This window comes from Mobula hypostoma, chromosome 12, assembly GCF_963921235.1.
Source record: "Mobula hypostoma chromosome 12, sMobHyp1.1, whole genome shotgun sequence".
Lineage (NCBI taxonomy): Eukaryota > Metazoa > Chordata > Chondrichthyes > Myliobatiformes > Myliobatidae > Mobula > Mobula hypostoma.
The window spans coordinates 9250176-9477084 of NC_086108.1; the positions used below are offsets into that span (position 1 = coordinate 9250176).

General features: G+C 45.1%; 4 protein-coding genes across 8 annotated transcripts; 2 read left to right on the top strand and 2 right to left on the bottom strand.

Moving 5' to 3' along the window:
* Nucleotides 1-854: 854 nt before the first annotated feature.
* On the top strand, nt 855-154906 carry LOC134355111 (zinc finger protein 541-like). Its single transcript, XM_063064858.1, has 17 exons — nt 855-886; nt 10767-11179; nt 35661-35785; nt 46713-46840; nt 55034-56909; nt 61943-62007; nt 64966-65152; nt 68092-68286; nt 74142-74475; nt 93492-93555; nt 98421-98563; nt 103841-103944; nt 117020-117095; nt 121365-121453; nt 136624-136782; nt 137921-138087; nt 152824-154906. The coding sequence occupies exons 2-17, from the start codon at nt 10873-10875 to the stop codon at nt 153020-153022; spliced, it is 4218 nt and encodes a 1405-aa protein (XP_062920928.1). The 5' UTR covers nt 855-886; nt 10767-10872; the 3' UTR covers nt 153023-154906.
* Nucleotides 154907-156278: 1372 nt separating this feature from the next.
* On the bottom strand, nt 156279-163383 carry LOC134355112 (enhancer of rudimentary homolog). The gene is made up of 4 exons (XM_063064859.1): nt 163213-163383; nt 162085-162172; nt 159877-159997; nt 156279-157012 (listed from the first exon to the last, which is right to left on the bottom strand). Exons 1-4 carry the CDS (start codon nt 163366-163368, stop codon nt 156910-156912), a joined length of 468 nt encoding a protein of 155 aa, XP_062920929.1. The 5' UTR covers nt 163369-163383; the 3' UTR covers nt 156279-156909.
* An 11932-nt stretch (nt 163384-175315) lies between these two features.
* si:dkeyp-117b8.4 (E3 SUMO-protein ligase ZBED1) lies at nt 175316-187514 on the bottom strand. 4 transcript variants are annotated; one of them, XM_063063611.1, is made up of 4 exons: nt 187405-187514; nt 184766-185058; nt 180146-180281; nt 175316-177757 (listed from the first exon to the last, which is right to left on the bottom strand). In XM_063063611.1, exons 2-4 carry the CDS (start codon nt 185024-185026, stop codon nt 175866-175868), a joined length of 2289 nt encoding a protein of 762 aa, XP_062919681.1. In that variant the 5' UTR covers nt 185027-185058; nt 187405-187514; the 3' UTR covers nt 175316-175865. The 4 variants fall into 4 exon arrangements, with proteins under 4 accessions (XP_062919681.1, XP_062919682.1, XP_062919683.1 ...); XM_063063612.1 differs by having other exon boundaries at nt 187409-187462; XM_063063613.1 differs by lacking the exon at nt 184766-185058 and having other exon boundaries at nt 187405-187506.
* Nucleotides 187515-187551: 37 nt separating this feature from the next.
* On the top strand, nt 187552-205749 carry mrps12 (mitochondrial ribosomal protein S12). 2 transcript variants are annotated; one of them, XM_063063615.1, is made up of 3 exons: nt 187552-187685; nt 191310-191397; nt 205087-205749. In XM_063063615.1, the coding sequence occupies exons 2-3, from the start codon at nt 191349-191351 to the stop codon at nt 205521-205523; spliced, it is 486 nt and encodes a 161-aa protein (XP_062919685.1). In that variant the 5' UTR covers nt 187552-187685; nt 191310-191348; the 3' UTR covers nt 205524-205749. The 2 variants fall into 2 exon arrangements, with proteins under 2 accessions (XP_062919685.1, XP_062919686.1); XM_063063616.1 differs by lacking the exon at nt 187552-187685 and adding an exon at nt 187823-187913.
* The last annotated feature ends 21160 nt before the right edge of the window (nt 205750-226909 follow it).

A 226909-nucleotide genomic window follows, 5' to 3' on the forward strand; every position in this document is an offset into this window, starting at 1 on the left:
TCCAGTTGAGTCCAGACATACAAAAAAAACACAAACAGCAACAATAAAAGAGCAAAAACACAGAAGATAAGTCAAAAGACATATTTCAATACAGTTCAGCTCGATGTTCATTATCTCCAGGAAAATCGCCCAAAAGTAGGAACAAAAAAGAACAATCTGAACTGGAAGGAGAACCTAGACCACATCATAAACCTGAATTACACCCGAACTCTACAATCCTTATCGATTACACCTTGTGTTTTGCATTTTTCTGTTTAATACCACTAATAAACTTGCAAATCAGGTAACACTTGAATAGATAAATGTGCAGAATGGTCTATAGGTCGCATCCAATGCTGTTTTGTCACCTCCAACCAAATAATATGGCGGCGCTGCATCGCGCATATGCTTTATCATCCCCAGCCGGGGTGCGAACTACCATCCAATCAGCTCCGGCCACCGTAACACGTGGTACGCATCTTGATCACGTGCTCAACATGGCCGCGCGGTCCATCGGCCCCCGCGCCACGTGGTGAAAGCGCGGGTTCGGCCGCAGCCCCTGTGTCACGTGGGCGCGAGTTCTAGGGTCGGTCCATCCGCGAAAGCGGAGGGGATGACAATAATTTATTTCTCCCTCATGACCTGAATGCTCACTCCAGAAACTCTGGCAAGCAGTCAGTTGACGCTAATATAGTAACTATTCTCATTGGAGACTAAAACGGGAGGTTTTAGGTACTCTGTGCGGGTAGTAGTTGTGAAGGAGTCACAGGAGCACCCCTCCCCGCTGCGGGCAGATAGCTGGGCCCGGCCCGGCGCGCGGGGCTCGCCGGGATATTTTTGAATGAGCGCCGCCAATTCCATCGGCCGCGACGCCACCGGAGCCGGTCGTCGCCGCCAACCGACCCAGGTGGGGTGTGGGAAGGCTACACCGGGGCGGCGAGCGAGGCTCAGGGCTTGCGGGGAGGGGGTGGTGGATGGAGAAAGGCGGAGGTAGTGAGCGGGGATGTCGACCGCAGCGTCGAAGGGAACAGGCCTCAGGCTTCGGGCGCAGGTGGGTGGTATTTGGCGGGAGGGCGACCTCTGGGGTTGGGCGACAGCGGTTGATGTCCGGAGCCCTGACCACAGGCTGGAGGTGAGGACGCGGGACCCCGATTACCCGGGAGGGTGGTGATCACGGGCAGGGGCAGGCGTAGGGTAGGGTCGAGGGCTTTGATTTCTTGATTAGAGGATTTGAGGTTTCCTGGGGAGGACCTGCAGTTAATCTCCCCTCCCTCACTAGTTTTCACCTCCCAGCCCTGCCTCCCTCCCACCACCAAGGCCGAGGGCAGCGGGGAGGGGTGGGACGCCTCCTCTCTCAGGGTTTCCCTCCAAACCACACAGCACCCCTACCAGGACTGGGTCTCTGTCCTGGTATTTAAGGTCAAGTCAAGTTAGGTTTGTTGGAATTTAACTATATACATGTATACCGTTAAAGGATGCAACGTTTCTCCGGAACAGTAGTACATATAACATCCATATAACACACAATAACTTAGGAAGGTTAAATAAACAGATTAATGTGCATAATTATTGTAGGATACAGTAAAAATTATCTAGTGCCACTTCAAACTAGATGCAGGGAGTTCAGAAGCCTAATGGCCTGAGGGAAGAAACTGTTTCCCACCCTGACCATTCGTGTTTTATGGATTGGAGTCTCTTGCCTGATGGTAGAAGGCCAAAGAGGATGCTGGATGGCTGGGTGGGATCCTTTATAATGTTAAGGATCCTGTGTACGCAGCGCTCCTGATTACGGCTCCTGGTACCACAGCTGTTCAATAAAAGCTGCCCAACCAAAGGACAAGTCAGGAAATAAGAAAACTTGCCCTTTACTTCGCCTTTACACTTCCCCCCTCTAACCTTATAATCCTGTCTTCTAGTGTTTGACATTTCTACCCTGAGGAAAAATTAAGATTGTCTACCTTATCTATGCCTCTCACGGTTAACCTCATTTCCTTCTTCGAATGACCATCCCCTCTTTTTGAAACACCTCGTTATTGAACCCCACACCTTAGCTAGGATGAACACCAGATTTTCCCAAGTTTATCATTTTTATCAAATGCTGGCCTTGGCATGGAGGTATTTTGCACCTTGACCTCAGAGGAATGGGGTTTCATTTAGCTGTATACATGTGTATGGTTGAATGACAATAAACTTGAACTGGAAAGTTGATACATCTTTAATGAACTGGGAAGTTTTAGACTGAAATTAACAGAAACTTATTAAATGAGGGATACAAGCTAAGTTTATATTTAATTTCTTTTGTAATATTTGGTAATTATTCACATGCAGAACTCAGTTAAGTGTCAACCATGTGTAGGATCATAAAGTGACATATTTTACCAATCCTGAATTTCAAGTGTTAGGTCCTAGAATAACATGAGGACATCTTGTTCATTGTTATTCCCGATATTTTAATAGAAAATGCTCACACTATCCAGGAGCGTGCTCTCATTGAGCCACGCCTCCCAGCAATCCATCGATTTAACCCTAGCCTAATCACTTACAATGACTAATCAGTCTATCAACCGATATGTCTTTGGACTGTGGGAGGAAACCAGAGCACCCGGAGGAAACTCACACAGTCACAGGGAGAACATACAACCTTCTTACAGGCAGTAATGGGAAGTGAATCTGGGTCGCCTGTGCTGTTGTGCTAACCACTTGGCTACCTTACCACCCCCTCTTAACAGTTTTTATGCCATGGACCCATTTGGCAGTCTGGTGAAGCTTGTGATTTAGATATAGAAACTAAGCTATGTAGGATTTCAAAAGAAACCAATTATATTGAAATGCAGTTTTCAAAATATAAAATAAACTAGTACTTTGAACTTTGAATCTTAGTAATATCATCATCATCAGGTGCCATGCCCAGTTTGAGCTTTGACTGCCATGGCCCACACACTCCTGTTTCGGGTCAAGTGGATCAATTCATTGGTATTCATTATCAGTTCTCTGGCTGCTGTCTCCATCATCATTGTTTTCCACTTGCTTTCTTCCCTTCAGTCTTTCCCATAATTACCGTGCATTCTAACTCCTCTTTCCTAATCACATGTCCAATGAAGTTACGTTGCCTTTTCATGATCTCATACATTATTTCTCTTTTTGTGTTTGCTCTGTTCATGACACCCTCGTTAGATATTCGTTTTGTCCATGATATTCTTTGCATCCTCCTCAAAAACCACATCTCTGCTGCTACAATTCATTTCTTCATGTTATTAGATATTGTCCAATATTCTGAGCTATATAACATTTCAGTACTGTGAGGCAGGTTGTCATGCCTAGTTTAGTATTGGACAGTATACTCTTCATTCTCGTAAAGGTGTCTTTTGCCATCCCTATTCTTCTTTTGATGTCCAAGTCGCACCTGCCATCTGATGTCACCCAGCTTCCTAAGTAGCAAAAGTTCTTTACTTGTTTTATGTCTTCCCCATTTATTCTCAGCCTGCAGTTAGGATTCTCCTTCTTTTTGGATGTCACCATACATTCTGTCTTTTTGCACTTTCTTCAACAATTATATCAATTAAGTTTTGTAGGTCTTCCTCCGTACTTGCAATTAACACAGTGTTGTCTGCATATCTGAAATTATTGATGTTTTCATCGCCAACTTTGATTCCCAAGATGTCTGTTATTTTTTGTAATATTGTTTCACTGTACACATTAAATAAATCAGGGGAGAAAACACACCCTTGTCTAACGCCTCTCTTGATTTTCGTAAACTGACTCACTTCTCCATCTATTCTTACAGTGGCAGTTTGTTCCCAGTACAGATTTCTGGTTAGGCGGATGTCTTTCGAATCTAGATCTAGAGTTTTCTGTAATACTTCAAATAACTTATTGTGCTTCACTTTATCAAATGCTTTTGTGTAGTCGATAAAACAAACAAATCTTTTTGCACTTGAATAGCTCGTTCTGATAGTATCCTTAACATCAATATTGCATTTCTTGTACCTTTATCTTTCACAGAATCACATTGTCCTTTGCCTATTTCAGCTTGTATCTTACTTTTAGCTCTTGTCATTAAAATTCTTAAAGTATTATGGTCCTATGTAATTCACATTCTATTGCTCCAATATCATCTCTTCTGGTATTATTCCAGTCTCATAAATGTCATTGATTAAATCAGTTAGTTTTTCAATTCCATAATCTTCAAGGGCGATAATTTGTTCTATTACAAATTTATCAGGACCTGCTGCCTTTCCTTTCTTCATCTTATTTATTGCATTACAAACTTCAGATTTTAAAATACTTGGACCGTCAATGTTTTTCTTAATTTCTGGTTTTTTGCCTTGATCGTCTTCAAACGATTCCTGAATATACTCAGTCCATCTGTTCATAATCTCATTTTTTTTCATGATAATGGTACTATCCTTTGCTTGCAAACATCACCTGAAGAACAGGAGCTTTTTACCAGTGATATTCTTGATATGTTGGTATAACCTTTTTGGATCAGTAATAGGGATTCTTTCTATTTGCTCACATTTCTGGTTTAATCATTCTTCTTTGGCTTTTTGACATAAGCTTTTAACTTTTTAATCTAAGGACTTGTATTCTATTGGATTTGCTTTCTTCCGTCTCCTTTTTTCCATTGGATTTTTGATTTCCTCTGTCATCCATTTATTCTTTGTGCTTTTTTCTTTTTTTAGGAATCACTGACTTTGTTGATTCTACCAAGGCATCGTTTAGAGAGTTAAATTTCATTTCTACGTGATTGCTATCATCTTCAATAGATTCTATTTCTAGACTTTGAAATCTATTCCTTACTTCAATTGTAAATTTTTGTCTTAAGTTTTCTTCTTTAATTAATTGCAAGTAGTCAAGGGATTGTTCAGGTATTTTCTACTTTAGTTTTTTAAGTTTTACTTTTACATGACATATATGTGCTTCTTTATTAATGCAACAAATAACTACTGTAATTTTGAAGTAATGGTGCGTGTGCTTTAAATGGTATTTTGAAATATTTGTAACAGCTGTAATGTGATATGAAAATATCTGTGATTTCTATTGGTGACAAAGTCACAGGGTCTGCTAATCCTACTGTGGTTGTTGCCTACATCATCATTGAAGGAGCTAAATTTCCGTTAGAAGTTAGTTAAAATAAAGATGTAATTTTTACCATCCTAGTTCATGGATCCCCTGGAATCTATCCACGGACCCCCAGTTAAGAACCCCTGATTTAAAATATATATAACTGCATGTAACATATGCCTCTTTCCTCACAATAGATCTCCCACCATTCAGCAACAAAATGAGGCAATCACGGACCAGCAATAATAATCCCTATTGTTTTCTCAGCTTGCTACAAAATACCATGGAAGTGAGCCCTGCGATTAAATGCACACCAGTAGTACCAATTTCTTGTTAAATTATCAGTTAGAGAAATATACAGCCACCTCAGTTATGGCACAATTATAGCCTCTTACATGAAAAGGGATAGCAGAGGAACAAACCCTTCAATTGACCGTGTCTGCATCAACCATGATGTTAATCCAATTAAACCCATCTGCTAACCAAGGGTTCCCAACTCGGGGTCCATGGACCCCTTGCTTAATGGTATTGGTCCAAGGTATAGAACAGGTTGGGAAACCCTGATCTATCACCTTCTATTCCCTGCCTGTCCATGTGTGTGTCTAAGTGCATCTTTAAATACATTGAACACAGTAAAAGTTAAACCTTATCCTACTACCCATTATACCGCTAGAGTTTAGGGCAGCAATGAAGGTCGTCCATCTCTGGCGGTGTTCAGAGTTTCCTTCATTGTGTAAGTAGCTTCCTCTTGGTTTTCACTACTGTCAGTCATGCATGTCTTGCATGGAGACTCAGGAATACCGTCGCGGTAGAAGGATTCTTCATTGCAGTTTCTGTAACAATTTTATTTTACCAGCCAGGGTTGATAGCTCCGAGCTGAACACCCAAACCTGGAGGGCCGGTGGACCACTCTTGGTCTGGCCTCTGTCCTTTCACCTGTTTGGCTTGGGTGACCCTACCAAGAGTCAAAGCATAAAGCCCCGACTCCAGTCAACACAGCCCTCCTGGTCATTGAGGCATGCAAACCTCAAAGCCACAACAGAGGAAAAGTTAAATGTATCGTTGTAATTTAGTGAGGCATTGTTTAGATTGGGCTCCCAAATTTTTTATCCCATGGACCAATACTGTTAAGCAAGGGGTCCGTGGACCCCCAGGTTGGGAACCCCTGGTTTAGATTGAAGCTGGCGGGGTTGCACATGGAGATACTTAAGGTGAAATGGTATAAAAATGTAGGTCTTGGTAATCTGAAATTAAGACAAGAAACACTGTGAAAGTCAGCCAGCATCTGTGGAAAAGGAAGCAATTAAGGTTAAGGAATATCTGTGGTAGGGTGGAGCTTAGGAGAAACAGAGTGACACCCTATGATGATGATGATGATGATGATGATGGTTGGGAGGAGGTGGTGAAGGTTTGTTAATGCTGCTCTGGAGGAGATTTAAATGGGGGGAGATGGATGAGGACGGAAGGAAAAGAGTTTAAAGAAAGACAATTTTCAACCTGCTGAGATACAGACACAGCAGTTGCTGGAAATCTACACTAATAGAGAATTCTGGTCATGCCATGCAGGCATCAACAGTTGAACTAGAACTAGCCCGTTGTGGTATTGATTACATTTTTTAAAGTTGTTGCTGAGGACCATAACATGCCTAGCTGGAACTCGAGACACTTGGGTTTTGTCCATGCTGGAGTGAGGTGTCCTGGGGCATCCCCAGTATCTAGTTCCAGTCACCTGGGGAATGCAGGTGTCCTGTTCCAGTCATCCAGCATACACCTGGGGAATGCAGGTGTCCTGGTCCAGTCATCCAGCATACACCTGGGGAATGCAGGTGTCCTGTTCCAGTCATCCAGCATACACCTGGGGAATGCAGGTGTCCTGGTCCAGTCATCCAGCATACACCTGGGGAATGCAGGTGTCCTGTTCCAGTCATCCAGCATACACCTGGGGAATGCAGGTGTCCTGGTCCAGTCATCCAGCAGACACCTGGGGAATGCAGGTGTCCTGTTCCAGTCATCCAGCATACACCTGGGGAATGCAGGTGTCCTGTTCCAGTCATCCAGCATACACCTGGGGAATGCAGGTGTCCTGGTCCAGTCATCCAGCAGACAGCTGGGGAATGCAGGTGTCCTGTTCCAGTCATCCAGCATACACTTGGGGAATGCAGGTGTCCTGGTCCAGTCATCCAGCAGACACCTGGGGAATGCAGGTGTCCTGGTCCAGTCATCCAGCATACACCTGTGGAATGCAGGTACCTCATTCCAATCATACATTTGTGTCTGTGTGTAGTCAGTGGGTAATCCATTCCAGCAAGGAAATTGTAGCTGGATTTGTGTCAACACTTGGGAAACCTGACCATTAGTGTCACATACCTCAGTGGCTAACCAGATTCTGGTGGTGGTGGAGCTCAGATTTTTGCTGGACTTTGAGGACGTATTGACACTTCAGTAGATTACTTACCTATAGCTAATAGGAAGTGGCTATGACTCTGGACTATTGAAAATACACTATTTGCATTCCTATCACTGCCACTCCAGTATGGCTGTTAACAGTCTTAAGCCAGGCTGGACTGTGTTAGACTGGCCATCCAGTGCTGCTTGACATACCCTTCAAGGCTGTCCGTGGGTGAGCACTGAGAAGAAGCAATGGCACAAACAATGGCAGGCAAGAAGGGAATCCATATAACAGAGTAGTCTACAACTGTAATTGTGGCCTTGATTAAATTTTTGGCATGTTGATATTTCCTGGTTTTGTTTTATACATTTTGGTGGTCACTAATTGAGGGATGGTTCTCTTGACTCTAAAGACTCCATTCCCAACTCTGCTCCACTCTGAACTCGTTTTTCTACCTGTTCTTCTATTATTGAAACTCAGTGTGTCCTGGACCCATTATATAACTGTAATTGCAAAGAAAGCACAATGGCACCTCTGCTTTCCTAGGAGTCTGTGGAGATATAGCATGACATCAAAAACCTTGGCAAACTTCTATCTATGTATAGTGGAAGGTTTATTGACTGGCTGTGTTACGGCCTGGTATGGGAGCAGCAATGCCCCTGAGCAGAAAATCCTTCGAAAGGTAGTAGATTCATCCCAGTGCATCATGGGTAAATCTCCCCCAACCATTGAGCACATCTACATGAAACGCTGTTGCAGGAAAGCAGCATCCATCATCAAAGATCCCCACCACCCAGGCCATGCTCTCTTCTTGCTGCTGCCATCAGGCAGAAGGTACAAGAGCCTCAGGACTCACACCACCAGGTTCAAGAACAGTTACTACCTCTCAACCATCAGGGAACAAAAGAGGATAGCTACACTCTTCTATTGAGATGTTCCCACAATAATTATCTCACTTTAAAGACACTATCTTGTTAACTCATGCTCTTGTAGTTTATTGCTGTTTGTTTATAGTTACATTTCAACAGTATGTTGTCTTCTATGCTTTTGATCCTGTTTACAGTTACTATTATAGATTTGCTGAGTATGCCTGCAGGAAAAAGAATCTCAGGGTTGTATGTGATGACATGTATGTACTCTGACAATAAATTTTATTTTGAACTCTGAAATCTCAGTGTCTGGCCACCTCTTCAATCCCCGTCTTCACCCTCCTTCACACACCAATCTTGAAATGTGGTCATTTCTATGGTGTACTCAAGGTGTTGGGTAAATAGAGCACTTTTCCCATGGCATTCTCAATCAGCTGTTAGTTTTTTTCAGTCTGAAGTTCATCCCTGTCAGTGTCTGACTTCTGACCAGCATTTTACAAGGGCAGATATAATACTAGGAACTCATCATGTGGGTAACTGTGAATTTGAGCATTTTGTTTTAAACAATCTGCAAGTCTACAAATGTAATTAGTGGAATTCTGCAGGGATCTGTGCTGGGACCTCTGCTGTTTGTGATGACCTGGATGAAAACGTAGATGGGTGGGTTGGTAAGTTTGTGGATGATACCAAGATTGGTGGAGTTCTGGATTGTGTAGAAGGCTGGCAAAGAATACAGTGCGATATAGATCAGTTGCAGATAGGGCAAGAGAAATGGCAGTTGGAATTTAACTCAGATAAATGTGAGGTGTTGCACCTCGGCAGGGAAAATGCAAGGAAAAGTACACTGTTGAGGGCAAGACACTTAACAGTGTTGCTGAGCAGAGAGATCTTGGGGTCCAAGTTCATAGCTCCTTGAAAGTGGCTACAAAGATTGATGGAGTGGTTAAGAAGGCTTATGGAATACTTGCTTTTATTAGTCGAGGCATTGAGTTCAAAAGTCAAGAGGTTATGTTACAACGTTGTAAAACTGATTAGGACACAACTGAAGTTTTGCATACAGTTCTGGTCACCCCACTACAGGAAGGATGTCGAGGCTTTGGAGAGGATGCAGAAGAGGTTCACCGGGATGCCTGATTTAGGGGGCATGTGTCCTCATGAGAGGCTGGATAAACTTGGGTTGTTTTCTCTGGAGCGGTGGAGGCTGACGGGAGATCTGATAGAGGTGTATAAGTTTATGAGAGACACAGATAGAATAGACAGGGATTATCTGCTTCCCAGGGTTGAATTATCTAACACCAGAGGGCATGCTTTGAAGGTGTGAGACAGTAGGTTCAAAGTGGATGTGAGGGGTAAGTTTTTTACTCAGAGAGTGGTGGATGTCTGGAATGTGCTGCCTGGTCTGGAGGTAGAGGCAAATACATTAGAGGCTTTTAGGACATGTTTGGATAGGCACATAGATGTGAGGAAGATGGAGGGATATTGGTATTGTGTAGGTAGGAGGGATCGTTTTTTGGGAGTTTTCTGATTTACTTTTAGCTGCGTTGGCACAACTTTGGGCTGAAGTTTAAGTACAATGTTTAAATACATTTAATTCCTGAGCTGTACTGCTCTATGTTCTCTGTTCTATAAATGATTAATATTATACTCTACAAATTTATTTGGAAGTGTTGTTTCTGGAGATTTAATTAATCAATGAAGTGTGCAATGAGTGAGACTATTTGGGTGCAATAATTTGAAAGCCAAAGCCAATTTTCTAATTAAGGTGCCAGATAGAATTATAGCTGGTTAATTTTACTAAGTTAGGCAAGACCGTCATCAATAGGATGGCAAAATTATAGCCCTATTCTTCACATGCTCCACAATTTCACCCACCCTCTCAGTAGACACGGGAGATAGTGCAGAAATAAGGCAGATTTCTGCTTTGGGGGAGGCAGGAAGTTGCAGGGCAGGTGTCGGGTGTTATTGAACTCTCAATTAATCCACTATTAAGTATTTTAAAGTGTGCATTTTGGTTTTTTAGCTGGAGAAAAATTTTATTTCAAGGCACAGCATGGACTGGATCCTTCTAGCCCATCGAGCTATGCTGCCCAGCAACCCCCTGGTTTAAGCTGAGCCTCCTCATGGGACAATTTACAATGACCAAGTTAGCCTACCAACCAGTACATCTTTGGATTATGGAAGGAAACTGGGGCACCTAGAGGAAACGCACACATTCCAGAGAGGACGTACAAACTTCTTACAGAGGGCACCAGAATTGAGCTCCTAACTCCGACGCCCCAAGCTGTAATAGCATTATGCTAACTGGAATGTCATCCCTGTAGGGTCTGTGTAAAAAATATTAAGTATCTAATGGAGAATTGTAGTTGAAAATTAGAAATTTATTTGTGTATATAGTACTCTAATTACCTACAAAGTTTCTGGAAATCCAATCTACTGCTAAATTCTCTTGTATTTTAATATTGCAGTGATACTCCAGGAGTAAGGAGGACGCCTTTGATCAGGATCATTCTGTGAAAATTTGTTGCTTGCTGCTCACTTCTACAGAGAGACTTTGGTGCCAAAGCAGGAGCTATGGATTGCTACAGCTTCACTGATGAAAACTCTCTCCAAACCAACATGCACCTGCCCTTGCCATCAGACAGTGAGTTGCCCATTGCAAGTAATATCCAGAGACAAGATTTCATCCCAGAGCCCGATGATATTATTTATGCGGGAATGAGAAATATAGACCTTGATTGTAACCTGGAGGCTGCAGAAATTCCTGGCGATCTGTTTGCTGACAGTTTAGATCTCTCCCTGTATACTGTAGATAAGGGATGTGATTCCCTAAAGATTCCCAGTGACTCCACGGACACAGATTCTCCACCCATGCTGCTAGGTACTTGAATGTGCATACATAGTTTCTCGTTAAGTCCAGCGGTACTATTTAACTATTATGCTTTTGTTCTGGTTCAAAGGGAACTCCCTAGCCAAAATGACTATTGCAAAACTTCATGAAATCGCGTTAAAATTAATGTTAAGAGCGCTCTGGCGATCTGTTTGAACTGTTAGACCCGAGATACAGAAGGAGGGAATCAGGTGTCAAGTTAGGCACTCACTGTCAGGAAAGAGCATTTCTCTAGGCACCATCAGAATGGTTTAGAACTTAAGATACAGGAGCAGAATTAGGCCGATTGGGTCCATTTCATCATGGCTAATCCATTTCTCTCTCAGTTACAATCTTCTGCCTTCTTTCCTGGCAGATCAAGAATCTATCAATCTCTGCCCTAAATATACCCAATGACTTGTCCTCCACAAATTCACCACTTTCTGGCTGAAGAGATTTCTCCTCATTTTTTATGCTATTTTGTCTGTTTTACTCCTAATTTGATTTTACCAAACCAGGCATTTAAATATTGGATTTTATTTAACTTTCAGCAACTTAAATGATTTTCCTCACCTTCTCTTAGATCCGAGATTCCTAGCCTTTTTTTTAATGCCATGGACCCTTACCATTATCCGAAGGATCCGTTGTCCTCGGTTGGGAACCCCTGCCTTAGAGGAAGCATCTTGTTTAGAGAATGTCATCCTTGGTATGGTATATTTTTTAAAGCGTAGACAGGTCACCTCTCCTGTCCAGGAGTTTCCTGCAGGTTTCTTATAATCAGTGTGCTGATGCTGAAACTGTTATACTTACTTATTGCCTGTTATGCTGCTGGCATTTAGGGCAGCAATGAAGGTCCCCCCATCTCTGGTGGTGTTCAGGGCTTCCTTCATTGTGTCAGTAGCTTCCCGTTGGTTTTCACTACTGTCAGTCACACAAGTCCCAAATGGAGACTTGGGAATACTGTCACACTCAGATGTGGAAGGATTCTTCATTGCTGTTTCCATAACGATTTTGTTTGACCAGTCAGGGTTGTTAGCCCTGAGCTGAACCCCTGAACCCGGAGGACCAGTGGACCACTCTTAGTCTGGCCTTGACTCTTAGACCTGTTTGGCATGGGTGACCCTACCAAGAACTAAAATGTAAAGCCCTGACTCCAACCAACATAGTTCTCTGGGTCATTGAGGCATGCAAGCCTCCAAACCCAACAATGAGGTTGTGGTCCATTTGGAGGTATCCTCCCTACCACTTGTATTTTTGTTACACAAACAGACAACAGACATTTTGTGGCAGAATTTGTAGTGCTGCTGCTAAACGGTGTGTGGAATTCTTCTTGCTATCACATGCCCAGCATTTTATAAATACAACTAAAGTACGTGTAGCGAAATTAACGTTCCAGTTAGTGTAACAAAAGTAGGTACATGGCTCCTAAAGTATGCATATGGATAATGATTGAATATGATTTGTTAATGCTTTCACAGAACACACTTTATGCCTTTTCTAGTTCACAAAGTTCATGGCACAAGAGTTAGTTGCTGGTGGGGCTTCACCTATATTGATTTTCTTTATAAATTGCTTGTTGGAAGTTCTTAATACCAGACCTAGGTCTGACTCTGTCCCATCTCATGCTGCTATATCATGGATGTACTGGGTGGCGATCGCTCACTTTTCAGTAGAAGCAAGAGAAGGTATGAAGATCAGAAGAAGTAAGAGTAGAATTAGGCCGTTCAACTCATTGAGCCTACTTCACCATTCCATCATGGCTGATTTATTTTCCTTCTCAATTTTGTCTCCTATCTTCTCCCTGTAACCTTTGACACCCTAGCTAATCAAGAATATATCAACCTCTGCTTTAAATATACCCAACGTCTTGACTCACAGCCATCTTTGACAATGAATTCCACAGATTCACCACTCTCTGGCTAAAGAAATTCCTATGCAACCCTGTTCTAAGTGGATGTCCTTCAATTCTGAGGTTGTGCCCTCTGGTCCTAGACTCTCCTACTATTCTAAACAGTCTCTCCACATCCACTCTTATCATCGACCTTTTAGTACTTGGTAGGTTTAAATGAGATTCCTTCTAATTCTTCTAGACTCCAGTGATTACAGGCCCAAAGCCACAAAGCACTCCATGCGTTAACCCTTTCATTTCCAGGATGATTTTCCTATACTGTTCTACACCCTCTCCAATACCGGTGCATCCTTTCTTAGATAAGGGGCCCAAAATTGCTCACAATACTCCAAATGTGGTCTGCTCAATCTATATACTACTAAAACTCTCATGCTCTGTCTGTCTGTTTGTGACATCCAATTAGCGCAAACGGTGCATTACAGCAGCAATTGTTTTGGCTAAATCCAATTAAAATGCACTAACTTACAGAATGCAGGCAAAGTTCCGGGTTATATATTCATATAAAATTGCTCATTCGCCAAAAATCAACAGGCTGGCCTGCATCCGAGAGCCAATCGGCCATCATGGAAATCGGGACGCCACAGCCCAACGCATGTGCACGGCCAGCCTCAGCAGCTTGGAGGTTTTGGTGTTACTGCTTCCTATCTTCTATCAAGCATTAGGGTAAAAATACATGGATAGCCTAATTATGCCGCGTGGAAAGAGAAGGGGGACATTATGGTCAAGAGATTACACCAGACGTTGTTGGGAAGCGGCAAGGAGAGGGAGAGAACAACAATCAGATGAGGCCAGGGCCACATGACTCCAGGATCAAAGAGTCAGGACAAAAAAGAAGAGAGAAGGCGAGACAGGAGGACAGTGCTGTGCGTCTCCAGAATGACAAAAACAGGCAGAGGAGGAGGAGAGAGAGAGACAGGAGAAAAGGAAAGATCAACTCGAGAATATGCGGCACAGAGTAATTATTGCGAGAGTTGCTGAAGACGACAATGGCTGCTTTCGACGACAATACCTCGACAGAGAAAGAGCAAGGCAAAATGCAGAACTCACATGCTGTCACATTTCTGCTGATGTTGGTTCGATGACCAGAGTATGCCCTCACTGTCGTGCCTTCCTATTCACTGGAGAAACCACACATTTCTGCTGTATGAAGGGAAAGGTCAGGATAGGCAATTTGCAGCCTCTACCTAATGAACTCCTCAATTTGTACAGCAATGATGAACCTATTGCAAACGTGTTCAGGAAGAACATCAGACAATACAATTGCCTCTTCCAAATGACATCCTTTGGTGCCGAAGAAGTCATTCCAACTAGGAATCGATGGAATCCTTCTGTGATTATTCAAGGCCAAATCCATCATTACATTGGACATTTAATTCCAGACCCGACCCAGCAAGCCTGATTCCTTCAAATTTACTTCATGGACTTAATGTTCATTCTGGTCACATATTTGTCTTGCTATGCATCTTTCTTCTTTAATAAGCTGAGTTTTTCTTCTTTAATTTCCAAATCAAAGAGATAGCAATAGCATTCAGGAAAATTTAATGTTCATTCTGGTCACATCAGACTGCACTACCCTTCTCTCAAAGGGTGTCCCAACTGGTCACCCCGTTGTCTAGTGCCTTATAAAGGCTCAGCATTATATTCTTGCTTCTCTATTCTGAACCTCTCAGAATGAATGCTAACATTGCATTTGCCTTCCTTACCACTGACTCAACTTGCAAGTCCCACTGCACCTTCAATTTCTGAATTCAATCCCCATTTAGAAAATTGTCTAGAACTCCATTCCTTCCACCTGCCACTTCTTTGTCCATTCTCCTAATCTGTTCAAGTGCTGAAACTTAACGTTTCAGGAACTGCTTCTTCCCCCTCGCCATCAGATTTCTGAATGGACAATGAACCCACGAACACCACCTCACTATTGTCCCTCCTCTTTTTGTAGTACTTATTTAATTTCTTATTTAGTATATACTTATTGTAATTTATAGTCTTTTCTTATTATGTATAACCCTGCTTTGTTCAAAACTACCTGCCCTCCACCTATCTTTGTACCATCTGCAAACTTGGACACAAAGCCATCAATTCCATCAACCAGATCATTAACATATAACGTGAAAAGAACTGGACCCAACACCGACCCCTGCAGACCACTAGTCGCCGGCAGCCAGCCAAAAATGACTCCCTTTATTCCCATTCTTTGCTTCCTGCCAGTTGGCTAATCTGCTATCCATGCTAGTATCTTTTCTGTAATACCATGGACTTGTTAAGCAGCCTCATGTGCAGCCTACAGATTTCTAAGATAACATTTCCCCTTAAGAAAACCATGCTAACTTTGGTCTATTTAATCATGTGCTTCCAAGTACCCCGAAACCTCATCCTTAATAAAGGACTCTAGCATCTTCCCAACCACTGAAGTCAGGTTAACTGGCCTATGATTTCCTGTCTTTTGCCTCCCTCCCTTTTAAAAGTGGAGCGACTTTTGCAATTTTCCAATCCTCTGGAACCATTCCGGAATTTAGTAGTTCTTCAAAGATCATTATTAATGCCTGCTCAATCTATTCAGCTATCTCCTACACCTGGGATGTAGTCCTTGAGGTCCAGGTGACTTAACTACCTTAAGATCTTTTAGCTTCCCAAGCACCTTCTCTTTAGTAATAGCAATGATACTCACTTCTGCCCTCTGACACTTGACTTTCTGGCATTCTGCTTGTCTTCCACAGTGAAGATTGATGCAAAATACTTATTAAGTTTGTCTGCCATTTCTTCCTCTAAGTTATTTCCCCATTACTGCCTCTCCATTGTCATTTTGTAGGATCTGTCACAGCGACGTTGCTCAATAAAATCACGTAATGGGCAGTCCAGCGTCAATAAGGACGGAAATTTTGGATTTCTCTCCTCCTTCCTCTACCCCCTCCCATCAATACACCAGAGCTGTTGAAGTTGGGCAAAGTTTGAAAAATACATTTTGATGAAAAAAATAATATTTAAGAAGATGGCTCATGTTTCCCTGGCATTGATTGGACTGTGAATGATGCCATCCCAAGCACAGGGTCTATTTGTTTATTTATTGAGATGCAGCACAGAATAGGCCCTTTTGGCCCTTTGAGCCACACCCAGCAATCCCCTGATTTTTTTTAACCCTACCATAATCATGGGACAATTTACAATGACTAATTAACCTATCAAGTGGTATATCTTTGGACTGTGGGAGGAAACTGGAGCACCTGGTCGCAGAAGAATGTACAAACTCCAAACAGGCAGTGGCAGAAATCAAACCCAGGTTGCTGGTACCCTAAATCGTTGTGCTAACCACTGTGTTACCATGCCGCCCCAAATCTGTGACCCCTGGACTAAACTGGCTGATTGGATGCAATCTATAGAACTCTGTCTATTAAACTCAAAAACTAGGAGCAAATCCCACATTAGTTGGCAAAGGGGGTGAACAATCAGGTGCCAGACATGACATTCAATTCCAGCCAATGCAAGAGTTCAGTTGGAATGCGTAATCTTTATTGTGTATCCCCTAATTGATCACAGATGTTGCAGTGTCTGCCAGATTGATCAGCCTGTACCTTGGGACCATACAAGTTCAAGTTTAAGTTTGACTGTCATTCACCCAAACATATGTATACAGCTAAATGAAACAGCATTCCTCCAGGGCTGCTGTATTGATTTGAAATAGTCCGCCGGTGCTGTAGTGGCATCCGCACCGGACTTTGAGGCATGTTGTCCCAGGTTCGAATCTGGACAGCTCCTTACACACTTTCTATCCATGCTGAGTTGAGTGTCAAGTTAGCAACTTGGATTTGCAAAAAAACCGACAGCTAAAGAAACGACAAAGAATACACCACAAGGCACGGAGAGGAGTAACAACATTGATTTGAAAGGGTTATGGGGAGGAGGTAGAGAGATGGCTGCTTCTCCGTTACCAGATGTTTTCCCTTGCCTCATGACAGTCCCCTGCAGTCCAAATGCTCAGACTATTTTTGTCTAATTTTATGATTTTTTTTTGTTTGGGAGTTTTACATGCCTTCTACTTGGCACACTGGAAGTAAGTGAACACCAGTTTCAAATGGTCTAATTTAATATCAGAGAATGCATACTGTATACAACCTGAACTTCGTACTCTTCACAGACATCCACAAAACAAGAAACCCCATAGAATGAATGATGGAAATGTCAGAACCCCATAGCCCCCACTTGTACCAGCTGAAGCACCAACCACCTTCCCAGCCCTCCACCATGCAAGCAATAACAAAAGCTTCCAAAGGGACCTTGATCTAGGGTCCATCAAAAGTTATAGACCGTAACCCATTACTTTGGTGTCTCAGACAGGTTTTCCCTCTCTCTAAAAAGGGAGAGAGAGAGATTGCCCTTGCACCAACGAGGGCAGAGACCTGCAACTCACTGTTCTAATGTTACAGTCTTCTGTGTCACTTCTCCAAGTCTCTGGGACTGACAGGTTCTTACTCTCCATCAAAAGAGAGAGAGAGCAAGGGAACACTCAAGTACAGAGGCCTTCTTCCAACAGCAGCACACACAGCCTGCTCTCTTGATGTTTCAGTGTCGTACAGTTGGTGAAATCAGCAAGGAACCGGGTCATCTATGGGGCCGCTACTCAAAGGTGCATGTCTTCCAGGTCATTCCTGGAGATAGTGAAGCACCAGACTGCACAGCTTGTCCGAAAACCGTAGTTTGGACTGTAGATCATGGACTTGGACAGAATCTCGACCACCTAGAAAAGAAAAGGAAGACTTAAGAAGAATAAGCTGTTTCATGGACAAACTGGAAGAAGTCGCCTGGGTCTACAAAAATTGCTGGCACCATTTTTCGTACCCCCTCCTCCTCCACCTCCATTTCCTAGTACCATTTCTTTGTAAATAATGCACAATGCAGAATTAGTGTGGTACCAAAGTGTGCTGGGGTTTCAGCTTTGGAGGACTATCTGTTCCCATTCTCCAGACTTCAAAAATGATATCATTAGTGAGCACTGGCAGTCTTATTTTCTTTCCTTTTTCTAAGTCCCGCTACTTGCCAATTCCTGGAGCATTGGGCAGAGGAAATAAGATTTACAAGCTGACACATTTATCCTGGTCGGGGTATTCCAACTAGTAACAGATGAGAGCATTTAACACCACTCCTGCTTTTTCTGGGGATTCTGCAGATGCCTACCTGGAAAATGTTCCATGCGAAATGTGGATTAGAGGTTTCAGAGCTTCATATTTTTTCATGGCATTTCAGCCCACAGAGAATCACAAACAGGTTTAATATCATCGGCATATATCATGAAGTTTGTTAGCTTTGTGACAGTGGCACAGTGCAATACATGGTAATAATTTAGAGAAAAGAGCTGAATTATTATGAAAATATATACATAGACACATACACAAACATATATAAAATAGTTAAAATTAAATAAGTAGAGCAAAAACAGAAATAAAGGAGTAGCAGTCATGGGTTCAATGTCCATTCAGAAATTGGATGGCAGAGGAGAAGTAGCTGTTCCTGAATTATTGAGTGTGTGTCTTCAGGCTTCTGTACCTCCTTTCTGATAGTAACAACGATTACAAGGCTGGATAGGGGTCCTTAATGATGGATGTTGCCTTTTTGAGGCACTGCTCCTTGAAGATATCCTGGGTTCTGTCGAGGCTAGTGCCCATGATGGAGCTGACTAAGTCCCCACCCCCCCCCCCCCATACCAGATGGTGATGCACCCAGTTAGAAGGCTGAGAACTAGGGTTGAGGAGGAGATTTGAAAAAGGATCAGCCATAATTAAGTAGTGGAGCAGACTCGATGGGCCAAATGGCCTAATTCTGCTCCTATGTCTTATGGTCTAAGGTCACCTAAAACACTGTACATTGGAAGAAATTTGTTAGTGTTTTAGGTGACATAAGACCATAAGACATAGGAGCAGAATTAGGCCATCTGGCCCATTGAGTCTGCTCCACCATTCAATCATGGCTGATCCCTTTCTTTTAATCTCCTCCTCAACCCCAGTTCCCAACCTTCACCCCATAACCTTTGATGCCATGTCCAATCAAAAGAACCTATCAATCTCTGCTTTAAATACACCCAACAACCTAGCCTCCACAGCTGCGTGTGGCAATAAATTCCACAGATTCACCACCCTTTGGCTAAGGAAGTTTCTCCGCATCTTTGTTTTGAAACGGTGCCCCTCTAAATTGAGGATGTGCCCTCTTGTCTTGGACTCTCCCACCATGGGAAACATCCTTTCCACATCTACTCTGTCTAGGCCTTTCAACATTTGAATGGTTTCAATGAGATCCCCCCTCATCCTTCTGAATTCCAGTGAGTACAGACCCAGAGCCATCAATTGTGCGTGGTATGATAACCCTTTCATTCCTGGAATCATCCTTATGAACCTCCTCTGGACCCTCTCCAATGCCAGCATATCTTTTCTATGATGAGGGGCCCAAAACTGTTCACAATTCTCAAGGTGAAGCCTCATCAGTACCTTATAAAGCCTCAGCATCACATCCTTGCTCCTGTATTCTAGACCTTTTTTGAAATGAATGCGATCGTGAGGCATTTGCCTTCCTCACCAACGACTCAACCTGCAAGTTAACCTTCAGGGTGTTCTGTGCAAGGACTCCCAAGTCGCTCTGCATCTCAGATTCCTGGATTTTTTCCCCATTTAGAAAATAGTCTGCACATTTATTTTTACTACCAAAGTGCATGACTATGCATTTTTCAATATTGTATTTCATTTGCCTCTTTCTTGCCCATTCTCCTAACCTGTCTAAGTCCTTCTGCATCCTACCTGTCTCCTCAACACTATCTGCCCATCCACCAATTTTTTATCATCTGCAAACTTGGCACCAAAGCCATCTATTCCATCATCTAAATCATTCATATACAGCATAAAAAGAAATGGTCCCAACACCGACCCCTGCAGAACACCACTAGTCACTGGCGGCTAACCAAAAAAGGATCCTTTTATTCCCACTCTCTGCCTCCTACCAATTAGCCAATGCTCTAACCATGTTAGTAACTTCCTTAACTTGGCAAGCAGCTTCATTTGTGGTACCTTGTCAAAGATCTTCTGAAAGTCCAAATATACAACATCCACTGCATCCCCTTTATCTAGCCTACTTGTAATCTCCTCAAAGAATTCCAACAGGTTCATCAGGTAGGATTGTCGCTTAAGGAAACCATGCTGACTTTGTCCTATCTTGTCCTACGTCACCAAGTACTCCATCACCTCATCCTTAACAATTGACTCTTAACATCTTCCCAACCACTGAGGTCAGGCTAACTGGTCTATAATTTCCTTTCTGCTGCCTGCCTTCCTCCTTTCTTAAAAAGTGGAGTAACATTTGCAATTTTCCAATCCTCTGGCGCCATGCCAGAGTCCAATGATTTTTCAAAGATCATTTCTTTTTTTTTGTAATTTATTTTTTATTGAAGTTCATCATCAAACAAACATTTCCATAAAATGTATTTCAGATTTTGTACATATATATCATATAATCATATTTGCCACAAATCTCCACATATTTATCTGAGGTATACACCTATAGAAAAGAGGGTAAAGAAAGAACAAGCAAAAGAGAAAAATATGTACAAGTAGGGAGTGATCTTGTTTTTACAACATATTCGTTGATTTGTGAGAATAGAATCAGAGCTATGAGGTGTTAAGTAGTTGAACCATTTTTCCCAGTATGAGTCAAGTTGTTCCAACTTATGATTAACAGATGCTGTTATCTTCTCCATTTTGTAAATGTCCATTGTAATTTCCATTCATGTGTTTAAAGTTGGGCTCTCCTGTGATAACCATTTTCTGGTAAGAGTCTTTTTACCAGCCACCAGCAGTACATTCATTAAATATTTATCTCTTTTCAACCATTCTTGAGGTACATCCCCAAAATATATGGTCTTACTTTCTAAGGGTATTTCACATTTAAAAATGTCTTGTAGGGCATTGTGTATCCCACTCCAATAGTCTTTGATAAAGGGGCAATCCCAGAAAATATGATAATGGTTTGCATTTTGATTTCCACAATTTCTCCAGCAAAAAAGGGAGGTTACTGTCATAATGGGATTTCTGAGAGGGTGTGATAAAATATCTTATCAAGTTTTACCATCCAAACTCCCTCCATTTCTGTGAACTGGTACACTCCATATTATTGTCTATTCTTCCTCAGATGTAATTATCCCTCCTTCCTTCACCCATTTTTTTTTAATGTATGAAGTTGAATGTGTTTTAAGATTTGACAAACCCTTACACATGCTTGAAGTTAATCTACTACTGTTATCTGAATTATATGCTTTTCTAAATAACTCTATCAAACATGTAATTGCCTTGGTTACATTTCTAACCCTCCTATTAACATACTGTCGCATCTGTAGATACCGATAAAAGTCTTGTTTTTCTAATAAGTGTTTCTCTTTAAGCATTTCAAAACTGAACAGTGTTCCTTCTTTCATTATATTGTAAATAGCTGTTATTCCTTTAGCTGTCCAGTCCTTAAGTCTAGCATCCAGTTTATTCGGCGGAAAATCCGAGTCAGATGCACACTATTTAAGAATTGCAATATCTCCCTCTAGTTTATATTCTTTTATAATAGTTTTCCATATTTTAAGAGTCCATTTCACCCATGTATTATCAATAGTATATATGTACCTTTGTAGGTTGTTAATCAGCCAAAATTGCTTGAATGGGGATGGGAAGTATCCCGTCCTCAATGTTTTTCCATTGAGCGTCATATGATGGGTTGCACCAACACATCACGGCTCTCAACTGTGCTGCAAAATAATAATCTCTAAGAGAAGGTAGGCACCGTCCCCCCTTTTCCTTGGCTAATTGCAAAGTTTTGAGACAAACTCTAGGCCTTTTACCTTGCCATATATATCTTGATAACATTTTGTTCCATTCATTGAATTGATTCTGATTAATCTCTATAGGTAGGGTCTGAAAGTGATATAATATTCTGGGCAAGATATTCATTTTAATAGATTCAATCCTTGAACTGAGACTAAAAAAGGGAATTAGGTTCCATTTTGTTATATCTTCCTTAATTTTTTTTATATATAGGCTGATAATTGCATTCTGATAATTTTGACAAATCTTTTGGCATAATGATACCCAAATATTTGAAAGACTTTGCCATGCCCCGAGATATCTGCTTTCAATTTCTCTTGGTGGGCTATGGTTATATGAAAGTAATTGGGTTTTATCTATGTTGATCTTGCTTCCTGATAATTGACCGTATTGTTCAAAGGATTGCATCAATTTAGGTAAAGAGTATGCTGGTTGCCCTAGATAGATAAAAATGTCATCCGCGTAACAGGCCAATTTATGCTCTGTCCCTTTAATAGTAATTCCCGTGATATCTTAATTTTGTCTGATGTATTGAGCTAATGGTTCCAACGGGTCAAAGCTGGAACTTCAGGCTTGTTTTGACTGCACGGATTGGTGTGTCTTTGAGGCTGCAGCTACAGATCTTCATGATCTGTCTGACATCGTGACCTCATACATCAGTTTTTGTGAAGACATGAGCATTCCAACAAAAACCTTCAGCACATTCAACAACAACAAGCCCTGGTTCACATCACAACTCAGGCAGCTTTGTCGGGAGAAGGAGGAGGCGTACAGAAGAGGGGACAGGATTCTGTACAAACGAGCAAGCCCTGGTTCACATCACAACTCAGGCAGCTTTGTCGGGAGGAGGAGGAGGTGTACGGAAGAGGGGATAGGATTCTGTACAAACGAGCCAGGAACACACCGACAAGGGAGATTAAGGCAGTGAAGAAGCGCTACATTGGAAAACTGCAAAACAGGTTTTCAGACAATGACCCAGTGTCAGTGTGGAAGGGGCTCCAAGAGATCACCAACTACAAGAAACCATTCCCCCAGGCTGTGGAGAGCCACCAACTGACTGACGATCTGAACAAGTTTTATTGTAGATTCGACACCTTCATTCCCCCCCCAGCCAAAACACAGACCTACCTGCAACCCCCATCATCCATCACCCCGACATGTCAGTATCCGCTTTCTCACCCCACATTACAAAAACTGCTCCCCCTACCCCCTTCACTTCAACCTTCTTGAATCTGCACTCAGGATCTGTGAGAGGGAGCTGAGTCAGCTGTTCCGGAGGCAGAAGACCAGGAAAGCGCCAGACGGCGTATCGTCCTCCTGCCTGAAGACCTGCGCTGATCAGCTGGCCCCCATCTACACACGGATCTTCAATAGATCACTGGAGCTGTGTGAAGTCCCTCATTGCTTCAAGCGCTCCATTATCATTCCAGTCCCTAAGAAACCCACTATCAAGGGACTAAATGACTACAAGCCTGTTGCCTTGACATCTGTGGTCATGAGGTCCTTTGAGAGACTAGTGTTGGCTCACCTGAAGGACATCACAGGCCCCCTGCTGGACCCCCTGCAGTTTGCTTATCCGGCAAACAGGTCAGTGGATGATGCAGTCAGCATGGGACTGCATTACATACTACAACACCTTGACAACCCAGGAACTTCTGCGAGGGTCCTGTTTGTTAACTTCAGCTCGACGTTCAACACCATTGTCCCAGAAATCCTCCACTTCTAACTCACCCAGCTCACTGTCTCCCTCGCCATCTGTCAGTGGATCACAAGCTCCCTGACTGACAGGGTGCAGCAAGTGAGGCTGGGAAGCATCATTTCTAACACCCAGACAATCAGTACCGGTGCCCCCCAGGGATGTGTGCTCTCCCCACTGTTCTTCTCCCTTTACACTAATGACTGTACCTCACAGGATCCATCTGTTAAACTCCTGAAGTTTGCAGACGACACAACTGTCATTGGCCTTATCCGAGACGGTGGTGAGTCTGCATACAGATGGGTGGTGGAACGGCTGGCCCTCTGGAATGGTCAGAACAATCTGGAGCTAAATACGCTCAAGACTGTGGAGATGACAGTGGACTTCAGGAGGAGCCCCCCAGTACTCCCCCCACTCACTATACTCAACAGTATTGTGTCTGCTGTGGAGACCTTCAGGTTTCTGGGTGTCACAATCTCCCAGGACCTGAAATGGACACGCAGCACGGACACTCTTATCAAAAAGGCTCAGCAGAGGTTGTATTTCCTACGTCAACTCAGGAAGTACAACCTGCCTCAGGAGCTGCTGATTCAATTCTATTCAGGAATAATCCAGTCTGTTCTCTGTTTGTCCATCACTGTCTGGGTTGGATCAGCTACCAAACAAGACAAGAATAGACTCCAAAGAACCGTCAGGGCTGCGGAAAGGATTATTGGTGTGAAACTGCCCTCGATCCAGGACTTGTATGCATCTAGAGTCAGGAAGCGAGCAAGCAGCATCATTGTAGACCCATCGCACCCTGGACATCACCTGTTCCAACTCCTTCCTTCTGGTAGGCGCTTTAGATCACTGTATACCAGGACAAATAGGTACAAGAACAGTTTCTTTCCATATGCCATCAGTTTTACTAACACTTGAACTTTAGTCTATTATAAACCAAGTCCACCTGTACATACACAGGTATACCTCATTGTATATAGTTCACGATTATTTGCACTATTGTTTTGTTTGCTTTTTGATTCTGTACAGCGAGAGCTCAGGGAAACCGGCATCAAATTCCCTGTATGTGTCCACACACTTGGCGATAATAAAGGATTCTGATTCTGATATAATGCGAAGAGTAGCGGTGACCATGCACAACCCTGTCTCGTGCCCCTTTCTAGGGGAAAACTATTTGATAAATATCCATTGATTTTAATCCTAGCAGTAGGGTTGTCATATAGTGCCTGTATAATTTTAATAATTGTGTCATGGAAACTAAATCTATGTAAAACTCTGTAAAAAAAATTCCAATTAACCGAATCAAATGCCTTTTTAGCGTCTATGCTTATCACTATTGCTTCGATTTTTTTTTTGTATATGATCCATAATGTGAAGTGTCCTTCGTATATTGTCTTGTGTTTGGCGTTGTTGTATAAAAACCTGTCTGATCCTTATGTATCAGTATGGGTAGAAACTCTTCTAATCGTTTGGCCATGATGGAGGTAAATAATCTATAATCTACATTAAGAATGGATATTGGTCTAAATGAACCACATTCCATTTTATCCTTGCCTCCTTTCGGTATAGCTGGGATTAACGCTTCCTTCCAGCTGGGTGGTATTTGTGCCTTTTTTAGAGCCCAGTTCAGTGTGGGGTGTAAGGCAGGAATTAACTAATTTTTAAATTCTTTGTACCACTCTGCTGTATACCCATCTGAACCTGGTGACTTGCTTAATTTAAGCCTACTAATTGCAGCTTTTAGTTCAACTTCAGTTATGTCAGCAGTCATTGTTCTATTTTGTTCTTCGCTTAAAGTGGGTAACTCCAGAGAATTCAGGAAAGTGTCAATTTGGGTTACGCTTCCCCTGGAACTTTGGAATATAGAGTTTTGTAAAACACTTCAAAAGCTTCTTGAATTTCACTTAGCTTATTTTTTTTATCATTTTTGTTCTTCGATCCCTAATTCTATGAATTGTATTTTTTGCTATCTTTTTCTTCAGTTTTCACGCCAGTATTTTCATAGACTCAGATCCACTCTCATAATGTCTCTGTTTCAGAAACATTAAATTTTTCCTGATTTCTTGCGTAGCCAAATTATTAATTTCATTCGTAATTTAAAAAATTTCCTCTAATGTATCCTGTGCCAAATTCAATTTGTGTTTTTTTCTAGTTCCTTCAGCCTATTTTGTAATTCCTCTAATGTTTTATTCCTTATTTTTTTCTTATATGAAGATATTGCAATAATTTTCCCTCTTAAGACGGCCTTCGGAGTATCCCATAGAATGGGAAGTGAAACCTCTCCATTATCATTGAATTCTAAGTAAAGACCAATTTCTTTTTTAATTTGTTCCTTAAGGTAGGGATCATTGAGTAGACTTGAATTTAGTTTCCAAATAGTATTCTTTGGTTGTAGGTCAAAATCAACAGATAAATATATAAGTGCGTGGTCACTTACATCTATTGTCCCAATTCCACAGGTGTTTATTTTGTCTTTGACTTTTCCAAATGTTATGAGATAGTCTATTCTTGTATATACAGAAGGGGGGGGGGCAGAATAATGAGTGTAATCCCTTCTGTCGGGGGAAAGATCCCTCCATATATCAATTAAACCAATATCTCAAAAAGTGTGTTAACTCTCTTATGTAAGGATTTTGTTTCATAGGTTTTTCGACTGGAAGAATCTAACTTTGGTTGTAATTGTAAATTTAATTCGGAGGTAATTCGGAGAAGGAAGTCTGAGAATTGGAGCGGGAGTGCGGAGGAAGCCATTTTTGAATTTTTCGGTTCTTTTTCATCGGTGTTCAGAGAGGCAGGACTGCGCAGGCGTGTGACGTCGGGGAGTGAAGCGTGGAAGATTTAAAAGGAGCAGAGTGAAGGCTTAAGGGCTTCGGCTTAACGGGCTTAGGCAGAAATGGGCGAGGCTAAGAGGGTTTGTTATTCATTTTTTGTTGTTATTTGAAGAGAGGGGAAGTATGAGTGTGAGGGCAGTTTGTTGTTCTCGGTGCCGGATGTGGGAGGTCCTGGAGTCTCCAAGCCTCCCGGACGTCCACATCTGCGCCAGGTGTGCCGAGATGCAGCTCCTAAGGGACCGCGTTACGGAACTGGAGCTGCAGCTCGATGACCTTTGTCTGGTCAGGGAGAGTGAGGAGTTGATAGAGAGGAGTTACAGGCAGGTGGTCACACCGGGGCCACTGGAGGCAGACAAGTGGGTCATGGCTAGGAGGGGGAAGAGGAAGAGTTAGGTAACAGAGGGTACCCCAGTGGCTGTGCCCCTTGACAATAGGTACTCCTGTTTGAGTACTGTTGGAGGGAGATAGCTTACCTGGGGGAAGCAACAGTGGCCGTGCCTCCAGCACAGAGTCCGGCCCTGTAGCTCAGGAGGGTAGGGAAAGGAAGAGGAGGGCAGTAGTAATAAGGGACTCGATAGTAAGGGGGTCAGGTAGGTGATTCTGTGGACGCAGTCCAGAGACCTGGATGGTAGTTTGCCTCCCTGGTGCCAGGGTCCGGGATGTTTCTGATCACGTCCAAGATATCCTGAAGTGGGAGGGAGAGGAGCCAGAGGACGTGGTACATATAGGTACTAATGACATAGGTAGGAAAAGGGGAGAGGTCCTGAAAGGAGAATATAGGGAGTTAGGAAGGGAGTTGAGAAAAAGGACGGCAAAGGTAGTAATCTCGGGATTACTGCCTGTGCCACGCGACAGTGAGAGTAGGAATGGAATGAGGTGGAGGATAAATGCATGGCTGAGGGATTGGAGCAGGGGGCAGGGATTCAAGTTTTTGGATCATTGGGACCTCTTTTGGCACAGGTGTGACCTGTACAAAAAGGACAGGTTACACTTGAATCCTAGGGGGACCAATATCCTGGTGGGGAGATTTGCGAGGGCTACTGAGGTGACTTTAAACTAGAATTGTTGGGGGGGGTGGGAGTCAAATTAAAGAGACTAGGAGAGAGGAGGTTAGTTCACAAATAGAGAAAGCTAGTAGACAGTGTGTGAGGGAGTATAGACAGGGGACAGAGATCAGGAGCACTCAGACCAAAGATGTAGGGGACAAGGAAGAAAAAGATAACAAAGTTGTTTGCTCTATTAAGGATAAAAAGAGAGTAAGTGGTGGAGAGTTTCTTAAATGCATCTATTTTAATGCTAGGAGCATTGTAGGAAAGATGGATGAGCTTAGAGCATGGATTGATATCTGGAAATAAGATGTTGTAGCTACTAGTGAAACGTGGTTGCAGGAGGGGTGTGATTGGCAACTAAATAGTCCAGGATTTCGTTGTTTCAGGTGTGATAGAATAGGAGGGGCAAGAGGGGGAGGTGTTTCATTGCTTGTCAGAGAAAATATAACAGCGGTCCTCTGGCACGATAGATTAGTGGACTCCTCCAGGGAGGCTATTTGGGTGGAATTGAGGAATGGGAAAGGTGTAGTAACACTTATGGGGGTGTATTATAGACCACCTAATGGGGACCGAGAACTGGAGGAGCAAATTTGTAAGGAGATAGCAGATATTTGTAGTAAGCACAAGGTTGTGATTGTGGGAGATTTTAATTTTTCACACATAGACTGGAAAGCCCATTCTGTAAAAGGGCTGGATGGTTTGGAATTTGTCAAATGTGTGCAAGATAGTTTTCTGCAGCAATACATAGAGGTACCAACTAGAGAAGGGGCAGTGTTGGATCTCCTGTTAGGGAATGAGATAGGGCAGGTGACGGAGGTATGTGTTGGGGAGCACTTCGGGTCCAGTGATCACAATACCATTAGTTTCAATATAATTATGCAGCATCTCCAAGTTTGCGGATGACATGAAGCTGGGTGGCAGTGTTAGCTGTGAGGAGGATGCTAAGAGGATTCAGGGTGACTTGGATAGGTTGGGTGAGTGGGCAAATTCATGGCAGATGCAATTTAATGTGGATAAATGTGAAGTTATCCACTTTGGTGGCAAAAATAGGAAACCAGATTATTATCTGAATGGTGGCCGATTAGGAAAAGGGGAGGTGCAATGAGACCTGGGTGTCATTATACACCAGTCATTGAAAGTGGGCATGCAGGTACAGCAGGCGGTGAAAAAGGCGAATGGTATGCTGGCATTTATAGCGAGAGGATTCGAGTACAGGAGCAGGGAGGTACTACTGCAGTTGTACAAGGCCTTGGTGAGACCACACCTGGAGTATTGTGTGCTAATCTGAGGAAAGACATCTTTGCCACAGAGGGAGTACAAAGAAGGTTCACCAGATTGATTCCTGGGATGGCAGGACTTTCATATGAAGAAAGACTGGATGAACTGGGCTTGTACTCGTTGGAATTTAGAAGATTGAGGGGGGATCTGATTGAAACGTATAAGATCCTAAAGGGATTGGACAGGCTAGATGCAGGAAGATTGTTCCCGATGTTGGGGAAGTCCAGAACGAGGGGTCACTGTTTGAGGATAGAGGGGAAGCCTTTTAGGACCGAGATTAGGAGAAACTTCTTCACACAGAGAGTGGTGAATCTGTGGAATTCTCTGCCATAGGAAACAGTTGAGGCCAGTTCATTGGCTATATTTAAGAGGGAGTTAGATATGGCCCTTGTGGCTACGGGGGTCAGGGGGTATGGAGGGAAGGCTGGGGCGGGGTTCTGAGTTGGATGATCAGCCATGATCATAATAAATGGCGGTGCAGGCTCGAAGGGCCGAATGGCCTACTCCTGCACCTATTTTCTATGTTTCTATGTTTCTATAATTATGGAGAAGGATAGGACTGGACCCAGGGTTGAGATTTTTGATTGGAGAAAGGCTAACTTTGAGGAGATGCGAAGGGATTTAGAAGGAGTGGAAAGGGACAATTTGTTTTATGGGAAGGTTGTAATAGAGAAATGGAAGTCATTTAAAGGTGAAATTTTGAGGGTACAGAATCTTTATGTTCCTGTTAGTTGAAAGGAAAGGTTAAAAGTTTCAGAGAGCCATGATTTTCAAGGGATATAGGAAACTTGGTTCGGAAAAAGAGAGGGATTTACAATAAATATAGGCAGCTTGGAGTTAATGAGGTGCTGGAGGAATATAAAGAATGTAAAAAGAATCTTAAGAAAGAAATTAGAAAAGCTAAAAGAAGATACGAGGCAGCTTTAGCAAGTAAGGTGAAAATAAATCCAAAGGATTTCTACGGTTATATAAATAGCAAAAGGATAGTGAGGGATAAAATTGGTCCCTTAGAGAATCAGAGTGGACGGCTATGTGCGGAGCCAAAAGAGATGGGGGAGATTTTGAACAATTTCTTTTCTTCGGTATTCACTAAGGAGAAGGATATTGAATTGTGTAAGGTAAAGGAAGGGTAGTTATGGAAAGTATGATGATTAAAGAAGAGGAAGTACTGGCGCTTTTAAGGAATATAAAAGTGGCTAAGTCTCCGGGTCCTGACAGAATATTCCTTTGGACCTTGAAGGAAGTTAGTTTGGAAATAGCAGGGGCTCTGACAGGAATATTTCAAATGTCGTTAGAAACGGGGATGGTGCCGGAGAATTGGCGTATTGCTCATGTGCTTCCATTGTTTAAAAAGGATTCTAAGAGTAAACCTAGCAATTATCGGCCTGTGAGTTTGACGTGAGTGGTGGGTAAAGTATTCTTAGAGATGGTATATATAATTATCTGGATAGACAGGGTCTGATTAGGAATAGTCAACATGGATTTGTGCGTGGAAGGTCATGTTTGACAAATCTTACTGAATTTTTTGATGAGGTTACTAGGAAAGTTGACGAAGGTAAGGCGGTGGATGTTGTCTATATGGACTTCAGTAAGGCCTTTGACAAGGTTCCACTCGGAAGGTTAGTTAGGAAGGTTCAGTTGTTAGGCATTAATATCAAAGTAGTAAAATGGATTGAGCAGTGGCTGGATGGGAGACACCAGAGAGTAGTGGTGGATAACTGTGTGTCAGATTGGAGGAGGGTGTGTAGCGGTGTGTCTCAGGGATCTGTACTGGGTCCAATGTTGTTTGTCATATATATTAATGATCTGGATGATGGGGTGGTAAATTGGATTAGTAAGTATGCAGATTATACTAAGATATGTGGCGTTGTGGATAATGAAGTAGGTTTTCAAAGCTTGCAGAGAGATTTAGGCCAGTTAGAAGAGTGGGCTGAAAGATGGCAGATGGAGTTTAATGCTGAAAAATGTGAGGTGCTACGTTTTGGTAGGACTAATCAAAACAGGACATACATGGTAAATGGTAGGGCATTGAAGAATGCTATAGAACAGAGGGATCTAGGAATAATGGTGCATAGTTCCCTGAAGGTGGAATCTCATGTGGATAGGGTGGTGAAGAAAGCTTTTGGTATGCTGGCCTTTATTAATCAGAGCATTGAGTATAAGAGTTGGGATGTAATGTTGAAATTGTATAAGGCATTGGTAAGGCCAAATTTGGAGTATTGTGTACAGTTCTGGTCACGGAATTATAGGAAAGATGTCAATAAAATTGAGAGAGTACAGAGGAGGTTTACTAAAATGTTGCCTGGGTTTCATCTCCTAAGTTACAGAGAAAGGTTGAACAAGTTAGGTCTTTATTCTTTGGAGCGTAGAAGGTTGATAGGGGACTTGATAGAGGTGTTTAAAATTATGAGGGGGATTAATAGAGTTGACATGGATAGGCTTTTTCCATTGAGAGTGGGGGAGATTCAAACAAGAGGACATGAGTTGAGAGTTAAAGGGCAAAAGTTTAGGGGTAACATGAGGGGGAACTTCTTTACTCAGAGAGTAGTAGCTGTGTGGAACGAGATTCCAGCCGAAGTGGTTGAGGCAGGTTCGATGTTGACATTCAAAGTTAAATTGGATAGCTATATGGACAGGAAGGGAATGAAGGGTTATGGACCGAGTGCAGGTCGGTGGGACTAGGTGAGAGTAAGAGTTCGGTATGGACACGAAGGGCCGAGAAGGCCTGTTTCCGTGCTGTAATTGTTATATGGTTAAGTCTCCCCCACATATCAGGAGACCGTCTGTTTCTGTTACCATAATATTAGTAATTTTCTGAAAGAAACTAATATTACTTCCTGGGTGTGTGTATATATTCAATAGAGTAACTGAATTTCCATCTATATTCCCCCTAACCAGAATATATCTGCCCTCCTTATCTCCCATTTCGAATATTTTTTCAAAATTTAACTTGCTTGAGATAAGAATGGCAACTCCTCTCCTATGTCCTGATTTATATGAGGAGAAAAACAAATTAGTAAAGCCCATTCTCTTTAGTTTTCCATGCTCATTATCACTTAAGTGAATTTCCTGTAAATATACTACATGGGCTTGTTCTTTTTCATTTTGGATAGAATTTTACTGCATTTGATTGGATTTAACAGCCCATTGACATTGAAAGAAATGAATTTTACTTTGTCCTTAGCCACGTGTATTTATCTGTTAATATATCATTGAAATTAGCAGAATAAAACTTAAATCGATCTACTCCCTGAACAAATAAGAACTAAGAAACGCGAATAATAAAAAAAAGGCAACAAAGGTGTGATTTCAAGGCTGAGGTTCAAGGCTTAGATGACCCTTGGTTGAGCTAGAGGAAACATCTAGCCATGGGGGATAGCCCCTCCTCCCTGTGAGTTGGGGGCCCACATTACAGTACCCATAAAAGGAAGTGAACAAGTCTATGTCCATTACACAGAAAAAATTTCCCTGTGTATTCCTCCCATATATATATTCTCATTTAGGTGGGGAAAATAGAGTGAATGAATGAATAAAAAAATTGAGTAATATAAAATCCATATTATAATAAGTATTTCTTGAAATAGGTATAGCACCGTCTATTTTTGCTTCCGTTTATCTTATCAACACTTTTAAAGTTAGCCAAACCTTATGGCTCTTCTGGAGGGGGTGAGGGCTGTCTTCGGAAAACTCACAGTCTCATCCTGATATTCTGTCGCCCTCCTCCCGTCCCCTGCTTTCTCGGCTTTCTTACTATTTCCCAAGCAGATCGGGATAACTGCTCAGCCAGGCTTTCCCTCGGTTTGATCACACTGACGGGCAGCCCTCTGTTCCTCATGTCTGAAGTCGCCTCTTCCACTGTCTGATACAGTTGCATGCCATCTTCATAGAACACGCGCAATTTAGCAGGGTACGGAGTTTGGAATCTAATCTTTCCTTGCTTTAATATTCACTTAACTGCAGAGTATTCTTTACATTTCTGTAGGACCGCCGGGGGGTTAATCTTGATCGAAATATATTAATTTCCCGTCCAAAAACACCCTCTTCTTACCCCAGGCCATTCGTAGAATCTCCGCCTTGGTATTGTATCGAAGGAATCTAATTACTATTGAGCGTGGCTTATCTTCTCTGTCTTCAGTAGGCCTCGGGACGAGCACATGATGTGCCCTCTCAATTTCAAGCTCCGTAGTGGAGGGAATCTCTAGCGCGTCCCACAGCAACTTTCCTACAAACTCCATCATAGACAAACCCTCCGCTCCTTCGGGAACATTGTATATTCTGATATTTTTCCGTTGTGATCATCCCTCCTGGTCAGTCAGTTTATTTTCTTGTTGATTTAATATCTTTATCATATTACTTAGTATCCATTCCACGTTTTGCACGCGATCTTCCACCTTCTCAATTCTAGTCTCTGCCACCACTATTTTTGATTTGACATTGGTGAGCTCTGACTTGAATAATCGAGTTGCTGTTTTATATCTTTTTGGAATCCTTGTATCTCTTCCAGAATTTTTATCATATTTGTGCTTCGCCTGAACAAGGCCCATCGTCAGCCTCGCTAGCGCGTGTTTGGGTAGGAGAGCCGCGCATTGCACCTCTCTCGTCCATAGGCTCCGCAGTGATGCTTTTTTTATCTCCATTCTTTTTCCTCATTCTTGCCCCCCCCTATCAATTCAGATATTTTCGAAAGATCTTATATTTGATGGATTAACGGGGCAATATATGTGTTTTTCCGGAGGAGCAATTGATTTAAGCTGCCATTCTGGACAATGATGTCACCGGAACCGAAAGATCATTTCTAATGCCAGCACAATCTCTAACGCTACCTCTTTCAGAACCCTAGGGTGCAGTTCCTCTGGTCCGGGTGACTTATGTACTTTAGTTCTTTCAGCTTTTTGAGCATCTTCTCTCTTGTAACAGTAACTTCTCTTCCTTCACGCACTACAACATCAGGCATACTGCTGGTGTTTTCCACAGTGAAGACTGACACAGAATACTCATTTAGTTCATCAGCCATCTCCTCGTCCCCCATTATTATTTCTCCTGCCAGATCTTCTCAAACTCCTAATAGAATATAGCTGCTGTTGTGCCTTCTTTGTAACTGCATCAACATGTTGGGTCCAGGATAGATCCTCAGAGATGTTAACACCCAGGAACTTGAAATTGCTTGCTCTTTCCACTTCTGATCCCTCTATGAGTTCTGGTGTGTGTTCCCTTGTCTTACCATTTTTGAAGTCCACAATCAACTCTGGTCATATTGATGCAAACACGAGGAAATCTGAGGATGTTAGAATTTCAAGCAACACACACATCAAAGTTGCTGGTGAACGCAGCAGGCCAGGCAGCATCTCTAGGAAGAGGTACAGTCGACATTTCAGGCCGAGATCCTTCGTCAGGAATAACTGAAAGAAGAGCTGGACTAGCTGTTCTTTCAGTTAGTCCTGATGAAGGGTCTCGGCCCGAAGCATCAACTGTACCTCTTCCTAGAGATGCTGCCTGGCCTGCTGCGTTCACCAGCAACTTTTATGTGTGTTGCTGGTCATACTGATGTTGAGTACAAAATTGCTGCTGTGACACCACTCAATCCCTCTCCTATAATCCCTCTTGTCACCATCTAAGATTCTGCCAACAATGGTTGTATCATCAACAAAGTTATGGATGGCATTTGAATTCTGCCCATCCTCACAATCATGGGTGTAGAGAGAGTAGAGTAGTTGGCCGAATACACATCTCTAAGGTGTGCCAGTGTCGATTGTCAGCGAGGTGGAGATATTATTTCCAATCCGAACAGATTGTGGAAATCCCATTATCCCAGTAAATCTGTTCTCCCCACATTCCCATCAACTCCCCCCCTTCCCCGATTCTATCACTTACCTGCACACTAGGGACAATTGTCAGTGGCCAATTAACCTACTACCCATGGAAGAACCTGGGTTTACAGAGAAAATGTGTGAACTTCATACACTCACCACCAGAGGTCAGTATTGACCCTGGGTCACTGGGGGTGTGAGGCACCAGTTCTACTGGCTGTGTTCATCATGCATTATAGTTGAAGCTTGGACTCCTCAGGCAAGATGAACCTTTCTTGCATACAATAGTGTGCTAAAGTCTTAGTGACGCATATATAGCTAGGGTGCCTGAGACCTTTGCACTGTATTGTATTTGTTAACATGAAGCGGAGAGCAAGTTTGTAAATCTGGTGGGAACTAAGGATGTTGGGAATAGTGAGGGTGGAGTGCCACGGGAGTGGTGGCAGAGAAAGAGTACCAGGGGCAGGGGGTGGCACGGGTGTAGACATACCCAGCCCTCAGACATAAGGCAAGGTCATTTCATTCCAAACAATTGGTTTATTGATCATTACAGAATGTCTCTCTGGTGCTTCCTGCTCCCTCCCCTCTCCCTTCTCCTTTTCCTAACCATGATTCCCCTCTCCCTGTCCCCTTCCCACTCTCAGTCCACAACAGAGATCCATATCAGAATCAGGTTTATCATCACTCACATCCGTCATGAAATTTGTTTTTTATATATATATAGCTAGAATACCAAGACTTTTGCAGAGTACTGTAGCTATATATATATATATAATCTGTATATCTATCTATATATATGCCTAAGACTTGTGCAAAACTGTACTCTTGGTTGCATCTCAGGCTTGGATGTCATCAGACTTTCCATCTGATTAAATAAAGTGACACAGCCTGACAGTGCAAAGTTCAGCCCTGAGATACCATGTCTGATAAAGGACTTTTCGATGCAAGAAATGTATAATGAAACTCAGAGTATTCAGCACCACACAGACTGACTAGTGTGTGCTGGGCTTATACATTTAAAAGCACTTCTCAACTGAAATAAACTGAAAATTTTACAGGTATTTTTTTACCAATATTTCGTAGGTATTAGTCCCCTCCCACAGAAAAGCACTCCTGAGAAAAGTACTGCAAAAAGTGAAAGGAAATGTGGAGGTCTACAGAAAAGAAGGCGTCTGTCCACAAGGCATTCTCCACAGCAAGTGTTCCAGGTTAGCATGTAGGACCGGTTATCCCAGTACATGTGGTTTGAAAACTCAGTACAAATTGGTTTATTATTTGTCACATGTACCTGTAACGCGCTATAAGGTTTCACCGCTAATGTAATGGCCTCTCTGTAATGTTTCGGTCCTAAGGTAATGGTTTCTCTGTAGCAGCAATGTTTGGGTTATGACTAGCAATAATGGGGCTTTGGAATGTGTGCTATCCAATGAGAGGGATGTTGTTCTTTCTTGTGGGTCTGGGAGTAGGGATTTCACGGTCTTTTGTCGGGGAAAGATGAGGAGGGAAGACGTGAATGGAGAGAGTTGGTAGACCGTTGGACGGAATGGGGATCTGAGGGTCAGCTATGCTTGGAGGAGGTTGATGGGAAACAAATGAATGGAACCGTGAGCTCCAATGTTGCGCATTAGACTGTTTCATGAGAATGGGCCCTTTTTTTTGTTTCTTTACTAACCATATAGTCAAATTAAGAATTATAAAACTCAATGTTTAATCGCATATTGTGTACTGTTTTTTATTTCGTGGTACTGATTTGTAATGGGACACATCATGCAGCATCCACCCAAACAAGATTTCTTAAGTTTGTCGGGGCCGGAGGCTATCTTCCCCTAGATTAGGCCGCTAGCCGAACGGAGAGTTACAATTGTGGGGGCTCGTCCGGGATTGATTTCATTGTGTGATTACCCTGAGCGTTGAACTAGTGGGGCAGATATTCGTACTCCGGATGAATTGTTAATTCGCCTTTTAAGTACTGTTAAAGTTGTGATTGCTGGGCGGAAGTTTGATAAAATGGTGGGCACAGCTCTTGTTTTAATGCAGACCAGCACAGACGTAGCAGTAGCTGGGGGCGGAGATTTCAAAGACAGCGTTTTGTTGTTTCTGAGGAGTGAGAGGAAGGAGTGGTCAGATTTGGAATATCTGATTAGTCCACGTCCCCCAGTGAAGAATGAGAATTTTGAGTTAGTATCCGCCCTTACCTCCCTGGCGAATAAATGGAAAAATGCCCAGGTTCAAAGTCCCAGCTATAGTAAGCTCTGCCTACTCTCTGGAGTAATGCCCACCCCTAAAGGGGAAGAGGAGTATGAGGCTTGAGTGGAGCAGACCTCTCAGTCGTCAGATGAGTGGCAGTCCTCTGATGATGTAAAGCGACAGAGATTGGTTGAGAGTTTGAGTGGGCGGGCCGCTGATGTTGTGAGAGCTGTCAGGTTGCGATATCCCGTAGCGACAGCTGTCAATTACATGCAAGCACTGGACAGTGCTTTTGACCCGACAGGAAGCCCAATGGGGCTCATGGTGGGGTTTCAGAACATGCGTCAGGAGAAGGGGGAGAAGCTTTCTGCTTATATTTTTCTGCTGGAGACATAGCTAAGTTGCTTGTGGTGCAGAGGGGTCATTCAGGCAGCTGTTGTGGATCAGTTAAGAATGGACCTGATAGCCAGGGGCACCCAGACCCAAGACCCGATTGCTTGGGGTCTCCGACAGTCTAGTAAGATCTTTTGTTGAGATGGGTATGGGAAGAGAGAATGTATCAGAGGCGCAGGAGGTCCTCAGTAGTGGTCCCCTCGGTGAAGTGACCACAGATAGCCTACCAGTGGAGTGGTAGGCAAGATTGTGGTAGAATTGAGAACGGAGATGTCTCGGCTGTTATCAGCAGGTGTGACCCCCTCATATGATGGAGCTGATGGTGGGGAGCAGATTCCCTAAAGGGACGAACAGCGTGAAGGGCTGCTGGCAGCAGGTGTCACACCAGAAGGAGAGTGAGCCCCCAGGTACCTAAGCAGACAGAAATCTTAGAGGAGACCCAGTGAGGGAACGGCTTGGTGTCTCTGGGGGAACACATTCCCAGCAATATGCCAAGGAACCCCCGAAAGTGAAAGCCCAATTCATGAAGACTTGGTGGGACCATGCTCAGTGTGTCACTATGGATAGAGGGTACTTATGCTAAAGCCATACTCAACACTGGGATGCAGGCTATGTTGTTGTACCATTTATTTTACAACCTGTATCTGAAGCATTTACCATTGACCCCATTCAGGGCACTGGAGATCTAGGGGCTTAGTGTTAGTGATTATCTGTACGACGGTTCTTTGTCAATGAAGTTGGAGTTCTCGGATGCCGATGTGGGAGTGTCTGAGGTCCTTAATACATTAGTTTTGGTTTGTCCGGACCCCACTGAGAAGGGTGGCGTTTCAATTCTGGTGGGGACCAACACCCCTCTTGTGAGGAGGCTCATGGGGACCTGCAAGGAGAAGGCTGGCGAGAGCTTTCTGGGAACATTGTCCGTGCACCTGGTGTTTCTAACTGTTAAGGAAGTGTGTGGCTGCATTGGGCCAGATTCCAAATTTAGACAATGGACTGTGTGGTTCACCCAGTTGAAGCCAATGGTGGCATGGCCCTAGGAAGTTGCAAGAGTGATGGGGATCCCCAAATTTCCTGGAGTGCCTGAGGGTGAGGCCCTCTTAGTGGACACTCTGGAAGACCACGAGGGGAAATTGGGATTTCCTACTGGGGTACTGGTGAGGCTGGAATATCAGAAGCCTCTGTTGTACAGGCGAGCAGGATGACAGTGATTGTCAGGAACACCCCAGAGAGGGAAGTTACCTTCAAGCAGGGGATGCCCCTGGTGCATTTGTTCCCAGTGATGGTAATGTCTACTGTCTCTGTGAGACAAGCTGGGGAGAAAGGGGAAAAGTTGACCGCTGAGTCATTCAACTTTGGGGACTCCCCGGTTCCTGCAGTTTGGAAGAGGCGGTTGATAGAGAAGATGTTGAAGCTGGAAGGTATCTGTTCCACTGACAAGTTTGATGTGGGATCATCACTGAGTCCTGAAGCCCCTGTGCACCTCCAAAGAATGGGAAGGTATGGATGTGTGTGAACTATAGGACTCTGAACAGACGCACTGTCCCTGACCAGTATATGGTCCCGAGGATTGAAGATGCGCTGGCCTGCCTGAGTTGTGCAAGGTGGTTCAGTGTGCTGGACTTGAGGAGTGGATACTACCAGATCCCCATGAGTGAGGCCGACAAAGAGAAGACGGCATTTATATGTCCCCTGGGATTTTTCCAGTTCGAAAGGATGCCCCAGGGTATATCGGGAGCCCCTGCAACCTTCCAGCGGGTCATGGAGGTCATGGAAAAGACGGTGGGGGATATGAACTTGCTTATTGGTGTATCTGGATGACTCATAGTGTTTGGATCTACTTTGGAAGAACATGAAGTGAGGCTTCTGAAGGTGCTGGGCTGCCTGAAAGCTGCAGAGTTAAAACTTCCCCTGGACAAGTGCCAGTTCTGCCAAATGCCTGTTAACAATGTTGGACACATAGTCTAATGGGATGGAGTAGCTACTGATCCAGCTAAGATAGAGGCAGTGACCACTTAGCCAAAACCCCAGACTGTGAGCACTCTGCGCTCGTTCCTCAGGTTCTGTGGTTGCTATTGGAGGTTCGTGAAAGCCTATGCGAAAGTGAGTCACTCGTTGAATCAGCTTCTGTCTGGTTACCCTCCCTTGGGAAAGAAAGGATGGGGGGAGAAAGGACAGGAAGGTGGAGAGTATCTTAGCCTGTTGGAATCCTTTGTACCAGGGTGGGATGCAAAATGTGAGGAGTCCTTTCAGTCGCTGAAGGAGCTGCTAACCCAGGCACAGGTGCTGGCTTTTGCGGATCTCCAATTACAGATGCCAGCCGAGGGGGCTTAGGGGTTGTCTTGTATCAGGATCAGGGCACCAGGTTGAAATCTGTTGCGTCTGTCGCCCTCCGAAAAAACTATCTCACGCACAAGTTAGAATTTCTGGCATTGAAATGGTCGGTGGTGGATAAGCTGAGTGACTACCTCTATGGGGCCAAGTTTGAGGTGAGGACGGACAACGACCCCCTAATTTATATCCTGACCTTGACGAAACTGGATGCCATAGGCCATCAGTCATTGTCTGCCTATGATTTCAGCCTGAAGTACCGGCCGGGAAGCAGGAACACTGATGCTGATGCTTTGTCCCGACGGGCACATGACGACTGGATAGGGACGAGGAGTGGGAGAGCATTCCTGCCCCGTGGGTGAAGGCCACTTGTCAGTTCACCATCACCGTGAAGGCAGAGGAAAAGGAGGGACAGGATCGAGCAGTGGATCAATTGGGAGCTTCTGATGACGCCATTCCCTAAGTTTACTGTAACCTGATTGCTCTGAAGATAAATCAGCTGCTGGAATTGAGTTCTGAAGAAGTGGCAGCTGCTCAGCGAGATGACCCAGGCATTGGTACTGTTTGGTCAGCGGTTGAAAAGGGAGATATGGCTCAGGCAGAGAAGACAAAACATGTGGCGGTGCCTCCATTACTGAGAGAATGGCCTTGGTTGGAGTTGCGGAACCAGATCTTATACCAGGTCACATCACCACGGACCGATCTTGGTGTTGCCGGCTGGTTCTGCCGGAGAAGTATTGGAAGATTGCATTGAAGTCACTTCATGATAACTCTGTACACTTGGGCTCAAAAAGACCTATGGACTGCTCAGAGACTGACTTTACTGGCCTCTAATGAAGTCGGAGGTCGAAGAATACTGCAAGTTGTGCATTCGACGCATACGGTGGAAGATGCTGTTGACAGGGGCAACACCCTTGTCCCACTTGCAGAATGCGGGGCTTCTGGACCTGGTGTGTATGGCTTTCCAGTCAATAGAACCGGATGCCAGCAACATGGCAAATGTCTTAGTCATCATTGACCGCTACACCAGATTCACACAGGCTTTTCCTACCAAGGACCAGAGGGTGTCCACGGTGGCTAAGTGTTATGGGAGAAGTGTTTTGTTTATTATGGCCTTCCCAGCCAGATACATAATGATCAGGAATGGGATTTCGAGAGCAGACTCATCCATGAGTTACTGGGCATGCTTGGAGTCGAGAAGTTGAGGACCACACCCTACCCAGCCCAAGAGGTTTAATCGGACCTTGTTAGACATGCTCGGAACCTTGGAGATCAGCAAGAAGAGCAGGTGGAGTCAACATATTAGACATCTGGTCCACAGTTACAACTGTACCCAAAATGGAGCTACTGGGTACTCGCCATACTATCTGATGTTTGGGTGTGAGGCGTGATTACCCATTGACCTTTGTTTTGGGACTGACGAGGGCGACTTACCACCGAAGACTTATCCGAAGTATGTGTCTGACATGAGGAGAGAGCTAAAGAGGGCTTATGAATTAGCTGGGGTCGCGGCTGCCAAGCAGAATCAAGGAAATAGGAGGTATGATCAAAAGGTGAGGTTCTCCCAACTCCTGTCGGGAGACTGGATCCTCATAAGGACTTTGGGGCTACCTGGGAAACATAAGTTGGCGGCCCACTGAGCAGCTAAACTCTATGTGGTGGAGAGTCAGATGCCAAACCTACCAGTTTTCTGGGTGAAACCAGAGGATGGGAATGGGCCTGTCAAGATTCTCTATTGGAACCACCTGATGCCCCTGGGACATTACCTAGAGCCCTACTAGGAATCTACACCTAGTAAGAGAACTCTGTGGGTATGTGGAGCGACTGCAGGGCCCACAGCCGGAGAGTTTAGGCTGGCCCTCACCCCTGAGAGGGATACTGATTCGAAGGATGAGGGCCTGGATATGTGGTATATGCTGCCTTTTGCTTACTCCCCATTGATTGAGGAAGAGACTTCCAGCCCTTCTTTCGCTGAGTCAGGTGAAGCGTGCGGGGGTGGGGGGCTATCCGTGGACAGCCTGGGTTGCATTGGGACCCTGCAAGGGATGAAGCAGGGCTTGGCCATAGGACAGAGGGATCTGAGTTGCAGGCGGGCACGAGTGATAGGTCGGGGGAGGCCTTGCCAGGTAGACCGGAAGTATCTCCAGTAGTGTTTGAACCTGAAGAGTTAGGTGAGGGGGTACGGAGGTCTCAGAGAATTGGGAGACCACCATCTAGGCTGGCCTACGTAGCACCAGGGGAACAGAGTGTGACCCGTACCATTTTGGGGAGCTATGTCATTGCCTTTTACACCTGAATTGGGCTTTGTGTTTTGCAGGAAGGGTTGGCAAATTATCTCAACATCATGAGGACATGACTAAATTTGGTGGGGGGAGAGGTTTCACTGCTAATGTAATAGCCTCTCTGTAATGTTTCACTGCTAACGTAACGGTTTCTCTGTAGCAGCAATGTTTAGGTTATGACTAAAGATAACGGGCTTTGGAATATTTGCTATCCAATGAGAGAGATGTTGTTCTTTCTTGTGGGTCTGGGAGCAGGGATTTTGCGGTCTTTTGTTGGGGAAAGATGAGAGAAGACGCGAATGGAGAGAGTTGGTAGACCGCTGGACTGGGAGCAAGGGTTTGAGGAGGAGGTCGATGGGGAACAAATGGACGACACTGTGAGCTCCAACGTTGCGCAATAGACTGTTTCATGAGAATGGGCCCTTTTTTTTGTTTCTTTACTAACCATATAGTCAAATTAAGAATTATAAATCTCAATCGTTTAATCGCATATTGTGTGCTGTTTGTTATTTCATAGTACTGATTTGTAACAGGGGATACATCATGCAGCATCCACCCAAACAAGATTTCTTAAGTTTGGCTGGGCTGGAGGCTGTCTTCCCCTAGATTAAGCCGCTAGCCGAACCGAGAATTTCATACGGATTTAAGATGGTGCTAGTTAATCTCAGCGATTTCTGGCTGGTGGCTAATGAAACAATGAAGACAACTACTGTTCATACTTTGCTAATCACTCTTTTTCTGTCAAATGATCATCACAAGCAGTAGTCTGTAACTTCCCTTTAAACTTGGAGGTAATTTGATGTGCGGAACCGAGGCGAGGCAGCAGGCCCATCACCGAGAGTGCAGAAGACCCAAGGTTTGATCAATTTTAGCATGGGATAAGGACCGTACTTTTTCATAATTGCACTTACTAATTGGGCCCAGGACGGGTCCTCTGAAATGATAACACTGAAGAATTTAAAATTGCTGATCCTCTTCACCTCCGATTTCCCCTGATAAGGACTGATCAAATGTTACTGTAAAATTCTATGTCAGGCAGTCTGTAATCCAGAGTATGCTTGACTAGCTGAATTTGTAAGAAAACCAATCAGAAGCTTCTTCTTGTTTTGTAGTTTGACCTTGAGATTTGGTTAGAGATGAGCTTTTTTTGTCACATGTACATTGAAACATGCAATGATCTGCATCGTTGTGTCAAATCAGATCAGTGAGGACTGTACTGGGAGCAGCCAGCAAGTGTCGCCACACTTCTGGCGCTAACATAGAATGGCCACAACTCTCAAACCCTAACCCTTACTAACCTGTATGAAACCGGAGCACCTAAAGGAAACCCATGTGGTCAGGAGAGAGCGTACAGACTCCTTACAGGCTGCAGCAGGAATCGAACCCCAGTTGGTATCAGTGGTTTGTCAGGTAATCACACTGACTCTTACACCACCCTGGCAGCCTACCAGAATGAGAAATCTTCTCAACTTTTAGAATCCAGAGCGACACGATAGACCTTTGTCTTTTCTCTGATAAACTTTCAAAAGTAAATACACTGTATGAGCATGTACTAATTTCTTTGCAGAAAAACTAAAATTAGATACAATTTAGATACATCCCTAACATAATAAATAATCCAGAGAGAGATGAGGATTCAGAATCAATGGCTCAACCTAACATCAGAGAATGTTTTCAATATATAACCTTGTATACAATGTACAGTTCTTACTCTTCATAGAAATCCACGAAACAGAAAATCAACCCAAAGAAAAATGACAGAAAAACATTAGAACCCTAGAACCCTCCCCTCCCCCTCCCATGCACAAGCAGCAGCAAAAGAATCGGCCCTCCCCTTCCCCTGACCCCACCACTTGCTCCAGCAAAAACACTGACAACCTCCCCCCATGCAAGCAATAGCAAAGCCCCCAAAGAGACCATGATCTACAAACCCCATTTCCAGAAAAGTTGGGATATTTTCCAAAATGCAATAAAAACAAAAATCTGTGATATGTTAATTCACGTGAACCTTTATTTAACTGACAAAAGTACAAAGAAAAGATTTTCAATAGTTTTACTGACCAACTTAATTGTATTTTGTAAATATACACAAATTTAGAATTTGATGGCTGCAACACACTCAACAAAAGTTGGGACATAGTTAAAATAGGATTGAAAAGTGCACAGAATATTCGAGTAACACCGGTCTGGAAGACTCCACATTAAGCAGGCTAATTGGTAGCAGGTGAGGTATCATGACTGGGTATAAAAGTAGCGTCCATCAAAGGCTCAGTCTTTGCAAGCAAGGATGGGTCGTGGCTCACCCCTTTGTGCCAAATTTCGTGAGAGAATTGTTAGTCAGTTCAAAAGGAACATTTCTCAACGCAAGATTGCAGAGAATTTAGGTCTTTCAACATCAACATTATATAATATTGTGAAAAGATTCAGAAAATTCAGAGACATCTCAGTGCGTAAAGGGCAAGGTCGGAAACCACTGTTGAATGCGCGTGATCTTCAAGCCCTCAGGCGGCATGGCCTAAGAAACCATCATGCTACTGTGACAATTATAGCCACCTGGGCTCGGGAATACTTTGGAAAACCATTGTCACTCAACACAGTCCATCGCTGCATCCAGAAATGCAACTTGAAACTGTATTACGCAAGGAGGAAGCCATACATCAACTCTATGCAGAAACGCCGGCGAGTTCTCTGGGCCCGAGCTCATCTCAGATGGACCGAAAGACTGTGGAACCGTGTGCTGTGGTCAGATGATTCCACATTTCAGCTAGTTTTCGGAAAAAACGGGTGTCGAGTTCTCCGTGCCAAAGATGAAAACGACCATCCAGATTGTTATCAGTGAAAGATGCAAAAGCCAGCATCTGTGATGGTATGGGGGTGCATCAGTGCCCACGGCATGGGTGAGTTGCATGTATGTGAAGGTACCATTGACTCTGAGGCGTATATTAGGATTTTAGAGAGACATATGTGGCCATCAAGGCGACGTCTCTTCCCGGGACGTCTATGCTTATTTCAGCAGGACAATGCCAGACCACATTCTGCACGGGCTGCAACAGCATGGCTTTGTAGACACAGAGTGCGTGTGCTTGACTGGCCTGCTGCCAGTCCAGATCTACCTTCTATTGAAAATGTATGGCGCATCATGAAGAGGAGAATCAGACAACGGAGACCACGGACTGTTGAGCAGCTGAAGTCTTATATCAAGCAAGAATGAACAAAATTTCCAATTGCAAATCTACTACAATTATTATCCTCAGTTCCAAAACGATTAAAAAGTGTTATTAAAAGGAAAGGTGATGTAACACAATGGTAAACATGCCTCTGTCCCAACTTTTGTTGAGTGTGTTGCAGCCATCAAATTCTAAATTTGTGTATGTTTACAAAATACAATTAAGTTGGTCAGTAATCTTTTCTTTGTACTTTTGTCAGTTAAATAAAGGTTCACGTGAATTAACGTATCACAGATTTGTGTTTTTATTGCATTTTGGAAAATATCCCAACTTTTCTGGAAATGGGGTTTGTAGAATCCATAAAAAACACTCTTCATCCCAACACTTCGACATCTCAGACAGGCTGTCTCACTAGTGAGGGGGAGAGAGTGAGATAACAGTCCTACAACAAATGAGAGCAGAAGACCAGCAGCTCGCTGTTTTTGATGTTACAATCTTTGCGTCGCTTCGCTGAGCCTCCAATAAAACTCACCATCTTCTCTAGCTCCTACCACTTCTAATTTATTCTTACTGATTTACAGTAAATTTGTTGATTAGCAGCAGCAGTTAAATGCAAGACAAAAGCTTGCTGAAAATTATTCAAAAATAAATAAATATTGCCAAATAAAAATTCATAAGTTCATGGACCATTCAGAAACCTGATGGCGGAGGGGCAGAAGCTGTTTCTGAATTACTGATTGTGGGTCTGCAGGCTCCTGTACTATCTCCCTAATGGTTGTCACTAGAAGAAGGCATGTCCTGGATGGAGAGGGTTCTTGGTGATGTATACTGCTGTCTTGAGGCATTGCCTCTTGAAGATCCCCTTGACGGTGAGGGGCTTGCACCCACCATGGAGCTGGCTGAGTCTCTACCCGCCTTTATAATTCAGCATGTACCATGAAAGAAATGTTCTCAGAGTACGGCATCTAGGTGATGCTTCTATTAATCCCTGCTAATAAAGGTGGGTGACGGGGTGGAGATACGTCTCTACCAAAGGAATTGTAAGGCGCTCATCCCTCCGCTTGGGCAAGATGGAGCATCTGCTTAGCCCCCTTCTCCATCCCCCCCCCCACCCCCCGGATCGGGTCACGTGAAGCCATGGGAGCAGGTGTTGGATGGTCGTATGAGCAGCTGGTTCATATCACAAGTCCTGGCTATGTGACCACCAATGCCAGGCAGACAATCTCTGAAGAATATTGACAATGGCTGGGGATCACCCAACTTGTAAAGGCAAACCACTTCTGTAGAAAAATTTGCCAAGAACAATCATGGTCCTGGAGATCATGATCACCCACGTCATACGACACGGTACACGATGATGATGATGACTGATAAAGGACCGTACGGTAGCGTAGTAGTTATCATAATGCTTTGTAGCACCAGCAAATGGAAGTTCTTGACTCAATTCTCGCCGCTGTCTGTAATGACTTTGTATGTCCTCCCCGTGACCGTGTGGGTTTCCTCCCCTAGTCCAAAAAGACATACAGGTTAGTGTCAGTAAGTTATGGGTGTGCTGTGTTGAAGTGGGCAGCGCAGCAATACTTGCAGGGTGCCCTCAGCACATCGAAAATTCATGGCGCAGAATTATGCATTTCACGGTATGTTTTGAAGTACGTGTGACACATAAAGCTAATGTCTTTAATCCCTCGTTAGGAAACAGAAATGTTTGTTTGAATGAAATGTTAAAATTGAAATTTTCAGTTTGAGTAACAACTTATTTTCTCTGCTTTGTTATCAAGGAGTGCAGCCAGTGTGGGAAGTCATTCAGCAGCGCTAGTGCCCTGAGCAAACACTATCTGACGCATAGTCACGAACGCCGGCATATCTGCAGCATCTGCAGTAAAGCCTTTAAGAGACAAGACCATTTGTATGTGAACATTGCTTAATTTAGGAATTCAAGTTAGTTCTAAGCAAAATACACATTCTGTATCTGCACTGAATGACACTAAATACACATTTTCATTCTTCCTGCATCAGCTGAAGTTATCCCTATAGGATGTATTTTAACTTTGATGTTTGAGACATTAGTCATGTTATCCTGTGAGAGAAGCAGTGTTTGCACCAGCACATGCGCGTACACACATGTGCTCATAAACACGCACACTCAGATATGCACACACATACACATAAACATACATGTGCACGCAGACATGCACACACATACACACAAACCCACACGCAAACACTTGCATGTACACACACACTCACACATACACATAAACACATGCACATACATATGCACGCACACAACCACCCATGCACACACACGCACACACAAGCAAAGTTCCAAAAAGATCTAAGATAGCAGGACCTGACAGGTACATGGAAGATAGAAAAATGGAGAGAGATGTGGGAGGGAAGGGTTAGATTGATCTTAGAGTAAGTTATAAGGTCAGCACAGTATTGTGGATCGAAAGACCTGCACTGTGCTAAACTGCTCTATGTTCTATATTTTGTGCATCTTTAGAAGAACGGGAGATGATCTTGTTAAAATGTACAACCTTCCCCTCACAGGGCTCAACAGGAAAGGTGTGGATTTGAACATACATTATAAACAGGAGTAGATCACTTGGTCCCTCAGTCTTATTAAGACCACAAGATATAGGAGCAGAATTAGGCCATTTGGCCCATCGAGTCTGCTCTGTCATACCATCATGGCTGATTTATTATCCCTTTCAACCCTATTTCTCTGCCTTCTCCTCATAACCTTAGACACTCTGATTAATCAAGGACTTATTGACCTCCGCTTTAAATATACCCAATGATTTGGCCTCCACAGCTGTCTGTTGCAATGAATTCCATGGATTCACCATGCTCTGACGAAATAAATTTCTTCTCACCTCTGTTCTAAAGGGGTGTCCTTGTATTTTGAGGCTGTGCCCTCTGGTCTTAGATATTCTCATAATAGAAAACATCTTCTATTTATCCATTCTGTTTAGACCTTTCAACATTCGATAGGTTTCAGTGAGATCTGCCCTCATTCTTCTAAACTGCAGGGAGTAAAGGCCTGGAGCTATCAAACGCAAATCATATGTTAACTCTTTCATTCCTGTAATTATTCTCGTGACCCCCTCTGGACCTTCTCCAATGCCAACACATCTTATTCCACTATTGATTAACATAATGGCTCATATGACTGTAGCCTACGCTCTGCATTAGTTTACCAGTGGTAACCTTTCACTTCTTTCCTTCCAAGAACCCATCTGCCACTGGGGAAGAGTTCCAAAGCCTGGCATTTCCCTTAGAGAAAATCTGAAACTCAGCTCTGTGAAATAGACAACTTGTTAATTTTAAACAATGACACCTTGTTCTGATTCTCTCCTAAGAGGAATCACCAACTTGTTAAGACTACTTAGTATCTGGTAGAGTCGCCCATGCCAAACAGGTCAAAGGATAGAGGGGATATTAAGAGTTGTCCACTGGTTCGGGTGTTCAGCTCAAGGCTAACAACCCTGACTGGTAAAACAAAGCTGTTCCGGAAACAGCAGTGAAGAATCCTTCTACATCTGAGTGTGACGGTATTCCCGAGTCTCCACCCAGGACTTGTATGGCTGACAGTAGTGAAAACCGAGAGGAAGCTACTGACATGATGAAGGAAGCCCTGAACACTGCCAGAGATAGAGGACCTTCATTGTTGCGCTAAACGCCAGTGGTGTAACAGGCACAACAGAGAGAGAGAGTGAGTGACTCCTGTGCTTGGGATCACATTATGAAAATACAGTTAATATATTTTATTTATTTGTGTGTGTGTGTGTGTGTGTAAGCTATTTTATCTATCTATTGTCTTTTTATTATTATTGTGTTTTTTATTTTTTTTGTGCTGCATTGGACTCGGAGTAACAATTCATCCTCCTTTACACTTGTGTACTGGAAATGACACTAAACAATCTTGAACCTGGAAATTTTTATAAAATGCCGAGGGGCACTGCTGAGGTAGATGGTTGCAGTCTTTCTATTCCCAGGTGGGGGAGTCTAAAACTAGGTGAGAGAGATTGAAAGGGGACCTGAGGGATACGCTTTTCATACAGAGGGTAAATGAAATGAGCTGCTAGATGTAGTGGTAGAGGCAGGCACATTTACATTTGAACAGGAGCGTGGATAGGAAAGGTTTAGACAATTGGCTAAATGCAGGCAAAAGGAATTAACAGAGATAGACATCTTGGTCAATATAGATGAGCTGGGCTGAGGGGCCTGTTTCTCAGCAGTATAACTCTGACTCTTGCCACAAATGGGTAATTTACAGTAGCTACCACCATGTCTTTGGGGAGGTACAGATTTAATCTCTTCAATTTTTCCTTTAAAGACAACTTACATATCCAATCTATAAATCTCCTCTGAACTGCCTTCCAAGGTTTAACATCTTTCCTTCGATAGGGAGACTAGTATCCAATCCTTACTTACTGCCCGTTACCCTGCTGGCATTTAGGGCCGCAGTGAAGTCCCTCCATGTCTGTCTGTATAGAAGGATTCTCCATTGCTGTTTCTGTAACAATTTTGGTTTACCAGTCAGGGTTGTTAGCCCTGAGCTGAAGTCCTGAACCTGGAGGACCGTTGGACTACTTTTAGTCTGGCCTCTACCCTTTGAACTGTTTGACATGGTTGACCATACCAAGAGTCAAAGTACAAGGCCCTGACCAGCCAACATTGTTCTCCGGTTCATTGAGGCAAGCCATCAAACTCTACGACAAGGTTGTCCTCTTGGAGGATTATAGACAGTAAGGACTCAGATATGTTCTCACCAATGTCCTATAGAACCAACATATAACCTCATTGCCTTTTATTGACTTTGCCCAGCTTCATACAGCAGTTGGTATTCCTAACTGCTTGCTGTGAATCGTGTATTAGAACAACTAGAACCCTCTGCATCTCAGAAATTTACCACTTCCCCCATTTCGACTGTGTGGTCTATCGTTTCGTCCTCCAAGATGGACATTTTCACACTTAATATTTTACCTTGCTGGAGTATCTTCAACTGTGAATCAGAGTCTCAGAACATTTAGAACATTGAATAGTAATGCAAAGGAACAAGTCCTTTGGCTGTACCAAACTAATTAAATTATTAATGAACTGCCCGACTAAACCAATCCCTTCTGCCTACATAATGTCAGAATCAGGTTTATTATTACCAGCATGTGTTGTGAAATTTGTTAACAACAGCTGCAGTTCAATGCAGAACATTCATATAGAAGAAGAAGGAAAAAAATAATAAGTAAATAAATAAATCAATTACAATATAAGTATATTGAATAGATTAAAAATTTGTACAAAAAACAAATAATATAAAATAGTGAGGTAGTGTTCACGGGTTCAATGTCCATCTAGGAATTGGATTGGATGGCCGAGGGGAAGAAGCTGTTCCTTCAGGCTTCTGTACCTCCTACCTGATGGTAACAGTGAGAAAAGGGCATGGCCTGGGTGCTGGAGGTCCTTAATAATGGACGCTGCCTTTCTGAGACACTGCTCCTTGAAGATGTCCTGGGTACTTTGTAGGCGAGTACCCAAGATGGAGCTGACTGAATTTACAACCCTCTGCAGTTTCTTTTGGTCCCGTTCCCTCCCCCACCCCCATACCAGATAGTGATGCAGCCTGTCAGAATGTTCCCCACGATACATCTATAGAAGTTTTTGAGTGTATTTGTTGACATACCAAATCTCTTCAAACTCCTAATGAAGTATAGTCGCTGCATTGCGCTGTTTGCTTTATAACTACATCAATATGTTGGGACCAGGTTAGGTCCTCAGAGATCTTGAAACTGCTCATTCTCTCCACTTCTGATCCCTCTGTGAAGATTGGTATTTGTTTCTTCGTCTTACTCTTCCTGAAGTCCGCAATCAACTCTTTCGTCTTACTGATGTTGAGTGCAATGTCCCTATCCTTCCATTTCCTACCTATCTGAGAACTGATTGAATACCTGTATCATATATGCCTTCACTACTACCCCAAGCAGTGTATTCTAGACACCCAGAAATCTGTGTTAAAAAAACTTGAACCAATTCCTACCCCCTACTTCCTCTATTCACCACTCTGAGCTTTTACTTCTCACCTGCCTATCACTTCCCCTTGGGTCCCCTCATCCTTCCCTTTCTGCCATGGTCCACTCTCCTCTCCTATCAGATTCCTCCTTCAGCTTTCCCACCTATCACCTTCCAGCTAGCCTCCTTCCCCTCCCCCCCACCGTTTATTCTGGCACTTTTCCCCCTTCCTGAGGAAGGGTCTTGGCCCAGAGCTTTGACTGTTTATTCATTTCCATAGATGCTGCCTGACCTACTGAGTTCCTCCAGCATTTTGTGTGTGTTGCTCTGGATTTCCAGAATCTGCAGACTTTCTCGTGTTCAGCTTTGAATTTACCCCATCTCACTTTAAATGCACACTCTCTGGTATTAGGCATTTCAACTCTGGGAAAAAGATATTGGCTGTCTATCTCTGCCTCTCATAATCTTATAAACCTCTATCAGATGTTCCCCCAGCCTCTGCTGCTCCTAAGGGAAAAAAATCCAAGTTCACACAGCACATGCCCCCTAATCCAGGCAGCATCTTGGTAAGCCTCTTTTGCACCCTCTCCAAAGCCTTGACATCCTTCCTATAATGTGGCAACCAGAACTATATGCAATGCTCCAGACGTAGCCTAACTTGAGTTTCATAAAACTGCAAAGTGACTTCTGGACTCTTGATCTCTTGAACTTAACTCCTGGACTAGGCAAGCATGCCATACACGTCCTTGACCATCCAAGTAACTTGTGTAGCCACTTTCAGGGAGCTGTGAAGTCCACACACAGCTTGTGTTCAGCTACATGAGTTTTGCTTGGTTAAAATTGAATTAACCTGGACATCCTCCATGTGGGTGGCAGGGTGGAGATATATCTCTACCAAAGGAGGTGTAATGCGCTCCTTCCCTTCACTAGCCTTGGGCAAAGCACCCCTTCCCCGATCAGGGTCACATGAAGCCATTGGAGCAGGTGGTGGATGGTCGTATGAGCAGGTGGTGCATATCACAAATCCTAGTTACACGTCCACTGACACCAATGAGACAACATCTGAAGAGTATTGATAATGGCTGGGGTCACCCATCTTGCAAAGACACTGCCCCAGAAGAAGGCAATGGCGAACTACTTCTGTAGAAAAAATCACAGTCATGGAGAGACCTTGATAACCCATGCCATACGACACAGTATATGGCAAATGACCATTCTCCATAACACCAGAAGATAGTGGAGAAAATTAGACATGGTCCTTCCCCAATGCAAAAAATTGCTTACACTTAAAGGAGGTGAAGCTGATAAGTTGCTGTTATTGGTAAGCATTTATCAATGAATCATGTCCTTTAGTTTTTTTAAAAATACTAATTTTAAGTTACTCAACCAAAGGCTGATACTCTGGAATGTCAGTAAAAAGGATACTGATTGAATTCCCGACAGGTAAGAATCATAGCACAGAAACAGGCCCTTCAGCCCACCTAGTTCATGCTGAACCATTTAAACTGCCTACTCCCACCAACCTGCACCTGGACCAGAGCCATTCATACCCCTATCATCCATGTCCCTATCCAAACTTCTCTTAAACATTGAAATCGAGCTCACATCCACCACTTGCGCTGGCAGCTCGTTCCACACTCTCACCACCCTCTGAATGAAGAAGTTTCTAGTCATGCTCCCTTAAATTTTTCACCTTTCACACTTAATCCATGACCTCTAGTTGTAGCCCCACCCAACCTCAGTTGAAAAAGTTTGATTGCACTGATGCTGAGATGCATCCTAGAAGGCACTGGGACAAATCATTAATGGTGCAACCTGGGGTTGTAGGGTGTTTCGGGTCTTTCAACATCAGACAATCTTGCCCAGGCAACCTAGTCAGGATTGATCAGGTCCCGGCTTGTGTCCCAGCAGCACTGGTCCATTGGTCGCACCTCTTGATCCATGTGATGGTCTGGTGGCACTTTTCTTTGCAGCCCCCATGCTATCGAGGAGAGAGTAGATTATGCAGAGTGAGCAGCCAGAAGAATCTCTATACCCACCTCTGAAGGCTCACATTGTGCCCTCCCCCATCTCTGGCACTGCTTTAGCGGCTCCTGGCATTTGGCTTTCTTATGGTCAGTTTTCCCAAGGAACTGTCAATTCTACCGTGACCACCTACTTCGAGGTTTCTGACAGAATGACCACGTTAGGCCTCAGGGATGGCAATGTAATGGTCAGGGAACCTTAATTGCTTGCCAAATTTGACTTTCAGTCGCCAGTCAAATGCCGTATACAGTATTGTTACAGAATCTCACACAAGAGTACCTACAGTTCTGGTCGCCCCACTATAGGAAGGGTGCAGAAGAGATTTAACATGATGCTGCCTGATTAGAGGGCATGTGCTATCGTGAGAGGCTGGATAAACTTGGGTTGTTTTATCTGGAGTGACAGAGGCTGAGGGGAGATCTGATGGAGATTTGTATGATTATGAGAGGCAGAGATAGAGTAGACAGGGAGTGTCTTTTTCCTGGGGTAGAAAAGTCTAATACCAGAGGGCGTGCATTGAAGGTGAGGCGGGGGGCGGTAGGTTTAAGGGGGTTGTGAGGGGTAAGTTTTTTTTTACTCAGAGAGTGGTGGATGCCCAGAAAGTTTGCTTGGTATGGTGGTAGCGCAAATACATTAGAGGCTTTTAAGAAATGTTTTGATAGGGGTTCTTTGATTTACATTTTAGCTGGTTAGGCACAGCATTGTGGGCTGAAGGGTCTGTTCCTGTGCTGTACTATTCTGTGTTCTATTAGTGCACCACTTGGACTTGTACCTAATTCTGAATTTAAGAGCAGTGCCAACCCCACCTCCTAATTGCTTTAAGCCTATTTCAGGTAGAATTCTATGACTATGGTCACTTATTGGGGAGATATGGAAATTAAATCAAAAAGAGAATGGGTGACTGGCAGCTTTTACCGAAGATGAGTTAGCTGTGGTATTTCTCATTGTCAGGATGAGCTTGGAGAATGCTTACTTCCTTACTTACTGCCCATTGCACTGCTAACATATAGGGCAGCAGTGAACCCCAGCTCTGGTGGTGTTCAGGGCTTCTTTCATCATGAAGTAGCTTCCTCTCAGTTTTCACTACTGTCAGTCATGCAAGTCCCGGGTGGAGACTCAGGAATACTGTCACACTCAGATATAGAAGGATTCTTCCCTGCTGTTTCCATAACCATTTTATTTTACCAGTCAGGGTTGCTAGACGATGCTGAGGATGTTCTACGAGTCTGTGGTGGCCAGTGCTATCATGTTTGCTGTTGTGTGCTGGGGCAGCAGGCTGAGGGTAGCAGACACCAACAGAATCAACAAACTCATTCGTAAGGCCAGTGATGTTGTAGGGATGGAACTGGACTCTCTCACGATGGTGTCTGAAAAGAGGATGCTGTCCAAGTTGCATGCCATCTTGGTCAATGTCTCCCATCCAGTACATAATGTACTGGGTGGGCACAGGAGTGCATTCAGCCAGAGACTCATTCCACCGAGATGCAGCACAGAGCATCATAGGAAGTAATTCCTGCCTGCGGCCATCAAACTTTACAACTCCTCCCTTGGAGGGTCAGACACCCTGAGCTGATAGGCTGGTCCTGGACTTATTTCATAATTTACATATTACTATTTAACTATTTATGGTTCTATTACTATTTATTATTTATGGTGCAACTGTAACGAAAACCAGTTTCCCCCGGGATCAATAAAGTATGACTATGACCATGACTAGACCTGAGCTGAACCCTGAAACCTGGAGGACTGATGGACCACTCTTGGTCTGGCTTCTATCCTTTGACCTGTTTGACTTGGGTGACCCTACCAAGAGCCGAAGCATGAAGATCTGACTCCAGCCAATATAGCTTTTCTGGGTCTTTGAGGAATGCAAACCTCCAAACCCTATGATAAGATTGTGGTCCTCTTGGAGGCAAACTGAGAAATTAGAATATATGTATTTGTGATCCCAGCTGGAAACATGTAGGTTATTTGCATAAAGATAATGGGAATTTTTGTAATTTTTTTTACTTAATGAGTGAAAGAAGCAGTAATTGTGGTAAATATTGTTCTGCCTCCTTAGATCTGGGCATCTGCTAACACACCAAAAAAATAAACCCTATGTCTGTATGGAGCATGGATGCGATAAAAGCTATTGTGACTCGAGGTCCTTGCGTCGTCACTATGAAGTCCAGCATGGCTCATACAGTCAGAGGGAGCCCTTTCATAATAACAGCTCAAAAGGGGTGGATTCAGCAGAGAGCTTGCTGTTCCTGCAGCCCGGCCACACGCAGGCCCTTCAGTGTGACATAGGAGCGGGGCAGAGGCCAGCAGCACAAATCGAATCTTTTCCACAGAGATCCTCTTTGCCAAGCAGAGAACTGCTGAAACCTCTGATGAGTAGCGTATGCCAGAAAGTGCCAGCTGAAACTGGAGCACCTGAAAGCAGTGTTACATTGCACTATCCCACGCAAACCCATGCGGTAGCAAATGTGCTTGCCAGTCCAACTGTATGTTTCTCAGAGAGATCAGACACTGTCAGACAAACCAAATATCGACTGTTGCAGAGAGAGGAATCTTCTGGTATAAATTGTAATGCAACCGATCCATATAACAAAGTAAATTCTTCCCATTTTTCTGTACCAAACCCCAATGTATCTTGTTTAGATTCTTATGTGATGGACTCAGTAATTCCCAGTAGACCTTCACAGCCTGCGCGATATGCACTAGAGCCGTCAAGACCTGCAAGTTGGCCACAGACGGTGAGCACAGATCATACACTCCCAAGGAGTGAAACTGCTTCCAACAGGCAACAAGCAAATCAGGACCTTGTGTGGACCAACAACTTGGCAACCTACAGTGGCAGCAAAGGGACTTACTCCTACATCGTTCCCAGCTCCCAACCTTCTGAGGAGGTTTCCACTACTTTTTCAAGTGGAGCTTTGCATAAACTTGACTCGTTTGCCCAGGCCTTCACGAGACAGAATTTGGACATTCAGTCCAGTCCTTCCGGAGCAAATACCTCAGGTGAAAATTCATCAGTTTCTGAATTTGATGTTTGTGGAAATGTTCTCAGACAGATTCTGAGTTATAAAGCAAATTTAAACCAGTGGCAAGCATTTCCTGAGCAGAAATACCAGATAGTGCAAGAGCAATACTCGCTACACCAGCAACATCAACAACAGATAGCAACTTCCCTCTTCACGCAAGTCTACATGGGCGATCAGGAGGCCTCCACTGCCCAGAACCAAGACCAGTTTCAAAACCACATGCTGCAGCTGATCTCAGATTCCCAGTACAATCTATCTGAATCCCAGAATTCGGTAAATCAGTCACAAGTTATAGTTACCCAGTCCCAGCATATGCTTTCTCAGAAGATCTCACCCCAGATCCAGAATAACTCATCGCCATTGCATCAGCCATCAGAACTAGAGCAAGACTTTCAGCATTCCTTCAGACAGGAAAACACTTCTGTTTTACAATTTCAAACAACAAATCCTTGCCAACTCTCCAAGAGCATCCTGTCCTGCTATCCACAGCCAGCAGAAAGTACCGATCAGCAGGGGGAAACTGATTTGCAGCCTACCTTCAGAGGCATCTCAGAAAGCCACAGGAAGTCCAAGAAGAGCCTGTTCAAGGCACAGAACCCTTCTGAGTCAGTGTGTGAAGAAGAGTTTGTTCAGAAGCAGTTTCAGTCACAGTCAAAGCAATTAGAGGGTTGGTCATTTCCACTGCACAAGAAAGGCAGAATGTCTAACAAGCATGTGTGTGTAAAGCATTTCACTCTTACAGGTAAATCCAGTAAGAATGTGTCGGTCTCTCGAAAGGAACGGCAGAAGTTAGATACCAACTGCGCAGCTCCTCCAAGTCAGGTGGCTATGAATTCCTTCTCTGTCAAGAATTCTATGAGGAGTATGGAACACCATCTGCAAATGGAACATTTTCATGAGAGGGTCCAGGTAATTACCTCAATTTGTCATGATAGTGTCATAGAATACTACAGTACAGATACAGACCTTTTGGCTCATCTAGTCTGTGCCAAATGGTTATTCTGCCTAGTCCCGTAAACCTGTACCCGGACCATAGCCCTCCATTCCCCTCCCATCTATGTGCTTATCCAAACCTCTGCAATCAAACCCCATCCTTCACGTCCACTGGCAGCTCGTTCCACACTCTCCCGCCCTCTGAGGGAAGAAGTTCCCCCTCAGGCTTCTTTTAGATATTTCACTTTTCACCCTTATCCTTGACCTCTAATATAGTCATTGTATCCTGTCCTTTTATCAACCCTCCCCTCATTCCCCTATGCTTCACTGGCACTGAATTAAAATAGTCAAAGACTTGACATCTGTGATTGTGGGGATATCAGGAGGAAGCTTAGGGGGAGTGTCTGTGTAAGACCAGAAGACATAAGAACAGAATTAGGCCATTCAACCCATCGAGTCTGCTCCACTATTACATCATGACTGAAAAAGAGTCATAGAGAAGTACAGCACAGAAGCAGGCCCTTCGACTCAAGTCCCTGCCGAAACTACTTAAACTCCTATTCCCATCGACCTGCACCAGAATCATAGCCTTCCATATCCCTACTGGCTATGTACTTATCCAAACTTGCATGCAGCACTTGTGCTGGAAGCTCGTTCCACATTCTTACAGCCCTCTGAGTGAAGAAGTTTCCCCTCATTTCCCCTTTTTTCATACTTCCTTTTAATCCCTCTTCTCATTGTTACCGAGCCTGAAGACACACATTCAGCAATTCAGGAGCAGCTTCTTCCCCTCCACAATCTGATTCTTAAATGGACATTAAACCCATGAACACTTCCTCAATTTTTCTCATATTATTTTCTGTTTTTGTCCTATTATTGATTTAATTATTTAATATACCTATACAGTATATACTTTACAGAGTAATTAATTTTACTTTTTTTCCTGTATTATCTTGTATTTCATTGTACTACTGCTGCTGAGTTGACAAATTTCATGACATACTGTGCCAGTGATATTAAACCTGATTCTGATTCTCCTGCCTTCTCCCTGTAACCTTTGATGCCCTGACTAATCACTCTGCTTTAAATACACCCAATGAATGGCCTCCACACCTGTCTGTGGCATTGAGTTCCACAGATTTACCACCCTCTGGCTAAAGATCTTCCTCCTCATCTCTGTTCTAAAGGGACCTCCTTCTTTTCTGTGTCTGTGCCCTCTGGCGCTAGACTCCCCCACTATAGGAAACATGCTCTCCAACGCTTTATAAAGCTGGAAGCAATTGAAGTTTCCCGGTATGTGATCAGCAAGGATGTGGGGAAAGCTTTCTAATGTTTGTTGTATAAGTAACTGGAATATAAAGAGACTTTTTTCCTTGGAGTGGACAGTAAGAGGTGAATTTATAGAGGAGTACAAAGATGATAAGAGGCATAGATCGAGTGGACAGCCAGAGACTTTTTCCCAGGGTGGAACTGGCTGATACAAGGGGGTAATTTTAAGGTGATCGGAGGAAAGTTTGGGGGGGAACGTCAGATGTGGGCATTTTTACACAGAGAATGGTGGGTGCATGGAACGCCCTGCTTGGGTGGTGGTAGAGGCAGGTACATTAGGGACATTAAGAGATTCTTAGGTAAGCACACAGATGTGAGAAATCAAGGGTTATGAAAGAAGGAGCCGTTAGATTGATCTTAGAGTAGGTTAAAAGGCCAGCACAATATTGTGGACCAAAGGGCCTGTGCTGTAATATGTTCTAAAAGCTGTGAGTGCACACAATATAGAAAAATGTCGTGGGAAAGCTTTTAAAAACCAACAGAAAGCAACTAAAACAATCATAAAGAGAGGAAAGATGCTAGTGAGGCTCAAAATAGGAAGATCATACAGTTTAACACATGGCTAAGGAGTTGGTGTAGAAGGGAGAGAGTCAGATCCTTTGGATCATTCAGCTCTCTTCCAGGGAAGGTGGAACCTTTACAGAAGAGATGGTTTGCACCTGAACTGGAGGGGGACTAATACCCTAGCAGAAAGGTTTGCTAGTGCTACACTGAGGTGGGGGCGGGGAGGATGGGGGTGCTTTCAACTGGAGATGCAGGGGGATAGGAAACAGAGTGCTAGAACAGATAATGGAGAGGTTGTGGAGACAAATGTTGACTGCAGACAAAATCAGAAATAAAAAGGTTGAGCATGGTACGACTAATGTTCTGAGCTGTGTTTATTTCAATGCAGGAAGTATTGTAGATAAGGCAGGTGAGCTCAGGGCTGGATCAACACTTGGAATTATGATATTGTAGCCATTAGTCAGACTTAGATGCAGGAGGGGTGGTCTGATAGCTTAATATTTCGGCGTTCCATTGTTTTACATGCGACAGAGCGGAAGGAATTAAAGATGGAACATTGTTGTACTAGGGAAAATGTCACGGCAGTGCTCTGTCAGAACAGACTGGAGAACTCACAGCAATGCACACAAAATGCTGGAGGAACTCAGCAGGCCAGGCAGCATCTATGGAAAACAGTACAGTCAACGTTTTGAGCGGAAACCCTTCAGCACGACTCGTCTAGTGAGGCTTTATGGGTGGAAATGAGGAATTAAAAAAAGGTATGACCACGTTAGTGAGGCTATATTACAAAACACCCAACAGGCCATGGGATTCAGAGGAATAAATCTAGAGACATCACAGACTGTTGCAAGAAACATAAGGTTTATAGTAGGTGATTTTAACTTTTCACATATTCACATACCCTTAAAGGACTAGATAGGATAGAGTTTGTCAAATGTGTTCAGGAAAGTTTCCTTAATCAGGACATAGCAGTCCCAAAGAGAGAGTGTGCAATACTTGATCTGTTATTAGGGAATGAGACAGGGTAGGTGACAGAAGTTAATATAGGGGTACACTTTCCATCTGATAATCATAATAAGTAAGTATGGAAAAGGATAGGTCTGGTCTGCGGGTTGAGATTCTAAATTGGAGAAAAGCCACTTTTGATAGTATTGGGATCTGACAAGTGTGATTAGGATAGGCTGTTTTCTGGCAAAGGTGTTCATAGTAAGTGGGATGCCTTCAAGAGTGAAATTTTGAGTTTACAAAGCTTATATGTGCCTGTCATAATAAAAAGTTAAGATAACAGGCTTAGGAACCTTGGTCTTCAAGAGATGTTGAGGCCCAAGTTATGAAAAAATAGGAGGTGCATAGCAGGCATAGGAAGTGGCGGCACATGTAGATGGGGTCATAGGAAAGCTTCTGGCACATTGGCTTCGTAAATCAAAGTATGGAGTACCTGGAGATAGGATGTTATGTCAAAGTTGTATAAGACATTGGTAAGGCCTTATTTGGAGTATTGTGTGCAGTTTTGGTCACCTATTTACATTGCTGGGACTGGAACACCTGAGCTATAAGGAAAGATTGAATAGGTTAGAACTTTAATCATTGGAACACAAGATTGAGAGGAGATTTGATAGAGGTATACAAAATAAAGAGGGATATAGATAGGGTAAATAAAAACAGGCTTTTTCCACTGCGGTTGGGTGGGACCACAGCTTAGAGGTCATGGGTTAAGGGTGAAAGGTGAGAAGTTTAAGGGGGAACACAGAGGAAAATGTGCTACCAGCACAGGTGGTATATGCAGGCACAAGTCCAATGTTTAAGGGAAGCTTGGATAGGTGCATGAATAGTGGGGGTATGGAGGGCTATGGTCCAGGGTGCATTTCCATGGGAGTAAGCAGGATAAATGGTTTGGCATGGACTAGATGGGCTGAAGGGCCTGTTTCTGTGCTGTACATTTTATGACTCTATGATATGAAGGTAAGTTCACCAATAATATAAAAGAGAATACAAAAAGATTTTTCATATACTTTATATAAGGAGTAAAAGAGTGACAAGAGTGAATATTGGACCGCTTGAAAATGATGTTGGAGAGGTAGTAATGGAAGATAAAGAAACGGTGAATGAACTTAATAAGCGTTTTTGCATCAGTCTTCACTGTGGAAGACAGCAGCAGAATGCCAGATATACGAGAGTCTCGGGGCAGAAGTGAGTGTCGTTGCTATTACTACGGAGGTGCTTGGAAGGCTGAAAAGTCTGAAGGTTGATAACTCACCTGGACCAGATGCTCTGACAGGTAGCTGAAGAGATTGTGGAGGCATTAGTTGTGATCTTTCAAGGATCACTAGATTGTGGCATGGTAACAGAGGACTTTGGTCGAAAATTTAAAAATGAGAGATACAGAGAATCTGGGTGTCCTTGTGCACAATTCCCTAAAGGTTAACTTGCAGGTTCAGTCAGTGGTAAGGAAGGCAAATGTAATGTTAGCATTCACTTCGAAAGGACCAGAATAGAGAAATAAAGCGGTAATGCTAAGTCTTTATAAGACGATGGTGAGGCCTCACTTGGAGTCTTGTGAGTATGTTTGTACCCTTTATCTAAAACAGGATGTACTGGCATTGTAGAGAGTCCAGAGGAGGTTCATAACAGTGATCCCAAGAATGAAAGGGTTATCGTATGAGCTACTGTTGAAGGCTCTGGGCCTGTACACACTGGAATTTAGAAGAATGAGGGGAGTTTTCATTGAAACCTATCGAATATTGAAAGGTCTGGATAAAGTGGATGTGAAGAGGATGTTTCCTATTGTGGGAGAGTTTTAGGCCAGAGGGCACAGCATCAGAATACAAGGAAGTCCCTTTAGAATGGAGATGAGGAGGAATTCCTTTAGCTAGAGGATGGTGAATCTGTGGAATTCATTGCCACAGACAGCTGTGGCAGTCAAATCATTGGGTATATTTAAGGTGGAGGTTGATAGGTTCTTGATTAGTTAGGGCGTCAAAGATTACAGGGAGAAGGCAAGAGAATGGGTTGAGAGGGATAATAAGTCATCCATGATGGAATGGCAGAGCAGACTCGATGGGACGAATGGCCTGATTCTGCTCCTGAGTGTTATGGTTCTCTTCGAAGTATTGAACTGTGCTTTTCTGGGTGAAAATATTTGAATGTATTGAACTGAATATGAACTGACTTTTCAGGGTGAAGATAGTTACAGCCTTTGCAGCATGCCAGAAGAGGAAGATGGACCTTCATCAGTGCTGTGGTATGAAACTTTCCTTCATACAAGTTCAAGTTCAAGTTTGATTGTCCTTCAACCATATATAGCCAAACAAAACAGCGTTCCTCTTGGGCCAAGGCGAAAACACACTACCAACAGTCACACACAGCACTTATAATTACGATAGCATAAAAGCATACAGTTACAAAAAATACATAACTAATAATGATATAGCTGAGGTTCCTGAGCGTCATGGCCTGTAGACCGATGGTGCATGGATGTTGACCTGGAGCCACGTATCTGCAAGAACAAGCCTGCAGCAATTCCTCATCTCGCATAGATGCAGCTGCAGATGAATGCAATCCAGCTTGTCTTCCCAGGAGCAAACACTGGAGAGCAGCACCAGTGGAAAGGGCTAGTCCCCAGCCCAGTACGGAATCCAGCAGCACACAGCCAACTCCAGCATCTCCTTTCCCGGTGGCCACGGCAGGCGATCCTGGGGCATGAGGGCCTCGTCGGAGCTACAACCAAGGCCATGCAGCTCCCCTGCCATGTAAGAATATTTTGGGGGATTGTGAACCTGTTGCTGACAATTGATTTGATTTAATAGGGAGCAAAGTGCCTCTACTTTCTTCAAGATTCAAGTTTTGTTTAATGTCCTTTCCAGTACAAAGGTGAAAAGGAGAACAAAATAATTGTTACTTCAGAATTGTTGCAGCATATGAAAACAGAGACAAAGAACACACTAATAAAAAGTGATAAATTTAAATACTTAGGGTAGCTATGTACATTGATTGAATATATGTGTATCAAGTGATGTGTGGCACAGGAGTGTTTGCACATAAGGTAATTGATAAAATAGCGGAGATGGGGGGTGTGTGGTGGGTTAGGTTAGTGGATGGAGGTGTTGATCTGAAGTTTGCATAGATTTGGCATGTTATCTAAAACTTTGACAAACATCTTTAGACACACAGTGGAGAGTATCCTGACTGGTTGCCTTGTGGCCTTGTATGGAAGCATCATTGTCCAGGAATGGAAACGTTTACAGCAGGGGTTCCCAACCTTTTTTATGCCTTGGATTCCTACCATTAACTGAAGGGTTCATGGATCTACAGACAGTGGTGGATACAGCCCAGTCCATCATAGGCAAAGCCCTCCCCATCATTGAGCACATCTACAAGGAGTGCTACCACAAGAAAGCAGCATCCATCTCCGAGGATCCCCACCACTAGGCCATGCTCTCTTCTGGCTACAACCATTGTGCAGGAGGTACGGGAGCCTTAGGACCCACACCACCAGGTTCAGGAACAGTTATTACCCTACAACCATCAAGCTCCTGGACCAGTTTGGTAACTTCACTCACCACAATGAGCCTTAGGTCCTTCACCACCAGGTTTCTGAACAGCATGGACAACTTCACTCACACCAACTCTGAAGTGATTCAATAACTAACACCAAAGTTGCTGGTGAACGCAGCAGGAGGGTCTCGGCCTGAAACGTCGACTGCGCCTCTTCCTATAGATGCTGCCTGGCCTGCTGCGTTCACCAGCAACTTTGATGTATGTTGCTTGAATTTCCAGCATCTGCAGAATTCCTGTTGTTTGCAATAACTAACACACTCACTTTCAAGGACTTAATAACTCATGTTCTTAATATTATTTATTTTTAATTTGCATTTTGGAACAGTGTCAGTCTTTGTTTATATATACTTTTTCATAAATTCTATTGTATTCCATCTGGGTATCTTCCAACCTGATGATATGAATATCGATTCCTCATTCCGGTAATAAAAAATGTGCCAAAGTGCCAAAAGCTTTCTTTACAACCCTATCTGTGGCACCACCTTCAATGAATTATGGACCTGTATTCCCAGGTTCCTCTGATCTACCACACTCCTCAGTGCCCTGCCATTCACTGTGTAAGACCTACCCTGGTTGGTCCTACAGAAGTGCAACACCTCGCACCTGTCTGCATTGAATTCCATCTGCCATTTTTCCAGCTGGTACAAATCCCGCTGCAAGCCATGAGAGCCTTCCTCGCTTCCTCGACTAATAATCTATTTCTAGACTATTAGATATGACTGCGACGTACCTGTGTGCAGTCCACGTGAGCAGGCACCGGAGATGCTGTAGCCTGGCATCTGTATGCAATTGGGGGCTGGCTTCTCCTGTTGGTGCTGCCTCCGGTGTTCAGCCAGTGGAATGACAGGCTGGATTGCCAGGAGCTGGACCATCAATTTGCATACCGCTTAGGGTCTTGGACTATACACGTGTTTTCATGGTTAACAATGTGTGTTTTTTTTTCCCTCAAGATTCAAAGTACATTTAATATCAAAGAATGTATAAACTATACAACCTTAGGGATTTGTTTACTCACAGATAGCTACAAAGCAAGAAACCCGAAAGAACCAAATTAAAGAAAAAAATTAAAAGACCAACACCCAATCCAATGTGCAAGAAAATAGAAAAGAAACACAATCATGCAAACAACTGAAGTGAACAACAACATTCCGAACCAAATTGTGTCCTCAGATCAGCAGCCGGAGTAAACCAAAGCCTCACTTACCAGTTCGTCATGTTAGCGGACATGGAGCACAACAGCTGGAGCAGTCTTCATAAACTCAGCGCCATGGGGAGAGAAGTGACCATCACAGGAATGAGGGTCCTGACGCCCTGTCTTTTCAAGGTGTCTCTCGATTTTGAATGTATGTTATGCACTTTGGCCCAAGAGGAACACTGTCTCCTGTATTCATATATAGTTTGAATGATAATTAAACTTGACTTGATTTGAAATAATTGGGTCGATAATCTGAAAGACTGTACTATGAGTTCAAGTCTAACAAACTCATCTCTAATATTTTATAATTAATCCATCATACTTAGCGTTTACTTATTTCAAAATAAATAAACATTGCCCTATTCTGTATTGCAAACATTGTACTTTAGAATTTCTCCATTAATGGTTTTTCCTTTTTTTGTTACGCTGGAATCATCGAATGAAAAGCAAGGATCTGGCAAGTGGCAACGCTGCGGAAAATTTGGAAGAAAATGTAGAAAGCTTCCAGTGTGAGCAATGTCAAGGTGTCATCCACTTTCTGAAGGGATTAAATTGCCACAGTTGTCCAGGAGAAGGTGAAGGTGAAGGTGAAGGAAAACAACATTCATTAGAGGATGCTGTTAACTCTCAGGAGGTTAGAAAAATTATAAATGGCTTTGAATTTAAAGAAGGGCCATCGTGGAATATTGCATACATGGTGCTATGTGGTTTTATATTCAGGCCTCTTTGATTTTAGAAAGATTTGGCTGCAGCTGTGATTTTCTCACATAGTTATATTTAAGTAAGAATACTTATCTCCTGCCTATTACGCCATGGATGCTTAGGGCAGCAATGAAGACCCTCCATCTCTGTCTGAGTAAGAGCCGCACGATGGTTTTGCAGCTCAGGGATCAGAGTTCACAGTTCAGTCCCGGCATCCGCTAAGCAAGTTTTTGTATGTCCCTTCCAGAGTGCGCGTAGGTTTTCTCTAGGCGCCCCAGTTGCTCCCAGAGAGGTGCCGATTAGTAGGTTAATTGGTCAGTGAAAATTGTCCTGTGATTATTCAGGGGTTGAAAGTAGTGGATTGTTGGCTGCTGTGGAGGGAGGGAGGGGGGAGGGGGGGAGAGAGAGAGAGAGAGATAGATAGATAGATAGATATGCGATTCTGCTGTTTTTTATGTGCGGGGACTAGGCTTCAAGCTGTGGTGTTGCCTGTTTGCACCTTCCAGGGAGAGGTGTTGGGGCCAGTGCGTGGCGTCCAGGCTGGAGTCACTGCTTCTCCCCCCGTTGCCCCCGCACACTGTGTTTGCTCGACAGTACAAGCTCTGTTGCGGTCTTCTGCGTATTTCAGCAGTGTTGGGTGGTTTCAGTTTGCGTCTCTTTTATTGATTGGCTGTATCGTTCTATCTTATCAGTGCAAAGTGTGCTTTGTGCTGTGTGTGACTGTTGGTATTGTGTTTTGCAACTTGGCCCCTGTCTCGTTTGGCTGTATTCATGAATGGTTGAATGACAATTAAACTTGAATTGATTAACCCAATGGCAGGTATACTTGGAGATGACATGAAGGTGACGTCCTTAATTTGCACTTGGAGCCTTGAACAAAGCAAACCAGGTGTTTTTGTTTCTGTTTTTCTCTGTGACTTTTTCTTTCAAATATGATTCTACTACTGGAACCTGTGATTTACATTTTGATGGTGTATTATTGGGCCGTGTGAGTGATCTGATGCTTTGCTGTCTCTGAGGGAGTTTGGTAAGCTTTCAAGTGGAGTGTCGGGTCTGGAGTCGGGTCTGAGCCCATGAGCAGCTCAATTTTTCGCCGATTAAAGCATCAAGTGAGATTGAAATCAATAAGATGAGAGTGGTAGGCGAGCGGGTGTTAGGGTGCCATCTGCCTGTGTTTGACTGGTCTCCCTGTCACTTGCTCGGCACTGCCGGAGGAAGGTGGTTACGTTTGACCAGGCTCTCTCTCTCTCTCTCTCTCCCCCTCTTGCTCAATGATATTGGAGTCTTGGTCTTGGGCAAGGTTTAATCGACGTGGTTTGTGGATTGGACTCTGTAGTTCATTTTATGATGTGTTTCTGGATTCTGGTTACTCCTTTTTTTATTGCTATTTTCTGCAATTTTGAGCAGGGAAGACTGGTTCAGTGGTCTGCAGTCAACGAACAACAGTTCAGTGTTGAGTTAAACTGAACTGAACTAAACGGAATATTCCCGGGCTGTTTCACTGACCTTGTGGTTTGATGTTTTATGTTATGTTTTCTGTTGGATTTTTGCCATTTGTGCCATTTGTTCTTTTTTTGTGTGTTGGGGGTTTGATGTTTTCTTTAAATGGGTACCGTGGCGTTTCTTTATTTTGTGGGAAGACGAGTTTCACACTTTGATAATTAACGTATCTGAATCTCTGACTGGACCTACAGTTCTGGAGGCAAAACCCACCCACAACCAACTCTCTTCGTTGGCTTAGGTGCTGAAACAGTCAGTGGTCTTCAGCCTCTCCTCACTTTAGTGTATCAGTTCTTTGAAATATGTGGATGAGTACACACAAATACACATGGGCAGCTCTGCATTTATTGCAGTATGTAAGATTAGCTTTATTTATCATAAGTACATCAAAACATTTAGGGTGGCGGTGTGGAGATACATCTCTACCAAAGCAGGTGTAAAATGCTCCTTCCCTCCACTACCCTGCAGGTCACCCTTGGGCAAGGACTAGCACCTGCTTAGCTCCCCCACCCCAAGCAAGGTCACATGAAGCCATGGAAGCAGGTGGTGGAAGGTCATATGAGCAGCCGGTGCAGATCACAAGTCCTGGTTATGTGACTACTGACGCCAGGCAGACAATCTCTGAAGAGTATTGATAATGGTTGGGATTACCTAGTTTGTAAAGACACTGTGCAGAAGAAGGCAATGGCAAGCCACTTCTGTTGAAAAATTTGCCAAGAGCAATCATGGTCATGGAAAGACCATGATCGCCTACATCACTCAGCACGGCATATGATGAACAAACATCAAAACATTCAGTAAAGTGCAAACCAGAGAAACTCTGCAGATGATGGAAATCTAAGCAACACAGAACTCAACAGGCCAGGCAGCATCTATGAGGAGAGTGCAGTTGACATTTCATGCCAAGACCCTTCGACAAGGCTGGCCCACTGAACTCATATCTATGCCTGTCCAGATAGACCCATTGTTTCAGCTTGTTCCTGCGCCACTGAACTCATTCAGTAAAGTGCATAGTTTGTGTCAATGACCAACACAGTATGCAACTGTGCTGAGGGCAGCCTGCAAGTGTCGGGATGCTTCCACGCCAACATTCACTAACCCTAACCCTTACATCTTTGGGAGGAAACCCACGTGGTCAAGGGGAGAATGTACAATCTCCTTGCAAACAGCAGCAAGAATTGAACCTGTGTCACTGGTGTTGTAACCACTACACTATTTGCTCCCCATTATTTTCACACCAACCATTGTATGATATTTGTAAGCTACTAGATACTATTTTGTAATTGGCGGAAGTAACAGTTACTATTTTGACTTCTGGTGATTGATAACAGTATTGAAAAAATGGATCATGTGGATTGTTTTTTGTTTCAGTACCTAGAGGATAAACTTAGCACACTTCTGTTGAAGAAGCCAGTAGAGGAAAGTGTAGCAATGCCTTTGGTGATCCCAGTCTCAATACCTGTGAAAATCGTTGGCCTTGCAAAAGATAGCAAAGTGGAGGGTTCACCAATTACACCAAAGAAGTTAGCTGCTGCAAGACCGACCTCAAATGACAGCCCTATCCAGGTAAGACAGTCCCTGCAGTGACAAAAGAGGTGCCATTATATGTGACTGATATGACCATCAATTGACACTTACCTCTGATGCACAGTAAAGGCTCATACAGATTAGAAGCAGACTCTTCTGCCCAACTGGTCCATATCCTGATGAAGGGTCTCGACCCGAAACATTGACTGTTTATTCCCTTCCATAGAAGCTGCCCAACCCGCTGAATTCCTCAAACATTTTGTGGGTGTTGCTCAGGATTTCCAGCATCTGCAGATTCTCTTGTGTTTATGGACTGTGCAAACTAAGATGCTCATCCAAGCTAGTCCCATTTACCCAAGTTTACCCCACAGCCTTCTAAACTTTTCCCATCCATGTACCTGTCCAACTGTCCTCTAAACCCTGTTATTGTACCTGCCTCAACAACTTCCTCTGGCAGTTCGGTCCAATTGGGCATCACTGCCTGGGCTTACATAAAAAGTTGCCCCTCAAGTTCCTACTAAATCTTTCTCCTTTCATCTTAAACCTTTGCAACACATAACAAAATGCTGGAGGAACTCAACTGTTCAGGCAGCATATATGGAGATGAATAAACAGTCGACATTTTAGGCTGACACAGGAAGGAGGAAGACGCCTGCCCAAAAGTTCAGGATGCTGTCTGGATTGGAGAGCATGTCTTAGGAGGATAGGTTGAGTGAGCTAGGGCTTTTTTGTCTGGAGCGAAGGAGGATGAGAGGGGACTTGATAGAGTGTACAAGATGACAAAAGGCATACGTCGATGGACAGCTGGAGACTTTTTTCCAGGGCAGAAATGGCTAATACCAGGTGCATAATTTTAAGATGATTGAAGGAAAGTATAGGGGGGATGTCAAAAGTAAGTTTTTTTTTACAGGAGACTGGTGAGTGCATGGAACACCCTGCCGGGGTGGTGGTAGAGGCAAATACATTAAGGACATTTAAGAAACTCTTAGATAGGCATATGGATGATAGAAAAATGGACTGTTATTAGGGGGAGAAGGGTTAGATTGATCTTAGAGTAGGTTAAAAGTCAGCACAACATTGTGGGCCAAAGGGCTGCATTCTCTATTCCAAGTAGTGAATGGGCACTTGATGGTAGGTACTTAGAAACATAGAAACATAGAAAATAGGTGCAGGAGTAGGCCATTCGGCCCTTCGAGCCTACACCACCATTTATTATGATCATGGCTGATCATCCAACTCAGAACCCTGCACCAGCCTTCCCTCCATACCCCCTGATCCCCATAGCCACAAGGGCCATATCTAACTCCCTCTTAAATATAGCCAATGAACTGGCCTCAACTGTTTCCTGTGGCAGAGAATTCCACAGATTCACCACTCTCTCTGTGAAGAAGTTTTTCCTAATCTCGGTCCTAAAAGGCTTCCCCTTTATCCTCAAACTGTGACCCCTCGTTCTGGACTTCCCCAACATCGGGAACAATCTTCCTGCATCTAGCCTGTCCAATCCCTTTAGGATTTTATACGTTTCAATCAGATCCCCCCCTCAATCTTCTAAATTCCAACGAGTACAAGCCCAGTTCATCCAGTCTTTCTTCATATGAAAGTCCTGCCATCCCAGGAATCAATCTGGTGAACCTTCTTTGTACTCCCTCTATGGCAAGGATGTCTTTCCTCAGATTAGGGGACCAAAACTGCACACAATACTCCAGGTGTGGTCTCACCAAGGCCTTGTACAACTGCAGTAGTACCTCCCTGCTCCTGTACTCGAATCCTCTCGCTATAAATGCCAGCATACCATTTGCCTTTTTCACCGCCTGCTGTACCTGCATGCCCACTTTCAATGACTGGTGTATAATGACACCCAGGTCTCGTTGCACCTCCCCTTTTCCTAATCAGCCACCATTCAGATAATAATCTGGTTTCCTATTTTTGCCACCAAAGTGGATAACTTCACATTTATCCACATTAAATTGCATCTGCCATGAATTTGCCCACTCACCCAACCTATCCAAGTCACTCTGCATCCTCTTAGCATCCTCCTCACAGCTAACACTGCCACCCAGCTTCGTGTCATCCGCAAACTTGGAGATGCTGCATTTAATTCTCTCATCCAAGTCATTAATATATATTGTAAACAACTGGGGTCCCAGCACTGAGCCTTGCGGTACCCCACTAGTCACTGCCTGCCATTCTGAAAAGGTCCCGTTTATTCCCACTCTTTGCTTCCTGTCTGCTAACCAATTCTCTATCCACATCAATACCGTGTGCTTTAAGTTTGCACACTAATCTCCTGTGTGGGACCTTGTCAAAAGCCTTTTGAAAATCCAAATATACCACATCCACTGGTTCTCCCCTATCCACTCTACTAGTTACATTCTCAAAAAATTCTATGAGATTCGTCAGACATGATTTTCCTTTCACAAATCCATGCTGACTTTGTCCGATGATTTCACTGCTTTCCAAATGTGCTGTTATCACATCTTTGATAACTGACTCCAGCAGTTTCCCCACCACCGACGTTAGGCTAACCGGTCTATAATTCCCTGGTTTCTCTCTCCCTCCTTTTTTAAAAAGTGGGGTTACATTAGCCACCCTCCAATCCTCAGGAACTAGTCCAGAATCTAACGAGTTTTGAAAAATTATCACTAATGCATGCACTATTTCTTGGGCTACTTCCTTAAGCACTCTGGGATGCAGACCATCTGGCCATGGGGATTTATCTGCCTGTAATCCCTTCAATTTACCTAACACCACTTCCCTACTAACATGTATTTTGCTCAGTTCCTCCATCTCACTGGACCCTCTGTCCCCTACTATTTCTGGAAGATTATTTATGTCCTCCTTAGTGAAGACAGAACCAAAGTAATTATTCAATTGGTCTGCCTGTCCTTGCTCCCCATAATCAATTCACCTGTTTCTGTCTGTAGGGGACCTACATTTGTCTTTACCAGTCTTTTCCTTTTTACATATCTATAAAAGCTTTTACAGTCAGTTTTTATGTTCCCTGCCAGTTTTCTCTCATAATCTTTTTTCCCCTTCCTAAGTAAGCCCTTTGTCCTCCTCTGCTGAACCCTGAATTTCTCCCAGGTGAGCCACTTTTTCTGGCTAATTTGTATGCTTCTTCTTTGGAATTGATACTATCCCTAATTTCTCTTGTCAGCCACGGGTGCACTACCTTCCTTGATTTATTCTTTTGCCAAACTGGGATGAACAATTGTTGTAGTTCATCCATGCAATCTTTAAATGCTTGCCATTGCATATCCACCGTCAATCCTTTAAGTGTCATTTGCCAGTCTATCTTAGCTAATTCACGTCTCATACCTTCAAAGTTACCCCTCTTTAAGTTCAGAACCTTTGTTTCTGAATTAACTATGTCACTTTCCATCTTAATGAAGAATTCCACCATATTTTGGTCACTCTTACCCAAGGGGCCTCTCACGACAAGATTGCTAATTAACCCTTCCTCATTGCTCAAAACCCAGTCCAGAATAGCCTGCTCTCTAGTTGGTTCCTCGACATGTTGGTTCAAAGAACCATCCCGCATACATTCCAAGAAATCCTCTTCCTCAGCACCTTTACCAATTTGGTTCACCCAATCTACATGTAGATTGAAGTCACCCATTATAACTACTGTTCCTTTATTGCACACATTTCTAATTTCCTGTCTCGATGGGCTGAAGGTCCCATTTGTATAATATATGGTTCCATGACAAATTCTCTATCTTCTACAATCACATGGGTGTAATTGGGTGGTTCAGGCTCATTGTGACAAAGGGCCTGTGTGCTGTATCTCTAAATTTTAAAAAAATACAATGGATGACCTTACAGGAATGGGAAATGGGTCCATAAAAGAGGGAAGGGGTTTGAATTAGACCAAAGTGGTGAATGGTTCATGCATCTTGCAGAAATGGGCTTTATAGAATCAGGTTTAATATCGTAGGATATGTTGTGGAATTGTGTTGTTTTATGACAGTAGTACAATGCAATACATAAAAACTATGAATTACAATAAGAACTATACATAGAAAAATTAAATTAAATAAGAAGTGCAAAACAGAGAAAAAAACTTACTGAGGCAATGTTCATAGGTTCATTGTCCATTCAGAAATCTGATGGCAGAGGGGAATAAGATGTTCCTGAATCATTGAGTGTGTGACTTCAGGCTAATGTCGCTATTTCCTGATGACAGCAATAACAAAAGGGCATGTCCTGGGTGATGGAGGTCCTTAATGCTGGATATCGCCTTCCTGAGGCATTGCTTTTTGAAGATGTGTTGGATGCTGGGGAGGCTAGTGCTTGTGATGGAGCTGACTGAGTTTACAGCTCTGCAGCCTTTTCAGATCCTGTGTAATGGTCCCTCCATACCAGATGGTGATGCAACCTGTTTGCATGTTATTAAAGTAGCTATTATAATTGTTTAGCTGTTTATATTTTCATTGTGGCTTCATACACAGATGGTGGAGACTGCTACGAGTTAAGCGAATGAAAGTTAAGTGTATTCAGCGTCATAACACAGGAATATATGGCTGTTAATTTATGTACAATCAAAGCTCCCACATCTGTATCAAGATATATCAGTATAGAAAATAGGACATTACAGCACAGAACCAAGCCCTTCGGTCTATCTAGTCCTTGCCAAACTATTAATCTGCCTAAGCGCAGCGATCTGCGCACAGAAAATAACCCTCCAAACCCCTCCCACCCATGTTCCTATCCAAATTTCTCTTAAACGTTGACATCACACCTGCACCCATCACCCTCTGAGTGAAGAAGTTTCTCCTCATGTTCCCCTTAAACATTTCACCTTCCCACCCTTAACCCGTGACCTCTAGTTCTAGTCCCCCCCAACCTCAGTGGAAGATTTCCGTTCAGATACCTAATGGCAGAGGGGAAGAAGCTGTTCCCGAAACTTTGAGTGTGTGTCTTCAGGCTCCTTGATATCAGCTATGAGAAGAGGGCATGTCCTGGGGTCCTTAATGATGCAACTCTTTGAGCATCGCCTTTTGAAGGTGTTCTCAATATTGAGGAGGCTGATGCTATAATGGAGCTGTCTGTGTTTACAACTTTCTGCGGCTTTTTCCTATCCTGTGCCCCTCCACAGGATAGTATACATGGGGATAAGACTTCTTTAAGCACTTCCTCACGTTGCAGCACTCCGTAGGGACATGACTTCAGACATTGTTACTCCTCTCTGCACCTTGTGGCGTATTGGGCAGCAACCTTGCTGTTTCTTTAGCATTTTGTCTGTGTTTTACAAGACCAAGTTGCTAACGCTCAGCTCAGCACGAATGGAAAGCGTGTGAAGAGCCAGCCAGATTTGAATCCCGGTACCACTCACCTCAAAGTCTACAGATTCCATAACACCACCAGCCGTGTAGTTATTTGGAGCACGTTTGGGCTCCTTATCTAAGAAAGGATGTTCTGACATTGGAGAGGGTTTGTAAGAAGTTTATGAGATTGGTCGCATGAATGGGGGGTTCAGCAGGAGTGTATGATAGCTGTGGGCCTGTACTCAATGAAGTTTAGAAGAATGAGAGAGGATCAATCTAATACTGAAAGCCTAGATAGAGCGCATTTGGAGGGGATGCTTCTAGTAGTGTGAGAGTCTAGGACCAGAGGGCACAGCCTCAGAATGCAAGGACGTCCCTCTAAGAACAGATGAGGAGGAATTTCTTTAGCCAGAGGGCAGTGAATCTGTGAAATTCATTCCTACAGACAATGTGGCAATGAATGTGGTGAAGGCCAAGTCATTGGGTATATTTAAAACGGAGATTTGTGTAATGGTGACATTACGGGGTGAAGGCTGGAGACTGGGTTTCAGGGACATGAATGTACATGACTTCAGAGACTGATACTTTGAAATGCCTGTTAATAATTTGACATTGTATATCTCGCAGGTCCTTGAAACCGGCAGAGCAGCAAGTGTAAACTGCCGAGGCTTCTCCACAAAGCAAGAGAGGAAGCGATGTCGTGCGGAGCCGTTGTTTATCCCATCCCCATCTTCCGGTCAGGCTGGAGTCCAGCCAGGGATGGCACTGTACCAGAGTCACATGCGCTCTCCAGTTTGCTTAGCTGATCACCTTTTGGACAACTTCCAGCCTCCCCCTTACACACCACCGCCAATGCTGAGCCCCATACGTCATGGCTCCGGACTTTACTTCAACAGGATCTGTTCTCAGCCTGGGAGCAGGACACCTTATAGTGTGTTCACTCCTAAAGGTAGTGTTGTAGGTAGGCTCTCCTTTTAATCTTTATTAATTTTTCTTTACAAGAAAATTATACTGGGTATACAAAATTATGAAGGGTATAAATAGGTAAATGTAAGTACATTTTTCCCACATTGTCCCATGATTAGGCTCGGGTTAAATTGGGGGGATTGCTTGGCGACATGGCCCAAAGGGTCAGAAGGGCCTACTCAGTGCTGTACTGTATCTCAATCAATCAATAAATTAACAATCCATGCGTGTGTCAATGGGACTGGACAGAATAATAGTTCAGCACAGACTAGATGGGCCAAAGGGCCTATGTCTGTGCTGTAGTGTTTGATGACAATAAGAAATTTGAAGTTGTCCTCTAACCAATTAATTTTTACTGCAGTAACTTAGGTACTGTTAAAGATTTTTTCGGTAAAATTGATTGAGTTTTTAACTTATTAAGTTGAATGATAATAGTATTAACATTCAGAATCAGGTTTAATATAACTAACAAATTTCAAGAAATTTGTTGTTTTTACAGCAGCAGTAGAATGCAATACATAATAATAGAGATACAAACTGAATTACAGTAAATAAATAAATAAATGTGTGTGTGTAATAGTTAAATTAAACGTGTGAAAAATAGAAATAGAAAAAGTAGTGAGATAGTGTTTACGAGCTCAATGTCCATTTGGAATTTAGATGACAGAGAGGAAGACACTGTCCCTGAGTGTGTACCTTCAGGCTTCTGTCCCTCCTTTCTGATGGTAGCAATGAGAACAAGTCATGACGTAGCTAATGTGGGGTCCTTAATGATGGATGCCACTTTTTGAGGCATCGTTCTTGAAGATGTCCTGGATACTACGGAGCCTGGTGCCCAGGATGGAGCTGACTATGTTTACAATCTCTGCAGCTTGCTTTGATCATATGCAGTAGCCCACACCCCACCCCCCATACTGGACGGTGATGCAGCCAGTTAGGGTGCTCTCCACAGTACATCTGTAGAAATTTTCAAGTGTTTTGGTGATATACCAAATCTCCTCAAACTCCTATTGAAAGATAGCTGCTGTCATGCCTTCTTCGTAGCTGCATCAATATGTTGGGTCCAGGTTAGATCCTCAGAGATATTAAAGCAACACACATCAAAGTTGCTGGTGAACGTAGCAGGCCAGGCAGCATCTCTAGGAAGAGGTACAGTCGACGTTTCAGGCCGAGACCCTTCGTCAGGACTAACTGAAGGAAGAGTTAGTAAGAGATTTGAAAGTTGGAGGGGGAGAGGGAGATCCAAAATGATAGGAGAAGACAGGAGGGGGAGGGATGGAGCCAAGAGCTGGACAGGTGATTGGCAAAGGGGATAAGAGAGGATCATAGGACAGGAGGCCCAGGGAGAAAGACAAGGGGGGGAGGGGAACCCAGAGGATGGGCAAGGGGTATTGTCAGAGGGACAGAGGGAGAAAAAGGAGAGTGAGAGAAAGAATGTGTGTATATAAATAAATAACGGATGGGGTACGAGGGGGAGGTGGGGCATTAGCGGAAGTTAGAGAAGTCAATGTTCATGGCATCAGGTTGGAGGCTACCCAGATGGAATATAAGGTGTTGTTCCTCCAACCTGAGTGTGGCTTCATCTTTACAGTAGAGGAGGCCGTGGATAGACATGTCAGAATGGGAATGGGATGTGGAATTAAAATATGTGACCCTCTGGGAGATCCTGCTTTCTCTGGCGGACAGAGCGTAGATGTTCAGCAAAGCGGTCTCCCAGTCTGCGTCGGGTCTCGCCAATATATAGAAGGCCACATCGGGAGCACCAGACGCAGTACATCACCCCAGCCGACTCACAGATGAAGTGTCGCCTCACCTGGAAGGACTGTCTGGGGCCCTGAATGGTGGTAAGGGAGGAAGTGTAAGGGCATGTGTAGCACTTGTTCCGCTTACAAGGATAAGTGCCAGGAGGGAGATCAGTGGGGAGGGATGGGGGGGTACAAATGGACAAGGGAGTCGCGTAGGGAGCGATCCCTGCGGAAAGCAGAGGGTGGGGGAGGGAAAGATGTGCTTAGTGGTGGGATCTCTTTGGAGGTGGCGGAAGTTACGGAGGATAATATGTTGGACCCAGAGGCTGGTAGGGTGGTAGGTGAGGACCAGGGGAACCCTATTCCTAGTGGGGTGGTGGGAGGATGGAGTGAGAGCAGATGTGCGTGAAATGGGGGAGATGCATTTGAGAGCAGAGTTGATGGTGGAGGAAGGGAAGCCCCTTTCTTTAAAAAAGGAGGACATCTCCCTCGTCCTGGAATGAAAAGCCTCATCCTGAGAACAGATGCGGCGAAGACGGAGGAATTGCGAGAAGGGGATGGCATTTTTGCAAGAGACAGGGTGAGAAGAGGAGTAGTCCAGATAGCTGTGAGAGTCAGTAGGCTTATAGTAGACATCAGTGGATAAGCTGTCTCCAGAGACAGAGACAGAAAGATCTAGAAAGGGGAGGGAGGTGTCGGAAATGGACCAGGTAAACTTGAGGGCAGGGTGAAAGTTGGAGGCAAAGTTAATAAAGTCAACAAGCTCAGCATGCGTGCAGGAAACAGTGCCAATGCAGTTGTCGATGTAGTGAAGGAAAAGTGGGGGACAGATACCAGAATAGGCACGGAACATAGATTGTTCCACAAAGCCAACAAAAAGGCAGGCATAGCTAGGACCCATACGGGTGATATCCTCAGAGATATTGTCACCTGCTACTGAAGTCTGGTGATGGCTTGCTGGTGGTTAATAAGGCAAGAAATATGACTAAATACTTTATTAATAACATTTTCTTTGTGGTATATTTTGGTAACTATCACTGCAAACAATGAAGAGGCAAGTGACTGGGAGGCTGACTTGAGGGTTGAGCTGTGCAGGCGCGATGCAAAGTCAAAGAGAAGCTAGGTCGAGGCATGGTCGAGTTGGAGATGGAGTTGGAGCGAGTGAATCGGAGGGGAGTCAATACGGAAGAGTTTTGGAGCCTGTTCACCTAAACCAGGAGCGAGGTTGGATCGATATAAGCACCGAGTTGATTTGGAAAGGTCCAGAATACCCTTGGGCTACAGGCCAAGAGTGTATCGCTGTGGTGGAGCCCAGGTCCTAGTGTGGAGGACAACTCGCTGTTTGAATGATTTAAAGACTGATAGATTGAGAAGTCGGGGTGTTGGGACAGGAGGCAAGGATCGGGCCAATTCCACGTGCTCTTCCGCGATGCTCATGCCTCTCTCCGTGGCGCTGAGGCTGTGGGCCTACTTAGGCTGCTCTGTGATTTGTGCTTATGGACACTATTTGGTTTAGAAAGCTGTTGCTTCCGTTTCTTGTTTGCATGATTTGTGTTTTTTTCCCTTCCTCTGCACATTGGGTGTTTTTAATTGGGTTATTTCGGGTTTCTTGCTTTGTGGCTGCCTTTAAGCAGACAAATCTCAAGGTTGAATAATGTATACATACTTTGATACTAAATAATCCTTTGAAGAGGTGTTTGTAATCCAGATGCTGTGGACACTCAGTTGTTGGGAGTCTCTGGTGAGAGCTAGGAAAGGATAACTCTTTTGGAATTAACTGATGATGCCACTCACCACAACAGGGTGGTGTAATATATCAGTCACTGCTCCAGTGCTCTAAAGGGGAGAAGTGTTGTCCTGTACACTGGAAGCAGCACCCTAGTTCCATATTATTCATCATTATTATTATGTGTTGTGTTGTATGATGTGGGCGATTGTGGTCTTTGACCATGATTGCTCTTGGGAGATTTTTCTATGGAAGTGGTTTGCCATTGCCTTCTTCTGGGCAGTGTCTTTACAAGACCGGTGACTCCAGCCATTATCAAAACTCTTCAGAGATTGTCTGCCTGGTGTCAGTGGTCACATAACCAGGACTTGTGATATGAACCAGCTGCTCGTACGACCATCCACCACCTGCTCCCATGGCTTCACGTGACCCTGATAGAGTGGGGGGGGGGGAAGGGAGGGACTAAGCAGGTGCTACAGCTTGCCACCTTGCCCAAGGGTGACCTGCAGGTGATACACCTTGCCACCTTGCCCAAGGGTGACCTGCAGGCTACTGGGGGAAGGGGTACCTTACACCTCATTCGGCAAGAGACGTATTCACCCTGCCACCAGAAAGTAATCGGGATTACGGGGAGTAGGAACAAGAATAGCGTTGAGTGGGAATATAAATCAGCCGTGTTAAAATACAAAACAGACTTGATGAGCTAAATGATCTAATTCTACTCCTATGACTTACCATCCTACTAAACTAACTAATTGTGCCCTCTGCAAGCCTCACAAAATGTCAGAATCCCAGTGGTACCATCTACCCAGGCTACTGTTCTTAATTTATGGGAAATATTTTGTGACAGATTACAGTGTTAGACCATATAGTCTAACGTCATCCTCATTCTTGGCAGTTTCTCCAAGAGACTCAAGTAACCTTTGTTGATAAAGTGGCCAAAATGAAATTAAGTTTTGCAGACTTAGACCATAAGACATATGAACAGAATTAGGTCATTTAGCCCATAGAGTTTGCTCCGCCATTCAATCATGGCTGATCCTTTCTCCCCCTCCTTAAAGGCATTACCCAACCTTCTCCCTGCAACCTTTGATGCTGAATCCTATCAAGCTGTGCCATAATTACACTTAAAGACCCGGCCTCCACAGCTGCACGTGGTAACAAATTCCACAAATTCACCACCCTCTGGCTAAAGAACTTTCTCTGCATCTCTGTTTTAAATGGATGCCCCTCTATCTTGAGGCTGTGCCCTCTTGTCCTAGATTCTTTCACCATGGGAAACATCCTTTTCACATCTACTCTGTCTAGGCCTTTCAACATTCGAAAGATTTCAATGAGATCCCCCCTCATCCTTCTAATTTCCAGTGAGTACAGACCCAGAACCGTCAAATATTCCTCATATGATAACTTTTCATTCCCAGAATCATCCTTGTAAACCGCCTCTGGACCTTCTCCAGTGCCAGCACATATTTTCTTAGATGAGGAGCCCAAAACTGTTCACAATACTCAAGGTGAGGCCTTACCAGTGCCTTGTAAAGTCTCAGCATCACTTCTCTACTCTTGTATTCAACACCTCTTGAAATGAATGCTAACATTGCATTTGCCTTCCTTACCACTGACTCAATCTGCAAGTTAACCTTTAGGGTGCTCTGCTCCCTTTGTATCTCAGATTTTTGGATGTGCTCCTCATTTAGAAAATAGTCTGTATATTAATTTCTACTACCAAAGTGCATGACCATGAATTTTCCAACATTGTATTTCATTCGCCACTTTCTTGCCCATTCTGCTAATCTGTCTAAGTCCTTCTGCAACCTACCTGTTTCCTCAACACTACCTGCCCGTCCACCAATCTTCATATCATCTGTAAGCTTGGCAACAAATTCCATCATCTAAATCATTTATATACAGCATAAAAAGAAGTGGTTCCAACACCGACCCCTGCGGAACATCACTAGTCACTGGCAGCCAACCAGAAAATAATCCTTTTATTCCCACTTGCTTCCTTTTACCAATCAGCCAATGCTGTAACAATGCCAGTAACTATCCTGTAATACCATGGCCTCTTAACTTGTTCAGCAGCCACATATGTGGCGCCTTGTCAAAGGCCTTCTGAAAGTCCAAATATACAATATCCACTGCATCCCCTTTATCTATCCTACTTGTAATCTCCTCAAAGAATTTCAACAGGTTTGTCAGGCAAGATTTTCCCTTAAGGAAACCATGCTGACTTTGTCCTGTCTTGTCCTGTGTCACCAAGTATTCCATAACCTCATCCTTAACAATTGACTCTAACATCTTTCCAACCATGAGGTCAGGTTAACTGGTCTATAATTTCCTTTCTGCTGCCTTCTTTCTTCCTTAAAGAGTGGAGAGACATTTGCAATTTTCCAGTCCTCTGGTGCCATGCCAGAGTCCAATGATTTTTGAAAGATATTGCTAATACCTCCACAGTCTCTAACACTAACTCTTTCAGAACCTTAGGGTGCAGTTCATCTGGTCTGGGTGACTTATGTACCCTTGGGTTTTTCAGCTTTTTGAGCACCTTCTCCCTTGTAATAGTAACTGCACTCACTTCTCTTCCTTCACACACTACATCTGGCACACTGCTAGTATCTTCCACAGAGAAAACTGATGCAAAATACACATTTACTTTATCTGCCATCTCCTTGTCCCCCATTATTATTTCTCCTGCCTCATTTTCTAGCAGACCTATATCCACTTTCATCTTTTAATTTTGACATACTTGGGAAAGCTTTTACTATCCACTTTGATTTTGTGTGCTAGCTTGCTTTCATATTTCATCTTTTCCGTTCTCATGATTTTTTTAGTTGCTCTCTGTAGGTTTTTAAAAACTTCTCAATCCTCTATCTTCTCACTACTTCTTGCTTTATTGTATGCCCTCCCTTTTGTTTACACATAAGCTTTGACTTCCCTTGTCAGCCATGGTTGTACTATTTTGCCATTTGAGTATTTCTTCGTTTTTGGAATACATCTGTCATGCACTTTCCTTATTTTTCCCAGAAACTCACATCATTGCTGCTCTGCTGTTATCCCTGCCAGCATCTCCTTCCAATTTACTTTGGCCAATTCCTCTCTCATACCACTGTAATTTACTTTACTCCACTGTAATACTGCTCCATCAGACTTTACTTTCTCCCTATCCATAGAAACCATAGAAAAACTACAGCACAGAAACAGGACTCTTGGCCCTTCTTGGCTGTGCCGAACCATTTTCTGCCTAGTCCCACTGACCTGCACACGGACCATATCCCTCCATACACCTCCCATCCATGTATCTGTCCAATTTATTCTTAAATGTTAAAAAAGAACTCGCATTTACCACCTCGTCTGACAGCTCATTCCACACTCCCACCACTCTCTGTGTGAAGAAGCCCCCCCCAAAGTTCCCTTTAAACTTTTCCCCCCTCACCCTTAACCCATGTCCTCTGTTTTCTTTTTCTCCCCTTGCCTCAGTGGAAAAAGCCTGCTTGCATTCACTCTATCTATACCCATCATAATTTTATATACCTCTATCAAATCTCCCTTCATTCTTCTACGCTCCAGGGAATAAAGTCCTAACCTATTCAACCTTTCTCTGTAACTGAGTTTCTCAAGTCCCGGCAATATCCTTGTAAACCTTCTCTGCACTCTTTCAACCTTATTAATATCCTTCCTGTAATTTGGTGACCAAAACTGAACACAGTACTCCAGATTCGGCCTCACCAGTGCCTTATACAACCTCTTCGTAACATTCCAGCTCTTATACTCAATACTTTGATTAATAAAGGCCAATGTACCAAAAGCTCTCTTTACGACCCTATCTACTCGTGACACCACTTTTAGGGAATTTTGTATTTGTATTCCCAGATCCCTCTGTTCTACTGCACTTCTCAGTGCCTTACCATTTACCCTGTATGTTCTACCTTGGTTTGTCCTTCCAAAGTGCAATACCTCACACTTGTCTGTATTAAACTCCATCTGCCATTTTTCAGCCCATTTTTCCAGCTGGTCCAAATCCCTCTGCAAGCTATGAAAACCTTCTTCATTGATCACTACACCTCCAAAGTTTGTATCATCAGCAAATTTGCTGATCCAATTTACCACATTATCATCTAGATCGTTGATATAGATGACAAATAACAATGGACCCAGCGCCGATCCCTGTGGCACACCACTAGTCACAGGCCTCCACTCTGAGAAGCAATCCTCTACTACCACTCTTTGGTTTCTTCCATTGAGCCAATGTCTAATCCAACTTACCACCTGTCCATGTATACCTAGCGACTGAATTTTCCTAACACACCTCCCATGCGGGACCTTGTCAAAGGCCTTACTGAAGTCCATGTAGACAACATCCACTGCCTTCCCTTCATCCACTTTCCTGGTAACCTCCTCGAAAAACTCCAATAGATTGGTCAAACATGACCTACCACGTACAAAGCCATGTTGACTCTCCCTAATAAGTCCCTGTCTATCCAAATGCTTGTAGATTTTGTCTCTTAGTATTCCCTCCAATAACTTAACCACTACCGACGTCAAATTTAACCGGCCTATAATTTCCCAGATTACTTTTCAATCCTTTTTTAAACAATGGAACAGCATGAGCCATTCTCCAATCCTCCGGCACCTCAGCTGTAGACACCGACATTTTAAATATATCTGCCAGGGCCCCTGCAATTTCAACACTAGTTTCCTTCAAGGTCTGAGGGAATACCCTGTCAGGTCCTGGGGATTTATCCACTTTAATTTGCCTCAAGATAGCAAGCACCTCCTCCTTTTCAATCTGTATAGTTTCCATGATCTCTCTACTTGTTTCCCTTAATTCCATAGACTTCATGCCAGTTTGCTTAGTAAATACAGATGCAAAAAGCCCATTTAAGATCTCCCCCATTTCTTTTGGTTCCGCACATAGCCGACCACTCTGATCTTCAAGAAGACCAATTTTATCCCTTACAATCCTTTTACTCTTAATATACCTGTAAAAGCTCTTTGGATTATCCTTCACTTTGACTGCCAAGGCAACCTCATGTCTTCTTTTAGCCCTCCTGATTTCCTTCTTAAGTATTTTCTTGCACTTTTTATACTCCTCAAGCACCTTATTTACTTCCTGTTTCCTATACATGTCTCTCTTCTTCTTTATCAGAGATACAATATCCCTTGAGAACCAAGGTTCCTTATTCCTATTCACTTTGCCTTTAATCCTGACAGGAACATACAAGCTCTGCACTCTCAAAATTTCTGCTTTGAAGGCTTCCCACTTACCGATCACATCCTTGCCAGAGAACAACCTGTCCCAATCCACGCTTTTCAGATCCTTTCTCATTTCTTCAAATTTGGCCTTCTTCCAGTTTAGAACCTCAACCCTGGGACCAGATCTATCTTTATCCATGATCAAGTTGAAACTAATGGTGTTATGATCACTGGAACCAAAGTGCTCCCCTACACACACTTCCGTCACTTGTCCTAACTCATTTCCTGATAGGATATCTAATATTGCTTCCCCTCTAGTTGGTACCTCTATATATTGATTTAGAAAACTTTCCTGAACACATTTTACAAACTCTAACCCATCTAGACCCCTAACAGTATGGGAGTCCCAATCAATATGTGGAAATTAAAATCCCCTACCACCACAACTTTATGTTTCTTGCAGTTGCCTGCTATCTCTCTGCAGATTTGCTCCTCCAATTCTCACTGACTATTGGGTAGTCTATAATACAACCCCACTAATGTGGCCATACCTTTCCTGTTTCTCAGCTCCACCCATAAGGACTCAGTAGACAAGCCCTCTAATCTGCCCTGCTTGAACACTGCTGTAATATTTTCCCTAACAAGCAATGCAACCTCCCCCCCACCTTTCATTCCTCTGCCTCGATCACATCTGAAACATCGGAACCCTGGAATATTAAGCTGCCAGTCCTGCCCTTCCTGTAGCCAAGTTTCACTGATTGCTATAACGTCATAATTCCACGTGTCAATCCACGCCCTCAACTCGTCTGCCTTCCCCGCAATACTCCTAGCATTGAAATATATACACCTCAGAAGATTTTTACCACCACTCACAACCTTTCTATTAGCGGCTTTGCTTGAACTTTTAACATCATTTATTTTCACCCCAGCCTCACTGTCAGCTCTGGCACTGTGGTTCCCATCCCCCTGCAAATCTAGTTTAAAGCCTCCCCAACAGCACTAACAAACCTCCCTGAAAGTAGTTCAAGTGTAACCCGCCTCTCTTGTACAGGTCCCACCTGTCCCAGAAGAGGTCCCAATGATCCTGAAATCTGAAACCCTGCTCCCTGCACCAGTTCCTCAGCCACTTGTTCATCCTCCAGAGCATCCTATTCTTAACCTCACTGGCACGTAGCATAGGTAGCAATCCTGAGATTACCACCCTCGAGGTCCTGCTTTTCAACTTCCTACCTTACTCACTCTCCAGGACCTCCTCACTCTTCCATGCTATTTCATTGGTACCGATGTGCACCACGACATCTGGCTGATCACCCTCCCACTTCAGAGTGTCATGCAAGCGATCAGAGACATCCTTGACCCTGGCACCTGGGAGGCAACAAACCATCCTGGATTCTCTGTCACGACCACAGAACCTCCTATCTATACCTCTAACTATCGAGTCCCCTATCACTACTGCTCTCCTCTTTTTCCACTCTCCCTTCTGCACTACAGAACCAGACTCAGTGCCAGAGATCTGGCTGCTGCAGCTTGTCCCAGGTAAGTCATCCCCCCCAACAGTATCCAATGCGGTATACTTGTTGTTGAGGGGAATGGCCACAGGGGAGCCCTGCTCTGCCTGCCCTTTCCTCTTCCCTCGCCTGAAAGTGACCCAACTTCCTGTGCTCTGCTCCTTTGGCGTAACTACCTCCCTGTAGCTACTATCTATAATCTTCTCATTCTCCCGAATGATCCGCAGGTCATCCAGTTCCTGCTCCAGTTCCCTAACGCGGTTTGTTAGGAGCTGCTGCTGGATGCACTTCTTGTAGGTGTTGTTGTCAGGGACACCGGAGGGCTCCCTGACTTTCCACACCCTGCAAGAGGAGCATTCCAACATCCTGCCTGGCATTCTGTCTACTCTAAACGAACTGGACAAAAAACTTACTGGAACCTACTCTGGCCTCTGCCTGTTCTCGCCGAAGCCTGTTGAGCCAAAACCGTCCCACTCTGCTCCCTCTCCCTCCGCTGCCCGCTGTATATGGTAGTCTGTTTTTAATCCTTAGCGTGCTACGTCACGCGCCTGCGCAGTGCAGACCCTTCTCCCCGAGCAGTGTTTTAAAAAAAAGACTTTTTGCACCTGATTTCTTCACTCCCTTCTTCTCAGCTGCTTGCTTCGACTGAAACAAGAACCGTTGAAAATTTCTCTTTTTAAACCTTGGCGTGCTACGTCATGCGCCTGCGCAATGCAGACACTTCTCCCCGAGCAGTGTTTAAAAAAAAAAGACTCTTTGCACCCAATTTCTTCACCCCCTTCTTCTCAACTGCTTGCTATCAAGTTTCATGTTGAACTCAATCATATTGTGATCACTGGCTCCTAAGGACTCTTTTGTCTTAAGTTCCCTACATTACATAACAGTTCATTACATAACACCCAATCCAGTATAGCTGATTCCCTAGTAGGCTCAATGACAAACTTCTCTAAAAAGCCATCTCATCGGCATTCAACAAACCCACTTTCTTGAGATCCATTACCAAACTGATTTTCCCAATCAACCTGGATGTTAAAATCTCCCATGACTACCATCACATTGCCCTTTTGACACACCTTTTCTATTCTTGTTGTAATCTGTGGTCCACCTCCCAGGTATTGTTGGGAGGCCTGTATATAACTGCCATCAGAATCCTGCTTCTCAGCTTTCTGCCTCCCTCTCTTAAATTGTCTCTTCAAGACCTCATTTCTTTTCCTTCCTATGTCATTGGTACATCTGGCTGCTCTCTCTCCCTCTCTAAAATGCTGTGGATGTGTGCCACAATGTCCCTGATCCCGGCACCTGGGAGGTAACGTACCATCCAGATGTCCTGTTCACATCCACAGAATTTTCTGTCTGTTCCTCTTGACTAGTTAGCCCCCTATCACTACACCTCCACTCTTCTCCCTTTTTACCTTTTGCACCATGGACCCATGCCAATGTCATGGTCTCTGTGGCATTCCCTTGGGAGGTCATCCCCCACAACAAAACAGTATGCTTATCATGAAGAGGAATGGCCACAGGGGTCCTTTGCGCAAACTGCCTATTCATATTTCCATTTCTCCTGACAGTCACCCAGCTACTCACCTCCTGCAACTTCAGGGTTCAGTTCCCATTGCGTTTGCCCGTAGTTCTATAGTGACAGAAACTCAAGTCAAGCTTATTGTCATTCAACTTTATACATGTGTACTGAAAACTGAGACAACGTTTCTCCAGACCAGGGCATAAAGCACAGTAAGTACACATAACACACATATGACACAAAATAGATAGATAGACATACTTTATTGATCCCGAGGGAAATTGGGTTTCGTTACAGCTGCACCAACCAAGAATAGAGCATAAACATAGCAATACAAAAACCACAAACAATCAAACAACAATATGCAAACTATGCCAGATGGAAATAAGTCCAGGACCAGCCTATTGGCTCAGGGTGTCTGACCCTCCACGGGAGGAGCTGCAAAGTTCAATGGCCACAGGCAGGAACAACCTCCCATGATGCCCAGTGTTGTATCTCGGTGGAATAGCTTAAGAAAGTAAGAATTAAATCTATAAGTGAATTACGCATAAATACACAAAGTAAAGTGCATAAATTAAATATTGTAGGGTACAGTACTAATTATCTGGTAACACTTTGAATGCAATGTGGCAGGGAGTTCAGAAGCCTGGGGGAAGAAACCCCAGGATGTTCCCCATCCTGACTGTTCTTGTTTTTATGCATTGGACTCTCCTGCCTGATGGTAGAAAGTCAAAGAGAATGCTGGATGGATGGATGCGATCCTTGATAATACTAAGGGCCCTGCATATGTAGCGCTCCTATTAAATGTCCGATGGATGGTAGGGAGATCCCTATGATCCTCTTGGCCATTCTCACAGACCTTTGTAGGGACTTCCAGTCTGATGTTCTGCTGCTCCCAGACCAGATGGAGATGCAACTTGTTAGGACGCTCTCAACGGTGCTCCTAAGACAAGGAAAGGATTCTACAGGCAGCTGCTCGAGCTGCCAAAGATAGAAAAGGGCCATTGATAATTAAAGGGAACAAAGTTTTTTTCTACCCTGATATAAGTTACGAACTTTTGAAGAAAAGGAAGAAGATTAATCCAGTGAAAAAAACCCTATGGGAACATGGTTATCAATTTATACTGCGTTATCCTGCAACTTTGAAGATTTTTTTGCCTGGTGGAGAAAAAAGATTTTTTGATGACTACCAGAAAGCAAGGCAGTTTGTGCGAGATTCTCAGAGTATTCACCAGATACAAGAACAAACTCAGGACAGCGAGATAGATTGAAGATGAAGATTGGATTAAAGAATGGACTTGTTGGATTTTTGAAGCTGGATGAATGTATAAATATATTATTAATTATATGAGGGGGGTAAGAAAGGTTAATACTGGAGGGAATAGTAATACTAATTTTGTCTATAAATATATAACTTTTTTTGTTGCGGGGGAGCTGGAAGAAGCACTGATCGATTGCTACGTTAATCATGTGTGCAAGTGTGGCTTTTGCCGCGACCCGTAAAATGGAGGGGGGTAGTGTTGTGTATCCTTTCATTCACAACATTAGTGGGGGGGTATTTTGTTTTTTCTTTTTTTTTCTATCTTTTTTTCTTTTTGCCTGGAAGGTTGGGGGGGGGGGGAACACATAGCAACATGGTGAAGTTTGAAGAGATTTCCCAAGGAACTATGAGAGTTGAGAAGATAAGTAATGTTTTAGATTGGAGTAACTTTGTTAAGAATAATGACTAATTTATTGAATTTTTTGAGTTTTAATGTTAATGGGCTTAATGGACCAGTGAAAAGAAAAAGAATCTTAACATATATTAAAAAAATGAAGATAGATTTAGCTTTTTTACAGGAAACGCACCTAACGGAAACAGAACATCAGAAACTAAAGAGAGATTGGGTAGGTAGTGTTGTTGCGGCTTCATTTAATTCAAAGGCGAGGGGAGTAGCAATTTTGATCAATAAAACGTTACCAATTAGAATACAAAATGTAATAACTGATTCTGCGGGGAGATATGTGATTATACATTATCAACTTTTCTCTGAATTATGGACATTTATGAATATTTATGCACCAAACGAAAATGATGCAAAATTCATACAAGAAGCTTTTTTGAATTTGGCGGATGCACATGAAAAAATATTAATTGGAGGAGACTTTAATTTTTGCTTAGACCCAGTCTTAGATAGATCAACCAAGGCTGTTATAAAATCGAAGGTAGTAAATTTAACTTTATCATTGATGAAAGATTTAAATTTGATTGATATATGGAGAAGAATCAATCCTAAAGAAAGAGACTATTCGTTCTATTCCCATAGACATAAAACTTTCTCAAGGATAGATTTGTTTCTATTATCAATGCATATTCAACACAGAGTGAAAAATATGGAATATAAAGCAAGAATATTATCAGATCATTCCCCTTTATTAATGACAATAATAATGGCTGATAAGGAAGAAGTGGCTTATAGATGGAGATTTAATTCAACATTATTAAAACGTCAAGATTTTTGTGATTTTATGAAAAAGCAGATTCAATTTTTTTTGGATACAAATTTTCATTCAGTGGAGGATAAATTTATATTATGGGATGTGATGAAAGCATATCTTAGGGGCCAGATAATAAGTTATACGTCTAAAATTAAGAAAGAATATATGGCAGAACTAGATCAATTGGAAAAAGAGATTACAAGAATAGAAAAAGAATCTCAAAGATATATGTCAGAAGAAAAACGAAGACAACTTGTCAATAAGAAGTTACAATATAATACGCTTCAGACATATAGAACGGAAAAAGCAATTATAAGAACTAAACAAAGGTATTATGAGTTAGGTGAGAGAGCACATAAAATTCTTGCCTGGCAGTTGAAAACAGAACAAGCTTCCAAAACAATAAATGCAATTAGAACAAGGGCAAATAAAATATCTTATAAACCTCTTGAAATAAATGAAACCTTTAAAAATTTTTATTCTGAATTATATCAATCAGAATCCCAAAATGATGTTAATGAGATAGAAAGGTTTTTATCACAAGTTTCTCTTCCAAAATTGAATTTGGAAGAACAGAGGGGATTAGATATGCCTTTTACATTAAAAGAAGTTGAAGAAGCTTTAGGATCACTCCAAAGTAATAAATCTCCAGGAGAAGATGGTTTTCCACCTGAATTTTATAAAAAATTTAAAGATTTATTATTTCCTCTTTTTATGGAACTAATACGTCAAGCAGAAAAAATACATAAACCCAGAATCTTTTTCAACAGCGATTGTAATAGTATTGCCAAAAAAGGACAGAGATCCTATGAAACCAACATCATACAGGCCTATTTCTTTATTGAATACGGATTATAAAATAATAGCAAAAATTTTATCGAATAGATTATCTAAATATTTACCAAAATTAATACATATGGATCAAACAGGATTTATTAAAAATAGACAATTGGCAGATAATGTAACTCGGCTACTCAGTATAATTCACTTGGCACAAAACCGGGATGAGATGAGTATAGTAGTAGCTTTGGATGCAGAAAAAGCATTTGATAGATTAGAATGGGATTTTTTATTTAAAGTATTAGAAAAATATGGGTTAGGAACATCTTTTATAAATTGGATTAAAACTTTAAATTCTAACCCTAAAGCTAAAGTAGTGACAAACTCTCAAATTTCAACACCATTCCAGTTAAAAAGGTCAACTAGACAAGGTTGTCCACTATCACCTGCTTTATTTGTATTGGCGATAGAGCCATTAGCAGAACTAATTAGAATTGATCCAGATATTATGGGTTTTAGAGTTAACCAAGAGGAATATAAAATTAATCTTTTTGCCAATGATGTTTTGATCTATTTAACAAACCCACAACATTCGTTACATAAATTATCTTCTAGATTGGATGAATATGGGAAGGTATCAGGTTACAAAATAAACTGGGATAAAAGTGAAATTTTACCTCTTACTAAAGGAGACTATAGTCAATGTCGATTAGTAACCCAATTTAGATGGCCGGTAAATGGTATAAAGTATTTAGGTATAAGACTTGATAATGATGTAAAGAATTTATATAAATTTAATTATTTACCACTATTGAAAAAAATTCAAGAAGATCTTGACAAATGGATGATACTACCAATAACATTAGTAGGTAGAGTCAATGTTGTAAAAATGAATATATTTCCTAGATTACAGTATTTGTTTCAAACATTACCAATACAATTGCCACAGAAATTTTTTCAAGAGTTAAATAAATGTGTGAGAAAATTTCTTTGGAAAGGTAAAATGTCAAGAATATCATTGGAAAAACTGACATGTAAATTTGGGTTAGGAGGGTTAAAACTTCCAAACTTTAAAAACTACTATAAAGCAAATCAACTTAGATTTATTGCATCTTTTTTCGATGATCAAAAACCAGCATGGGTTAAAATAGAACTAGACAAGATAGGAGAAAATAAACCTGAAGATTTTATATATAAATGGGAATCTAAATGGATACGGGAAAAGAAAGAATCTCCTATATTAACACATTTGATTGATCTATGGAATAAGATAAATGTTGATAGGGAAACACAGAAATCTCTATTAGCAAGGAGACCTTTGTTCCAAAACAGACTTATTCCTTTTACAATGGACAATCAACTTTTATATAATTGGTACCAAAAAGGGATTAAATTTATAGGAGATTGTTTTGAGCGAGGTATATTGATGTCATTTGAACAATTAAAGGATAAATATAAAATATCTAATAATACTTTCTTTTGTTACTTTCAATTAAGGGCTTACTTAATAGGTAAGCTGGGTCAAACAATGTTTTTGCCAAAGCCTAATGAAATTGAAATTTTAATTCAAAAAGGGAAAATTAAAAAATTTATTTCTTGTATGTATAATTTGATTCAAGAACAGACAATTAAACAAGGAACCCATAAGTCAAAGCAAAAATGGGAAACAGATCTGAATATTAATATTGATGAAACAAATTGGTCAAGACTTTGTCTTGACAGTATGACAAATACAATAAATGTTCAACTTAGATTAGTACAATATAATTTTTTACACCAATTATATATTACACCACAAAAAATAAATAGATTAAACTCAAATCTATCTGATAAATGTTTTCAGTGTAATCAAGAAATTGGTACTTTTTTACATTCTACTTGGTCTTGTTTTAAAATTCAACCCTTTTGGATAAATTTAAGAGTCTTATTGGAACAAATTATTGGAATTCAACTTCCTCATAACCCTGTATTATTTCTATTAGGTGATATTGAAGGGATAAAACCAAAACTTAAATTGAATAAATATCAGAAAGAATTTATAAAAATTGCATTGGCAGTAGCTAAGAAGACTATAGCAGTTACTTGGAAATCTGATTCGTATTTAAGTATGGATCGTTGGAATAATGAAATGGCTAGTTCTATTCCACTCGAAAAAATTACTTATAATTTAAGAGATAAATATGTAACATTTTTGAATATTTGGCGCCCTTATTTACAAAAGATAGGATGGCATATATAAGTGCTCTGATAAAGATTTTGGTTACTTGGGGAAAGTAACGAATAATTATACCAAATTTATTTTGAATCCCATGGAGCATGTGGAAACCTTCCAATACCCAGGCGGCTCTTTTTTTTTCTCTTTCTTTCTTTTTAGGTAGGACTATATATGGGGGGGGTTAAGGGGAGGGGGGGTGGGTAGATTTTATCTTTTCATGTATTCTTTTTGAAAATTTAATAAAAATTATATTTAAAAAAACGGTGCTCCTGTAAAATGCAGTTAAGATGGTGGAGGGAGGAGAGCCTCACTTTCCTCAATCTCCTTGGGAAGTGGAGGCACTGCTGTGCCTTCTTGTTCAAGGAGGTGATACTAAGGGAGCAGGTGAGGTGGTTTGTGATGTGAACTCCTAGGAACTTGATGTACTTAACTCTCTCTACAGAGGAGCCATGTATGCGCAGAGAGGGATGGTTCATCTGCCCCCTCCTGAAGTCGACGCTGATTTCCCTGGTCACATGCCTTGTATGCCTTTGCCCACAGCTTTACAGTGACAGAAGCCGCACGTTCCCATTACGCTTGCCCACAATTCTACTGTGACAGAAGCCGCACGTTCCCATTACGCTTGCCCACAGCTTTACAGTGACAGAAGCCGCACATTCCCATTACGCTTGCCCACAGTTCTACAGTGACAGAAACAGCACGTTCCCATTACGCTTGGCCACAATTCCACTGTGACAGAAACAGCACATTCCCATTACGCTTGCCCACAATTCCACTGTGACAGAAACAGCACATTCCCATTACACTTGCCCACAATTCCACAGTGACAGAAGCCGCACGTTCCCATTACGCTTGCCCACAATTCCACTGTGACAGAAACAGCACATTCCCATTACACTTGTCCACAATTCTACAGTGACAGAAGCTGCACGTTCCCATTACACTTGCCCACAATTCTACTGTGACAGAAGCCGCACGTTCCCATTACGCTTGCCCACAATTCCACTGTGACAGAAACAGCACGTTCCCATTACACTTGCCCACAATTCTACTGTGACAGAAGCCGCACGTTCCCATTACACTTGTCCACAATTCTACAGTGACAGAAGCCGCACATTCTCATTACACTTGTCCACAATTCTACAGTGACAGAAGCCACACTTTTCCATTACACTTGCCCACAATTCCACTCTGACAGAAGCTGCATGTTCTCATTACAGCTGTCCACAATTCTACAGTGACAGAAGCCACATGTTGTGTAAATTGCAAAAATATTAGACTACTGCAAATTAGGTGGCAACTACTGGGTCTGCGACTGAAAGTGCTTCTCTTGCCTGGAGAGCAGGACTTTGGTCCAATATTCTTTGAAGCAGCACTGTAGTGTAGCAGTCAGCATAACGCTGTCACAGCACTAGCGACGCAGGTTCAATTTCCACTGCTACCGTTATGTCCGTACACCCTCCCCATGACTTTGTGGGTTTCCTCCGGGTACTCCAGTTTCCTCCCACATCCCAGAGATGTACAGGTTGGTAGGTTTATTGGTGACATGGGTGTAATTGGGTGATGTGGTCTCGTTGGGTTGTTACTGTGCTGTATCTCCAAATAAAAATATAAATGTAGATAAAATTACCTCATCAAATCTCCAGAAACTTGATACATGATGTTCTAAACACAAATTAACTGCACTCAATAAAACTGACAAATCTGCACAAAATGATAACTTTTAGAAATTGGGCAAGATGATAATGCATATGTTTGATATCAGGAGCAGGAGTCGGTCCTCTTGTTGAATGTCATTGGGTATAGGAATATGTTTTCTACAGCTGTTCACACAATTCTGTCCTTTCTAGATGGTGTCAATGGAATTTGTGCTCTCTCTCTGGTTAAAGATGACTCTATAATCATCATAGAACCGTGAGTCAATCAGTTTCTCTCTGTTAGCGTTAATTATCCTAATTTGATTTTTACCATTGGAATATGGACTTCCATTGTGCAGAAATGCATTTGTTATCTGTAATGGGAGTGGAAAAAATGGCTGTGGTTTTCCATTTTAAATACACCCAAAATGCTGGAGGAACTCAGCAAGTCAGGAGAGGAGTGAATGGTGGATGTTTCAACCCAAGACCCTTCATCAGGGTCGGAGGGTCTCAGCCTGAGGCATTGACTGTTTATTCCTCTCCGTAGATGCTGCTTGACCTGTTGAGTTCCTCCAGCATTTTGTGCGTGCTGTTCTGGATTTCCAGTGTCTACAGAATTGACCAGAGTGACAGAATCTCTTTGTCATTTTCTTGATTACTGTACGTTTATCACAAACAAGAGAAAATCTGCAGATGCTGGAAATCCAAGCAAAACACATGAAGTGCTGGAGGAGAGTGGAGGTTGATAAGTTCTGGATTAGGAAGGACGTCAAAGTTCATAGAGAGAAGGCAGGAGAATCGGTTTGAGAGGTATAATAAATCAGCCATGATGAATTGTCTAATTCTGCTCCTGTGTCGTGGTCTAAGAGGGTTTTGGAAAGGCTCTTGAATGTGCAGAAATTGGAGGGATATGGACATAGTTTAGGCAGAAGGTATTAGTTTAGTTAGGTGTTTAATTACAGGTTTGGTTAGTTTGACACAAGATTGTGGGCTGAATGGCCTGTTCTTGTGCTCTACTGTCCTATGTTCTATGAACTCAGCAGGCCAGGCAGCATCTTTGGAAAAGAGTAAAACAGTTGACGTTTTGGGTCGAGAACCTTCATCAGGACTGGAGAAAAAAAGATGAGATGGTGGTGGGAGGGAACGAAGAAGTACAAGGTTGTAGGTGATAGGTGAAACCAGGAGAGGGAGACAGGTGAAGTAAAGGACTGGGAAGTCAATTTGTGAAAGAGATAAATGGCTGGAAAAGGGAGAATCTGATAGGAGAGGACAGAGGTCCTTGGAAGAAAGGGAAGGGGGAGGAGCACCAAAGAGAGGTTTGAAGGGCAGGTAAGGAGATAAGGTGAGAGAGGGAAATGGGAATGGGGATGGTGGGGGGGGGGTCAGTTACCAGAAGTTCATGAATTTGTTGATATTCATGCAGAATATAAGGTGTTGCACCTCCAACCTCAGTGTGGCCTCATTGTGACAGTTGAAGAGGCTATGGACTGACCACAAGACCGTAAGATATAGGAGCAGAATTAGGCCAATTAGCCCATTCCATCATGGCTGATCCTGGATCCCACTCAACCCCATACGCCTGCCTTCTCGCCGTATCCTTTGATGCCCTGACCGATCAGGAAACGATCAACTCCGCCTTAAATATACCCATGGACTTGGCCTCCACTGCAGTCTATGGCAGTACATTCCACAGACTTAATACTCTCTGGCTAAAAAAATTCCTCCATTCCTCTGTTCTGAAGGGTCGCCCCTCAATTTTGAGGCTGTGCCTCCTAGTTCTGGATAACCCCATCATAGGAAACAGCTTCTCCAAGTTTACCCGTTCAACATTCAGTAGATTTGAATGAGATCCCCCACATTCTCCAAGATTCCAGTGAGTACAGGCCCAAAGCTGCCAAACACTCCTCATATGTTAACCCTTTCATTCCCAAAATCACCTCGTGAACCTCTCCTGAACTCTCTCCAATGACAACACATGCTTACTGAAATATGGGGCCCAAAACTATTGACAATACTCCAAATGCGGACTGACCAGTGTCTTATAAAGGCTCAGCAGTATCTCCTTGCTTTTATATTCTATTCCCCTTGAAATAAATGGCAACATTGCAATTGCCTTCTTTACCACAGACTCAACCTATAAATTAACCTTCTGGGAGCATTGCACAAGGACTACTATGTCCCTCTGCACCTCTGATGTTTGAACCTTCTCCCCATTTAGATAATAGTTGCACTATTGTTCCTTTTACCAAAATGCATTATCGTACATTTCCCAACACTGTATTCTGTTCGCCTCTTTTTTGCCCATAGTTCCAACTTGTCTTAAGTCCCACTGCAATCGCATTGCTTTCTCAGCACTACCTACCCCTCCAGCTGTCTTTGTATAATCCACAAACGTTGCCACAAAACCATCAGTTCGATTATCTAAATCATTGACAAATCATGTGAAAAGCAGTGGTCCCAATACCGACCCCTGAGGAACACTACTCGTCACTGGCAGCCAACCAGAAAAGGCCCCTTTTATTCCCCCTCGCTGCCTCCTGCCTGTCGGCCATTCCGCTATCCATGCCAGTATCTTTCCTGTAACACCATAGGATTATATCTTGTTAAGCAGCCTCATGTGCAGCACCTTATGAAATGCCTTCTGAAAATCCATTTAAATTACATCCACTGCCTCTTCCTTTATCCACTCTGCTTGTTACTTCCTCAAAGAACTCTAACAGATCTGTCAGACAGGATTTCCCTTGACAGAAATAATGCTGACTTTTGACTTATTTTATCATTAATCTCCAAGTACCTTGAAACCTCATCCTTAATAATTGACTCCAACACTTTCCCAACCACTGAGGTTAGGCTAACTGGCGTATAATTTCCTTTCTTTTGCCTTCCTCCCTTAAAGAGTGGAGTGACATTTGCAATCTCCCAGTCCTCTGGGACCATGCCAGAATCTTCAGCAACCTCTCTCAAGACTCTGGGATGTAGTCCGGCCCAGGTGACCTATCCACCTTAACTTTGAGTGTGCCTTGCGCTTTTTCCTTTGTAATAGAAATGGCACACACTACTGCTCCCTGATGCTCACGGACCTCTGGCACATTGCTAGTGTCTTCCATAGCAAAGTACCCATTAAGTTCATCTGCCATTTCCTTGTCCTCCATTACTGCCTCACCAGCATCATTTTTCAATGGTCCAATATCAACTCTCACCTCCCTTTTACTCCTTATATAAAACTGAAAAACCTTTTTGTATCCTGTTTTATATTATTGGCTAGTTTGACCTCATATTTCATCTCTTCCTTTCTTATAGGTTTTTCAGTTGCGTTTTGTTGGATTTTAAAAGCTTCCCAATCATCCAACTTCCCACTCACTTTTGCTACCTTATATGCCCTTTCCTTGGCTTTTAAGCAGTCCTTAACTTCCTTTGTCAGCCACAGTTGTTTACCCTTGCCATTTAAGAACTTCTTCCTCTGTGGGGGATATCTATCCTGTGCCTTGTGAACTATTCCCAGAAACTTCAGCCATCTCAGTTCTGTCTTCATCCCGGCTGGTATCCTCCTCTAGTTCACCTGGGCAAGCTCCTCTTTCATGCCTCTGTAAATCCCTTTATTCCATTGCGATACTGACACCTGTGGGTTATGCTTGTCCCTCTCAAATTGCGGTATGAATTCAATCATACTATGATCACTGCCTCCTAAGGGTTCCTTTACATTAGGCTCCCTAATAAAATCTGGGTTATTACACAATACCTAATCTGAGAAAGTCTTTCCCCAAGTAGGCTTAAACTGCTCTAAAAAGCCATCTCATAGCCATTCAACAAAATCTCTCTCTAGCAATCTGACACCAACCTGATTTTTCCCTATCCCCTTACACATTGAAGGTCCCCATTACAAATGTGTTGTTACCCTTATTACATGCCTTTTCCAGTTCCCTTTGCAATCTCAACCCCACATCTTGGCTACTATTTGGAGGCCAATGTATGATTCCCATAATGGATTTTTACCTTTCCAGTTTCTTCACCCACAAAAATTCAACATTCTCTGGCCCTATGTCTAAAGGTCTTTCTAAAGATGTAATTCCATCTCTTACCACAGAGCCACTCCACCACCTATGCCTTCCTACCTGTCCTTCAACCATGACTCAGTTTTGCCCACAACGTCAGACTGACCCAATCACTGACATATCGGAATGGGAAGTAGAATTAAAATGGATGGCCACCAAGAGATCCCATTTTTTCTGGCAGACGGACCATAGGTGCTCAGCAAAGTGGTCTCCCAATCAATGTCAGGTCTCACCAATATAAAGTAGGCCACACCAGGAGCACCTGATACAGTAGATGACCCCCAACAGACTCACAGGTGAAGTGTCGCCTCACCTGGAAGGACTGTTTCAGGCGTTGTGTGTTAGTGAGGGAGGAGGTGTAGAGGCAGGTGTTGTATAGGACACCTTCAAAGTGCCTATTGTGCAACCTTGAACCTCGACTCCAGCCTGGATGTTGACTAACAGTGCTTCCAGGCCGAGACTTCAAGCGCTGCCGCTCGAACCCCTGTCTCCCCTTCCCCCACCACCACTCCTCAATCCCATGTCTCTCAGGTCCCACAGCTCTTGGGTCCTCAGAGACTCAATCTTCCTCTCATCCCACCTTCCCTGAACACCCCAACTCTCCCCTCTCCTCAGGCTGGAGACATAAAACATGGCACATAATGACGTTGATGTCAGAAGGTATGCAAATTAATGGTCTTATTTATCATCTCTATCTACCATGTTGACAAAGTTGGACAGGAGAACCAGCAAGATGGTGAGGTCCCCAACAATGGTGCTGTTCATCTTTGACCGGATGATCTTCGACTGGAGCTGCAGTGGGACTGGGAAGGTCTGAGGCGAGAGAAAGATGGGGCACTCAACTGAGACAGAAGCAAAAGATAACTATGCACATTGATTAACAATGTTAAATATTTGTTTTCCTTCACCAGCAAAATCAGTACCCAGCTAACATAATCACAAGATCAGTTAACAAGAGAAACTCCAAATTTTTTTCTTATCTTGCCATGCCTGATTAGTTGAATGCTGTGCATGAGGGATTTGAGAGATTGTACACTGAATACCTTATGTTGAGCTATGACCCGTGAGCATTATCTGTGATTTAATTTAGGCACATTAACATTGGGAGCCGATTCCAGGCTGAGATTCCACCACTGCAAGACAAGTCATTGGTTGAAGAGAGTGTCCACCAAGCAGACTTGGTCTGGAAACCTTGGAATGACATCGAAACCAATAAAGTCACGCAAACAAGAGGTAAGTTTGTTTATGGGGATCATCTTGTACCATTATTGCATCAATGTGCCAGTACAAGTGATGGATGCAGATTCAATTTCAACATTTGATAGAAATTTGTATAGGTTCAATAATGGGAGGGGTATGGAGGAGGATGGTCCAAGTGCAGGTTGACTAGGCAGAGTAATAGTTTAGTAGGATGAGGCTTTTCATTCCAGGACGAGGGAGATGTCCTCCTTTTTTAAAGAAAGGGGCTTCCCTTCCTCCACCGTCAACTCTGCTCTCAAATGCATCTCCCCCATTTCATGCACATCTGCTCTCACTCCATCCTCCCGCCACCCCACTAGGAATAGGGTTCCCCTGGTCCTCACCTACCACCCCACCAGCCTCCGGGTCCAACATATTATTCTCCGTAACTTCCGCCACCTCCAACGGGATCCAACCACTAAGCACATCTTTCCCTCCCACCCCCCCCGCTTTCCGCAGGGATCGCTCCCTACGCGACTCCCTTGTCCATTCATCCCCTCCATCCCTCCCCACTGATCTCCCCCCGGCACTTATCCTTGTAAGCGGAACAAGTGCTACACATGCCCTTACACTTCCTCCCTTACCACCATTCAGCACCCCAGACAGACCTTCCAGGTGAGGCGACACTTCACCTGTGAGCCAGCTGGGGTGATATACTGTGTCCGGTGCTCCTGATGTGGCCTATATATTGGCGAGACCCGACGCAGGCTGGGAGACCGCTTTGCTGAACACCTACACTCTGTCCGCCAGAGAAAGCAGGATCTCCCAGTGGCCACACATTTTAATTCCACATCCTGTTCCCATTCTGACATGTCTATCCTCGGCCTCCTCTACTTTAAAGATGAAGCCACATTCAGGTTGGAGGAACAACACCTTATATTCCGTCTGGGTAGCCTCCAACCTGATGGCATGAACATTGACTTCTCTAACTTCTGCTAATGCCCCACCTCCCCCTTGTACCCCATCCGTTATTTATTTTTATACACACATTCTTTCTCTCACTCTCCTTTTTCTCCCTCTGTCCCTCTGACTATACCCCTTGCCCATCCTCTGGGTTCCCCCCCCCTTGTCTTTCTCCCCGGGCCTCCTGTCCCATGATCCTCTCATATCCCCTTTGCCAATCACCTGTCCAACTCTTGGCTCTATCCTTCCCCCTCCTGTCTTCTCCTATCATTTTGGATCTCCCCCTTCCCCTCCCACTTTCAAATCTCTTACTAACTCTTCCTTCAGTTAGTCCTGACGAAGGGTCTCGGCCCGAAACGTCGACTGTACCTCTTCCTAGAGATGCTGCCTGGCCTGTTGTGTTCACCAGCAACTTTGATGTGTGTTGCTTGAATTTCCAGCATCTGCAGAATTCCTGTTGTTTAGTAGGAATTAGATGGGCTGAAGGGCCTATTTCTGTGCTGTAGGGCTCTATGAATAATTTTCTTAAATATTTGCTGAAAACAGAAAAATTGGAAGGAAAAAAATCATTTAGAACATAATTGTATGGAAGCTTCAACTAGCCAGACTGAACAACTAGTTTTGTTCTTTCCAACATCACTCATTGTAATTGAATTACTCAGGGCAAAACCTATAGGTGTGTCAGAGCTGGTCACATTTCTGCCATCAATACAATACCACACACAATACCACAGAATTCCAAACAGGGTGTGCCATTTTAAGAGGTTAAGAATAGTTAGTGTGTCATGATAAAATAACATTGATAAAGATTCACTCATGCCTCAGAACACTTTGGTAAAACGTTCTCCTATAGGGTTGTAGAACAGCCTCGTGTGCTAGAGAAGATGAGGCACAGATAGTGGATCACCAGCACATTTTCATGGGTGGGGAGGGTGCAGGGTAGCCAATGACTAATCCCAGAGGACATCTTTTTCAAAGTTTAAAGTTCAAAGTAAATTTATTCTCACAGTACTGTACAAAGGTTTTGGGAACATATATACATACAGCTAGGGTGCCTATGACTTTTTCAAAGTACTGTATTTGCCAAAGTGGAGCGCAGAGCCAATTTGTAAATCTAGTAGGAGCAATGGATGTTGGGAATGGTGAGGGTGGAGCATCGTGGGATGGGTGTAGGACAGGTGGCAGAGAAGGAGTGCCAGGGGCAGGGTGTGGCGCGGGTACAGACACACCCAGCCCTGAGACACCAGGCAAGGTCATTTGATTCCAAACAATTAGTTTATTGATCATTACAGAAGGGGTCTTAGGTGCTTCTCGCTTTTCCCAACCATGATTCCCCTCTCCCTGCCTCCTTCCCACTCTCAGTCCGCAATAGAGACCCATATCAGAATCATATGTTATCATCATCACATATGTTGTGAAATTTGGTTTTTTTTGCAGCAGCTGTACAGTGCAATACATAAAATCTCTACAGTACTGTGCTAAAGTCTGAGGCACCCTAGCTAATATATGTGCCTAAGACTTTTATACAGTACTCTATACCATGAGCAACCTTGAGATTCATCTTGCAGGCAACCACAAAACAAAGAAATACAATAGAATCCATGAAAACCTCCGCACAACTATGACCGACTGATGTCATGGGTAGTTTATTTACAAGAAGGGTGGTAGGTGTGTGGAACACACTGCCAGGGATGGTGGTAGAGGCAGATACATTAGAGACATAGAACACTACAGCACAGGAATAGGCCATTCAACCCACAATGTTGTGCTGAATCAGCTGAAAAACAAATCCAAAAACAACCATACACTAATCCCTCCTACTTACACAACGTTCATATCCTTCCATCTTCCTTACATCCATGTGCCTATCCAAACATCTCTTGAAAGCCTCTAATGTATTTACCTCTACCACCACCCCAGACAGCGCACTCCAGGCGTCCACCAGTCTCTGAGTGAAACGCTTACCCCTCATGTACCCAGTCTCACCTTTAATGGTATTAGACATTTCAACTCTGGGGAAAAAGATACACTCTGTCTACTCTTTCTGTGTCACTCATAATCTAAAAAGCTCTATCAGATCTCCTTTCAGCCTCTGGCGCTGTAGACAAAAGAACCCGAGTTTATCCAGCCTCATAATCTAGGCAGCCCTCTAAACTAGGCGGCATCCTGGTAAACCTCTTCTTCACCCTCTCCAAAGCCTCAGCACCCTTCCTGTAGTGGGGTGATCAGAACTGTACGCAATACTCTAGATGTGGCCTAAACTGAGCTTTATAAAGTTGCAACATAACCTCCTGACTTTTGAACTCAGTGTCTCGACTAATAAAAACAAGCATTCCATAAGCCTTCTTATCGACCTGTGTAGCCATTTTCAAGGAGCTATGAACTTGGATCCCAAGATCTCTCTGTTCATCAATACTGTTAAGGACCTTGCCCTTAACAATGTACTGTGTCCTTGCATTTGCCCTACCAAGGTGCAACACCTCATATTTATCTGCGTTAAACTCCATTTGCTATATCTTAGCCCATAGTTGCAAATGATCTGTACCGTGCAGTGTTCTTTGCCAGTCTTCTACACTATCCACAACTCCAGCAGTATTGATATCATCTACAAACATATTAACCCACCCATCTACATTTTCATCCAGGTCATTATATACATCACAAAGAGCAGAGGTCCCAGCACAGATCCCCACAGAACTCCACTAATTACAGACCTCCAGCTCAAATAAATCCCTTCAACTCACTACCCTCTGTTACCTATGACAAGCCAGTTCTGAATCCAAACAGCCAATTTGTCACAGACCCCATGCATCTGAATCTTCTGGATTAGTGAGGGACTTGGTCAAATGCCTTACTAAAATCCACATAGACAACATCCACTGCCCTAACCTCATCAATCTCTCTCGTCACCTTGTCAAAACACTCAATCAAGTTGGTAAAGCACGACCTGCCGCGCACAAAGTCATGTTGACTCTCCCTAATTAGGCCAATGTCATATATCCTATCCCTAAGAATTTTGTCCAGGAACTTGCCTGCAACAAACATGAGACTCACCAGTCTGTACTTCCCAGGATTTTCTATTTTTCCCTACTTAAATAGAAGTACGACATCGTCAGTCCTCTGGGACCTTGCCTATGGCTAGAGAGGACACATGATACTAGTTAAGGGCTCAGCTGTCTTGTCTCTTGCCTCCTTCAATAACCTGGGGTTAATCCCATTAGGCCCTGAGGATTTATCCACCTTAATAGTCATTAGGATGCCCAACACTTCCTCCTCCTTGACCTATAAATGCCCTAACGTGTTTATACACTTACCACTGATCTCCTGATCCTCCATATCCTTTTCCTTGGTAAGTACTGAAGCAAAGTACACATTAAGTACTTCACTCACATTCTCTGCATCCAAGCAAATTTTCCCTCCTTTATCCTTGAGTGGTCCATCCCTCTCCCTAGTTATCCTCTTGCTTGATGTATGTACTGAATGCCTTAGGACTCACATTGATCCTACTCACCAAGGTCTTTTCATGGCCTATCTTAGTTTTCCTAATTCCTTCTTTAATTCTTTTCTGGCTTCTTTATACTCCTCGTGCTTCATTTGATCCTGACTTCCGAAGCTTTACACTTTTTCTTTTTCTTCTTGACTGAATTTAAGAGACTCTTAGAAAAAGGATGAAAGGAAAATGGAGGGCTATGGGCTGTGTAAGAAGGAGGGTTAGATTGATCTTAGACTCGATTAAAAAGTTGGCACAACATTCTAGGCTGAAATGCTTGTACTGTGTTATAGTGTTCGACTTTCCATGAAAACCACCATCTAAAGTTTACACAGAAGAAGATTGGAGAAAAGTGAATTGAGAATTTTTCTTTCTCCAAAGTCTTATCCCCACCCATTTTGTTTTGCTAGGATTGATGCCACAATTCAAAAGTTCGAAGTTAATTTTATTATCAAATTATGTATATGTCACCATATATAACCTGGAGATTAATATTCTTGCTGGTATACTCAGCAAATCTATAGAATGGTTATTATAACAGAATCAATGTACGATCAACCATAGAGCAGAAGACAGCAAACTGTGTAAATGCAAATAAAAATAATTAACGAGAACATGAGATAATGAGATAAAGAGTCCTTAAAGTGAGATCATTGGTTTGGGAACATGTCAATAGTTGGGCAAGTGAGTGTGTGTGTGTGTGGGTGAGTGTGTGTGTAACGGAGTGTGTGCATGTTTGTGTGTGTATGTGTGTGTATTTTGAGTGTGTATGTGTGTGTATTTTGAGTGTGTATGTGTATGTGAGTGTGTATTTTTGTGTGTGAGTGTGTATACTAAAATTGCAAAGTCCTTACTTCAGGTTCTGTATCTTCCTGCAGTGACAGACCTTCTGAATTTGGCTTGTTCCAGTGTGCTGCCAGAAGGAGGTACCAACCTGGAACTGGCCCTGCATTGTCTGCACGACACCCATGGAGATATTTTGGTAACTGATCATTATGTTTTCAAAGCACAGTGTTTGTTCTGATGTCTTGTTGCATACCTGGTTACACCTGGAACGGTTCACATCAACCTCCCAATAAGCTCTTTAGAATAGACAGTGTATAGCAGGGCAGAAAACTAACACTCTACACTGAATCTTTATTCCTTGGAGCACTGGAAAATGAGGGATGATCTCGTAGAAATGTATCAAATCATAATGGTGACGGAGTACTAGTCTTTTCCCCAGAGTCCAAAACTAGAGGGCAGATATAAGATAAAACAAAAGATATATGATAAGATTTAAACGAGATCTGAGAAATAGTGCCTTTACATAGAGGGTAGTGAATACCTGAACTGAGCAATCACAGGAAGTTGTCAAGGCAAGTACACTTGTGATGTTTAGGAGGCATTTGGATCAGTACATGCAGTGGAGGGGCTTCAAGCATTATGGGCCACGTATGACCAAGTGAAACTAGCAGAGAGGATACCATGGTCAGGATGGGGAGCCTAGAAATATCAGAGACGATACCATAGTCTGCATGGGGAGCCTGGGACTTGCAGAGTGGATACTGTGGTCTGCATGGGGAGCCTGGGACTAGCAGAGTGGATACTGTGGTCCGCATGGGGAGCCTGGGACTTGCAGAGAGGATACTGTGGTCTGCATGGGGAGCCTGGGACTAGCAGAGTGGATACTGTAGTCTGCATGGGGAGCCTGGGACTAGCAGAGTGGATACTGTGGTCTGCATGGGGAGCCTGGGACTTGCAGAGAGGATGCTGTGGTCTGCATGGGGAGCCTGGGACTTGCAGAGTGGATGCTATGGTCTGCATGGGGAGCCTGGGACTTGCAGAGGGGATACTGTGGTCTGCATGGGGAGCCTGGGACTTGCAGAGAGGATACTGTGGTCTGCATGGGGAGCCTGGGACTAGCAGAGTGGATACTGTGGTCCACATGGGGAGCCTGGGACTAGCAGAGTGGATACTGTGGTCCGCATGGGGAGCCTGGGACTTGCAGAGAGGATACTGTGGTCTGCATGGGGAGCCTGGGACTTGCAGAGTGGATGCTGTGGTCTGCATGGGGAGCCTGGGACTTGCAGAGAGGATACTGTGGTCTGCATGGGGAGCCTGGGACTTGCAGAGTGGATGCTGTGGTCTGCATGGGGAGCCTGGGACTTGCAGAGGGGATACTGTGGTCTGCATGGGGAGCCTGGGACTTGCAGAGGGGATACTGTGGTCTGCATGGGGAGCCTGGGACTTGCAGAGTGGATACTGTGGTCTGCATGGGGAGCCTGGGACTTGCAGAGTGGATACTGTGGTCTGCATGGGGAGTCTGGGACTTGCAGAGTGGATACTGTGGTCTGCATGGGGAGCCTGGGACTAGCAGAGTGGATGCTGTGGTCTGCATGGGGAGTCTGGGACTTGCAGAGTGGATGCTGTGGTCTGCATGAGGAGCCTGGGTCTTGCAGTTACGAGACACTCCAAACCACACCAGCTTCCGAGATTTAAATACTGTAATTCTCAGAGGATGGATAGCTGGCGCAGCCTCTTTAAGGGCTTAGGATATTTCCGGTAATTGATAATCATGATTTGGGTGCCAAGAATTGAGTATTTAAGAAACACCTGAACATAGGTTCGGTGGTCAATTGTAAACCTACCAGTTTTTTCATCTAGTGCTTGTTTGGTGCTCAGTTTCTCGATCCCGTTTCAAGCCTAGCCTCGGATACTCCAGCATTTGGGTCCAAGCAATCCTCGTCAGAGACTCTCATCACGGTATGATTGAGCCAGTATGGACCCAGCAGGGTATCAGTGTCCTTTGTCCGCTATGACCTGCCACAGCAAAGGTATTTCCAGACAGCCTGGAGATTCATGCTCTCCAGGTAGACGTTAGTCAACTTTTGCAAGGAGGAAGCCAAATTGTATCGGGAGAACCAGTGGGTCCCGCTCTGGAGCCCTGGAGATATTCAACGGTAACCCGGGCTTTTGGCGTGGCTTCCTCACTTAATGCTCGTTAGTATTTGAAGTGCAGCCGTCCCAGTTGCCTTTGAAGCCCAGAAAAGTAGCCTTCATTATCTCTGTTCTGACTGGAAGAGCCCTGGCCTGGGCCACCACACATTGGAACGTAGGTCAGACTTCTGTGCAGATTCAGAGGAGTTCATGGCTGCCATGAGGAAGTTGTTTCATCACCCAACTGGAGCCAGCCGAGCCTCAGACTGCCTGATGAAGATTCAATAAGGTGGACAGTTGGTGGCCGACTATGTGATCAAATTTCGGACCCCCAAAAGGAGGCCTTAGCCACACTTTACCGCCATAGACTCCGAGACAAACTGAAGGATGCCCTTGCCTTGGGAGAGCTAGCAGAGAGCTTAGAGGTTCTTATTGACTAGTCCATCTGCTCGATAATCATCTGGCAGAGTAAAAGTGGGACCACTTCAGGAGGTCGATGCGAGCCAGTCTGAGCCCGGTCCCTCCGCTTCGCAGTTTGACTCCCCAGTCTCGCATCATAATCAGCCTGTCGCTGCTCAAGATCCAGTTGAACCCATATGGGTTTGAACGGTTGCACTAGACTCTCCACTGAGGAGGGGTTCCAGCATTGGAGTCAAGGTTGCTACTTTTACTGTGGGGAAGCAGGTCACCTGCGGGCTGAATATCTGAAGCTGCAGCCACCTGGGGAACTGCCAAGACCATTCAGTGTTAGGAGGACTGTGACTGTAGCAGCCACTACGCCCAATCCTACAGATTCTGGTTTCATGCCGAAGGCAGAGTTCACCTGGGGTAAGAACTTGAGACAGGTGAAGGCTTTTGTGGACTTGGGAACAGTGGGTAATTTTCTGAATGTAGAAACCACCCATTGGTTTGACATACCACTGAGAGAGTTGAGTCATTCTTTGCTGGTAACTGTCTTGGATGGCCGACCGCTAAGTTCCGGGCAGATGCAGCAACAGACTGTGGTTTTGCAGATGAAGTTGAGGGATCATGTGGAAGACATTCATTTCTACATCATTAACTCACCACTCATACCCTGATCCTCAGGCACCCTTGGCTGTCCCAGCATAACCGATCTGTGGACTGGAAGAAAAGGAGAATCATTGCTTGGTCCAGTCATTGTGGGAGGCTTTGTTTATGGCATGGTGTTCCAACATGGCATGGTGGCCCAGACTCTCCAGTGACCAACCTGTAAGGGAACCTGAGACCTTCCAGAGACCAAGTCCAGTCCTCAAGAGCAGACAGGTTGGTTCTGGACAATGCGAAGTGCAAGTCTTGACACAGTCTAGTCAGAATGCCACAGGAAGGAGAGAGAGGGAATTTCTAGGTCAGGAGAAGACCACGGAGATGCCCGAGCAATCTGGGAGAAGCCACTATGCTGAAGGAAATTAGTTGCCAGGTCTCAAGGAAGGGAAAGACTCCCTTACACCTGAAGCCCATTCTTGGAGATGCAAGAACCCTCTGTAATACCTCATCGTCGTTGCCTGAGGATACAGACAGCGAGTCGGACTCTGCTTTGACCACTGTTTCCACAGATGAACTTTGTGGGCCCATCGAATCAACCATCACCAAAGAAGACTCAGGAGTCATCCTCGAAGGAAGGTCCGGAGTAGATAGCAACACCCAGACCAGTCCAAATCCCCTCTGTTTACAAGAACTTAAAGGAGGTCTTCAGCAAGGGAAAGGCCTCGACTCTTCCATTGCTGACCCAGCAACTGTGCTATAGACCTGCTACCTGGTACTTGTCACTACGGGGTCGATTGTACCCACTCTTAGGCCCAGAGAGAAGCACAACAGAAGAGTATATTAAGGAAGCTGTTGCCCAGGGCTTCATTGTACCCTCCAGCTCCGTACAAAAGAAAGATGGGAGTCTGGGGCTGTGCATTGATTACGGGATAAAACCGCATAACAACCAAGAATCGCTACCCCTTCCTCTTATGAATACAGCTTTTGAGATGCTCCAAGGGGCAAGGGTATTCACAAAATTAGACCTCCAGAGTGCCTACAATCTGATATCAGGAAGGGCGATGAACTCAATACACCAACAGGGCACTACAAGTACCAGATTATGCCTTTCGGCCTTGTGAACACACCAGCCATTTTCCAAGCCTTTTTAACTGACGTGCTCTTGGATACTCCATAAGTGTGCCTCCGTCTACTTGGATGATGTCCTAATCTTTTAGAAGTCCATGGAGGAGCATGTTGCTCATGTCAGGGACATTTTAAAGAGGCTAATAGACCATGGACTTTACATCAAGCTGGAGAAGTCCGAGTTTCATGTGACGACTGGTTCATTTTTGGGTTTCATCATCTCTAATGGTAATCTCGAGATGGACCCTACCAAGACCCAGGCAGTCAGAGACTGGCCACCACCATTCAATATCAAACAGGTCCAGCGATTCCTGAGGTTGCTTACTTCTACTGGAAGTTCATAGAAACTTCAGCTCAGTTGCAGCTCCACTAATGGCCACAACTAAGGAATCCATGGGCCCTTTTATCTGGAGTACTAAAATAGAGGCTGTTTTTGCAGAGCTTAAACAGCAGTTTACTACAGCTCCCATCTTGGCTTCTCTTAACCTGGATCTTCCCTTCATTGTGGAGGTAGACACCTCAGATATTGGGGTAGGTGCCGTCTTGTCTCAATGATCACCTTTGGACAGTAAACTACACACAGGCGGCTCTCCCCGGCAGAGAGAAACTATGACATCAGGAATCAGGAGCTTCTTGCCAAGTTTGCTTTGGAGGAATGATGTCACTGGCTGGAGGGGGCCAAGAACCCTTTTATTGCTTGGACTGACCATGAAAGCCTAGCCTATATTTAGGAGGCCTAAAAGCTGAATTCCAGCCAGGCCAAGGGGAGATTCCTGAGAACGGTCCCTGGGTTGGCTGTTTGTCCAGTCCCAGGTACTCCAATGGGAACATTCGTCAAGAATGATCATACACCCAGGGATTGCCAGGACCCTGGGTTTTATCAAGAGGAGGTATTGGTGGCCTGGAATGACAGGAGAAGTTCGGCAGTATGTTCAGGCATGTGAGATGTGCACGCTGTACAAGGAGCCCCATCCCCAACCTCCACCCCCTACTCATTCCGAAAAAATCTTGAGCTCACATCTCCATAGACCTTGTCACAGGTCTCCCACCATCCAGGGGGAAATCTGTCATCACAGTGGTTGTTGATGGGTTTTCGAGAGCCTGCAAGTTCATTCCCTTGGAAAAGCTACCTTCCACAGCGGAGATGGCCGAAATTGTCCTGGACCAGGTCTTCAGAATCTACAGATTCCTGGTGGACAATTCCTCAGATCGTGGTCCAAAGTTCTCATCACTTTTCTGGAAGACTTTCTATTAACTGATAGGGACGTCAGCAAGCCTTTCCTCTAGGTTTCACCCACAGTCCAATGACTAGATGGAGCAGACCAACCGAGATGTAGAATCTGGCCTCAGAAAGACTACTGGATGTGGGCAGAGATCACCCATAACACCATATAGTGCTCAGCGCATGGAATGTCGCCATTCAAGTGTGAGTTTGATTATCCTCTGATTCCTTATGGAACAAGAAGCCGAGGTTGGGGTCCCTGTGACAGAAGATCTTGTCCAATGCTGTAAGTTGGATGAGGGCAAGAGAGATTTTGCTGGCCTCAGCCTGGAGAGCAGAGACCAAAGCAAACCAAAGGAGAAGTTTGGGACCCGCATTACAGCCTGGCAACAGGTCTTGCTGTCTATTCATGATTTACCTCTCTGAGTGGGATCTAGAAAGTTGGCACCCAAGTTCATTGGTCCCTTTAAGATGCTGAGGATTGTTAAACTGGTGCCTTACACGTTACAACTCCCCAGAACCCGAAAGATCAACCCTACCTTACACATCTCTAAATTAAAACCTGTCTGCACCAGCCCCTTAGCTCCACCACCATCAGCCCCACTGCTATCCAGGTTTATTGATGGGGATCAGGTCTACATGGTGAAAGGGTTTTTGGATTTGCGTGCTGTTCAAGTTGTTTGGCAATACCTGGTGGACTGGGAGGGATTCAGACTGGAGAAAAGGTGCTGGGTGCCAGAAAGAGACATCCTGGATCCAAACTCTCCACGATAACCATCACTGCCTCTCCGAGCAACCAGGGCCATCAGGAGTCACCAATGGGGTGGGGTGCAGATGGTCTTATTAAAAGACGCTTCCAACCGTGCCAGCTTCCAAAGAGTTAAATGCGCTAACTCTGTGGAGCAGTGTAGCTGGTGCGGTCTCTTAAAGAGCTCAGGACGCTCCTGTTTTGGGTGCCAACAATAAAGTATTTAAGGAACATCTGAACATAGGTTCAGTGCTCAATTGCAAGCCTACATTGATTTCGACCAGCATTTGTTTTGTGCTCAGTTTCTTGATCCCACCTGGGACCGTGTCTTGATCCCAGCTTGGGATACTCCAGCATTTGAGTCCGAGCCATCTGCATCAAGGACTCCTGTCATGATTATGGTCAGCATGGGGAGTCTGGGGCTCGCAGAGAGGATATTGTCAGAATGGGGAGCCTGGGACTGGCAGAGAGGATATTGTTGTGGAAATGGGGAACCAGAGACTAGCAGAGAGGATACCGTGGTAAGGATGGGGAGCCTGGGACTAACAGAGAGGATACCATGGTAAGGATGGGGAACCTGGGACTAGCAGAGAGAATACTGTGGTAAGGATGGGGAACCTGGGACTACCAGAGAGAATACTGTGGTAAGAATGGGGAGCCTGTGGCTCGCAGAGAGGATATTGTCAGAATGGGGAGCCTGGGACTAGCAGAGAGGATATTGTTGTGGAAATGGGGAACCAGAGACTAGCAGAGAGGATACTGTGGTAAGGATGGGGAACCAGAGACTAGCAGAGAGGATACCGTGGTAAGGATGGGGAACCTGGGACTAGCAGAGAGAATACCGTGGTAAGAATGGGGAGCCTGGGGCTCGCAGAGAGAATACCGTGGTAAGGATGGGGAACCTGGGACTGGCAGAGAGGATACCGTGGTAAGGATGGGGAACCTGGGACTAACAGAGAGAATACTGTGGTAAGAATGGGGAGCCTGGGGCTCGCAGAGAGGATATTGTCAGAATGGGGAGCCTGGGACTAGCAGAGAGAATACTGTGGTAAGGATGGGGAGCCTGGGACTAGCAGAGAGAATACCGTGGTAAGGATGGGGAACCTGGGACTGGCAGAGAGGATACCGTGGTAAGGATGGGGAACCTGGGACTGGCAGAGAGGATACCGTGGTAAGGATGGGGAACCTGGGACTAACAGAGAGAATACTGTGGTAAGAATGGGGAGCCTGGGGCTCGCAGAGAGGATATTGTCAGAATGGGGAGCCTGGGACTAGCAGAGAGAATACTGTGGTAAGGATGGGGAGCCTGGGACTAGCAGAGAGAATACCGTGGTAAGGATGGGGAACCTGGGACTGGCAGAGAGGATACCGTGGTAAGGATGGGGAACCTGGGACTGGCAGAGAGGATACCGTGGTAAGGATCGGGAACCTGGGACTGGCAGAGAGGATACCGTGGTAAGGATGGGGAACCTGGGACTGGCAGAGAGAATACTGTTGTGGAAATGGGGAACCAGAGACTAGCAGAGAGGATACCGTGGTAAGGATGGGGAGCCTGGGACTGGCAGAGAGAATACCGTGGTAAGGATGGGGAACCTGGGACTGGCAGAGAGGATACTGTGGTAAGGATGGGGAACCTGAGACTAGCAGAGAGGATACCGTGGTAAGGATGGGGAACCTGGGACTAGCAGAGAGGAGTCCATGGTCAACACAGGGAGCCTGAGACTGGTAGCGAGGTTACTGTGGTTGTCATGGGGAGTCTGGGACTAGCCAAGAGGATATGGTGGTCAGCATCGGCATGGACTCTGCTGTGCTGAAGGGCCTGGTCCATGTTGTATGTCTCTACGACATAATGCACGTAAAAGGACTTCCTGAGATCATTATCATCATCATTCTGTGCTGTGTTGTGTGACGTGGGCGATCATGGTCTTTCCGTGACCATGATTGTTCTTGGCAAATCTTTCCACAGAAGTAGTTTGCCATTGCCTCCTTCTGGGCAGTGTCTTTACAAGACGGGTGACCCCCCCCCCGTAACCATTATCAGTGCTCTTCAGAGACTGTCTGCCCCGCGTCAGTGGCCGCATAACAAGGGCTTGTGATATGCACCATCTGCTCATACGACCATCGCCACCCGCTCCTATAGCGCTTAACATGACCCTGATTGGAGGGGGTGTTGTGTGTGGGGGGGCTAAGCAGGTGCTACACCTTGCCCAAGGGTGACCTGCAGGCTCGCGGAGTGAAGGAGTGCCTTACACCTCCTTTAGTGGAGACATTCCTCCACCCTGCCATCCACCTGAGAGTATATTTATTTAAAATTTAGATGCAAGACTATCATGAAATAAATGAAGTTGAAGGCAAAAATCTGTAATGAATAAGAGATGGTAGATCCCTCTAACTTTGGGATGGGCCATTGGAATAACACTGGACAACCATTTTTTTTCAGAAGTATTGCTTCCTTAGTAATTTTGTTTGTTTATGATAGACTTATTGAAGCTGAACACAAATATAATTTCAGACTGCTTGTACCACATAGGAGTTTGGAGAAACAAGAAGTTAACTTTTATTGTATATAATGTGTTTAATTGCATAATAGTGTTGACACTTTGTAATAGTTCAACTAAGCTAAAAATTTTTTGTTGATAATTTTCATTTGTACTCAGTGTCTGAGGCTTCTCGTTTAAGTGTCAGCCAGCCTGATGATTCCAGTTACCCTGATACCATTTCTCCATGACTGCAATGTCCTGATGAAACTTTTCACCATGCTCGTCACTGACAGCGCCAAGATTTGCAGGGAAGTCTAAATGGGAATGCAGAAAATGAATCTTCAGTGACAATTTGCACTTAAAGGTTTCAGATTGCATTGTAGGCAACACCTTTAAATGACTTGAATTATGAATTGACATAACAAATATAGGTGATTTCAAAAAATGGTGCATGATAGGGAAATTTCATAGTGATTTTCATGATCAGCAGCCCAAAATTCATAAGAATCACGCAAAATTATTCAGGAAGCAAAATCCTTTTTGTCCAGTATTATTGCACCATGAGTCAGCTTCTATAAAGCTCTGGTTTGACCACACTTGGAATATTGTGTTTAGTTCTGGTCGCCTCATTAATGGAAAGATGTGGAAGCTTTAGAGAGGATGCAGAGGAGATTTACCAGGATGCTGCCTGGATTAGAGGGCATGTCTTATGAGGAAAGGTTGAGTGAGTTTGGGCTTTTCTCTTTGGAATGAAAGAGGATGAGGGATGATTCGATAGAGGTATACAAAATGACTCAAGGCATTGATTGCTCCTTTTTCCCGGGGTGGAAATGGCTAATATGAATCCCTCCATTGGTCAAGGTTGACCATGGATATTGCGCTCTATCTGTGTAGATACGCAAACCATGGCAGTACAATATGTAGAACAAGTCATTGCCCATGTAACAAGTTACCCCTCTCCGTGCATCTGATGAACCCAAAGGAATGGCAAAGACTGATACAGTTTGGCACCAGCAGTGTCAGAGGAGTTGCCAGTCAGTGTTGAACTCAAGGTAGGACTGCCTCAGGGACTCTAGCTTGAAATTTGTCCCTCAATGTTTACTCAAAGGTATTGTTGAAATTCCTAATTCATGATCATCAAACCCCCAAATCCACTCTCCCCGCACAAAGAAAAGAACAAAACCAGAACGGATACACCAACCCCCAAATCCCTCATGCTGTACAAAGAAATGAGAAAAACGGAACAGGCACATCAACCCCCAAATCTCACCTCCCGCACAAAAAAATGAACAAAAATGTAACAGACACATTGACCTTCGTATCCTCCTTCTCACAAAAAAAACAAACAAAACGGAGCAGGCACATTGACCCTCATATCCTCCTCCCCACACAAAAAAAACAAACAAAACGGAGCAGGCACATTGACCCTCATATCCTCCTCCCCACACAAAAAAAAACAAATAAAATGGAGCAGGCATATTGACCCTCATATCCTCCTCCCCACACAAAAAAAACAAACAAAATGGAACAGGCACATTGACCCTCATATCCTCCTCCCCAGACAAAAAAAACAAACAAAACGGAGCAGGCACATTGACCCTCATATCCTCCTCCCCACACAAAAAAAAACAAATAAAATGGAGCAGGCATATTGACCCTCATATCCTCCTCCCCACACAAAAAAAACAAACAAAACGGAGCAGGCACATTGACCCTCATATCCTCCTCCCCACACAAAAAAAACAAACAAAATGGAACAGGCACATTGACCCTCATATCCTCCTCCCCAGACAAAAAAAAACAAACAAAATGGAGCAGGCACATTGACCCTCATATCCTCCTCCCCACACAAAAAAAAACAAACAAAATGGAGCAGGCACATTGACCCTCATATCCTCCTCCCCACACAAAAAAAAACAAATAAAATGGAGCAGGCATATTGACCCTCATATCCTCCTCCCCACACAAAAAAAACAAACAAAATGGAACAGGCACATTGACCCTCATATCCTCCTCCCCACACAAAAAAAAACAAACAAAATGGAGCAGGCACATTGACCCTCATATCCTCCTCCCCACACAAAAAAAACAAACAAAACGGAGCAGGCACATTGACCCTCATATCCTCCTCCCCACACAAAAAAAACAAACAAAATGGAACAGGCACATTGACCCTCATATCCTCCTCCCCAGACAAAAAAAACAAACAAAACGGAGCAGGCACATTGACCCTCATATCCTCCTCCCCACACAAAAAAAAACAAATAAAATGGAGCAGGCATATTGACCCTCATATCCTCCTCCCCACACAAAAAAAACAAACAAAACGGAGCAGGCACATTGACCCTCATATCCTCCTCCCCACACAAAAAAAAACAAACAAAACGGAGCAGGCACATTGACCCTCATATCCTCCTCCCCACACAAAAAAAAACAAATAAAATGGAGCAGGCATATTGACCCTCATATCCTCCTCCCCACACAAAAAAAACAAACAAAACGGAGCAGGCACATTGACCCTCATATCCTCCTCCCCACACAAAAAAAACAAACAAAACGGAGCAGGCACATTGACCCTCATATCCTCCTCCCCACACAAAAAAAAACAAACAAAACGGAGCAGGCACATTGACCCTCATATCCTCCTCCCCACACAAAAAAAAAGAAAGATTGGGTGAGAAAAAAACAGCATATTATAAAGTATAAGACTGAAAAAAAAAGTTTATAGTCCAAGTCCACATCCAAAATGCAGTAAACCTGGGTAACACTCTCCGGGCACAGCGGCAGGCTCTCCCCTCTCCGGTGCAGAGCGATCAAGTGGCAGGCAGCCGGCACTCACCCTCCACACTCACCTTGGTGTTTCAGTCTCCCTTAATGCTTTAATCTGTGAAATAAAACATCGGTTCACACCCCATCCTGCAGCCTGCCTGCTACGAAGTTCATTCACACTGCTTCTGCCTCCCAGAATCTTCTCGGAGACTGCAGAGTGCCAAACGATCTCCAAACTGTAAATGACAGGCTCCAACAGTTCCAGAATCACACCCAAGAAGAAAAAACAAATATAAAAGGCATAAAAGAAGTGAAATATATGGTTTCATGATCTACCCAGAAGATGTCAACCGAAGGAGCGTTGTATGCAGGCGCCATCTCTCCCAAAGGCTCTCCCCACGAGTGGGTATAGCAACAAGGCAGTGGAGGTTTGAGATCAGAATTTTCCTTCTCTTAGGTGTGCTGCCAACCACAGCTGATGAGCCCCATCTGCCTGAATCAATTGGTTTCAAGGTGCCAGTAACCTGCCTTTACCTGTCAGTAGAAACAGTTCTGCCGAGCTTGGTAGCTAAGCCACACGTAAAGCCCAGGAGCCGGACTTGGTTGTCAGAGGCTATTTGAAGCACATGCCTTTGGGAGCATTAAATAGAGAGTGGGAGCTTGTCCCCATTACTACCCCTGGCTACAACAACCTTCAAGAACAGGTTTATATGCGAGCACATAAGGTTATTGAAGAAAGTGTAAGGAGGTAGATTTTTTAAAAAACACAAAGACATGGAATGCGCTCTCAGTGGAACCGGTAGAGGCAAATACATTAGAACAGGAATTCACAGCATTTTTTATGTCATGGACTCCCTACCATTAATCGAGGGGTCTATGGATCCCAGGTGAGGAACCCCTGCATTAGAGAGATTTAAAAGACTCACAGGTGGGCATATGGATAAAAGGAAGGTTAAGATTGAACTTACTTACTTTCCATTACCCGGCTGGAGTTTATGGCAGCAATGAAGGTTCTCCATCTCTGGTGGTGTTCAGAGCTTCCTTCACCATGTCAGTAGCTTCCTCTCGGTTTTCACTACTGTCAGTCATACAAGTCCGAGGTGGAGACTCAGGAAAACCATCACACTCAGATGTAGAAGGATTCTTCATTGCTGTTTCTGTAACAAATTTGTTTGACCAGTCAGGGTTGTTAGCCCTGAGCTGAACCCCCAACCCCGGACGACCAGTGGACTATTTATTCATTTCCATAGAGGCTGCAGGACCTGTTGAGTTTCTTCAGCATTTTGTGTATGTTGTGTCTTCCACCCTCTACCCACCACCTGGTTTGGCATGAGTGACCCTACCAAGAGCCAAAGCATAAAGCATTGACTCCAGCCAGTATAGCTCTCTGGGTCATTGAGGTACACAAACCTACAAACCAGACATTATGGTTATCTTGGAAGATACTGGCCTTAGAATGGAACATCATTGTGGGCTGAAAGTCCTCTTCTGTGCTATGAGTCACAATCATACCCTAACTAATTTCTAACTCAGCATGCTTCAGGAGCAAGTCCCAGCTCCCTTCTGATGGCTACAACCCGTTTTTGCTCAGGAGAGTGAATGGACATAGCACGATTACTGCTTTGAAATGGCCTGGTATTATTTCTAAAGAGGCCTGAGTCATTTGAAGCAGATTCCTTCATCTGATACTTTCATGGTGGACTTAACCTTTTCAAAATAATTAATGGAGTAATTGGTATTACATGAATTAATACACCACACTTTCCGACTTCACGTTACTTTCTTGCAGGCTGCTCTGGATATGTTGCTAATGAAGGATGCCAGGAGGGATCCTACACATCCTCTGGGAAATTACCACTATACAGGTAAAATCACAATGACAAAAGTTTTAGCGCTAAAGTGGTCCACTGCTCCAGTGCTGATACAAAGAGGGTCATATACTTTGATAATATATATTTTTTATTTTATTGAGATACAGCGCAGAATAGGTCCTTCTGGCCCAGCAATCCCCCAATTTAACCCTAGCCTAATCATGGGACAGTTTACAATGACCAATTAACTTACCAACCAGTTGGTCTTTGGACTGTGAGAGGAAACTGGAGCACCCGGAGAAAACTCACATGGTCACGTAAAACTCCTTACAGGCTGTGGTGGGAATCGAACTCTGTACTGTAAGGCATTGTGCTAACCACTACGCTCCATGCCACCCCTATTTAATATCTAAAAAAAACTCTGGGAATTTAATTTGTTATGAGTCAGAGGTAGTAAGAGAAAAGCCTTCAACCTTCTGCTGAAAATAATTGATATTTTACTGAGGGACTGTTGGGAAGGTATAAGCATAAGCTGTGGTCCTTGTGCCAGAAGTGCCCTGTGGTTTCCCTTGGCCTAGTTCTTTGAAGGGAGGCTCTGCATTTGTACTGCATACAGAACCTGAGGTATCATAGTGCACAGACTCTCTGGGTCTGTCCCCTGCAACCATCCACCCCATGAAGGGTGTAGAGAAAAGGTTGGGAAGAGGATAGGAGATGGCAAGCGTTTGCTGATCAATAGTAAGGATTTTTTAAAAAAAGTAACCTACCTAGAAGAGCACAGATTTTTGTTCACTCTTTGACAGTAAACTCATTTGGTCAGACCAAATTTACTGAGTCAGAGAAGATCTCACCCCTTGGGTAACACTTCACCTACAAAATCTGCTGAGGTCATCTATTGTGTCCAATGTGCCTACTCTACATTGGTGAGACCCATTGTAAATTGGGGGACTGCTTCATCTATCACCTCCTCCAAAAGCGGAACTTCCCAGTGGCCAAACCTTTTAATTTCCGTCCCCTTTCCAGTTATGACATGTTTGTCCACGGCCTTTACTTGTGCCAGGATGGGGCCACCCTCGGGGTGGAGAAGCAACACCTTTTATTGAGGGCATGAATATCAATTTTTCCTTCCGATAAATAAAAATTCCCTCCCCTTCCCCCTTTCTATATTCCCTACTCTGTCCTCTTACCTCTTCTCACCTACCTATCACCTCCCTCTGGGTCCACTCCTCCGCTCCTTTCTCCTTTTTCCTGTTGTCCACTCTCCTCTCCTATCAGATTCCTTCTTCAGCCCTTTACCTTTCCCGCCCACCTGGCTTCATCTATCACCTTCTAACTATCCTCCTTCCCCTGGCCCCACATTTTTTTATTCTGGGGTCTTCCCCCTTCCTTCTCAGTCCTGAAGAAGGGTCTCAACCTGAAACGCTGACTGTTTATTCTGGGGTCTTCCCCCTTCCTTTCTCAGTCCTGAAGAAAGGTCTCAACCTGAAACGCTGACTGTTTATTCATTTCCATAGAGGCTGCTGGACCTGCTGAGTTCCTCCAGCATTTTATGTGTGTTGTCTTGGGATTGGGTCCTGTTTAAATGTCACTAAGAGTCTGTTTTTTTTTTGTATTTTGAAGGAGACAGTATGGTAACAGGCCCCTCCAGCCCAACGAGCTGTAAGAGTAAATTCTGTAAGTGAATGTTGTACATGGGTTTAGTGCAGAATCTTGGCCACCACCCCCCCCCATACGCTAAAATGAAGTGTTGACAACTGTCTTAGCAACTGTTCTACTCAGCCATGACAAACCAGTGAACAAAGACACCATGCACATCCTCTTTCTGGTAGATCTTCCACACTGCTTCTGATAAAAGTTTAATAGTGGATCAGAAAGGATGGGCTTTTTATCAAACTATGTGCAAGAACTCAAAAGGAAGAAACAGAGGAAAGGTGCACGTAAGGAATGCGCTGTGGAAGAGCCTGGTAGCTCATTCAGTAAAGCATAAGACTTTTAATCTGCCGATTTGGAATTTGAGGATTAATTTTCTTATGGTCTTTTCTGGAGTTGAAAAGTTTTTGATTAGTCGTCATCATCATCATTATGTGCCATGTCATTTGACATTGACGATCATGGTCTCATGACCATGATTGTTATTGACAAATTTTTCTACAGAAGTGGTTTGCCATTGCCTTCTTCTGGGCAGTGTCTTCACAAGATGAGTGATTCCCCCCCCCCCACCTAACCATCATCAATCCTCTTCAGATATTGTCTGCTTGGCATCAGCGGTCATATAACCAGGACTTGTGATGTGCACCAGCTGCTTATATGACCATCCCCACATTCTCCCATAGCTTCACGTGACTCTGATCAGTGGGGGGGGGAGGGGGGGGTGCTAAGCAGATGCTACACCTTGCCCAAGGATAACCTGCAGGCTAGTGGAGGGAAGGAGTGCTTTACACATGCTTCGGTAGAGATATATCTCCACCCCGCCACTTGATTAAGTATGGGCGTCAATGGTTATGGGGTAGGGCCACCATTGTAGCATGGCAGCGTGACGTTATTACAACTCAGGGCGTCAGAGTTCAATGTAAAGTTTGTATGTTCTTCTCATCACTGTATAGGTCTCCTCTGGGTGTTCCAGTTTCCTCCCACAGTACAAAGACATGTGGGTTAGTAAGTTAATTGGTCATTGTAAATTGTCCCATGATTAGGCTAGGGTTAAATCAGTGGGTTGATGGGCTGGAATGGCCTGTTCCCACGCCATACCTCTAAATGAACAAATAAGATGGGGTTGAGAGGGATAATGGTATGATGAGGGCTGTGATGGAATGACAGAGCAGACTCGATGGACTGAATGGCCTAATTCTGCTCCTATGCCATACAGTAGTAGCAAAGTGAATCAGTTTGAGTGAGATTTTATGAGCACCTCAGATAGACTGATGATGCCAGTTCTCATAACAGTATGCAATAATTTATCCAGTATTCTAAAGGGGCGTGCACAAGAGGCAGCAGTCCAGTTCCACATGGCTATGGGGAGAAGACAGCACAACGGGGTCGAGAAAAGTATATACAGCCCATTACGCCACTGGCATTTAGGACAGTAATGAAGGTCCTCTGTCTCTGGCGGTGTTCAGGGCTTCCTTCATTGTGTCAGTAGCTTCCCCTTGGTTTTCACTACTGTCAGTCACTTAAGTCCCGGGTGAAGACTCTAGAATACCATTGCACTCAGATGTAGAAGGACTTTTCATTGCTGTTTCCATAACAGTTTTGCTTTACCAGTCAGGGTTGTTAGCCCTGTGCTGAACCTCCGGACCTGAAGGACTGGTGGACCACTCTTAGTCTGGCCTCCATCCTTTGACCTGTTTGGCATGGGTGACCCTACTAAGAACCAAAGCACAAAGCCCTGACTCCAGCCAACATAGCTCCCCATGTCATTGAGACACACTAGCCTCCAAACTATGACAAGGTTGTGGTCCTCTTGGAGGAATGGGGTTCAGAGTGAAAATAAATCGGCCATAAATGGTAAGACTCTTGGCAGTGTAGAGGATCAGAGGGATCTTGGGGTCTGAGTCCATAGGACACTCAAAGCTGCTGCGCAGGTTGACTCATTGAGTTTAAGAGCCGAGAGGTAATGTTACAGCTATATAAGATCCTTGTCAGAATCCACTTAAAGTGGTTCAGTTCTGGTCATCTCACTACAAGAAGGATGTGGAAGCTATAGAAAGGGTGCAGAGGAGATTTACAAGGATGTTGCCTGGATTGGGGAGCATGCCTTATGAGAATAGGTTGAGTGAACTCAGCCTTTTTTCCTTGGAGCAACGGAGGATGAGAGGTGACCTGATAGAGGTGTATAAGATGATAAGAGGCATTGATCGTGTGGATAGTCAGAGGCTTTTTTCCAGGGCTGAAATGGCGAAAACAAGGAGATACAGTTTTAAGGTGGTTGGAAGTAGGTACAAAGGATATGTCGGGGTTAAGTTTTTTACGCAGAGAATAGTGAGATGTGTGGAATGGGCTGCCAGTAACAGTGGTGGAGGCGGATATGATAGGGTCTTTTAAGAGACTCCTGGATAGGTACATGGAGCTTAGAAAAATAGAGGGCTGTGGGTAATCCTAGGTAATTTCTAAAGTAAGTACATGTTCGGCACAGCTTTGTGCGCCGAAGGGCTTGTATTGTGCTGTAGGCTTTCTAAGTTTCTATAATCGAATGGTGGAGCAGGCTTGATAGGCTGAATGCCCAATTTTGCTCCTATGTCTTAAAGTCTTCACACCTGTTGCAGACTAGTTGTACATATAATTCTTGTGATGTTGTGAGTTTTTCAGCATGCATTTTCAATCTAGGGACTGAGAAGTGGACTGCAGCAGAGAAAAAGATGTTCAATAAAGCAATTTGCCTTCATAGGAAGGACTTCTTCCTGATGCAGAAGATGGTAAGTGATAGGTAGCAGGTCCACGATTAAAAAGTTAAAAATTCTGTAACTTTGGCCAAAATAAGTGCTGTGTATAGTATTCTGAATCAGGTTTATGTTCACTGACATACATCATGCAATTTGGAATTTGTAGCTGCAGTACCGTGCAAGAAAAGGTTAAAATTCATTTATTATCCAAGTGTACAACTCTGAAATTCTTCTCCAAATAGCTACAAAACCAAGAAATGAACGGCAGCACAATCATCAACCCCCAGATCACTTCTCTCCGCACAAAGAACGAACAAAAACGAAATAGGCATATCGACCTCCACATCCCCCTCCCTCACACCCAAAAAAACTGGGAAGGATTGGACAAAAAAACACGTAATATAATAACTATAAGTCTGAGAAAAAAGTTTATGGTCCAAGTCCATGTCCAAAATGCAGAAAACTTGGATAACATTCTCCGGACACAGTGGCAGGCCTTTCCCTGTCCATAGCAGAGTGATCCCATCAGCAATCAAAAGGCTGTCTCCCCTCTCCATAGCAGAGCAATCCCATCAACGATGAACAGGCAGTCTCCCCTCTCCATAACGGAGCATTTCATCAGTGTTGAAAAGGTTTGGCTTATTGTTTTCTCTGCACAGTGACATCCCAGCACTGCAGTACTCCCTGAGTAATTCCTGGGCAGAGAGCAGCCTGTCATAGATCTGGCTCCATTTTTATTCCTCTCCTTGTTTTTCATTATCCTCAATTGTGATCAGTACTGAATACACTGGCAACAAATTTTTTCCAAAGTGTTCCTTCCTCAGAATTTTTTTGTTTATAATAGACCACTTGAAGCTGAACACAAACATAATTTCAGACTACTTGTATCACATAAGAATTTGGAGAAACAAGAAATTAACTTTTATTGAATATAGAAGAGAGTCAGAATCAGGTTTTTTATCACCGGCATGTGACATGAAATTTGTTAACTTAGCAGCAGCAGTTCAGTGCGATACATAATCCAGCAGAGAGAGAGAGAAAAAAAAAACATAAAACATAATAATAAAGAAACAAGTAAATCAATTACATGTATTGAATAAATTTTTTTAAATGTGCAAGAAACAGAAATATTGTATATTTTAAAAAAAGTGAGGTGGTGTCCAAAGCTTCAATGTCCATTTAGGAATTGGAAGAAGCTGTTCCTGAATCGCTAAGTGTGTGCCTTCAGGCTTCTGTATCTTCTAGCTGATGGTAATAGTGAGAAAAGGGTATATCCTGGGTGCTGGACGTCAATAATGGACGCTGCCTTTCTGAGACACTGCTCCCTAAAGATGTCCTGGGTATTCTGTAGGCTAGTGCCCAAGATGGAGCTGACTAGATTTACAACCTTCTGCAGCTTCTTTTGGTCCTGTGCAGTAGCCCCTCCATACCAGACAGTGATGCCGCCTGTCAGAATGCTCTCCACGATACAACTATAGAAGTTTTTGAGTGTATTTAATTGCATAACAGTGCTGACGCTTTGCAGTAGTTCAACTAAGCTAAAAATGTTTTGTTGATGATTTTCATTTGTTCTCTGTCTGGGGCTTCTCTCTTAAGTGTCCAACAATAATCAGCCAGCATTGATGGATTCCATTTGCCCTGACACCGTTTCTCCATGACCGCGATATCTTGGTGAAATCTTTCACCATACTTGTCACTGACAGCACCAAAATTTGTAGGGAAGAAGTCTAAATGGGAGTGTAGAAAATGAATCTTTAGTGACATGTTGCACTTCATGGTTTTTTATGCTTGAAACATGTTGTCAACCTGCTCCATGTAGTTTGATGTTCTGTAGTTGCCAAGAAAACTTTCAACAACATCCTTGAATGCCTTCCATACAATTTTCTCTGGTCCCATGAGAAGTTCTTTGAATTGCCTGTCATTGATGACCTGTTTGATTTGTGAACCAACAGAAACACCTTCCTTAATCTTGGCATCAGTTATTCTGACTTGAATTATGAATTGAAATAACAAATATAGGTGATTTTTAATAAAAATGGTGCGTGATAGGGAAATTTCATGGTGATTTTCATGATCAGCAGCACAAAAATCCATGATACACACAAAAGTATTCAGGAAGCAAAATATTTGTTGATCAGTGTTATCAAAGTAATTTAAATATGGTCCTTCTGAATTCACATTGGTAATAAATCAGATTAGTGGTGCTGGGCAGATGGAAAATTGGGTGGAGTTTAATGGATGGAATTTAATTCCAATAAGTGTGAGGCGGTGCCTTTTAGGAATTTCGATAGGGGTAGGACATTTACAGTAAATGGTAGGAATGCTAATGAACAGAGGCCCATGGTTCCCTTAAAGTGGTAGCACAGATCAATAGGGTGCTGAAGAAGGCATATGGCATTTTTATCTTCCTAGGTTAGGGTTAGAAAAGTTTTGATCGGGGTGGACGGGCTCTGCAGCCTGCAGTCAACAAATGACAGCGCGAGATTGAGCTGGACTGTTTCGATAACTCTGCAGTTTGATGTTTTACATTCTGTGTTTTTTCATCTTTTTTTGCCTTTTGCACTGTTTTTGCACATTGGGGGTTTGATGTTTTCCTTTGAACAGGTTCCATGGTCTTCTTTGTTTCCTGGCTGTCTGTGGAAAGACCAATGTCAGGGTTGTATACTATACACGTACTTTGATAATAAATGTACATTGACTTTGACACTTGGATCACAGTGTAAGTTCTGGCCGCGCACAGGGGAAGGACATGAGTGCACTGGGCACTGGAGAGGGTGGAGAGGAGATTCTCTCTGATAAAAGCTGGGACACAAATTCACTAATTAGACCACACTTGGAGTACTGTTTACAGCTCTGGTCAGTACACAGTGGGAAGGATGTGAGTGTGTTTGAGAGAAAGGAGAGGAGATTCACTCACAAGGGTTTCCAACATTTTTAATTCTATGAACCCCTACCATTAACCGAGGGGTCTGTGGACCCCATGTTGGGAATCCCAGCACGAGAGTCTTGCCTGATTTGGGGGTCTAGCTGTGGGAAAGATTGAATTAAAGATAAGTTTTGTTTGTCTTATCAACATCAAATTAGGCTGGGTTTGTATTTTCTGGAGTGGTGGTGGGGTTGGTGTTCCCTATTACAGGCATGCAGAATTATAGGAGGCACTGATAGAGTAGATCAGAATCTTTTCCCCATGTTACATGGTAGAGGCATCAAAAACACAAGAGCATGGGTTAATGTGAGAAGGGGATCTGAGGAGAAAGGTTTTTTTATACACTAAAAGTGGTTGATAGTAGGAACTTGAAGCCATAAGAGATGGTGGAGACAGAGGCAGTTACTATGTTTAAGCCACGTTTAGACAGGTACTTAGGCATAGAGCGGTGGTTCCCAACCTGGTGTTCACGGACTCCTTGCTTAATGGTATTGGTCCATGGCATTAAAAGAATGTTGGGAATGCCGAACATTGAAGGATATGGCCCTAGTGTGGGATAGAAACATAGAAAATAGGTGCAGGAGTAGGCCATTCGGCCCTTCGAGCCTGCATCGCCATTCAGTATGATCATGGCTGATCATCCAACTCAGAACCCTGTACCAGCCTTCCCTCCATACCCCCGATCCCTTTAGCCACAAGGGCCATGTCTAACTCCCTCTTAAATATAACCAATGAATTGGCCTCAACTGTTTCCTGTGGCAGAGAATTCCACAGATTCACCACTCTCTGTGTGAAAAATGAGATACTGTGTGGATAATGAGATTATTATAGATGGGTGGAAAGGTGAAGATTGACATGGTGGGCTGGAGGGCCGATTTATGTGTCCTCCGACTGTGCTGATCCTATCAATATTGACAAGATGAAAACCTCATGCCTAGGAGAGAGAATCTTCTCTGATTGATGAACACTAACAGTCCCTGCTGGCCCCACCACTAGTTTATTAAATTGCTAGTGTGAATTCTGTCTAGAACAGGATGCTGCAATCTAAAGTTTGCCTGGAAATTTGTTCCCAGAGAATACATAATAGAGCAGCACTGTGTTGTGCCTCTGAAATTCATTTCATTAGCATTATGTTTAGACACTGGATGGGTCAGATGGCACATTCTATGGGTGACAGTTATACTCAAAGCAGAGAGAGTGTGTCTTTGGCCACGAGCGCTATTCGGGCTGTGCTTCGCAATTATTCTTTCACTGGAAGCCCATAAAACTGAGAACATGCAACATGCATCTGTGTAAGATTTATCTATTTAGCGATATAGTGCAGAGTAGTCCCTTCTGGACCTTTGAGCCATGCTGCTCCAGCAATCCCCAACAAGCTCAATTAATCCTAAGCTAATCACAGGACAATTTACAATGACCAAATAACCTACCGGGTAGCTCCTTGGACTGTGGGAGGGAAACCGGAGCACCCAGGGAAAACCCATGCATTCCACGGGGAGGACAACCAGGCTCCTACACAATGGCGTGGGAATTGAACTCTGAACTCTAGATTGCCTCAAGTTAAAATAGCATTGCACTACACTCCCAGTGCAAGTCAACAGAGACTGCAAACCTGGAACAAAAACAGAACTCTGGAAGAACACTACGTCAAATAGCATCAAATAGAAGGCAAAATGTGTCAGTTAATGTTTCAGGTTGAGACCTTTCATCAGAAAGTGGGGCGGCGTGGTAGCGTAGCCATTAGCACAATGCTTAACAGTACAGAAAACAGGTTCAGTTCCTGCTGCTGCCTTCTCCCCATGACCGCATAGGTTCCCTCCGGGTGCTGTGGGTTCCTCCCTCAGTCCAAAGACGTACTGGTTGGTAGGTTAATTGGTCATTGTAAATCGTCCCATGATTAAGCTAGGATTAAATCGGGGAATTGCTGGACTCAAAGGGCTGGAAGGGCCCTGTTCCACACTGTATCTCCATAAATAAATAAATATATACAGTGCGAACATATGTACCAAGGTGCAACAAGAAAGATTACAGAGCCTCATCAGACCAACAACTAAAGTGACTGCCTTCCCAAGTAAGGAAACTTATCCCGAGAATTTTGCCTTTGAGCCGTTTGTGGGAAGGAAAGTTTTGCATTTTATTTCAAAATCAGGTTTTGTTATCTCCAGCATGTGTCGTGAAATTAACTTTCTTACTGAGGAAGACAGTCACGTTAGTTGTTGGTCTGATGCGGCTCTCTCAGTTTACTGAGAATTGCCTTCATGTTAAGATGTGATTTACTGCTACCACCTAGTGCCCAAAGGGAGTAGCACTGAAGTGATGGGAACACAAGAGATTCTGCAGATACTGGAAATCCAGAGTAACACACACAGCATTTTTTGAAGTGATGGGAGTATCAGGAACTTACAGAGTGACTACATCTGTGAAATGTTGGGCTTGGAAGTATTGATAGTCTGCACACAAAACAGATTCAGATGTCATTTGGATTGCTGTATTCTTCCAATATGCCAGCTTTCTCATTCCAAGGGGTAGCGGGTTCTTAAATAAACTTTATTTCCTGACCTCTTTCCAATAACTGAAAGTTCCTGAATGAATCAGAATTGGGTTTACTATCAGTAATATATGTTGTGTTGTTTTGTGCAGCAGTACAAGACATTAAAAAGTCACAAAAATAAATAAGTAAATAGTACTTTACTTACTCGGGCCCTTATCTCCCCGAGGAGCACAGGCCATCAATGACCTCCCGTCTCCATCATGCTCAGGTCGATGGTATGGTTAGAGTTCTTCATCAAACTTCTGCCATCTATTGTATCCACTGTACAGGAGATTAGCCTCTACGGCTTCACCAGAGCCCTGGTGGCCAGCCTTGCCTGTTTCCACCTTTCATGACATTGAGTGGTGTCAGGTTGGACTTTAAGAGGCTTAATACTGCAAAAGAGGAATTGCAAGGTAGTGTTCATGGATTCATGGACCGTTCAGAAATCTGATGGCAGAGGGGAAGATAATGATCCTAAAACATTGAGTGTGTGTCTTCAGGCTCCTGTATCTCTTCCCTGATGGTAGTAGTAAGAAGAGAGCATGCCCTGGATGGTGAAGGTCGTCTATGAAGGATGTTGCCTTCTTGAAGCATCCATATTGGTGGGAAGGGTAGTGCTGTGATGGAGATAGCTGAGTCTACAACCTCCTGCAGCTTTTCCAATGCCTTGCTTTGGAGCCTCAGTACCAGGTTTAATGTAACCAGTCAGAATGCTCTCTACCATACATCCATACAAATTTGTTAAGAGTCTTTGATAACGTACCAAATCTCCTCAAACTCCTAATCAAGTACAGTTGTGGCCTTTTTCGTGATTGCTTCAATGTGTTGGGCCCAGGATAGATCCTCTGAGGTGTTGATGCCCGGGAACTTAAAGCTGCGCACCCTGACCTCCCCTTCCTGAAGTCCAGAGTCAGTTCCTTGGTCTTGCTAACATTGAGTGTAAGGTTGTTGTTGTGACACCACTCAACCAGGTGATCTGTCTCAGTCCTGAAAGCATCTTCATCACCATCTGAGATTTTGCCAACAACTGGTGAATTTATTGATGCGTCTTTGAGCTGTCTAGCCACATAGTCATGAGCGTAGAGAGTGGTGCAGTGGACTAAGAACATGTCCTTGAGGTGCACTTGTATTGATTGTCAGCGAGGAGATGCTATCACCATATGTACTTACTGACAGTGGGATCCCGATGTTGAAGTCAAGTATCCAGTTGTAGACGGAGGTACAGAGGCCCAGGTTTTGAAGCTTATCGATTATTATTGAGAGGATGATGGTGTTGAACACTGAGCTGTAATTGGTATCGCTGTTGTGTAGGTGGCCCAGAGCCAAGTGGAGTGCCAGTCAAAGTACATGCTCTAATTGTAACAGGGTCCTGACAGAGATCACAGTCACCAGACACTGAGGATTCCCACAGAGAGAATTGTGTTATTCTTCCTTTCAGAGTGTGCATAAAAGGTGTAGAGCTCATCGGAGACTGAAGTATCACAATCATTTATGTTGTTAGGTCTTACCTTATAGGAAATAATGACAAACAAACCCTGCTGCAGCCATTGTACATCCATTGTATCTTTAACTTCACCTGGAATTGTCTTTTCGCTCTTACCTTAGCCTTTCATAGGTCGTATGCAGCGTTGTTCTGGTTCTGGATCACCATCTTGAACCCACAGGCTCACCCTCAGCATACTGTTTATCCACAGCTTCTGATTTGGGTTTGTCCAGTATGTTCTCCAAAGTGCACACTTATCCACACAGGTCTTGAGAAATTCAGTGACGACTGCAGCATATACATTCCAATCTAAAGATGAATCCTAAAATATGGTCCACTCCACTGATTCAAAGCAGTCCTGTAAGCATCCCTTCACCTCTCTTGACTATACATTCGCAGTCCCTCGCCACAGTCCTTAATCTCTACCTCTCTGTCAGGAGTAGAAGTTCAAGGGGGTCTATGAGTCCGTAACCACAAAATACTCTGCAGATGCTGGGGTCAAAGCAACACTCACAACACGCTGGAGGAACTCAGCAGGTCGGGCAGCATCCGTGGAAACGATCAGTCAACATTTCGGGCTGGAACCCTTTGTCAGGACTGAAGAGGGAAGGGGCAGAGGCCCTATAAAGAGGGTGGGAAGGAGAAAGCTGGTAGGTTCCAGGTGAAAAACCAGTAAGGGGAAAGATAAAGGGGTGGGGGAGGGGAAGCAGGGAGGTGACTGATCATTTCCACGGATGCTGCCCGACCTGCTGAGTTCCTCCCACGTGTTGTGAGTGTCTATGAGTCCGTGATCTGCAACTGCACTCAAGTTGCGTTTCTTCACTGGGTTCCTGCTCTCGGAGCTCGCTGATATCTCCAGGAGATATGGGATCTCCTGGAAAATGGGCGCTTCAGGGTGATCTCTCTCCCTCTCCCTGGTTAGTGTGAGAGAGAGCCTTTGGCATGCCGAACTGTTGGGTGAACAGTGGTATTTGATGGTGCTAGATCATGGTCTCTTTGAGGGCTTTGCTGTTGCTTGCTTGCCAGGTGGTGGTGGAGGGTTGATGTTTTGCTGCTGCTTGTGCCTGGGAGGGAGTATTTGGGGTTCTAACATTTTCTTGTCATTCATTCCTTGGGGGTTGTTCCTTCTGTTTCATGGATGTCTGTAAAGAACAAGAATTACAGGTTGTATACTGTATACATTTTCTGAAATGAAATGGAACATTGAGGTGATTAGATTTGCCAAAGTGCCAAAGGATGGCATGTCACGCATTCTTGATGGTGGAATAACAGTGGTCAAGTGTGTTGGCTCTCCTGGTTCCACAAGTGATATGTTGGTGGTGGTTGGTTAGAGACTTCCTCAAGCTGACCTGGTTGAAATTCCCCGCAATGATAGGGAAAGCATCGGAGTGCACTGACACACGACTGCTAATCACAGAGCTGAGCTCCTCCAGCGCCAGCCTGACATTGACCAGGAGGATGGCTGAATAGAATAGACAACTCTTGACTGCCAGATGTTTGAGGTCGGGGGAGCAGGACTGTGTACCACAATGAGTTCATCATGAAGCAAATGCAGGCGCATCTGTGTTTGCCCAACTCTGTAGTCTGGTCCATGTGCTGGATGGTGAAGCACTTGGGCTGGAGTGCCATGTCAAGATGGAGTCAATAAGTGTAACTGCCCCAGTTTCTGTGACTAGAGTGTCCACAGTGTGCCAAGAGGTACAGATGCAGGGCAGAGAGCATTCTGACTGGTTGCATCACCACTCAGTATGGGGAATGCAATGTACAGGATGGATAAAAGCTCCGGAGGGTTATAGACTCAGCCATCAGAGGCACTAGCCTTCCCTCCCCACCATGAAGGACATCTTCAAGAGGAGGTGCCTCAGGGTGGCAGCCATCAGTAATGACCTTTGACCTCTGCTCTTACTGCCATCAGGGAGGATGTATGGGAGCATGACGATGCACTGATTTAGAGGGCATGTGATATCATGAGAGGCAAGATAAAACTTAGTTGTTTTCACTGGAGTGCCAGAGGCTGAAGGGAGATCTGATAGAGATTTACAAGATTGTGAGAGGCATAGATAGAGCAGACAGGGAGTATCTGTTTCGCAAAGTAAAAATGTCTAATACCAGAGGACATGCATTGACAGTAGATGGGGTAGGTTCAAAGAGAATGTGAGGGGCAAGTTTTTTTTACTCAGAGAGTGGTGGATGCCTGGAATGTGCTGCCTGGTATGATGGTAGAGGCAAATACATTAGAGGCTTTCTGGAGAGATTTGATAGGCACATTGATGTAAGAAAGATGGAGGGTTATGGACATTGTGTAGGTAGGAGAGAATAGTCTTTGGGTGTTTTGATTTGTGTTTTTTTAGTTGGCTTGGCACAACATTGTTGGCTGAATAGCTGTTCCTGTGCTGTACTGTTCTATGTTCTGGTTCATGAACACTATTTTTGTTCTTTTTTCATTACTTAGAGACTGTTGTGCGTGAAAACCCCCATAGATCAGCAGTTTCTGAGATACTGAATCCACTCAACCTGGCCCAAACGATCATTCCATGGTCAAAGTCACAGATCACATTTCTTCCCCATTCTGATGTTTGGTCTGAAAAACCACTGAAACTCTTGACAATGTCTGCATGCTTTTATGCATTGAGTTGCTGCCATATGATTGGCTGATTAGATATTTGTGTGAATGGGCATCTCATAAAGTGGCCACAGAGTGTACAGACTTATGTAAAATCACGAGGGGTGAAAGAACACTGTCCTTTTCCCCAGGCTGCAAGTCAAAGACTGAAGGGCAAAACTTTAAGGTGGGGTGGGAGGTTGAGGAATGTTTTCATCTGGAGTGTACCCACAGATGGAATGAGGTTAAGGGAGTTGAGAGAGGCTGAGGGGGGTATATTAGCAACATTTAAAAGAGACTTCAACATACACATGGATAGGAAAGGCTTAGAGCGATACAGGTCAAATATTGGCAAATACGACAGGCTTGGGTCGGCATGGAGCAGAAGGGCTGAAGGGCCTTTATCTCTGGTGTGTGACACACAAAATGCTGGAGGAACTCAGCAGGTCAGACAGCATCTACGGAACTGAACAAGCAGAAGAGATTCTGTAGATGCTGGAAATCCAGAGCAACACACACAAAAGTCAAGAGGTGATGTTGCAACTTTATAAAACTCTGGTTAGGCCGCATCTGCAGTATTGTGTATAGTTCTGGCTGCCCCACTATAGGAAGGATATTGAGACTTTGGAGATGGTGCAGAAGAGGTTTACCAGGATACTGCCTAGTTTAGAGGGCATGTGCTATCACAAGAGGCTCTGTTTTTTTCTCTGGAGTGCTAGAAGCTGAGGGAGATCTGATAGAGGTTAGAGGTTTATAGGATTATGAGAGGCAGAGATAGAGTGGACAGGGAGTATCTGTTTCCCAGGGTTGAAATGTCTGTTACCAGAAGGCATGCATTGAAGGTGGGGGGGGGGGGGTAGGTTCGAGGGGGATGTGAGGGGTAAGTGTTTTTACTCGGAGTGGTGGATGCTGCATTGTGCTGCCTGGTATGGTGGTAGAGGCTTTTACAAGACATTTGGATGTAAGGAAGATGGAGGGATTAGTGTTTGGGTGTTTTTGATTTGTTTTTTAGCTGGTTCGGCACAACATTGTTCATATGCTGTACTGTACTATGTTCTATGTTAATGACTGTTTTGGGAACAGCGTCTTCCTTTCTGTCACCAGATTTCTAAATGATCCACGAACACTGCCCCACTATTTTCCTCTCCTTTTTATTTATATTTCTGACTGTAACCTTCAGTAAACTTTTATGTATTGCACTGTACTGCTAATACAAAACAACAACAAATAATAATATCATTCTGATTCTGAAATACAGAACCTCCCTCCCTGCAAGTGGCCACGGCCAAAGTGCTACACCTGCTCATTCACCTCCATTCAGGCCCTTCCGGGTGGGCTCCCAGTGCGGCCTCCTCTACATTGCTGAGGCCCATCGTAAATTGGAGACTGCTTCATCGTGCACCTCCACTTCTTCCGTCATAAGTGGAACTTCCCAGTGGCCAAACATTTTAATTCTGATTCCCATTCCCGTTCTGACATGTCAGTCCATGGCCTCTTGTGCCAAGACAAGGCCTCCCTCAGGACGAGGAGCAACACCATATATTTTGTCTGAGTAGCTTTCAACCTGATGGCATGAATATTGATTTTTTTCCTTCCGCTAACTAAATTTCTCCTCCCTCACTCCTCTCTATTCCCCACTCTGGACTTTTACCTTTTCTCACATACAAATCACTTCCCCCTGTGCCCCTTCTCCTTCCCTTTCTCCTATGGTCCATTCTCCTCTCCTATCAGATTCCTTCCTCTCCAGCCCTTGATCTTTCCCACCCATCTGGCTTCACCTATCATATTCTGGCTAGCTTCACTCCACTCCATCTTTATTCAGGCATCTTCCCCCTTCCTTCTCAGTCCTGAGGAAAAGTCTCGGCCTGAATCATCGACTGTTTATTTCTTTCCATTGATGCTGCCTGACCTGTCTGTGCTGTTTTAATTCTGCATCTAACAATTTTGAAAGAGGCAGTCAAGAAGTCCCTAATGGTGTTCAGATCAAGCAGAGAGTGTGGTCACTGATGCTCTGTGCGGACTGGCTGATGAGTGTTGTCGACGGGCGGTGCAATAGCACGCTTATTAAAGACCCTGTCTGACCCAACGTCTGGGTGGAGTTTGCAAGTTCCTGTGACTGCGGGGGTTTCCCCCAGGAGCTCTGGTTTCCTCCCACATCTAAAAGATGTGTGGGCTGCCCCTAATGTGAAGGTGGGGAAGAATCGGGGAGGAGTCGACAGGAAAGTGATTGAAGGGGATTACTGTGGAGTTAATGAAAATGGGTAGTTCACTGTAGACTGAAGGGTCTGCCTCCATGCCGGGTCTCTCTAAGACTAATTACAAGCTAGGGCGACACGGTAGTGTAGTGGTTAGCACAACGCTTTACAGTAAAGGCAATCCAGGTTCAATTCCCACTGCTGACTGTAAGGAGTTTGTATGTTCTCCCCATGGGTTTCCTCCAGTTGCTCCGAATTCCTCCCACAGTCCAAAGACAAGCAGGTAAATTGTCCCGTGATTAGGCTGGGATTAAATTGGGAGATTTCTGAGTGGACCGGTTCTGTGCTGTATCTAAATAAATAAACAAAGAAACAGATAATTAAATAAATAAACATTACATCAAGCCTTGATCTGAAGAACTAACACTTTTTATTTCAAAGTAATATTAAATGCTGATAAGTGATTTTAGGGGCAATTTTCTTCATCACCACCATTGTTATTAATGATTATGATATAGTTGGGATCACAGAGACATGGCTCCAGGGTGACCAGGGATGGGAGCTCAACGTTCAGAGATATTCAATATTCAGGAGGGATAGACATGAAGGAAGGGGAGGTGGGGTGGCGTTGCTGGTTAAAGAAGAGATTAACGCAATAGAAAGGAAAGACATAAGCCGGGAAGATGTGGAATCGATATGGGTAGAGCTGCGTAACACTAAGGGGCAGAAGACGCTGGTGGGAGTTGTGTACAGGCCACCTAACAGTAGTAGTGAGGTCGGAGATGGTATTAAACAGGAAATTAGAAATGTGTGCAATAAAGGAACAGCAGTTATAATGGGTGACTTCAATCTACATGTAGACTGGGTGAACCAAATTGGTAAAGGTGCTGAGGAAGAGGATTTCTTGGAATGTATGCGGGGTGGTTTTTTGAAACAACATGTCGAGGAACCAACTAGAGAGCAGGCTATTCTGGACTGGGTTTTGAGCAATGAGGAAGGGTTAATTAGCGATCTTGTCGAGAGAGGCCCCTTGGGTAAGAGTGACCATAATATGGTGGAATTCTTCACTAAGATGGAGAGTGACATAGTTAATTCAGAAACAAAGGTTCTGAACTTAAAGAGGGGTAACTTTGAAGGTATGAGTCGTGAATTAGCTAAGATAGACTGGCAAATGACACTTAAAGGATTGACGGTGGATATGCAATGGCAAGCATTTAAAGGTTGCATGGATGAACTACAACAATTGTTCATCCCAGTTTGGCAAAAGAATAAATCAAGGAAGGTAGTGCACCCGTGGCTGACAAGAGAAATTAGGGATAGTATCAATTCCAAAGAAGAAGCATACAAATTAGCCAGAGAAAGTGGCTCACCTGAGGACTGGGAGAAATTCAGAGTTCGGCAGAGGAGGACAACGGGCTTAATTAGGAAGGAGAAAAAAGATTATGGGAGAAAACTGGCAGGGAACATAAAAACGGACTGTAAAAGCTTTTATAGATATGTGAAAAGGAAAAGACTGGTAAAGACAAATGTAGGTCCCCTGCAGACAGAAACAGGTGAATTGATTATGGGGAGCAAGGACATGGCAGACCAATTGAATAATTACTTTGGTTCTGTCTTCACTAAGGAGGACATAAATAATCTTCCAGAAATAGTAAGGGACAGAGGGTCCAGTGAGATGGAGGAACTGAGCGAAATACAAGTTAGTAGGGAAGTGGTATTAGGTAAATTGAAGGCAGATAAATCCCCAGGGCCAGATGGTCTGCATCCTAGAGTGCTTAAGGAAGTAGCCCAAGAAATAGTGGATGCATTAGTGATAATTTTTCAAAACTCATTAGATTCTGGACTAGTTCCTGAGGATTGGAGGGTGGCTAATGTAACCCCACTTTTTAAAAAAGGAGGGAGAGAGAAACTGGGGAATTATAGACCGGTTAGCCTAACGTCGGTGGTGGGGAAACTGCTGGAGTCAGTTATCAAGGATGTGATAACAGCACATTTGGAAAGCGGTGAAATGATCGGACAAAGTCAGCATGGATTTGTGAAAGGAAAATCATGTCTGACGAATCTCGTAGAATTTTTTGAGGATGTAACTAGTAGAGTGGATAGGGGAGAACCAGTGGATGTGGTATATTTGGATTTTCAAAAGGCTTTTGACAAGGTCCCACACAGGAGATTAGTGTGCAAACTTAAAGCACACGGTATTGGGGGTAAGGTATTGATGTGGATAAAGAATTGGTTAGCAGACAGGAAGCAAAGAGTGGGAATAAACGGGACCTTTTCAGAATGGCAGGCGGTGACAAGTGGGGTACCGCAAGGCTCAGTGCTGGGACCCCAGTTGTTTACCAAATATATTAATGACTTGGATGAGGGAATTAAATGCAGCATCTCCAAGTTTGCGGATGACACGAAGCTGGGTGGCAGTGTTAGCAGTGAGGAGGATGCTAAGAGGATGCAGGGTGACTTGGATAGGTTGGGTGAGTGGGCAAATTCATGGCAGATGCAATTTAATGTGGATAAATGTGAAGTTATCCACTTTGGTGGCAAAAATAGGAAAACAGATTATTATCTGAATGGTGGCCGATTAGCAAAAGGGGAGGTGCAACGAGACCTGGGTGTCATACACCAGTCATTGAAAGTGGGCATGCAGGTACAGCAGGCGGTGAAAAAGGCGAATGGTATGCTGGCATTTATAGCGAGAGGATTCGAGTACAGGAGCAGGGAGGTACTACTGCAGTTGTACAAGGCCTTGGTGAGACCACACCTGGAGTATTGTGTGCAGTTTTGGTCCCCTAATCTGAGGAAAGACATCTTTGCCATAGAGGGAGTACAAAGAAGGTTCACCAGATTGATTCCTGGGATGGCAGGACTTTCATATGAAGAAAGACTGGATGAACTGGGCTTGTACTCGGAATTTAGAAGATTGAGGGGGGATCTGATTGAAACGTATAAGATCCTAAAGGGATTGGACAGGCTAGATGCAGGAAGATTGTTCCCGATGTTGGGGAAGTCCAGAACGAGGGGTCACAGTTTGAGGATAGAGGGGAAGCCTTTTAGGACCGAGATTAGGAAAAACTTCTTCACACAGAGAGTGGTGAATCTGTGGAATTCTCTGCCACAGGAAACAGTTGAGGCCAGTTCATTGGCTATATTTAAGAGGGAGTTAGATATGGCCCTTGTGGCTACAGGGGTCAGGGGGTATGGAGGGAAGGCTGTGGCGGGGTTCTGAGTTGGATGATCAGCCATGATCATAATAAATGGCGGTGCAGGCTCGAAGGGCCGAATGGCCTACTCCTGCACCTATTTTCTATGTTTCTATGTTTCTATCTATTGCATAAATCAGGAAACGCAGTGTCTGAATTGGAAATATGGCCATTACTCTCTTATCTTCATCCCCAGATGGTTCATCAGAAAATCAGCCCTGCCGACAATCAAAGGTTTTTACATTCATGGAAATTGCTGTTTTACAGATAAAGCACAAGACTGTGGCTCAGTGTGTAGAATATTACTACACCTGGAAGAAACAACTGAAGTTTGAATGGAAAAGGACACAGCTGCTTGAGGAAGAGGAGGAAGAGATAATGCGTGAAGCGGACGGTGCCGGAGATGGAAAAGAATTAAAAAATCTGGTTAGAAATACAGTTACTTACCTAGAAATGCTAGTGGGAGAGCTAGATCAACCTTCCAAACAAGCTGCTGGAATTAACATAGGAGGAGTGTTTGTTGTCTCTGGGCTTGAATTCCTAGAGTTTAGAAGAATGAGGTGGGATCTCATTCAAACCTACTGAATGTTGAAAAGCCTAGGCAGAGTGGATATATAGAGGGTTCAAAGATTACTGTCAAGAGTATACATGTACAATACATCTCTGCTATTTGAAGATGTTTCCTACAGTGATGGAGTCTAGGACCAGAGGACACAGCTTCAGAATAGAGGAGAGGAGAAACTTCTTTAGCCAGAGAGTGGTGAATCTGTGGAATTTATTGCCACGGGCAGCTGTAGAGGACAAGTCATTGAGTATATTTAAAGCAGAGGTTGATAGATTCATTCAAAAGTACAGCACAGAAACAGGCCCTTCGGCCATCCAGCCATCCAGTTCGTGCCAAACCATTTAAACTGCCTGCTTGCATTTACCCAAACTATACCCAAGGTTCTTGGTTAGTCAGGGCATTAAAATTTACAGGGAGGAAGCAAGGGAATGGAGTTGAAAGGGATAATAAATCAGCCATGATGGCTTGATGGGCCAAACAACCTAATTTTACTCCCATGTCTTATGGTCTAATTATACCGAAGGTCAGTCAGCTCTTGGAAACAGGTTAGCAGTCCTGTGTGGACTCAGATTACTAGTCCTCAGCTAAAAAACAAAATGGATGCATTTTCTATGTTTAAAAGCATCTTTAATTATAATTTCCAAAATGGTTCTTTTTGTCACAGTAGCACTGTCTGTGTAAACAACTTATCCCTCAATCTCCTGTGAAATTATCCCTTCTCACCTCAACTGGTATTAGACATTTCAAACCCTAGAGTCTCAACTTCATCTATGCCTCTCATAAGATTATAAAGTATCTTTAAAATAATCTGATTTAAACAAGTAACTTGAAGGATGGTGTGTGTGTGGGACTGTCGGGATAGACCCTGTACTTTTCCAATTCCCACACATGAAAGTAGCTGTAGTGGTGTTGATAATTAGTGGTAATGTTGTTATCTGAAAAGCATAGACGGATTCTTTCACCTGTTTTTCCCACCCTCTGTCATTCTTTGGTTCACAGAACGTGAGTGTTTCCTCCCAGAGCACTGCGAACCGGGAAAATCTTAAGAAGAAGGTGATCCGAACCAAGTCCAGCTCCTCACCCTCCATTCACTGTCAGACAGGAGTCCTGCACAGGAGTGAAAACAATCTCAATATGTGCTATTACCCGTGTAAAGAATGCACCAAGTAGGTTGAAGTGTGAGTGATGGATGGACAGTGCATGGCTTTAATCCATACAACAGATCTAATTTTATGACTAATTGTCGGATAAATAATTTCATTACAAACAAGCTTTCATGATCTCAGGAACGCCCTAAAATATTTTACAGTCATTGAAGTGATTCTGAAATGTGCTCACTATTAGAACAGCCAGTTTGTGTACAGCAACATTTCGCGTATATCCTTCTCTTCAGACGAGAACAGCACAACTGACCTGGGTTCCATTCCCACTGCTGTCTGTAAGGAATTTGTACATTCTCTCTGTGAGTTTCCTCCAGGTGCTCTGGTTTCCACCCACATTCCGATGACGTACAGGTCAGTAGGTTAATTGGTCATATGGGTGTAATTGGGCCTCTTAGAAAGATTCAAAGTATGTATGCAGTACACAACCCTGAGATTCATCTTCCCCACAGACAGCCATGAAACAAAACCATGGAACCCATTCAAAGAAAAACATCAAACCAACCCTCCACCGCGCAAAACAAAAACAAATATTGCCCAATACTCAGACTCTGGCACCATCCTCCAACAGCATCGTGAGAGAGGGAGAGAGAGACCATTCAAATGCAGGGAGCTTCCTCTCTGAGCAGCAAGTGAGAGGCTGGTAGACGGTGCTGAACACCCGCTCGCATTCCACTCTCACCTCAGTGATTTCAGTCTTCCTCGATGCTTTGATTGGCTGCAAATGGAGTCAGTCACGAGCTCACGCCCCGCCTCCAGGCTTCTTGGCCTCGAAGGCCACACAGTCCGCTCGAAACCTCACTGATGACCATTCAATCAAACACACAGCCAAAATGTCAATCTCAGGCTCCAATAGTAACGGAAACACATTTGAAAGAAAAAGAAGTGACAAAAGTAGTTTCATGGACCATTTGAAATACATCGCCCTTGGCCACATTATTCACTGGCACCATCTTCATGCTGTAGTTAAATAAAATAACCCCCTCAGTTTGGGCCCCACTTCAACATATGGGCAACATTCTGTTTAATCTGTGCTCCAAAATGCTAGTATATGTTCACCCACTTCTCCACTTTTGTTCCCATCTGTTGCCACCTCTCACATCGCCCGCTTGCTGGAAGCTGCGAGTAAACATAGACCGGGAGGGAAATAACAGGTGTCCCATTGAGCACACCCCAGAGAACCTGCAAGAAACCTGGGCTCAGTTATTTGAACTTCCCAAGTTGGCTATAGGAACATGTCATCAACCTCTTAGAGACTTGTGCAATTTCCTCTCCTCCCACCAGTACATTTTCTGGGAAATACTGAAGGCATTAACCTAACCCAGGAACCGAATGATCAGACTGGGCTCGGCCCAAAACATTGACTGTTTATTCCCCTCCATAGATGCTACCTGACCTGCTGAGTTTCTCCAGCACTTTGTGTCTGTGTGTGTTGCAAAGAATAAATTTGGTTCCGTATCCCTGAACTTGGCCCTTCTGCAGCAAATTGGTGAGGCCTTAGAGGTTTCAGGTTGGGGAACTGTGGTCCACTGTTCTCACTTCTATTGCAAAGGTTGAGGAGAGATGAGTGGGACATCACATTACAGTTGTACATAAGCCTAGATGAGGCAACTCTCAGACCGGAAGAGCAACACTTCATATTTCTGTCTGGGTAGCCTCCAACCTGATGGCATGAACATTGATTTCTCCAATTTCTGCTAATTTATCCCCTCTCTCCTGACCCCATTTGCTCTTTTTCCATTCCTCATTCTGGCTCTCCTCGCATGTCTTCTCTTCTCACCTCCCATCATCTCCTTCTGATTCCCTCTTCCTTCCCTTTCTCCCATGGTCCACTCTCATTTCCCATCAGATTCTTTCTTCTTCAGCCCTTTACTGTCCAGCTTCTCACTTCCATCCACCCACCTTCCCCCTCACCTGGCTTTACCGATCACCTGCCAGTTTGTACTCCTTTCCCTCCCCCTCACCTTTTTTATTCTGATGTCTTCTCCCTTTCCTTTCCAGTCCAGTCCTGACAAAAGGTCTCCGCTCAAAACAACAGGGGAGGGGGGAGCTTGCTGAGTTCCTTAAGCATTTTGCGTTGTTCTGGATTTCCAGCATCTGAAAGAATCTCTTATGGTCCAAAGATGTTGTCTAGATTGGAGGTCTTAGTTATCAGGAGGGACAGGATACACTGTGTCTGCTTTCTCTGGAGTGAAGGAGGCTGAGAGGTGAAAATTATAAAACTATGAAAGGGTCAATGGTGTCTCTTCCCCAGGGTAGGGGAATCTAACATTAGTCCATGAGACCATAAGATATAGGAGCAGAATTCGGCTGTCTGACCCATCGAGTCTGCTCCATCATTTCACCACAGCTGATCCAGTTTCCCTCTCAGCCCTAATCTCCCGCCTCTCCCCATATCCCTCAATACACTGACCAATCAAGAATCTTATCAAACTCTGCCTTAAATATACATAAAGACGGCTACCACAGCTGCCTGTGGCAAAGAATTCCACAAATTCACCACTCTCTGGCTAAATTCTTCCTCATCTCCATTCTAAATGGACACCCTCTATTCTGAGTGTTGTCATTATCATTTGGCATTTAGAAAGTTTGGACTAGCACTGTGTAATCAGTCTTCACACAAGCTTCATTGCAGTCTGTACTCCAGTGGGAATGCAGGTGAAAAACTCAGCCCCCTCTATACCCGTCCCCAACTACACAACCCCATGTAAAAGCACTGTGGCTGTCACACAGAATTTCTAAGCCCATATCTCCTTCCTGACGTGAATTCAGTACAACAATCAACAGTTGTTTCCTGACCTGAAAACTGGCTAATTAGGACTTTATTACAAGAGTGAAATGCTTTCCTCCACTGTCTGGTCCTTTACAATCTTCCTTTGGACGCAGATTGCACTAACAAAAGATCAAAAACACAGGTTGCCCCTGGAGAATGTTTCGGTGAGCGACCTTGAACCAGTACCATTCTGCTGAAGATGTTGCCAAAGCTAGTGTAGTGAGGTCCAGGATTTCCAGTGAAGGACAATCAATGTATATTCATGTCAAGGAGGGATGTGGTCATGGGAATGGGAGGGGTGAGTGTTCAGCATTGTCCACCAGCTTCTTGCTTGCTGCTGCCGGAGAAGGTGTCTGCATGAGGTGGTTTTTTGCTTGATCATCCCAAGGGAAGTTCCCTGCTTTTGAGTTGTGTTTATAACTCGGCAGATGATGCCGGAACAAGGTTTAGTCCATGTGGATTGTAGTTTTGGACTATAATTCAGGTTTATGATGTGTTCTAGTTCTGTCACCTTTTTTGTCCCTACCCTTGGATGATTTTTGAACCAGGTGGCCCGTAGATAATGAACAGTGAGCTGAACTGTACTGAAATATGCCTTTTGATCTTGTGTTTTTATATTCTGTGTTTTTGATCTTTTGTTTTTTGCCGTCTGTGCAATTTTTTTTGCATATGGTGGAGAGGGTGGGTTTGATGTTTGATGTTTTTCTTTGAACAGGTTGGTTCCATGGTTCCTCTTTGTTTCGTGACTGTGGGGAAGATGAATCGCAGGGTTGTATACTGCATACATACTTGTACCTTGTAAATGTACCTTGAATCTTGAAACCTGTTGTTTGATTGTGGGATGTAGGTAACACTGGCAAAAGTTCTAAGATTCATTTATTATCAAAGCATGTATCCAAATACAACTTGAAATTTGTCTTCTCCAGATAGCCATGAAAATAATATGTTGTAGTCGCGTGCAAACACGCTACTAGAGAAACACACAGAGGCAGAGAGAGCTGAACTCAGAATGCCTTTACTGATTCAAAATCATGCGTTTAAATCTCCCCTCCCATGGGCCCCTACGACCCGCGGGGCAGACGTGACATCAGACTGTCCCCGGAAGGTCCGCCCCGAGCGGGTAGTTCCAAACGCGCTACCGCGTGTCTGCCCGCAGCTCCCGATGGCGATTCGAGTCCCGCGTGTGCGGGCCGCCACACTACCCCCCTCCCCCCCCAGAAATGTCCATCGGGGGAGAGGAGCCCCCAGTCTGTGTGGCTTGCCTGGGTGGCCGGCGCGGTGCGGGTACCCTCACTGGTTGCCCAATGTCCAAGTGTGCTGGTTTGAGGCAGTCCACTGTAAAAGTCTCTTCCCAGCCCCCACCTCCACGGTACACGTTCCGTTGTGCCGGATCACCTTGAAGGGTCCCTCGTACGGCCACTGTAGAGGTGACCTGTGCATGCCGTTGTGAATAAAAACATACTCACAGTCTCAGAGGTCTTTAGGAGTGAAGGATAGTGTGGGACCATGCCTGGAGGTCGGGACCAGTGCCAGGGTCCCGACCTTGTCCCACAGCCTCGTTAGCATCGCTGCTGGAGTTTCTTCTGAACCTTGGGCCTCTGGTACGAACTCGCCCGGGGGGGGGGGGGGCGCCGTAGACCAATTCCGCCGAGTGTTCAGGTCTTCCTCGGGGGCTGTGCAGATGCCCAGTAGGACCCAGGGAAGCTCATCTGTCCAGTTGGGGCCCCTGAGGTGTGCCATCAGGGCGGACTTGAGATGCCGGTGGAATCGCTCTACCAACCCGTTGGACTGGGGATGGTACGCTGTGGTGTGATGCAGCTGGATGCCCAGGAGCTGCGCCAGTGCTGTCCACAAACCAGACGTGAACTGCGCCCCTCGGTCGGAGGTGATGTCCGTTGGGAGGCCGAACCTGGCGATCCAGTTTGCAATGAGCGTCCTGGCGCAGGACTCAGTGGACGTGTCTGCGAGCGGTATGGCTTCCGGCCATCTGGTGAACCTGTCTACCATGGTAAAGATATACCTGGCGCCCCAGGGGACTGGCAGGGGGCCGACGATGTCCACGTGGATGTGTTGGAACCTCCTGTGCATCGGCTGGAACTGCTGGGGGGGAGCCTTCACGTGCTGCTGGACATTGGCGGACTGGCAGTATACGCAGGTCCTGGCGCAGTGTCCGACCTGTTTGCACAAACCGTGCCAGACGAATCTGTCCGCTATCAGCTTGATGGACGCCCGGATGGACGGGTGGGCCAGGTCCTGCAGCGTGTCGAACACCCGGCGCCTCCATGCTGCTGGTACCACGGGTCGGGGTTTGCTGGTAGACACGTCGCACAGGAGTTGATCCGCCGCCAGGCCGATGGAGACGTCCTCCAGCTGGAGCCCCGAAACGGCGGTGCGGTAAGCCGGGATCTCGGTGTCCGACTGTTGTGCTTCTGCCAGTGCTACATAGTCTATTCCTGAGGACGATATGCCTACTGAGTGGAGTCAGGGACGAGACTGTGTGTCGGTGACGACGTTGTTCTTCCCTGCGATGTGGCGGACGTCCGTGGTGAGTTCTGAAATAAAGGACAGCTGCCTCTGCTGCCGAGCCGACCATGGGTCCGATACCTTGGCCAGTGCGAAGGTGAGGGGCTTGTGGTCCGTATACACAGTGAACTCCCTTCCCTCGAGGAAGTACCGCAAACGCCGGACAGCCAGGTAGAGCGCTAGCAACTCTCTGTCGAAAGTGCTGTACTTCACCTCTGGTGGCCGTAGGTGCCGACTGTAGAAAGTGAGTAGTCGCCACTGGTCCTTGACAAGCTGCTCCAGGACTCTGCCCACTGCCGTGTCAGAAGCATCGACTGTGAGTGCCATGGGTACATCGACTCTCGGGTGCACTAGGAGGGCTGCCCTTGCCAGCACCTCCTTGGCCTGCTCGAACGCCTCCGTGGACTCCTCCCGTGCCACTTCCTTGGCCTTGCCGGCCATCAGGCTGAACAAGGGTCTCATGATGCGTGCCGCTGCCGGCACGAACCGATGATAAAAGTTGACCATCCCTGTGAACTCCTGCAGGCCCTTGACCGTGCTGGGCTTGGGGAACTGGCGGATGGCCTGGACCTTGTCCAGTAGGGGCACTTCACAATGTCGGTTGACTCTGTGGCCCACAAGACGATCTCTGTCAGCCCAAACTGGCACTTCACTGAATTGATTGCCAGTCCATAGTTGCTCAGGCGTTGGCAGAGCTGGCGCAAATGTGCCACGTGCTCTTGGTGCGAACTGCTGGCCACCAGGATATCGTCCAAGTAAGTGAAAACGAAATCCAGGCTGCGTCCCACCGAGTCCATGAGCCTTTGGAAAGTTTGGGCTGCATTCTGGAGACCGAAAGGCATCCTCAGGAATTCGAACAAGCCGAACGGGGTGATGAGGGGTCTTGGGCACGTCGCCGGGGTGCACTGGGATCTGATGGTATCCCCTGACCAGGTCGATCTTCGAGAAGGTGGTCGCTCCGTGCAGGTTCGCCGTGGAGTCCTGGATATGGGGTACCGGGTATCTGTCGGCGGTTGTGGCGTCGTTGAGCCTTCTGTAGTCTCAGCAGGGCCACGGGCAGTCTGAGCGGCGTACGATTCCCATCTCTTCCATCTTACGGAACTCCTCCTTGGCAAGGTGGAGCTTGTCGGGTGGGAGCCTGCGAGCTCGACGTGCAGCGGTGGCCCTTGCGTGGGGATGTGGTGCTGCACGCCGTGCTTGGAGTCGGCCGTGAAGAACTGTGGGGTGACTATGGAGGGGAATTCCGCCAACACCCTGGCGAATTCGTTACCCGAGAGGATCACGGAATCCAGGTGGAGGGCCAGTAGCTTGGCTTCTCGGAGCTGGAAAGTCTGGAACGTCTTGGCGTGGACCAAACGCTGGCCTTTTAGGTCGACCAGGAGGCAGCTGGCTCGTAGGAAATCTGCCCCTAGTAGTGGCTGTGACATCGCTGCCAACGTTAAAGTCCAAGTGAAATGGCTGGACCCGAAATGCAGTGAGATAGTTCACGGGCCGTACGTCTGAATACTGGTGCCATTTGTACCGGTGAGTTCGGGGCCTGGGACCGCGTTATGAGTGTCCATGTTTAAGGTGGGGGAGTACGCTGAGTTCGGCCCTGGTGTCTACCAGGAAGCGCCGCCCAGAGTGTTGGTCCCAGAAGTACAGGAGGCTGTCTTGGTAGCCAGCCATCGTAGCCATTAACGACGGCTGGCCCTAGCATTTCCCGGAAAAGCACATGGTGGACGGCAGCAGCACGTGCCTGAGCCCCATCTTTGGTGACAGAAACACCATTGTTCTGAACTTACATCTTTTTCCCCCGTGGGTCTTGACGGCTTCGGTTGCGGGGCCTGGGCTTTGGGGTGCGCGATCATGGCTAGGCCAATGGAGGCTGCTCCACGTTGCTTGCTCTGCCAAAGGACGTCTGCTTTAGCCGCGACCCTGCCTGGGTCGCTGAAATCCTCAATTGCGAGGAGGAGGCGAATGTCCTCTGGCATTTGCTCGAGGAACAACTGTTCAAATAAAAGGCACGGCTTATGGCCGTCCATGAGCGCCAGCATATCATTCATGAGCTCGGATAGCGTGTGGTTGCCCGTGTGTAGGAGCCGCGCGGCGGTAGAGTCTGAAGGTACGGATCAGGAGCGCCTTAAGCTTAGTGTAGCTGTCCTCCGTTGGTGGCTGGTGTAGGAAGTCGATGATCCGGCCTGCCGTCTCCTGGTCGAGTGTGCTGACCACGTAGTAGTACCGCGTGGCGTCGGCTGTAACGTCTCCGATATTGAACTGGGCCTCAGCCTGCTTGAACCAAACGTGGGGCTGAGTGGCCCAGAAAGTCGGGAGCTTCAGAGAGACCGCACTGTGCGAGTTGCTCGAACTCATGGCTGGTCACTGAGTCGCCGGCTCCAGATGCTGTCTGGAACGTCGGGGTCACCAATGTAGTCGCACACAAACGCGCTACTAAAGAAACACACGGAGACAGAGAGGACTGAACTCAGAATGCCTTTACTGATTCAAAATCGCACGCTTAAATCTCCCCTCCCATGGGCCCCTACGACCCGCGGGGCAGACGTGACATCAGACTGTCCCCGGAAGATCTGCCCCGAGTGGGTAGTTTCCAAATGCACTACCGCGTGTCTGCCCGCAGCTCCCGATGGCGGTTCGAGTCTCACATATGCGGGCCGCCACACCGTAAGTCGTTCAGAGAGAAACATCAAACCCACCACCCCCCCCATACAAAACAAACGGCAGCCTGATGATTGACCCCCTCCCCACACAAAACGGGACGGGGACATCGACCGTCAAACCTTCTTCCCCTCGCATGACAAAACAGAAAAGAAACGGCGGTTAAAGAAACACAGAATATAAAAAAGTCCACCGTTCATAAACGTAGTAGTTCAATCCATAAACACAGAACCACAATATGACCAACATTCATCGAAAGAGAGGGACACCACACGAGGCAGACAGGCCTACCCACTTGCCACAGCGAGCCACACAACATCCATAGAAGTGAATAAACAGTCGATGTTCTGGGCCCAGAACCTTCATCAGGACTGGAAAGGAAGGGGGAAGGTGCCAGAATAAGAAGGCGGGGCGGGGGGAGTGTGGAAGGAGGATGAGCTGGGAGGTGAAGCCTGGTGGGTGGGGGAGGGAGATGAAAATCTGGGAGGTGAGAGGTGGAAAAGGTAAAGGGCTGGAGAAGGATGAATCTGATAGGAGAGAAGAATGAAAAATTACTAGAAGCTGGAGAAATCGATATTCACGCCATCATGTTGGAGGCTACCTAGATGGAAAACCTTCAACCTGAGGGTGCCATCGTCATGACAGAAGAGGCCATGGACTGACATATTGGAATGGGAACGGGAATAGGAATTGAAATGGTTGGCCACTGGGAAATCCTGCTTTTTACACTGGAGCTTGATGAAATGGTCCCCCAATTTACATCAGGGCTCACCAATGTAGTGGAGGTCGCATTGGGAACAATGTTAGAAGATTGTTGTTCATCTCATTAGTGATTTCTTGTTATTTTCATTACCAAAAACATTTTGAGACATTTTTACATGTAAATTGTTTTCAGACGAGAACCCATGCCAACATTAACAATGCACAGTACATCACTTACTAATTTTCCATCCAGTTCCAAAGTCGATTCACTCAATTTCAGGTATTTTAACAGTAGAATGAAGTATTACCAGTAATGTAGTGGTTAGCACAAAGCTTTAAAGTACCAGTGACCCAGGTTCAATTCCTGCCACTGCCTGTATGGAGTTTGGATATTCTCCCCACGACTGTTGGTTTCCTCTGGGTGCTCCAGTTTCTTCCCTCAGTCCAAAGACATACCAGTTGGTAGGTTAATTGGTCATTGTAAATTGTCTCATGATTAGGCTAGGGTTAAATCGGAGGTTGCTGGGTGAAGCAGTTCGAATGGCTGGAAGGGCCTGTTCCATAAAGGAAAAATACGATAGCTTTCTTTGCCATTTATTACATGACAGAAACAAACATACCTTTGTAAAATTTCTTAAAGAGTGTAAATGCTGCCCTGCTCATTACGTGGGATTTAAATTTCAAATCTGAATCAAGGATAACACCCAGACTTGCTATTTCTGATGTTACAAGGGGAGCCAAGTCTCCAAGTTTATCTTGGCTTTGGCAAACTAAAAATATTTCAGTTTTATCTTCATATAGTTTTAATTAAGTCCCTAATGCTAATTATACTGCTGCACATTTATATATCTGTAACATTTTGACAAACGAATGCTGAGTATTTGCACTGACTGCTTCAGTGGTTCAAATTAATATCAGAATGTATACAATATACAACCTGAAATTCTTATTCTTCACAGACATCTACGAAACAGAAGAAACCCCAAAGAATGACAGAAATCATCAGAATCCCAGTTCCTCCACACACAGCCAGCAGCAAAAGCATTAACTCTCCTTTTCCCCTTCCCCGTTTCAGCAAAAGCATAAACTCACCTCATCACCCACCATACAAGTAATAGCAAAGCCCCCAGAGACAATATCTAGAGTCCTTCCACAGGCTCTCTCTCCCCCTCCCGAAGAGAGAGAGATATCGCTCCTGCCACAGAGAGAGGGGAGACCAGCAGCTGGCTGTTTCAGTGTTACAGTCTGCAGAATCACTTATTTCAACAGCAGCATACACTGCTGTCTCAATGTTTCATTTTCACACCATGCTTCAGTCAGTGACACTGCTGAGGAATTGGGTCGTCCACAGGACTGCACCCCAAAGGCACACATCTTCCTGGCAGCTGCTGGAGATACTGAAAACGCTGAGCTGGGCTGCTCAGCGAGAACCTACCGCCAAAGAGAACTGCAGTGCAGTTATGGGTCATGAACTCTGACAGGTCCTCAGCCACCTTGAAAAGGAAAGAAAGAACATTAAAAGAAAAGAGGTTAAACTGTATCACAGATAGAAAATAGGTGCAGGAGTAGGCCATTTAGCCCTTCGAGCCTGCACCGTCATTTATTATGATCATGGCTGATCATCCAACTCAGAACCCTGCACCAGCCTTCCCTCCATACCCCCTGATCCCCATAGCCACAAGGGCCATATCTAACTCCCTCTTAAATATAGCCAATGAACTGGCCTCAACTGTTTCCTGTGGCAGAGAATTCCACAGATTCACCACTCTCTGTGTGAAGAAGTTTTTCCTAATCTCAGTCCTAAAAGGCTTCCCCTTTATCCTCAAACTGTGACACCTCGTTCTGGACTTCCCCAGCATCGGGAACAATCTTCCTGCATCTAGCCTGTCCAATCCCTTTAGGATTTTATACGTTTCAATCAGATACCCCCTCAATCTTCTAAATTCCAACGAGTACAAGCCCAGTTCATCCAGTCTTTCTTCATATGAAAGTCCTGCCATCCCAGGAATCAATCTGGTGAACCTTTTTTGTACTCCCTCTATGGCAAGGATGTCTTTCCTCAGATTAGGGGACCAAAACTGCACACAATACTCCAGGTGTGGTCTCACCAAGGCCTTGTACAACTGCAGTAGTACCTCCCTGCTCCTGTACTCGAATCCTCTCGCTATAAATGCCAGCATACCATTCGCCTTTTTCACCGCCTGCTGTACCTGCATGCCCACTTTCAATGACTGGTGTATAATGACACCCAGGTCTCGTTGCACCTCCCCTTTTCCTAATCAGCCACCATTCAGATAATAATCTGTTTTCCTATTTTTGCCACCAAAGTGGCTAACTTCACATTTATCCACATTAAATTGCATCTGCCATGAATTTGCCCACTCACCCAACCTATCCGAGTCACCCTGCATCCTCTTAGCATCCTCCTCACAGCTGACACTGCCACCCAGCTTCGTGTCATCCGCAAACTTGGAGCTGCTGCATTTAGTTCCCTCATCCAAGTCATTAATATATATTGTAAACAACTGGGGTCCCAGCACTGAGCCTTGCGGTACCCCACTTGTCACCGCCTGCCATTCTGAAAAGGTCCCGTTTATTCCCACTCTTTGCTTCCTGTCTGCTAACCAATTCTTTATCCACATCAATACCTTACCCCCAATACCGTGTGCTTTAAGTTTGCACACTAATCTCCTGTGTGGGACCTTGTCAAAAGCCTTTTGAAAATCCAAATATACCACATCCACTGGTTCTCCCCTATCCACTCTACTAGTTACATCCTCAAAAAATTCTATGAGATTCGTCAGACATGATTTTCCTTTCACAAATCCATGCTGACTTTGTCCGATGATTTCACTGCTTTCCAAATGTGCTGTTATCACATCTTTGATAACTGACTCCAGCAGTTTCCCCACCACCGACGTTAGGCTAACCGGTCTATAATTCCCCGGTTTCTCTCTCCCTCCTTTTTTAAAAAGTGGGGTTACATTAGCCACCCTCCAATCCTCAGGAACTAGTCCAGAATCTAACGAGTTTTGAAAAATTATCACTAATGCATGCACTATTTCTTGGGCTACTTCCTTAAGCACTCTGGGATGCAGACCACCTGGCCCTGGGGATTTATCTGCCTTTAATCCCTTCAATTTACCTAACACCACTTCCCTACTAACATGTATTTCGCTCAGTTCCTCCATCTCACTGGACCCTCTGTCCCCTACTACTTCAGATGAACTGGAAGTTGCCCTCTGGTGCCATCTGCTTGGTAAAATCTAATCAAATCTTACCCATTGAACCCTGTGTTGGGTGTGTATCTGGCAATGGATTGTAACACATTGGAATATCGCTCAGTCCTCAGGATGTCCCGTGGGAGTCAGTCTGTAGAGGGTAACTACAGAACTGGTGTTGGGCAGGATGGAGTGAGGCGTGTGACTGCTCCGAGACATGGGGTTCAGAGTGTCCCCTCAACAGTCCATTGAGTGCAAGTCACCTCTGGGGTCAGATCACTCAGATTCACTCTCTCTCATCAACATCTTGACAGTGAGAGAAGCTGCAGTCTTCCCCTTGTCTGCACAGCTCCATAAGGAGAAATCCAGTGGTGAGATTGGCTTTATTAGCATACAGTAAAATGTGCCATTTACATCAAGTCAAATCAGTGCCGATTGTGCACGGCAGCTCACAATTCATAGCAGGAAAGGGCATGTCCTGGGTGATCAGGGTCCTTAATGATGGATGCCACCTTTTTGAAGCATTGCCTTCTGAAGATGTCCTCGATGCTGGGAAGTCTGGTGCCCATCTTGGAGCTGGCTGAATTTGCAACTTTCTGCAGCTTTTTCCAATCCTGTGCAGTGGCCCCTCCATACCAGATGATGATGCAACCAGTTAGAATACTCTCCACAGTACATCTGTAGAAATTTGCTCGTTTTTGGTGACATACCAAACTTCCTCAAACTCCTAATGAAATTTAGCCACTAATCTGCCTTCTTTGTAATTGCATCAGTATTTTGGCCCAAGATAGATTATCTGAGATGTTGATACCCAGGAACTTGAAGCTGCTTGCCCCTTCCACTGCCGCTGATCCCGCGATGAGGACTGGTATGTGTTCCCTTGACTTCCTCTTCCTGAAGTCCACAATCAATTCTTTGTTCTTACAGACATCGAGTGCAAGGTTATTGAAACGGCTTCACTCATCCAGCTGATCTATCATGTTCCTGTACGCCTCCTCATCACTATCTGAGATTCTGCTTATAACAGTCGCATTATCAGCAAACTTAGGAAAGACATTTGAGCTGTGAGTAGTCACATAGTCATGCGTGTAGAGAGAGTAGAGCAGTGGGTATCGTACACATCCTTGACATGCGCCAATATTGATTGTCAGCAAGGAGATGTTATTTCCAATCAACACTGACTGTGGTCTCCTAAATAGGAAGTCAAGGATCCGGTTGCAGAGGGAGGTTCAGAGGCCCAGGTTTTGAAGCTTTTTGCTTAGTACAGCAGCCTGGCATGGGTATTGCTATTGTCCAGGAGGTCCAAGGCCGAGTGGACAGCCTGTGAGACTGCATCCGTTCTAGACCTATTGTGGTGATAGAAAATTGCAGTGGGTCCAGGCCCTTGCTTAGATAGGCGTTGATTCTAGCATGATCAATATTTCTTCATCACCATAGATGTGAGTGCAACTGGACTATAGTCATTGAGGCAGCTCACCCTGCTCTTGGGCACTGTTATAACTGACGCCCTCTTGAAGCAGTTGAGAACTTCTGACTGTAGCAGTGAGAGACTGAGGATATCCTTGAACACACCTGCCAATTGATTAGCACGTTTCCCAAGCCCTACCACATACACCATCAGGGCTGACGACTTGCGAGGGTTCATCCTCTTGGAAAGACTTTCTGATGTCAGCCTCTGAGACAGAGATCACAGGGTCATCAGATGCTGTAGGGATTCGCACAGGTGTAGTTTTATTGTACCTTTCAAAGCGTGCATAAAAGGTGTTGAGCTCATCTAGAAATGAAGAATCACAGCCATTCACGATGTTACATTTTGCTTTGTAGGAAATAATGGCTTAAAAATACTGCCAGAGTTGATGTGCATCTGATCCCATCTTTAACTTCAATTGAAATTGCTTTCTCGCTGTTAAAATAGCCTTCTATAGGTCGTATCCGGACTTCTTGTATATTTCTGGATCATTGGTCTTGAATGATCTCCTGGTTCATCCATGGCTTTTAATTTGGGTATGTCCAGTACGTTCTTAAGGCACACAATCATCCACACAGGTATTGATAAAGTCATTAACAACCGTAGCATATTCATTCAGATTCAAAAATGAATCCCTGAATATTGTCCAGTCCACTGACTCAAAGTCCTCCTCCACCTCCTTGACCATACTCTTGTCCTCACTGCTGCTGCTTTGGTCTTTAGTCTCTGCCTATATGCCAAGTAGAAGTACAGGCAGGTGACTGGATTTTTCAAAATGTGCGCTTGGGATGGCACAGTAAGTGTTCTTGATAGTGGTCTAACAGTGGTCAAGTGTGTTGGTTTCTCTGGTTCCTTAGTGATATGTTGGTGATAAGTTGGTCAGAGACTTCCTCAAACTGGCCTGGTTGAAATCCTCCCGCAATGATCAGGCTCCCCTCATAGTCCCCTTAAACATGTCACCTTTCACCCTTAATCCATGACCCCTGGTTGTAGTCCCACCCCAACCTCAGTGCAAAAAGCCTGCTTGCATTTACCCTATCTATACCCCTCATAATTTTGTATCTCACTATCAAGTCTCCCCGCAACCTTCTAAATTCCGGAAGTAAATCTATTTAATCTTATAACTCAGGTCCTCCAGACCCAGCAACATCCTTATAAATTTCCTCTGTACCCTATCTTATTTACACCTTTCCTGTTGGCAGGTGACCAAAACTACACAAAACACTCAAAATTAGGCCTCACCAACATCTTATAAAACTTCAACAAACATCCCAAAGTACTCAGTACTTTGATTTATGAAGGCCAGTGTGGCACAAGCTTTTTCATTCTGATTATTTTGATGTTGCGATAAACTAACAGCAACCCTGATGACACATGGATATTTATTCTGCCTATTTCAGAGTATTTGAAAAAGTGAAAAGTCGAAACGCCCACATGAAATGCCACAGACAACAAGAGGAACAAGAAAGGCAGGAGAAGATGAAACGATCAAGAATTCGGTTGAAAGTTGAGATAAAGGAGGAACCAGAGGAGGCGGTTGTAGTCTTCGACCCAAACAATCTGCCTGACATCACCAAACCATTGGGAGCTCACCACTAGCTGGCAAAGGTAAACCCAGGACAGTGGAGTGGTGTGGCACAGTTGCCTGTGCTGTACCTATAGAGACTGTGGACTGAAGATGTTCTTTGGGATATAAATATCTGCTTCCCCAGGACAGTGGAGTGATGTGGCACAGTTGCCTGTGCTGTTATAGAGACTATGGACTGAGGATGTTCTTTGGGATATAAATATCTGCTTCCAGGTACTTTTAACTCAAAGTTAGGGATGACGTCCATTGTTGCTGAGTATTGATATATTGAGTCCAGACTGCACCAATGTCCTCAGCCCAACATGTTCCAACCAGTCTAGACACCAGAATTTAAAGTCAATTCTTTTACTCTTTTTAGTCAGAGGTACTGAGCACAAATCCAGCATTCCAGTTTAACCAGGCTAGAAAAATTCTTTACTTAGTTACCTCTGGTTTTGTAGTTTTTTAAAAACAAGTGTTTTTGACAGATTGCTGATATTGTCATTGTTTTACCTGTGGGTAATGAGAACTGCTGTTGTCACTCAATCGAACCTTTTAATAGAGTGTTTTAAGATTTTAAAAATTGTTGAAGTTTGAATTGTTTTAAACAGCAAGCGGGGCCTGGCCGGTGAAGGCACTCCCGCTGTCCCTCAACTTCTATATCACCTCAGACGTTTTTTAACCAAGGACAATCACAAAGATTCCTTGGCCAAATCGCTGTTGGGTTTTGCATGCTATTTTAAAGAGTATAAGGGTAGCCTAGCATGAGATCCGCCGTTAGCAGACGGATGGCCTCCGCGATATGCAACCAGCTAAAACCTCCTATACGTGAGGAACAGTACAGCTGTGTGTATGTGTATAACAATAAACCAAGTGCGAACAAGGCAAAAATTGGAAACGGAGCATTTTAACTATTGATTTTACAGTGAGGAGCTTAAAAATATTGTGCTTACCTTCACGAAAGTCCACAGCATTCTGTCCTGTGGTTTCCTTACCTTCTGTTTAAGTCTGAGAAACTGTAGTTTCACTATAGCCTCACTATATAGAGGATTCACTGATTTACAGAGCCTACTAACCGTAGGAACGAGCCCCATCATCTAAATCTGAACTCACCTAAAAACACTTGAACAGTGAAAATCTGAAATTATATCAATCCAGCTGAAATTAGAACAAGTCAGCCTCTGACCATTAAATGTTGATGTGCATACCTCTGACACTAACCCTTTAGCTGTTGTCGAGACAGTGTGCAGATCCAGTGACCCTCCATTTAGGGGCACAGATTAGAGTTTCAGTACTCCACAGTGGCTCTAGGGCTAAAGTGACAAGACTGGAAATGCATTGAGACACCAGAGCAGCTACACACACTCTCCAGCTCGTTTGATTGTAGAAAAATACAGATACCTGTTAAACAGGCTAAAAATCACCGGGTGCAGCAAGTATCAAACTTCAGTTCAAAAAGTCTTTGATCATAAATTCACCCAATAAACCACAGTTTCCTAACAGATTTAAAACTGTAAGTATGTTATGCACCAATCATCTTACTTTTGTATTTGTACATTGTGTATAAATAACTGCAAAAGGTAATTCATCGGTTTCCAGAAACTTCCCGTGAGAATGGATTTTTTTTTTTCCTTTTTTGCCACTAAATTCAGCTTTCATTTTGTGAACGAGTGTTTGCACTGTGAGTTTGTACACTTACTTTGGAGAATTGTAATACAAAGGGAGTTGAGGTCTCTCTCTGATCCAGTTGATTACCTTGGTTCTGCCTCAAAGCAATGTGCAAGAGTTAAGAGCATTGACATGTTACAATTTTATAGTTGTTTTGTTTGTGGGTAAAAACACTTTAAAACAATCATTCACGTGAAAACCCACGGATGCTGTAAATCACAAAACCCTGGAGTTAACTTTCTTCCAAGGTGTGCAGGATTGTTTCAATAAATAAAATGTTGACTGTTTGGGAGTGTTGTGATTTATGAGTGTCTATACAACTGCTTCAAATCTCTACTACTGGATCCTCGTCTTCCTCACCAGGAGACCAACATCTCCTCGCTGACGGTCAACACCAGTGTGCTGTACTCTCTAACACCCCCGACTGCATGGCTGTGCGAAGCTCAAACACCATCGATAAATTTGCTGATGACGCAACTATTGTTGGCAGAATTTCAGATAGCGACAAGGAAGCGTACAGGGGTGAGATTGATCAGCTGGCCGAGTAGTGTCACAACAACCTTGCACTCAACGTCAGTAAGACCAAGGAATTGATTGTGACCGTCAGGAAGGGGAAGTTGAGGGAGCACATACCAGTCCTCATTCAGGGATCGGCAGTGGAAAGGGTGAGCAGTTTCCAGTTCCTGGGTGCCCACATCTCTGAAAATCTGTCCAGAGTCCAGCACATTGATGCAATTACAAAGAACACACATCAGTGGCTATAGTTCATGCGGAGTTTGAGGAGACTTGGTATGTCACCAGACGTACATTTCTACAGATGTTTCATGGAGAGCATTCTAACTGACTGCATCACTGTCTGGTATGGAGGGGTCACTGCACAGGATCAGAAGAGGCTGTAGAAAGCTGTAAACGCAAGTATGCTCCATCTGCACAAGATACCCAGTATCCAGGACAAAACCCAAAAGTTAATGCCTCAAACGGACCCCTATCACCCAGGACGTTCCCTCTTCTCATTGCTACGGTTACCAAGGAGGTGCGAGGGCCTACAGACACACACTCAACGTTTCAGGTACAGCTTCTTCCCCTTTGCCATCAGATTTCTGAGTGGACACTGAACCCATGGACACCACCTCATTTCTCTCTTTTTTGCATTACTCATATTTATTTTTTTATATATATGTATAGTAATTTATATTTTATTATGCATTGCAATGTACTGCTGCCACAAAACAACAAATTTCATGCCCCATAGTATGCCAGTGACAGTAAATCGGATTCTGAAATGTCTTTTCACTCCTTGAAGAAAAACACTCAGCCTACTGAGGGGAAAACTCAGGTAGAGACACAAGAATACTCTGATCCAATCTCCCTCACATCTGGTGCCACCTCACCGGGGCCCCAATGGACTTTTCACCCATTAGCCAGAATGTAGCCACACTGCTGTCTGTAGCAAGGACTGAACAGTAAGGTCTGTAGAATTTCCCAATCCTCCTGTAGGACAGAGTTAAATTGGAGCTATATCCTGCTTCTAGGGAGGAACCTACAGCAAAAACAAGATACTACCCAGCCTCAGACTCCATTTTCTTATAATGAAAAGCCAACTCAATGAAACAGTTTAATATTAAAACATCTTTAATCTGCAAAAATCACAAATACAACCAGAGAAAGCAAGAATAAAGGTTACTGGATAAGGAGACCTTTGTCTGGCAGATACGCAGCATGTCCCTAAGGGAAGTTTCAGTGTTCTAGGAAGCGCGTCTAACCAAAATGTCATTTCCTAACAACCACACTTAGCGTCGCGCTAAGGATATCACAGAAAAAAGTGTTTGCAAAACCACTAACAACGAGTTGTCCTGCATGCAAGAAAACTGGACGTCTGAACAGATGACAGGCAAGTTTGTCAGGGTCCTTGCCAGGAAAAAAAGCATCAAAGGGTTCATATGACATTACTTGCATCTAGGATGCTATTAAGAACATACAAGACTCTTCATTGCATTGAACACGGGTCTATCTTAAAACAGCAATGCATGATTTTTCTAAAAAAAAGAGCTAATGGATGGTGGTCGGGGGGGGGGAGACAGGGAAAAAATTCAAAATTATTTCTACAAAAATACCTCAGATCTCGAATCAGTGTACTTAGGTACAGCCGAGACCTGGAGAGGAACATCTGTGAACTACAAAGAAAAAAGAACACAAATTGGTAGAACCGCTCTCTCCGAGCCAAGCATGGATCAGAAGAGACAGGCCAAAGTTATTTCCCTGCCTGCTGTGCCTGCCGGCGAAGCAGAATGTAGATCTTCTCCTTCAGCCAGTCCTTATTGTACGGCTGGTACGTCTGTGTGTCTGCTCGGTAACTGTGGAACAAAACAAATACACTTAGTTTAATATGCTTCATCAGAATATCAACAGGAGCTTTGGTATCGAGTGTTGAAAAGCCCAAATAGAGTGGACGAGGAGAGGATATTCCCCATAGTGGGGGAGTCTAGGACCAGAGGGCACCGCCTCAGAATAAAGGGACATACATTTAGAAGAGAGATGGGACAGAACTTCTGTAGACAAAGGATGGTGAACCTTTGTAATTCATTGCTGCAGACAGTCTGGGTATATTTAAACCAAAGGTTAAGTTCTTCATTAGTAAGGGTGTCAAAGGTTACAGGAGAATGGGGCTCAGAGGGATAGTAAATCAGCCATGATGGAGCAGCAGAGCAGATTCAATGGGCTGAATGGCCTAATTCTGCTCTTATGACATTGTCTTAAACAGATACTACACCTCAGCTTCCTCCTGATATCCCCACAATGACAGATGTTGATTCTTTGAGCAATTGAATTCACTGCCATGTGCCCACATGAAGTGAGACAGCAGTGGATGACACAGAAGGCTTGGGTACCAGACCATGGGACTGAAGACCTGTCCTCCAGGAGAGGAACAACATATTCATGCACAGAAAGTGCCACACACTGATCATAAACAGGAGAGACTCTCAACACCCCAACAATGTTCAGGGATGTCACAGTACTGACTGGAAAATGACCAGCCACAAGGCTTGGACCAGGCAAGGAGCAGCAAGTGACTTGCCCCGAGAGAACAGGACAGAGCAGCCTCTGCGATCGGTATCCCACCCACCTGTAGAAAGTTAGGAACTCCGCCAGCTCCATCACAGGCTCTAGCCTCCTGAGGATTGAAGATACTTACAAAAGGTGGTGTCCATCATTAAGGACCCCATCACCCAGGCCATGCCCTCTTCTCATTGCTACCATCAGCGAGGAGGTACAGAAGTGTGAAGACACACACTGAACGATTCAGGAACAGCTTCTCCCCCTCTGCCATCCCATTTCTGAATGGGCAATGAACCCATGAGCACTACCTCGCTATTTTTTCTATTTCTATTTTTGCACTACTTAATATATACTTGGTATTGTAATTTATAGTTTTTTTTATTATGTGTTGCATTGTACTGCTTCTGCATACAACAAATTTCACGACGTATACCGCTGATATTAAAACTATATTTGATTCGTATTTAGGTTGGATGAATTCGGAATCTGGGTGAGCTTTTAAGCCTGATTCTTGCACTTGTGGGACCAGGCCTGGTCTGACAAACCTGCTCCCAACATTCCACCCAGCTGCTCGATTCAGCACCCCATTAACACCAGGAATTACTGGGACTCAATTTAAAATGGATCCGATCAACACATCGGGGGGGGGGGGTGATGTCTGAATAAAAAGGGAAAGGAGGCTGGCCAGGTGGGTGGGAAAGGTCAACAGCTGGAGAGGAAGGAATCTGATAGGAGAGTAGAGAAAAGGAAGGAGGAGGGACCCCAGGGGGAGGTGATAGGCAGGAGAGGGGAATAGAAGTGGTTGCAGGGTGGGGGGAATTTGTGATTTTTTTCACCAGGAGAAATCAATATTCATGCCATCAAGTTGGTGGGTACGCAGACAGAATACAAGGTGTTGCTCCTCCACCTGAGGGGGGCCTCATCTTGGCACAAGAGGCAGCTACGGACCCAGAACAGGAATGGGATTCAAAATTAAAATGTTTGGCCACTGAAATTGCACCACAGCTCCTCAATTCAGCATCCCATTAACACTGGGAATTATTAGGGGCTCAATTCAAACTGGATCTGACCAAACTGCTTTTCAGTGACTTTACACTCGCCAAGAAGCCCATTCAGACCTGTACTGCTAGTAATCAGATCCACATCTTACAGTTAGAACGCCATACGCCTGCTCTCCGTTTGCTGCCTCTTTGATAAGTACTTAGCTAGCCCTACACTGGTAGACTAACTCCACAAACAGGTACAATGTATTCATAATCCATCAGTTAGTGGGGTTTGTATCCGGTGGCCTCAGGAAGCTGTGTTCAGAATCAGGTTTAATTAAATAAGTTGTGCAAAAATAGCGAGGTAGTGTTCACGGGTTCGATGTCCATTCAGAAATCGGATGGCAGGGGGGGAAGAAGCTGTTCCTGAATCATTGAGCGTGCATCTTCTGTACCTCTTCCCTGATGGTTCAATGAGAACAGGGCATGACCTGGGTGATGGGGGTCCTTAATGATAGACACCGCCTTTTTGAGTCATCACTTCTTGAAGATGTCCTGGATACTATGGAGGTTAGTGCCCATGATGGAGCTACTCTCTGCAGCTTAATTCAATCCTGTGCAGTTGCCTCCCGCCCCCACCCCCAGACGGTGGTGCAGCAGTTAGAATGCTCTTCATGGCACATCTGTAGAAACTTGCGAATGTTTTGGGTGACAAAACAAATCTCAAGTTCTTAAAAGTAGCTTTGCCACTCCTGAGTAACGAGGTGAACGTTGGATAAATTTCACGTAAGACTTAAGTGTATAAAAATCCCAAATGAGCAGAGCCTCAAAGGCCAGCACAGAGGGGCGAAGCTGAAATACAGGAGGTGAATCTCTAACTCTAGTAGAAAATGCAAAGTCCTGAGGACCAAATGGAAGCAACGGACTTCCCTGGAGTGACAAGGCTAATGGTTAACCAAGGTATTGCAAAGGAATTCAAATAGAGATCGGCTGCAGGAGACAACAGACGCTGGAATCTGGAGCAACAAACAATCTGCAGGAGGAAGTCGGCAGGTCGAGCAGTGTCTGTAGGAGGAGAGGAATTGTCTTGTTTCAGGTGGAAATCCTGCATTAGGACTTGTCCCTCTGTTCGAGGGCTGAAAGACCTCTGCTGAGACACAACTGGCAACTGCACTTACACGAGACAGCTCAGGTCAGCAAGGTCGTCAATGAAGTCGAAGAGTTGGCTGATGTCGTATGTGATAGAGGGGCTGTTGGGGTTCATCCGTTTCAGATGCTCTTCAAACATTTTACAGACACCTATGGACAAACAAACAAACACAAACTTAATGTATTTAACACCCAACTTGATGCAAAACCTTTAATGCACGAGCAATGGATGCAAGCTGAATTGCCTCCCCTCATGATGCATAACTTGGCACTCCCTCCCAGCTCATTACCTCCCTCAAAGGGGAAACAATCGGAGAAATCACGGCAGAAACAACAAAATGACTGAGGGACGTTATCAAATGAACTTTAAGTGATGCCAGGGCAAACGATGTTTGGTCTCAGGTCAATTGATTTAAACTCTTTATTGAGGATCCAACAGTAACTTCTTATTAGAGCTGGAAATATTCCGTTTGACAGGCAACAGATCTGAAAGGAAACATTTCCAATTGCAGACTTCCACAGCATGGAAACAGGCCCTGCTACCCAACTCATGCTTGCTGACTGCACTGTCCAGTGAGCTAGTCCCATCTGCCCACCTCTGGCCTATAGCCCTCGAGACAAAGCACAGAACCAGCTCTTCCAGCTGCACCACCCAGCAGCCTCCGATTTAATCCCAGCCTAATCACGGGACAATTTGCAGTGACCAATTAACCTACCAATCGGTACGTCTTTGGACTGTGGGAGGAAACTCTCACGGTCACGGGGAGAATGTACAGACAGCAGTGAGAATTGAACCTGGGCTGCCTGTACTGTAAAGCTGTGCGCTCTCCACATGCCTCGAAACCTCTGCTCTCCATGTACATACCTACACGTTGCTAATGCGCCCACCTCAACCCACTACTTCTGGCAGCTCATTCCAAATACGTGAATAAACTGCGAATATCCTTTAAATCTCTTGCCTCTGGTCGTAAACCTATGCCCCCTTTTCAGTTATCACCCTCTCCAAGTGCACTCACCAACAGCTTATACCAAAACTTCCCAACTTCTGTGCCCGATGTTATGACCGACAAAGGCCAGTGTCGCCTTCTTCACCTGCACTGGTTGGCAATCAGACTCCTTCTGACAGATGTTATCCAAAATAATACGGCTTTTTCCCAATTTCAAGGATTTCCAGCAGCCTTTGTTGCTCATTAAACAAGTAAGCGTGGGGTGGCACGGCAGCATAGTGGCTAGCACAAGGCTTTACAGTACCAGCATCCTGAGTTCAATTGCCCCCGCCGCCTGCATGGAGTTTGCACATTCTCCCCGTGACCGTGTGGGTTTTCCCCAACAGTCCAAACACACCAGTGATAGATTAATTGATCACTGTAAGTTGTCTTGTGATTAGGCTAGGATTAAATCAGGAGATTGCTGAGCGGTAAAGTTCAAAAAGCTTATTCCACGCTGTATCACACTAAATAAATAATCAGGATTTGACCACACTCCAAACCTCACAGAGAGGTGAATACAAACAGCCTCAGCGGAGAAGCAGCATTGATGATTCTGCCTGGGAGATTCAGAGGCCTGCTGAGAGCCAAGAGAGGAATGGATGAGGGACTAGAGACCTCAGGAGTCTACTTGGGCTGAGCAGTTAATAACAAAGTAGAGGAGGTGTGAGAGGCAGCAGACACTGGGGTCTGGAGCAACAGACAATCTGCTGGATGAACCCAGCAGGTCGAGCAGCGTGTGTGGGTGAAAGGAATAGTTTCTGCTCCGGGACTATTTGCAGTGCTTCAAGGATTTAAATAACTTGCCTCAGCACAGAACCTAAACTAACTTGGGACGTCTTAAAGTTACATATTATATAAACACGAGAAATTCTGTAGATGCTGGAAATCCACAGCACACACAAAATGCTGGTGGAATTCAGCAGATCAGGCAGCATCTGTGGAGAGGAATAAACAGTCGACATGTCAGGCTGAGACCCTTCATCAGAACTCTCAAATGAAGGAGCTCATCCCAAAATGTCAACTCCTTTTTCCCTTTCCACAGATTCTGTCTATTCCCATTTCACTCCATTGCTCAACACACCGAGTTCCTCCAGCTGGTTGTCTGTCGGCCCAGAAATCTAAAACAGTGCCTGGGCTTAGGTGCAAGTTAGAAATGACCAGGTTGCCCCAACTCCCAGTTACAGCTCGGTAATGAAGCAGAGAATAATACACCTCACATTTCTGGTCAGATTAAGTGGAGTACTCTACCTTCCATACACTCATTGACAGATTCATAGTCGGCATACGTCCTGCCTTCTGGTCGTTTTGTGGGCTGCACCAGCAGGATGGTGTGTGACTGAAAAGAGTGAGGCGATGAGTGTCTGAGTAATGGTCTGCTCAACTCCTCCGTCACCGATTCAGTATCCCTGGCCTCCACACCCCAATCTCCTCAGGTTGGCTAAGTCTCTTCTCCCCTCCCTCCCCCTACCTCTCCTCCTTCCTATCCATTCCACTTCTCCCTGTCCTTCACCCTCACCCACCAACCCCTCTCCCTCCCTCACTAACCCCTCTCCCACCCTAACCTCTCTATCCCCTCCCTCCTACCCCCACTACCCCCTCTCCCTCCCTCCCCCACTACCCCCTCTCCCACCCTATCCCCTCCCCTCCCTCCCCCACTACCCCCTCCCTTCCTCCCCCACTAACCCCTCTCCCACCCTCCCCCACTAACCCCTCCCACCCTCCCCCACTAACCCCTCTCCCTCTCTCCCCCACCAACCCCTCTACCTCTCTCCCCCACCAGCCCCGCTCCCTCTCCCACCCTATCCCCTCCCCTCCCTCCCCCACCACCCCCTCTCCCTCTCCCACCCTATCCCCTCCCCTCCCTCCCCCACCACCCCCTCTCCCTCTCCCACCCTATCCCCTCCCCCACTACCCCCTCCCTCACCCTCCCTCCCCACCACCCCTCTCCCTCCCCCACCACCTCTCCCTCTCCCACCCTATCCCCTCCCCTCCCTCCCCCACTACCCCCTCTCACCCTCCCCCACTATCCCCTCTCCCTCCCTCACTACCTCCCTATCCCCTCCCCTCCCTCCCCCACTACCCCCTCTCATTTCCTTGCCCCACACACCCTCCCTACCGTCAGTGAATGCTCTATTTTTACGCTCTATTCTTGGTTGGTGCGGCTGTAAGGAAACCAAATTTCCCTCGGGATTAATAAAGTATACCTATCTATCTATGCTACAGCAAAGCACCCTCTCCCTTCCCTCCATCGCACCCCACCACTCATCTGAACTGGAGGCCAAAGATCTGCAACACCCCGCATCCCTACACCTCCTCCTCCAACCCAGACCACCTCCGCCCTCTCTCCTCCCTCCTCCCAACAAAAACAACTTTCACCATTTTCCCCCACGAGCCCCGTCCGGACAAGAAATGGAAACCGGAAAGCTGCTCCGCGCGACCTTCCACCCGGAACAGCAGTGACGTCACGCCGCGTCCTATCTCTCCGCGCCACCCCTCGATGCGATTGGCTGAAAGTTCAGAGAAACTTTTCATTTTGTAAAAAACTTTGTTGGATGGAAACAGGAACCAACATCGGGGTTAATGTATACGTGACTGGGTCCAGTGTTCACCCGGCGGGTCGGTGTGCCTCGGACCAGGGCTGACGTTCACCCAGACCTCATCCGGCTCGTCGGGGGGGGGGGGGGGTCCGTACAGCTGCTAAGCAGCGGGGCAACGGTCCCCCGACCCACTCCAGTCAGTCTGCACCGTCACCGTACCTATCCACCGCTCTACCTTCCACAGTTCAGGTAGACAAGGCTACTCTGACTCACTGTAGAGATCTGGGAACCTACAGATCCGGAGGTGATACATCAACTGTCGATACTGTACTTGCAAACTGCTGGAAAGTCTCAGCGTGTCAGGCAGTTGTGGACGGAAATGCACAGTTGACTTCTCAGGCTGAGTGCTAACCGGAAGACCACAATCTATGCGGATTGGTAATAACATCTCCTCTTCTCTGACGATCGACACTGGTGCACCTCAGGGGTGTGTGCTTAGCCCACTGCTCTACTCTCTCTATACCCATGACTGAGTGATTAGGCATAGCTCAAATGCCATCTACAAATTTGCTGATGATACAGTCATTGTTGGTAGAATCTCAGGTGATGACGAGAGGCCGTACGGGGGTGAGATATGCCAACTAGTGCAGTGGTGTCGCAGCAACAACCTGGCACTCAACGTCAGTAAAATGAAAGAGCTGATTGTGGACTTCAGGAAGGTAAGACAATAGACAATAGGTGCAGGAGTAGGCCATTCAGCCCTTCCAGCCAGCACCACCATTCACTGTGATCATGGCTGATCATCCACAATCAGTACCCTTTTCCTACCTTCTCCCCATATCCCTTTGCTCCGCTACCTTTAAGAGCTCTATCTAACTCTTTTTTGAAAGAATCCAGAGAATTGGCCTCCACTGCCTTCTGAGGCAGAGCATTCCACAGAACCACAACCCTCTGTGTGAAAGAGATGAAGGAACACATGCCAATCCTCATAGAGGGATCAGAAGTGGAGAGAGTGAGCAGATTCAAGTTCCTGGGTGTCAAGATCTCTGAGGATCTAACCTGGTCCCAACATATTGATGTCGTTATAAAGAAGGCAAGACAGCGGCTATACTTTATTAGGAGTACAAATATACTCAAAAACTTCTATAGATGTTCCTTGGAGAGCATTCTGACAGGCTGCATCACTGTCTGATGTGGAGGGGCTACTGCACAGGACCAAAAGAAGCTGCAGAAGGTTGTAAATTTAGTCGGCTCCATCTTGGGTACTCGCCTACAATGTACCCAGGACATCTTCAAGGAGCGGCATCTCAGAAGGGCAGCGTCTATTATTAAGGACCTCCAGCACCCAGCGCATGCCCTTTTCTCACTGTTACCATCAGAGAGGAGATACAGAAGCCTGAAGGCACATACTCAGCGATTCAGGAACAGCTTCTTCCCCTCGGCCATCTGATTCGTAAATGGACATTGAACCCTTGGACACTACCTCACTTTTTAAAAAATATATAGTATATTTTTGCACAATTTTTAATCTATTCAATATATATATATTGTATAAAGTATACTAAATAAGATTTATTTTTTTTCTAGATTATGTATTGCATTGAACTGCTGCTACTAAGTTAACAAATTTCACAACACATACTGGTGATATTAAACCTGATTCTGATTCTGTTCATGTGGACTCTTGTCAAATCAGATCCTGATGGCAGCAGCAAGAAAAGAGCATGACCTGGCTGCTGGGTGGGAACCCTGATGATGGCTGCTGTTTTCCTGCGATAGCACTCTGTGTGGATGTGCTTATTGCAAAGGGGTTTCCTGTGACGGACTGAGCCATATCCAGCACTTTTTGTAGGATTTCCCATTCTTGGGCATTAATGTTTCTACACCGGGCCGTGAGGCAACCAGTCAGAAAAGTCTCCACTGTACAGCTACAGAAGTTTATCAAAGTTTTAGATGGCATGCCGAATACCTTTCAGGATGAATGCAGCAGCCTGACTCTCCTGGGCGTTATTAATGAAGCAGCTGGGTTTTCTGGTACAGTTATCATTGCCTGTTTTTTAACCCCATAATTACTGCAACATAAAGTTACCAACCCAGAGCAAATTAGATAGTAACTGTTATACATCACTATAAATAAAGTAATTTTCTGCCCTACTCCTTTTCACAAGAACAATGAAATGATCACTGCTGGTCTATAAATGGGGCATCAGATAGCTAATTTAAAAGAGGCCCAAACCACGGTTGCAAGGGTGCGGTGATTGAAATCAAATTCGAGGCGGCCGGTCCGGGATTCATATTGGTCCTATGATTTTTTGGTATTCTTGCCAATCCTTTCTTACATAGAAACATAGAAACATAGAAAATAGGTGCAGGAGTAGGCCATTCGGCCATTCGAGCCTGCACCGCCATTTATTATGATCATGGCTGATCATCCAACTCAGAACCCTGCACCAGCCTTCCCTCCATACCCCCTGATCCCCGTAGCCACAAGGGCCATATCTAACTCCCTCTTAAATATAGCCAATCAACCGGCCTCAACTGTTTCCTGTGGCAGAGAATTCCACAGATTCACCACTTTCTGTGTGAAGAAGTTTTTCCTAATCTCAGTCCTAAAAGGCTTCTCCGTTATCCTCAAACTGTGACCCCTCGTTCTGGACTTCCCCAACATCGAGAACAATCTTCCTGCATCTAGCCTGTCCAATCCCTTTAGGATCTTATACGTTTCAATCAGATCCCACCTCAATCTTCTAAATTCCAACGAGTACAAGCCTAGTCGATCCAGTCTTTCTTCATATGAAAGTCCTGCCATCCCAGGAATCAATCTGGTGAACCTTCTTTGTACTCCCTCTATGGCAAGGATGTCTTTCCTCAGATTAGGGGACCAAAACTGGACACAATACTCCAGGTGTGGTCTCACCAAGGCGTTGTACAACTGCAGTAGTACCTCCCTGCTCCTGTACTCGAATCCTCTCGCTATAAATGCCAGCATACCATTCGCCTTTTTCACCGCCTGCTGTACCTGCATGCCCACTTTCAATGACTGGTGTATAATGACACCCAGGTCTCGTTGCACCTCCCCTTTTCCTAATCGGCCACCATTCAGATAATAATCTGTTTTCCTATTTTTGCCACCAAAGTGGATAACTTCACATTTATCCACATTAAATTGCATCTGCCATGAATTTGCCCACTCACCCAACCTATCCGAGTCACCCTGCATCCTCTTAGCATCCTCCTCACTGCTAGCACTGCCACCCAGCTTCGTGTCATCCGCAAACTTAGAGATGCTGCATTTAGTTCCCTCATCCAAGTCATTAATATATATTGTAAATAACTGGGGTCCCAGCAATGAGCCTTGCGGTACCCCACTAGTCACTGCCTGCCATTCTGAAAAGGTCCCGTTTATTCCCACTCTTTGCTTCCTGTCTGCTAACCAATTCTCCACCCACACCAATACCTTACTCCCAATACCGTGTGCTTTAAGTTTGCACACTAATCTCCTGTGTGGGACCTTGTCAAAAGCCTTCTGAAAATCCAAATATACCACATCCACTGGTTCTCCCCTATCCACTCTACTAGTTACATCCTCAAAAAATTCTATGAGATTCGTCAGACATGATTTTCCTTTCACAAATTCATGCTGACTTTGTCCGATGATTTCACCGCTTTCCAAATGTGCTGTTATCACATCTTTGATAACTGACTCCAGCAGTTTCCCCACCACCGACATTAGGCTAACCGGTCTATAATTCCCCGGTTTCTCTCTCCCTCCATTTTTAAAAAGTGGGGTTACATTAGCCACCCTCCAATCCTCAGGAACTAGTCCAGAATCTAAAGAGTTTTGAAAAATTATCATGAATGCATGCACTATTTCTTGGGCTACTTCTTTAAGCACTCTGGGATGCAGACCATCTGGCCCTGGGAATTTATCTGCCTTTAATCCCTTCAATTTACCTAACACCACTTCCCTACTAACATGTATTTCGCTCAGTTCCTCCATCTCACTGGACCCTCTGTCCCCTACTATTTCTGGAAGATTATTTATGTCCTCCTTAGTGAAGACAGAACCAAAGTAATTATTCAATTGGTCTGCCATGTACTTGCTCCCCATAATCAATTCACCTGTTTCTGTCTGTAGGGGACCTACATTTGTCTTTACCAGTCTTTTCCTTTTTACATATCTATAAAAGCTTTTACGGTCAGTTTTTATGTTCCCTGCCAGTTTTCTCTCATAATCTTTTTTCCCCTTCCTAATTAAGCCCTTTGTCCTCCTCTGCTGAACTCTGAATTTTTCCCAGTCCTCAGGTGAGCCACTTTTTCTGGCTAATTTGTATGCTTCTTCTTTGGAATTGGTACTATCCCTAATTTCTCTTGTTAGCCACGGGTTCACTACCTTGCTTGATTTATTCTTTTGCCAAACTGGAATGAACAATTGTTGTAGTTCATCCATGCAATCTTTAAATGCTTGCCATTGCATATCCACTGTCAATCCTTTAAGTGTCATTTGCCAGTCTATCTCAGCTAATTCACGACTCATACCTTCAAAGTTACCCCTCTTTAAGTTCAGAACCTTTGTTTCTGAATTAACTATGTCGCTCTCCATCTTAATGAAGAATTCCACCATATTATGGTCACTCTCACCCAAGGGGCCTCTCACGACAAGATTGCTAATTAACCCTTCCTCATTGCTCAAAACCCAGTCTAGAATAGCCTGCTCTCTAGTTGGTTCCTCGACATGTTGGTTCAAAAAACCATCCCGCATACATTCCAAGAAATCCTCTTCCTCAGCACCTTTACCAATTTGGTTCACCCAATCTACATGTAAATTGAAGTCACCCATTATAACTGCTGTTCCTTTATTGCACACATTTCTAATTTCCTGTTTACTACCATCTCCGACCTCACTACTACTGTTAGGTGGCCTGTACACAACTCCCACCAGCGTCTTCTGCCCCTTAGTGTTACGCAGCTCTACCCATATCGATTCCACATCTTCCCGGCTTATGTCCTTCCTTTCTATTGCGTTAATCTCATCTTTAACCAGCAACACCACCCCACCTGCTTTTCTTTCATGTCTATCCCTCCTGAATATTGAATATCCCTGAACGTTGAGCTCCCATCCCTGGTCACCCTGGAGCCATGTCTCTGTGATCCCAACTATATCATAATCATTAATAACAAGCTGCACTTTCAATTCATCCACCTTATTACGAATGCTCCTTGCATTGACACACAAAGCCTTCAGGCGCTCTTTTACAACTCTCTTAGCCCTTATACAATTATGTTGAAAAGTGGCCCTTCTTGATGCTTGCCCTGGATTTGTCGGCCTGCCACTTTTACTTTTCTCCTTACTACTTTTTGCTTCTACCCTCACTTTACACCCCTCTGTCTCTCTGCACTGGTTCCCATCCCCCTGTTGTGAACTAACCTCCTCTCGCCTAGCCTCTTTAATTTGATTCCCACCCCCCAACCATTCTAGTTTAAAGTCACCTCAGTAGCCCCCGCTAATCTCCCTGCCAGGATATTGGTCCCCCTAGGATTCAAGTGTTACCAATTGGAAGGCTGGGTTTTGGGGTTTGATGTTCTGATCTGTTAGTTTTTGTGCAAGGGAGAGGTTGGGTTTTGCGAGATTTTGCTTATTTTTCTTTTCATGAAGGGGGAAGATTTATATCTTTGGTTCTATGGTTTTCTATTTTTCATGACTATCTGGAGAAGACAAATCTCAGAGGTGTATTCTGCATACATACTTTGATAAAAAAAAATGAACCTTTGAAATCAGATCGCTGATAAATCAGACATATACAGTACTCAAAAAGGAAATTTTTTTCTCCAACTTCCCGGAATGCAGACCTCATGGACCGGACCATGACACCCTTCTCCCATGGGCTACTCTCTTCTCCTATTATAACCATATAACAATTACAGCACGGAAACAGGCCATCTCAGCCCTTCTAGTCCATGCCGAACTCTTACCCTCACCTAGTCCCACCGACCTGCACTCAGCCCATAACCCTCCATTCCTTTCCTGTCCATATAGCTGTCCAATTTAACTTTAAACAACAACATCAAACCTGCCTCAACCACTTCTGCTGGAAGCTCGTTCCACACAGCTACCACTCTCTGAGTAAAGAAGTTCCCCCTCATGTTACCCCTAAACTTTTGCCCTTCAACTCTCATGTCCTCTTGTTTGAATCTCTCCCACTCTCAATCGAAAAAGCCTATCCACGTCAACTCTATCTATCCCCCTCATAATTTTAAGTACCTCTATCAAGTCCCCCCTCAACCTTCTACGTTCCAAAGAATAAAGACCCAACTTGTTCAACCTTTTTCTGTAACTTAGGTGATGAAACCCAGGTAACATTCTAGTAAATCTTCTCTGTACTCTCTCTATTTTGTTGACATCTTTCCTATAATTCGGTGACCAAAACTGTACACAATACTCCAAATTTGGCCTCACCAATGCCTTGTACAATTTCAACATTACATCCCAACTCCTGTACTCAATGCTCTGATTTATAAAGGCCAGCATGCCGAAAGCTTTCTTCCCCACCCTATCCACATGAGAGTCGACATTCAGGGAACTATGCACCATTATTCCTAGATCCCTGTGTTCCACAGCATTCTTCACTGCCCTATCATTTACCATGCATGTCCTATTTTGATTAGTCCTACCAAAATGTAGCACCTCACATTTATCAGCATTAAACTCCATCTGCCATCTTTCAGCCCACTCTTCTAACTGGCCTAAATCTCTCTGCAAGCTTTGAAAACCTACTTCATTATCCACAACTCCACCTATCTTAGTATCATCTGCATACTTACCCATCCAATTTACCACCCCATCATCCAGATCATTAATGTATATGACAAATAACATTGGACCCAGTACAGATCCCTGAGGCACACCACTAGTCACCGTCCTCCAAACTGACAAACAGTTATCCATCACCACTCTCTAGCGTCTCCCATCCAGCCACTGCTGAATCCATTTTACTACTTCAATATTAATACCTAACGATTGAACCTTCCTAACCAACCTTCCATGTGGGACCTTGTCAAAGGCCTTACTGAAGTCCATATAGACAACATCCACTGCTTTACCCACGTCAACTTTCCTAGTAACCTCTTCAAAAAATTCAATAAGATTTGTCAAACATGACCTTCCACGCACAAATACATGTTAACTGTTCCTAATCAGGCCCTGTCTATCCAGATAATTATATATACCATCTCTAAGAATACTTTCCATCAATGTACCCACCACTGACATCAAACTCACAGGCCGATAATTGCTAGATTTACTCTTAGAACCCTTTTTAAACAATGGAACATGAGCAATACGCCAATCTTCCGGCACCATCCCCGTTTCTAATGACATTTGAAATATTTCTGTCAGAGCCCCCGCTATTTCCACACTAACTTCCCTCAAGGTCCTTGGGAATAACCTGTCAGGACCCAGAGACTTATCCACTTTTATATTCCTTCAAAGTTCCAGTACCTCCTCTTCTTTAATCATCATAGTTTCCATAACTTCCCTACCTGTTTCCCTTACCTTACACTATTCAATATCCTTCTCCTTAGTGAATACTGAAGAAAAGAAATTTTTCAGAATCCTCCCCCATCTCTTTTGGCTCCACACATAGCTGTCCACTCTGATTCTCTAAGGGACCAATTTTATCCCTCACTATCCTTTTGCTATTAATATAATTGTAGAAACCCTTGGGATTTATTTTCACCTTACTTGCCAAAGCAACCTCATATCTTCTTTTAGCTTTTCTAATTTCTTTAAGATTTTTTTTACATTCTTTATATTCCTTGAGCACCTCATTTACTCCATTCTGCCTCTATTTATTGTATATGTCTCTCTTTTTTTGAACCAAGTTTCCAGTATCCCTTGAAAACCATGGCTCTCTCAAACTTTTAACCTTTCCTTTCACCCTAACAGGAACATAAAGATTCTGTACCCTCAGAATTTCACCTTTAAATGAGCTCCATTTCTCTATTACATTCTTTCTACATATCAGATTCTTTCTTCTCCATCCCTTGACCTTTCCCACCCACCTGCCCTCACCAGCTAGCCTCTTTTCTTTCTCCCACCCCACCACTTTATTCAGGAGTCTTCCCCCTTCCATCTCTGTCCTGAAGAAGGGTCTCAGCCTGAAACTTTGACTGTTTATTCATTTCCATAGATGCTGCCTGACCTGCTGAGTTCCTCCGGCATTTTGTATGAGTTGCTCTTCCAGATTATGCATTATTTTTAAACCCCAGTCGTCTTCTCCTCCACTTTTCCATACATCTTCAACTTCCTGAAGGAATCCGAAGCAGGTTTATTATCACTGACATATATACCAGGTGCCATGGAATCAGCAGTGCAATACATTAAAAACTAGAAATTACAATTAGAAATCTATATAAAAAGTAAATTAAATAATTAGTGTAAAAAGCACGTGAGTGAGTGAGGTAGTGTACATGGTTTCATTGTCCATTTAGGAATCTGGTGGCAGAAAGGAGAAGCTGTTCCTAAAATGTTGAATGTGTGCCTTCAGCCTCCTGTACCTCCTCTTGAATGGAAGAGGGCATGTCCTATGAGTACATAAACACACTGTTTATTTGTTGTTAATATTTATTATAATTCACTGCAAATTTTAGATACTGTATTTCATTGTATGGGTGACGGGGTGGAGATACATCTCTACCAAAGGAGGTGTAAGGTGATCCTTCCCTCCACTAGCCTGCAGGTCACCCTTGGGCAAGGACTAGCACCTGCTTAGTAGCACCCCTTCCCCGATTAGGGTCACTTGAAACCACGGGAGCAGGTGGTGGACGGTCGTATGAGCAGCCGGTGCATATCACAAGTCCTGGTGAGGTGACCACTGACACCAGGTAGACAATCTCTGAAGGGTATTGATAATGACTGGGGTCACCCGTCTTGTAAAGACACTGCCCAGAAGAAGGCAAAGGCAAACCACTTCTGTAGTATGAGGTCAGGTGGGAATAGAACGTGAGGTCATGGGTTAGGGTGAAAGGTTTAAGGGGAATTTTTTCACTCACAGGGTGGTGAGAGTTGCCAGCGGTGGTGGATAAGGGTTTGATTTCAACTGTTCAGAGAAATGTTGATAGGTATGGGGGTAGGAGGGACATGGTGCGGGTTCAGTTCGATGGGACTAGCAGAGTAATAGTTCAGTGAAATAAGCCAAGATGAGGCCACCCTTAGGGCGCAGAGCAACATCTTCCGTCTTGGTGGCCTCCAGACTGGTGGCATGAATATTCATTTCTCCTTCTGGTGGTAAAAAAATTCCCTCCCACTCCCTCTTTTTCTATCCCCCATTCTGGCCTCTTACCTCTTCTCACCTGCCTATCTATCGCTTCCTCCTGGTGCCCCTCCTCATTCCCTTTCTCTTATGGTTCATTCTCCTCTCCTATCCGATTCCTCCCTCTCTAGCCCTTTTCCTTTCCTACCCACCCAGCTTCACCTATCACCTTCCACCTAGCCTCCTTCCCCTCCCCCACCGTTTCGTTCTGGTGTCTTCCCCCTTCCTTCTCAGTCCTGAAGAAGTGTCTTGGCCAGAAACATCGACTGTATTCATTTCCATAGATACTGCCTGACTTGCTGAGTTCCTCCAACATTTTGTGTGTATTGCTTTGGATTTCCAGCATCTGCAGATTTTCTTGTGTTCATAGTTCCGGACGGACTAGATGGGCCAAAGGGCCTGTTTCTGTGCTGTAGTTTTCTACGACATGACATGGTAACGTGAGGGAATTTATGGCAAAAGGGAGACCAGGAGGTCTGGAACAATAGGTTTATATTTGAAGCTAATAGGTTGATCAAAGGATATATGGAGGGACTTCATGTCATTACAGCATTTAAAATACAATGGAGGAATTAGGCCAACCAGTGCCTTGTGCCTCCTCTGCCTTTCAGCAGGACTATGGCCAACCTTTCCCACGGATGATCCGAAGTCCGGTTGCGAGAAGGGTTGGGCACGGGGCTAGCTACTCCATCCCATAAAAACCCACAGTTACCAAAGCTCTGCAGACCTCATCCTTGCGAGAGGAAGGACCGGCTACACCTGGGGACAGCTTGAGAGACTGGTGTACGACAGAGGACTCCGGTGAGCTGCTGTTGGCAGTCTCTGCCCCAGTAGGGCTGGCGGACCTAAGCAAGATTGGTGGAGCTTTGACCTACACACCTCTTTGCTTCACCATTAGCAGAAGCAATGAAAGGTATGTGTACAACACTTGTTAGATCCCAACCTGATGACTGTGTACAGATGGTTCTGTTGTAGTTACAGGAGAGGTGGAAAGGGCACAGAGATTTATGAGGATGTTACCAGGAGGCCAGAGAAATTGGCAGGACCTACTCTCCTTAGCCAAGCAGAAGGAGAGAGGAAATATTTTCTTATCCAGAGAGTGGTGGGAGGCTTGAATCTTTCATCACTGTACCTGGATGTGGGCTTGTATAGCTGTGATCTGCCGGCTGTGAGCCTCATCCACATTTTTCAGATCCAACTTCAATACTGCCTCGTTAGCTTCAAACGCTTTGGGACCTCTCAAAAGTCTTTCTTTAAATGACCTCAGCTGCAGCTGTTGAAGAACACCTGGCTGACCACGACACCCGTCTTTACAAGTACACCTGAGTGGATCTCCAGGCGTGGGAGACCTTGGACTGCGTCTGAAAATCACCTCTCAGAGTGTGACATTACACAAGGTCAAACAGATTCCAGATTGTTTAATGTCATTTCCAGTGCACAAGTGTAAAGGAGAACAAAATAATTGTTACTCCAGATCCGATGCAGCACAAAAGAAACACAATGAGATAACACACTAATAAAAAAACACAATAAATATAAATGTATAAGATAGCTTATATACACAGATTGATTGTATGTCCATAAAGTGACACTAGGCACGGGAGTGTCTGTACATAAGGTGACTGAGAGAAAATGGTGTTCGGGAAGACTGTAATCAAAAGAGATGCAGGTACTGGAATCTGGAGCAAGGCTTGGCCCACTGGAGGAACTTGGATTCCCCTAGCGGATAGCCTGCTGCAAGTTCAAGCACCCTGTCCAGACGTTGACCTGGCTGGGCTTGAGCACACTGCAGCCGGTGGGATCTTCTTGTTTATCACAATAGCACACAACACCACAAAAGCGACCTCACTAGTTACAGGTGCAGCGAGACACCAACAGGAGACCCCGGTACTGTAAAAATGCAGCTTCTCACTGAGATTAATGCAAAGACTTTCACAGCGAAGGGCATCTTTTTCGCAACAAGATATTTTTCTGCGTCAGCAACTGAGATTTGAGCCACAGTGTTGCTCTGAGTCAGTGGGCTGCAGATTTGATCCAGCAGCTTGGCATCACCTACAGACCCACCCAGCCCTGGTGCAGTCCTGAGGGAATGCCACCCTGCCAGGGGAGGCCCTTAACCTTCACTCTCCAGAGCTGGTGGAAGTTCCCCAGGGCACCCTGGGTTGACACCTTAATCGCCATTACCGTAAGCTGATGATATGGCCCTTGCACACAGATTGGATTCAGCAAGTCCTCTGATGGTGATGATATGCAAAAGTTCACTTGCTCCAAAGTGTTTCAGGTGAAGCTGCTTTCTCCCGGCCTATCAGAATCACAACCCAATCCCCTTCCGTTCTATCACCCTCTCCCCTGGAACTACTGACCACCTGCACGCACTCTCCCTACCCCTTCCCCCAGCAATCTCCCCTCCATCTGAAAAAGGGTCTCAGCTTGAAAAATCAGCTGTCCATGTTCCTCCACAGAAGCCATCCGACAGACTGAATTCCTCCAGGTTTCTGGGAGCTCAAAATGGGCAGGCTCCCCCCCACCCTCCCCACCAATAAAATGGGACAGGCTCCCCCACTTCCCTCCACCCTCCCTACTAATAAGTCTGCTCCCCTCACACCTTCCCACTGCCCCCAATCTCTGCAGGATCCCACACCCATCCTCTCTGCTGGAACACCACCTCATCTGCCTCTTCCTTGGGATCTTCTTTCCCCCGAGATCCCCGTTCTCCAGGCCAGCCATTCCGGGACCCCCGGTCATCGCCCCACTGAGCAGGGACCCTTGACCAACGGCTAACCATTCCAGGACCCTCAGTCACTGCCCCAGTCTCTCAGAATTTCTCCTCCTCCCCCCCCCGAACCCAACAAATGACCACAAATTGGGGAAACACAAGGGTACAACAGGGAGAGCGTTGCCACACAGTGCCAGAGACTGGAATTCAATATGGAGCGCACATGTTCTCCCTGGGTGCTGGTGTGTGGGGTCCCCCATGCCTTCTGGCTTCCTGACAACATGCAGGGTTCAAGAATGGTCGTCCCTTCCCCCATGTGTGGGTCTGGGGTAGATTTTGGGCTCTGTGTGTGAATGGCTGGATGCCAGTCAGTACAGACTCTGTGAGCCTGGCTCCCTGCTGCTTCCCTCTCCGGGAGATGTCCGTGGGGCAGGAGGGGGTGGGGTGGAGGCAGGACAGGCCCCATCACTTCAGCGACTCGATGTAATCGAAGTTCTGGTGCAAGAAGATGATCCGGTTGATGTCCTCGGGAGACAGTGCCGCCCCAGTGTCGTCCGGCAGCCGGCCGGAGGTGAGGAACGGCCGGCCGGCAGTGGCGGGCACGGCCAGGTAGCGACGGGCCAGGCTGGCGAGGGCGGGGAAGCGGTGTGCGTTGTCCCGCCACCACTGGAACGGGTCCGTGTGGCGCTTGCGGAGGGGCTCGGCCAGATAGCTCTCCATCTGCTGGTGGAGCTCCGGAAGGCGGTCCACCGGGTCCTCGCCAAACAGGAGATCGTACTCGCTGGGCTTGGGCTCGGCCGAGGCCCGCTCGCCCTCCGAGGAGGTGCTGGGCGAGCGCGGCTCCGGGAGCGCGGCGGAGAGCAGCGCCTTCACCCGCCGCTGCACCTGCTCCCGGGACCGGGCGCTCAGGAAGCGCAGGTCTTTGAAGCGGGGGTCCAGGAAGGAGGCGAGGACGGCGGGGTTGTCCGGCAGCTCCTCGTCACGCTGCAGGCGCCAGCGTTGGCTGATCTCAGAGCGGATCCGGGCGCAGACGGCGCCGCAGGCCGAGCAGGCCGAGCTGGCCTCGACCGGCTGCTGCCCGAGGGCGGCCAACACCCCGTGCAAGCAAGGCAGCAGGGAGGAGACGGAGGCGTTCTGCGGCTCGCCCAGGAAAGACAGGGCCACCTTGAGGGGCTTCAGAATGGGCAGCAGGTTGCGCAGAAGCTCCCACTGGGCATCGGAGAGGTCGGGCACCGTTGGCTCCCCACCCTCCCACTCCTCCTCCTGTTGCAGAGCATCCCTGAGCGCCCAGCGTGTGTCCAGCAGCCGCCGGCACATGTCGAAGGTGGTGTCCCAGTGGCACGGGGTGTCGAGCAGCAGGGCTGGGCCCGGGGCCTCGGCGCTGCCCTCGGCCAGCCGGTCGTCGAGGCGGGCAGTGGCCCGCGGGTCTTGTTGGAAGTGAGCGACGAGGCGGCGGGCCGACAGCAGGGCGTCCTGCACCGCCTCCGTCCGCAGCCCCTGCTTGATGCACTGCTGCAGCGTGCGGGCGGCGCAGGAGAGGTGCGGGCAGTTGTCGGCCGGCCGCTCCCCGGCCCCGCCGCCGTCGCGCACCACGCAGCTCACCGCCTGCCACGGCACGCCCAGGTCGCCGAGGGCCGAGCGCAGCAGCTCCCGGCTGCCCGTGGCCGCGGGCCCGGTGCTCAGCACGCAGCGCGCCGGCCTCCAGCGGCCGTCGATGAAGTGCGCCGACACGGTCAGGTAGGCCCGCCGAGCCGGGGTGCTCCAGCCGTGCGTGGAAAGGGCCATGCAGGGCACGGCGCGAAGCTGGTGGGCCAGCCGCAGCTTGCACAGCGTGTACCTGTGGCGCAGGTGAGCGGCCAGCTGCGTCCCCGACGGCAGCCGGTAGTTGGGCTCCAGGAAGCCCAGCAGCCGCCTGAAGCCCTGGTCGGTGACCAGCGAGAGCGGCTGCAGGTCCCGGAACACCATCCCGGTGATCAGGTCGTCGATCGCCTCGTCCCGCTTCTCGACCGCCATCTCCGCGCCGTGAACCGCCATCTTCTTCAGTTCGGGCTCCTGGCCCATGGACTCCGAGGACGAGGAGCCCTCGTCGGGGAAGGGGCGCCCCTCCGCGTCGCCGAGGTGGTGCTTGCGCCGCAGGTGCTCCCGCAGGCTGGCCGTGCTGTTGTGGTAACAGAGCTGCTTGCGGCACAGGCTGCACTCCACGCAGCGCTCGTTCAGCCTCCGGAAGAAATCCCAGGCCTGCGCCCAGTCCTGGCCGCCGCCGCCCGCGGGCAATGCCCGCTTCGTCTTCAGCTCTGCCGCCCTGCGCCTTCCGCCACTGCCCAGCGGGTAGGAGCGCAGCGCCATGGAAATATCGTCTGCCGGAGACGGGGAGGGGAGCCAGGAGGTAGGTAGGTTAGAGGGCGCAGGTGGAGGTGAGGGAGGGAGGGTCAAGGGAGTGAGGGGAAACGAGGGAGAGTGAGGGGGTGAGAGAAGGGGAGAGAGTGGGGGGTGACAGTGGGGGTGAGAGAGAGGATGAGAGCAGGGGAGGGAGAAGGGGAGAGGGAAGGGGTGAGAGTGGGGGAGAGAGAGTGAGGGGGAAGTGGGGGGAGAGAGTGGAAGAGAGATTTCAAGTTTAATTATCATTTAATCATACACATGATCATAGCTAAATGAAATACGTCCCTATAGGGCCAAGACAAAACAGAGAACCAACAGCACACAGTGCATAAAGCACATACAGTTACTGTCACAGATAAACATAGTTATAACACAAAAGTCTCGCCCAAGTCCCTGAGTGTCATGATGATACCCTGGAGCCAATTTTCTGCAAGAACAAGCCTGCAGCAGTTCCTCATCTCACACAAGTGCCAGCCGCATACGAATGCGTTCCAGCTTGTCTGCCGAGCGAACACTGGAGGGCAGCACCCATGGTAGTGATCAGTATCCAACCTCGCACTGTTACTGTGTATCAGCCTCCCACCTGTGATATTGGCTCAGCTCAGATTATCTCGTGGGAGTGGAGCTTGTCCCCAGCCTGACTTGCCACGATCTCCCTCTTTAACGGCTCCCATTCACTCACTGTCTCAATAACCTTGTCTGCAGCAAATCCTCTGTCAGAGACCATGAGACACAGCAGCAGAATTAGGCCATTTGGCCCATCGATTCTGCTCTGCCATTTCATCACAGCTGATCCATTTTCCTCTCAACCCCAATCTGCTGCCTTCTCCCCGTAACCTCTGACACCTTTACAAATCAAGAACTTGTCAAACTCTGCTTAAATATACCCAATGTTATGGCCTCCACAGCTGCCTGTGGCAATGAATAACACAGATTCACCACTCCCTGGCTAAGGAAATTCCTTCTCATCTCTGTTCTAAATGGATGTTCTTCTGTTCTGAGGCTGTGCCCTCTGGTCCTCAACTCCCCTGCCATACGAAACATCCTCTCCACATGCACTCCATCGAGGCCTTTCAACGTTCAATAGGTTTCAAAGAGATCGCCCCCCCCAGCCACTCTTCTGAACTCCAGTGCATACAGGAACACAGCCATTAAACACTCCTCATCCATTAACCCTTTCATTTTTGGATGTCTCCTCAACATCCTCCCTCCATAAGATCCTTTTCTGATTCAGGTCCTTTGAGTTGACATGTTAACTCCATTTCACTCCCTGTTTCCTACAACTGATGCTGCCGTCACTTGCGACTCCTTCATTTCTCAGACATGTGGGCTCACCCCACCTTCCTGCTACTGTAACAGAGATAGAGTTCCTCTTGTCTTTGCCTACCACCCCATGAGTTTCCACAACCAACACGTCATCCTCTGCATCTCCAAAGGGATCCGACCACTAAACACATCTTGACCTCTGCCCCTCTCTGCTTTCTGCAGGATTGCTCCCTCCACAATTCCCTTGTTCATCTGTCCCTCCCCACTAATCTCCCCCTGGCAATTATCCCTGCCACTGGCTAAAGTGCCTCACCTCCCTCACCCCCATTCAGGCCTCCAAACAGCCCTTCCAGATGAGGCAACACTTCACCTGCGAATCTGTTAGGGTCATCTATTCTGTCTGGTGCTCCTGATGTGGCCTCCTCTACACTGGTGAAACTCTTCGGAAATCGGGGAGACCACTTTGCTGAGCACCTCCGCTATATCCACCAAAAGCGTAACTTCCCGGTGGCCAAACATTTTAATTCCTAATCTCATTCCCATTCCAACATGTCGGTCTTGTTCCGCGATGAGGCCCCCCTCAGGGTGAAGGAGCAACACCTTATGGGTGGCCTCCAAACCGATGACATGTATATAGATTTCTCTCCCTCTCTTCTTCTGTTCCCCACTCTGGCCTTTTAGCTCTCCTCACCTGCCTATCACCTCCCCGTGGGTCCCCTCCTCCGTCCCTTTCTCCAATGGTCCACTTTCCTCTTCCATCAGATTCCCTCCTCTCCAGCCCTTTACCTTTCCCACCCGCCTGGCTTCATCTATCACCTTCTGGCTAGCCTCCTTTCCCTCCTCCTACCTTCTTATTTCTGGCACCTTCCTCTTTCTTCCTCAGTCCTGAAGAAGGTTCTGGGCCCAAAACGTTGCCTGTTTATTCCTTTCCACAGATGCTGCCTGACCTGCTGAGTTCCTCCAGCACTTTGTGTGTGTTGCTTCTCTCTCCAGATTGAACCTGACCTGCTGCAGAATACTTTAGCCTCCTTGCAGTGTTCTGAGGGGCCCTGAGTGCTGCCTAGGGTTAATGTAACAGGACACAGTGAGCCACGCTGTACCTTCGATTACTGGAGGGTAGGTGTCACCATCTCCCAGGGCGGAGTGCCATTCCAGTTCCTCACCTTCCTCGAGCTGGGCTGCACACTCCCGCAACATGTTGGAAATCCTCTTACTGCTCTGCGAGGTGTGGGATGCCTGGGGAGAATGAACGAAAGAAGATCAGTCCTTCCCTTGCAGGCCCGGCCCTGGGACAGGGTAAGGAACGGCATTGTGTCTGTGCATAGCAGAGGTGAGAGTTGGGGTTAAGTTGCCTACACAGACTGGAGGGCGTCAAATTGACCATCAGCTGAGCTTCATGCATCATTAAAATTGGCGTAAATTAGAACTTGGAGTAAAATAACACCACAGTCTTTCTCCAACTGGGTTGAGGGTTTTACAGGTGTTCTGCCCTTCGGGAAATTCATTTATGTTTTTCTATGTGATTGAGTACATTCAACTTTTATATTAATGAGCAGTTTCTGATCTGTATTAGGTCACTTTCTGTGCAGAGAGGATAGCACATTAGCTGGCAAAAAGCCAGAGGTTTATGGTAGGCGCAAAAGAAGTTTCTATCTGAAGCCACCCTGTTATCTCCCCAGCAGAAGCATTGCTTGTAAGTAGATGTTATATTGTTTAGAAGTTAATGTAAATGTATCAATAAGATTTTGCTGAAATAGAATAGGTATTACCGGCTGCTCATAAGACCATCCACCACCTGCTCCCATGGCTTCACCGGACCCTGATTGGGGAGGCTAAGCAGATGCTACACCTTGCCCAAGGGTGACCTGCAGGCTAGTTGAGGGAAGGAGCACCTTACATCTCCCTTGGTAGAGATGTATCTCCACCCCGCCACCCTAATGTGGTTGAGAGCGATAATTAATCAGACATGATGGAATGATGGAGCAGACTCACTGAATTGAATGACCCAATTCTGCTCCCATGTCTCATGCTTTGAAAAAAAAAACACTTTCAAGTTGTGCCAAACTAACTAAGGATCAACTTTATTCATCCAATCCCTACTAACCGCCTGTTACGCCAGTGGCGTTTAGGGCCGCAGTGAAGGCCCTCCATGTCTGTCTGTATAGAAGGTTTCTTCATTGCTGTTTCTGTAACAATTTTATTTGACCAGTCAGGGTTGTTGGCCCGGAGCTGAACACCAGAACCTGGAGGACTGGTGGACCACTCTTAGTCTGGCCTCTACCCTTTGACCTGTTTGGCATGGGTGACCCTACCAAGAGCCAAAACATAAAGCCCTGACTCCAGACAACATAGTTCTCTGGGGCATCGAGGCATACCAGCCTCCAAACTACGGCTAGGTTATGGTCCTCTTGGGGAATTCATCATGTCTCTTTACATTAGGAATTTGCTGTGATGTGTTGGTTAGGGCGCGACATGCAACAAAGAACAAAATTCAACAGTTATAAGAAAAAGGATTTAAATTAAAAAAATAAACACGTTAAAGCATGGAATAAAATGTACACAAATACATAAATGTAAACAACATTATAAAGGGAGATTTGGAGTGTTTACAGTGCACTGCAGTGACAGACTAATAGAGCTCATGATACGTAACTAAATGAATCCCTTCTGTCTGCACATGATCCATATCAGAATCTGGTTTAATATCACCAGAATGTGTCGTGAAATTTGTTAACTTTGCCGCAGCAGTTCAATGCAATACATGATAATATAGAAAAAACTGTGAATTACAGTAAGTATATAGATATATAAAATAGATAAATAAGTGGCATAAAAATAGAAATAAAAAGGTAGTGAGGCAGTGTTCATGGGCTCATTGTCCATTCAGAAATCTGATGGCAGAGGGGAAGAAGCTGTTCCTGAATCGTTGAGTGTGTGCCTTCAGGCTTCTGTACCTCCATCTTGATGGTAAGTGAGAAGAGAGCATGAACTGGGTGATGGGGGTCCTTAATGATGGACGCTGCCTTTTTGAGGCATCGCTCCTTGAAGATGTCCTGGAGGTTACAGAGGCCCGTGCCCATGATGGAGCTGACTGAGTTTACAACTCATTTTGATCCTGTGCAGTAGCCCCCCCCAATACCAGTCATGACGCAGCCAGTTAGAATGCTCTTCACAGTGCATCTGTAGAAATTTGTGATAAATCTGTCTTCGCTACATATTTGAGTGTTTCTAAGAACATTTTAAAAGTTTCTATTGTACCTACCTCCACCGCCATGCCTGGTATCTACAGTACCACTGTGTAAAAAAAATTTTGTGCATCTCCCTCTCTCACCTTAAATGCATGGTCATAGGGGACTACAGTGCAGAAACAGGCCCTTTGGCCCATCTAGATCATGCGGCACTGGTTTTCTATCTACCCGCTCTGCACCATAGCCTCCCATACCCCTCCTATCCATGACCCTGACTAAACTTCTCTTAAATGTTGCAATCAAACCCGTATCCCACCACTTCCGCTGGCAGCTCATTCCACACTCACACCACCCTCTGAGCGAAGACATTCCCCTCATGTTCCCCTTACGTATTTCACCTTTCACCCTGAACCTATGACCTCTGTATAAGGGGGAAAGCCTGCAAGCATCTACCCTGTTACAGAATCCTGAGAAAAAAATACTGTCTACTCGATATATCAACGTCTCTAATAATCTTATGAACTTCTATCAGGTCTCCTCTCAACCCTGGCTCTCCAGAGAAGACCCACAAATTTGTCCAACCTCATACCCTCTAATCCAGGCAGCATCCTGGTAAACCTCATCTGAACCCTCTCTGAGGCCTCCACACTTTTCCTGTACTGGGGTGACCAGAACTGAATGCAATACTCCAGGTATTGGGTGATGGACAGGGTGGAGATACGTCTCTACTAAAGGAGGTGTAAGGCGCTCCTTCCTTCCACTAGCTTGCAGGTCACCTGTCTTGTAAAGACACTACCCAGATGAAGGCAATGGAAAACCACTTCTGTGGAAAAATTTGCCAAGAAGCATGACGACCACGATCATACGACACGGCTTGTAATGATGATGTCACCTGGCATGGCCCATAAAGATGATGATGATGCGTAAACAAAGACAGACAAACAACCAGTGTGTAAAAGAAGGCAAATAAGAAATAAGCAAATAATACTGAGAACGTGAGTTGTGGAATCCTCGTAAAATGAGTCTCTACGTTGTAGAATCAGTTCAGTGTTGTGGGGAGTGAAGTTATCCACACTGGTTCAGGAGCCTGATGGTTGTGGGGTGATAACTGTTCCTGAACCTGGTGGTGTGGGACCTGAGGCTCATTGTGGTGAGTGAAGTTATCCACACTGGTTCAGGAGCCTGATGGTTGAGGGGTAATAACTGTTCCTGAACCCGGTGGTGTGGGACCTGAGGCTCATTGTGGTGAGTGAAGTTATCCACACTGGTTCAGGAGCCTGATGGTTGTGGGGTAATAACTGTTCCTGAACCTGGTGGTGTGGGACCTGAGGCTCATTGTGGTGAGTGAAGTTATCCACACTGGTTCAGGAGCCTGATGGTTGTGGGGTAATAACTGTTCCTGAACCTGGTGGTGTGGGACCTGAGGCTCACTGTGCTGAGTGAAGTTATCCACACTGGTTCAGGAGCCTGACGGTTGTGGGGTAATAACTGTTCCTGAACCTGGTGGTGTGGGACCTGAGGCTCATTGTGGTGACTGAAGTTATCCACACTGGTTCAGGAGTCTGATGGTTGTGGGGTAATAACTGTTCCTGAACCTGGTGGTGTGGGACCTGAGGCTCATTGTGGGGAGTGAAGTTATCCACACTGGTTCAGGAGCCTGACGGTTGTGGGGTAATAACTGTTCCTGAACCTGGTGGTGTGGGACCTGAGGCTCATTGTGGTGAGTGAAGTTATCCACACTGGTTCAGGAGCCTGATGGTTGTGGGGTAATAACTGTTCCTGAACCTGGTGGTGTGGGACCTGAGGCTCCTGTACCTTTTTCCTGAGGGCAGCTGTGAGAAGAGAGCATGTCCTGGGTGGTGGGGGTCCCTGATGATGGATACTACTTTCTTGTGGCAGCACTCTGATCATTAAGGACCCCCATCATAGGAAACTAAGTACCCCCTCCTTTTCTGATATCAGGCCATGAGGTGCCCAGACCAGTTACATACATCCAGTTCTTTAGCCAGGGAGTGGTGAATCTGTGGAATTCATTGCTGCAGGTGGCTGTGGAGGCAAAGTCTTTATGTATATTTAAGGCAGAGGATGATAGATTCTTGATTGATCAGGGCATGAAGGGACTCAGGGAGAAGGCAGGAGACTGGGGCTGAGAGGGATAAAGGATCAGCGGTGATGGAATGGCAAAGCAGGCTCGATGGGCCAAACGGCCTAATTCCTCTCCTATGTCTTATGATCCACAGTTCACATGTTTATATTTGGGGTAAAGACTCACAGTACACGTATGATGCACTGTACACATGTTTATATTTGGAATAAAGACTCAACAGTACACGTATGATCCACAGTTCACATGTTTATATTTGGGGTAAAGACTCACAGTACACGTATGATCCACTGTACACATGTTTATATTTGGAATAAAGACTCAACAGTACACGTATGATCCACAGTTCACGTGTTTATATTTGGAATAAAGACTCACAGTACACGTATGATGCACAGTTCACATTTATACTTGGAATAAAGACTCACAGAGCTATCAATGCCAATAAGTTCAGTGATCTTCGGACACCTCTCCTTCACACTGACAGTCTTCTCTGCCGTGCTGTGGGCGGCGGGCAGGTCACCACGATCGCTCTCCTCTGTGAAGTGGATGTGATGATTCCGTTGCAGGTGTAACCGCAGCACTGTGCTGCTGCCGGAACACACCAGCTGGGCGCCACACACGTTGCAGATGATGGCTTTGTCGTCCCTCCGCGTCACGTACTTCCAGACCTCGCCGACGCGGGGCATGGCTCTCCACCTGTGACTCCGCGGTCACGTCACTGAAAGAGGGTGATGACATCACACTCCCGCAAATGCCCGACCGCAGCACAGACCTCCAGCCAGCACCTCGCCTCAGCATTCCCACATTCCCTCCATCCACCTCCCTCTTTCTGGAGGCCATCTTGGAGCTAGAGGCCTGTGTAAGCGCACGTGGGTGGGATGGAGGGACAGGGTTTTCTTTGTGCTTGTTGTGTTCTGCCGAGCATTGTGGCATGCTGTGTTGGCGCTGGAACGTGTGGCGACACTTGTGGGCTGCCCCCAGCCTGTTCTTGCCTGTGTTGGCTGTGAACACAAACGACGCACTTCACAGCAACACCCACAAAATGCTGGAGGGACTCAACAGGTCAGGCAGCATCCGTGGAAAAGAGTAAACAGGCTGAGACCCTTCAGTGGGGCTGGCAAGGAAGGGGGAAGATGCCAGAATAAAAAGCTGCAGGGAAGGAGAAGATGAAGCCATGATAGGCAAAGGGCTGGAAGAGGAAGAATCTGATGGAAGAGATTGGACCATAGGAGGAAGGGACCCAGGGGGAAGTAAGAGGCAGGTGAGAAGAGATAAGAGGTCAGAGTGGGGAATAGGAGAGGGGGGAGAATTTGTTCAGCGGAAGGAGAAAACGATGTTCATGCCATCAGGTTGGAGGCTACCCACATGGAATACAAGGTGTTGCCCCTTCACCCTGAGGGTGGCCTCATTATATCACTCTATGTTCCGATGCACGTGTGATAAATAAATGAATCTGAACCTTTCTTTTGATCTGGCTTAGGTCAGTCTTTTTATCCGTCCTACTTGATCATTCCCTGGACCTCTCAAACTCTCATCGTCTTCCCACTACCCTCATCCCTCCTCCACTAACCCTCCATTTCTCCCTATTCCCCTCAGCTGCTTACTTCATTGTACACCCCTCATTCCATCCCCCTTTACCTCCCACCACTCCATCTCTCTGTTCTCCTTGTTACCTTTCACTGTTCCATTCCCTCGTTTTTATCCATCTTTCTCATTCCCCTCATCCACACTTTTCAGTCCACCCCCCCCCCCCAATTAGGGTGCATTCTGGAGATATAGAATATAGCAAATAGTAATTTTCACAGCAACCAGTCTCAGATCTGAATGTGGATTGTAGATTGAATTTAAAATGCAGCTCGGGAAACACCCAAATGACCTGACATGTCCATATTTGCATGAATGCAGCTCAGAGACAACAATAATTAACTTTTCATTTTGGGTGTGTTGGTGTGAAGATCTAGGTACATATTTGAAAAGTTACATGTAACTTATGAATACTGTACAGTGTAGCTATAGAAATTTACCTGTTACCTTTGTCCTTTAACATATAAAAATGTGCTGTGTTGTTGGGTCTGGGAGTCTCTCGAGTGCCTCCAAAGGCTGTCAGCTTGTGTGTGTGTGATGAATAAAGGTTTTTAAATCTACCAGCTACATCTCTCCAGTGACTTCATTCATGGTCACAACAATCCTCACCCTCATGGCTTCCATTCCTCCTCCACTCCAATTACCCCATTTCTCAAATCCTCAAACTTATTCCCTTCCACTTCCCCTCTCATTCCCTTCCTCCATCCCTTTCCCTGTCCCACCCATTCCCTCCCAATCTTCCCCCTTTCATTCTTTATTCCCTTTATCCACATTTCTCATTTTCCAACTCCCTCCACCCTTATTCTCTATCCTCTCATGATCCTCCTTTCATTCCCTCCATCCTTCCTCCTCTTTCCCTCAACCCTCCCTCCTTCTGACCTGTTAGTCATTTCCTCCATCCATCGCCCACTCCCACCCTGTCGCTCATTCCTCCCTCCCTTCCTCATTCCCTCCATCCCTCCGTCATTCATACCCTTTATCCACATTTGCAACTCGCTCCACCCTTGTTCTCTATCCTTTCATGGTGCTCCTTGTTCATTCTCTCCATCCTCCCTCCCCTCTTTCCCTCAATCCTCCCACTTTCCTACCTGTTACTCATTCCCTCCCTCCTTTACTCACCCCCACCCTCCATTACCCATCCACTCCATCACTCATTCTCACCCTCCTTCACTCATCCCTTCCCTCCCTCCATCACTCACACATTCCCTCTTTCCCTTCCTCCCTCCCACAGTCACTTTGCATCAGTCACCCCCCGCTGTCACTCAATCCCTCCTTCCCTCCCTCACTCATCCCCTCCCTCACGCATTCCTTCCTTCCCTCCGTCACTCATTCCCTCCCTCCCTCCTACAGTCACTTTCTGTCAGTCATCCCCTCCCAGTTATGGATTCACTCACTCACTCATCTCCTCCCTCCCACAGTCACTCATTCATTCCCTCCATCACTAACCCATTCCCCAGATTGCGGGGGTGGGCGGTCCTACCTACATCGCGGTCCGGGAGCCTGCGCTGCGGCCGCCGGTCAGTGGTCGCCACTCTGACCACAGGGCCGGGCGGGGGGAGCGGGAGGCCCGCCGAGACTGAAGATTCAGATCCCTGCGCCCCGCCCGCGCTCAGCGGGATCGCGTTTCGAAAACGCGGCCGGCCGCCCCGCCTCTTGTCCGCCCGCCGCCGCCGTCCACCTCCTCTCCGTCGCCATCGCAACGCGGCCTAGTCCTGCTTCGAGCCCGACTTCAGTCGGAAAGAGCCTCGGGGTCGATTAGCGGTTGGTCTCCCTGGGTGATAACGGAGGGGAATTTTATCGTGGGCCGGTAGTCGCGGGATGTGGGAGGAGGTTGGGGTCGGGGCTTCAGTTTGCTCCGACAGGCTGGTGAGGACGGTCGATCATGAAGTGTCGGTGCCGGCAGTGGAGCAGCGGAGACTGGGACTGGGGTTGGGGTGTGGGAATTCGGTGCGGAATGGGTTTGAGGGAGCTTGTGGACGGGGACCTCAGGTGAGGAATGGGGATGATTGATTCTGGCGTTTAAATTCGTTCCGAAGTACGGAAAGAGGCTCAACAAGCTACGTTCCCCGGCAATGCTCCCCAGCTCTTCCTGTGCTGCATTGACTGCCGCATTGGTGCTGCTTCACGGACCCAGCCGTGCTCGTTGTCTTCGTCAGCTTTGTCTCCAATTTCCCACCCTGTCCTTAAATTCACTTGGTCCATTTCTGACCACCCTCTCCCCTTTCATCGTCTCCAATCTCTGGAGACAAACTGGCCACCGATATCTTTTATAAACCTGATTGCCATGGTTATCTTGATTATACTTCTTCCCACCCTGTCTCCTGTAAGAATGCTCAATCCCTTTGTCTCTGCTGCACCTGTTCCCACGTTGAGGATTTCCTTTCCAGGACATCAGAGATGTCCTCCTCCTTCAAAGAACAGAGTTTCCATTCCTTCGCTATTGATTCTGCCCTCATCCGCATCTCTTCCATTTTCTGGACATCCGCACTCACCTCATTCTCCTGACACCATAACAAGGAGAGAGTTTCTCTTGTTCATCTTCCTACCACCCAATGAGTCTCTGTATCCAACAAATCAGCCTCCACATCATCAGCCATCTCCTAAGGGATCCTGCCACCAAACATGTCTCTATCTCCTTCCCTCTCTCCGCTTTCTACAGGGATCGCACCCTCTGTGATTCCCTTGTCCATCCCCACTAATCTCCCAGCCAGTGACCTAAGTGCCACACCTGCCCGTTCACCTCCTCTTTTACCCCTCATTCAGGGCTCCAAACGGTCCTTCCGGGTGAGGCAACACTTCACCTGTGAATTTGCAGGGGTTGCCCTCTGCTCCTGATGTGGCCTGCTCTCCATTAGTGAGGCCTGTCATGAATTGGGGACCGCTTTGTCGATCACTTCTGCGCCATGCACCAAAAGCAGGATTTCCCAGTGGCTACCCATTTTAACTGCTATTCCTGTTCTCATTCCCATTCCAATGTGTCGGTCTACGGCCTCCTCTTGTGTCACAATGAGGCCACCCTCAGGGTGGAGGAGCAACACCTTGTATTCGATTTCCCCTCCCGGTCAACAAAAATTTCCTTCCTCCTGCCCTGCTATTCCCCCCACTGGCCTCTTAGCTCTTCTCATCTGCCCATCGCCTCCCCCTGAGTCCCCTCCTCTTTCCCTTTCTCCCATGGTCCTCTCTCCTCTCCTATCAGATTTCTTCCTCTCCAGACCTTTATCTTCCCCACACTCGTGTCTTCACCTATCACCTTCTAGTTAGCCTCCATCCCCTCCCCCCACCTTTTTATTCTGGCATCTTTTCCCTTCCTTTCCAGTCCTGAAGAAGGGTCTTGGCCCAAAATGTCAATTGTTTATTCTTTTCCAAAGATGCTGCCTGACCCCTAACATTTTCTGTGTATGTGTGTTGCTCTGGGTTTCCAGTATCTGCAGAATCTCTTGTGTTTAGACACAACACTTGTTGCCTCACAGTCGTTTTGTTAAGGGTTGATAGAACAGAGGCCAGGAACACAACAGTGACAGGGGCCTACTACTTGGAAAAGAGAAAAACAAAAGAGGAAACACAAGGAAATCTGCAGATGCTGGAATTTCAAGCAACACACATAAAAATTGCTGGTGAACGCAGCAGGCCAGGCAGCATCTCTAGGAAGAGGTACAGTCGACGTTTCGGGCCGAGACCCTTCGTCAGGACTAACTGAAAGAAGAGATAGTAAGAGATTTGAAAGTGGGAGAGGCAGGGGAGATCTGAAATGATAGGAGAAGGCAGGAGGCCTGGGGGAGGGATGGAGCTAAGATCTGGAAAGTTGATTGGCAAAGGGGATATGAGAGGATCATGGGACGGACGGGAGGCCTAGGGAGAAAGAAGGGGGGAGGGGGGGAAGCCCAGAGGATGGGCAAGGAGTATAGTGAGAGGGACAGAGGGAGAAAAAGGAGAGAGAGAGAAAAAATACATATGATAATAAAAGATAAATAAATAACGGATGGGGTACAAGGGGGAGGTGGGGCATTAATGGAAGTTAGAGAAGTCAATGTTCATGCCATCAGGTTGGAGGCTACCCAGACGGAATATAAGGTGTTGTTCCTCCAACCTGAGTGTGGCTTCATCTTTACAGTAGAAGAGGCCGTGGATAGACGTATCAGAATGGGAATGGGGTGTGGAATTAAAATGTGTGGCCAGTGGGAGATCCTGCTTTCTCTGGCGGACAGAGCGTAGGACAGAACAAAAGAGAGCATCTAGCATAAAACTGCTATTTTTAAACTACTGTGATAAGGAAAATTCCATTCAAATTTGTAGATAAGGGACAACCAATAAGAAAGTACTCATTCCAATAATGCAGTACCAAGTTAACTAATGAGAAAGCACTTCTTCACTTCATGCAGAAGAAAGAAACTTCCAGAGCTTTCCAAAACTTTACTTTGTATAGCCACTATTAAAAAAAAACTTTTTAAAATGCAAGCAGAAAATTAATTGTTAAATTGCAAAACAATTAAACAGGCTAATCTAAGAATTAGACCATCAAATCAAATAGGGAGGAGGAAGTGGTGGAGGAGGATTTGGGACCTTCATTGGAACATGAATTCTCAGATTTGCTCAGTTAGCATGTGAGTGATACTGGTGTTGAGGAGGGCAGGGAGGGAGGCTGCCGGCGAGGAGGGTGAGGGAGGGAGGCTGCCGGCGAGGAGGGTGAGGGAGGGAGGATGGTTGCTGGTGTGGAAGGTGAGCAAGGGAGGTAGGGTGGTTGTCGTCAAGGAGATCGAGAGAGGGAGGAAAACTGCTAGGAGGGAGATTAGTGGTGTGGGATGAATGGACAAGGGAAAATTCAGAAATCGGAGATGCAAAGGTATTTGGGAGTCCTTGTGCAGGATTTCCTAAAGGCTAACTTGCAGACTGAGTTGGTGATAAGGAATCAACTGCAGTGTTAGCATTCATTTCAAGTGGACCAAAAGACAAAAGCAAGGGTTTGATGCTGAGGCTTAACAAGGTATTGGTCAAACCACACTTGGGATATTGTGAGCCATTTTGGGTCCCTGATCTGGGATGTGCTGGCATTGGAGAGGGTCCAGAAGAGGTGATCCCAGGAATGAAAGAGTTAAAGTTTGATGGTTCTGGACCTGTACTCGCTAGAGTTTAGAAGAATGAATTGCGGGTGCGGGGGGGGGGTGGATCTCATTCAAACCTATCAATATTGAAATGCATCGATAAGGTGGATGTGGAGATGGTGTTTCCTATAGTGGGAGAGTCTAGGGCTAGAGGGCACACTACCTCACTACTTTTTTTTCCACTATTTTATATATATTAAACCTGATTCTGATTCTGAAGCTGAACCTGAAGTCAGCAACCCACTTTGCCCACCTCTCATTTGATCTGTCCTCCCTTACTGTGCAGGACTGAAAACGTCAGGCTTCCTTGTACAGACCTAAAGAGATGTTTCCTGTGGGTGCTGTTCGGACCTGGGTATCTTCGTTGTCTGCAGGTGAGAGATTTAGTCAGGAAGTTCAGGTTCAGATTAATTTAGTTATCACACGTACATCGAGACAGACGGTGAAAAGTGATGCTTGCGTCAACGACCAACACAGCCTGAGCACGTACAGAGGGCAGCTCACAAGTGCTGACATTTTGTTGGTTGTCGAGTTGGTTTGGGATTTTGGGGTTGGAATGTCGGATATTGCCCCAACCCTGTCTTCCTGAGAACTATCCATAGAAACATAGAAACATAGAAAATAGGTGCAGGAGTAGGCCATTCGGCCCTTCGAGCCTGCACCGCCATTTATTATGATCATGGCTGATCATCCAACTCAGAACCCTGCCCCAGCCTTCCCTCCATACCCCCTGACCCCCATAGCCTCAAGGGCCATATCTAACTCCCTCTTAAATATAGCCAATGAACTGGCCTCAACAGTTTCCTGTGGCAGAGAATTCCACAGATTCACCACTCTCTGTGTGAAGAAGTTTTTCCTAATCTCGGTCCTAAAAGGCTTCCCCTCTATCCTCAAACTGTGGCCCCTCGTTCTGGACTTCCCCAACATCGGGAACAATCTTCCTGCATCTAGCCTGTCCAATACTTTTAGGATCTTATACATTTCAATCAGATCCCCCCTCAATCTTCTAAATTCCAACGAGTACAAGCCCAGTTCATCCAGTCTTTCTTCATATGAAAGTCCTGCCATCCCAGGAATCAATCTGGTGAACCTTAGTTGTACTCCCTCTATGGCAAAGATGTCTTTCCTCAGATTAGGGGACCAAAACTGCACACAATACTCCAGGTGTGGTCTCACCAAGGCCTTGTACAACTGCAGTAGTACCTCCCTGCTCCTGTACTCGAATCCTCTCGCTATAAATGCCAGCATACCATTTGCCTTTTTCACCGCCTGCTGTACCTGCATGCCCACTTTCAATGACTGGTGTATAATGACACCCAGGTCTCGTTGCACCTCCCCTTTTCCTAATCAGCCACCATTCAGATAATAATCTGTTTTCCTATTTTTGCCACCAAAGTGGATAACTTCACATTTATCCACATTAAATTGCATCTGCCATGAATTTGCCCACTCACCCAACCTATCCAAGTCACCCTGCATCCTCTTAGCATCCTCCTCACTGCTAACACTGCCACCCAGCTTCGTGTCATCCGCAAACTTAGAGATGCTGCATTTAATTCCCTCATCCAAGTCATTAATATATATTGTAAACAACTGGGGTCCCAGCACTGAGCCTTGTGGTACCCCACTAGTCACCGCCTGCCATTCTGAAAAGGTCCCGTTTATTCCCACTCTTTGCTTCCTGTCTGCTAACCAATTCTCCACCCACACCAATACCTTACCCCCAATACCGTGTGCTTTAAGTTTGCACACTAATCTCCTGTGTGGGACCTTGTCAAAAGCCTTTTGAAAATCCAAATATACCACATCCACAAATGGATGTGGAAGGGGAACGGGTGCAACTTGGATGTGAAGCTCCTCACCCTAAGAATTCTTGTTGAAGAGAGCACAGGTTATGGTTACTATTCTATAGATTTATTGAGTATACCCACGAGAAAATGAATCTCAGAGCCGTATATGGTGATATAGAAACGCAGAAAACCTACAGTACAATACAGGCCCTTTGGCCCATAAAGCTGTGCCGAACATGTCCTTACCTTAGAAATTTCCTAGGGTTACCCATAGCCCTCTTTTTTTCTAAGCTCCATGTACCTATCCAGGAGTCTCTTAAAAGACCCTATTGTATTCACCTTCACCACCGTTGCCGGCAGCCCATTCCACGCACTCACCACTCTGCGTAAAAAAAAAAAGTACCTGACATCTCCTCTGTACCTACTTCCAAGCACCTTAAAACTGTGCCATCTCGTGCTAGCCATTTTAGCCCTGGGAAAAACCTTCTGACTATCCACACAATCAATGCCTCTCATCATCTTATACACCTCCGTCAGGTCACCTCTCATCCTCCGTTGCTCCAAGGAAAAAAGGCTGAGTTCACTCAACCTATTCTCATAAGGCATGCTCCCCAATCCAGGCAACATCCTTGTAAATCTCCTCGGCACCCTTTCTATGGTTTCCATATCCTTCCTGTAGTGAGGCGACCAGAATTGAGCACAGTACTCCAAGTGGGGTCTGACCAGGGTCCTATATAGCTGCAACATTATCTCGGCTCCTAAACTCAGTCCCACAATTGATGAAGGCCAAAGCACCATATGCCTTCTTCACCACAGAGTAAACCTGCGCAGCAGCTTTGAGTGTCCTATGAACTCGGACCCCAAGGTCCCTCTGATATTTCACACTGCCAAGAGTCTTATCATTAATGCTATATTCTGCCATCATATTTGACTTACCAGAATGAACCACCTCACAGTTATCTGGGTTGAACTCCATCTGCCACTTCCCAGTCTAGTTTTGCATCCTATCGATGTCCCACTGTAACCTCTGACAGCCCTCCACACTATCCACAACACCTCCAACCTTTGTGTCATCAGCGAATTTACTAACCCATCCCTCCACTTCCTCATCCAGGTCATTCACGAAGAGTAGGGGTCCCAGAACAGATCCAGACCAGAGGCACACCACTGGTCACCAACCTCCATGCAGAATATGACCCGTTTACAACAACCCTTTGCCTTCTGTGGGCAAGCCAGTTCTGGATCCACAAAGCAATGTCCCCTTGGATCCCATGCCTCCTTACTTTCTCAGTAAGCCTTGCATGGGGTACCTTGTCAAATGCCTTGTTTAAATCCATATACAGGTTTCCCCCGCCATCCGAAGGTAGAGTGTTCCTATGAAACGGTTCGTAAGCCGGAATGTCGTAAAGCGAAGAAGCAATTACCATTAATTTATATGGGAAAAATTTGTGAGCGTTCACAGACCCAAAAATAACCTACCAAATCATGCCAAATAATACATAAAACCTAAAATAACAGTAACATATAGTAAAAGCAGGAATGATATGATAAATACACAGCCTATACAAAGTAGAAATACTTTTCCACAATCATTGCCTGCACTGTTCTCCGTAGCGAAAATCTCACGCAAGCGCTCTCCAGTAACCTTTAAGCTATGAAGGTGCCAAATCATACCAAATATCACGTAAAAATACACAGCCTATATAAAGTAGAAATAATGTATGTACAGTGTAGTATCACTGACCGGAATTGGGACAGTGCCGAGCACACTGATGATGGTGTGTTAGGCTGAGTCGTCGGAGGCTGGGGTGGTGCAGTGGCAGTGAACCGATACCGATCCGTGAAGAATGCAGGGGTACAGCGGTGGCTGGGACGCACCCAGCACATCTTTAAGAAAAAAGCTGAAAAGAACAAGCTAATTAATTAGGTGCTGCCCGGCACGTAAATGTCGGCCCAGATCAGAGGTGAAGCAATCAGCAATCGCCTCTGATCTGGGCCGGCATTTATGTGCCGGGCGGCACCTATTTAGTAAGCTTGTTTATTTCGGCTTTCTTTCTTAAAGATGTGCCGAGTGCGTCTCGGCTACCACAGCATTCTCCGTGAATCGGTATCTGTCCGCAGCCCGGGTATTGGGGTGGTGGGACACTGGGGTGTCATCTCATCGTCAATCAGGGCAAGCAGGTCATCTTCTATGTCTGCCTGCCTCGATGGCGAAGGTCGAGGTTCGTCGTCTGCTGTGGCTGATGTGGAAGTCTTGCTTGACTGCTTAGCCTCGCGCATTTTTAGATCATACAGTTCTTTGTAAGCACTCAAACCATCCTGCAAATATGCCCTAAACCAACGTACACTTGCAAAGTTAAAGTTGTACTTTATCATTGCAGCGAAAATCTCACGCAGTTGCTTCACGTTCAGTTCCTGGACGACTTCACTTTCGGTCCGTTCGCTACTGCATTCGGTTTTGATTGTTATCCTTTCCTCTTCCAATTGCATCAGCTCTTCATCTATCAGTTCTTGGTCATGGGATGCCAAAACCTCTTCAACATCATCTTTGTCAACTTCCACAAGCCAAACTCACTTCGTCCTTACTTCGTTCACCACGATCAAAATGCTTAATTATGTCTAGTTTTACGCTAAGTGTAACACCCTTACGAGCTCTTTTAGCCTTTTCCGATACCTTAGAACTCATCTTGCTAGTGGCTGCTCACAGGCACGTGATTAAGCAATGCTGGCGAGAATGCAGTTCCGAATCCGGGAGAGAGCGGCTGCTCAGGGCGTGCGCTGCTTTTTTTTTAATCACGCGCTGCCTTTTCTCGTAACAGTGAGAACACATTCTGTTAGTGAAAACAGGTAACTAATGTAGGTCTTTCGTAACAGTGAGATTTCGTAAAGCGAACGTTCGAAAAGCAGGGGACACCTGTACACTATATCTACTGCTCTTCCTTCATCAATGTGTTTAGTCACATCCTCAAAAAGTTCAATCAGGCTCGTAAGGCATGACCTGCCTTTGACAAAGCCATGCTGACTATTCCTAATTATATTATGCCTCTCCAAATGTTCATAAATTCTGCCTCTCGTGATCTTCTGCATCAGCTTACCAACCGATGAAGTAAGACTCACCAGTCTATAATTTCCTGGGCTATCTCTACTCTCTTTCTTAAATAAGGGAACAACGTCTGCAACCCTCCAATCCTCTGGAACCTCCCCATGGATGATGCAAAGATCATCACCAGAGGCTCAGCAATCTCCTCCCTCGCCTCCCACAGTAACCTGGGGTACATTTTGTCTGGTTCCGGTGAATTATCCAACTTGATGCTTTCCAAAAGTTCCAGTACATCCTCTTTCTTAATATCTACATGCTCAAGCTTTTCAGTCCGCTGTAAGTCATCCCTACAATCGCCAAGATCCTTTTCTGTAGTGAATACTGAAGCAAAGTATTCGTTAAGTACCTCTGCTATCTCCTCTGGTTCCATACACACTTTTCCACTGTCACACTTGATTGGTCCTATTCTCTCACATCATATATATGTCCTTTGATAATAAATTTACTTTGAACTTTGGTACCTGAAGATCCAGACCAGTCAATAGACCTGGGGCAATCAAAGTTCAAAGTAAAATTTATTATCAGAGTACATACTTGTCACCACATACAACCCTGAGATTCTTTTTTCCTGTGGGCACACTCAGCAAATATAAGGAACAGTAACTGTAAACAGGATCAATGAACAACAAACTGTGCAAATACAAATATAAATAAAAAGCAATAAATAACAAGAGCATGAAATAACAAGATAAAGAGTCCTTAAAGTGAGCCACTTAGTTGTGGGAACTCCAGAAATAGAATGAGTGTAGGTATCCTCTTTTGATGAAGAGCCTGATGGTTGAGGGTTCTTACCAGGTTTGTGTCTTTTAGCTTCTGGGGAAGATACCAGACCTTGACTTAACAGAACAGCTTCTCCCCACTGTTTTTAGACTTTTGAACCAGTCACCTCTCTCATGTCCCCTTCCACTTTCAAGGAGTCTATGATTCATGTTCTTAGTAACAATTTATGTTCTTAACAAGTTTTTAAAAGTTTGCAAGATTTATCATCGTTTGCACAGTAGTTGTTTGTCAGTCTTTGTTTATTTATGGCTTCTCATAAATTCAACTGTATTTCTTTATATTCCTGTAAATTGTAGAGGTTGCAGAAGAGATTTATCAGGATGCCGCCTAGTTTAGAGGGCATGTGCTATCACGAGAGGCTGAATAATCTTTGGTTGTTTTCTCTGGAGCACCAAAGGCTGAGGGGAGATCCGACAGAGGTTTACAAGATTATGAGAGGCATAGACAGAGTGGACAGGAAGAATCTGTTTCCCAGGGTTGAAATCTCTAATACCAGAGGGCATGCATTGAAGGTGAGAGGGGTAGGTTCAAGGGGGATGTGAGGGGTAAATGTTTTACTCAGAGAGTCTTGGATACCTGTAATGCACTGCCTGGTATGGTGGTAGAGGCAAATATATTAGAGGCTTTTAAGAGACATTTGGATAGCCAAATGAATGTAAGGAAGATGGGGGGGATATGGACGTGGTGTAGGTAGGAGGGATTAGTGTCTGGGTGTTTTTGATTCGTTTTTTTAGCTGGTTCAGTACAACACTGTGGGCTGAATGGTCTGTTCCTGTGCTGTACTCTTCTAAATGCCTGCAAGAAAATGAATCTCAGGGTAGCATATAGTGACATACATACTTCGATAACAATATAGAAAATGCTGTTCCCAGTGGTGCTGCCATGTTCTTGGATTCTTAACCCTCCCTCTTTTTACACACTTCTGACGGCACTGGGATCGTTGCATTGTTCAGCTGTGTGAGCTTGCTGTTGTAGTTATTACCACGTATATACCGCTCACTCAGCGAGCAGACAATTACCCTGTGGTGTATCTGACAATGGTTCCATTTATATATGCCAAGATGGTGTCATGTACGGCAGCTGTGTTGTGTACTCTGAATCAGCATTGTAATTTTCTGCTCATCTCTCTACTTACTTCCACATTTCTCTTACAAGAAGCTGAAAGTCTCATCAGGTGTGATTGATTGACTCTTTTGAACATCGGAAAGATGGCGTTCAGTCATAACGTGCCACCTCTCTACCACTGGGACCCCCTGCTCGCATGAACCACGGGAGGTTCGTTCACCATACTGGCATTGCTGAGGAAGCGTTGCTGGAGGTGAGGGAGAAGAGCTGGCGTCTTGGTTAGGTTAAGATGGCGTGCAAGTCGGCCACTGCTCCCTAGCATACTCCTGGACAGTCCCTGGACAACAAGCTGTGTGAGCTGAGAGCCAGAATATCCTACCAACAGGAAACAAAGCACTGTAATATCTTATGCATTACCGAAACTTGGTTGTCGGAGGAAATACCAGACCAAGCCATCGAACCCATCGGGTTCTCTGTGTTCCAAGCGGACAGGTCTAAAGATCTCTCTGGGAAAAGTAAAGATGAGGGAGTATATTTCATGGTGAACAATGCTTGGTGCGACCCCAGTAGCATGCACACCTTCAAATCCTTTTGCTCCCCGGATCTGGAGTACCTCATACTGCTACGTCGACCTTTCTGGATGTCCAGAGAATTCATGTCTGTTATTATTACAGTTGTGTACATCCCACCACAGGCCAATACCAACCTGGCTGTCAGTGAACTTTGTGAAACCATCAATATCCATGAAACCACAGCCCCAGAGGCTGCTTTCATCATCGCTGACCAGCGCTCACCCGAAGTTCTGCCAACACATCGAGGTGAGGATATGGGGAGGAAGCATACCCAACCACTGCTACTCTCCCTTCCACAATGCCTGCAAAGCACTTCCCCGCCCTCCATATGGAAAGTCTGATCATTCCTCCATCTTGCTCCTGCCCGCCTACAGGCAGAAATTGAAGCAGGAGGCAGCCATAGTGAAAACCATCCACTACTGGTCCAACCAATCAGACACAATGTTACAAGATTGTTTTGGTAGTGTCACCTGTGAGGTGTTTCAAGCTGAGAACATCTCTTGAGTACCCGGAGGCGGTCACAACTTCATTTACAAGTGCATTGAAGACTTTGTTCCCCAAAAATCGATCCGGGTCTACCCAAACCAGAAGTCTTGGGTAAATAGTTCAGTGCGTGTTGCTCTCAGCACAAGGGATAAAGCTTTCGCCTCCGGAGACCAAGAGGAGCTCAAGAGATCCCACTATGATTTATGTAGAGCCATCAAGGTGGCAAAATGGTAACACGGGGACAAAATCCAGTCACAACTCTGTGACAATGATACATGCAGCATACAGCAAGGACTGCACACCATCCCAGACTTCAAGAGGAAACGCAGCAGTACAGCCAACATTGCTGCCTCGCTCCCGGTAAAGTTAAACGTTTTTTACGCTGAATTTGAGGTTGATAGGATTGAACCCCCGAGGAGAGCCATCGATGAGACCTGCGCCTTGGTCATTTCCGAGGCTGAGGTACGGAGAACCCTCCAACGTGTCAACAGTCGCAAAGCAGCGGGGCCGGACGGCATCCCAGGGCACGTCCTCAAAGTGTGGGCTGAACAGCTGGCTGGTGTGTTTACAGACATCTTTAATCTCTCCCTCTCCCAGTGTGTAGTACCCTCCTGTTTCAGATCATCCATCATTGTCCCTGTAGCTAAGAAAACCAAGGTAACATGCCTGAACGATTGGCGTTCTGTCGCACGCATCTCAATAATAATCTCAATAATAAGCAAATACTTTGAGAGGTTGGCTGAAGATTATAGCCACAGGATTACACACCGTTCTAACTCACCTGGAGAAGAGGGATGTGTATATTAGAATGCTGTTCCTGGACTACAGTTCAGCATTCAACACCATAATTCCCTCCAGACTTGACAGGAAGCTCAGAGACCTCGGCCTTCACCCTGCCTTGTGCAGCCAGATCCTGGAATTCCTATTGGATCACTGATAGGTGGTAAGGATGGGCTCCCTCACCTCTGCCCCTCTGACCCCCAACACAGATATCCCCCAGGGTTGTGTCCTAAGTCCCCTCCTTTACTCCCTTTACATTCAGGACTGTACTGCGGCACACAGCTCTAATCTGCTGATCAAATTCACCGATGACACAGCTTTGATCGGCCTTGTTTCCATCGGTAATGAGACAGCCTACAGAGGAGAGGCTGACCCCCTGACACTGTAGTGTCAGGATAGCAACCTCTCCCTCAATGTCCAAAAAACAAAAGAGCTTATTGTGGACTACAGGAAGAACGGAGAGGCTTGGTCTGATCAACATCAATGGGCCTGGAGCTGAGTGAGTAGTTTCAAGATTCTCAGTATACACATCACCAGTGATCTCACATGGACTGTACACATCGGCTTTGTGGCAAAAAGAGCACTACAGCGTCTTCCACCTCAGGTGACTGAAGAAGTTCAGCATGGGCCCCCAAATCCTCAGGACCTTCTACTGGGGCACATTGAGAGCATACTGCCTGGTACGGGATCTGCACCAACCTTGATCACTGGGCACTGCAGAGAGTGGTACGGACAGCCCAGCGCATCTGTGGATGTGAACTTCCCTCCGTTGAGGTCATTTATAGCAGCAGGTGCAGAAAGAAGGCCTGGAAGACCCACAAGGCAAGCAATAACAAAGCTGCCAAGAGTGACCTTAGTCTGCAGTCCAACAAAAACTATTGAACAATTCGACATGTCACAGGCTCCCTCTCTCCCTATCAACGGTCAGAGAGGTGTCACCCTTTCATAGTGACAGGGGAGATCAACAAAACAAAACAAAACAACTCACTGATTATGATATTACAGTCTGCTGTGTCACTTTTATTCTGAGTTTTTCTGACTCAAGAATCAGCAGCAAACTCTACCCCACCATCAAGACAATGTAATCCAATTTAATAATTCAAATATTCATCACTGGTTGGTCAGCGTAAAGCATATTTTCCACTTTCTTACCTTTGCCTGTTTACCCGTGGAGATTCAGAATGGATCCCGGAATCATGGCTTGCAATTCCACTGTGGACCTGGGGAACTCAATATATAAATTGCAGGTTTACCTGAGGCCTTGCTGAGACTGCTCCTGGGGCAGACATGTTTCATGCGCTGACCTATGAATGGGTGGACTTGAGCAAGGATTCACCACGCTGGTTTCTGCAAGGGTCGGCTTCCTTAGTCAGGCGGTAAAGTAGACTGGGATTCTCTGGAGTCTGGAGGAACGAGATGGTCAGATTCAAGCTCTCAGAGGGTTCGACAAGGTGGCTGCAGATTTCCAGCATCTGCAGTCTCTGTGGATGCACAGAGGATGTTTCCTTTGCCGGAGGAGTCTGGCCTTGGCTGAGTCTCTGGTTTGCCTGGGATCAGGAGGATTTGCAGACTCGGGGTGTGGTGAACCTTTGGAAACTTGTAGCCCAGGGTTCAGTCTCAGGCTTGCCTGGGACCAGGAGAATTTTGAAAATGGAGTATAGTGAATCTTTGGAATTGTGTAGCCCAGGGAGAGGCTTAGTCACCGACTGCCTTCAGCAAAAAGACCAGTGCATTTCTGGCTAATTAAGTGAGGGACTTGGCGATGGTGAAGGGCATTGGTTAGCTGTGATTGCAGTGAACAGCAGGTTACGTACTGCTTCACACCAATGTGAAATCCAGTGGAGGGGGTGACTTGTGCATCTTGAACATCAGCCTGATAAAATATCATGTAAATAAATTCCCTGTGGGATGTGGACATCACTAACAAAGGTTACTGTCCCTCTCCAGTGACCCTTGACACAGTGAGTGGTTGAGTCAGTTATGAGGATGACTGGATGTGGAGTTGCCAAGGATCAGGACAGCAGATGATTGTCAGTAAATCACAGGGTTCAAAAGGTTCAATTTAATATCAGAGAATGTACGCAGTATACAACCTGAAATTCTTACTCTTCACGGGCATCCACAAAACATAGAATGAATGATAGGAACATTAGAAGCCAAAAGCCCCTCTCCTCCCACGCACAGTAGCAGCACAAGCACGACCCCTCCCCCCCTCCACCATGCAGGCAATAGCAAAAGCCCTCCCACAGACACCTTGAGCTAGAGTTTTAGGAGAATCAGAATCCGGTTCAATGTCATTGGCAAACGTTGTGAAACTTGTTGTTTTGGGCAGCAGTACATAGCAATGCATAACATTAGTCATAATGAAGTAAACAGCTGAGGGATAGTGAGGAGGTGTTCATGGACCAAATGGTGGAGGGGAAGAAACTTCCTAAAACATTGAGTGTTCAAGATTGTTTAATGCCATTTCCAGTAAACAAGTGTAAAGAAGAATGAAATAATCGGATCCAATATAGTACAACAAAAACAGAATAAGATAAAGAACACAATAATAATTTAAAAAAACACAATAAATATAAATATATCAGATAGCTTATATACATTGAATGTATGTCCCTAAAATGATGCTAGACACAGGAGTGTCTATACATAAGGTGACTGACAGGAAGTTATAAAGTTGTGGTGGGGTGGGTTAGTGGGTGGAGGTGTTGATCAGCCTTACTGCTTGGGGAAAGTACCTGTTCTTGAGTTGGTGATCCTGGTGTGGATGCTATGTAGCCTTCTCCGTGATGGGAGTGGGACAAACAAATATTGCCTTGTCATTCTGCTGTTGTTGTGGTGAGTGTAGGCACTTCAATGTCTTTCCTGGTATATTCTCATAATTAACCCACTATTTTCCCTTGCTACACACATTCAGAGTCAGACAGTTCAGTTTAATTTTATTCTTTATTTGTACATAACTGTAAGTGTGTAATTGTGTTCAGCGTCCTGCTGTTTCATGCTGTCATTTCCCAGTAGTTCCACGGTGTCTGGATTATAGAACATAGAACAGTACAGGACGGGCACAGACCTGTGCTGAACCAGCTAAAATACAAATGAAAAACACCCAAAAACTAATCCCTCCTACCTACACCATGCCCACATCCCTCCATCTTCCTCACATCCATGTGCCTATCCAAATCTCTCTTAAAAGCCTCTATTGTATTTGCCTCTACCACCGTATCAGGCAGCACATTCCAGACATCCACCACTCTCTGAGTAAAAAAACTTACCCCTCACATCCCCTTTGAACCTACCCCCGTCACCCTCACAAACAGAAGTATCTACCTTAAGTACAGTATACAAACAACATATACACATTTACACTGCATACTGTATTTAAGGTAGATACGTCCATTTATTTTCTAATATAGTTGTAACTACATTGTGGGGTGCATCATATTCTAATTCATGTGTAGTCTTAAGTTAACTCTGTGGGTAATTAAGGATGGTATGTCCTGGTGTAATAAAAAAGCTGATCGCCCTCCGTAAGGGAGAGAGTTGGGGGCCGCCGTGAGTTCATACTGGACAAGAATAGGTATGGAACTATTATTGTGTTTCTTGTAGATATCTTTTTGTGAATATTGGCATTTTTTACTAGTTTCACTAATTTTTGCAAGTTTTTTTTTCAATCTTTTTATTAATATCAAGTTGTTAAATATAACAGTATTAATACAAAGCTATTGGGATTACATTGTTAATAATTAACATATAAAAATATAAACTCAGTTGGCACACAGGTATTAAACCTCCCAAAATCGTACAAAATATGAATATAAGGTACAAAAAAACCCAGAAATAGCATGAAAAAGGAAAAAAAAACAAAATACCCCAGAAAAAAACTAATCTAAACAATGCTAACCAACTAACCTAAGGAAAAGAAAAAGACACGGGCTGTTGTGTAACGCCAAAAAGAACCATTAGTGTCATTGACTTCGCATCTCTCTGCATATATTTAAAGGAAATAGAATAGGTTTGGAAAAGGTCAAATTACATCATATGGAAGTGTTGAATAAGTGGCCTCCAAGTCTTTTCGAATTTAATAAAAGGATCATAAATGACACTTCTAATTTTTTCTGAATTTAAACACAACATAGTTTGAGAGAACCAATGAAATGTGGTGGGAGGATTGATCTCTTTCCAATTCAGCAAAATGGATCTTCTAGCCATGGATGTGAGAAATGCAATCATCCGACGAGCTGAAGAGGTTAAATGATTTGATTCTATCACTGGTGAACCAAAAATTGTGGTAATAGGGTGAGGTTGTAAATCAATACCCAGAACAGTTGAAATAAAATCAAAGATATCTTTCCAGTATTTTTTCAAAAAAGGACAAGACCAAAACATATGAGTTAAAGAAGCTATCTCAGTGTGACGTCTATCACACTGGGCAATTAACATTCAATATTTGAAACTTTTGACATGGGACTTGGACATAATTTCAAGTCCACATTGAATGTAAATCTGTACAAGGGTTTTCACTGGGTTCTATCATAGGGATTTCATTTCCCTTTGCTCTTTCTAAATCGCATAAACAAATGGATAATCCATTAGTTAAATATACTTTACAAATAAGGTTTCAATTTTGAAATTTTTTTGGGTTGAATCAATTTATTCTAGCAAGTCCTATTATTCAATTTTTTTTTCAACCCTTTATTATGGATCAAGCCTATTTGGCTTGGAAAACCAAAGGTATATTACGATTTTTGTGATCTATTTTTGGATAATTGTTTCATGTCCTTTGAACAATTATCTAATAAATATAATTATATATAAATATAATCCCATTTCTTTAGATATTTACAGATTAGAAACTTTTTAAATACTGCTTTTCCTATCCTGAATCTATATCCAATAGGTATTTTGGAAAAAATTTTAGATTTAAATCTTTTTCAGAAAGGTGTAATAGCAACTATTTATAATATAATTATGAAAATACGTCCAGACGTGTCTAATAAAATTAAGAATGATTGGGAAAGGGAACTTAAGTTTACTTTACCTATTGAAAAATGGGAAAAAATTCTCTATATATGCTAAACATGTGTTGATACAGTTTAAAGTAGTACATATATGTCTAAGGATAAATTAGCTCGTTATTACTCCCATATAAATCCTTTATGTGCAAGTTTGTTTTATGACACACCTAATATACACCCTTGCATTAAAGTGCTAAGTGACTCCAGCTATTTTTTCTCTGGTAAAATTAAAGGTTAAAACCCACGTCTTTAGCGTTCCTGTACCTCCTCCCTGATGGTAGCAATAACATTTCCCATGTGTGAGGGACCTCAGTAATGAATGTCGCCTTTTGTCTTTGTTGGTGGAGAGGTTATAGTTTTAGTTTTAGAGAGAGGTATCGTATTTAATGAACTGAATTTAAATTCCCCATTAGTTGTGGAGAACTAGTTCAGTACTTTGGTTCTAATTCAATAACTTCGCTGTCTTTCCCTCCAGGGGCAGTGAGGTTGGCGGGTTCCTCACCAACTTCCCTCCTCCAACGGGTGCTGCCATCGCCAGGGTTGACGTCGCCCCCTGCAGCTCAGTGGCAGAATAGCCGGTGCATGGCCACCCTCCACCAGATGCACAAGGCAGGCAAACCCAAGAGGCCCCCTCCCAAGCTGGGCCCCACCTTCGGGCACCCCCAGCTCAAGGGTGTGGTACTCAAAACCATGATCCGCAAGCCCAAGAAGCCCAATTCGGCCAACCGCAAGTGCGCCCGGGTCCGGCTCAGCAACGGCAAGGAGGTGATCTGCTTCATCCCCGGAGAGGGCCACAACCTCCAGGAGCACAACATCGTGCTGGTGGAAGGGGGGAGGACGCAGGACCTGCCCGGCGTCAAGCTCAAGATTGTGCGGGGGAAGTACGATTGTGCCCACGTGCAAAAGAAGTAGTGAGACCGTTCCGGGACTCGGTGTGAACTTTAAATGGTGTTTGTATTTATAACGGGAACAGCTGCTTCCTTGGACTTCCTCAAGGTCAAATATATTGTGAGCTGACTGTACAACCAAATGAAACAACGTTCCTCTGGTCCACAGAGCATCCACAATACATATATCTCACACAGCACATAGAACAAAATATTGCCATAAATAATTAATAAAATTAAATTAAAATGCATGTAGTTATTCAGGTACTTACTGACTGCCATTACACCGCTGGCCTTTAGAGCTGCAAGGAAGGCCCTCCACTTCTGTCCGTATGGAAGGATTCTTGTTGCTGTTTCTGTAACAATTGGATCACTCTTAGCCTGGCCTCTACCCTTTGACCTGTTTGTTATGGGTGACCCTACCAAGCGTCAAAGCGTAAAGCCCTGACTCCAGCCAACATAGCTCTCTGGGCCATTGTGGTTATGTCAGTGTTGAACCTTGACCTCAGACACTATCTCAAAGACTGACATAATCACAGGGGGACAGCTCCAATGACCCTCACCTGGAGTCCTGTTGGCATGGAGTCTGTACTCTCCCTGGGACTGCATGGGTTCTGCAGTTTCCTCCTACGTCCTGATACTGTGTGTTTAATTGCCACTGTCCGTTACCCTTTAACCCCTGTGAAGGGATTTGGGAATGCTCGTGCAGATTTCCTAAAGGTTAACTTGCAGGTTAAACCAGTGGTGAGGCAGGCAAATGCAATGTTAGCATTCATTTCAAGAGAACTAAAATATAAAAGCAAGACACACAAAATGCTGGGGGAGCTTGGCAGTCAGGCAGCATCTATGGAAATGAATGAACAGTCAACATTTCGGGCCGAGACTCTTCAGAACTGAGAGGGAAGGGGGGAGGGGAAAGAGGCCGACTGGAAGATGATAGGTGAAGCTGGGTGTGTGGGAAAGGTCAAGGGCTCGAAAAGAAAGAATCTGATAGAGAAGAGTGGACCCAGGGAGAAGTTCTAGGCAGATGAGAAGGTCAGAGTGAGGAGTAGAGGAAGGGGTGGAAGGAAATTTGTATGCCGGAGGGAGAAATCAATATTCATACCATCTGGTTGGAGGCTACTCAGACGGAATACAAGTAAGTTGCTCCTCCACCCTGAGCGTGGGGTCAGCTTCGGACAAGAGGAGGCCGAGGATCAACACGTCGGAAAGGAATGGGAATCGGAATTAAAATGTTTGGCCACGGATGTAAAGCTGAGGCTGTATGAGGCACTGGTGAGGCTACACTTGGAGTATTGTGAGCAGTTTTGGGCCTCATATAAGAAAGGACGTGCTAGCTTTGGAGAGGGTTCATGAGAATGATTCTGGGAATGAAAGGCTTATCATGATCAGCGATTGAAGGTTCTGAACTTGTACTCACTGGAATTCAGAAGAATGTGGGGAGATTTCATTGAAACCTATCAAATGTGGAAAGGTCTTGAAAGAATGGATATGGAGAGGATGTTTCCCATAGTGGGGGTAGTCTAGGACCAGAGCACAGCCTCAGAATAAAGGGATGTCCATTTAGAATGAAGATATTAATAAATAATAAATATTATAAATTCGGCCAATATTAATAAATATAATAGATATTAATATATATTATATAATATGAATATAATAAAGAATTTCTTTAACCAGAGAGTGGTGAATCTATGGAATTCATTGCCACAGACGGCTGTGGAATCATGACATTGGGTGCGTTTAAGATAAAGGTTGATAGGTTCTTGATTAGTCAGGGTATGAAAGGTTACGGGGAAAAGGCAGGAGATGGGCTGAGAGGGAAATGAGTTAGCCAAGTTGAAATGGTGGAGTAGACTCGATGGGCCAAATGGCCTAATAATGCTCCTAGGTCTTGTGGTTCTTGGCAAGTTTCAGGGGTCATCTGGGATATAGTAGAATTGTGAGAAGGGTGGAAGGAGTTGTCGGTAATGGGAAGAATAAGATGGGATTAGTGCAGCAGTTCCCAACCTCTTTGTACGCTATGGACCCCCACCGTTAAGCAAGGGGTCCGAGGACCCGAGGTTGGGAAGCCCTGGATTGGTGTAAATGTGATCGTTACTGTGGGTACAGAAGGTGTCCCAGCCAGACATGGAGACTAACACCAGCCCTGTTGCTGTGTGTCAGGGACAAAGACATTTCTCTGAATCAAATTGTAACAGTTGCTGAAATAAGCATTTTATTTGTTCATTTAGAGACACTGCGGAATAAGCCCTTCCAGCTCTTCGAGCTGCACCACCAGCAATCCACCAATTTAGCCTAAACGCAGGACAATTTGAGCTGTCCTACGATCTTCACAATCCATTTGCAAACGTTTCATCACCATACCAAGAGACATCATCATTGCACTGATGTCTCCTCGTATGTTGACAAAACGTTTGCAAGTAAACTGCCAAGATCAGAGCACAACTCAACCCAACCATCAATCAGCTGAGCAACATGTCTTCCGAGTAATTTCCAACAGGACAATTTAAAATGACCAATTAAAACTACCAACTGGTACGTCTTTGGCTGAGGGAGGAAAACCCATGTTGTCACAGGGAAAACGTATAAACTCCTAATAGGCAGTGGCGGGAATTTGACCTGGGTCACTGATATTGTAAATCATTGTGCTAACCACTACACTACAGGCTTATTCCTGTGTATTCAGTTAACAGAGTTTAAGTGCCTGAGTTGTCATGGAGTGATTGGACTTGTGTTGGGATCACCAGTGCTAGTGCTGTAATCTGCAGTAGTCACGGTGCACTCACTTGAGTGGAGTATGATGTTTTCCTGAGGGGTTGTCTATTGCTGGGTCCTCAGGTGATCTGAGATCCACATTTTCTGAGGGGCTTCCAGACCTCACAATCCTTGCCTTGAGCAATCACCATAGAAGTTCTATTCTTTGCCACTTGCTGATCGCCACAGGACTTGATCCAGGATACTAGGATGGATTCCCTTAATGGAGGACGCCTGTGCATGACTTTGTTTAACGTGGGGAGGCTGATGGAAAGGTTAAAAGTTTGAGAGAGCCATGGTTTTCAAGGGATATAGGAAGTATATATACATACATACATATATATATATAAAGGATATAGGATATAGACTCCATTTTGTCACCCATAGTTCAGTCCCTCCCCACCTACATCCGGGATACATCCCATGCCCTCCACCTCTTCAATAACTTCCAGTTCCCCGGTCCCAACCGCTTCATTTTCACTATGGATGTCCAATCCCTATACACCTCCATTCCCCATCGAGAAGGCCTCAAAGCCCTCTGCTAGTTCCTGGATAATAGACCTCACCAGTTCCCCACCACCACTACCCTCCTCCGGTTGGCGGAACTGGTTCTCACACTTAATAACTTCTCTTTTGGCTCTTCCCACTTTCTTCAGACTAAGGGTGTAGCTATGGGAACTCGCATGGGACCCAGTTATGCCTGCCTCTTCGTTGGTTATGTGGAACAGTCTGTGCTCCAAACCTATTCCGGTACTGCTCCCCAACTTTTCCTTCGGTACATTGACGACTACATTGGTGCTGCTTCCTGCACCCATGATGAGCTCGTCAATTTCATCCACTTTACTTCAAACTTCCAGCCAGCCCTCAAATTCACTTGGTCTATCTTGGACACTTCTCTCCCCTTTCTCGATGTCTCGGTCTCCATCTCTGGAGATAGACTGTCCACTGACATCTTCTACAAGCCCACTGACTCTCATAACTACCTCGACTATACCTCTTCCCACCCCGCCACATGCAAAAATGCCATTCCCTATTCCCAGTTCCTCCGTCTCCGCCGCATCTGCTCCGAGGATGAGGCTTTCCATTCCAGGACATCTCAAATGTCCTCTTTCTTTAAGGATCGTGGTTTCCCTTCTACCGTCATCAATGATGCCCTCACCCGCATCTCCTCCATTTCCCGCACTTCGGCCTTCACCCTATCCTCCCGCCACCACAACAGGGACAGAATTCCCCTTGTCCTCACCTACCACCCCACCAGCCTCCGGATCCAGCACATTATCCTCCGCAACTTCCGTCACCTTCAACAGGACCCCACCACTAAGCACATCTTTCCCTCTCCACCCCGCTCCGCTTTCCGCAGGGATCGGTCCCTCCGTGACTCCCTTATCTGCACGTCCATCCCCACGGATCTCCCACCCGGCACTTATCCCTGTAAGCGCAAGTGCTACACCCGTCCCTACACCTCCTCTCTTGCCACTATTCAGGGCCCCAAACAGTCCTTCCAGGTGAGGCAACACTTCACTTGTGAGTCTGTTGGGGTCATCTATTGCATCCGGTACTCCCGGTGTGGCCTCCTCTACATCGGTGAAACCCGACGCAGATTGGGGGACCGCTTCGTCGAGCACCTCCGCTCAGTCCGCCACAACAGACAGGATCTTCAGGTAGCCACCCTCTTCAACTCTGCTTCCCACTCCCATTCAGATATGTCCATACATGACCTCCTCTACTGCCATGATGAGGCTAAACTCAGGTTGGAGGAGCAACACCTCATATACCGTCTAGGTAGTCTCCAGCCCCTTGGTATGAACATAGAATTCTCCAGCTTCTGGTTAATTCCCTCCCCCTCCCTTCCCCTATCCCTATTTCACTTTGCCCTCTCCCCCAGCTGCCTATCATGGTCTCATGGTCCCGTCTTCTTCTACTACCCATTGTTTTCCTGCCTATGACATCCCGGCTTCCCTTCCCCCAACCCTTTGTCTTTCAAATTACTGGTTTTTCAACTGAACCTACAAGCATTCTTCAAATCCTTCCCCTACTTCTTTGTTCAGTCCTGACGAAGGGTTCCGGCCCGAAACGTCTACTCATCATTTCCACTGATGCTGCCTGACCTGCTGAGTTCCTCCAGCATGTTGTGAGTGTTGCTTTGATCCCGGCATCTGCAGATTATTTTGTGTGTAAGGGATATTGGAAACTTGGTTCGGAAAAAGAGAGGGATCTACAATAAATATTGGCAGCTTGGAGTTAATGAGGTGCTCGAGGAATATAAAGAATGTAAAAAGAATCTTTAGAAAGAAATTAGAAAAGGTAAAAAAAGATACGAGGCTGCTTTAGCAAGTAAGGTGAAAATAAATCCAAGGGGTTTCTACAGTTATATTAATAGCAAAAGGATAGTGAGGGATAAAATTGATCCCTTAGAGAATCAGAGTGGACGGCTATGTGCGGAGCCAAAAGAGATGGGGGAGATTTTGAACCATTTCTTTTCTTCGGTGTTCACTAAGGAGAAGGATATTGAATTGTGTAAGATGAAGGAAACAAGAAGGGTAGTTACGGAAAGTATGATGATTAAAGAAGAGGAAGTACTGGCACTTTTAAGGAATATAAAAGTGGATAAGTCTCCGGGTCCGGACAAGATATTCCCTAGGACCTTGAGGGAAGTTAGTGTGGAAATAGCGGGGGCTCTGACAGAAATATTTCAAATGTCATTAGAAACAGAGATGGTGCTGGAGGATTGGTGTATTGCTCATATTGTTCCATTGTTTAAAAAGGGTTCTAAGAGTAAACCTAGCAATTATCGGCCTGTGACTTTGACATCAGTGGTGGGTAAATTGATGGAAAATATTCTTAGAGATTGTATATATAATTATCTGGATAGACAGGGTCTGATTAGGAACAGTCAACATGGATTTGTGCATGGAAGGTCATGTTTGACAAATCTTATTGAATTTTTTGAAGAGGTTACTAGGAAAGTTGACGAGGGTAAAGCGGTGGATGTTGTCTATATGGACTTCAGTAAGGCCTTTGACAAGGTTCCACACGGTAGGTTAGTTAGGAAGGTTCAATCGTTAGGCATTAATATCGAAGTAATAGAATGGATTCAGCAGTGGCTGGGTGGGAGATGCCAGAGAGTAGTGGTGGATAACTGTTTGTCAGGTTGGAGGCTGGTGTGTAGCAGTGTGCCTCAGGGATCTATACTGGGTCCAATGTTGTTTGTCATATGTATTAATGATCTGGATGATGTGGTGGTAAATTGGATTAGTAAGTATGCAGATGATACTAAGATAGGTGGCGTTGTGGATAATGAAGTAGGATTTCAAAGCTTGCAGAGAGATTTAGGCCACTTAGAAGAGTGGGCTGAAAGATGGCAGATGGAGTTTAATGCTGAAAAATGTGAGGTGCTACATTTTGGTAGGACTAATCAAAATAGGACATACATGGTAAATGGTAGGGCATTGAAGAATGCTATAGAACAGAGGGATCTAGGAATAATGGTGCATAGTTCCCTGAAGGTGGAATAGGGTGGTGAAGAAAGCTTTTGATATGCTGGCCTTTATTAATCAGAGCATTGAGTATAGGAGTTGGGATGTAATGTTGAAATTGTATCAGGTATTGGTGAGGCCAAATTTGGAGCATTGTGTACAGTTCTGGTCACCAAATTATAGGAAAGGTGTCAGTAAAATAGAGAGAGTACAGAGGAGATTTACTAAAATGTTGCCTGGGTTTCATCACCTAAGTTACAGAGAAAGGTTGAACAAGTTAGGTATTTATTCTTTGGAGCGTAGAAGGTTGAGGGGGGACTTGATAGAGGTGTTTAAAATTATGAGGGGGATAGATAGAGTTGACGTGGAAAGGCTTTTTCCATTGAGAGTGGGGGAGATTCAAACAAGAGGACATGAGTTGAGAGTTAAAGGGCAAAAGTTTAGGGGTAACATGAGGGGGAACTTCTTTACTCAGAGAGTGGTAGCTGTGTGGAACGAGCTTCCAGCAGAAGTGGTTGAGGCAGGTTCGATATTGTCACTTAAAGTTAAATTGGATAGATATATGGACAGGAAAGGAATGGAGGGTTATGGGCTGAGTGCAGGTCGGTGGGACTAGGTGAGAGTAAGAGTTCAGCACGGACTAGAAGGGCTGAGATGACCTGTTTCCGTGCTGTAATTGTTATATGGTTATATGATGCATGGGTAGCCACCGTACAGTCCTCATAGATCAGGGTCCAGTGGCCTGGAACGCAAGACGACTGGGGACCCTTCATTGTTACTGTGATGTGTCAACATCTTCCGCCAGCTCCACCGTTGAGGTCTTGGCTGGATTGCTCCTTGTCTGGAAGCTCCCCCTTGACCCTACCCCCATGGATGACCCTACCAGGAGCTGAGCATCAGACAGACTCGTTCCCAGGATCTCTCAGGCCTCTCCACCATGACAAGGTGATGATCTCTGGTGAAGTTACTATTACTTCTGCAGTAATATACCAAATGTGTGACACAGATATTGTTGTACACCAGTCTGCCACTCTGTAATGAGTTTGCACTACTGGTGATTATGGCTTTGTCAGTTTCACAGTGGGGGCACACCACCACGCGGAGGGTGGATGTGTCCCTGTATAAGATGGAGCAGTCGGGTGGTGTTTGAAATCCAAGATACCCGACTGTTGGGAGAATCAAATTGTACAGGATTAATGGTTGATTCACGCTGACACCCTATTCCTTTTTATGAGCTAAATTTTACCACTCCAGCCCAGGTTAAACTAGAAATGACAAAGGGATAATGAAACAAAGATCAGAGGCATAGGCTCCTTGAAATAGTAATTTTATTTTATTTAAAGTATAATGTAGAACAGGCCCTTCCAGCCCTCTGAACCACGTCACCCAGCAACCCACTATTTAACCCTGGCCTAATCACGGGACAATTTACAATGACCAATTAGCCTACTAACCCGTACGCCTTTAGACTGTGGGAGGAAACCCACGTACACACGGAGAGAACATACAGTCTTACTGACAGAAGATTCCGGAATTGAACTCTGACCTCTGATGCCCTGTGGCAACCCAGTAATCTGCCTCTGTGAGACTAGACAAAAATCAAACCACATTTTTAGATGCATTTGGATAAGAAATCTCATTTGAATAAGAAATCTGTTTTATGATTGCCAGCACACACAAAACCTGGAGAAACTCCAAGTCAGGCAACATCAATAGAGGGAATAGACACCCCTCATTAGCACTGGAAAGGAAGGGGGAAGAGGCCAGAATAAGGTGAGGGGAAGGAATACAAGCTGGTAGGTGAGAGGTGAGACCAGGTGAGAGGGGAGGTGACTGGTGGAAGAGGTAAAGGGCTGAAGTAAGGGAGTCTGACAGGAGAGCAAATTCAAAATTCTGAGGTGCAAGGAAACTCGGGAGTCCTCGTGCAGGATCCCTAAAGTTAATTTGTAGGTTGAGTCTGTGGTGAGGAAGGCAAATGCAATGTTAGCATTCATTTCAAGAGGACTAGAATATAAAAGCAAGGATATAGCGTTGAGGCTTTTATAAAGCACTGGCGAGCAGTTCTGGGCACCTTGTCTAAGAAAGGATGTGCAGATATTGGAGAGAGTTCAAAGAAGGTTCATGAAAATTATTCTGGGATTGAAAGACTTATCATATGAGGAGCATTTGATGCCCCTGGACCTATACTCACTGGAATTCAGAAGAATGAGGGGTGATGTCAGAATTAGAATCAGGTTTTATTATCACTGGCATGTGTCATGAAATTTGTTAACTTAGCAGCAGCAGTTCAATGCAATACATAATCTAGAAGAAAAAAAATAAAATAATAATAATAAGTCAATAAATAAATTACAGTATATGTATATTGAATATATTTAAATCATTGAAAAACAAATAATATACATTAAAAAAGTGAGGTGGTGTTCAATGTCCATTTAGGAATTGGGTGGGAGAGGGGAAGAAGCTGTTCCTGAATCGCTGAGTGTGTGCCTTCAGGCTCCTGTACCTCCTCCCTGATGGTAACAGTGAGATATGTTGGGACCAGGTTAGATCCTCAGAGATCTTGACACCCAGGAACTTGAAACTGCTCACTGTCTCCACTTCTGATCCCTCTATGAGGATTGGTTTGTGTTCCTTCATCTTACCCTTCCTGAATTCCGCAATCAGCTCTTCCGTCTTACTGACGTTGAGTGCCAGGTTGTTGCTGCGACACCACTCCACTAGTTGAAACCTATTGAATATTGAAGGGCCTCAATAGAGTGGATATGGGGAGGATGTTTCCAATGTTGGGGAGTCTAAGACCAGAGGACACAGCCTCAGACTGGAGGGACATCCTTTCAGAATAGAGATGAGGAGGGATTTCTTTAACCAGAGGGTGATGAATCTGTGGAATATGTTGTGGGGTCCAAGGTTATTGGGTATACTTAAGGCAGTGGTTGACAGATTCTTGAGTGGTCAGGGCAGAGGGGTTATGGGGAGATGGCAGGAGATTGGGACTGAGAGGGAAATAGACCTGCCATAACTCGATGGGCCAAATGGCCTGATTCTGCTGCTATATCTTATGGTCTGGGAGAGGTCAGTTGACCAAGGGAGAAAGGGGAAGAGGAGAGAACCAGAGGGAGATATTGGGCAGACAAGGGGTTAGAAGGGAGCCAGAGAAAGAGAGAAGGGGAAGGGGGATGTGTGGGGTGGTGGTGGAAAGAGATGTTCATGTCAGGTTGGAGGCTGCTCAGATGGAATGAGGATCTGCTCCTTCACCGAGTGGGGCCCCATCGTGGGAGAAGAGGAGGCTTTAGGCAGGCATGTCGCAACGGGAATGGGAAGCAACTTTGAAACGGATTGCACCAGGAAATCCCACCTTTTGCAGCAGATGGAGCAAAGGAGCTCGATGAAGCAGCAGGTCTCACTGACACAGATTATACCGGATACAGCTGATGATCCTGACAGACCCGTGGGTGAAGGGGCAGGAGTAGCACCTGTCCCACTTGCAGAGATACGGGTCAGGAGGCAGGCCAGTGGAGAGGGACAAGACAACAAGGGAGTCACGCAAAGCATAAAGCATAGCACGACGGGAGATGTGCTTCGTGATAGGATCCCGTTATACAGGGAGTGATGTGTTGGACACAGAGTTTCGTCGGGCAGCAGGTAAGGCCAAGGGGAATTCTATCCCTGTGAGCTGTGGGGGTGGGATGGAGATTTTTGAGTTTGCAATCTGCCAGAAACAGAGGATAAAGGTGCTGAGAACATGAGTATATGAAATTTTCCAGCTAAAGTGCAGATCCAAGAGTACTGTTCTCTGAAACTGCAAACATCCAGCCAGCATTCTAGGGTAAATGAGCAAACATCACTGCAGCAGAGGTGAAGAGATCTATTCCTCCCTTTCATTGTCCCAGTCATTATAGACCCTCAGGAGATGAGGAATGATTTTTATACAATATTTGTCTTTACAGCACTATGACTTTTGTTGTTTACTTTTTGTGAATGTTGTGTATTTGATGCCAAGTGTCTGGGATGGTGCTGTAAGGTAACGTTTTTTTAATTGCACATGTGTACACCCATATTTGTACTTAAACTCAACTTTGAAAAAGGTCCATTTCAGGAGAAACACCAGGTCATGGAGAACTTCCTTCAAATGCCTCTTAATATCAGAGATTGTATACAGTATACAACCGGAAATTCGTACTCTTCACAAACGTCCACAAAACAAGAAACCCCATAGAATGAATGAGGATAACATCGAAGCCCTAGAACACCCCTCCCCCACCATTTGTGCCCGCAGAAGAACCAACCCCCACCCCCGCTCCACCATGCAATTAGCAGAAGCCCCCAAAGAGACCTTCAAGACTACAATCCACAACCAAGCACTTCAGTGCCCATGGAGGGAGAGAGAGAGATCACTTCTGCAACAACGAGAGCAGATACCAGCAACTCGCTGTTCCAATGTTACAATCTTCCACAGGATGGTGATGCTGAAAACTTTCTCCACTTTGCTGCAAAAGGCAGATTTCCTGTCTCCACCTATTTCAATTCGAATTGACATTCCCATTCCAACATGTCCTCCTCTACTGCCATGATGAGGTCAAACTCATGTTGGAAGGGCAATGCCTCACAATTCCAGTAATTTTGCCATCTCCCTCCTCTTCCCTAATTCTACTCCCCATTCTAACTTCCTCTCAACATTTCCCTTTCTTACCTGCCCACCACCTTCCCCTTGTGCTGTTCCTCCATCCCTTTCTTCTACAGTCCTCTCTCCTCTCCAGTGAGTTTCTTCCTTCAGTTCTTTATCTCTTCCACCTATCACCTCCCAGCTTCTTACTTCATCCCCCCTTCGCCCTCACCATGTCTCACCTGTCAGCTGCCAGTTTGTACTCCTACCCCTCCCCTCCCTTTCCAGTGCTGATGAAAGGTTTCTGCCCAAAACCATTCCCCTCTGCAGATGGAGCCCGAATTATTGAGTTCCTCCAGCATTTTGTGTATGTTGCGCTGGAAACTTCCATTGCTCCCCCCTCGTTCGTAATTCAAGTGACAACGTGCACTCCTAAGAGCTGGAGACTGTCTGCACAAAACTTTCAAGTTCTTCCTCATCCTTGTGCCCTTAACTCCTGGTGGAGTCGTCAGGGTGTCGTCATGACAAGCTTTGCGCTAGTCTGTTCCATCTGTCGCGGTTGTGTGCCAGAGCCTGGGTCACCGCAGATGTTTTCCCTGTCCATTCTTTAATGTTGTCCTTCCATCTTTTCCTCTGTCTGCCTCTCCTTCTTTTCCCCTCCATAGTTCCTTGTTGAACGGTCTTTGCAAGGCCACTGAATCTTGTTACGTGGCCGCACCATCTCAGCTTTCTTTTCTTCACCGTTGTGAGAAGGTCTTCATGGGGGCCAATGTGGTGCTGGATGGTCTCGCGGACCTGCTCGTTTGTGACGTGGTCCAAGTATGAGATGCCCCAGATGTTGCGACAGCATTTCATTTCCAATGCCTGTATCTTCCTCTGTGGCTCTGCTGTGAGGGTCCATGTCTCACATGCGTACAGGAAGATGGAGAGTACCAGTGCATGCAGGAGTCTGATCTTGTACTTCCATATTGTTGCTGTCCCTCCATATTGTCCTGAGTTTGGATAGTGCAGTCAGCGTATCACTGTAAAAAGTACATTTTCCTGTGATGCTGCCTGTGCTTTCTTGGGTTAAAAGGTAGTTATACTTTTAAATACAAGTTAAAACAAAATTGTTGCCAACCATGGGATTTGAACTGAGCTGGACGGCTGCACTCTGCACTTGCAAATTTGTGCAGGTGGGGAGCATTCTAACTGGCTGCATCACCATCTGGTATGGGGGGGGGTGCAGATCAAATTAAGCTGCAGAGTTGTAAACACAGTCAGCTCCATCATTGGCACTAGCCTCCGTAGTATCCAAGACATCTTCCAGGGTTGATCCTCAGTTAGGACCCCCACCACCCAGGTTATGCCTTGTTCTCATTGCTACCATCAGAGCCCTGGAGGCACGCACTCCGCTTCTTCCCCTCCACCATCAGATTTCTGAATGGACATTGAACCCATGAACACTACCTCACCACTTTTTCTTTCTCTTTTTGCGTGATTATTGAAGGAGAATATTTAAGTGATTATTTAACTTTTTCTTAAAGGAGGCCGTGGACAGACATGTTGGAACGGGAATGGCAAGTCGAATTGAAATGGGGGACCACCGGGAGATGCTGCCTTTTGTGGTGGAATGGAGTCACTGTCACTATTCCGTGGAAGACATAACATCAGAACAGTGGGATGCTGCTATCCGCTCTCGTTGTTGCCGGGCAGTGACCTCTCTTCTCCTTTGACGGAGAAAGATACCCAAAGTGCTGGGTTGTGGAAAGGAGCTTTGATGGACTCTGGATCAAAGTCTGTTTTTTTTTGGGGGGGGTGGAAATGAGGGTGGCTTTTGCTGTAGTCTGCGTGTGCAGGAGAGTGGGGTCAGTGCTTCCGCTGGTGCGAGGGGTTGGGTGGAGGGGTTGGCTGATCCTTTTGCTGCTGCTTGTGGGGGCTTTGACATTGTTTTCTGTATGTCTACATTTATGTATACTTACATCGATCTATGAGTATATCTCTATATATTACATATACAGTATATACTTAGTGTCAATATGGTTGTTGTGACGAGTCTAGTGTGGTAGTGTAGTGAGTAGTGCTCGTCACTCTCACGTTCAGCTTCCAGCGCTGGCTGGCAGTCTTGCGAAAAAGAGAGTTGAATGTGTCAGTCTCCCCCTGCCAGCACATTGCCTGTCCAACAGCAAGCCTCATGTAGTAACACACATCAAAGTTGCTGGTGAACGCAGCAGGCCAGGCAGCATCTCTAGGAAGAGGTGCAGTCGTCGTTTCAGGCCGAGATCCTTCGTCAGGACTAACTGAAGGAAGAGTGAGTAAGGGATTTGAAAGTTGGGGGGGGGGATCCAAAATGATAGGAGAAGACAGGAGGGGGAGGGATGGAGCCAAGAGCTGGACAGGTGATAGGCAAAAGGGATATGAGAGGATCACGGGACAGGGAGAAGGAAAAGGGGGAGGGGGGGAAGCCCAGAGGGTGGGCAAGGGGTATAGTCAGAGGGACAGAGGGAGAAAAAGGAGAGTGAGAGAAAGAATGTGTGTATAAAAATAAATAAATAACATATGGGGTGAGGGGGAGGTGGGGTATTAACAGAAGTTAGAGAAGTCAATGTTCATGCCATCAGGTTGGAGGCTACCCAGACGGAATATAAGGTGTTGTTCCTCCAACCTGAGTGTGGCTTCATCTTTACAGTAGAGGAGGCCGTGGATAGACATGTCAGAATGGGAATGGGATGTGGAATTAAAGTGTGTGGCGATGGGGAGATCCTGCATTCTCTGGCGGACAGAGCGTAGATGTTCAGCAAAGGTCTCCCAGTCTGCGTCGGGTCTCGCCAATATATAAAAGGCCACATCGGGAGCACCGGACGCAGTACATCACCCCAGTCGACTCACAGGTGAAGTGTCGCCTCACCTGGAAGGACTGTCTGGGGCCCTGAATGGTGGTAAGGGAGGAAGTGTAAGGGCATGTGTAGCACTTGTTCCGCTTACACGGATAAGTGCCAGGAGGGAGTGGGGAGGGATGGGGGGGACGAATGGACAAGGGCGTCGCATAGGGAGCGATCCCTGCCGAAAGCCGGGGGGGGGGGAAGAGGGAAAGATGTGCTTAGTGGTGGGATCCCGTTGGAGGTGGCGGAAGTTACGGAGAATAATATGTTGGACCTGGAGGCTGGTGGGGTGGTAGGTGAGGACCAGGGGAACCCTATTCCTAGTGGGGTGGCAGGAGGATAGAGTCAGGGCAGATGTGCATGAAATGTGGGAGATGCGTTTGAGAGCAGAGTTGATAGTGGAGGAAGGGAAGCCCCTTTCTTTAAAAAAGGAGGACATCTCCCTCGTCCTGAAATGAAAAGCCTCATCCTGAGAGCAGATGCGGCGGAGACGGAGGAATTGCGAGAAGGGGATGGCGTTTTTGCAAGAGACAGGGTGAGAAGAGGAATAGTCCAGATAGCTGTGAGAGTCAGTAGGCTTATAGTAGACATCAGTAGATAAGCTGTCTCCTCGCTGGCGATACACAGTAACTGAACTCCTTTTGGACTCAGGCTGGACTACAGAGTACTGGGAGGAGGTCTGGCCCCTGCACACACACCACACAGGCCCACTGGTGCTCGTAAACCAGATCGCCAGTTATGGGTAAATAGTCCCAATGCCTTGTGGGCAGCCTCAGGAGAGACCAAGGCTACGGGAGTAAACCCGGACAACAAATTCAGAGTGGAGGCCCTAAGGCGGCTGGACGTCATTGAATATCCTTCCGGCAGCTCCTGCGGCCGAGCTGGTGCCAAACGTATTGCTTCATAAACTTTCCTTTGGTCTACACCGGTGAGGCTGAGAGGGGGATCTGGACGAATGGGTATCTCAGGATCTCCATACCTTCCACCCAGGCATGCGATGATGATCATAGTCACCCATTCTCCTTCAAGTTAGATGGATACCAACAACATTATATACTTACTGTAATTCACAGATTTTATTATGTATTGCAATGTACGGCTGCCACGTAACAACTGATTTCACAACATATGCCAATGATATTATACCGGATTCTGAAGTTAACAATGCTTCCACAGTCTGCTCGCTACATGTTCATCATTCTGGATTATGAACGCTGTCACTAACATCTCCACAGTAGGAGGCATCAAACCTTCCACTGAAGAATTTCCAAACTGGGAAGTCCAAATATTTCAGCTCGTCAGAAGTATTAAAGGCTGGCACTTTCCTTGTGGCCCTTATGTATCATATGAAAAAAGATAAATATTTAAAATGAAACAAAACTATTAAGCAGCCGTTTTCAATCACCACAAGAATTTGGTCTTGGCAGAACAGAAGGTTACTGCTGAAATATTTTCCAGACTCACATTACGCAGCCCCTTCACAAAGCAACATTAGTTCAGAATAAAAATCTGTACAGTTGGCTGGGGACTAATATTGCCCAATAAATATTTGGTCACTCACCAAAGTGAATTCAGCCCCTGGTCCACCCCAACCCCACCTTCCTCCCATCCACCGCCTCCCCTTCCTGCACGCCCACGTGGCATCATTCTCTCTCCACAGAGAATACTGTAAATCCAGAGGCTGATGTTGGCTCTGAAGAAATACACAGATGTAGATCTCTACGGTACAGGCAGCTCGCTGGAAAGTCCATCAGTGAAGTTTGTTCCTCAGGACCACAACAGGCAGATGGACAGCACAGTGGCTTAGAGGGTAGATCTGTTGCCCTATGGCGGTTTCTACCTTGGCCTCAGATGCTGTCAGGTTCTCCGTATGACCAGGTGGGATTTTCTGGATGCCGTGGTTTCCTCCCAGATCTCAAAGATGAGACAGTTGGTTCATTTAACAGACTATCAATTACCCCTAGGTCCCTTAAGTTTGTTATAGCTGGGGGTGGTAATGGGGATAAGCTCACACTACCTACGAGGGGTGATTGATAAGTTCGTGACCTAAGGTAGAAGGAGTCAATTTTAGAAAACCTAGCACATTTATATTTCAACATAGTCCCCTCCTACATTTACACACTAAGTCCAGCGGTCGTGGAGCATACAGATCTTGGACCTCCAGAAAGTGCCCACAGCAGGGGTGACTGATAAGTTTGTGGCTGAAGGTAGGAGATGAGTTTTATAGCTTTCGTTGCATGCATGTGCAGTTCAACTCTGAGTGATTATGCAGAAAGTTTGAAGTTAATAACTCATCTCTGTCTACCTTAGGCCACAAACTTATCAATCAGCCCTGCTGTGGACCACTTTCTGGAGGTCCAAGACGCCAACTTCTACAAAGGGATCCGTATGCTCCACGACCGCTGGACTAAATGTGTAAGTGCAGGAGGGGACTATGTTGAAAAATAAACATGCGAGGATTTCTAGAATGGACTTCTTCTACCGTAGGCCACAGACTTATCAATTACCCCTCGTAAAAATGCTCCCAATGGTGTGCACCTCAAATAGCCTCTGACAACCAAGTTCCCTTCCCGGCCTTCATGTGTGGCTTAGCTATCAAGCCAAGCTGAACCATTTCTATTGACAGTCTTAAAGCCGGTTGCTTCACGCAGATGGAGCTCAACAACGGTGGATGGCAGCTCATTTAGGAGAAGGAAAACTCTGATGTCTTGAGGCTATACCCACTCACAGGGAACTCCTTGGGAGTGAACCCCGATGGAAAGAAATCAAAGAGCTGGAGTCACTTATGCAGTGCTACGTTGAATTCAACGGTGACTGGCAACTCCTACGACACTGCTAGTGCCTAACTGTATCGGTCTCAGCCGTTCCTTTGATGCATGGAGATGGGGAGCTTGCTACATGGGCAACAACTTGCTCTCCATATTGTACTGCCCTGGCTTGCATATCTAGACAGCTAGGACACAATATCCATGGTCGACCCTGACCAACTGAGGCCTCCAAATTACCCCTAGAGTAGGCAAGCAGTAGAATTTGGGGAGAACAGGATCAGCCAAAGATAACCAAGACCACCACTTGAGTGGAGGTCAAGTGAGATTGACTAACCCAGTATGGGCACTGGGGTTGTTTCAGTTTGTTATTCTACCCATTTTTAACATTGGTAGAGGGCGAAGTTCCCAAATCAATTAGGGTATGAATATCACAGAAAATAGAGTGTTAGCGCGTGGCCAAGTGGTTAAGGTGCTGGTTTACTGATCTGAAGGTCGCTAGTTCGAGCCTTGGCTGAGGCAGCGTGTTGTGTTCTTGAGCAAGGCACTTAACCACACATCGCTCTGCGATGACACCGGTGCCAAGCTGGATGGGTCCTGATGCCCTTCTCTTGGACAACATCAGTGGCGTGGAGAGGGGAGACTTGCAGCATGGGCAACTGCCAGCCTTCCATACAACCTTGCCCAGGCCTGCGCCCTGGAAACCTTCCAAGGCGCAAATGCATGGTCTCACGAGACTAATGGATGCCTATAAAGAGTTAGAAACGTTGGGTGGGCTTGGAGCTGGATTTCTCTACAAGGCCCCGCTCCACAAAGTGAATGCTCATTTTCCAAAGGAGCTCTCTCCAATACACGCTCACTTCATGGAGACAGATCACACTTCAAAAACAGGTTTGTTAAAGCAATCTGCAAAGGCAGATTCTGTTAACTATGATAACGTATTCAGAAAGCAAATGAGGTTGTATAAGGCATTGGTGAGGCCGAATCTGGAGTATTGTGTTCAGTTTTGGTCACCAAATTACAGGAAGGATATAAATAAGGTTGAAAGAGTGCAGAGAAGGTTTACAAGGATGTTGCCGGGACTTGAGAAACTCAGTTACAGAGAAAGGTTGAATAGGTTAGGACTTTATTCCCTGGAGCGTAGAAGAATGAGGGGAGATTTGATACAGGTATATAAAATTATGATGGGTATAGATAGAGTGAATGCAAGCAGGCTTTTTCCACTGAGGCAAGGGGAGAAAAAAACAGAGGACATGGGTTAAGGGTGAGGGGGGAAAAGTTTAAAGGGAACATTAGGGTGGGCTTCTTCACACAGAGAGTGGTGGGAGTATGGAATGAGCTGCCAGACGAGGTGGTAAATGCGGGTTCTTTTTTAACATTTAAGAATAAATTGGACAGACACATGGATGGGAGGTGTATGGAGGGATATGGTCCGTGTGCAGGTCGGTGGCACTATGCAGAAAATGGTTCAGCACAGCCAAGAAGGGCCAAAAGGCCTGTTTCTGTGCTGTAGTTTCTATGGTTTCTATGGTCCCAATACAGAGCAAGTGTAAACCTTACCCTCAAGGCAAACAAGTGGGCAAAGCATCCCATTTAGCACCAAATGGCCAGCACCATTTTGTAGATAATTGTAGGATATCCACATTGCCAACTATAAAAAATAACCTTAATTCATTAGGCATATTATATAGGAGCAGATTAAGGCCATTTGGCCCATTGATTCTGCCCCCCAATTTCATCATGGCTGATCCATTTTCCCTCTCAGCCCCAATCTCTTGCCTTCTCCCCATATCCCTTCATGCCTTAACTATATCAAGAATCTATGCTTTAAATATTTATTTTTAAATCAAGGTTTTCAGTCTTCCCTGCTACAGAGACTATTTGGATTTTCAGCTTGCAACCACACACCCACCAGAGATCAGCACCCACCTATTAACACTGAAACACAACTTAGCAGATGCAAATTTAGAGTTTGAATTTAGAACATAGACCAGTACAGCACAGAAACAGGCCATTTGGCCCGCAGTGTTGTCCTGAACCAGCTATAAGGCTTTTCAAAAACACCCAAACACTAATCACTCCTACCTATACCATGTCCATATCCCTAAACTCACCCTTCCCACCTTCCTCACATCCATGTGCCTATCCAAACGTCTCTGAAAAGCCTCTAATGTATTTGCCTCTACCACCACACCAGGCAGCGCATTCCAGGTATCCAAGACATTCTGAGTAAAAAAAAACTTACCCCTCACATCCCCCTTGAACCTACCCCCCTCACCTTCAATGCATGCCCTCTGATATTAGACATTTCTACCCTGGGAAACAGATACTCCCTGTCGACTCTATCTCTGCCTCTCATAACCTTATAAACCTCAATCAGATCTCCCTCAGCCTCTGGCACTCCAAGGAAAACCCAAGTTTGTCTAGCCCTCTAAACCAGGCAGCATCCTGGTAAAATTCTTCTACTCCTTCTCTAAAGCCACGACATCCTTTATAAAGAGCATCTAACGGTTCATAGAAACATAGAAAACCTACAGCACTATACAGGCCCTTCGGCCCACAATGCTGTGTCGAACATGTCCTTATTTTAGAAATTACTTAGGGTTGCCCATTGGCTTCTATTTTTCTAAGCGTCATGTACCTATCCAAGGGTCTCTTAGAACATCCTATTGTATCTGCCTCCACCACCGTTGCCAGCAGCCCATTCCACACACTCACCACTCTGCGTAAAAAACTTACCCCGACATCTATACCTAATTCCAAGCACTTTAAAACTGTGCCCTCACACGTTAGCCATTTCAGCCCTGGGAAAAAGTCTCTGACTGTCCACACGATCAATGCCTCTCATCATCTTATACACCTCTGTCAGGTCATATCTCATCCTCCTTCGCTCCAAGGAGAAAAGGCCGAATTCACTCATAAGGCATGCTCCCCAATCCAGGCAACATCCTTGTAAATCTCCTCTGCACCTTTTCTATAGTTTCCACATCCTTCCTGTAATGAGGTGACCAGAACTGAACACAGTACTCCAGGTGGGGTCTGACCAGGGTCCTATATAGCTGCAACATTACCTCTCAGCTCTTGAGCTCAATCCATGGTTGACAAAGGCCAATGTACCATATACCTTCCTAACCACACTGTCAAACTGTGCAGCAGCTTTGAGTGTCCTATGGACTCGGACCCCAAGATCCCTCTAATCCTCCACACTGCCAAGAGTCTTACCATTAATACTACATTCTGCCATCATATTTGACCTACCAAAATGAACCACCTCACACTTATCTGGGTTGAACTCCATCTGCCACTTTTCAGCCTAGTTTTGCATCCTATAGATGTCCCGCTGTAACCTCTGACAGCCCTCCACACTATCCACAACACCCCCAACCTTTGTGCCATCAGCAAATTTACTAACCCATCCCTCCACTTCCTCATTTAGGTCATTTACAAACATCACAAAGAGAAGGGGTCCCAGAACAGATCCCTGAGGCACACCACTTGTCACCATGCAGAATATGACCCATCTACAACCACTCTTTGCCTTCTGTGGGCAAGCCAATTCTGGATCCACAAAGCAAGGTCCCCTTGGATCCCATGCCTCCTTACTTTCTCAATAAGCCTTGCATAGGGCATTTTATTAAATGCCTTGCTGAAACCCATATACACTAAATCTACTACTCTACCTTCATCAATGAGTTTAGTCACATCCTCAAAGAATTGAGCAATCAGGCTCATAAAGCATGATCTGCCTTTGACAAAGCCATGCTGACTATTCCTAATCATATTGTGCCTCTCCAAATGTTCATAAATATTGCCTCTCAGGATCTTCTCCATCAACTTACCAATCACCGAAGTAAGACTCACTGGTCTATAATTTCCTGGGCTACCTCTACTCCCTTTCTTTAAGGGAACAATATCTGCAACCCTCCAGAACCTCTCCCGTCCCCATTGATGATGTAAAGATCATTGCCAGAGGCTCAGCAATCTCCTCCATCTCTTCCCACGGTAGCCTGGGGTATATCTCGTCCGCTCCCAGTGACTTATCCAACTTGATGCTTGCCAAAAGCTCTAGCACATCCTCTTTCTTAATGTCGATATGCTCAAGCTTTTCAGTTCGCTGTAAGTCATCCCTACAATCACCAAGGTCCTTTTCCGTTGTGAATACTGAAGCAAAGTATTTATTAAGTACCTCTGCTATCTCCTCCAGTTCTATACACACTTTTCCACCATCACACTTGATTGGTCCTATTCTCTCACGTCTTATCCCCTTGCTGTTCACATACTTGTAGAACGCCTTGGGGTTTTCCTTAATCCTGCTCACCAAGGCCTTCTCATGACTCCAGGCTCTCCTAATTTCATTCTTAAACTCCTTCCTGCTAGCTTTTCTAGATCTCTCTCATTACCTAGTTTTTTGATCCTTCCGTAAGCTTTTCTTTTCTTCTTGACTAGATTTTCAACAGCCTTTGTACACCATGGTTCCTGTATCCTTCCATCCTTTCTGTTTCATTGGAACATACCTATGCAGAACACCACACAGATATCCCCTGAACATTTGCCACATTCCCCTGAGAATATCTGCTTCCAATTTATACTTCCAAGTTCCTGCCTGATAGCATCATATTTCCCCTTACTCCAATTAAACACTTTCCTAACGTGTCTGTTCCTATCCCTCTCCAATGCTATGGTAAAGGAGATAGAATTGTGATCACTATTTCCAAAATGCTCTCCCACTGAGAGACCCGACACCTAACCAGGTTCATTTCCCAATACCAGATCAAGTTCAGTCTCTCTTCTTTAGACTTATCTAAATATTGTGTCAAGAAACCTTCCTAAACACACCTAACAAACTCCATCCCATCTAAATCTCTTGCTCTAGGGAGAAGCCAATCAATATTGGGGAAATTAAAATCTCCCATCACAACAACCTTGTTATTATTGCACCATTCCAG

Coding starts and splice junctions, on each gene's coding strand:
- mrps12 (XM_063063615.1), top strand. CDS start 191,349: ATGTTTCCTGTGGGTGCTGTTCGGACCTGGGTATCTTCGTTGTCTGCA. Junction 191,398..205,086: donor GGTATCTTCGTTGTCTGCAG/GTGAGAGATTTA, acceptor CTTTCCCTCCAG/GGGCAGTGAGGTTGGCGGGT.
- LOC134355111 (XM_063064858.1), top strand. CDS start 10,873: ATGGATTGCTACAGCTTCACTGATGAAAACTCTCTCCAAACCAACATG. Junction 68,287..74,141: donor CAAATGACAGCCCTATCCAG/GTAAGACAGTCC, acceptor TATATCTCGCAG/GTCCTTGAAACCGGCAGAGC. Junction 136,783..137,920: donor GAAAAGAATTAAAAAATCTG/GTTAGAAATACA, acceptor TTTGGTTCACAG/AACGTGAGTGTTTCCTCCCA.
- si:dkeyp-117b8.4 (XM_063063611.1), bottom strand. CDS start 185,026: ATGCCCCGCGTCGGCGAGGTCTGGAAGTACGTGACGCGGAGGGACGAC. Junction 180,282..184,765: donor TTATTGGCATTGATAGCTCT/GTGAGTCTTTAT, acceptor CATTCTCCCCAG/GCATCCCACACCTCGCAGAG. Junction 177,758..180,145: donor CTACCCTCCAGTAATCGAAG/GTACAGCGTGGC, acceptor CGTCTCCGGCAG/ACGATATTTCCATGGCGCTG.
- LOC134355112 (XM_063064859.1), bottom strand. CDS start 163,368: ATGAAAAGTTTCTCTGAACTTTCAGCCAATCGCATCGAGGGGTGGCGC. Junction 159,998..162,084: donor TGTCAATGAGTGTATGGAAG/GTAGAGTACTCC, acceptor GTTTGTCCATAG/GTGTCTGTAAAATGTTTGAA. Junction 157,013..159,876: donor GCTGACCTGAGCTGTCTCGT/GTAAGTGCAGTT, acceptor TTTGTTCCACAG/TTACCGAGCAGACACACAGA.